Consider the following 202227-nt stretch of genomic DNA (forward strand, 5'->3'; position numbering starts at 1 on the left):
GGGTAAAATACTCGAGGTGACAGTAGCAGTCTGTGCTGCTGTAGGATGAGGACACATTTTCTGGGCTACTTTCTTGGTGCCACTGGTGTGGGCTGAAATTTCACCCTCCGTGTGCCCAGGTGGCGGCGGTGGTGGTGCGTTTGCATGCGGTGGGCTGGAGCTGCGCCCGTGTGTTCTTCTGTGTGTTTGGGAGGCTGAGTTCTCGTGGTCTGAGCCGTCTCAATTGAGTACTAGGTCCTGTGTCACCTGGGCTGTGTATCTGTGGTCTGTGTCTCGTGGTAAACACTGTTTAAAATGAGTTCCGGGGTCTCTGCCTCCAAGGGAGTGCGGGACGCTGGCGTGGGCTGAGCTGCCGGGGTAAAGACGCCACTGCAGCACCTGTGGCTTCGGTGCCTCGGTGGGGTGGGGCCGATGGCCTGCAGGTGAGCAGTGTTAAAGGAAACATGGTTCAATGATGCTTGTTAAAACATGGCAGACTTCATTCGGGGCCACTGGGTCCCTGGGTGTGAGACAGCCTGGGCTGGTACCATAGGGGAGCTGGTCTCCAGGTCCCTGTTGGGGGGGTCTGGTCTCTGGGTCCCTGTGGGGGGTTCTGGTCTCTGGGTCCCTGTAGGGGCGGTTGGTGTCTGGGTCCCTGTGGGGGGTTGTAGTCTCTGGGTCCCTGTGGGCGGGTCTGGTCTCTGGGTCCCTGTGGGGGGGTCTGGTCTCTGGGTCCCTGTGGGAGTTCTGGTCTCTGGGTCCCTGGGGGGGGTCTGGTCTCTGGGTCCCTGTGGGGGGGTCTGGTCTCTGGGTCCCTGTAGGGGCGGCTGGTCTCTGGGTCCCTGTGGGGACGGCTGGTCTCTGGGTCCCTGTGGGGGGCTCTGGTCTCTGGGTCCCTGTGGGGGTTCTGGTCTCTGGGTCCCTGTGGGCAGGTCTGGTCTCTGGGTCCCTGTGGGGGGGTTCTGGTCTCTGGGTCCCTGTGGGGGCAACTGGTCTCTGGGTCCCTGTGGGGGCGGCTGGTCTCTGGGTCCCTGTAGGGGTTCTGGTCTCTGGATCTCTGTGGTGGGGGGGGGTCTCTGGGTCCCTGTAGGGGTTCTGGTCTCTGGATCTCTGTGGTGGGGGGGGGTCTCTGGGTCCCTGTAGGCGGGTCTGGTCTCTGGGTCCCTGTGGGGGCAACTGGTCTCTGGGTCCCTGTGGGGGGTTCTGATCTCTGGGTCCCTGTGGGGGCGGCTGGTCTCTGGGTCCCTGTGGGGGGTTCTGGTCTCTGGGTCCCTGTGGGGGCGGCTGGTCTCTGGGTCCCTGTAGGGGTTCTGGTCTCTGGGTCCCTGTGGGGGGTTCTAGTCTCTGGGTCCCTGTAGGGGGGTCTGGTCTCTGGGTCCCTGTTGGGGGGTCTGGTCTCTGGGTCCCTGTGGGGGGTTCTAGTCTCTGGGTCCCTGTAGGGGGTCTGGTCTCTGGGTCCCTGTTGGGGGGTCTGGTCTCTGGGTCCCTGTGGGGGTTCTGGTCTCTGGGTCCCTGTAGGCAGGTCTGGTCTCTGGGTCCCTGTGGGGGCAACTGGTCTCTGGGTCCCTGTGGGGGGTTCTGATCTCTGGGTCCCTGTGGGGGCGGCTGGTCTCTGGGTCCCTGTGGGGGCGGCTGGTCTCTGGGTCCCTGTAGGGGTTCTGGTCTCTGGGTCCCTGTGGGGGGTTCTAGTCTCTGGGTCCCTGTAGGGGGGTCTGGTCTCTGGGTCCCTGTTGGGGGGTCTGGTCTCTGGGTCCCTGTGGGGGTTCTGGTCTCTGGGTCCCTGTGGGCGGGTCTGGTCTCTGGGTCCCTGTGGGGGTTCTGGTCTCTGGGTCCCTGTGGGCGGGTCTGGTCTCTGGGTCCCTGTGGGGGTTCTGGTCTCTGGGTCCCTGTGGTGGGGGGAGTCTCTGGGTCCCTGTTGGGGGGTCTGGTCTCTGGGTCCCTGTGGGCGGGTCTGGTCTCTGGGTCCCTGTGGGGGCGGCTTGTCTCTGGGTCCCTGTGGGGGGGTCTGGTCTCTGGGTCCCTGTGGTGGGGGGGGTCTCTGGGTCCCTGTTGGGGGGTCTGGTCTCTGGGTCCCTGTAGGGGTTCTGGTCTCTGGGTCCCTGTGGGCAGGTCTGGTCTCTGGGTCCCTGTGGGGGCGGCTGGTCTCTGGGTCCCTGTGGGGGGTTCTGGTCTCTGGGTCCCTGTGGGGGCGGCTGATCTCTGGGTCCCTGTGGGGGCGGCTGGTCTCTGGGTCCCTGTGGGGGGGTCTGGTCTCTGGGTCCCTGTTGGGGGGTCTGGTCTCTGGGTCCCTGTGGGGGTTCTGGTCTCTGGGTCCCTGTAGGCAGGTCTGGTCTCTGGGTCCCTGTGGGGGCAACTGGTCTCTGGGTCCCTGTGGGGGGTTCTGATCTCTGGGTCCCTGTGGGGGCGGCTGGTCTCTGGGTCCCTGTGGGGGCGGCTGGTCTCTGGGTCCCTGTAGGGGTTCTGGTCTCTGGGTCCCTGTGGGGGGTTCTAGTCTCTGGGTCCCTGTAGGGGGGTCTGGTCTCTGGGTCCCTGTTGGGGGGTCTGGTCTCTGGGTCCCTGTGGGGGTTCTGGTCTCTGGGTCCCTGTGGGCGGGTCTGGTCTCTGGGTCCCTGTGGGGGTTCTGGTCTCTGGGTCCCTGTGGGCGGGTCTGGTCTCTGGGTCCCTGTGGGGGTTCTGGTCTCTGGGTCCCTGTGGTGGGGGGAGTCTCTGGGTCCCTGTAGGGGGGTCTGGTCTCTGGGTCCCTGTGGGCGGGTCTGGTCTCTGGGTCCCTGTGGGGGCGGCTTGTCTCTGGGTCCCTGTGGGGGGGTCTGGTCTCTGGGTCCCTGTGGTGGGGGGGGTCTCTGGGTCCCTGTTGGGGGGTCTGGTCTCTGGGTCCCTGTAGGGGTTCTGGTCTCTGGGTCCCTGTGGGCAGGTCTGGTCTCTGGGTCCCTGTGGGGGCGGCTGGTCTCTGGGTCCCTGTGGGGGGTTCTGGTCTCTGGGTCCCTGTGGGGGCGGCTGATCTCTGGGTCCCTGTGGGGGCGGCTGGTCTCTGGGTCCCTGTGGGGGGGTCTGGTCTCTGGGTCCCAGTGGGGGGCGGCTGGTCTCTGGGTCCCTGTAGGGGTTCTGGTCTCTGGGTCCCTGTGGGCAGGTCTGGTCTCTGGGTCCCTGTTGGGGGGTCTTGTCTCTGGGTCCCTGTAGGGGTTCTGGTCTCTGGGTCCCTGTGGGCGGGTCTGGCCTCTGGGTCCCTGTGGGGGGGCCTGGTCTCTGGGTGCCTGTGGGGGGGCCTGGTCTCTGGGTGCCTGTGGGGGCAGCTGGTCTCTGGGTCCCTGTGGGCGGGTCTGGTCTCTGGGTCCCTGTAGGGTGGTCTGGTCTCTGGGTCCCTGTGGGGGCAGCTGGTCTCTGGGTCCCTGTGGGGGCGGCTGGTCTCTGGGTCCCTGTGGGCAGGTCTGGTCTCTGGGTCCCTGTGGGGGGGTCTGGTCTCTGGGTCCCTGTGGGGGGGTCTGGTCTCTGGGTCCCTGTGTGCGGGTGGCTGGTCTCTGGGTCCCTGTGGGGGCGGCTGGTCTCTGGGTCCCTGTGGGCGGGTCTGGCCTCTGGGTGCCTGTGGGGGGGCCTGGTCTCTGGGTGCCTGTGGGGGCAGCTGGTCTCTGGGTCCCTGTGGGCGGGTCTGGTCTCTGGGTCCCTGTAGGGTGGTCTGGTCTCTGGGTCCCTGTGGGGGCAGCTGGTCTCTGGGTCCCTGTGGGCGGGTCTGGTCTCTGGGTCCCTGTGGGCGGGTCTGGTCTCTGGGTCCCTGTGGGGGGTCTGGTCTCTGGGTCCCTGTGTGGGGGTCTGGTCTCTGGGTCCCTGTGGGGGCGGCTGGTCTCTGGGTCCCTGTGGGCGGGTCTGGTCTCTGGGTCCCTGTGGGCGGGTCTGGTCTCTGGGTCCCTGTAGGGGGGTCTGGTCTCTGGGTCCCTGTGGGCGGGTCTGGTCTCTGGGTCCCTGTGGGGGTGGGTGGTCTCTGGGTCCCTGTGGGGGGGTCTGGTCTCTGGGTCCCTGTGTGGGGGTCTGGCCTCTGGGTCCCTGTGGGGGCGGCTGGTCTCCAGGGCTCTGTGGGGGCAGCAGGATAGTCAGTCAGGGGTGGGATTCTCACCCTGACTGTGGGGGCGGCAGGACAGTCACTCGGGGGGGGCATTCTCACCCTGACTGTGGGGGCAGCAGGACAGTCAGTCAGGGGTGGGATTCTCACCCTGACTGTGGGGGGTGGCAGGACAGTCACTCGGGGGGGGATTCTCACCCTGACTGTGGGGACGGCAGGACAGTCACTCGGGGGGGGAGGATTCTCACCCTGACTGTGGGGACAGCAGGACAGTCACGGGGGGGATCCTCACCCTGCCTGGGGGGGCGGCAGGACAGTCACTCGGGGGTGGGGATTCTCACCCTGACTGTGGGGACGGCAGGACAGTCACTCGGGGGAGGATTCTCACCCTGACTGTGGGGGCGGCAGGACAGTCACTCCGGGGTGGGGATTCTCACCATGACTGTGGGGACGGCAGGACAGTCACTCGGGGGTGGGGATTCTCACCGTGACTGTGGGGACGGCAGGACAGTCACTCGGGGGAGGATTCTCACCCTGACTGTGGGGGCGGCAGGACAGTCACTCCGGGGTGGGGATTCTCACCATGACTGTGGGGACGGCAGGACAGTCACTCGGGGGTGGGGATTCTCACCGTGACTGTGGGGGCGGCAGGACAGTCACTCGGGGGGGGATTCTCACCCTGACTGTGGGGACGGCAGGACAGTCACTCGGGGGGGGGGATTCTCACCCTGACTGTGGGGACGGCAGGACAGTCACTCGGGGGAGGATTCTCACCCTGACTGTGGGGGCGGCAGGACAGTCACTCCGGGGTGGGGATTCTCACCATGACTGTGGGGACGGCAGGACAGTCACTCGGGGGTGGGGATTCTCACCGTGACTGTGGGGGCGGCAGGACAGTCACTCGGGGGGGGATTCTCACCCTGACTGTGGGGACGGCAGGTCACTCGGGGGGGGGGGATTCTCACCCTGACTGTGGGGGCGGCAGGACAGTCACTCGGGGGGGGATTCTCACCCTGACTGTGGGGGGCGGCAGGACAGTCACTCGGGGGGGGGATTCTCACCCTGACTGTGGGGACGGTAGGACAGTCACTGGGGGTGTGATTCTCACCCTGACTGTGGGGGCGGCAGGACAGTCACTCGGGGGGGGATTCTCACCCTGACTGTGGGGGCAGCAGGACAGTCACAGGGGGGGATCCTCACCCTGACTGTGGGGGGTGGCAGGAGAGTCACTCGGGGGGGGATTCTCACCCTGACTGTGGGGGCAGCAGGACAGTCACGGGGGGGGATCCTCACCCTGACTGTGGGGACGGCAGGACAGTCACTCGGTGGGGGATTCTCACCCTGACTGTGGGGGGCGGCAGGACAGTCACTCGGGGGGGGAGTCTCACCCTGACTGTGGGGACGGCAGGACAGTCACTCGGGGGTGGGGGGATTCTCACCCTGACTGTGGGGTCGGCAGGACAGTCACGGGGGGGGATCCTCACCCTGACTGTGGGGGCGGCAGGACAGTCACTCCGGGGTGGGGATTCTCACCGTGACTGTGGGGGCGGCAGGACAGTCACTCCGGGGTGGGGATTCTCACCATGACTGTGGGGACGGCAGGACAGTCACTCGGGGGTGGGGATTCTCACCGTGACTGTGGGGGCGGCAGGACAGTCACTCGGGGGGGGATTCTCACCCTGACTGTGGGGACGGCAGGTCACTCGGGGGGGGGGGATTCTCACCCTGACTGTGGGGGCGGCAGGACAGTCACTCGGGGGGGGATTCTCACCCTGACTGTGGGGGGCGGCAGGACAGTCACTCGGGGGGGGGATTCTCACCCTGACTGTGGGGACGGTAGGACAGTCACTCGGGGTGTGATTCTCACCCTGACTGTGGGGGCGGCAGGACAGTCACTCGGGGGGGGATTCTCACCCTGACTGTGGGGGCAGCAGGACAGTCACAGGGGGGGATCCTCACCCTGACTGTGGGGGGTGGCAGGAGAGTCACTCGGGGGGGGATTCTCACCCTGACTGTGGGGGCAGCAGGACAGTCACGGGGGGGGATCCTCACCCTGACTGTGGGGACGGCAGGACAGTCACTCGGTGGGGGATTCTCACCCTGACTGTGGGGGGCGGCAGGACAGTCACTCGGGGGGGGACTCTCACCCTGACTGTGGGGACGGCAGGACAGTCACTCGGGGGTGGGGGGATTCTCACCCTGACTGTGGGGTCGGCAGGACAGTCACGGGGGGGGATCCTCACCCTGACTGTGGGGGCGGCAGGACAGTCACTCGGGGTGTGATTCTCACCCTGACTGTGGGGGCGGCAGGACAGTCACTCGGGGGGGGATTCTCACCCTGACTGTGGGGGGCGGCAGGACAGTCACTCGGGGGGGGACTCTCACCCTGACTGTGGGGACGGCAGGACAGTCACTCGGGGGGGGGGGATTCTCACCCTGACTGTGGGGTCGGCAGGACAGTCACGGGGGGGGATCCTCACCCTGACTGTGGGGGCGGCAGGACAGTCACTCAGGGGTGGGATTCTCACCGTGACTGTGGGGGCGGCAGGACAGTCACTCAGGGGTGGGAATCTCACCGTGACTGTGGGGGCGGCAGGACAGTCACTCAGGGGTGGGATTCTCACCGTGACTGTGGGGGCGGCAGGACACTCAGGGGGGGGATTCTCACCCTGACTGTGGGGGGCGGCAGGACAGTCACTCGGGGGGGGATTCTCACCCTGACTGTGAGGGGCGGCAGGACAGTCACTGGGGGGGGGGATTCTCACCCTGACTGTGGGGGCGGCAGGACAGTCACTCGGTGGGGGGATTCTCACCGTGACTTGCTCTTTGGACCAAGGTGGGCTCATTGGTCAACTGGGGAGGAAGGAAGAGGCGGCAGCAAACCTCAGCAGGCAGCTGGGAAGCCACAGCGGGGCCTCAGCTCCAGGCGGTGCCTTCCGAGGATGCGAGGAAGCGCCGCCCAGGTTGGGACACAGCCCCACGGGCAGCTGCCGCTGCATCTCGAGCTGCTCTGGGCCTTCTGCGGGGCCCACCTGCCTCCTTCTCAAGCTGCCTCAGCTCCGCAGTCCTCCCCCCAGGGCACTCTGGGGAGTCAGGGCCACAGGGAATTTCTCCTCCTTCTTCAAGGGTGACCCCGGGGGCAGGTCCCGGGGCCTGGGAAGGGAACTTGCACAGCTAAATTCCCGCTGGACCCTGAGGCTGGACTCGCAGTCAGGACACCGACCTCCGGCCCCGAGTGGGTCGTCCCTGCCCTGCCCCTTCACTGCCCCTGCCCTGCCCCTGCCCTGCCCCTGCCCTGCCCCTGCCCTGCCCCTGCGCTGCCCCTGCCCTGCCCTGCCCTGCCCCTGCGCTGCCCCTGCGCTGCCCCTGCCTTGCCCCTGCCCTGCCCCTGCGCTGCCCCTGTGCTGTCCCTGTGCTGCCGCTGCCCTGCCCCTTCACTGCCCCGCCCCTGCCCTGCCCCTGCCCCGCCACCCTGGCCTACACCCACTTCTCCATCCGGCCTGGTCTCCAGAGTGAGATGCGGCTCCAGCACGTCCCTGACGCCTCTGACCCTCCAGGGCTGTGAGCCCGTGCCCCCTCACACTCCTTCACAGGATCCCCGGCCCACAGGCAAACCGGGGGAGAGAGGGCCAAGCTGGCGGCAGGGGCACGGCAGACAGGTGGACATGGCACTGCATGACGCTAGTGATGGCCTCTCGGTGTAGCCGCGGGCCCCAGCCTGTGGGGCTGCACATTAACCACTCTAGCTCACTGTGCGTCACTTACACCTCCTGAAGGCTTAAAATCGATTTCACACACACCCAGCAAGAAGCAGGCTGATGCTGGGGAGGGGCCAGGTGCCTGGGCCTGGCTGAGTAGCATCAGCCTTCAGAGCAGAGGGCAGGGCTGGCGGAGAGGGCCCAGCTGCATCGTGTCAGCCTCCTGGATGTACTGGGAGCAGCCTCAGGCTCGGCTGGATTTCACGGGCAGGACGGTCATCCACGGGAAGCAGAAATAAGAACCTTGTGACTCTCTTGTGTGTCCGGGGCCTCAGGCCTCCTCTGGAGGTGCTGACCCAGGGGCCTTGGGAACCACGGTGGGCTCCACGCCACTCACACGCAGGGTCTCTAAGCCACCGTCCCTCTCCTTCCACATGCCTCCCGCCTTAGCGCCGTGCAGGGGCAGTGACCCTCCCCTGCAAGGCTGGGGCCTCCCCAGGTCACAGGGGAGAAGGGCAGGCAGGCCCCACACAGAAACTTCTGGGGCCAGATCCGTGACGCTGCCCTCTGACATCAGCGGCATTTGTGCCTCCCCCAGGGGCCTCTGGGAGCCAGCGGAGGCCAGGCCACAGCTTGGAACGCCTCAAGGGAAACCGCGTGTCTCGGCCTCAGCCTGCGGCCCTCCTGGAAGGAGAGGTGAAATATCACAGTGTCCACAGCTGGAGCTCCTGGAGAGCACCAGGGACCCCAGCCTCCTGCCCCGTCAGGCCACAGCATCAGGGAAGGACGGCAGCCCCTGTGGGAGGTGTGGCAGGGGCGAGGCAAGCAGCCTCCACTGTGAGTACGAAAGCAAGGCTGCCAGGGAAGGGCCCGTGGCCAAGAGCACCCAGTGAGGCCCAGGACCCAGGGGGAATTAGGTCGGGAGATGGCACCTGTGGTCGGCGGGTAACAAGGACACGCACAGTCCTGTACCGTCCCCTTCCCAGGCCCAGGAGCCACCTGCAGGGGCTGAGCCCTGGGAGCATCCCAGCCGGGCTCTAAGGGAATGTACAGGGGGCCCGGTGCCCCAGGCTGGGTCTGGGCTGGGGCCTCCCGGGTTCTCTCACGTGTGTTTCGGCCCCCTCTGCCGTGTTCAGATGAGGACGGGGCTCAAATCCCCACACTGGGTAGGGGTGGAGCTGGGACCTGTGAGCATCGGGCCCCATGAAGGGTCCCCTCCAGTTCTCATAAGCACGTCAGGGCATCAGGGGGCTCCGGGACCCTGACCCTGCTCTGCAGATGGCATCTGGGCATCAGCCAGGAGGAGGCCTCCTGCTCTGAGCTGGTTTTTGGAGAAGCCATTGAGGCACAGAGGAAATGTGGGACTGGAGGACATCCTAGAGGCTGGGACACCCTCACCGGTGCTGGGATCCGGGGGCCCGACATCCCCCAGGCCTCAGCCTCACTGAGCGGCCACCATCGCCCCAAGGGCCCACGGCACTACGCAGCATCCCGGAGCCCCGTGGCCCTGTTCTGCCCTGGACCGCGCACCCTGCTCCCGGAAAGTCCTGCCTCCACAGACACCCCGTGCAGGCCGGGACCTGCACCCGAGGAGGCACGCACCGAGCAGCCCCTGGTTTCTGCTGCTGCCCTGGGGGCGGGGCCAGAGTGTCCGGGTGCTGAGCACGGCCCCTTCCCTGTGATCGGCGCGCCAGCCAACAGACAGAAGGGAAAACGTGAGTGCATTAAGTACGTACCTGCTTCTCAGGCCTTTTCATCTTTTTCTGAGAAACATATCCTATTTAATTGAATGAAAAGGAGCGTTCCGTTATTTTCCAGGAAATGACCATTCATCCAGGAAAGGTGATGGGCTTTTTGAATTTTATTTACAGAAAACTACAGTATAAGATCAGTTTTGCTGTTTACGCGTTTGCAAACAGCATGGCCGATGACCTAGACGCATCTCATTCGGATTCAGTTTGAGTTTATTCTGGAATTTTGTTTTAAAGATAAACAGTTGTTTATAATGGCTTAGTCTAAGGGCCAGGAAGGTCTCGCCTGGCCCTGCCCTTCAGACACGCCCCCACCTTCACGTCACCCTTCGCCTCACAGCCTGACGGCCACCTCCCCCACCACCTGGTAAGGCCCTTTATGGAATCTTCTTCCATGAATAGAGCAAGAGGGACAACAAGCCGTTTTCTTCTCTGCACTCACTCGACACAGAACACTTCTGTGGCCGGACGTGTGTGTCTCCAGGGACACCAGCTGGGTGTCCTATAATTCCGTTCAGCCTCTACACCATCTACCCGGCGATGGTGTCCGGCCCCACAAGGGGAAGCTATCCCACAAGCCACCCGTACCCCCGGTCCCGATCACAGGTCTGGCCCACCCGGATGCTCCTTTCTGACTGGCTGCAAAGTGGGGTTCCCATGATCCCCTCCTTGGGTTCGATTAATTTGCCAGGACGGCTCGCAGAACTCAGGGAAGTGCTTATGTACATTTACCCGTTTATTCTAAAGGATATTATAAAAGATACAGATGAGAAAGCAGCTTTTATCTGAGGAATGTGGGTCCCTTTCAGTTATCAGCCCAGAGAGGCCCTGGAGTAAGAGCTGCCGCCCTCCCTGCCTTAGAGACCGACCGATACCAAGTAGCAATGAATGAGCCTGACATGCCCCACGCCAGGCCGTCACTCAGACCCCAGAGTTCAACAGCCGTTGACTGGTGAGTCAACGGCGGCCCTGTAGACAGAGGAGACTCCTGACAAACAGCTGAGCTAATCACCAGTCAACGGCCGCCCTGTAGACAGAGGGGACTCCTGACAAACAGCTGAGCTAATCACCAACCAGTCAACGGCCGCCCTGTAGACAGTGGGGACTCCTGACAAACAGCTGGTGTGGGTCACACCTCGTCTTTTTTTTTTTTTTTTCTGTCTGTAGGTTTATTGTCTTGATCTGAAAAATCCTCATAGGTAATTGTTCGGTTGAGCTCTCAGCAGCTCCTGAGCTCCGAGGAAGCTTGCCTTCTTTGAGCTACCCAAACTTTCTTCTGAGCAAAGGCCATTTTGGGACGGTTCTGCCTCTTCTTTCGAACTTCTTTCTTGGGCTTCTTCTCATAGCCTGGATTCTCTTGTTGAGCAGCATGAGCTTTCTTATCTCTCTCCCCCACTGTGGGCGGCAAGCCAGCCAGGTGCCGAGGCAAGAGATGGAGGGCACGAGCTGATCCAGTGTAACAAAATATATAAAACAACAAGAGTTATGCTAGATCTAGATCACAGATATGATTATATATGAATATCATTCATCATCAGTTTGTAGCAATTACTCTTTATTCCAATATTATAATAATCCTCGCTCAACAATCATAACGTAGGAAAAACCAGGCCATACAGAGATAGGAGCTGAGGGGACATAGTGAGAAGTGACCACGAGGCAAGAGTGTGAGCCTTCTGTCATGCCCGGACAGGGCCACCAGAGGGCTCCGTGGTCTAGCGGTAACGCCAGCGTCTGGGAAGACGCCCGTCGCCGAGCAGACTGGTTTAGCGGTAGCGTCAGTGCAGCGGTCACGCTCCTGGTCTGCTCTCATGTTCCATCCTGTACACCTGGCTCCGCCCTCTAGATAGCAGTAGCAAAATTAGTGAAAGTATTAAAGTCTTTGATCTTTCTGAAAAGAACATAGAAGAAATAATGACATAAGCTGTCCTCTCTCTCTCCGCCTCGGCTACCTAACAGGGAAGGGCCCCATGTCTGGTGGACACGTGACTCACGTGACCTTATCAATCACTGGAGATGACTCACACTCTTTACCCTGCCCCTTTTGCTTTGTATCCGATAAATAACAGCGCAGCCAGGCATTTGGGGCCACTACCGGTCTCTGCGTCTTGGTGGTAGTGGTCCCCCGGGCCCGCTGTCTTTTCTTTTATCTCTTTGTCTCGTGTCTTTATTTCTACAATCTCTCGTCTCTGCACACGGGGAGAAAAACCCACTGACCCTGTGGGGCTGGTCCCTACACCCCACCATGTCTGGAGTTACGCTGTTCTTTATGTATTGAGAGAACTGTTTCTTGTAAGCATCTTCATCTTCTTGCATTAAGTAGCACATGTAATCTGCAACATTCTGGCCCATGATGCCCTTCCATGTACTTCTGCATTAAATTCCTTGTTTTCAGAATCATAACCAGGAAATTGTTTGGTACTGTGAGGGATAGACCAGCCTCCATCCACAGCTCCATTCAGGGCGCCAAAAGCTTCATTGCCAGTGGTAGTTCTGGCAAGGCCTGCATCCATATAGCAGGTGAAGGCACCTGGCCGACCAGCAATGCTTTCCACATTCTATTCATCACCAGTCACCTCCACTTCGCCTTCTTAGATCTTGTCCAGGCCAGACCTATTGAGAAGCCTGCGGGCCAGCAGCAGCCAGGACAATACGCTGCGGCATAATTTATCAGGCCGACCTTCACACTGTATTTTGGCAGGTCATGTGCATACGCTGTGCAGACTATCATACCCCCTCTATCCGGGCATAAGCGATCTGACAAATGATATCTCTGTTTGTTACACCAACTATCATCCTGTATTTGGGTGTGTTGTATTTATTTTTATCCTGAATCGCCAAGCGTTTCCGAGCATAGTAATCAGTTTTACCCTCTCATCACCTTCTAAATTTCACTTGGTATCTCTTAAAGTCGGCCTTATTCTGCACAACTTTAACAAACCCCATCCTGCGGAACAGAGACCTGCGTCTGCGGCTCAACAGAGACCGGCCCCTTGTCCCCTTTTTTGCTTTTAAAAATCTGCTTGTAAGAACCAATGCAAGAAGTCCAGTAACTCAACTGGCCAGAGTGCTGTGTGTCCTCCAAACAGCCACACCAGCTCTCCAAGAAGAGTTCTTTACCAGGCTGATGAACTGCCTGGAGTGACAGAAATGGAATTCAGAATACAGCTAGGAGCAAAGGTCGTTGAGATTCAGAAGCACGGCAAAACCCAACTCAAGGAAAATAAGAATCACAATAAAGTGATACAGGAGCTGAAGGACGAAATAGCTGGCATGAAAAACAACCTCATGGATCTGACAGAGCTGAGTAAACACAATACAAGAATTTCAGGCCAGGCGCGGTGGCTCACTCCTGTAATCCCAGCAGAGACGAGTCACCACAATACAAGAATTTCAGGCCAGGCGCGGTGGCTCACTCCTGTAATCCCAGCAGAGACGAGTCACCACAATACAAGAATTTCAGGCCAGGCACGGTGGCTCACGCCTGTAATCCCAGCAGAGACGAGTCACCACAATACAAGAATTTCAGGCCAGGCACGGTGGCTCACACCTGGAATCCCAGCAGAGCCAAGTCACACAATACAAGAATTTCAGGCCATGCACGGTGGCTCACGCCTGTAATCCCAGCAGAGACGAGTCACCACAATACAAGAATTTCAGGCCAGGCGCGGTGGCTCACTCCTGTAATCCCAGCAGAGACGAGTCACCACAATACAAGAATTTCAGGCCAGGCGCGGTGGCTCACTCCTGTAATCCCAGCAGAGACGAGTCACACAATACAAGAATTTCAGGTCAGGTGCGGTGGCTCACGCCTGTAATCCCAGCATAGCTGAGTAAATACAATACAAGAATTTCAGGCCGTGCACGGTGGCTCACGCCTGTAATCCCAGCAGAGACGAGTCACACAATACAAGAATTTCAGGCCGTGCGCGGTGGCTCACTCCTGTAATCCCAGCAGAGACGAGTCACACAATACAAGAATTTCAGGCCGTGCGCGGTGGCTCACTCCTGTAATCCCAGCAGAGACGAGTCACACAATACAAGAATTTCAGGCCGTGCGCGGTGGCTCACTCCTGTAATCCCAGCAGAGACGAGTCACCACAATACAAGAATTTCAGGCCAGGCGCGGTGGCTCACTCCTGTAATCCCAGCAGAGACGAGTCACCACAATACAAGAATTTCAGGCCAGGCACGGTGGCTCACACCTGTAATCCCAGCAGAGACGAGTCACACAATACAAGAATTTCAGGCCGTGCGCGGTGGCTCACTCCTGTAATCCCAGCAGAGACGAGTCACACAATACAAGAATTTCAGGCCGTGCGCGGTGGCTCACTCCTGTAATCCCAGCAGAGACGAGTCACCACAATACAAGAATTTCAGGCCAGGCGCGGTGGCTCACTCCTGTAATCCCAGCAGAGACGAGTCACCACAATACAAGAATTTCAGGCCAGGAGCGGTGGCTCACGCCTGTAATCCCAGCAGAGACGAGTCACCACAATACAAGAATTTCAGGCCAGGAGCGGTGGCTCACGCCTGTAATCCCAGCAGAGACGAGTCACCACAATACAAGAATTTCAGGCCAGGCGCGGTGGCTCACTCCTGTAATCCCAGCAGAGACGAGTCACCACAATACAAGAATATCAGGCCAGGCGCGGTGGCTCACTCCTGTAATCCCAGCAGAGACGAGTCACCACAATACAAGAATTTCAGGCCAGGCGCGGTGGCTCACTCCTGTAATCCCAGCAGAGCCAAGTCACACAATACAAGAATTTCAGGCCAGGCGCGGTGGCTCACTCCTGTAATCCCAGCAGAGACGAGTCACCACAATACAAGAATTTCAGGCCAGGCACGGTGGCTCACACCTGGAATCCCAGCAGAGCCAAGTCACACAATACAAGAATTTCAGGTCAGGTGCGGTGGCTCACGCCTGTAATCCCAGCATAGCTGAGTAAATACAATACAAGAATTTCAGGCCGTGCACGGTGGCTCACGCCTGTAATCCCAGCAGAGACGAGTCACCACAATACAAGAATTTCAGGCCAGGCGCGGTGGCTCACTCCTGTAATCCCAGCAGAGACGAGTCACCACAATACAAGAATTTCAGGCCAGGCGCGGTGGCTCACTCCTGTAATCCCAGCAGAGACGAGTCACCACAATACAAGAATTTCAGGCCAGGCGCGGTGGCTCACACCTGGAATCCCAGCATAGCTGAGTAAACACAATACAAGAATTTCAGGCCGTGCACGGTGGCTCATGCCTGTAATCCCAGCACTTTGGGAGGCCGAGACGGGTGGATCACCTGAGGTCAGGAGTTCGAGACCAGCCTGGCCAACATGGTGAAACTGCGTATCTACTAAAAATACAAAACTTAGCCGGGCATGGTGGCAAGTAACTGTAATCCCAGCTACTCTGGAGGCTGAGGCAGCAGAATTGCTTGAACCCAGGAGGTTGAGGTTGCAGTGAGCTGAGATCATGACACTGCACTCCAGCCTGGGTGACAGAGTGAGAATCCTTCTCAAAAAAAATTCTTAAAAAAAGAATTCCACAATGCAATCACAAGTATTAACTGCAGAATCAACCAAACTGAGGTAAGAATCTCGGAACTTGAAGACTGGTTCTCTGAAATCAGACAAAAATAAAGAAAAAAGAATGAAAAAACCTCCAAGAAGTATGGAATTATGTAAAGAGGCCAAACCTATGAGTCACTGGCATCCTGAAAGGGAAGGGAGAAAGCAAAGAACTTGGAAAACATATTTCAGGGTCTCGTTCATGAAAACTTCCCCCACCTTGATAGAGAGGCCAACAGTCAAATTCAGGAACTACGGAGAACCCCTGCAAGATTCTACACAAAAAGAACATCCCCAAAATGTCTGACATAATCGTCAGATTTTCCAATGTCAGTATGAAAGAAATAATGTTAAAGGCAACTAGAGAGAAAGGGCAGGCCACCTACAAAGGGAACCCCATCAGCCTAACAGCAGACCTCTCAGCTGAAACCCTACAAGCAAGAAGAGACGGGGGACCTATATTCAACATTCCTAAAGAAAAAATCTTCAACCAAGAATTCGATATTCAGTCAAACTAAGCTTCCTAAGTGAAGGAGAAATAAGATCCTTTTCAGACAAGGAAATGTTGAGGGAATTCATCACCACGAGGCCTGCCTAAAAGAGATCTTGAAAGGAGCACTAAATACAGAAACGAAAGACCAGCTAATACAAAAATGCACTTAAATACACAGACTAGTGACACTATGAAGCAACCACACAAACACGCCAGCATAATAAGCAGCTAACAGCACAGGGACAGGATCAAGTCCACACAGATCAACACTGACCTTGAATATAAATGGGCTAAGTGCCCCACTTAAAAGGCACAGAGTGGCAAGCTGGATACAAAAGCAAGACCCAGTAGTACTATGCTGTCTTCAAGAGACCCATCTCACACATAATGATACTCATTAGGCTCAAAATAAAGGGACGGAGGAAAATCTACCAAGCAAATGGAAAGCAAAAAAGCAGGGGTAGGAATCCTGACTTCAGACAAAACATTTCAAACCAACAAAGATCAAAAAAGACAAGAAAAGGCATTATTGGTAGAAAGTTCAATTTAACAAGAAGACCTAACTCCTAAATATATATGCACCCAACACAGGGGCTCCCAGATTTATAAAACAAGTCCTTTGAGACCTACGAGGAGACATAGGCTCCCACACGATACTAGTGGGAGCCTTCAACACTCCACTGGCTGTATTAGACAGGTCATCGAGGCAGAAAATTAACAAGGATATTCAGGACCTAAACTCAAGATTGGACTAAATGGATCTAATAGACCTATTTATAGAACTCTCCACCCAAAACAACAGCATATACATTCCTCTCATTGCCACATGGCACATGCTCTAAAATCACATAATTGGACGTAAACCAATTCTCAATAAACATAAAAGAACCAAAATCATACCAAACATACTCTCAGACCACAGCACAATAAAAATAAAAGTCAAGACTATGAAAATCACTCAAAACCATGCAATTACACGGAAATTAAACAACATGCCCCTGAATGATTTTTGGGTAAAATTAAGGCAGAAATCAAGAAGTTATTTGAAAATAAGGAGAACAAGGATACAACACACCAGAATCTCTGGGACACAGCTAAGGCAGTGTTAAGAGGGAAATTCATAGCACTAAATGCCCATATTAAAAAGTCAGAAAGATCTCCAATTAACAACCTAAATTCACAACTGAAAGAATTAGAGAAGCAAGAACAAATCAACCCCAAAGCTAGATGAGAAACAACACAAATCGAGCTGAACTGAAGGAAATTGAGACACATAAAACCATTCAAAGGATCAATAAATCCAGGAGTTTTTTTTTTTAATAATAATAATATAGGCCACTAGCTAGACTAATAAAGACGAAAAGAGAGAAGATCCAAATAAAGCTAATTACAGATGATAAAGGGAACATTAGCACTGACCCATAGAAATCAAAGCAGCCATCAGAAACTACTATGAACACCTCTACACACACAAACTAGAAAAGCTAGAAGAGATGAATAAATTCCTGCACCCATACACCCTCCCAGGACTGAACCAAGAAGAAATTGATTCCCTGAACAGACAAATAATGAGCTCTAAAATCGAATCAGTAATAAATGGCCTACCAACCAAAAAAACTTCAGGACCCGATGGATTCACAGCTGAATTCTACCAGATGTGCAAAGAAGAGCTGGTACAATTCCTACAGAAACTATTCCAAACAATTGAGGAGGAGGAATTCCTCCCCAGCTCATTCTATGAGGCCAGCATCATCTCAACACCAAAACCTGGCAGAGACACAACAAAAAAAGAAAACTTCATCCCTGGGATGCAAGGTTGGTTCAACATACACAAATCAATAAGTGTGATTTGTCACATAAACAGGACGAAAGACAAAAGCCACATGATTTTCTCACTAGATGCAGAAAAGGGTTTCCATAAAATCCAATACCTCTAAGAGCCGTCCTATGACAAACCCACTGCCAACATCATGCTGAATGGGCAAAAGCTGGAAGCATTCCCCTTGAAAACCGGCACAAGATAAGGATGCCCTCTCTCACCACTTCTATTCAACATGGTATTGGAAGTCCTAGCCAAAGCAATCAGGCAAGAGAAAGAAATACAGGGTACCCAAATAGGAAAAGAAGAAGTCAAACTATCTCCATTTGCAGACAATATGATTCTATATCTAGAAAACCTCATAGCTGGCCCCAAAGCTCCTCCAGCTGATAAACAACTTCAGCAAAGTTGCAGTATACAAAATAAATGTACAAAAATCACTAGCATTTCTATACATCAACAACAGCCAAATCAAGAGCCAAATCAGAAAGGCAATCCCATTCACAATTGCCACAAAAAGAATAAAACATCTAGGAGTAGAGCTAACCAGGGAGGGGAAAGAGCTCTACGATGAGAATTATAAAACACTGCTCAAAGAAATCAGAGAAGATACAAACAAATGGAAAAACATCCCATGCTCATGGCTAGGAAGAATCAATATTGTCAAAACGTCCATACTGCCCAGAGCCACTTACAGATTCAATGCTATTCGTATCAAACTACCAATGACATTCTTCACAGAACTAGAAAAAAAACTATTTGAAAATTCATATGGAACCAAAAAAGAGCCCAAATAGGCAAGGCAATCATAAGCAAAAAAAAAAACAAAGCTGGAAGCATCACATTGTCCAACTTCAAATGATACTGCAGATCTACAGTAACCAAAACAGCGTGGTACTGGCACAAAAACAGGCACATAGACCAACGGAACAGAATAGAGATCTCAGAAAAGAGACCACACACCTACAACCATCTGATCTTCAACAAAGCTGACAAAAACAAACAACGGAAAAAAGACTCCACATCCGTAAATGGTGCTGGGACAGCCCGCTAGCCATTTGCAGACCGAACCTGGAGCCCTTTCTTATACCATACACAAACATTCAACTCAAGATGGATTAAAGACCTAAATGTAAAACCCAAAACCATAAAAACCCTGGAAGACAACCTAGGTAATACCATCCCGGACATAGGAACGGGCAAAGATTTCATGACAAAGACACCAAAAGTAATCGCAACAAAAGCAAAACTTGACAGGTGGGACCTAATTAAACTGAAGAGCTTCTGCACAGCAAAAGAGACTATCAACAGAGTGAGCAGGCAACCTACAGAATGGGAGACAATATTTGCAAACTATGCATCTGACAAAGGTCTAATGTCCAGCATCTGCAAGGAACTTAAACAAATTTATGAGAGAAAAACAATCAACCCTATTACAAAGTAGACAAAGGACATGAACAGAAACTTCTCAAAAGAAGACATACATGCAGCCAACAAGTGTATGAAAAAAAGCCCAATACCACTGACCATTAGAGAAACACAAGTAAAAACCACGGTGAGATACCATCTCACACTAGTCAGAATGGCTGTGATTAAAACGTCAGAAAATAACAGATGCTGGTGAAGTTGGGGAGAAAAGGAAATGCTTATACACTGTTGGTGGGAGTGTAAATTAGTTCAACCATTACAGAAAGCAGGACGGAGATTCCTCAAAGAGCTAAAAGCAGAACTATCATCTGACCCAGCCATCCCATTACTGGGTATATATCCAGAGGAATAGAAATCATTCCACCATGAAGACACAAGCACGTGAATGTTCATCGCTGCACTGTTCACAATAGCAAAGACATGGAATCAACCTAAATGACCATCAATGGCAGAGTGGATAAAGAAAATGTGGTACATATGTACCATGGAATACTATGCAGCCATGAAAAAGGAGATCGTGTCTTTTGTGGGAAAATGGATGGAGCTGGAGGCTATTATTCTTAGCAAACTAACACAGGAACAAAACACCAAATACCGCATGTTCTTACTTACAAGTGGGAGCGAAATGATGAGAACTTACGAACACAAAGAAGGGAACCACTGACACTGGGGTCTCCCTGAGTGGGGAGGGTGGGAGGAGGGAGAGGAGCAGAAAAGGTAACCGTTGGGGCTCCGTACCTGGGTGATGAAATAATCTGTACCACCAACCCCCATGACATGTGTCTACCTGTGTAATAAACCTTCACATGTTACCCCAAACCTAACACCTCCCACATTCAATGCAGCCCAGTGAAGGGTGGCGGCCGAGACGCCCTCAGGGTCCAGAGTCTCCTCTCCGGCCGTGCCTCCCTCCTGGAAGCTCCCAGCCTCAAACCCCGAAGCTCATCGGATCTTGTTGCTTGGGGTTTTCTGGAGTGTGGTCTCCAGATCCCTCTCCCGGAGGGCAGTGGGTGAAGCAGAAAGTTCCCACCTGGATCCTATCATTGCTGGTCTCTCTGAGGACCGCCATCCTGCGGCCTCCCCAGGGGCCCCACTTGTCTACCTCATTGCCATAACCCTGGAGTTATCACAGGGCTCCTCATGAATAACAAAAGACACTCCTGTCACTCAGAATCTTCCTGGGGTCATGGATCACCATCCCACACACCCCAATAAAACCAAGTGTATTTCATAAAATACCACAAATAAAAGAGGGGCAAATTCCTGGGGGCAAGGGGCATTAGCTGGGTGTGGTGGCGCACACCTGTAATCCCAGCTACCCGGGAGGCTGAAGCAGGAGAATCACTTGAACCTGGGAGGCAGAGGTTGCAATGAGCTGAGATTGCACCACTGCACTCCAGCCTGGGCAACAGAGCAAGACTCCATCTAAAAAAAAAAAATAGTGCCAAAGGAGCAAACTAAAACTCTCTCTGGGGGAAGATAAAGTAACCCTAGGCCTCAAGTAGTTTCCAAGAATACTTTTGCAAACACAGTAGCCAGCACACAATTTAAAATAATCAGGCACTCAAAGAGAAAAGATCACACCCATAAAAGCCAGCAAGAAACAGGAGAGACGCGTGGGGCCGCGGCTCATGGAGTTCTCAGACAGGCTTGTGAAGGTGACCTGTGCTTGCCCACCATGCTCAATAACACACAGAAATCAGTCACTCAAAACCAAAGTCCCTGGAACTTCGCACGATTTTGAGCCTTAAGGAATCAACGACGGGACCTGACTCAGAGGACAGGCAGCTGCAACCTTTGTTCCCTGAATGCAGATCAGCCTTTCCTTGACCGACATTGTTTTGTAAAATGTAGAGAAGTTAAGGCGTCAGGAAGACCCTCCCTCTTCCCTGCTGATCTTCATTAGAGATTAACTCCCCTTTCTTCCCTGACTGACACAAGACCTCATGACTACCACACAGTGTAAGGCTGAATGCTAAATATGCTCTTTTAAATGGAAAACAGAAAACAAACGGAGTATAACGATTCAAATTGCTATCACTCACAAGCCAGCCTTGTATGAAAAATGCTGTAACCCTTTTAAATTTCTCTGTTTTCTGCACATATAACAGAGACCTTAACTTTTCAGTTTCAGAGCACTGACCCCATTTCTTTGGAGTCTGTGTTATCCGGATGGCTATTTTCAGCTTCGTGCTTGAATACACTCTTTTAAACTGGATTCTGATCCTTTTGATGTTTGAGAGTTGACAGACATAGAAACTAAGGTTGAGAATTTTGGCAGAGAATCAGAAACCATCAAAATTTTAAAATAAATAAAAGGCCTGAAAAAGAAATAATGGAAAGAATCCAATGAATGGGTTTAATGGTAGATTAGACATAAAGAGAGTTTGTGAACTGGAAGATGGACCATCTGAAAACATCGAGCATAAAGCTAAAAGATAAACTACAGAATAGAGGGCAAAAGACACACCGTGTAGCATGCGCAGATCCATCACATGTGTGTGTCTGGAGTCCATGAATGCCGGGACGAGCCAGGGTCCGAGAGAGAGAGAACAGGAGGGAACACTGCAACAGCATCTAATGACAGAATGGTGAAAACTTTCCCAAACTGATTAAAAACACAAGCCATGGATTCCAGCAGGTCTACAAACTTCCAACTAATATAGAATAGAAATGAAACAATACATTAATAACCAATACAAAATAAGTCAGAAAGAAAAGGGAGCAGAGAACAAGGGGAAAACAGAAAACACTTAACAAATGGTAGATTTAGGCCAGGCGCGGTGGCTCACGCCTGTCATCTCAGCACTTTGGGAGGCTGAGGCAGGCGAATCACCTGAGGCCAGGAGTTCAAGACCAGCCTGGGCAATATGGCGAAACCTGGTTTCTACTAAAAATACAAAAATTAGCCAGGCATGGTGGCACATGCCTGTAACCCTAGCTACTCGAGAGGCTGAGGTGGAAGGATCACTTGAACTCAGGAGGCAGAGGCTGCAGTGAGCCAAGATACGCCACTGCACTCCAGCCTAAGTGACACAGTGAGTGAGTCTCTGTCTTAAAAAAAAAAGGAAAGAAAAGATAAGAAAAGGGTGAAAATCAGTGAGTTATACAATCATCTCAAGAATTTAGAAAAATAATAACAAAGTAACCAAAACTAGAGGAATGAAATCATAAAGATAAGAACAGTGGCCAGGCGCGGTGGCTCACATCTATAATCCTAGCACTTTGGGAGGCCGAGGCAGGCAGATAGCCTGAGCTCAGGAGTTCAAAACCAGCCTGGGCAACACAGTAAAACCCTGTCTCTACTAAAAATACAAAAAAATTAACCGGGTGTGGTGGCGTGCACCTGTAGTCCCAGCTACTCGGGAGGCTGAGGCAGGAGAATCACTTGAACCTGGGAGACAGAGGTTGCAGTGAGCCGAGATCGCGCCACTGCACTCCAGCCTGGGCGACAGAGCGAGACTCAGTCTGCAAAAAAAAAAGAAGAAAGAAAAAATAAGAACAGAAATTAACAAAATAAAAAATATATATCCTTTAAAAGGGTTCATAAAATCAATATAGTCCTGGCAAATCCAATCCAGAAAAAAGAAAGAAGGCACAAGTAACAAATGTCAGGAGTTGGGGGGCTATTCCTTCAGACCCTACAGACATTAAAAGGTAAAGAGCAGATAGATAATACACGCAAGTTGATGCCAATAACTTGGAAAAGACAGAAATTCCTAGGAAATGTGAAAGCTTTATTTTTAGAGATGGGGTCTCCCTATGTTGGCCAAGCTGGTCTTGAACCCCTAGTCTCAAATGATCCTCCTGCCTCAGCCTCCCAAAATGCTGAGATTATAGGTGTGAGCCACTGTGCCTGGCCTGAAAGCATCTTAATAGTTGTATAAGTATTAAATAATTGAATTCATAATTTGAAACCTTCGTATTTAAAAACAAATGCCTTTAGATCCAGTGATGGCCTCACCAGAGAATTCCACCAGACATTTAAGGAAAAAAATAACAGTCGTTTTACTAGAACTCGAACTCTTTCAGAGAATAGAAAAAGAAGAACACATCCCAATTATTTCAGGAAGAAGCATAACCTTGATACTTACAGCTAACAGGGACATTGTAAGAAAGACACATCACTGGCCGATGAAAATAAATGCAAAAGTTCTTACACAAAATATTAGTCCACCAAATCCAGCATACTGAGTAAAGATCCTATATCACAACCAGATGGAAGGAGTGCAAAATTAGTTCAACATCAACCATTTATCCGTGTAATCTAACACATCCTCAGAATATGAGAGAAAGTCACATAATCATCTTAGTGGATGCAGAAAACACACTTGATAAAATTCAGCGCCTATTTGTGATTTAATAGAACACTTGGCAAATTAGCAAAAGAAGGAGACTTAATTAGTCTGCTAAAGGGAGTTACAAAAACCTGACGCAAAATTACACTTAATGGTGAAATGGAAAGCTGGCCTTCTCTCCCACTGGGAACTCAGCAGAGTGGACGATCGCCACACCTGCTATTCCCTGTTGTTCAGGAGGCCCTGGCAGGGACAGTGAGGAGGGGGAAGAAAGAAACATGAGAAGGATTAGTAATGAGGAAGTCAGCCTGACATTATTCTCAGATGATACGGTTGCTTACACAGAAAATCCAAAGCAACGCGAAGATCAGAATTAATAAGCAGGTTTAGCCAAGTTGCCAGATACAAGGTCATTATACAAAAACCAACTTTATAGGGCAGCACTAAACAGAAAATAAGTGCTTTGCAAAGGTAGAATCTACAGTAGCACCACAAAATATCAGATATTCATGCTAAACATAATAAAAGATGCATAAGGCCTTTTCACAGAAAACCACAAAATATCACTGGGAGAACAGGACGGTAATCGGAACATGTGGAAGGAGATGCATGTTCACGGGTGAGGAAGCTGTGCAGGGTGAGCGCAACCCCAGCCATACTGCGGGGCACATGACACGCTGCTTCCAGGTGGGTCTGAAAATGCAGAGGACAGCGGGCAGCCAGGACTTTCTTGAAGAAGAAGGAGGTGGGGGAAGAGGCAAGGGTGGGCTCTGTGTGGAGACTTCTGTGGCTGTTGCAGAACTGACAGACCGATGGGAAAGGATAGAGTCTAGAAACAGACTCACACCCGGGCACACTCAACCCAGCAGAAGCCAGGCTGGCAAAACGGAGGGTGAAGGGCACCTTCCCAACACTCGCCCCCGTGCCCGGCCATCGCCAGTGCGGGGAAAACAGGAACTTCATACTTGCATAACCTAAGACCCGGCAACTCCACTCTAAAGATAGGCCCAACAGAAACACAGGCACCTGAAGAAAAGATGCCCCCGTAGCTTTGTTCCTAAGGCTGCAAATGTAGAAGCCACCTGAGTGCCCACCAGCGCAGAAAGAGAACCTCAACTGTGGAGCATTGACGTCGTCGGAAAGAGAACCTCCACTGTGGGGTACTGACGTCGTCGGAAGGAGAACCTCCACTGTGGGGTACTGACGTCGTCGGAAGGAGAACCTCCACTGTGGGGTACTGACGTCGTCGGAAGGAGAACCTCCACTGTGGGGTACTGACGTCGTCGGAAGGAGAACCTCCACTGTGGGGTACTGACGTCGTCGGAAGGAGAACCTCCACTGTGGGGTACTGACGTCGTCGGAAGGAGAACCTCCACTGTGGGGTACTGACGTCGTCGGAAGGAGAACCTCCACTGTGGGGTACTGACGTCGTCGGAAGGAGAACCTCCACTGTGGGGTATTGACGTCGTCGGAGGGAGAACCTCCACTGTGGGGTATTGACGTCGTCGGAGGGAGAACCTCCACTGTGGGGTACTGACGTCGTCGGAGGGAGAACCTCCACTGTGGGGTACTGACGTCGTCGGAGGGAGAACCTCCACTGTGGGGTATTGACGTCGTCGGAAGGAGAACCTCCACTGTGGGGTACTGACGTCGTCGGAAAGAGAACCTCCACTGTGGGGTACTGACGTCGTCGGAAGGAGAACCTCCACTGTGGGGTACTGACGTCGTCGGAAAGAGAACCTCCACTGTGGGGTATTGACGTCGTCGGAAGGAGAACCTCCACTGTGGGGTACTGACGTCGTCGGAAAGAGAACCTCCACTGTGGGGTACTGACGTCGTCGGAAGGAGAACCTCCACTGTGGGGTACTGACGTCGTCGGAAGGAGAACCTCCACTGTGGGGTATTGACGTCGTCGGAAGGAGAACCTCCACTGTGGGGTATTGACGTCGTCGGAAAGAGAACCTCCACTGTGGGGTATTGACGTCGTCGGAGGGAGAACCTCCACTGTGGGGTACTGACGTCGTCGGAGGGAGAACCTCCACTGTGGGGTACTGACGTCGTCGGAGGGAGAACCTCCACTGTGGGGTACTGACGTCGTCGGAAGGAGAACCTCAACTGTGGGGTACTGACGTCGTCGGAAGGAGAACCTCCACTGTGGGGTACTGACGTCGTCGGAAGGAGAACCTCCACTGTGGGGTATTGACGTCGTCGGAAGGAGAACCTCCACTGTGGGGTACTGACGTCGTCGGAAGGAGAACCTCCACTGTGGGGTACTGACGTCGTCGGAAGGAGAACCTCCACTGTGGGGTACTGACGTCGTCGGAAGGAGAACCTCCACTGTGGGGTATTGACGTCGTCGGAAGGAGAACCTCAACTGTGGGGTATTGACGTCGTCGGAAGGAGAACCTCCACTGTGGGGTACTGACGTCGTCGGAAGGAGAACCTCCACTGTGGGGTACTGACGTCGTCGGAAAGAGAAACTCCACTGTGGGGTATTGACGTCGTCGGAAGGAGAACCTCCACTGTGGGGTATTGACGTCATTGGAAAGAGAACCTCAACTGTGGGGTATTGACGTCGTCGGAAGGAGAACCTCCACTGTGGGGTACTGACGTCGTCGGAGGGAGAAACTCCACTGTGGGGTATTGACGTCATTGGAAAGAGAACCTCAACTGTGGGGTATTGACGGCGTCGGAAGGAGAACCTCCACTGTGGGGTACTGACGTCGTCGGAGGGAGAAACTCCACTGTGGGGTATTGACGTCGTCGGAAAGAGAACCTCCACTGTGGGGTACTGACGTCATTGGAAAGAGAACCTCCACTGTGGGGTATTGACGTCATTGGAAAGAGAACCTCAACTGTGGGGTACTGACGTCGTCGGAAGGAGAACCTCCACTGTGGGGTACTGACGTCGTCGGAAAGAGAACCTCCACTGTGGGGTACTGACGTCGTCGGAAGGAGAACCTCCACTGTGGGGTACTGACGTCGTCGGAAGGAGAAACTCCACTGTGGGGCACTGACGTCGTCGGAAAGAGAACCTCCACTGTGGGGTACTGACGTCGTCGGAAGGAGAACCTCCACTGTGGGGTATTGACGTCGTCGGAAGGAGAACCTCCACTGTGGGGTATTGACGTCGTCGGAAGGAGAACCTCAACTGTGGGGTATTGACGTCGTCGGAAGGAGAACCTCCACTGTGGGGTACTGACGTCGTCGGAGGGAGAACCTCCACTGTGGGGTATTGACGTCGTCGGAAAGAGAACCTCCACTGTGGGGTACTGACGTCATTGGAAAGAGAACCTCCACTGTGGGGTATTGACGTCATTGGAAAGAGAACCTCAACTGTGGGGTACTGACGTCGTCGGAAGGAGAACCTCCACTGTGGGGTACTGACGTCGTCGGAAAGAGAACCTCCACTGTGGGGTACTGACGTCGTCGGAGGGAGAAACTCCACTGTGGGGTATTGACGTCGTCGGAAAGAGAACCTCCACTGTGGGGTACTGACGTCATTGGAAAGAGAACCTCCACTGTGGGGTATTGACGTCATTGGAAAGAGAACCTCAACTGTGGGGTACTGACGTCGTCGGAAGGAGAACCTCCACTGTGGGGTACTGACGTCGTCGGAAAGAGAACCTCCACTGTGGGGTACTGACGTCGTCGGAAGGAGAACCTCCACTGTGGGGTACTGACGTCGTCGGAAGGAGAAACTCCACTGTGGGGCACTGACGTCGTCGGAAAGAGAACCTCCACTGTGGGGTACTGACGTCGTCGGAAGGAGAACCTCCACTGTGGGGTATTGACGTCGTCGGAAGGAGAACCTCCACTGTGGGGTATTGACGTCGTCGGAAGGAGAACCTCAACTGTGGGGTATTGACGTCGTCGGAAGGAGAACCTCCACTGTGGGGTACTGACGTCGTCGGAAGGAGAACCTCCACTGTGGGGTATTGACGTCGTCGGAAGGAGAACCTCCACTGTGGGGTATTGACGTCGTCGGAAGGAGAACCTCCACTGTGGGGTACTGACGTCGTCGGAAAGAGAAACTCCACTGTGGGGTACTGACGTCGTCGGAAGGAGAACCTCCACTGTGGGGCACTGACGTCGTCGGAAGGAGAAACTCCACTGTGGGGCACTGACGTCGTCGGAAAGAGAAACTCCACTATGGGGTATTGATGTAATTTAATACAATTCAGTAACAATAATCAATAAATTACTACTACCCATAACAACATGGTTGAATCTCAGAGACACTGAGGAAAAATGCATGCACACACACACAAATACACACACACACGTACACACACAAATACACACACATACAGAAATACACACACAGACACAAATACACACACACGAATACACACACAAATACACACACATACACAAATACACACAAATACACACACATACACAAATACACAAATATACATACACATACACACACAAATACACACATACACACAAATACACATACACATACACACATAGACACAGAAATACACACATACACAAATACACATACACACATACACACAAATACACATACACATACACGCAGACACACAAATACACATGCACATACACAGATAGACACATAAATACACACACATACACACACAAATACAAAGACACAAAAACATACACACAAATACACAGACACACAGACACATAAATACACACAGACAAGTACACATACACACACAAATACACATACACAGACACACAAATACACACACACACAAATACACACACATCCACACAAATACACATACACATACAGACACAGAAATACCCACACATATGCACACATATACACACAAATACACACACGCACAGAGGGACAGGGGTTCCGTCTGCTCCCAGCCGCATTGGTTTCCCCGTGGGGTGAGCCTGGCAGGACAGGGCCAGCCCAGCGCCCAGAGACAAAGTGAGGAGACCGTGTTTCCGCCAGAGCCACAGGGCAGCTCCCCGCGGAAGCCAGTCGTGGTCCACGGTTCCCGCGTGCCGGCTCCCAATCTCTAACACGAGCACCGCCATTTACTTCCACATTTCCTTTTTTTCTTTACTAAATATCTGATTTATTAAAATTTACATGTGTATTTGTTGCAAAGTGTGATGAGGAGCCAACAGAAACTCGGGCATAAAAATAATTCATCGTCAGGTACAATCTGGGCAAAAACCAGATGGCCATGATGCGTCTGAGGAAAAATGTCAGCACGAAGATCTCGGACTGTCAGAGAAGAATGTGTTTGCGAATTCTTTAAACGACTGACAGTAGGTATCAAAACCATTTTGGCATTTAGCTTCCTAGATACATTTACAGGAGGGACTAACAATTTTACTTCAAAATGTGAGTATTTACATCACACCAGAAATGACATTATTTGCCATCATTTACATGTCTGGATTTTTTAAGAAACCTAGATGTTGACGTCAACATGTGTGAGTGATTTGGCAGCTTTTCAAAATTGTTTTAGGGAAAACGAGAGCCAAGGCCCTGAAGACCCCTGCTCCACCCGCCTCAGCACGCAGCCCAGTCCAGCTGAGCGCCGACTGCGGGAGACCGAGTGAGAAGGACAAGGCCGATCCTGACAGCGTCCGGGTGTGACAAGTGCCCGGTAACCCCCTCGGAGCAAGGTCTCAGGAGAAGCATCTGGGAGTCCTACCCTGGGCCCCTCATGGAGGAGGGAGGGTGGGCAGGGCCTGGGCAGGGAGGGAGGAACCAGGTTCCTCGCTCCAGCCAGGAGCCACAGTTCAGGCTGTTGCCTCCAGCAGAGGGGAACGTCTGGTGGGAAAGGGCAGTGGGGTGGGGCAGAGGATGGGTAGAGGCCATGGAAGAGTTGGAAGAGGACGAAAGTGCCACCAAGTCATGGCCCTGGACCACAGACCTGATCGTGCAGCCGGGAAGCCCCTCAGAATTCCGACACCACCACAAGCATCCTCGGGAGGAAGCTGTGCCAGCACATGCTGGGCACACAGGGCTGGCACCGAGAGGCAGGAGGGCTTGATGAGGAGGCCGTTCCTTGTGGCTCACGGAGGGCTCTTGGCCGTTTCCGCGTGGCACCCAGAAGCTGCTCACCAGCTCTAGAAGACGTGGGGCGATGAATCCAGACCCTGGAGGAACTGCGCCCTCATCCAGCATAACTGAGGTGCCAGGACACAGGACCGACATTGCACCCTCCACTTGGGTCAAAGCTTTATCACTGCAGGCGAGTGTGCGGGCGCCCGGGACAACTCGCAGAACGTCTGGAAGTTCCCACCACTCCCCAGAACAACAGAGACCAAAGCCCACAAATCTTTAAAGGAAAGCAGCAGGTGCGTAAAAGAAAGTGCCTGCGGCCCCTGCCCGAGGCCCCTCCCCACGCGCCCACGTGCCCACGTGCCCAGCCCTGAGCAGCAGCAGCGCTGAGTGACCCAGCTGTGGGAAATGCCTGCTGAGAGGTTTTAGGCCGTAACAGCCGAAGCTGACACGGCCAACTCCAGGAGCCTGTGAGTTCTGCATTTTACCAATCGCATGCACGTCTTTCCAGGAGTGCTTGCCCTATGGCTGCCCCCCAAATTATGGGGTTACCTTTGCCCCCTATTCAGTGTCTATATCCTCACCCCAAGCCCATGAAGTGACCTGGGCACTCGGTGACAAAGTCCTGTGCTTGTGGGGTCCCTGGTGCCTTCCCTTTGGGGTCACGTCAGCCCGGCGTTCCCCTGGAGGCACAAGTCTGGGTGGCAGCTGAGAGGCGTCAGGGGCACATCCAGACCTGACAAAGGAGGCGGCCCCAGCCCTGCAGCAGAGGGCCCAGGAGCCCAGGGGCTCAGCTCCAATGTCCAGGTCTGAGCACCAGGGTGCAGCGGGATCAGGCTCCTGGAGCAGAGTCTGCCTGCCACTTCCGCCTCCTTCCAAGACAGGGACTGGGGCGCTGCAGGCCCTGTGGGGCCCACAGAGAGAGAGCTCAGGGACAGCTGGCTGAGGCCACACTCTGTGAGACTCCTCCTCTCCAGCTCCAGCCCACTCCACCTTGGCTTGCTGCCCAAGCTTCCAAACACCCAAGAATGGGGGAGGCTGCACCTGACTGCTGACTCGGTGGACCAGGGTGGGCCCCAGGGTGGGCATTTTCAATAAGGTGGGGCTGCCTGGCTGGACGCAGGGAGTCTGCCCAGCACCTGCCCCACTCCCAGCCTCGGGCTTCAGTGCCCACCTGGCTCCCGGGGAGCTGAGCCCCTGAACTCCCTGCCAGGCCAGAGTGACAGCCCGGGTGACCGACCAGGGGACAGAGTGCTGGGAATTCACCTCCCTGAGCACACTGCACCCGCCCACTCTGCGGTCAAAAGCCCTGCTGCTCCTTCAAGCCAGGAGCATGGATTAAGTACCTACTGTGTGCCTGGCCAGCCACACGGAGGGGGAGCTGACAGCCTGGCCCTGAAGCCACCCCTCTCCTGTGGGAGTTCTGGGGGCGGCCGGGGAAGGTGAGATTCTCCTCCACCCTCCCTGCCTCTTGGCCGAGCTTGGGGCTATCCTGGCTCTTCTGACCGCGGCACTACCGTGGGCCGGGGTCACCCTGGCGCTGAGGAAAGCCCCGGGGGGCCTTTGGGGCAGGAAGAGGTCAAGAGCCCCAGGACCCCCCAGGGTCCCCCAGGACCGGGGAGGGTCGGGTGCCCAGTGGGTCTCTCCGACGCCTCCAGGTGGGGATGAGGCTGCGTTATTGCCCCACCCCCAACATCCCCGGGCCTCCGAAAGACCCTCGCTCAGGAGAGCCCCCGGCCCAGCGACCGCCCCGCCCCCCACCCCGGGCCCCGCCCCCCACCCGGGCCCCGCCCCCCACCCGGGCCCCGCCCCCACCGCGGGCCCCGCCCGGCCCTGCCCAACGCCGCTGCGGAGGCCACCCCGGGACTGCGGCAGCCCCGCCCGGCAGCAGCGGGGGTGGGACGGGGGCGGCGGGAGCCGGCGAGGGGGTCGGCCCGTCCGAGCTTTCCTGGGCGCCGGCTCCGCCCCTCGACCCTTGGGGCCCAGGTGGGGCGCAGACCCCGTGGCTCCCCGCGGAGGCCACACGCCTGGCTCCGCCCCCGGTGCCTCCCCCAGGAAGGAGCGACGTCCCCAGGCGCCGGGTTCGGACAGCGCCGCGCAGCCCCCGCGCACCCCGCGCCCCCCGGGCCCGCCCCGTATCCCTGACCGCGTCCCCTGGAGACACTGCGGCAGCGGCGGGCGGGCGGGGGCGGGCGAGGGCCGGGCGCGTCTCCATGGAGCCAGGGCGCGCGTAGCCGAGCCCAGCCCAGCCCAGCCGGAGGCCCCGGGGGCGGTGCGCGGCGCGGCCGCAGGATGCAGGCCATGGACCCGGCCGCGGCGGATCTCTACGAGGAGGACGGCAAAGACCTGGACTTCTACGACTTCGAGCCGCTGCCCACCCTCCCCGAGGACGAGGTGAGCCCCCGGCCCCACTGGGGGGCCCCTTCCGCCGCCGAGGGGTCCGCGGAGAGCGCCCGGGGGGAGGACCCGGGAGGGGCTGTGAGCTCCCGCCTCCCCAGGTGCCCTCCTTGGCCGAGGGGTTCCCACCGCCGTTCTCAGCCCCCGCGTTAGGATTTTCACCCGGAGGGGACAGCACCCCCGAATGCGCACGGGACGGCGGCGGGTGGGCAGCCCCTGCAGAAGTTGGTGCGCGGTGGCTCCTGGTGGAAACCCTGGCGGGACAGTGTGGGGGCAGCAAGGAGGACGGAGGGGGGTCTGCTTACTCCCTGCCGGGCCCCAGGCGGCCAGCGGGGCGCAGAGCAGCAGAGTCCAATCAGGCGCCGCTCAGGAGCTGGGGGATGAGGTCCCCGGAGCTGAGGTTCAGGAGCAGGGGGTTGGGGGAGCGCTGGATGACTGTCCCCCGAGACTGAGAGCTGCTTCCTGCTCTCTGGTTCTCCGGGCCTTCACCCAAGACCCCCCCTACCCCGCAAGGTGCAGAGGGGCTCTGCCTGCCATCTGCATACCCTGGCGCTTCTGCTCATGGACCGCCCACCCTACAGCACCGGCTGCCCAGACCCCACCTTGGCTGGGTCTGACCCTGTAGCTCAGCTCTGGCTTGGCTGGGATGGAGTGGACAAGCCAGGCCCGGAAGCATGAGAGGTGGCCCCCAGGGGATACAGCAGCTCCCAAAGAGACCCTCATCCTCCAGGGATCCGAGATCTGCCAAACCTCCAACAGGCAAGAGCCCAGACGCTGGGCGCCTGTGTCTCCGGGTGACAGCGTCGTCACCTGCAGCCATTAGTGGGATGTTGTGGCGCCCTGTCTTTAAAGCCGGCCAAGCAAGCCTGGAGCAGGGAATCCCGGCTGCAGCAGCCGCGGGCCTGACCCCCTCGCAGTCCCCACCTGCTGCCCCAGGGGAGTGGGCTCTGAAGGGACCGGGAGTTTCTGCTGTGGAAGCACCGTCCTTCTGGGAAGGTTCAGCCCCAGGAGGCCCTCGGCCCAGCCACCTAGAAACGGCTGAGGCTGTGCGGGGGTTGGCGCTACCCCCGCCCCCACCATGGCCTGGATTCGGTGCAGTTGAAGGCTGCAGAGAGGAGCAGCCAGGGGAGTCAATAAAGCTTCCAAGATCACCGCGGCTCTGACCGAGAGGGAGGGGCAGCCCGCAGCCTTCAGAAACGCCCCAGGACACATCCCAGGGTATCTGTTAGGAGGCCACCTCCTCATCACTCTGGGAGGCCGCCCTGAGGACGCAGCTCTTCCCACAGCTCCTTGGTGCATCAGAGGCCTGAGCCTTGAGGGCCTCCCCGCGCCGCCGCACACGGAGGCAGCAGCCGGTGCCACGCACACAACACGCCGCGCCAGGCGCCAGCCCACTTGGAGCCACAGGCTGTCTTTCTGCACACTCCCCACCCCCCCTCCCCACCCCCACGCACACACCAGTGTCCTCCGGCCGGCCGGACAGCTCCCGGCCGGCACAGTGCTGGGGTGGGGGGCTCCATCCTGTGACGGCCACCAAGGCCTCCAGGTGAACTGTCATCCCACCGAGTTTGCAGCGTGCAGTGGGAACGTTCAGGTGGGCCCTTCGCAGACACTCCTGGAAAGCATCGGGTGGTCCCTGGCCCAACCCTGTGCCCAGTACTGAGCCCAACACACCCCATGTCTCAGAATTCCCCTGGCGTTCAGACTCTGCTTCCCGCACGTGTTTGGCTTGGAAGGTTCTGAAATCTCCATCGGGGCAAGTGGCTGCACCTGACTTGCATTGGAAAACCGTCCTGGGTGAGGTGAGGGCACGGTGAGGCTGCATCATCATCCCAGAATGCCGGAAGGCCAAGGGTGCAGGGCAGCTGCCGGGAAAGCACGGTGGCGCCAGGCCCAGGACATATGCAGGCTTCGTAAGATGTAGGAACTCACTCGTTCTACAGCTAATTATAATGGCTGGCTCCATGATGGGGTCAAGAAATAGACCCCTATGGACACCCACCGGAGCCCCTGGAATGTCCCTCCCTTGACATGGTCCCAAAGAAAATCCAAATGGCTGCTGAACATGTGAAAAGATGTTTGCTCATTGCAATCAGGAAAATGCAAAATACACCCCCACGAATGCCTTCCCAAGACCGCCAGGCTGGCAAGAACTGAAGAGCGGACAGCGGCGTGTGCTGGCAAGGACGGCGCAGCAGCTCTCCCTCGCGCCAGTGGGAGGACAAATGGAGCAGCCTCTTTGGAAAACAGCCCAGCATTCGCTGGTGAAGTAGAAGGCACCAGTGCCCTGTGTCCCAGCAACTTCACTATGGTGTGGGCCCCAGAGACACGTGGCCGTGCGTGTGTGAGAACACTATCAGCTGGGACCTACCAGAGCATCAGCAAGTGGGCCAGCAGGTCCTGGAGGAAGTGACCAGGTTGGATCCCAGTACAGGCAAAGAACCACCAGTACACGATAGACAGGGAGATGTTCTGTGGGGGTGAGGCAAGGAGGGCTTCCCGGAGGAGGTGTCCTGCCCAGGATTCCCATGAGATTTCAGGCACTGTGGATGGGGGTATGGGATCTGAGGCAGAACAGTGCAATCCAGGCAGAACAGCGGCTGCAGAAGAGGCACACAGGCCAGGCGGCCGGAGTCGATGGATGGGCAATGCTGGCTGCCCCATGGGAATTCAGATGAGATGAAGAGGGTGCACCGGTTTGGGTGCCAGAGCAGGACGTGTCCTGGGTCCCTGAGAGGCAGGCAGCACTATCATCCCTCCCAGAGTTCAGCAAGTGCCTCCCAGAACCTCCTGTGTGCCGGTGTCAGGCTGGGCTCAGAATCTGAGGCTGGACAGGATGCAGTTGCTCCCTGGAGGGGCACACAGCTGGGGGCTCCCAGTAAAGAAGAGGATGTCCCTGCTGCAGGGTCCATATGACATCTGTGCCAGGATGAGCTCAGAGCAGAAGGCACTTCGGGAGCAGAGGTGGTTTTGTGGTGGGGGCCTGGCAGTGTGGAGAGAGCTGTCAGGAGGCCTGGGGATTGGCAGCCAGTGCTCCCAGCAGTGATTGGAGTTTTGTATTAGTCCTGTTAGAATCCCACGGCTGAAAAAAATCAGTTGGTCATAAGACAGCGTATTTCAAATGCGCCACACGATCTAGGCGTCCCTGTGTAACCCTGGCTCGAAGTCTGCCTGGCAGTGTGGCGGGGGGTATGGGAGCTTTCTGAATGCACAGGGCCCCTAATGGGGACCTGCCATGAGATAAGGGTCCTCGGTGGGAAGCGTGCCCTGCCCTCTGAGACCCAGGGACTGGCTGATGTGCTGCTGCCCTGGAGAGCAGCCCAGTCCCGGGGGTTCATGGCCACCTGCCTTCCCGAATCCCTTCTCCCACCTGGGATGGGGGTGGAGTTTGTGGCCACACAATTGCAAAGTGGGGACCAGTCTTTCCTGTCCTGCAAGGAACAGGTCTTAGGTGGTCCCCGCTCTCAGACCTACCCCATGGCTCACCCAGGCACGCCCTGCTACGGATGGTAAGGGGCAGGGTGGGTGGTCGGTGGGCTGGACTAGGTCATGAAGAACCCTCTGGGCCTGCCCGAGAGGCTGGGTCTGTGCCGGCAGACGGAGTCACTGAAAGCTGGCCAGCCACAACAAGGTCAGACTGTATTGGCAGGGGCAGGAGAGGCTGAAGTGTGGAAAGTCACGAGGTCCTAACCTGCCGTGGGGCCCTCGTGGGTGCTGGGCAGACAGGTGCGCAGGAGGCGGTGCTGGGCAGACAGATAGGCATCGGCCAGCTGAGGCCGGCGTTGCTATTCACAGCACGTCACCTCCTTCCCAAGTGTCTGCCACAGCCCATTAAACTCCTGTCGAGGCCACCTCGGCAGCCCCGCAGCCCGGCTGGGCGTGTTTTACTTGAGCACGAAGCTTCCTGGCCCAGCTGTGGACTTGAACCTACCTGGTAGCAAGGCTGAGAGCCCCGGGGTCTCCAAGGGCCCCTTCTGGAGGTGACTACAGGACGCCCACAGCTCAGGACTACAGGACGCCCAGATAGCTCCCGACCTTGAGGGTGGTCGTGGGGGTGTCTGCTGGGATGCGGCGGGGGGAGCCCAAGGATGTGGGATCCCCAGGCTGCTGAGTGCTGCCTGTGTCTCTCCCAGTTGTCTCGTCCTGTCCTGGCCTCTTAGGCCTGTCTGACCCCCCCTTGCTCACCCAGCCAGTGTGGATTCGGGCAAGGGGGGCTAATTCCTCTCACCTGTGCCAGAGCAGGGTGGAGGCTGCAGGTCCCAGAGGGCAGGTGACCCGGGGCCCAGAGTTCAGGCCTGGGAGCCCTCAGCACATGACAAGACCCCCTGGGTGGCCAGGCTCAGGACCCTGTGTGAGCGAAAGCCCACCCTCTGGAAAGCCCCAGAGAGGCTGAGACCATCCTGTCCCTGAGGGGAGGCTTCAGCCACAGACCCCATGGAATTCACCGCTAAAGTCATCCAGAGAATCTCCGACGGAATTCAGACACGCCCACCTCTCATGGGTGCTGGGGCTCCAGGTGTCCGGCTTCCCTGAGGGGAGGAGGGGGCTGCCCATCACCAGGCGTCTCCCCTCCGGGTCTGAGCAGGAGGGCGTGCTGTGTGCGAGTGGTGGCCCTGCTGGCACGGCTGACCTGGGCTCCCTTCCCAGGTCCACGTGTCTCGATACCATTGTGTGAGCTGGCGGCAGGCGCCTGACCTGTGAGTGACAGCCAGAGGCACCCCAGGGCCCCGCAGGGGAACGGGGACCGGCTCAGACGCGCCTCATGCTGACTCCCTTCCTCCTAAGCAGCACAACCTACGGGGTCCTCAGACTTACTTACCGCTTAGTGCACGTCTGTGCCCGTGTTTGCAGGCACGTGTGCGTGGGCATGTTGTGCTGTGTGCATGCGTGTGCCAGTGCACAGGAGTGTGTACATATGTGTGCGCCTGTGTGTGCAGGTGCATGGGTGTGTGCATGTGTTTGTGTGTACGCAGTGCCCAGGTACCTCTTTAACCAGCCTTGCAGGCGTCACTGGGAGCTTCGGGCTCTCTGGAGTCCTGAGGAGTCCTGGGCGGTGCTAAGAGGGCGGCAGGCTTGAGCCCAAATCAAACACCTTCGATCGATCACGGGCTACAGGAATGGGGCAGGGAGATTCCCGCCATAGAAAGAGCTGGAAGGGCCTGGGAAATGATGTCATCAAGCCCCTCCCTGGACCGCAAGAAGGAGATGGACGGGATGTGCCAGGACCCCAGGAACAGCCGCAGACCCAGCCCCACGGCCAGGCCCCACCGGGCGCCCATGCCCTGATCCTGTCGTTTGTTGGCCTCCTGCTTTGGTTTGAGCCCTTCATCCCTTTCCTGTGCCTGGGGGGCCTCTTGCAGTGCCAGCCACTGGGGCAGGGTAGGGGGACCGGAGGCAGGAGGTGCCTCTCAGGACATCAGCCCAGTGGCTCCAGTACAGCCAGAGCCGCCCTGTGCACTGGGGGAGGGGGGCCAGCGATGGGGGAGAAGGGGCCTCTGCCTCCTCCTCACCTGCCCCACCCACAGTGTCCAGGCTGCAGCCCCCGGCCACCCCCTCCTACCTGTACATGGGGTGCCCCGGCCGGGGAGCAGCACACCCAAGAGGGCCTTCAGCTCCATACTCGGGTGCGTGCGAGTGTGGATTGTGCAGCCTTGTGTGTTCCTGTGAGGGTGTGTGCACCAAGCGTGGGAATGGGTGTGTGCGGGTGTGCGTGTCTGTGCGTGCATATGGTCAGTGTTAGGCATGTGTGCGGTGGCATGTAGTATGTGTGTGAGTGTGAGGTGTGTGTGTGTATGAGGATGTCTGTTCTCATTGCATGAATGTGTGTGTGTGAAGCGGATGGAACTGTGAATGTGCACACGCCTTGCACCAGCGTCTGAGTGTTACTCTGTAAGCGTGCCCTGTGTTGGCGTGTGTCCGAGTGTTACTCTGTAAGCGTGCCGTGTTGGCGTGTGTCCATGTGGGATGCATGTATGGGGATGCGTGTGTCTGTGTGAGGGTGAGCACGTGTGCTAGGTGGGTATGTTTGTGCATGTGCATGGGGGGGTGTGGGTGTTGGTGGCAACCATCGTGATCACAGCTGAGCCCTCGCGGAGTCCAGGAGCCCACTCGGATTTGGAGGTGAGCCCACATGGGGGCGGCTGAGCCACGTGGAGGGAACCGCCGTGACTGTGTCCTCCGTGTGAATTGCCTGGAACAAATGTTGGCAGCGCGTGTGGTTGTAAGTCGTGTGAGTGTCAGGATCACGCCCCGTTAGCTCTGCAGGAGTCCACAGTTGGGGATGTCCACTCCGTCGCCTCGCTCATCTGTTGGCAGCCTCCACAGGCCAGTCCAGCCGTGAGCCTGCGGGGTCAGGGGTGCCCCACGGAGCAGGTGACCCAGCAGCTCTGGCCGAGCCTCCGGGAGGAAGGCCCCGTGCCCAGGCTCCAGGAGCCAACACCTGCTCTGGGCAGCACGCCGACGGTGCCACCAAATGTTCCGTGGCTCTGATGTCCAGGGAACAGCAGGACGACTCTTGAAACAAAATGAGACGTGGTCTAAAGCCCTTTCCCTGACCCACGCGTTGAAACGCTGCCACGAGTCGTCCGTTTCCCTAGGGAATCGTCTCGGTGGGCGTGCCGGGGCCTGGCTGGGGGTCCTGCTAGGCTCACGGCCAGGGCGTGTCTTGGCAGGAGAACGTGTCTCTGGCTGACATCCTCTCCCTGCGGGACCGTGGCCTCAGCGAGCAGGAAGCCTGGGCCGTGTGCCTGGAGTGCAGCCTGTCCATGCGGAGCGTGGCCCACGCCGCCATCTTCCAGAGCCTGTGCATCACGCCCGACACCCTGGCCTTCAACACCAGCGGGAACGTGTGTTTCATGGAGCAGCTCAGCGGTGAGGCGGCGGTGGCGGTGGCGGTGGGCACACGGGGTGGAGGTGCCTTTCAGGGTGGATGTGAGCACTGGCTTTGCCGGAGCGGATGCTGGGAGCATGCCCGTACCCGGGTTTCCTGTGGAGACCTTCTCTTCCTTGGGAGGGACTCAGGCTGGAGAGTGGCCGAGGGTCCGTGGGGATGCCTGCTGTGCCAGGGCAGTCACGCCTACTCTCAGACACCAGAGGGACACTCGGCCCACCCTGAGCCCCCTCCACTCAGGACTTCCCCTAAGGGCAGGCTGTGCGCCTCTTCTGTCTCCCCTGAGCCAGTCCCGCCTGCCCTGCTGTGAGTGGACGCAGACCCAGGAGGGTGGGACGCCCCTGCCTCAGTGGGTCAGCTGCTCCCACTGCGTGGCCCCTGCCCAGGAGCTGATTTTCCCTGGTGAATGTCTTCAGCTTCCTTCTTGGGAAAGCGGTAGAACCCTTCCCTCTTCCACTTTGGAACCCATTTCCCATCATAACCGTTAAGGAGCTGATTTCCCTTTTTCATGGCCTAAAATGGTCCGGGGACACCAGGTCTGCGGGGAGGGAACCTGGGGCCGCTCCCTCTCCAGGCCCTTCCCGGCTGGCGGGTTCAGGTTTGCAGGTGTGACCAGAAGCCTTCTCTCCTTCTCTCTCTCCTCCCCAAGACGACCCTGAGGGTGCCTTCGTTCCCCCCGAGTTCGACGTGACCGGGAATACCTTTGAGGTAAGTGCAGGTGGGGGTAACGCGCCACACCCCCCGTTTTACCTCTACGGTGGCCTCTGCCATTAACTCAGAAATGCACCTGCCTTGGGGCGACCTCTGCAAGTGGCCTCTGGCCGGGAGCGGAGCCGCTGCTGCCCGGTTCACTGGGCCATAGGGACGGCCTCGGGCACACCCGGCTTCGTCCCCTGCAGCGTTCTCTGTGGGCAGCTCGGACTGTGGGTTCTGTGGGCAGCTCAGACTGTGGGTTCTCTGTGGGCAGCTCGGACTGTGGGCAGAGGCTTTGGCTACGTTTGTCATCATTACCATTTTATAGCAGGTTTTCTGGAATGCGAATTTACTACACTTAACATGTTAAAAGTGACCAAAATGACCAGTGATGATCGGCAGGGAATCACAGCTCCTCTGAGGGAGTTAGCAGCCGGGCCACTCACAGCCTCTCCAGACACAAGGCCTCCAGGCACAGCTCCTGGGTATGGGTGTGGGCATGGGCCACCCTGGGGGCCTCACCGGCAGAGTCATAGAGGCTGCTGCTCCCAGAGCAGACTCCAGTGCAGCCCCTTGGGGACCCTTTGCGTGGGAGGAGTCGGGCAACGGCAGCCCAGCGCCTCGAGGTCAGCACCTGTGTGGCCGGCTGGAGAGAGGCAGAGTCACCCCGGGGCCTTCAGGCTCGATCAGTCCATCAGGCTGGGCTCTGTCCCCGGGCAGGGAGTGGCCCATTGGTGGTTCCTACTGTCACGAAGCCCATGGGCAGAGAAAGTAAAGCAATCCTTAACAAATGAACAAGTAACTAGGAACTCAAAGATCTTCCCAATAAAAGCCCATCAGCTGTGTCATGACCTTAAAATTTGACCTTGAAAGAAGAGTTTGGGGGCTGGGAATGGTGGCTCACTCCTGTGATCCCAGCGCTCTGGGAGGCCAAGGCGGGCAGATCGCTTGAGCCCAGGAGTTCGAGACCAGCCTGGCCAACATGGCGAACCCCGTCTCTACTAAAAATACAAAAATTAGCCGGATGCAGTGGTGCACGCCTGTGGTCCCAGCTACTCGGGAGTCTGAGGCAGGAGGATCTCTTGAACCCAAGAGGTCGAGGCTGCAGTGAGCGGAGATGGCACCACTGCGCTCCAGCCTGGCTGACAGAGCAAGACCTTGCCTCAAAAACAAGGAAAGAAGAGTTTTGGGATGGCTCCCCGCGCCCTGCTTACTTTCACTCTGAAACAAGTGAGGCTGGAGCCCTTCACCCTGGGAGGTGGGCAGGGTGCCCCAGGAGGCCTCTGCTGCGAGGGTCCTACATTTTAGTGCACCCCAGCGTCCAGAAACCAACTCCCTGCAGCAGTGGCCTGGTGGCCGTGACGCGGCGCGTGGCCTGGTGGCCGGGACGTGGCTGTGGCCTGGTGGCTGTGGCCTGTGGCTGTGAACGCAGCGCATGGCCTGGTGGCTGTGACGTGGCACGTGGCCTGGTGGCTGTGATCCCTGGTGCACATGAGGGAGTTTTAGTTTTGTGCTTGCGTTCCTAGTCACGTCATAATCCAGCTCAGACCTGGACATGACCTCAGCCCAGCCCGTGCCCGGCCCCCCTACTCCGTGGTTCCCCCGTGGGACTCGCATTCCTTCATTTTTATCCCGCGTTGCACGTTCCTCCAAGTCCTATTGTTTCCTCGGCGCCATTTTTAACTTTCTGAAAAGACTTGAGGCCATCTGTGATCTTCCAGGACTTCCTTTTATGTATTTCTTGTTAAACTTCATCTGCAGAGCACTGTGTGGCCATAATGTGGCACCTGCTGTGTGTTATCCCGTCGGGTGAAACGCTACATTTAAATCCCCGCTTGTCGGGGGACTGAGGGGTGCGCAGGTGTTTCCTGGTGTGTACACCAAGAACCGACCTTGGCGAGGTTTCTCTAGGGTGCATGCCCAGGAGGAAGTGTGGCTCGTGGGGCAGGTGGACGTACGTCTGTTCCTGGAACTCCCCAAGTGCAGGCCCGAGAACACGGTGTGAGGATCGCTGGCTCCTGCAGGACGTGGACGTGGCAGGGGCCTGGGATCTGGGGTCTGGCCTGGGGTCTGGGGTCTGGCCTGGGGTTTGGCTCCTGCAGGACACAGGCGTGGCAGGGGCCTGGGGTCTCACACACAGGACAGCACCGCGCTGCATCTCCTTCCTGCGTCATAGGGGATGTGGGTGAGGAGTGCATCTCCAGTGAAGGTTTATAACCCTAAAAAGTATTGTCTGCCCCTAAGAGCGTTTGCTTACGTGCGTTCTGTCTCTTCATGTTTATGATGATATAAATTAAAACCAAGACATTTTAAGTTATCTATTAATTCATTTAAAAATCACAATACCCATTGCATGTTAACATACATAACATTTTTATGAAGAATATTTTTCTTTCCAAAATTAGTGAGAAGAGTGGCATTGGGTTGCATATTTGTAAATCTTTCACGTCTGGGTTGTGGAAAACGCCTGGATTTTCATGGCAGCTTCTGCATTCAGTCGGCTGTGATATCACATCACGTGGCCCCAGCCCCAACCCCAAGCCCAACCCCAGCCCTAACCCTAACTCCACTGTACGCTCATGAGGGAATGAGATGACCAAGGCAAATGCCGTCTCAGCATCATTACAGGAAGAGTTTAACCTCTTGAGCCACACTCAGAGAAAAGCTGGCTGACAGTGTCCTCTGCTGAAAAGTAGTTGCTCGATTTTAATATAATCAAATGTTTTAATGCTTCTTCTACTGTTAGGGTCTAACCTTCACAAGAAACCTTTCCCGTTTCAAGGTTGAGCCGATAGTCACTGATATTTTCTACGAAGAGTTTTAAGTTTTGTTTCACATTTGATCCACCTGAAGTTACTTTAACGTTGTAAAGTTTTGCTGTAGGTGTCAGATATAGTTTATTAGATTTTCCTCAGGAATGTGATGTTTTTTGATTCTATTCTAAAATTCATTGTCCTCTTTTTGTTTTGTTTTGGTTTTGAGGCAGGGTCTCACTCTGTCACCCAGGCTAGAGTAAATTGGAGCAATCACGGCTCACTGCAGCCTCCACCTCCTGGGCTCAAGTGATCCTCCCACCTCAGCCTCCCAAGTAGGTGGGGCTGCAAGTGTGCACCACCATGTCCAGCTAATTTTTTAAAATTTTTATAGAGATGGGGTCTCACTCTGTTGCCCAGGCTGGTCTTGAACTCCTGCCTTCAAGTGATCCTCTCTCCTTGGCCTCCCAAAGTGCTGGGGATAAAGGCATGAGCCACTGGCCCCGGCCAATTGTATTGTCCTCTTTTTAATTACATTTTTCTGTTTGTTTGTTGCTAGTCTACAGAAATGCAATGCACTTTTTTTTCTTTCGAGACAGGGTGCAGCACAGTGGCATAGCTCACTGCAGCCCCAAATTTCTGAGTTCAAGCAATCCTCCCACGTCAGCTTCCTAAGTAGCTGAGACTGTAGGCACACGCCACCACACCCAGCTAATGTTTTTATTTTTATTTTTGTAGAGGCAGGGTCTTGTTAGGTTGCCCAGGCTGGTCTTGAACTCCTGGGCTCAAGTGATTTTCTTACCTTGGCCTCCCAAAGTGCTGGGATTACAGGCATGAGCCACTGTGTCTGGCCACAATTCACTTTAGTATCTTTATTTTATATCCAGCCATCTTGCTAAAGTTTTTTTAATATTTCTAATAACTTACAGATTCTTTTAGTTTTCCTATTTAACTGATCAATCACTGACAAAGAAACAAGTGTTGGTTCCTCCCATCCGATGGTCCTGCTACAGGTTTTCCTTCCTTCTCTTACTCGATGCAGCAAGGGACAGCAATGAGTCTTGGAACAGAAGCAGTGTGAGGCTGGGCACTGTCCCATCTCAGGGAGAAACTGACCACTCCCCACATCCCCCATTCTAAAAAGAGCGCTTTTCACCTTCCTCATCCAGAATGGCGCCCGCCTCCACCGCGAGTCCCCCTTGATGCAGAGTTTGATCGTGAATGTGTGTGTCAATTTTACAAGATGTTTCTTCTGCATCCTTTGACGTGATCCTTTAATTTTTTCTTAAGATTTTCATATTCACATCTTTATTTTCTTATATTAAATCATCCTTTCTTACATAGAAAAACCTAAATTGGGCAAGTGTCTTGCCTTTTGTATACACTGTTTAATTGGATTTACTAATGCTTGTTTCAGATTGTTGCGCATATTGGAGTGGACTGGCGATTTCCCATTTTGTTGATGTTTTCACCGGCCTCAGGATTGTTCTAATCCTGTATAAGCAGCACCCCCTCCTTTCTTTGTCCTGTTTATCTAAGAATGGGATGATCTGTTCCTTGAAAGTCTGGTAAAACTCACTTACAGGGCCACCTGTTTTCTTTAGGAAAGATTTTTAACTACTGCTCAGTTTTTAATAGCTACAGGACTGGCTGGGCACAGTGGCTCACCCCTATAATCCCAGCACAGGGAGATTTGGGGAGGCCGAGTCAGGAGGATCATTTGAAGACCAGAGTTAGAGACCAGCCTAGGCAACAAAGTGAGACCCTGTCTCTACACAACATTTTAAAAATTAGCCGGGCATGGTGGCATGTACCTGTAGCCCCAGCCACTCAGGAGGCTGAGGCGGGAGGACTGCGTGAGCCCAGGAGTTCCAGGCTGCAGTGAGCCATGATTACACCACTGCACTCCAGCCTGAGCAGCAGAGTGAGACCCCACTTCTTAAAAAAATAGTTATAGGACTGATCTCTGGTGTTTCTTACTGAGTCAGCTGTGGGTCTGCTTTTTATGTTTGTGAAATCTCTGGCCTTCAGCTGCAGGTGCTCTCCTCTTCAGCCGCTGCATTAGCTGCAGGTCACCCCGATTCTCTGATTGGCCAGTTAATTTGTGCTTTCTCTTCTCAGTCTCGCTAGGGGTTTAGTTCATTCATTTTTCCGAAGAGCCTCCTCTGTGTCCCGTCTGCTCTCCTGGCCTGTCTGTGTTTTCTTTTCCATTGATTCTTGTTTCTCATTCTCTCTTTTCCTCCTTGTTCTGAGTTTAGGATCCATCCCTTTTCTGACTTGAGCTGGACACTTAGGTCATTGGCTTTCAGCTTTTCTTCCTTTCCAATATCAGTAAGAGTACTTAAGGCTATGAATGTTCCTCAGCATGTAGGTTTTGTTGCATCCTATGAGTTTGCTGCATAATGTTTGCATGATCATTTCCTTCTAATTTTTTTTATTTCCACTGGGATTTCTTCTTTAGCCCCTGAGTTATTTTAACAATGTGAACAGATTGGTTTTTTCTTACTTTTTATTGAGATATACATGCAGAAAAATGCATATATCACAAACATACAACTTGAAGGATTTTCACACCGAACATCTGTGTAAGCAGCACCCAGATGGATGGCAGCAGCTCCTGCCTGTTCCCCGGGTCACTGTCTGGACAGCGCAGAGCAGAGGTTGTGGTTTTCCTGTTTTTGTGCCTCCTGTGGGCGGGCTAGTCCTCCACCCAGCGTCACGGGTGTGAGATTTATTCCATGTGGCCATGGAAAGCATTTATTCCCAACAGTCATCTCTAAACTTCCAAACACACTAGGGCTTTTATGTGTCATTTTCATTCTCTTCTTAACTTCTCCAGCCTCCACCCCATGAGGCTTCCCTCTCCACCCCGCTGCCCTGAGCACCCATGGGCTCCAGTGGCCTGGCCTGGAAGACTCCGACCCCTCCCCCATCACTGGTCTGTTTGCTTGGCGTTTGCTTGGCATTCATCCACGACATGCAGGCTTAGCAAGTGTCTGGGCTCACAGACAGCAGGGTGAGTGGGGTCCTGCCTCTTGCTGGTTCTGGTCTACACAAGTGACAGACTTGATGTGAGACCCACAGGCTGGGGATCCAATAATGCTGGGACATGAGAATGGAGCCCCAAGGCTCTTGTTTGCATCAGAGGCCTCCAGAGGCCACTGTGAGAAGGTGGAGTTTAAACTGGGACCTGAGGTTGAGTAGGGTTCACTGAATGAAGATGGGGAACTCGCAACACGGAAGGAAGGGCGGTGAAGATGGGGAACTCGCAACACGGAAGGAAGGGCGGTGAAGATGGGGAACTCGCAACACGGAAGGAAGGGCGGTGAAGATGGGGAACTCGCAACACGGAAGGAAGGGCGGTGAAGATGGGGAACTTGCAACACGGAAGGAAGGGCAGTGAGTGGGAAGGTTGCTGATACCACCGGGTGTGTAGCAGGCAGTGTCAACCAATAACTAACCAGAAGGTTATTTGCTGAGTTATTTTCTAAATAAATGGATTGATGGTTGGAGCATAGATGATTGATGATGGATGAATGGAGGGATGGATGAGTGGATGGCCAGGTGGATGGATAGGTGGATAGGTGGGTGGATGGGCAGGTGGATGGGTGAATGGACAGGTGATGGTGGATATGTGGATGGATGGGTGGATGGATGATGGGTGGATGAACAAGTAGATGGTGGGTATGTGGATGGATGAATGGGTGGATGGTGGGTATGTGGATGGATGAATGGGTGGATGGGTGGATGGTGGATATGTGGATGGATGGGTGTATGAACAGATGGATGGTTAGGTGGATGCATGGGTGGATGGATAGATGGATGGTTAATATGTGAATGGATAGGTGGATGTGTGGATGGGTGGGTGGATGGGATTATGAACAGGTAGGTGGTGGATATGTGGATGGATGAGTGGGTGGATGGGTGGATGGTGGATATGTGAATGGATGGGTGGGTGGAAAGATGGGTGGAAAGGTAGATATGTGGATGGATGGGTAAATGGATGGGTGGGTGGATGGGTGGATGGATGGATGGTGGATATGTGGATGGATGGGTAGGTGGATAGGTGGATGGACGGATGGTTAACATGTGGATGGATGGTGGGTGTATGGGTGGATGAAAAGGTAGATGATGGATATGTGGATGGATGAGTGGGTGGATGGGTGGTTGGTGGATACGTGGATGGATGGGTGGATGAACAAATGGATGGATGGGTGGGTGGATAGATGGGTGGACAGGTGGATGGTGGATATGTGGATGGATGGGTGGATGAACAGATGGATGGTTAGGTGGATGCATGGGTGGATGGATAGATGGATGGTTAGGTGGATGCATGGGTGGATGGATAGATGGATGGATAATATGTGAATGGATAGGTGGATGGGTGGGTGGGTGGGATTATGAACAGGTAGGTGGTGGATATGTGGATGGATGGGTGGCTGGATGGGTGGATGGTGGATATGTGAATGGATGGGTGGGTGGAAAGATGGGTGGAAAGGTAGATATGTGGATGGATGGGTAAATGGATGGGTGGGTGGATGGATAGATGGATGGTGGATATGTGGATGGATGGGTCGGTGGACAGGTGGATGGACAGATGGAGGGTTAATATGTGGATGGATAGGTGGATGGGTGGATGGATGGTGGGTGTATGGGTGGATGAAAAGGTAGATGGTGGATATGTGGATGGATGAGTGGGTGGATGGGTGGATGGTGGATACATGGATGGATGGGTGGATGAACAAATGGATGGATGGGTGGGTGGATAGATGGGTGGACAGGTGGATGGTGGATATGTGGATGGATGGGTGGGTGGGTGAACAGGTAGATGGACATGTGGTTGGATAGATAAGTGGATGGATGGGTGGGTGGGTGGTTGTATGTGTGGAGGATGGATGGGTGGATGAATGGGTGAGTGGGTGGATGGGTAGATGAATGGATGAGTGGATGGATGGGTGGGTGGATGGTAGATGAACAGGTGGATGGGTGGATAAGTAGATAGATGGGTAGATGAACAGGCACATGGATGGGTGGGTGGATGGTTGGGTGGAGGATAGATGAGTAGATGCATGGGTGATTAAATGGATGGGTAGATGGATGGATGGATGGATGGGTGGATGAACAGGCAGATGGATTGATGAGTGTATGAATTGATGATGGGTGGAGGATGGGTAGGTGGGTGGATGGGTGGATGAACAGTCGGATAGGGATGGATGTGTGGATGGATGGGTGAATGGACGGATGAGTGTATGGATTAGTAGAGGATGGACGGGTGGAGGATGGGTTGATGGATGGGTAGGTAGATGGGTGAATATGTAGATGGATGGCTGGGTGGATGGGTGAGTGGACGTGTGGATGGGCAGTTAAGTGGATGGATGGATGGGTGGGTGGATGGATGGGTGGGTGAGTGGATGGGTGGATGGGTGAGTGGATGGGTGGGTGGATGGATGGATGGGTGGGTGAATGCATGGATGGATGGGTGGGTGAATGGATGGGTGAGTGGATGGATGGATGGGTGGGTGAATGCATGGATGGATGGGTGGGTGAGTGGATGGGTGGATGGATGGATGGATGGGTGGGTGAGTGGATGGGTGGGTGAGTGGATGGGTGGATGGATGGATGGGTGGGTGAGTGGATGGATGGATGGATGGATAGATAGATGGGTGGGTGAGTGGATGGGTGGATGGATGGGTGGGTGAATGGATGGGTGGGTGGATGGATGGATGGGTGGGTGAATGCATGGATGGATGGGTGGGTGAATGGATGGGTGGATGGATGGATGGATGAACGGATAGATAGATGGGTGGGTGAGTGGATGGGTGGATGGATGGATGGGTGGATGGGTAGATACATGGATTGATAGGTGTATGAACAGGCAGATGTATGGGTGGATTTGTGGATGGATCATGGGTGGGTGGATGTGTGGAGGATGGGTTGATAGATGGGTGGATATGTAGTTAGATGGGTGGATGGATAGGCGGATGGATGGATGGTGGATGGGGGATGGGCAGACGGATGGATAAGTGGATGGATGGGTGGACGGATGGGTTCCAGGTGCCTGGATGGAAACAAAGGGGAATGGAGGGAAGGAATGAATACCCTGGCTTTCCATGTGGTATGGAGATAAGTTCTATTCTCAAGGCTGTGGGAATCACTGTTGAGAGCATGATCCCAGGGGGGTTGTTGCTGGTCTCCTGCCCTCTGTGTGTGCAGTGCCTGGTAGGCATATATGCAGTGGGCCCTGGCCATCTGGATGCTCGGCCGGGTTTTCAAACCTCTGGTCCATAGTTTTGCCTCCACATCTTTGCCCAGGTTGCTCCTTTGACCTGGAGTGTCCTCTCTTGTCTTCTCACAGCTTCACTCACATCTCCATGGAATCCTCCCTGACCCATAGCCCACAGAGGCTGGCCCCACTCCAGTTCCTTGAAACTTGCTGTAGTTTTGCTAATGTGCTCTGGGTCCTCAGGTATTAGATCCCCTGGAGACCGGGGCTGTGCTTGGTGCTGCTCAGCACCCCTGCGTCTAGGCTGAGGGAGGTGCCGTCTGGGGTTATTCTGCTCAAGCCATTGGCCACAGCCGAGAATGCTGCTGCCCACTCTGCAGGAACACTGTCCACGGTCAAGCTGAGCACAGCTCGGAAATGTGCAGACGTGCCCGAGCTGGCCTGGTCAGGCCATGGCAGGGCCAGAATTCAGATGCAGCCTCTGCCATCTGAGTCTACGTTCCCTGCTGCCCTGCATGGCAGCTGACCCAGCCCACAGCAGATCACCCAACTGTGCACCAACCTCTGCTCACCCTCTTCTGCTGGGGACCCATGCAGCTGCTGCCTGGCAGAGAATGTATCCATGTCCATGTCCAATTGTGTGTCTGTGTCTCTGTGCACATGTATACAGTATAGTGTGTCAGGTGCTCATGTATGTAGTATAGTGTGTGTGTGCATGGTGTGTGCATATGCATGCAATATGATATAGTGTGTTTTGTGTGCACATGTATGTGGTATGGCATATGTCTGTGTGCATCTCTGTAGTGTGTGCATGTATGTAGTGTGGTGTGTCATGCCCGTGTGTACATGCATCATGCTATGTCTGTGGGTTGTGCACACATGTATGCAGTATGGTGTGTGGTGTGTTTCAAGCACACGTGTGTATGATGGTGTGCATGTATGTAATGTGGTATGCATCTTGTATGCCATGTGTGCACACATGTAGTATGGTGTGTCATGGTCACATGTGTGTAATGTGTGTGCATGCACATAGTGTGTGTCATGAGCACGTGTGTTGCATGTGTACATGCATGTGGTGTGTGTATCGGGCACATGTGCATGTGTGTGCATGCACGTAGTGTGTCGTGAGCATGTGTGTTGCATGATGTGTACATGCATGTGGTGTGTATATCATGGGCACATGTGTGTAATATGGTGTGTGTCCATGCATGTGGTATGGTGTGTTGTGGCCACATGAGTGTTGCATGGTGTGCATACATGTGTGTGGTATGGTGTGTGTAGCATGCCTGTGTATGAACTATGGTGTGTGCATGTTTGTGGTGTAATGTGTGCGTGCATGCATGTAGTGTGTTATGTGTCATGGGCACGTGTGTAGCATGTGTGTGTAGTGTGCATGTATGTGCAGTGGAGTGTGTGTGCATGTGTGTGCAGTGTGGTGTGTGTGCAAGCATGTAGTGTGTTATGTGTCATGGGCACATGTGTAGCATGCTGTATGTGTGTAGCGTGCATTTGTGTGCAGTGTGGTGTGCATGTATGTGGTGTGTGCATGCATGTCGTATGTGTCATGGGCACACGTGTGTAGCATGGTGTGTGTAGCGTGTATGTGTGCAGTGTGGTGTGCATATGTGCAGTGTGTAGTGTTCATGTGTGTGGTGTGTGTGCATGCATGTAGTCTGTGTCACGGGCACACGAGTGTATCCTGTGTGTAGCATGCATGTGTGTGCAGTGTGGTGTGTGCATGTATGTGGTGTGTGTGTGCATGCATGTAGTGTGTTGCATGTCACAGGCACACGTGTGTAGCATGGTGCGTGTCTGCAGCACTGGATTGATCCTCAGTCTTTGGGTGAGGACAAGGCTTTCAGTGGATAGTGCTTTTTATTTTTTAATGTTCACGACAAAACATTTTAAACATACAGAAAAGAGAGTAAGAACAGCATATGCGAAGCTACATTAGCGAAACTACAGCAAGTTTCAAGGAATAGACTTTCCACCCAGCCTCGGATTTACCCGAAAAGATCAGGCCCCTCTTAACAAGTAACCACAGAGCCTCGGCCACGCTCGGAAACGTTCAAGCCACTCCCAGCCTGGGTGGGTATGGACTGAGGGTTCCGGTCCCCCCTCTGCTGCCCGAATCTTGCTCTTCCAGCCATTTCCCCATGGGATCTGAGTGAGATCCGCACACCTGGCTGCCTCTGTGCCTCCTGAGTCTCTCATGACCCCACACCCCCGACTCTCTTTCTTCCTTGTGGTTTTTGTTGAAAACCTGGTGGTTTGTCCCTAACGCCAGGTCCAGGACAGTCAGGGGTGCCGTAGGACTCAGGTTCCTACCAGGGCCCGCCGGGGACCTGTGGTGTCTGCTCCCTGACAGCCGTCAGCAGCCACCATGAATCCTGGGAGCCGCCACAGTAGTCCTCACCTTGGTTCGTGAGCAGGGCTCCCGCTGTCAGGAGAGCCGCCCTCATCGACGCTGGGCAGCCGCAGCAGACAGTCCCTGTGGACAGAGAGGTGGGAGGCTCGACTCCTTCTCTTCATCCACCTGTTTTCAAAGCAGTGAGTGCATCCTGCGTCCTCCAACGCGGACCAGTGAGCTTGGTTTTATGATCTTATGAATTTAAGATTTGCACGTCTTTGATAGGATTTGGTCCGTTCTGCTGATTCCACCTGAAGCTCAGAAGGCACCCCGGTCCTTGGGACGCAGCTCTGCTGGGCTCTGACCCACTTCCTGGTGTGGCAGGACGCTCCAGCCCCTTCTGTGGGGTTCCTGCCCCAAATCTGATCAGCCATTTGTCTGCAGAGCCCTGGCCAGTGAGGCCCTGTCTGGGCCCAGGCGGCCCTGGGAGCCCCCAGGTGCATGTTCACAGTGTCCTCCTGAGGCCCGGGCTGTGGTGGACCCACCACGCTGAGTGCTGCAGCCGCAATTCTTCTTTGAACCAGTCACCTCAAGTCCACTGGAATTGCTTCCCAGGGCCACGAAGAGCCTCCCAGGGCTGACCTGGACCCTGATCCAAGAATGTCCAGCAGAGCAGAGGAGGGGCTTCCTGAAGCGAGACTCGGGAGAGTGTAACCCGCTTCCTACCCCCTAGAGAGGTGGCCTTTTCAGTTTGGAGAAAAACTTTAACCAGTGTTGAACTGAAACCCATTTGGCTTGACCGCGTTTGCTCAGGAATCGCATCTCGTGGGGAAGTTTTCACGTCCACTTCACGTGGGTGGCCAGGCCCTGTCCCCACTCGAGGCGAGAGCCACTGGGATGCCCATCGCAAGCGCAGGTGCCGTGGGAGCTGCAGGCTTTGGACCACAGAGAGGCCCGGAGCAGGAAGCTGCAACATCCACCTCCTCGACCCGGCTCCCCGTCGCCCTGTGGCCTAAGGTGTGATCATTTCATGCCTGATCGGCCTCCCTCCAGCCTGTTCCCTCCGCTGACGGCCAAGCCCAGCCAGGCAGGGCCACTCGGTGCTCCCAGGACAGCGTCCCAGGTTTTCTGGCCCACAGGCCTGGAGAGTGGGCCCCACCCTCCCTTCCTCTGCCGGACGCCTGCCCGTGGTCCAGCCTCGTCCTGCTGCCCTGGGGCCTCCGAGGTCCTTGTTTCCTGAGAGGAGCCTTCCCTGGCAACATGACCCCCAGGGAACTCACTCAAACGGCTGCTCTTAGCCGGTGGCTCAAATACTGCAGCTTCTGATTCCAGCACAGTTTCTCACAGAAATCTGTTTCTCCATGTATCGCTGTCTCCTGACCCCCGCGGGCAGCACACAGTTGTGTTTCCCTCCTTCAGGGCGCACCATCCTTCAGGTCAGAAGCTTCCAGAAGGCAGAAATGCTGAGCTCCCTGCATCCGTGCAAGGCAGACCCCGTATGGCTCTGCACCTCGAGGGCCGACTGCGTCCTCTGGGCTCCAAGGGGCCCCTCGCCGGCGGTCATGCAGAGACCTGGAGATGTGAGGCTCCGCGGCTGCAAGGATAGCGTCTCAGGGGCAGGAGGAGCCCTTCCTTACGGTGCCAGCCGGAGGGTGCCCTCCAAGTTCACACCCCAGAGAGTGAGGCTTCAAACAGATTAGGTCTGGATATTTTAAAATTATAAAAATATTAGCAGAAACAAAGGAAAGCTGCTGTCGCCTCGGGGTGAAGAACATCCCCCTGCAAAGCTGCTGAAGATAAACAGGTCAGATTCCACACATGGGCGCTCAGAGCTCTTGGATGTGAGAAGACACACGCACAACGTTAGAAGCTGGCAACACACACAGCAAGCGTGTGTGCGGCGCCCAGGCTGAGGCCAGCCCTGATGCGCAGGGGCGCTCGGCAGTCCTACCTCAGCGGAGAAAGCATAGTCCTTGCATGGAGACTTAGAGGAAAAAATTAAAACTGCGAGTAGATACGAACAGATGCTTGGTCTCATTCATAATTACAAAAATGCAAATTAACTCGACGAGTGAGTTTACTCTAACAGATTGGCAAAGCCGCGGAGACTGGCTGCGGCTGGTGAGTAAACCGGACGGTCATTTATCAGGAGGGTTTGTCGCAGCTGTCAAAATTGTAAGTGGAGGTGACCTGGGACCCAGCATCCCCCTTCTTGGAATTGAGGCTTTGCACACCTGACATGGCTGCACAGATGCCACATGGGGCACCCACAGACGCCACACGGGGCACCCACAGATGCCACACGGGGCACCCAGGGAAGTGTCGGTCATGACAGCAGAACATGGGAAGCACCCACAGCAGCATCAGAGCGGAGGGGACAGACCCTGTGTGCCCAAACATGCATGTCACAGGTACCCCAGGGAGGCGGACCCTGGCCCAGGCACGAGAGGCTGGCAGGTCCCCCCTGGATGGCACAGGAGACCCGAGGAGTTGGCAGCAGAGCAGCTATTGGGGCTCCTGGCCCAAGGTGCAAAGTCAGAGACAGTGGCTGGGGCCGGTGCCAGGCGAGCCGTGAGGGGACAGGGAGGTGCCAGGTCCCCTACCAGAGGTGCGTGCACAGCAGGGAGTCTGTGGGGATGGCCAGCGGCCAGGGGCCTGGCTGGTGTGCCAGGTGGGCTGCCCCAGGGCACCAGGCAGGGTGCAGGAGGGAGAGAGTAGAGGAGAAGCAGAAACCAGCCTGTGAGGGAGGCAGGGCCAGGCATGGGACAGAGAAGGTCAGCTGGGGTTCCTGACCAGGAAGGAGATTCACGCCATGAAAAAGCCAGGATGCAGGCAGAGTGCAGCTGGGGAGAGAGAAGAGATGCGTGTCCAGCTGTCTGTGCTGGGAGTGCACGTATGTGTCTGCATGTGTGCCCGTGTCCAGACCAGGAAGCCCCAGGACCATCCACACACACACACACACACACACACACACACACACACACCAGACTGTGGAAGTGGAGCCACCTGCCAGGCACAGTTTATGCCCCAGAGAAGAAAGTGTGGGGTGCTGGGTGCGCCTGGTTTCTTCTCTGTGACACTTTCTGTCTTGTTCAAATAAGACATCTCAGGAGAAAAAGGAGTTTGAGGCAGAATTGGATGAGCTTGGTGATAGTGGTTGGAGCCGGGCTCAGGTGGAGTCAGGGGCCCTGGGATCTGGCTGGGTCCCTGCAGCCTGACCCTGAGACAGACCCTGACAGAGAGGGGGAGTCGGCCAGGATGACCAGCTAGCCTGGGGCCGCGGGATGCAGGGCTTTCTGTGAAGACTGGATGCTCCGCTGGTCACCCTGGACCTCACGACGGACTGGGGAGTTGGGTCTCAGGGTTCTGTGACGATATCTTGAGACCACCCAGGGAGAGGCCTGGAGCCAGGGCAGCCCAGGACACGGGTGTGCGTCCACTCAGCCAGCCCAGGATGCAGGTGCGTGTCCACTCAGCCAGCCTGGACTAGAGTGGACACTTGGGAGCACAGGTGCGGGGACAGAGCAGGCCCTGGGTCAGGTCCTGGCTCCACACGTGAGCTGTGTGACCTGCGACGTGGCCCCAGGCAGGTTCCTGAGCCGCTCTGCGTTCTGCTTCCTCTTGTGGGAAAGGTGAAGCCCCACAGGCAGCCGTCCTGGGAAGAAGTGTCCAGGCCTGCAGTGCGGCCGTGTCCAGGGTGGACCTCGTGCAGAGCCCACCTTCTCAGGCAAGGGAGGAAAACCCAGACTTTCAAACAAAAAGAAAAACCCATCTTTCCTTCTACTGAAATCCAGTTTTTGAAGTTTTGAAGTTTTCGACCTAAACACTGAAAGGCCAGAGGAGTCTGTGCCCCTCCAGAAAGCGCAGAGGGGCAGGGCCGTGGCCGTGGCCAGCACAGATCTAGGCCCAACTGCGCGGGCGGCGAGGGTGCAGGCAGTGTGGGCGCAGGCGGTGTGGGCGTGGGCGGCATGGGCATAGGCGGCAAGGGCATGGGTGGCATGGGTGCGAGCAGTGTGGGCACAGGCGGCGTGGGCACAGGCGGTGGGCACAGATGGTGTGGGCACAGGCAGCGAGGGCATGGGTGGCATGGGTGCGAGCGGCATGGGCGGCGTGGGTACAAGTGATGAGGGCGTGGGCGGCGTGGGCACGGGCAGCGTGGACGTGGGTGGCGGCAGGGGCGGCAAGAGTGTGGGCGGTATGGGTGTGAGCAGCGTGGGCGCGGGCGGCGAGGGTGGCGGCGAGGGTGCGAGCAGCGTGGGCGCGGGCGGCAAGGGTGTGGGCGGTGTGGGCACGGGTGCTGCTTCCCCTCAGGGGAATCTCACGATCCCTGAAACTCGAGCTCCTGGCCCGGAGAAGTGCTGGCCGCGGTCGGGGTGGCGCACACGCACAGACTCTGGACCTGACGGCCTGTCGTGCCCACAGGCGCACATCTACTCTCTGGGGGCCACGCTGAAGGCCGCCCTCGAGTACGTGGCAGAGCCCACACTGGAACCCAGGCTGAGCCAAGACCTCGAGGCGCTGCTGAGCCGGATGCAGGCGGAGGACCCCGGGGACCGGCCGGACCTCGAGGTAAGCGAGGCTACCCTGGGCCACCCCAGGCTGTGACCCTGACCCCAGAGGCCTGGACACCGTGTGCTCACCACACCCACGCCCAGCAGCCTCACCTGGGTTCCGCGACCAGTCTCATGGCACGGCATTTTGCTTAAAGGAGGACTTGGTTTTTTATTGTCCATTTTTGTTATGAAAAGGTTTTGCTTGTGACAAGCCTCCTGATTCTCTGCAACCCAGACGTGCTGCCTTTTCATACTAGAAAATGGGCAAGGCAGGCGCAGGCAGGCTCTGGGGACTGTCCCCAGGTCACCTTCAAAGGATCCGGCCGTGTCGGGTGGGCAGCTGCGGGAGATGTCCCCTCCTCCGAGCCTTCCTGTCTGAGGTGTTCACGTCCCCAGAGCATCATCGCGCTGTGTGAAGAGAAGCTGCAGCTCACATCCTCCTGTCGCATGTGCCGGAGCCTCTCTGCTGTGGGGAGGAGGGTTCTCTCCATCGAGTCCTTCGGAGCGCTGCAGGGTGAGTTCTTGAACCCACACGCGTGCATCCTCCTGCATGCACATATACCTGTGTGCCATGTATGCACACGTGCACATGCTAACACACCCATGCGCACACACTGCACACACACCCATACTGCACACACACCCATGCACACACATGCCACACACACCCATGCACACACACTGCACACACACCTATGCACATGCACACCCATGCTGCACACACCCATGCACACACACCCATGCACACACACTGCACACACACCCATGCACACACACCCATACTGCACATACACCCATGCACACATGCCACACACCCATGCACACACTGCACACACACCTATGCACACGCACACCCATGCTGCACACACCCATGCACACACACCCATGCACACACACTGCACACACCCATGCACACACCCATACTGCACACACACCCATGCACACACGCCACACACACCCATGCACACACACTGCACACACCTATGCACATGCACACCCATGCTGCACACACCCATGCACACACACTGCACACACACCCATACTGCACACACACACCCATGCACACACACCCATGCACACACACTGCACACACACCCATGCACACACACCCATACTGCACACACACCCATGCACACACACCACACACACCCATGCACACACTGCACACACCTATGCACACGCACACACATGCTGCACACACACCCATGCACACACTGCACACATGCTACACACACCCATGCACACACGCTGCACACACACCCATGCTGCACACCCATGCACGCTGCAACACACCCATGCACACACGCACACACCCACACATTCACAGAGATCACTCACGTATTCACACACTGACAGTCACACACGAGTGTTCAAATAGATCACATGTGCTTCGTACACACATATTCACTCTTGCTCACAGTCACACACATGCAAATTCAGGCATGCCTGTTCACATTGCACATGCCCACACCAGAATGCACACATTACACGCCCGTGCTCATGCCTACCACGTCCACTGCCTCACACGTGGTCAGACACGCAAACATGCTGGTCCTATGCACACACCCATTTCCACACTCTCATGCGCATCATGTTGCCTGTGCCAGCCTTGCAGGCACCCACGCAGGCAGAGGTGACTCAGGCTCAGCTTCAGAAGTCCGTGGCATTGGTGCTGGTGTGGCATTGGTGCCGGTGTGGCATTGGTGCCGGTGTGGCATTGGTGCTGGGCATCTGGGTGTTAGTCTCATGGGCATTTCAATAAACGGATGGGTTGTTTCACAACTGAATTTCACCTGCCCCCACCAGGGGTGCCAGGTGGGTGCGTTACAGAGCTGCAGCTGCAGCATCTGGGGCGTTCGTGGCTCACGCATATTCTGGTCTCTCTCAGGCCGCCTTTGAACAGAGGCCGTGTCTGCATTGGCATCGCTGCCTGCAGCACGGAGCCCTGTGGGGCCTCAGGATGGTAGCCGGGGCACAGCCACGAGGAGCCTCACGGTGGCCGGCAGGGCCCTCCCTGCTGAGTGAGCACGTTTGCAGCACAGGGTTTGTGCTGCTGCGGGAGGGGTGCAGTGTGGAGTAGGCAGTGTGTGCAGTGTGGAGTAGGCAGTGTGGAATAGGCAGTCTGTGCAGTGTGGAATAGGCAGTGTGTGCAGTGTGGAGTAGGCAGTGTGGAATAGGCAGTCTGTGCAGTGTGGAATAGGCAGTCTGTGCAGTGTGGAGTAGGCAGTGTGTGCAGCGTGGAGTAGGCAGTGTGTGCAGTGTGGAGTTCGCAGTGTGTGCAGTGTGAAGTAGGCAGTGTGTGCAGTGTGGAGTAGGCAGTGTGTGCAGTGTGGAATAGGCAGTGTGTGCAGTGTGGAGTAGGCAGTGTGGAATAGGCAGTGTGCGCAGTGTGGAATAGGCAGTGTGTGCAGTGTGGAGTAGGCAGTGTGGAATAGGCAGTGTGGAGTAGGCAGTGTGGAATAGGCAGTCTGTGCAGTGTGGAATAGGCAGTATGTGCAGTGTGGAGTAGGCAGTGTGGAATAGGCAGCGTGTGCAGTGTGGAGTAGGCAGTGTGTGCAGTGTGAAGTAGGCAGAACAGAGCCACACACAGCAGAGAGAGATCAACGCCATGTGTGGGAGGCGGCCGCTGACGGCCGTAGCCACATCATCCAGGTTCTTCCTGTGGGGACTCACGTGTGTAATCCTCGAGGAAAACGACGTGCCTTTGGATGACATAATTAGGTCCAGGCTCCCATAGGAAGCCCCAGTGGGAAGCCCCGCCTGGCCTGGGGGAGAGGCAGCCCCAGCCTCTAATTAGCCAGGATGACCTGATGAGTGGGGCAGGCGAGGAAGGCGGGAGCCCCCCCTGTGAGAGCCTGGGTTGGGGTCTGTGATCGCGGGAGGGGAGGGGAGGGGAGAGGTGGGAGGGGAGGGGCGGGAGCAGAGGGGAGGGGAGGGGTGGGAGGAGAGGGGTGGGAGGAGAGGGGAGGGGTGGGAGGAGAGGGGAGGGGTGGGAGGAGAGGGGAGGGGCGGGAGGGGCACCCAGCCGTGACCACATTTTGCTTGTGCCCAGATGTCAGCGAGAGCAGCTGGCGGGAGAGACCTGCCCCAGGAAACGCTGGGCCCAGGAGGCCGCCCGGGGACCCCAGCACTGACCCAGAGGTTCTGCCAACCCCCGAAGGCCCAGAGTCTGAGACCAGCCGGGGCCCCAGAGCCTCCCCAACAAAGGCTCTGCTGTCCACCCCGGTGAGAAATGGCGAGAGCCACAGCCGGGAGGGGCTGGCCGGCCTCGTCCTGGATGCCGAGCGCACCCTCGGGGAGCTGGACAGAGACGCCCTCAGGAGAAGCCGCCTGCGGAAGGTGCAGACGTTCCCTAGGCTGCTGTCCGACAGCCCCGAGGCCACCCTCTGCCTGCCGCTGACCCGCGGGAAAAGCCAGCTGCCCATGTCAGAATTATTCTCTCCAGACCCCAGGAAGGCTTTTCTGGACAGGAAAAATGGCCTTTCTAGCTTCCAGGCTCAGCCCAAATGCAGGCTGTGGCCGGAGCAGGAGCCGGAACACCAGCTGGGACGGGTTCCCTGTGCAGGCCGCAGCGCGGACAGGGGCCCTGGGGTGCCCGGCAGTCCAGGACAGCCCGAGACTTCACACCCCAGCCAGGGGCCAGCAGAGGCCAGACCCCCACCCTGCCCTGCAGACCCTCGAGATGCTAGCGGCGAAGCCCAGACTCCCAGGGACGATGAGAGAATTCCAGAAGGAGCCAGGCAGCTGGAAAGTGCAGCCGCGGAGCAGGTGGGTGCCCGGGTCTTGTGTGTGGGTGGAGGGGTCGGCGGTCAGTGAGTCCGGGGCCGGGCCTCTCCACAGATGCAAACGCTTCGTTTAATTCAGAGAATTAACCTTCACCCTCGCTCCATAATTAAAGACATTTTCATTGAGCTGCCCCGTTTCTGAAGGAAGCTGTGGCTGCGGCTGGGGATGCTGTCACCCAGGCATGGCCTCTCAGGTAGACGTTTGCCTCTGGATGACCCAGAAAGCAGCCGCCTCCTCAGCCCTGCCCGGCTCCTCGCACAGCCCCGCACGGCCGTCCGGAGGGGTTAATTTTCTTCCGGGAAGCAAGGCCAGCAGCCCCGGCTCCGTGATGTCATTTCAGGGGCTCCGTCTCCCCAGTCCTGATGCTCACAGCCCTCCTCATCTTCCTATTCTGACGGTTTAAAAGTTAGAAACCAAAGCTGTGGGTTGAGCTTGCTCATCTGTGGGGCTTGGTGGTGTCAGTGCTGGGCCACCTCCGCTGCCTCCGCAGGGACGCTGGGATCTGGTGCGGCTGCCCGGACGTGGCCTCCACACAGGATGGGGCCTCCCCAGCCCAGTGCTGCCCCTGGTCAGCTGCTCCTCACGAGGGATGGAGGATGCTGTTGGAGCCAGTGTTCTGGGGGGCCTGGCCCGTCGGCCCCTCTGTCCAGCCGAAGACGCTTGGGCCAAGGCCTGGCCAAGTGCATTTTGCCCTCCTTGGCTCCTCAGTGAGCCACCCCCAGCTGTGTCCCTGTGAGCTCCTCAGGGCAAGGACACCTGAAGTCAGTGGCCTGCACGCAAGTCCATCTGCAAGGCAGCGCCTGGCCCGGGGACAGGGGTGCCCTCAAGCCACCAGGCCTCGTTGATCTGAAGGACAAGGGCGCAGTGCCCCATCGCCCTCCACCACTCTCCCACTGCTCTCCCTGGTGGCACGCCTTCCCACGCACAACAGCCTACCTTCCCGAAGGGCACACGGAGGCACAGGGTGGCCGAGCCACCTGTTGGAGGGTGGACTTTGGTCCCAGCTGCCCGTGAGGCCTTGGAGTGGAGAGCGGCCTCCCAGGCTGAATGCACGCCTGGTGTCACGGTGTGTGTGTATGTGAGAAAATGCACCCAACAAAAGCCACCACTTCAACCCTCTGCAAGAGCACAGCTCAGCGGCATTGGGTGTGTTCACGCTGTTGTGCAGCTGTCCTCATCAGCCCACACGAAACCCCAACCCCCGAGCCCGCCCCCTGCACCCCGTCCCACCCTTCCCCTCCATGAGCCCGGCCCCCTGCACCCCGTCCTGCCCTCCACCTCCATGAGCTCCGTCCAGGGGCCTCGTGGGAGTGGGATGGACAGAGCTGTGTGTCTGGTCTCTTCACTGAGCCCACGGTCCTCACGGTTCCTCCCCAGGGAGCCTGCGTGAGAACCCCCCATCCCTGTCCCGAGGCCAAGCGCCATCCACACTGCCCCTGCGTCCGTCCGTGGATGCCTGGGTGCTCCCCGCGTTGGCTATTTCGAGCCGTGCTGCTGGGAACATGGGTGTGCACGTATGCGTGAGCCCTGCCCTCGGTTCCTCGGGGAATGTGGCCGCGTGGAACTGCTGTCACCTGGGAGGTGTATGTTGAGCTTTTCAAGGAACGGCAGCACTGTCGTCTGCAGTGGCTGCACCGTGGGACGTTCCCACCCACAGGGCCAAGGGTCCCAGTCTCCCCACGGCCCCCACACGCTGGAGTTGACTTAGGGACCTCCCTAGCCCTTCTGTCAGGTGTGGGGGGCGCCTACTCAGGGGCTGAGTGGGCCTCGCCCTGGCCTGTCCCCCGGACATGCCTCTCCAGGCGGCGGGCCCTGGCAAGGGGTGTCCACACTGACCTCGCCGCTCTCCTGCCCACAGTGGGTGTCCCTGCAGGAACTCCTGTCCCAGCTGGGCCGGCCCTTCCGGGAGTACGAGCTGTGGGCCCTGTGCCTGGCCTGCCTCCGCGCACTGCAGACACGCCCTGAGCACCCAGGTGACGCACCCACCATCCCATCCCCCCCGCCGTCCCCACCCCCCACTGCTGTTCCACCCCCCACCGCCGTCCCACACCCCCGCCATCCCCACCCCATCCGCCGTCCCACCCCCCCGCCGTCCCACCCCCCCGCCGTCCCACACCCCCCGCCGTCCCACACCCCCCGCTGTCCCACCCCCCACACCGTCCCACGCCCCCCACTGTCCCATCACGCCTGCCGTCCCATGCGTAACTGGCCCCCACCTGAACCAAGGGACCCAGGGGCAGCCAGAACAGTGTCTCCGGTGAACGGAACGGGCGGCTCCCGTCTGGAGCACCTTGTGGTGCCTGCTGGGTTGCAGCACCGAGGGAGGTGTGGGGACAGATGCCTGCAAGGTGGGCCTTGAAACCGGTGACTGTGCCGTAAAGAGGAATGGGGACTTTGCCATGGCCCTCGCCCACACATTCTCAACACAGTGACATTGTCCCCAGGGAGGCAGCAATTGGTTTTGGAGTGGGGAGGGAATCTTCAGCATTGCACGGGTCTGCCCCATCAAAACCCAGCCCTGCCAGACATCAGGGCAGACGGACGGTGCATCTGAGATGTAAAAACGTCCTGGGGGTGATGAGGGCAGCATCGGAAAGGGCTGGGGGAGAGGCCATCGGAGACACACCCGGCTCCAGTGTCCGTCCACCGTGAGCCCATGGCTGCCCCGTGGGCCCTGACTGGGGACGGGGCCTGTGACACGGGGGCTTCAAGTTACTGTGTTCTCCGGGCCGCTCGGCTCCCTTTCAGCCACAGATATGCCGCTGCAGCCACTGTGTCGGCTGGGGCAGCGCTACCCTCGGGGAGGGCTGGGAGGAGGCACCTCCGAGGACCCTGGGGGCTGGGGTCAGGCCGTGTGCGTGCACTGGCAGGTGCGTGCCCGTGCAATGGGGAGGCTGGGGGGCTGCCCGGCCTGACCGAGGCTCCGCAGCTCCTTCCCCCCAGCCAGCCCCAAGTGCGGGGCAGCATGCATACCCGCCCTGACCCAAGCTCTGCCACAGCCTACCTGTGTCTGGACTCCGTGCTGGTTGCTGAGGATGGGGCTGTGCTCTTCCAGCCACCCCCTGCCAACGGTGAGTGTGTGGGTTCCCCCTCAGGCCAAGTCCAGCACCGGCTCGCCAGGGGTGAGGAAAGCTCAGTCGGGTTTCTCTCTTAGGTTCCTATGACTCGTTCTTTCTGGCTCCTGAGCTGGCAGAGGAGAGGCTGGTAACTGAAAAGGTACCTGGGCCCTCCCCACCCTGCCCTGGCCCTGCCCCCAGCCCTCGGGGATGCCATGTCCCCCATCTGTCCAGCAGCCCCCCATCAGGACTCGAGGGAGTCAGGGCAGCCCTTCCTGGCCAGGCGGCCACAGGCGGTATCTGCCAGCAGGGCTGTGGCTCTGGCCGGGGCACCAAGACAGGGCTTGGTGTGGACGGCACTGGCCATGTGCACTAGAGCTGCACCTCCTGGCTCACGAGAACTAAGGGCTAAACATCCAGGGATGTGTATAAGGCACCTGTGAAACATGAGCATTCTTAAAATTTAAATTATACAAATTTAAATACAATTCAATAAATTACATTCAAAATCAAGGTAAAACTTCCACTCAGGAATGATAGAAATGTGCACTTCCCGCTCCTCCTGCCGAGGAAGAGCACTAAGTACCCTGCACTAAGCACCCTGCACTAAACAAACACCCTGCAATAAGCACCCTGCACTAACCACCCTGCATTAAACACCCTGCAGTAAGCACCCTGCACTAAACACCCTGCGCTAAGCACCCTGCACTAAACAAACACCCTGCACTAAACACCCTGCAGTAAGCACCCTGCACTAAGCACCCTGCAGTAAGCACCCTGCACACTGTGCAAAAAACAAGCACCAGGCCACCTGCAGGGGGAGGAGATGGCAGCCGGCGAGGGGCCTCTGGACCAAGGAACAAGGCAGCTGTCAGTGCCCTGGGTTTTCCTTCTGCCTCACATATTGAGACTTGGAGGTAAAGAAGCCGGTGACTGGGAAAAAGCAATGGGCGCACATTAAAAGCCTCGCTTTTTCATCTTCTGGGGATGTTGTCTAGAGAAACTCGGAATGGTCCACCATTTGCCAAACCATCGAAGGCTTTCCTGCAGTCTAGCCTGTAACGAAAAGAGGCTGTCCCGAACCCCAGCAATAGATCGTTCACCTTTACACCAAGAAGGCTGGGAAAGCACCGTCATCTGCAGGTGGCCCAGGCCGACCTCAGAGGGTTGGTGCTGTGAGACCTGAAGCTCTTACGAGATTGTCTCAAACAAAAACCGCGTCCGTGAGGCTGCAGTGGCTCTGTGTGCACTGTGTGTGTTCCTGTAGGATCCCTTCAGGGTTAGTGCTTTCCACTTCAAGGAACGAAAATCGCTGGGAAAGTGTTGAGGCACAAGCACAGAGTCAGAAAACTAAGAAAAAATGAAGCTTTTTGGAGTAATAAAAAAGAATTTAAGCCCCAACTGGCCGGGCATGGTGACTCACGCCTGTAATTCCAGCAATTTGGGAGGCCGAGGCGGGCAGATCACTTGAGTCCAGGAGTTCGAGACCAGCCTGGGCAACATGGTGAAACCCCATCTCTACTAAAAATACAAAAATTAGCCAGGTGTGGTGGCACATGCCTGTAATCCCAGCCAGGTGTGGTGGCACATGCCTGTAATCCCAGCCAGGTGTGGTGGCACATGCCTGTAATCCCAGCCAGGTGTGGTGGCACATGTCTGTAATCCCAGCTACTCGGGAGGCTGAGGTGGGAGGATTGTTTGAACCCAGGAGGTTGCAGTGAGCCAAGATCATGCTACTACACTCCAGCCTGGATGACAGAGCGAGACCCTGTCTCAAAAAAAAAAAATAAATACCCCAACAGGGCCGGGTGTGGTGGCTCACACCTGTAATCCCAGCACTTTGGGAGGCCAAGGCAGGCGGATCACCTGACGTTAGGAGTTCGAGACCACCCTCGCCAACATGGTGAAACCTCATCTCTACTAAAAATACAAAAATTAGCCAGGGGTGGTGGTGTGCACCTATAATCCCAGCTACTTGGGAGGCTGAAGCAGGAAAATCGCTTGAACCCAGGAGGCAGAGGTTGCAGTGAGCAAAGATGGTACCACTGCACTCCAGCCTGGTTGACAGAGTGAGACTCAGTCTCAAAAAAAGTAAATAAAACAAATGCCCCAACAAAAGCCTGGGTCTGTAATCAGAGGACCAGGGAGGACCAGGATGCGTTTACACCCCCTGCTCTGCACCAACCAAACCCCACAGGAGCACTGCGGCCCCGCCCAGCAAGGGCCGAGCCTGGAGCCTGGACTCATCTTTGTGAGACTGCAGAGAAGTGTCCAGTGCCTGCCCTGGCCCCAGGTGGCCTCAGAGAAAGTGAGCAGGAGCCAGGACCTTCCTTCCCTGCAGCATGTCCTGCAAGGACAACTGGAAATCACGGCTGAAAGGAATTGGAGACCACACCAGCAAGTGGAAACGCATCCAATGCTCACAGATGGGCAGGATCAGTGTTGGTAAAACAGCTACACTGCCCAAAGCAATCCGCAGAGTCAATGCTATTGCTATCAAACTACCAATGTCATTTTTCACAGAATTAGAGGAAACTATTCTAAAATTCATATGGAACCAAAAAAGAGCTGAAATAGCCAAAGCAATTTTAAGTGAAAAGAACAAAGCCAGAGGCATCACGTTACCCAACTTCAAACTATACTACAAGGCCACAGTAACCCAAACAGCATGGCACTGGTACAAAAACACATAGACCAATGGAAGAGAATAGAGAGCCCAGAAATAAGGCTGCACGCCTACAATCATCTGATCTTTGACAGAGCTGACAAAATCAAGCAATGGGGAAGGACTCATGATACCAAGAATCAGGAAGATGTCAAACTGAATGAAAAAAGGCAACCAATGATACCAACCTGGAGATGACAGAAATGTTAAAAGTGACTTTAAAATTTTTTAAGCAACCATCATAAAAATGCTTCACTGGGCAATTGCAAACGCACTTGAAACAAATGAAAACGTTTCAGCAAATAAATACAAAGTTTCAACCAAGAAATAGAAAAGAAAAAGAAAAAGCTAATGGAAATTTTAGAGCTGATTTTTTTTAAAAACTCAATGAATGGGCTTAATAGCAGAATAGAGAGGGCAGAGGAAAGAATTGGTGAAATGGAGACAATAGAAATTACACAGTTTGGACAACAAAGAGAAAATAGACCAAAAGAACTGAACAGAGCCTGAGAAGCTTGTGGGACTATAATAAAAGATCTAATATCCATGTCATCAAAATCCTGGAAAGAGAAGAGAAGGAGGGTGGTGCATAAAAAGTACTCAAAGAAATAATGGCTGAAAACTTCCAAATTTTGGCAAGACACATAAGCCTACAGATTTAAGAAGGTGAGAAAACCCCAAACATGATCAATGCAAAGAAATCCACACCAGGACACGTCATAGTCAAACCTCTGAATACTAACCCTCCCCTCTCCGAAAAAATAAAAATAAAAATAAAAAACAAAAAGAAGAGAGAGAAACAGCAGCTTACATATATACACATATGGGGGGGAAAACAGTTCAAATGATCAGATTTCTCATCAGTAACTGTAGAGGAAGTGCATAGCATTTTTTTAAGTGCTGAAAGAACTTTCAACCCAGAAACCTATTTCCAGCAAAAATATCCTTCAGAAATTAAGGAAACAGGCTGGGTGCGGTGGCTCAGGCCTGTAATCCCAACACTTTGGGAGGCTGAGGCAGGTGGATCACCTGAGGTCAGGAGTTTGAGACCAGCCTGGCCAAGATGGCGAAACCCTGTCTCTACTAAAAATACAAAAATTTGCCAGGCGTGGTGGTGGGTGCCTGTACTCCCAGCTACTTGGGAGGCTGAGGCAGGAGAATCACTGGAATCTGGGAGGTGGAGGCTGCAGTGAGCCCAGATACAGCCATTGCACTCCAGCCAGGGCGACAAGAGCGAGACCCTGTCTCTTAAAGAAATAAAGGAGGAAGAAGGAAGAAAGAAGGAAGGAAGAAGAACAAGAAGAAGGAAAAGGGAGAGGGAAGGAGGAAGAGAAGAAGAAAGGAAGAAGATTGACAGAGTGATGTTTAGAAACATGACCTAACCATGTACTGTCTACCAGAAACTCACTCCAAATAAAACAATATAAGTAGGTTGAAAGTTAAAAGAGTTGAAAAAGATACATTATGAAAATGATAAAAAGAAAGCAGAAGTGACTGCATTAATATCAGGTTAAGTGTACTTCAGAGCAAAGAAAATTACCAGAGATAAAGAGGGACATTCTATAACAATAAAGGGTCAGTTCACCCAGAAGACATAGCAATCCTAAACGTATATGCACCAAATAACAGAGCTGCAGAATATGTGAAGCAAAACTGATAGAATTAATAGAGACACAGATGAATCCACAATTATAGTTGGAGATGCCAGTTTCCCCTCTCTGAACACTTGATAGAACAATCAGACTGTAAACCAGTAAAAATATGAAGGAACTCAACAACACTGTCAATCAACACGGCTGGATCAACATTTAAAGGACACTCCACCCAACAACAGCAGAATCCACATTCTTCTCAGTTGCCCCACTGACTATACACCAAGCTAGACCAAATCCTGAGCCATAACGCAAACCTCAACAAATTTAAAAGAATTTAAGTCATACAAATGTGTTCTCTGACCACAGTAACAAAAATAAAAGGGAAATTTTCCAAACACTTGGAAACGAAACAACACATTCTAAATACTCTGTGTCAAAGAGAAAATTTCAAGGAAATTTTAAAAACATATAGAACTGAGTGAAAATGAAAATGCAACATATGGCGAACCAGGACTTTTGTGCCAATGGCGATGTGCTGGCTGAGATACTGGACTATAGTTTTGCAAGCTGCTACTGTTGTGGAAACTGGGTACAAAGTACATGAGCTCTATTATTTATTAAAACTATGTCAATCTACAATTATCACAAAATAAAAGGTTAATTTTTTAAAAGTGTAACAAGTGCTCAAAATGGGTAATTTCCTACTTATCTGACTCTAGTTGGCTGTTCTATGCTTGTGGGGCTGTCTGCGTCTGCTGTGCCTGGATGGGGGAGACTCTGTAAAGGGGAGCTACCTCTTCCCAGCTCCACACTCAAGGGCACTGCATTGGTAGCTGGAAGTCAGCCACGTGGGAGTACTTACACCAGGGAAAGCAGCAAACACTACAAATGTCTTGTTCTGTTGACTCTCTGGACTTACTGAAGTGATGGAGAACACGTGGATGATGTGATTAAACTTAAAAGTGTGTCATGTCTGTGGCCGCTCCCTTGAGAATAGCCCAAAAGGTGGAGTACATGGTCTTACGATATCAACCACGACCATCTGATTCAGCAAAGACGTCGCTCAGAGGGGTGCCCCGAATTCCAGCATGGGTCTGTCCGGCTTCACTTCCATCTCATTTACTGAAATGAATGAAAACATCAACCAACACTCACGTCAGCAGCACTCGTGTATTGCGGTGGACTGTGGATGAACGTGGGTAAAAATCAATGAAAGCCTTCAGTGAGAATTGACTGGCTCTGTGGAACTTACAAAACGTGCATCAAATGGTGCGCTGTGCATCCCTTACATCAGCAACGTGCCGGATGAACTCAGTTTGCACACAGGCGGTGCGTTCGCTCGGAGAGCCAGTTGTTAGCCATGTAGCAGCACGGCACCAGTCGGGGGGCTCCCGGGAGCGGGCACCAGTCGGGGGGCTCCCGGGTCCGTGAGGTGGGGGCTATGCTGGCCAGTTCTCCTCAAACCCTCGAGCTGCTGCCTTCGTGAGGAGAGTGGAAGGTGGGAAAGTCCAGTTGAGGCTTCCAACCCTCTGGTGTTTAAAACGCGGACAGAACCATGGGGGAGAGTTTGACCTGCAGGTTCCTGGACCACGACCTGGAGGTGGATGTGGGGGTCCAGGGTGGGGCCTGATAGATGCTGAGGAGGGTTCCTGAGGAGAGCCCCTCTGTGGGGGCAGTGCCTGGGTGCCCCTCAGGGTGCCTGAGGTGGGCAGGTCTGCTGGGCACAGCAGCCCACAGCCCTGTGGTAGACACTATTCTCTCCCCACCCGCCCAGGCCTCTGTGTACTGTGTGGCCGCCGTTCTGTGGACCGCAGCCAAGTTCAGCGTCCCCCGCAACCACAAGCTGGCCCTGCCACGCAGGCTCAAGACCCTCCTCCTGGACATGGCCAGGCGCAGTGCCCCGGAGCGGCCGTCCGCGGCTGAGGCCATCAAGGTAACCACACCGCAGTCATGGCCCCAGCCCAGGGTCCAAGGACTGTGGGCAGTGGCCGCCCTCGCTGAGCTGGGGGTGGAGGAGCACGGGGCTGCCAGTGTCCAGGTGATAAGGCCACCAGGTCTGTTTCTAGGTCCCTGTTTCTAGACGTCGGCCTGGCCGTCGCATGGGGAAGGGGGTGGGTTTCGCGTCATGGCCACGTCCATGTGGGTGGACAGCACGGGGGTCTCTGCTGCTCCCCACCATGGCCGTTCCTCCTGCAGAGCCTGCTCTCTCCAGCTTGTCCAAGAGGCCAGGGCGGGGGCAAGGGGTGTCCTGTGGCCACGTGCAGACCCCTGCTCTTAGGCCCTGCTGGAGGGGAGCAGAGAGAGGCCTCCACACCCCACCCCCCACCCCCACCTCCTCTGAGGATCCCACCAGCCCCGCCCCTCCCTGCCTGGTCTCCCTGCTGGACTCAAGCTTTGTGGCTGGGTTCTAACGTACTCCTGCTGGGACCTGCACCCGCACCCGGCATGGGGACCAGCGGGTGGACCAGCAGGTGGGGCAGGAGCCAAACTCTCATGTGTCAGTGATCAGGAGGACCTCCTGGGGAGGAGCCGTGTCTGGGGGAGCGGAGACGGCCATGGGGTTGGGGACCTGGGTCCAGCCGTCTCTGCCTCGACTGCTCTGTGGTCTTGGGCGGGTTGCTCAGACCCTGTGGGCCTCTCAGGCCTCCTCTGCCGTGGGAGGATGAGATCTAGACATGGCTGGGCGTCTGCCAAGCAGTGAAAGCAGATTTTATTCAGTAACTACTGAGAGCTGGGGAAGCTGAGCTCAGTTCCCACGTGCACAAGGCCTGGGCTTATAAAGGGAGGACAGGAGTGGCCAGGGGCCGGGAGCGCGGGGCTCAGGCGAACGTGACCAAGGGCTGCCAGTGTCCAGGCGACGAGGCCACCAGGTCTGTGGCCAACACTGGGTTTGGGATTCTGCCCTCCCAGGGAGCCTGGGGGACAGTGGCCGACTGTGAGCCCTTTTCAGGAAATGCTCTAAGAAAGGCTTGTCCGGGGCCTGTAGTTGGGTGTCGGTGAGAACAAACAGGAAACCCTCCTGGCAGCCCTGAGCTTTTTCAGATGGGGACCCAGTGACATGGGGACGGTGCAGCCGTGGCTGAGTCCTGTCGGGACGTGTGAACTGTCTCCTCCCTCCAGGTGTGCGGCAGCTACCTCCTCCAGCGAGGCATGGACAGCCGGAAAATCCTTGCCCACCTCAGAGCTTCCATCTGCCAGGTGGGCTAGAACAGCCAGGCCGCCACCTCCCCCGCCGCTCTTAGCTCCCTCCCACCTGGATGCACTTGCCCTTGCCTGGCCGCTCCCGGCAGCCCCACACCCCGGTCTCTGTTGACCACCGAGCTGTGGGTGGGTGCATCTGGGGGTGCAGGGGGACACTCGAGTCCCATCTCCTAAAGGCCCCGCAGTGGCCCCCAGGGACCCAGATCAGGATCAGGGCAGGGTCCCAAGGATGGCAGCCCAGCACCCACCCCGGGCGCAGAGAGCTTTGGGAGTGTGGGCCCTGAGTCTCGGGTGGTGCTGGCGTCTCCCACTCCCTGGAACCCACGGAAACCTGGTTGGCTTGGGAGGCAAAGGAGCCCCAACGGCTCCCTCTCCAGGCAGAGCCGCTGCAGAGCTTGGGCCGTGCGGCCGCCATGCCCAGCTCCTCCCCAGCAGGAAGCTCCACGGCACCGGCGGGTGGTGGGGGACGCCCTGTGGGTGTTGCCGGCGCTGGCGGAGCTCCGTGGTCACCTGGCCCAGGGCTGTCACCTCCTCCCCAGGTGTACCAGGAGGAAGAGACCATCAGCCTCCAAAACGCCTTCTCAGTGGTTGAACTGAAGCCCAGTGTGGCACCAGCCCCAGAGCCCAGCCCAGGTGGGGCCCTGACCAGCCCCTGCTGCCCCACCAGCTCCTGCACCTGACACCACAGCTGCCCCCACCTCTGCGTGGACAGACACAGCCGGGCACCTCCCGGAAACCCGGGCAGCAAGTCCAGAGCTCGGCCAACGTGGCCCACGCAGCCCAGCCTGCCTGCCCCTGCCAGCCCCCATCTCCCAAAACTCCCAGTCGCTCAGGCCCCAGCTCCAGGTTCTCACTCCCATCTCCCAGCAGCTGGCCCTCCCAAGCCCACATCTGGAGACCCCCCAGAGTCCACACAGGGCCCACCCCACCCCCGTACTGAGCCCTCCTCAGCAGGCCCCTCCAAGGCTTCTGGTGGGGCCTGGTCTTGCTGGCCCGTCCCCGCCTGCTGGCCCTCCCCCAAGCACCAGTCTCACCCACCCTCCCATTCCAGGGCCCAGCACAGAGGAAGCCCCCAGGGCCATGCGGGAGGGGACTCGGCACCACACACTGGGTGGGATGAGCACTGGGTGGGATGAGCCGGTGGTGCGGCACGTGCTGGGGCCACTCCGCCCGCCCGCACCCTCAGCCCCCTGGCTCCCCAGGCTTCCTGCCGGTGAACAGCGACACCGGGCTTGTGGCTGTGCCAGGGCCCGTGCCCAGCCAGCACCCCTGCGGTGAAGAAGCCACCCAGCTGCCTGCGGCGTTCACCTCCGAGGCCACGCACTTCAAGCCCATTGTCCTCGCACAGGACGCAAGTGTGGCCAGGTGAGCATCGTCCCCACACCCTGGAGCTGCTGGGTCCCGGGCGCAGGCAGCCCCTCCTGAGCTCTGCTCCTCCCGTAGGGACCAGCCTGCCTTGGCCCAGGAGGAGTCCGAGGAGAGGGGCGGCCAGAGGGAGGGAGAAGGTGAGGAGAAGCTCTCCCCGGAGGCCCACGCTGGGTCCCCCAGCCTGAAGACACCTGATGGGCCGGTGCCTGGCCCGGGGCCACAGGGAGCAGCCCCAGAGCCTCTTGGGGCGTCAGTGCAGCGTGACTCAGCCCAGGGCCGCCCCTGCCCTCCACCCCAGGCCCCAGCAAACCAGCCAGAGGGGGCCTCATCGGCAGCTCCCGGCTCTCCAGTCCCCGCCCCGCCCACGAAGGCATCTGCGCTGCCCGTAGAGCAAGGGCCGGCTGAGCCGATCCCACCTGGAGTTGCTTCCGGGGGCCTCAGGCCCGACGCCCTGGGGCCCACCACGGCCCACCACGGCCCACGCCACCCGCCCAAGCCCCCACGAAGCAAGGCCACCGAGCGCCCGGGCCGGGAGCCAGAGGGCCCCGGGGCCACCCCTGCCGGGGAACGTGATGACCAGAGCCCAGACAGTGTCCCAGAGAGGCCACGGCCCGCAGACCGGAGGCTCTGTCTGCCCTGCGTGGACGCCTCGCCACTCCCAGGGAGGACGGCCTGCCCGTCGCTGCAGGAGGCCACGCGCCTCATCCGGGAGGAATTTGCCTTCGATGGCTACCTGGACAATGGGCTGGAGGCTCTGATCATGGGTACGTGGGGGCCGCAGACGCCCCAGAGGAGGCCCGGGCCAGGGAGAGCCCCACAGGGGACTCGGGGCCGCCCCACGCCCTTCCCCCAGCCCCCCAGCCGAGATCAGCCTTGTCCATTTCATCAGCCACAAGGGAACCAGATGCGCAGCCCTGCCACCGTCTCACTTGTCTCCATCGTTTTGCAAAACCAGGGGAGTACATCTTCGCCTTGAAAGATCTCACCTTTGCCACTTTCTGTGGCGCCATTTCCGAGAAGTTCTGTGACCTGTACTGGGATGAGAAGTTGCTGCAGAACCTCTTTAAGGTGGTCAACGGGCAGGCGTCACCCTCCCCAAGGTGGGTGCCCAGTTCGGCCCTGCATCCCCGCCCCTCCCTGATGCCCACTGTGCCCGGGCTCTGCTGCCCTGACCCGGGCCCAGCCTTCCCCTCCCAACCCTCGGCTTCCATCTTGCTGCCATCTCCAGAGGAGCCACCCTTGGTGGAGATGGGTGGGGGTCCCAGCAGCCCCTCCTTGGGTCTGACGCCTACTCACAGCTTTCCCATCGGACCTGGGTTTCTTCTGGAGGACAAAAGGGCTTTCAGGGAATATGAGGCAGGGGCTCTCCGGGAGGCTGCAGGGGGCCTGGGCAGTGATGGCCACAGGGCTCCCTGCTCAGAGGGACCAGTGTGAGGGCCCCAAGGAGGAGAAGAGACTCCCAAACAGGCGGCCCCAGACCCCGCAGGGCCCAGCACTGAGCTGTGTTGGGTGGGGCGGCGGCCACCCCACATTGCCTTGCTCACAGCTCCACGCGGTGCCAGCAGCCCGGGCAGCTCCTCCGCGTGCGTGTGGAGTAAACACAGCTGTGAGCAAGGGCACCCACCCCAGCCCCGGCCTCCTCGGCCCCGCAGCACTGAGAGGCTGCTCCCGAGTCCCCCCAGGGACCCCAAGCAGTGAATGACCCAGGAATCCCGTCGGCTGCTGTGCCCCTTAGTGACCGAGAGGGGTGAGCTCCTGCCGCCTCCAGCGAGAGCTCCGCATAGACGTGTGGGCCTGTGGGCCCCGCCCTGTGGAGACTGCGGCCTCCTCCCAGTGGGCGGAGGTGGGGACTGACCTGCATTCTCGTCGTCAGCACGGAGGAGGAGGCTGGGTCACAGCTCGAGGGCAGCCAAAGCCCCCGCTCCCCGTCCAGCAAGAGGCCGTCGCTGCACCGCCTGGGTAAGTGCTGGGCGGGCCCCGCGGCAGGAGCTCTGCTGGGCGGCTCCTCTGTGCTCTCTGCAATGCGGGGGGCGCCCCAGGGTCCCGGCAGCCTCAGACTGCACTGCTCCAGCAGGGCTGCCTTTGCCCCGGGGGTGCCCAGCCAAAGGCCGTCCTCTCCTGGGGGTGCCCAGCCAAAGGCCGCCCTCTCCTGGGGGTGCCCAGCCAAAGGCCGCCCTCTCCTGGGGGTGCCCAGCCAAAGGCCGCCCTCTCCTGGGGGTGCCCAGCCAAAGGCCGTCCTCTCCTGGGGGTGCCCAGCCAAAGGCCGTCCTCTCCTGGGGGTGCCCAGCCAAAGGCCGTCCTCTCCTGGGGGTGCCCAGCCAAAGGCCGTCCTCTCCTGGGGGCGAGCAGGAGCCCAGGACCTTGGAGGTGGGGGGTCCTCTGTCACTGGCCACTGGGACAGTGGGAGCTGCCGGGAGCCAGGTGGGATCCGCTCTCCAAGCAGAGGGGGGCCTGTGAGCCAGGGCTTTGGTGACAAGGCAGAAGTGGGCTTGCTGCCAAAAGACCCTGGGGCTGGGCTCCTGGCTTGTTAGCCGCAGGATCCCAGGGCACATGAGTGCCAGGCTGGGGACGTCCCAGCGTCCGGCCAGCAGGCTTGGTGTTAGGGACAAGGTGGGGGCGGTGGTCACCCTCAGGCTGTCCGTGGTCGTGGCCAGGCTTGGTGACGGCCCCAGTTCCTATCAAGTCGGAGACCAGGCAGGCAGGCTGGGGCATGAGGCCCGTGCACTCCTGGATGGCAGGAAAGCCCTGCACAGGGGAAGCTTCCGCAGGGACAGAGCTGGGGACCACTTTTTAAATTCCAGAAGAAAAGAGGAGAGCGTGAGGGGGCAGAGGGACACAGTCCTGATAGCCGAGCCAGCGAGGACAGGGCCCGGCCCCACCCCAGGGCGAGTACGAGTTTGGAAGCAGTGAGAGTGGGGCTCCATCTGGGGAGAGGCCTCTCTCTGTCACCCGGCCCCGTGCGGCAGTTCAGGGTCCCAGCATCTCCCCTGCACTGGGAGGCGGCAGCCGTGCCCGGGGGGCGCCCGTGGTGGGCGGGTGCAAGAGAGAAGGGCGTCGGGCGTGCAAGCACCACCGGCCTCCCATTAACAGCCTGCCCGGGCTCCGCCCACAGGAGCCACTGTCCACGTAACCTGCGTCTCTTTCTTTCAAGGAAAAGAGAAGCCAGCCATGGCCAGGACCAGCAGCAGGGTCCCCTGCTCACCCACCTCGGTGTCGGATGTGGACTCGGACGCACTGTCACGGGGAAACTTCGAGGTGGGGTTTCGGCCTCAGAGGTCCGTAAAAGCCGAGAGAGCGCAGCAGCCTGAGGCTGGCGAGGACAGACGGCCAGCTGGCGGGGCCTCAGACGTGGAGGCAGTGACCCGACTGGCCAGGTCCAAGGGGGTCGGCCCAGCCTTGTCCCCCGGCCCAGCCGGATTCCAGAGCTGCAGCCCCGGCTGGTGCAGCGCCTTCTACGAGGCCGACTGCTTTGGGGCCGACGTCCACAACTACGTGAAGGACCTGGGGCGGCAGCAGGTGGACGGGGCCCTGCCCGACGCCCAGAGCCCGGTGAGTCCCAGGCCTTGGCACTGCAGGGTGGGGCAGGGCGTCTCCTTCCAGCAGAGCTTCCTGGTCACTGCAGGTGACAGATGGCACCGTGTGCTCAGAGCCCCCAACAGGGTGACACTGGTCCTGGTGCCCCCACCCCGTGGCTGTCGAGATGGTCAGGGCCCCCTCCCTGGGCTGAGCTCCACGTCTGGGGACAGGGAAGGGCTTTTCTCTCATGGTCGCCCGGGCGATGGGTTCACAGGAGGCCCCTCCATGCTCGTGACCAGGTTGCGTTGGGTCGTGTTTTCCGTGGGGCAGGCACAGCCTCCGGGCCCGTGGGCAGCCTCGCTGTGGTGAAAGAAAACACCAAAAACGCCTGCCCAGCAAGTCCAGACTAGGCCTGGTCGCTGCAGCCTGGTCCGAGCTTTCTGGCCAGCGGTGCCATCCTGGGTCAGGAGCAGCTGCAACTCCTCCCTGGCCAGCAGGGAGAGGAGGTCTTAGACCGGGGAGTCCTGGGTGCAGGAGAGGCCTGCAGAGCTCTGGACGCAAGGTGGGACCGGTGACCCACAGCCCCGACCTGGGCTGTATTCTCGAGAGCCCCGGGACTCCAGGGTGGATGACAGGAGGGGCCCAGTGGCCATCAGCTCCGGGAACCTCTCCCACCACCGTCTGCCTCAAGCCGAGCCGCCGTGGGAAGCCTCCCCCAGCCTCCGGGCATCGGAGCCCTTCCTGGGGCTCCTCCTTGCTCCTCTCCTGCCGCATCCTGGCCTGCACTTTATGACTCAGTCCAGAACATGACCCGGTGTCCCTTCAGGGCAGGTGAGGGGACAGGGGTTAAGCTCTGTGAAGCCTTCACTTCATTTCAGCTTCTGGGCCACGTGAAAGACCCGCACGGTGCTACAGCCTCTGCACCTGCATCCCGGACACCCCACACGGGGCCTGAGGGGGCTTCGAGGACGCAAAGGCCGCCCCCGGGGCTGGGGAGAGAAAAGGGCGGCCGGCACAGCAGACACCAAACGACCCGGCCCCCAAACGCAGGGAGTCCAGCAGGGAGCACTCGGCCCCCAAACTCACGGCGTCCAGCGGGGAGCACTCTGCCCCCAAACGCACGGCGTCCAGCGGGGAGCACTCGGCCCCCAAACTCGCAGAGTCCAGTGGGGAGCACTCCACCCCCAAACTCACGGCGTCCAGCGGGGAGCACTCGGCCCCCAAACGCACAGAGTCCAGCAGGGAGCACTCGGCCCCCAAACTCATGGCGTCCAGCGGGGAGCACTCGGCCCCCAAACTCATGGTGTCCAGCAGGGAGCACTCAGCCCCCAAACTCATAGAGTCCAGCGGGGAGCACTCGGCCCCCAAACGCACAGAGTCCAGCAGGGAGCACTCGGACCCCAAACTCAACGGAGTCCAGCGGGGAGCACTCGGCCCCCAAACTCATGGTGTCCAGTGGGGAGCACTCGGCCCCCAAATGCACAGCGTCCGGCCCATGGCCACAGCCTCATGTTTCTCTTGGAGGAGCTACTGTGTCTGTTTCAAAACAGGAGGCTCAGAATCACAGCAAGGGCAAAAACCACCTGGAGACAGATTTTCACATCTGCAGCCCAAAACGCACACAGTGCAGCGAGGGCCGTTCTCTGGGGCGGTTGGAGCAGCCGGTGGGCATTTCCTCCCTTCAGTGCTGACCCCCACCTACCGGTGCCGGCCGTGTGTGCTGGGCTCAGCACTGTGGGTGCCCTGGGGCTGTGGAGCTGGCATCCGCGTCTCCTGCTGTTAAAACAAGCGTGGCTCCCAGAGTTAGCGTGGACAGCACTGGTGTGGGTTCCTCCCCCATCTGTCTGCACCGGTGAAGCCTGGCCTCGTGTTTCCCTCCTCACTGCCCCACATGTGGTGTGGATTTTAGTTCCCGTGGATTTATTAAAATCAGTCAAGACCGTCCTCCTCATGGAGTCCGCCTGTGGTTCCCGCGTGAGGAGCGCCCCCGACGGACATCGAGTCTGACTGTGAACGGAGGCCGTGGAGGTGCCGGCCGGAGACGAGTCTGCGTGAGCTGCACTCCAGCCAGGCGGGCATCGGACTCGCAGGCACCCGCCTCCAGGTTCCCGGATGCGTCAGGGTACACAGACCTTTCCCAGGAGATTTTCTCGACATCAGCACCTCTGCAAATGGATGGGGGTGAGAGGGCTGGATGGAGCCTGGTGCCGGTTACCTCCGGGGGCCGGACGAGGGCCCCATGGTGCAGGCCATGGGGGAACGTGGCCACCACCATCCTCAGAAGCCAGGACCAGGTGCCCCGGCAGCAGAACACAGCTCCATGGGGACACCTGCGTTTACCAACCTCAACCTGCCCAGCCCGGTAGGTCCTTCCTTGATGATGGAATGTTCTAGACGCTGTCCACGGGGTAGCCAACAGCCACGTGTGGCTACTGAGCTCTGGAAACATGGCCCACGTGACTGAGGACCTGATGTTTTAATTTCACTGCACTTTAGGCAGCCACAGCAGCCTGCAGCTCAGTGTGGGAGGCAGGGTCGCACTTGGCTGCGTGGCAGCGGGATCGAGAGGGCTTGGGGAACCTGGCTTAGTGGCCGAGGTTCTGCAGAGGCCTGGTCTTTACGCAGCTGGGACACTGCCCACACTGCCGTAGCTGGGAGCCTGGCCCTCCGTGGCACTGCCACGGCCGCTGCTGAACCCGTGCGTGGGAGAAGACAGCACAGGGACCCCGTCTCCATGGAACCACCAGATAGAGCAGATTCAAGTAGTTAAATAGAAATGTTGCCTGCATTTTTTTATTTTGCAAAAAACATTCAAAAATAAACCCTGTCAATAGCAGAGTCACTGGCGGCTGACAAGGCGAGGGGGTGGCTGTGTGGATCTGAGCCAACCGCACTTCACAAAAGGAAGCCTGGTGGACCGGCTCGCAGATGAGCCCCTCGGGGCAGTCGCTTCGGGCCCTGGGCACGTGAACCCTCACAGGAGGCTGCGGGCCGAGGGCTGCCGCGCCTCTCACCTCTGCCCCCAGCCAGGTGCCCCTGCCCCGTGGCACCTCACAGTCCCCCTGAAGACCTGCTGCTCAAGGCCCAGCTCCCATGGACCCCCAAGACTTCCCAGACCCCTCACCCCAGAATCACCACCCTCCTCACCCCCAGAATCACCACCCTCCTCAGTACTGGGCCAAGCCCCACGGGTGCAGGAGGAGGCTGTATCTGCCCCTGTACCCCTGGAGGGAAGGGCCGTCTCTGGGGTCACTGCCCTGGCAGCCCATCCTTAGGGCACCCCTCCTCCAGCCTCTACACCCGTGTGCCTGTCCCGTAGGACAGAAGGAGTGCTCAGACGAGGGCTGCCCGGCCAGGCGTGGGAGGCATCCTGGGACAACGCGGCGCCCTCTCCCTGAATGTAGAGTCCCGTCCAGGGAGGCGCTCAGCCCCAGCTGCTGTCTGTGCATGAAGCAGCGCCCGGCGGCCCTCGCCCCCAGCTCCTGCGGTCAGGACCTGCCCGTCTGGCCTCAGTACTGCTTCCCTCATGGCGACAGCCCTGGGGATGAGGTCCCCGGCTCCATCTCGCAGGCAGGAACTCAGACTCTGGGCAGGTTCCGGAGAATCACACCCGGGCGTGCACTCACATTTACACTCAACGCTCATGCTCTACGGAGCACCCAAGGGCTGGGGCAAATGCTGCGGCCGCCGCCCAGCAAACCGCGATGGTCCAGCCAGTGGGTTCCCGGGAGGAGGGTTTTTGGGGGGCTCGTCTGCACAGGCCAGCTGGAATCCGCATCATTGGGCTTCTTTAAGTTTAAAAGAAAGGCAAGGCTGGTGCAGTGGCTCACGCCTGTAATCCCAGCACTTTGGGAGGCTGAGATGGGAGAACTGCTTGAACCCAGGGAGTTGGAGGTTGCAGTGAGTTGTGATCGCGCCACCGCACTCCCACCTGGGCAGCAGAGCGAATCGGGCCACCGCACTCCAGCCCGAGTGACAGAGCAAGACCTCATCTCAAAAAATAAAAAATAAAATTAAATTAAAAAGTCAATAAAAATAAAAAACGGCCAGGCGTGGTGGCTCACACCTGTAATCCCGGCACTCTGGGAGGCCGAGGCAGGCAGATCACCTGAGGTCGGGAGTTCAAGACCAGCCTGACCGACATGGAGAAACCCCATCTCTACCAAAAATACAAAATTAGCCGGACATGGTGGTGCATGCCTGTAATCCCAGCTACTCGGGAGGCTGAGGCAGGAGAATCACTTGAACCTGGGAGGCAGAGGTTGTGGTGAGCTGAGATGGTGCCATTGCACTCCAGCCTGGGCAACAAGAGAAAAACCCCGTCTCAAAAATAATAACTAAATTAAAAAATAAAAAATAAAAAGGCAGACACCTGAAGACACACGGGATGCACGTTGGGGAGGTCCCGCTGCCACCCCCTGCCCCCAGCCCCGCCCACAATGTGCACTTGGGGGCCCAGAGGTGGCACAGCCCTGCCTACTTGGGCAGGAGGGCCTGGTGCTGACTTGGTGGGGCCTGGTTCCCCTGAGCATCCCCCACAAGGGCCTGACTGTGGGTGAGGGGCGCAGGGAGCAGTCAGCCCCAAGCTGGGCACTGCCCTGTGAGCCTGGGGGCAGCCCAGGGCCCCCCAGACCACACTGCCCAGGCCAGGGCTGGCCTCGCTGGCTGAGTGGGCCTCTGTCTCCATGGGACCCTGCCCTGCAGCTGATCTCCAAGGCCAGGGAGGCCCCAGTGGGGTGGGGCCTGGCCCTGGATGTGGCTGACGTGTGTTGGGGCTGCCTGGGGCTTAGGCGCTGTGTTTCGTCCCCAGGAGCTGGAACAGCAGCTCATGATGGAGAAAAGAAACTACCGCAAGACCCTGAAATTCTACCAGAAACTCTTACAGAAGGAAAAGAGGAACAAAGGTAAGGCCCCTGTGGGCACAGGTCCGAGACCCCGGCTGCAGGCAGCCCGGCCCCCACCCACTCTGCTCCACCCACAGGTTCCGACGTCAAGACCATGCTGTCCAAGCTGAAAGGGCAGCTGGAAGAAATGAAATCCAGGGTGCAATTCCTCAGCTTGGTCAAGAAGTATCTGCAGGCAAGTGGGCTCCGGGCCCCGCTCTGCCCCGTGAGGCAGTAGCTTCAGACGGGCCTCCCACTGTTGGATGCTGTAAATCTGTCCGTGTGAAGTCATAAAAGGGGCCCCGATTTGAGGGTCCAATGCCAGGAAGCCCTGGGGCGAGGGGCAGAGCGACCAAGCGCCCGTGTCCCGCTCCTGCAGGTCATGTACGCAGAACGCTGGGGCCTGGAGCCCTGCGCCCTCCCGGTGATCGTGAACATCGCGGCCGCCCCCTGCGACACGCTGGACTTCAGCCCCCTGGACGAGTCCTCCTCGCTCATCTTCTACAACGTCAACAAGCACCCGGGCGGCCGGCAGAAGGCCCGCATCCTGCAGGCCGGCACGCCGCTGGGGCTCATGGCCTACCTGTACTCCAGGTGCGTTGGGAGAAAAGCTCACCCGGAAAAGGAGACGTAGCCCGGGGTGCTGAGAAGAGGTGGGGAACGTGCCCTCGCCGCTCAGCTAGGTGGGGTTTGCACTTTTTAGTTTAGAGAAATGTTTAATCGGGGTTTAGGCCAACGTGCACTAGGTGCCACCGGCAGCTTTGCAGAGCCCTGGCCAGAGTGGCCTCCGCCGCCTGTGGGCCTGGGCACCAGGTCTCAGGGTGCGCCTGGTGGTGCCCGGAGGTGCTGCGGAACCCGCCCTGCATAATTAACACACGCAATGGCTTCCAAAAATAACAGGCACAGGCAGCTCAGCGATGTGGCCTGGACTCCACCCAACTCACCGAGTCAGAACACCCGGGGTAATTAGCTCCAGGGACGGGTGAGGCTGGGGTGTTTCTTTCTGCAGCCCCCTCCACTCGGTGTGCACACTGGCTCAGGAGACCCCTGATCCGTAAACGCTGGTGTGCGTACGTACGCCTGCAGCAGGGAGGAGCTGCCGGGCCCACTCACCTCCACCAGGGCCACAGGGCCAGACCCCCGGCCGCCCCACCAGCCCCCTTGGCCTTTCACCCACTCTGGCCTGCATGGGCCCCTGGGCTGCACCCTGTTCTCAGGCACTGGGAGCTGCAGCAGGCTCTGGACCCACTGGTCTGACCAGCTCCCAGAGAGGCCACCCTGCCAGTGACTGGGGCCAACCCCATGTTGGCTTATGGGACCCTTATGACACCACCTTGGAGCCCCAAGGGTCCTCTCTGAGCAGAGGCCATGGGGCCCAGCAAAGGACGCCAAGGAGGACAGCAGGGAGCCAGGGCTCTCAGCAGCCAGTGGCGACAGGCAGGCCCCCAGAGAGGGATGGTGGCCACCCCCAACCCCGTTACCCCAAGGACCCTCTAGAGAGGGACGTGGCCCCCCGACCCCGTTACCCCAAGGACCCTCTAGAGAGGGACGTGGCCCCCCCAACCCCGTTACCCCAAGGACCCTCTAGAGAGGGACGTGGCCCCCCGACCCCGTTACCCCAAGGACCCTCTAGAGAGGGACGTGGCCCCCCGACCCCGTTACCCCAAGGACCCTCTAGAGAGGGACGTGGCCCCCCGACCCCGTTACCCCAAGGACCCTCTAGAGAGGGACGTGGCCCCCCGACCCCGTTACCCCAAGGACCCTCTAGAGAGGGACGTGGCCCCTTCCCCCGACCCCGTTACCCCAACGACCCTCTAGAGAGGGACGGTGGCCCCACCTCCGACCCCGTTCTCCCAAGGTGAGCTGCCCCTGGTCACATGGGGCCACCTACTAGCCAGGGGTCCAGGCTGACCCTTGGACCTAGTTCTCAGCCTCGTCATCTGCAAGACAGACACAGCCCACGCCCACCGCAGGGTCTCCGTGCTGTTGCGGGAGACATCCGTGTGCGTGACTGGGCACGTGTGCAGTGTGGTGCGTTCTTGGTGTGTGTGCATGTGTGGTGTGTCCGGGTAATGTGTGATGTGCTTTGTTGTGCATGTGTAGTACACAAATGTGATGTGTATTTAGGCTTGTATGGAGTGTGTGATGTGTGTGGTGTGTGTATGTGCTGATGGGATACTGTCTGGCATGTGAGCACACGTGTGTGGGGCTTGGGGTATAATGTGACGTGTGTGCACGTGTGTGGTGTGTGGTTGTGGGATATCGTGTGGTGTAGTAGGTACGTGTGCGGTTGTGAGGTATAGTGTGATGTGTGTGCATGTGTGGGGTGGTGTGTGGCTTCCGTGCCCATGTATGGTGTGTGATGTGGAGTATTGTGTGGTGTGTGTGGTGTGTGGTTGGGTATTGCGTGGCAGGTGTGCATGTGTGTATGGCATGGGGTGTAGTGTGGCGTGTACACGTGTGTGGTTGGGTTTTGTGTGGTGCGTATGCACGTGTGTGGTGTGTGGTATGGGGTAGTGTGTGTGTGGTGTGGTGTGGGGTACAGTGTGTGTGTGCACGTGTGTGCTGTGCGGTGTGGGGTACAGTGTGTGCACATGTGGCGTGAGGTATAGTGTGGCATGTGTGCACATGTGTGATCTGTGGTGTGTGGCGGGTATAGTGTGTGTGTGCACGTATGTGTGGTGTGGGGTATAGTGTGGCTTGTGTGCACGTGTGTGGTGTGTGGTTGTGGGATATCGTGTGGTGTAGTAGGTACGTGTGCGGTTGTGAGGCATAGTGTGATGTGTGTGCATGTGTGGGGTGGTGTGTGGCTTGCGTGCCCATGTATGGTGTGTGATGTGGAGTATTGTGTGGTGTGTGTGGTGTGTGGTTGGGTATTGCGTGGCAGGTGTGCATGTGTGTATGGCATGGGGTGTAGTGTGGCATGTACACGTGTGGTTGGGTTTTGTGTGGTGTGTATGCACATGTGTGTGGTATGGGGTAGTATGTGTGTGGTGTGGGGTGTGGAGTATAGTGTGTATGTGGTGTGTGGCGTGGGGTATAGTGCGGTGTGTGTGAACGTGTGTGCTGTGCGGTGTAGGGTATAGTGTGTGCACATGTGGCGTGAGGTATAGTGTGGCATGTGTGCACGTGTGATCTGTGGTGTGTGGCGGGTATAGTGTGTGTGTGCACGTATGTGTGGTATGGGGTATAGTGTGGCTTGTGTGCGCGTGTGTGGTGTGCGCGTCTGGTTGTGGAGTTCTGTGTGGCTTTGTCCCCGTGTGTGGCGTGCGTGTCTGTGGTTGTAGAGTTTGCGGCTTGCATGGCGTGAGTGTGCGCGCTGTGCTTCCATGGAAGGAGCGTCTCCTGGCCGTGATGTGGTCATGAGGGGCTTCCCCGCTCTGTGGACCTGGTGGGCGTCACCTTTGCAGGGCAGCCTGGGGCTGGGGCTGTGACCACCTGTGTCCTCGGACCCCAGGTGAGCGGGTGACCAGGCCCCTTGTTCCAGGGCCACGCCATCTCCTGCCTGAGACTCCTCCAGGGTGGGAGGAGGCCTTGCCAGGCCTCCGCTTCCTGACCGTGGCCGTCGGGCTCCCAGGACAGTCCCAGACCTGCAGGCGGGGCCCTGGTCAGTGTCTCCTGAGGGTGGCCCGGTTTCACCCAGTGAAGACTCAGAACCTTTGAGCGTGCAGCATTGCGCCCGGTCCCGAGGCACCAGCTCCCTCAGCTTCCCGAGCTAACGGGTCCTGCGAGTGGAGACGCCACAAAGCCCTGCAGAGGGCTGCGTTCAGAAAGGCCCTGGTGTTCAGCACGGTGGCTCACGCCTGTCATCCCAGCACTTTGGGTGGCCGAGGCAGGCAGATCACCTGAGGTCAGGAGTTCGAGACCAGCCTGGGAAACATGGTGAAACCCCGTCTCTACTAAAACACAAAAATTAGCCGGGCATGGTGGGCGCCTGTAGTCCCAGCTATTCGGGAGGCTGAGGCAGGAAAATTGCTTGAACCTGGGAGGCGGAGATCACACCATTGCACTCCAGCCTGGGCGACAAGAGCGAAACTCTGCCAAAAAAAAAAAAAAAAGGCCCTGGTGCTGGAAGGCTGGAAGTAGTTGGGAATTTCAAATGAAATTTGAAATTTGAGGGTTATGCATGTCCCCCCTTTTAATTTCTCCGGGGATTCTCCTGACAGTGATACACAAAGAAAACGCACACACACATACAGTCACACCCCCCCCACCGAACACTAGCTGAGCCCTGGGGTGAGGCCACCCCGCCACCTCACCGCCGCCCGCCCCGCCCCACAGCGACGCCTTCCTGGAGGGCTACGTGCAGCAATTCCTCTACACCTTCCGCTACTTCTGCACACCCCACGACTTCCTGCACTTCCTCCTCGACCGCATCAACAGCACGCTGACCAGGTACCAAGCTCCACAGCTCCACGCCCGCCAGAGCTTCCCCCTGGGGCAGGGTGGGCGCCCATGGGCCTGGTTTAGCCACCATGAAGAACGAGGTGGTCCCTGGCGACCCAAGGGGGTGAGGGGCCAGGGAAGCCTGGCTGGAGGTCTGGCTGCAGGTGGGGGACACACAGGGATGCGGAGAAAGCAGCTGGGGCAGGAGGGCGGTGGCCTGGGCACCTGGGAGCTCTGGGAGGGGACCTGGGGGAGTTGGGGTCTCTTCCTGCTGACCCAGGAGGAAAGCAGAGGGCAGGTGGGCAGGCAGTGAGAGCCAGAAGGTCAGCTGGGGGAAGGGGGAGCACTAAGCAGAGGGTCCTGCCGGCCGCCAGCCTCCCTTGGTACCCATGGCCAGCACCTGGTGTCAGGAGAGGGGTGGTGGGCTGAGGGGGGAGGGGCTCTGCCTCTCTCTGGGCTGACCTGCTGCCCCCCCAGGACACTCCATGCACCCCCTTGCCCCCACACGCCCAGGCTGGGCACCTCCCTGGCACCTCAGCTCCTGCCTCAGGGGAGGGACCCACGGAAGACCCCCAGCCCCCTAAGTCCCCTGCACACATGGAGCCTGGTCCCACCCTGCCTCTCTGGGAGAGCAGCACGCATCCCCTGGGGCTCTGCCCCCGACTCCCACATCCTGGCAGCTCAGCAGCTCCCCTGCGTCTCCAGGGCCCACCAGGACCCCACCTCGACCTTCACCAAGATCTACAGGCGGAGCCTCTGCGTCCTGCAGGCCTGGGTGGAGGACTGCTACGCCGTGGACTTCTCTCGGAACAGCGGGCTGCTGGGGAAGCTAGAGGACTTCATCTCCTCCAAGGTGACAGTGGTGCCGAGCTGGGCGGCCGCACCCGGGGCTCCCACAGCGGGAGGTGCCGCCCTCCTCCAGAAGGTGGCAGTGACCCCCCACCACCGTGCTTCTGCCTAGATCCTACCCCTGGACGGCTCTGCCAAGCACCTGCTGGGCCTCCTGGAGGTGGGCATGGACCGGCGGGCCGAGGGCAGCCCTCGCGGCACAGACCTGGAGAACCCCAGGGAGGCCGAGGAGGATGCCAGACCCTTCAACGCCCTCTGTAAGAGGCTCTCAGAGGACGGCATCTCCAGGAAGGTGGGGTCCTTTCTCAGGGGAGGTCCTCCCTGGACAGGCGGATGTGGGTCCCTGAGCCCAGCCTCAAAGACACAACTGGTGCATGCACACACATACACACAAGTGCAAATGGGCACAGCCGTATACATGCATACACATAGACGTGTGCACATACACTTGTGTGCACAAACATACCTGTTGTGCACATCACACACATCCACACGTGCACATGCGTGCACACTCAATCCACACGTGCACACGCACGTGCACCTTCACACAGCCATACATGCATACACAGATGTGTGCACATACACTTGTGTGCACATACATACCTGTGCACATCACACATCCACACGTGCACACGTGCACTCAATCCACACGTGCACACTCAATCCACACGTGCACACACACGTGCATCTTCACACAGCCATACATGCACTCATGTGCACCCTCACACATATCCACACCTACACGTGTGCACCTCACGCAATCCACACATGCACACACGTGCACCCGCACACACATCCACACACACACGCATGCACCCTCACATCCACACGTGCACACTCACATACCCCCTCCATGTTCCCGGTCCCAGGCAGCCCTGCTGGGCTGGCACCTCCTGCACCATCCCGGGTGCTCAGGGGAGGAGGGTCCTGCTGTAACTCATTGACCCATGGGCCAGAGACTAAGGCAGAAGAAGCCAGTGTGGGGAGAGAAATGCCCTTTCCATTAAACCTCAGCGTCCTGCCCATGGGGGACCTGCTGAAACGACCAGGACAGGCATCCTTGTGCCAGCACAGCTGCGGGTGGGCAGGCTGCTCTCTGGCTCTGGCTGGGCCAGTCTGAGGAGTACTGGGCTTGCACCTGGCCTGGTCCTCACCCCCCCACCCTGCCTCCCTGGACCCCTGACCCGGAGGGGACATGGAGCTTGGGCCCCTCAGTGCCCGGCCTGCCCTGCAGAGCTTCCCCTGGAGGCTGCCCCGAGGCAACGGGCTGGTGCTGCCACCACACAAGGAGCGCCCGTACACCATTGCCGCGGCCCTGCCCAAGCCCTGCTTCCTCGAGGACTTCTACGGCCCCTGCGCCAAGACCAGTGAGAAGGGGCCCTACTTCTTGACGGAGTACAGCACTCACCAGCTCTTCAGCCAGCTCACGCTGCTACAGCAGGTGAGGAGGGCGAGGATCTGCACCCAGGTCACCTGCGAGTCGGGGCCCCAGAAACACTCCGCGCCCATAGGGCCCTCAGCGGCTGCTTCCAGAGGAACAGATGGGCAGAGAAGGGGCCAGCTGCCAGGTGCACAGGTTGGGGGTGGCTGCCAGGTGCACAGGTCCAGGCGGCTGCTGCCTCAATGGGAGGCCCCAGCAAAGCTGAGTCCTCCTCTCCAGACCACCGCCCGCTGGGCCTGGCCCTGCCTCTGCCCAGCACTCTGGCCTCACAGGCACTAGAGGACGCCCTGAGGGCCGCATGGGGCTCTGAGTCTCTCCCCCCAGCCCCTCCACCGGAGCTGGGCCAACCCAGCTCCTTGTGCCCCCACCCAGCTGCCAGGGCCCTGCCCAACTTCCTCTGCCGCCACCACAGCCGGCCCTCAGGTGGCCTCTTCCCAGGTCCCTGCCATCCCAGGAGCCCACATCACGTAGCAGGTGACAGCAGTGATGCCAATCTAGTGATCCACCTGCTGTCATGAGGGCTGCCCCAGACGCCATGAGCCCCTGGGGGCCAAGCACATGGGGAGCCCTGCAGCCGATCCCTGTAGACTGTTGGGTGGGTATTGAACCTGGGATTGCAGAGCTGGCCCCCCAGAAAACACCCACCCTCCCTGGGACCCTGCCTTGGACACAAGGCCCTAAGGGATGGAAGCCTGAACCTCTTGTTTCCATGTTCTGGGCAGGAGTTGTTTCAAAAGTGCCACCCGGTCCACTTCCTGAACTCACGGGCTCTGGGCGTCATGGACAAGAGCACTGCCATCCCCAAGTGAGTGTCCGGGACCCTCAGCTGGGAGCGGTGGTAGAGGGTCTCGGGGGCTTCCCGTAAGAGTCTTGTGGACGCTCCTGACCAGCGGGAGATGCCTGTGTCTCCAGAGACACGAGAGAGTGGTGTTTGCCAGTCGGAGCGGCCTCGTGGCCTGACCCCAGCCCACCCTGCACCAGCAGCCCCGGGGCCGGGCGGGGCCACCTGCACAAGTCCTGGGGGTGACGGGGACCGTATTTCTCTTCCAGAGCCAGCTCTTCTGAGTCTCTTTCGGCCAAAACCTGCAGCTTATTTCTGCCCAATTACGTTCAGGACAAGTATCTGTTACAGCTTCTAAGAAACGCAGATGACGTCAGCACCTGGGTGGCTGCAGAGATTGTGACCAGCCACACCTCCAAGGTGGGCACCCTACAGTTCCGAGGCCAACACGGGGCGTGGGGCCCACCTACCCAGGAGTGGCAGCGCCTCCTGTAAGGCCGTGGCCTGAACCCTCTCCCAATGCAGTGAACCCAACTCTGTGTCCCTTGGAGCCACACCCGACCCAAGGCTGAGGGGAGCAGAGCACAGGCTTCACTACATCAGGAGGAGGGGGGTCAGCCGCCCTCCCAGCTCTCCCCCAGCACTGCCTGCCACATCCACGGCCACATCCACATCCACGGCCACTTCCACAGCCGCGTCCACATCTGCAGCCAGAGATGGCTCCCCTCAGTGGTGGGTGATCCTTGGCTGTGGGCCGCCTGGAGACCCGGGACAAGCTGCACCCACCACTGCTACCACCCCCACCTGTGCTCACCACACACAGAGTCCCTCACTCACCACCCCCAGCACTGGGCTCCACCACACACCCCACTCCACCCCAGGCCCCATACCCTCTGTGCCTGAGCCTGGCCCCTGGGCTGGGGCTTGTGATGCCCAACGTCCCACCCTGGGCTCCTCCTGGCCAAATGCTCATTGTGGGTTCTTAGTCTGTGGAATGAATCGGCTCCATGGTCTGACCAAGGTCAAGGTCAAGCTCCAGCGCCGGGGCCCAGTCTCAGCCTCTTCTAGGTCCTGTGGGGCTTGGGCTGGACTGGGGGCTCCTCCCCTGACCTGCCCCACCTGCTGTCAGGCAGGGCACTGTGCGGCCCCTAGAGAGTCACCTGCCTCGACCAGCTCATCCTTCCGGGGCCTACCTGCCCAGGAGGCATCAGGGTCCACAGCTTCTCAGGAAGCCAGAGTCCCCCAGCCCCAGGGGTCTGCACCTTCACCCAGTGGATGCCTTCACCCAGCAGACGGACAGCCTATTACAGAAGCCTGTGATCTCCTCACCCCTGAGCTCAGCTGGGGCTTGGCTGTCGTGGGCCGGGGTCACCAGGTCCCGCTCCAAGTAAGACTCAGGATTACAGGGCCCCTTCCCCCACAGCAGGCAGGTGGACGCCCACCCCCTCCTGGGCCGGAGCTCTCTGAAAGCAAACTTGAGCCCAAGGAACAGGACTCCCAGCCACGAACCCCATCACTGCCGTCCCTGCTGCTGTCCCAGAGTGGGCTGAAGGCTCTGGGGGAACCAGGAGCTGCTCGCAGTCCACCAAGGTGCAGTACCTCCCTGCCAGGCGGCAAAGCCACCTCCACGGTGGACAGAGCTTCCCTTCCTATTATTCCTTCACGCCCCTCCAAGCCCACAGGCAACCCCGGGCCGTAAACGAAGGCATAGGCGCCGCGTTCTCTCCTCCCTTGGGGAGAACTTTCCAACTTTGGGGATTTGTCGCCAGGGCATGCCAGCACGGGGCGTGGGAACAGGGAGCCTGGTTGCCTCTTTCCTCGGATCCATGGTTTTCACCATATCGTGAGGGACATGAAAATGCAATTTCCCTAAACCAGAGACTTCACGCACGGCCCGTGTGGCCAGGCTTCATGAGGATGAGCACGAGGACAGGTGGCTGTCACCTGGCCAACCCGCATCGTCCCGGGCGCACCCTCACCCCGAGCTGCCCCAGCGGGTGGAGGACTGCCCCTCCCAGCCTGAGACCCACCTCGAGCCTGCGGCGGCCCTGCCTGAGGGTCTCTGGGATGGCCGCTCGTCCTGGTCACGCGCCCGTGTACAGGTCTGCAGGGTGGGCAAGAGTCGTGCAGGCTCACACCCAGGGCTGCTGGCACCCAGCGTGGCCGGGACAGAGCTCGGCACTGCTGCCACATCCCCGTTAGCAAAAGGGAGCTGCGGATCGCTCAGAACAGGCCCCTCATCCCCTCACGGGAGCGGACGGACCTCGCCGGAGACCACAGGCCCCTCACCCCCTCACGGCAGCGGACGGACCTCGCCGGAGACCACAGGCCCCTCACTTCCTCACGGGAGCGGACGGACCTCGCCGGAGACCCACTTCTAAAAGCACCACGCTCGTCCATCCAACAAGTGTTAGATCCATGATGTCCTGACGTATTGTGTCTCAATGGCTGTGAGGTCGGAACAATCCAGGATACTGAGTTTCACATTTGTAAATTCAGGACCCCAGAAAATCGTTAAAATACAAAATTCGAGCACAGAGGGCAGCAGTGATCAATAAAAATGCTCGGGGGTCAGTGGCTCCGTTCCGACGATGCCTGGAGTGAGGCGAGGTGGAGACACAAGGGCAGGAAGAAACGGCATAAAATTTCTCACCTTAAGAAAATGGGGGATCGGTGCTTCTGTTCAGACAATGTCTCGGTGGCACCGTTTAGACGACGTCTGGAGGGAGACAAGGTGGAAACAGAAGCAGGAAGAAACAGCTTAAAATTTCTCACCTTAAGAAAACGCAGGCCGGTCGCAGTGGCTGATGCCTGTAACCCCAGCCCTTTGGGAGGCCGAGGAGGGCAGATCACTTGAGACCAGGAGTTGGGATCAGCCTGGACAACATATCGAAACTCTGTCTCTACTGAAAATATAAAAAATTGTCCAGGCTGGTGGCGCACACCTGGAGTCCCAGCTCCTCAGGAGGCTGAGGCGAGAGGATCACTGGAGCCCAGGAGGTGGCGGTTGCAGTGAGCTGAGGTTGCACCATGGCAGCCTAGACGATGGTGCGAGACCCTATGTCAAAAAAAATAAAAAATAAAAATGGGGAGTTTGAAAGCAGAATAGGGCTTTGGTTTCTTTAGATTTGTTTAAAAATATGGAACACCATAGCCAAGAGGTGGAGGCACCTAAATGTCCACGGAGAGAAGAACAGATAAAGAAAATGCAGCCTCTTTGTACCTTGAGAAGTTATTCAGCCTTAACAGGAGGGAAATTCTGACGCCTGCAGCAGCACGATGAACCTCGAGGGACTCAGGCTCAGGGAAACGAGCCAGTCGCGAAGCACGGACACTGCATGGCTCCACGTACACGATGAACTTCGAGGGACTCAGGCTCAGGGAAACGAGCCAGTCGCGAAGCACAGACACTGCATGGCTCCACGTACACGATGAACTTCGAGGGACTCAGGCTCAGGGAAACGAGCCAGTCGCGAAGCAGGGACACTGGACGGCTCCACGTACACGATGAACCTCGAGGGACTCAGGCTCAGGGAAACGAGCCAGTCACGAAGCACGGACAATGGATGGCTCCACGTACACGATGAACCTCGAGGGACTCAGGCTCAGGGAAACGAGCCAGTCACAAAGCACGGACACTGGACACAGCTCCACGTACACGATGCCTCGAGGGACTCAGGCTCAGGGAAACGAGCCAGTCGCGAAGCACGGACACTGGACACAGCTCCACGTACACGATGAACCTCGAGGGACTCAGGCTCAGGGAAACGAGCCAGTCGCGACGCACGGACACTGGACGGCTCCACGTACACGAGGCGCCTGGAGGCACCAGATTCACAGAGACAAAGTAGCAGGGTGGGCGCCGGGGGCTGGGAGTGGGGCACGGGGAGCTCGTGTTGAACGGGGACCGAGTTTCCGTTTGGGAAGATGGAGAGTCGCAGACATGCTGCACAATGTGGATGTAGTTAACACGGCTGAACCGTGCACTCAGAAAAGGCTACAAAGGTAAATCCTCTATTACATACTTTTTACAATTAAAAATCAAAAGGTTAAAACAACAGTGAAAATGTGTGGCAAAATAGTTTTATCTCAAAATTACATACTTTGCATCTACTTAAACCGATGAAGAAACAGAGGCTGAGGCAGGAGCATCACTTGAACCCGGGAGGTGGAGGCTGCACTGAGCCGAGATCGCGCCACTGCACTCCAGCCTGGGCCACAGAGCAAGACTCCATCCCAAAAAAAAAAAAAGAGTCGATCTGGGGGACGGCGTCCAGCTGGACTCTGCAGCCTTGGTTTCCACCAAAGGATGGCCTAGGCCAAGGTGATTCCTCAGGGACAGGCAGCTACAACAGGAGGGGTCAGCTGAGTTCTCCAGAATCTTCCTGAAGCCCTGGAAGTGGATCCAGGAACGCAGCCCTTCGGGACAGCTCAGAATACGAATCCTGCTGGGTGAGGCATTCACCACCCATGGGGTGTTCCAACCAAGGCCAGCAAGGTCGTCACCACCAGCCACAGAGCCCCGGAGGAGGGGGCGGCACTCAGGCACCCACCCCGGACTGCACCCAAACACTCCTGCCACGGGCTCGGCGCAGCAGGTTGGGGGGTGGGCAAGGAGCTGCCTGTGGCTCCCCATCTGCCTGTGGACACGACAGCGGCCTCTCCCTGGGTGGGGACGCCTTTCCCAGTCCTGAAGCTTCCTGGGGAGGTGCATCCAGGCACAATCTCGCTTTTGAGAAGTGAGGGCGGACTTCTTTTCAAGTCTTTCCATATATCAGGCTTTGCTTTTGTTTTATTTCAAGTCATGCCCACCCCGTCCCGCCAGCCCAGCCCCTCCACGGCCACCGCTCACCTGCGTCCACACAGCCACTTCCTTTCCACACACGTGATGCAGCACACGCTCTTGTGTCTTGGAGCTGGGTGATTTTAACAGGTTCTCAAATATTCCCTTTGTTCATCTTAAACCAGAAGACGCTGAATGTGTCATTTTCTTATTGCAGCTGCAGGTGAACTTGCTGTCCAAATTCTTGCTGATTGCAAAATCTTGCTATGAGCAGAGAAACTTCGCAACAGCCATGCAGATCCTGAGCGGGCTGGAGCACCTGGCCGTGAGGCAGTCCCCTGTGCGTCCCCCTCGGGCCCCGAGGCGGGGGTGGGTACCCGCACGGCCGCAGGAGGCTTACCTGTGCTTTCATTTCAGGCCTGGAGAATTCTGCCTGCAAAGATAGCAGAGGTCATGGAGGAGCTGAAAGCCGTGGAGGTACCAGCACTTTACTGGCCAGGCGGCTTTGGTCCCCCGAGGCCCTCTCCTAAACGAACTGCTGTGCAGAGCCTGCCGCACCCAGACGCAGGCACCACAGAGTGTGTGCAGGTGGCCCAGCCAGGGTGGCCTCACCGAGGCCCTGGAGTCATCTCCCGGCAGGGCCTCTGCTGCCACCTGGGCAGAGGTGTCCCACCTGCTCGGTCCCGGGGCCTTGCTGGTCTGAGTTCCTCACACAGAGCACAGGTGCCCAGAGGACAGCACTGAGGTCTGTGGCCGGGGCCTGAGCTTGACCGACCTGGACCTCCTCCAGGACGGCAGGGGTGGCCTCATGAGATGATGAACAAGGAACTGCTGCTGGAAGTGACCGGCCATCCCCAAACATGACTCAGACGAGTCCCAGAGCAGCCACAGCCTGTCCCCGTCTTGGGTCTCAGAGCTCGGCCTCAAGCCCCAGCCACAGCTGTCCACGGGTGGGACAGCTCCTGCATGTCTTTGCTGGACACGCAGACACGGGGCCCTGCACTGGTCAGCCAGGGTCTCATTTAGGGAAGCTGGGTTACCTGGCACTTCCTGGAGTCCAGCAGAGAGCAAGGAAAGGGACTCACCATTTCAGTAGCAGGAGGCACAAAACCTCCCAGCGGCTGTCAGGGCCGTGAAAGTTTAAGACCCCGCAGGTGTGAGCCAAGTCCAACCATCCAGGCACAGTCGGGACTGGAAGCTAATTCAGAGAGCCGGGTAGACCCCGTGCGTGGAGAACGCAGGACCCACTGGGACTGGTTGGGCTGCGCTGGCCCCGGCTGAGGCTCCTGCACTGACCACGCCCTGTCTCTCCCCGGCCCACGCCCCGGCTGGACCACCAGGTCTTCCTGAAGAGCGACAGCCTGTGTCTGATGGAAGGTCGGCGCTTCCGGGCGCAGCCCACCCTGCCCTCGGCCCACCTCCTGGCCATGCACATCCAGCAGCTGGAGACAGGCGGCTTCACCATGACCAACGGGGCCCACAGGTGGAGCAAGCTCAGGTGAGGAGGGGCTCAGGCGGCCGCGCGCCCAAGTGAGGAGGGACTCAGGCGGGCGCGCGCCCAGGAGAGGAGGGGCTCAGGCGGCCGCGCGCCCAGGAGAGGAGGGGCTCAGGCGGCCGCGCGCCCAGGTGAGGAGGGGCTCAGGCGGCCGCGCGCCCAGGTGAGGAGGGGCTCAGGCGGCCGCGCGCCCAGGAGAGAAGGGGCTCAGGCGGGCGCGCGCCCAGGTCAGGTGGGGCTCAGGTGGCCACGCGCCCAGGTGAGGAGTGGCTCAGGTGGCCGCGCGCCCAGGTCAGGAGGGGCTCAGGTGGCCGCGCATCCAGCAGAGGAGAGGCTCAGATGGGCGCATGCCCAGGTGGGGCACGCTCAGGTGGCACCTCTCCTCCTGTCCTTGCTTTTCAGAGGCCTGGGTACCTTGCCCCTCACTTGGCACTCACAGCCTCAGACCTCCCTCTACCCAGGATAACCTCCAGCCACCTCCTTCTCTGCAAATCTGGAGCATTTCCTGCACTCCTGCTGTCCATGGTCCCAAAACACTCCCCGTGGTCTCTAGGGACCCCTGTGTTGGGACCCAGGCACACTTTCCACCCCACCCTGAGGGTCTCTGCAGCACAGAGGCTGCCCGGCAGCAACCTGTCCTGACCGCTGGGTGCCACAGTGTCCCTGCTCCCCTTGAAACCCCTCTCCCTAGAGACATCCAGGTGGGACCCAGGATCAGTCCTCAGCCTGTTCCTGTGGTCCTGCTGTCCACCTGCCCAGCACCTGGGACCAACTACCTTGCACACCACCTGGGAGGTGCAGACTGGGGCTGGCTGTAAAACCTACCACCACGACCCACAGGGCTCACACCCCAGGCCACACAGGCTCTTCCACCTGGTAAGGCACAGGGGCCAGCCTCTCCTCGGAGCCCCAGGCCTGTGTCCGATGACCCTCAGGTGCCCACAGCCCCAAGCTCGGCCTCACTCTCTCCCTCAAGACACAATCTCCCACCCTCCCGTCTCATCTCATCGCCTGCCGTTGTCCACACATGGTCAGGTGGAGGCTGCCCAGGCCACGGCGGCTCCACCCTCCCCCACGGTAGATGGCCTCACTTGGGGAGCAATGCTCAGTGGACCAGGTGCCCATGGATCCTCAGCCTGATAGGTGAAGGTCCCCTTCTTAGGTAGGCACCAATTTAAAAACAATAATTATAATATGCCATAAATGTATGCTTATCGTAAGAGATCAGAAAACCCATGTCAGCAAAAGAGAAGTTAAAAACTTAAGATAGGCCAGACGCGGCGGCTCACGCCTGTCACCCTAGGTAGGCCGGGCCGGGTGCAGCCACTCACGCCTGTAACCCTAGGTAGGCTGGACACGGCAGCTGACGCCTGTACTGAGGCGCGGTGGCTCACGCCTGTAACCCTAGGTAGGCTGGGCACGGCGGCTCACGCCAGTAACTCTAACACTTCAGGAGGCCGAGGCGGACAGATCATTGAGGTCAGGAGTTCAAGACCAGCCTGGCCAACATGGTGAAACCCCATCTCTACTAAAAATACAAAAAATTAGCCAGGTGTGGTAGCTGCTGCCTGTAATCCCAGCTACTCAAGAGGCTGAGGCAGGAGAATTGCTTGAACCCAGGAGGCGGAGGCTACAGTGAGTTGAGATCATGCCACTGCACTCCAGCCTGGGTGAAGAGAGTAAAACAGCGTCTTAAAAAAATAAAGGCCGGGTGTGGTGGCTCATGCCTGTAATCCCAGAACTTTGAGAGGCCTAGGCAGGCGGATCACAAGGTCAGGAGATTGAGACCATCCTGGCTAACACGGTGAAACCCCGTCTCTACTAAAAATACAAAAAATTAGCCGGGCACGGTGGTGGGTGCCTGTAGTCCCAGCTACTTGGGAGGCTGAGGCAGGAGAATGGCGTGAACCCAAGAGGCAGAGCTTGCAGTGAGCCGAGATCGCGCCACTGCGCTCCAGCCTGGGTGACAGAGAGAGACTCCGTCTCAAAAAAAAAAAAAAAAACTTAAGGTGATGCTCAATCAGGAAGGAAAACAAGCCAAGAGTGGCGCTTGCTCTCCACAGCGTCCACGTGCGTATGTGAGCGCCTCCAGATCTGCCCTTCCCAGCATCCCCATGTGTGTGAGAGCCCATCCAGGCATGCTCTTCCCGGCGTGTGTGTGTGTGTGTGTGTGTGAGCCCCCATCCAGGCATGCTCTTCCCGGCGTGTGTGTGTGTGTGTGTGAGAGCCCATCCAGGCATGCTCTTCCCGGCGTGTGTGTGTGTGTGAGAGCCCATCCAGGCTTGGCCTCTCTTTGCCGTAATGGACGCCCCTTTCTTTGTCCCTCACACTGGGCATGTGGTGTTTCCATCCAAAATCAGGACAGGGCGTCTGTCTGTGGCATCAGTGTCCCCAGGTCTGGCTAAGGGCTCCTGCTCCTGACTGGCCAGCTTTCTCCGTTATATTCTATGGTGTGCTGGTCACTGTCAACAACCAGCTGTCCCAGGCATCCGGCCCTGGGCCCCGGCCGTGGCGATTCCCAGGTGTGAATGTGAACGCTCTGCACGGCAGCAGAGAGTCCCTTGCCTGCCTCGTCCTCTCAGCTGCAGCCCCTGCAGCAGACTGGGCTTGACTCTTCTTGGGACGCTCAGCAGGGACGAGCCTGAGCCTGCAGGGTTTCCATAAGCGTGTGTGGACTGAAATGTGGATGGATGGACAGTCAGACAGACAGAAAGGTCTGAGTAGTGACCTTTCCACCTCGCCAATAAATACAGACAACCCACCCTTCAGAATTTACACGGTGAAAAGATTTAGTCCAAATGATTCCTAAGAATGCGGGGGGACTCCCTCCCCACGGAAGCCGCACCCCTGCCCTGTGCAAACTAACGTCTCTTCTTTCCTCAACGGAAGGAACATCGCGAAGGTGGTGAGCCAGGTGCACGCGTTCCAGGAGAACCCTTACACCTTCAGCCCCGACCCCAAGCTCCAGTCGTACCTCAAGCAGAGGATTGCCCGCTTCAGCGGTGCCGACATTTCCACACTCGCCGCAGATAGCAGGGCCAACTTCCACCAGGTCTCCAGCGAGAAGCACTCACGGAAGATTCAGGACAAGCTACGGAGGATGAAGGCTACATTCCAGTAGCCGAGCTCGGGCCTGGTGTGGAATTCCAGATCCGAATCCAACTGTGGGGGGCGGGCCGGGAGGTAGGAGCCGCGTCTCAGGCCCGGCCGTTATCGAGGCCCCTCCGCCCCCGAACCCTGGGGAGCTGGACCAGGAGGTGGAGGCTCAGGGGACCCCATGGGGACAGGCAGAGCTGGTCTCCTCCCAGCAGACGGAGCCAGGACGGGCACAAGAGTCTTGGAGGTTTGCGTGTTTCTGCTAGAATTAAAAAGTTAAATTTAAAAATGAAAATGAAAGACAGCTTCCCAGGAGTTTTGTGCCTGTCTGCGCCTCTCACGCACAGATAAGTGGCTCTTACCCAGCTCTCAGCGACTCCCCCACAAAACAGCAACAGCCTCCACCGCCGACTCAACAAACTTCAAAGTAGCTCCTCCCTGAGCAGCTTTCTGAGCCAGCCTCGGTTGGCTGAGCAACGAAGGGCCAAAGCTGACCTCTGAGTGGCCAACTGCAGCTCCCAGGGACTCCGAGACCTCCCGTCCGAGACCCTGCCTGGGTTCACCCCCGACAACCCAGACCCAGAACCCCTCTCCCCTTCCCTGCCCAGTGCTCCTCCTCCCCAGCCCAGACCCCCAGGTGCCCAAGGCCTGCTGCTGGAGCAGGCACCTTGGGCTGGGCCTGCTCCCCCAGGGCCCAGGGCCCCCCAGCTTAGAACAGCCCTTGGTGAGGTGGTCGTGCCCGGGCAAAGGCCCTGCTTCCTGGAAAGGACACTCAGAGCAGCTCCAAGACAGAGGCTCTGTGGCGGGGGTCCCTGAGAGTGTCCCCCCCATCTCATGCCCCGGGGGCCGCGGCTACCCACCGCCTCCAGCAGCCATGCATGTGCGCCCGCAGCCCTGCCTCCACAGCTCGCCACTCACTCACGCTTCGCCAGAGACAGGAAGTGCGCTGCCTCCACAGCCCCTTGCCCTTGCTCAGGTTCTTGGACCCCAGGCAGCTGGTGTGGAGCCCCTTGGCCAGGGCCATGGGAGACCCGCGCAGTCAGCTCCACACTGGCCTCTGCAGCTGGGTGACCAGAGCCCCGGGCACGGCCCCAGCTCCGTGGGGCTCTCACGGTGCCAATCACAAGACCCAGGGTTGTGCTTTTGAGTTTTAGAATTAGTCATTCTTTAGAGCAGCCAGCTAGTGGCATTTCTAGGAAAACTGTGACCTGTGACAAATCGCTGCATTTTTAATGTCAAGATGTGTTTTCCCACATAAATTGACCGGAGACATCCGGGCCCTGCTTCAATGTAACATGAGAGGAAGTCGGCGTCCTGGCCACGAAATGCAGTTCACTTTTTTTTAGGCTTTTATATGGATTATGTTCTGCTGACCCATGCCCGCATTTTCAGATTTTGTATTTAACAGACAGTGCCCAGTGCAAATCAACATTCCAGCGGTCAGGACTGACCCCGGGGGAGCACTGGGCTCAGGCTTCAGCGCGACTGTCCGCATGGCTCCCTCCCGTCCTGGCACCCATTTCTGAATAAAGTCCTTTCTACCAGCCGCTGCTGTGTGGTCACTCTGCGGGTCCCACGGTGACCTCTGCAGGTCGACATGTTTTCCTTCATGGCCGCACGAAGGCCCCTTACAGGTGCTCACAAGGACTCCAGGTGCGAGATGTGCTCAACCCAGGACTGAAAACCAATCTGCCGGTCCACAGCGACGCCCTCTGATGCCGCAGAGAAAGGCCCGGGTCTGTCAGACGTGTGTCACAACTCAGGCCCCGCCAGGAGAAAAGCTGCCGCCAGAACTCCCAGGCCGTGGGAACAAGCAAACGTACCGGCTGGGGCAGGAAACACTTGCTTCTGGTTGTGACTGCAAACAGCCTAAAAGAACGGACTCCCGTAACCACGCTCCTGTGTGTGCACGTCCAGGCTCGCCCCTCCATTGACAAAAAGGACGTCCCTCATGCTGGACGTGCAGTGTCTTCATCCAAGATCAGGACGGGCGTCTGTCCATCCGTTCTTACAGGCTATTTGCACTGACCCGTGGCTGTTCTTGGGTCAATCTGCACTAAACTCTGCCCAACCCAGCCAGTTCCCACCTGGCAGCCCTGTGGGCAAGACAGAGCTGGGTCCCCCGTCATCACGGTGCAAGCTCGCCGTAACTCTGACCACAGTGGAGCAGGAGGCCAGGAGGGGGAGCTCCTGCAGGTGGGGCTTGTGGCCCGGGAAAGGACGCTCTCACGGTTGTCACAGGGTAAGACTGGTGGACACCACTCAGGGAGGGGCTCACGGCCAGGGCTTCCGATGGTTTTGGGGTTGTAAACTGTGGATGCTTTTGGGAAAAGAGCTGATGGGTCTTTCGGGAAGTTCCCGTGATGAACGGTGCGGTTATCCGCCTGGAGGGAGGCCCAGGGGAAGCCGAGAAGACAAGATGGTGGAGTCCAATTGTGCTGGACAGGAGCTGCCCGAGACAGGGGGCCCTGGTCCTGGTCATGGGTGCGTCCTCGCCCCCACGCCACGCAGGCCGGACCCCTCACTGCAGTGGCTCCAATAAATTCAGCTCCGCTGAGCACAGGACTTTTCTCTTGGAGAGCTGACAGCCAGCAACCTCATGAGCCTCACTTCTCGCCGCCATCCACTCCCCGGCTCTGTCCCCCACACTGCCATCCACTCCCCGGCTCTGTCCCCCACGCCGCCATCCACTCCCCGGCTCTGTCCCCCACGCCGCCATCCACTCCCCGGCTCTGTCCCCCACGCCGCCATCCACTCCCCGGCTCTGTCCCAGACGGGTTCAAGGCGGGCTGTGCTGTGCACTGCAGTGCCACTGTGGGCTAGACAGTCTGCACTGGCGTCCTGTGCACCATCATCTCTGATCTCCACCCATCAGATGCCCCCAGCACCCCCAACCCTCAATTATTAAAAATCTTTTTTTTTTTTTTTTTTGAGACAGAGTCTCACTCCGTCACCTAGGCTGGAATGCAGTGGTGCGATCTTGGCTCACTGCAACCTCCACCTCCTGGGTTCAAGCGATTCTCCTGCCTCAGCCTCCTGAGTAGCTGGGACTACAGACACATGCCACGACACCCAGCTAATTTTTTGTATTTTTAGTAGAGACGGGTTTCACTGTGTTAGCCAGGATGGTCTCAATCTCCTGACCTCGTGATCCGCCCGCCTCAGCCCCCCAAAGTGCTGGGTGTCAACAGGCTTGAGCCACCGCACCCAGCCTTTTTTTTTTTTTTTAGATCCACCTCCCAGGTTCAAGCAATTCTCCTGCCTCAGCCTCCCTAGAAGCTGGGATTACAGGTGCACACCCAACGCCTCGCTAATTTTTGTATTTTTAGTAGAGATGGGGTTTCACCATGTTGGCCAGGCTGGTCTCAGACTCCTGACCTCAGGTGATCTGCCTGCCTCAGCCTCCCAAAGTGCTGGGATTACAGCCACCACGCCTGCACGCCCCCCCTTTTCTTTTTAAGACAGAGTCTTGCCCTGTCACCCAGGCAGGAGTGCAGTCAGGTGATCACGGTACACTGCAGGCTTAACCTCCTGAGCAAAAGGAAATCCTCCCGCCTCAGCCTCCCAAGTAGCTGGAACTACAGGCACCTGCTACTACACTCGGCTATTTTTTATTTTTTGGCAGAGATGGGGGTCTCACTATATTGCCCAGGTCAGTCTCAAACTCCTGGCCTCAGGAGATCTGCCCACCTCAGCCTCCCAAAGTGCTAGGAATACAGGTGTGAGCCCCGTGTATGAGTGCCTGGCCAGGAACCACAGATTTCTTGAGAAGTGTCTGAAAAGCTGATTCTAGGACCAGGGTCGGCAAAGGACCAGATGAGGCAGGAGCATCCTGTATTGCCAGGGAGCTGGGAGGGGGTTTCAAAAGGACAAGGAAGAGAGGAGGAGGTGAGAAGACTTTCAATGGCCAAAGCAGGAACGATATGCGCAAAAATACAAATAAAAGCCCGGCACAGGGGCTCACTCCTGTAATCTCAGCACATTGGGAGGCCCAGGCAGGAGGATCACTTGAGCCCAGGAGTTCAAGACGAGCCTAGGCAACATAGCAAGACCCTGTCCCTACAAAAAGTAAAAAAAAAAAAAAAAAAACTAGGTGCGTGTGGTGGTGCACACATGTAGTCCCAGCTACCAAGGAAGCTGAGGCTGGAGGATCACTTGGGCCCAAGAGTTCAAGGCTACAGTGAGCTGTGATCAGGCCACTGCACTCCAGCCTGAGTGACAGAAAGAGACCCCATTTGTAAAAAATAATAAAAACAAACAGAACTTTTAAAACAAATAAATAATAACAGCATCGGGTTATGACCTAAAGGATAAAATAAATATACACGAGCCCACACTGTAGAAATAAATGACTGAGTAGATAAATCAACAGGCAGAGAAACAAACCTTACAGAAGAATCCCAGAAAATACAGACACCCCTCCAGGAGGTGGGGCCTAATTACTCTCCCCATGAGTTGGGGATGGGCTGAGGGGCCGGATTCCAGTCACCAGAGCAGGGATGGAAAGGCGATACCTGAAGACTGCAAGAGTGGCAGACAGTCCGCACCCCAGCACGGAGCAGACCTCACCGGTGCTGAGCCACAAGACAGGAGGGGCGAGACTCCACCCCTGCGCCTTCCTTCCTAAAACCCACCACCCCAGTCGGATCACAGGAAGACACCAGGCAAACCCAAGTCGAGGAACATTCGACAAAACACCTGGCCCGTCCTCAACCGTGTCGAGGACGCGAGAAGCTGCCACGGCCCAGAGGAGACCCAGGAGACAGAAGGACTCGGCGCCGTGCGGCAAGGAGGAAGAGCATTTAATAGGAAGAGAATTTCCTCCTCCCAGGGATGCTGGCTGCAGACGCGCTGCAGATGGAAGAAGTCCAGATTTTAAAAGTTACTTCTGCGAGCGCGTGAATTCCGACACCCATTCCCGCGGCTGGCGTGGCTTCTCCTCGGACCCATCCCCTGGCCTGGCGACTCCCCCTGGGACCCGGGTCGGTCCTCGGGACCCCTCGCGTGCAGGTGCTGAGCCCGGGCGGGGGCGGCGGGGGCGGGGGCAGCACTGGGGGCCGGACAAGGGGGCGCCAGCGCCTTCCGGAGCGGAAGGGGCTCCGCACACACCTCGACGGGGGCGGGGGTAGGCTCGGCACAGGCTAAAAACGAACGGAGCCGCCGGGGCTTAGGCATCGCGGCACCTCCGTTGAACGGGTCTAAGAACAGAACCCCTGAGGACCCTCCGTTTCCAACCGAAGCCAGCCTTTGCTCTGCGTCTTCCCGACCGCAGCGCCAGGACGGACCCCTTAGGACCCGGCGGGCGGGCGGGGCGGGGCGCGCGGGGCGGGGCGGGGATGGTGGGAGGGTCGCGTAGACCCGGCTGGGACGGAGGGACGGCGGCGCGGGATGCTCAGAACGCGTGTGGGCGGCCCGGGCGGCGCCTGGCCCTCTCCCCGTCCTCGCGCGCCGCGCTCCAGCCCCGGGATGCTGCTCCGGCCCCGCAGGCCGCCCCCGCTCGCGCCCCCCGCGCCGCCCTCGCCCGCCAGCCCCGACCCCGAGCCGCGGACACCCGGAGACGCCCCGGGGACCCCGCCCCGGAGGCCCGCCTCGCCCAGCGCGCTGGGGGAACTCGGGTTGCCGGTGTCCCCGGGCTCGGCGCAGCGCACGCCCTGGAGCGCCCGGGAGACGGAGCTGCTGCTGGGGACGCTGCTGCAACCGGCCGTGTGGCGCGCGCTGCTCCTGGACCGCCGCCAGGCCCTGCCCACCTACCGCCGCGTGTCGGCCGCGCTGGCCCAGCAGCAGGTGCGCCGCACCCCCGCGCAGTGCCGCCGCCGCTACAAGTTCCTTAAAGACAAGTTTCGCGAGGCGCACGGCCAGCCGCCCGGGCCCTTCGACGAGCAGATCCGGAAGCTCATGGGGCTGCTGGGCGACAACGGGCGCAAACGGCCTCGCCGCCGCTCCCCGGGATCCGGGCGCCCCCAGCGCGTCCGCCGCCCGGTCCCCAACGCGCACGCGCCGGCTCCCAGCGAACCAGGTAGGCGGGGAACTGGGGGGCCAGGTGGGGCCGAGGACTGCGGAGGAACCGGGGGCTGCCGAGGGCTGCGGGGGAGGGGCGGGCGCGCCCCGCGAAAATCCGCCCGACGGCCTGCTCCGCGTTCCCAGACGCCACCCCGCTGCCCACCGCCCGCGACCGCGACGCGGACCCCACCTGGACGCTCCGCTTCAGCCCGTCCCCACCGAAGTCTGCGGACGCCTCCCGCGCCCCCAGCTCCCCGCCAGCTCCCGCCCCGACCGCCGTCGCCACCTGCATCCCCGAGGACCGCGCGCCCGTCCGCGGCCCCGGGTCCCCGCCGCCACCCCCGGCCCGCGAAGACCCCGACTCGCCGCCCGGCCGCCCCGAGGACTGCGCGCCCCCTCCGGCCGCGCCCCCGTCGCTGAACACCGCCCTGCTGCAGACCCTGGGGCACTTGGGCGACATCGCGAACATCCTGGGCCCTCTGCGCGACCAGCTGCTGACCTTGAACCAGCACGTGGAGCAGCTGCGCGGCGCCTTCGACCAGACAGTGTCCTTGGCCGTGGGCTTCATTCTGGGCAGCGCGGCCGCCGAGCGAGGGGTCCTCAGGGACCCGTGCCAGTGAGTCCCGGCTGCGGCCAGTCTCCCCTCTCCAGGCCGAGGCCCCTCCGCCCTGACCTCTCCTGCTGCCTTCCCACCCCCGTTCTTGGGTACGTTCAATAAAGGATTGTTTTCCTGGAGTCCGGGCTGTGTAGGAGTGCGGGTCTGGAGAGGGGGAGGGAGTGGCGCTCTGCAGTGCTGGGGCTGCAAAGGTCAGGGCAGGGTTGCAACGCTCTCATCACAGAGAGGGGCTCCCACTCGCTCCTAAGGTGTAGACAGAGCTCCGTGGGGCGCACCCAAATGTAGGCCGAGGAGGCTAGGCTCGAGGGTGGTGGGCGTGGTGCCTGCTGCCGGCTCCTGGTCACACACTCGGTTCTCAAGGCCACACCAGACTCTCCCTGCCCCTCCCGGGGAGCCCCACTGAGTAAAACGAAGGGGACGGGTGGGCTCCGCTGGGGGTCCGGAGAGAAACTGAGGCTGACCCCACCTCTTCACTCAATGCAGGGGTAGGGGTTAGAGTGGTCGCCTCCACACTGCCCAGCAGAGAACCCCCTTTGACCCAGGAGTAGCATGGGGGGTTCCGAAGGTCCTCCCATGGCCTCGGGCAGCCTTGGACCACCCGGCTGAACTCTCCCAGGTCCTGGGAAACAAAAGGGGAAGAGAAGCCACAGAGCTCCAGGGAGGACGCTGGTTTTGTCTCCAGGGAGGTGGCTCTGGTCTGGGTGGGCCTAGGGAGGCGCTGAGCGTCTGGGGTGTGATCCTTGGGCAGAGGCTGAGGGCAGGGTCCTTGCAATTTCGAGAAAACCGAAGCAAACCTGCCCAGGAAGCATTTTCCAAGAAGCAATAGAGGGCCCCACCCTGGACCCCTGAGTCAGAAGGGGGATTGGCTGGAGCCGGAGATACAAATGTAGCCTGGAGGAGTTCCGCTAGCATAACAATGCCTGCAAATTAGTGGGCCCATCCAGAAAGACAAGTGGTTTGCCCAGGGCCATGCAGCTAAATGGGGCTGGGGGGGTCCCCGCTGGCCCAGCACCCAGCAGTCCTGAGGGGTTCCCTGTGGGTGGTACGGTTGCAGCCCCTCCTGCACATGCTTTTCTGGGGATCCGGAAGAATAGTTCCCGCTAGTGCTAAAGGCTGCTCCTGGGGAAATGAACGGCTTGCCCAGGTCTGAGGGGGAGGCCTGTGAGACCACGCCTGCAAGAACTGACTCCAAGCCTCACCTCATTTAAGAAACTCTGAGGCGCAGGACGCTGTGGCTCACGCCTGTAATCCTAACACTTTGGGAGGCTGAGGTGGGTGGATTGCCTGAGCTCAGGAGTTCGAGACCAGCCTGGGCAACATGGTGAAACCCCATCTCTACTAAAAATACAAAAATTAGCCGGGTGTGGTGGCAGGTGCCTGTAGTCCCAGTTACTCGGGAGGCTGAGGCAGGAGAAGTGCTGAACCCAGGAGGCGGAGGTTGCAGTGAGCCAAGATTGCGCCACTGCACACCAGCCTGGGCAACAGAGACTCTGTCTCAAAAAACAAAAAAACACTCTGAGGGCAGACACGGTGGCTCACGCCTGTAATCCCAGGTCTTTGGGAGGCCAGAGGCGGGCAGATCACAAACGAGGTCAGGAGTTTGAGACCAGCCTAACCAACATGGTAAAACCCCATCTCTACTAAAAATGCAAAAATTAGGCATGGTGGCATGAGCCTGTAATCCCAGCTACTCGGGAGGCTGAGGCAGGAGGAGGCAGGAGAATCGATTGAACCTGGGAAGTGGAGGTTGTGCACTGCACTCCAGTCTGGGTGACAGAGCGAGACCCCATCTCACATCAGCTCCACCCTGCCGTGTTTCCTGAGAATCTTCAAGCTGCTAAAAGCCTGTTGGATGAGCCAAGCTTGCAAACATTCCCCCTCACATACACAGCCCCCAAAGGTCAGAGTCACAGGCTGAGGCCACAGTGGGGTCTGAAACAGAGCTTAGGTGCACCCTACATGACCCTGTCGCTCCAGAAGGTTATGCCTGACAGCAAGCCCAGGTCCAGACAGCCACATCCCAGCAAACACACCAACACCCTAAGGGTGGGGGCTGTGCCGCTCTATCACTCGGGTTACTGGACACTCGGCCCTGGAGGAAGGACCCATCTCTGGGCTGGAGCAATTTAGGGGCACCAAGCAGAATTAATCTGCCTTCCTACTCAGGTAGTGGGGCAGGGGCCACGTGCTATGATCCTCCTGAGCCCGGTATCAGAATAATGAATCTGAATACATGGGCCCTGGACCTCTAATGCTTTCTAATCTGGTGCAGAGAGTGTATTTTGGCTGTTTAAATCAATCTAGGGACCAGATGCGGTGGCTCATGCCTGTAATACCAGCACTTTGGGAGGCTGAGGCAGGAGAATTACTTGAGCTCAGGAGTTTGAGACCAGCCTGGGCAACATGATAAAATCCCATCTCTACAAAATACACAAAAATTAACTGGACATGGTGGCACGCACCTGCAGTCCCAGCTTCACTGGAGGCTCAGGCAGGAGGATCACTTGGGCCCCGGAGATCGAGGCTGCAGTGAGCTGTGATCACATGAGGCGCTCCGGCCTGGGCAACAGTGAAAGCCTGTCTCCAAAATAAGTAAGGCGCTCTGTAGGCATGGCAGGATTAGCCTCCTGTGTGCTGTTTAATGGAGCCAGTGTCTGAGCACAGTTGGTTTAGCGTTACCTTTTTTTTTTTTAGATGGAGTCTGGCTCTTGTTGCCCAGGCTGGAGTGCAATGGTGCGATCTTGGCTCACCACAACCTCCTCCGCCTCCTGGGTTCAAGCGATTCTCCTGTCTCAGCCTCCCGAGTAGCTGGGATTACAGGCATGTATCACCACACCTGGCTAATTTTGTATTTTAGTAGAGACAGGGTTTCACCATGCTGGTCAGGCTGGTCTCGAACTTCCAATCTCAGGTGACCCGACCACCTTGGCCTCCCGAAGTGCTGGGATTACAGGCGAGAGCTACCGCACCTGGCCGGCTTAGCGTTTCTTTATCGGCCATGCACCAGACCAGCCCCACTTCCTAGTGGATGTGTCTGGGAGCGGGGAGCATGGCGGAGTCGGAGAGGGGGGAGTGGGGGTGTCGGGGAGGGGGCTCATGGATGTGTAGGGGAGGGGGCGTGGGGGTGTAGGGGAGGGGGCGTGGGTGTATCGGGGAGGGGGCGTGGGGGTGTCGGGGAGGGGGCGTGGGGGTGTCGGGGAGGGGGCGTGGGGGTGTCGGGGAGGGGGCGTGGGGGTGTCGGGGAGGGGGCGTGGGGGTGTTGAGGAGGGGGGCGTGGGGGTGTTGGGGAGTGTGGCGCAAGGATGTGTAGTGGAGGGGGGGTGTCAGGGAAGGGGGCATGGGGGTGTCGCGGAAGGGGGCGTGGGGGTGCCGGGGAGGGGGCGTGGGGGTGCCGGGGAGGGGGTGTGGGGGTGTTGGGGAGTGTGGCGCGTGGATGTGTAGTGGAGGGGGGATGGGGGTGTCTGGGAGGGGGGCGTGGGGGTGTCGGGGAAGGGGGCGTGGGGGTGTCGGGGAGGGGGGCGTGGGGGTGTCAGGGAGGGGTCACGTGGAGGAGTCAGGGAGGAAGGAGTGTGGGGGTGTCGGGGAGGGTCGCGTGGGGGAGTCCGGGAGGGTCGCGTGGGGATGTCAGGGAAAGGGGGCGTGGGGGTGTCGGTGAGGGGGGCATGGAGGTGTCGGGGAGGGGGGCGTGGAGGTGTTGGGGAGCGGGGATCGTGGGGCGTCGGGGAAGGGGGCACGTGGGGTGTCAGGGAGGCCGAGGCCGCAGGGGTGGGTGTTGGGGAGGGGTTGGGGCCTCCCCCTCAGGTGGTCCCACCCAGAGTGCTCGGAGGAGGCTCGGGCGAGTCGCGACGGGGCCGGCAGCACGCGCTGGGCCCAGTGCCTGTCCTCAGGCCCTGGACTCGGGGGAAGCGCGTTTCGGGGACTAGTTGGACTCCGGGCTGTGCGTGGGGGCGGTGCTGTCGGCCTGGGAGTGACGCGGGACTTCCTGCCCAGCGCAACCCGGCCTGGCCCCCGAGGGTGGGGGACAGGGCGACGTCCGCGGGGACCACGCTCTGGGGCGTGCGGGGCGCAATTCACGGGGCTGGGCTGCCCTAGGGGCTGGGAGGAAGGAGGCGGGGGGGCGCCCAAGTCTCCTACCCATGGCAGCGCATCAGGGCGCGTCCCAGAGCCGGGGGTGGACGGAGGCTTGGAGGCGGAGGCTTTGGGGACCCCCAGGCCTGGGCTAGAGCAGCCTCGGCGGGCTCTAGAGGGAGGGTGGAGGGAGGGGCCCGGGCTGCAGGAGGCGGGGAGGCCTGAGCCACGGTAGTGGGGCCGCTGGGCAGGAGAGAGGGGCTGCCTGACCCTGCCGTGTGAAGGTGAGGTTGTCTTCGGACTTGGGGGGATCGGAGGGGGCGGTTCAGGTGGAGGTGGTGGGGGGGGCTGGGAAACTGGCAGGAGGGGCTCTATGTAGAGCTGGGGGTGGGGGTGCTGAACCACGTGCAGAAGGGGGCTGAGACACCGGGGCCCGGGGCCCCGGAAATTAGAAATGGAGAAATGGAAGGCTGGGTGCTGGCGTTTCGGAAATCCATGCTCGTGGCGTTCCTCTTTATGTAAGGGAAGCTTCTGGGCCTCTTCCCTGCCTGTCGAACGTTCTGTATGTTTTTGCGGGATGTGTGAGGGTGTGCTGTCTTGCTCCACTTTGAGGCACCGCCCCCACTGCGGGAGTGCTGGGGACCTGCCCCATGGGGCATCCTCGGGGCCAGCCCTGTGGCCACAGGCATCTGGGCCCTCGCTGCCCCTGGCCGGGACACACTGCCGGTCCTGTGCAGTGGCTCAAAGCCCCTCTACCGGGGGTGACCCGGTCTCTCCGGAGATGAAGTGCGGAGGGGGTCTAGGCCGGCTTCCTGGCCCCCCACCCCTCCTGGCTTTACCCCCGAGGCCACGTCCAAAGCCCCCAGCGCCCCACCCCCGCCAGCCTCCCCCTTGAGGGCCCAGTGACCTAACTGGGCCGGCAGGGTCCGAGGAAGACCAGGGTCAGCGGCGGCACGGTCCGTTCCGCGACCCCTCTCCTGTGACCCCAGGTCGGCCGCCGATCGGTTCCCGGCTGAGGTCCCGTCCCAGCGCCCGCCTCCCGGGCTCCTCCCTCTTTGCTCAGCCCGGGAGGCTCGGCTGGCTGGGGTGGGCGTAACCGTGGGGCGAGGCCCGCCGGTCTTTCTGATTTCCGCGGGCGGGGTGGGCGCTGAGGCAGCCGCGGTCAGGACCTGGCCGGGAGTCGGGGCTGCTCCGTGGACCCCGCGTCTGCGCCGAAACCCCGCATGGCTTCGGGGGCCGGACCTGCGCCTCCGCCTAACTCCGGCCGCCGGAGACGCCGTGCGGACCCCAAGCCAGGGCGCGGAAGGCACCGTCCTACCCTCGGCGTGGGCGCAGCGCGAGTCCGTGTGTCCCGGCGCGCGGGGAGCTGGTCCGAAGCCGGAGCGAACGCTCTCGGCGTGGCTGCCTCCCACCCGGTCACGTCGGTCCCCGCGCCCCACGCTGACGCGCAGGCGACCCGGGGACGCCCAGGACGCGGAGACGCAGACAGCTCGGGAATCAGGTTCGTGGGAGCAGCGGCCGCGCGTGGCTATGACCGTCCCGGGGGCCCGTGCTCAGGGCGTCCCCGTGAGGTTTGGGCGCCACAGTCACCGGCGGCTCTGCCCCCGCCCTGGCCACAGTGGGGACAGCCTGGCTTGGCGGGGACGCACCAGTCCCGCCGCCGACGCGGAGTTCCCACCCCGCCGTGCGAGGCAGTGGCTCCGGCCCTTCCAGCTCGGGATGGAGTCAGGGAGCCGCCCGCGCCCGAATGCAGAGGCTCCTGCGATGGCCCCGGAGTGAGTCCCCCAGAGGAGCCGGATTAGGGCTGGAGGCGGCCGAGTCCCCCGAGAGGCCCCTCCCGACATTCCCGCCCCCGCGCGCCGCTCCCCGTGTCCTCCGCGTCTCTTTCCCGGGAAAGCCTCCCTCGGTTCCTGCGCGGCCGCACAGCCTGGACGCAGCGCACGCGGGCACCGGCCTGACTCTCCCAGCCTGAAGCCTGCTCGCCCTCGGGTGTCCGGGCTGGGCACAGGCGCCAGCGTCCCCCTGGAGAGGAGAGGTCGCCCGGCACCTCCCAGGACAGGCCCAAGTGGGAGTGGGACCCTCCTACCTTCCTGCAGCCTCGGCCCGCGGGGTGGGGGGTTGGGAGAGATGAAAGGAGGTGACCTATCCCGAACCATCACCTCTCCATTAACCAGGGCCCGCAGCCCCGCCCCTCCCCCAGACATCGAGGAGCCGGGGAGGTGTGAACGGCCTCCTTTGTGCCTCTGAATCGAAGGCAATTAGGCGCTGCTTATCTGGGCATTAGCCGTGTATGCAAACCGGGCTCCCGCCCCCTCCTCCTGGGCTTATAAACGCCGCCGCCTGGCGAGGCCCGAGGTGGATCCTGCGCCTGGCCAGCCCCGCCTGGCCTTCCCTCCGGCCCACCTGGCCGCCATGCGCCTCTCCTCCTCCCCACCTCGTGGCCGGCAGCAGCTCTCCAGCTTTGGCTCCGTGGACTGGCTCTCCCAGAGCAGCTGCTCAGGGCCAACCCACACCCCCAGGCCTGCCGACTTCTCCCTGGGGAGCCTCCCTGGCCCGGGCCAGACATCCGGCGCCCGGGAGCCCCCTCAGGCCGTCAGCATCAAGGAGGCCGCCAGGTCCTCAAATCTGCCTGCGCCGGAGAGGACCGTGGCCGGTAGGTCCGGGTGGGGGTGTCCCTTCCTTCCCAGGTGGAGATGGGAGTGGGGGAGAGGCCAGGAGCCCGGCGGCTGCACTCCCCGCGGTGCCCTGCCGACTAGGTCAGGGCCGGGGGCGTCTCCATGAGGGCCGGCGGAGGCCTTGCCGGCGCCCTCACTGGAGCGCAGCTTCCCTCGGAATCAAAGCCTTGACGGGGATTTCCTCTCCTTGAGCCCCCGGTGGGCTCCTCTGCCTCCTTTTGTCACCCCGTTCCTCAGCTGTGTCTTCGTCCCCCACCCCGGCCTGGTGCCGAGGGACCGTCCAAGGGGTCCCCGTCCGCACCTCCCGGCCCTGATTCCGGGCGCTCACTGAAAGTCTCGATGATTTGCCAAGCCCCTCCGCCCCCGCCCCCCAGCAAAGCCGGTGCCTGCTCAGCGTCTAGGCTCAAGCCCATTCCAGGTCACCTGGAGCACAGCTGTCTTTAAAGAGCCTGCAGGTTCGCTGCAGGGGTGGCGGTGACCCCGATGCCTGCAGAAACTCTGAAGTTCCCTCTGTGGCCGCCCAGATGCTCTGTTGTCTGCTGAGAACAAAGGTTCTCTGCGTTTGTGTTTTAGTCTTTGTGACATCATCACCACTTTTAGGTTTAAGGTAGTACTTGGTCAAAAGTGGGGTTGACATCATCTACAAGTTTTCATTTTTAAAAATTTGACTGATCCTTATGGAGTGACTTTGTACTTATGGGAAATGAAAATTTAAATGTATTCTCCCCAGCTAGCTATCCTGCCCCACCCCAAAAAAGCCAGCCATCCCTGTCCCGCAACCCCCTTTCTGATGCCAGTCCTACAGCCCTCCCTGCCAGAAGGCATCTGCTTTTTGGGTCTACCATGTGCTTTCAGGCTAACATTAAGACAGATTTTGTAAAATACGCTGCCTTCCGCAGAAACTCCAGCGAGCATTTTGGTCAGACTTGCATTTAATGTCGAGCTTGATTGGCCACGTTGCCTCTTTCCTGGGACCCAGACCCAGCTCCACAGACCACCTTGTGGGGCTGTTTAGTGCCAGCCCCCATTCCTTAACTTAGAAATTGGGAAACAGACTTGACCACAGTGGGCCTGGGGATTAACTGAGCTGGTCTCCGCTGGCTGAGGAGACGGAGCCCGGGACAGGGATGGGTGCCCCTGGGTGGGTCGCCAGGCCTTTGCATATAATGGATTCTTACCTACCTGGAAGGCTGCAGGAAGGGCATCCTGGGAACCGGCTTCTGGAAGGGAAGTGTGGGATGGGGCGGAACTGAGTGGACTGAGCAGAGGGCGGGCCCAAGCTGCTGTTAACATTCCCTCCCCTCTTGAGCCCCCTCTCTGAGCCCCCTTTCCGCACGTGACCTGGGAGGCGGAGGGGGTGCTGCTGGTCACTGTCAGGTGAGAAGATCTGCCCTGCCCAGCCCCCAGCATGGCTGTCTTCACCTGTTACCCGTGGGCGCGAGCTTGCCCCATGGGGTGGCGTGTTGAGCCAAATGCCCTTACCCTCTATGTCAGGGTTGAGTAAGGAGCCAAATACCTTGCGGGTCCCCCGTGTCCGCACAGCCTTCACCATGGAGCAGGTCCGCACCTTGGAGGGCGTCTTCCAGCACCACCAGTACCTGAGCCCTCTGGAGCGGAAGAGGCTGGCCAGGGAGATGCAGCTCTCAGAGGTCCAGGTGACGTGGGCCGGGCAGGCTGGGGTGGGCAGGGGTGGGCAAGGGTGGGCTGGTGGCCTAGTCTCACCCCTGCTCTGATCTTGCTTTTCCTACAGATAAAAACCTGGTTTCAGAATCGCCGGATGAAACACAAACGGCAAATGCAGGACCCCCAGCTGCACAGCCCCTTCTCGGGGTCTCTCCCCGCGCCCCCAGCTTTCTACTCACCGTCTTCTGGCCTTGCCAATGGCCTGCAGCTGCTGTGCCCTTGGGCACCCCTGTCCGGGCCTCAGGCTCTGATGCTGCCGCCTGGCTCCTTCTGGGGTCTCTGCCAAGTGGCACAAGAGGCCCTGGCATCTGTGGGAGCTTCCTGCTGCGGGCAGCCTCTGGCGTCCCACCCCCCTACCCCAGGCCGGCCTACGCTGGGACCAGCCCTGTCCACGGGGCCCCGGGGCCTGTGTGCTATGCCACAGACAGGGGATGCATTTTGAGGAGGCACCTCTGACTCCCACACTCGCGGTCTTGCTGATCGCACCTGCCTCCTACCTGGAGGACTCAGTTGTTCTGTTTACAACAGGGTGAGAGGTGGCACCTCTCACCCTGACCCACACAAAGGTTCTGGAGATTTCTGGAGAATATATAAGAATATATATATACGTGTGTGTATATATATATATAAGAATATATATATACGTGTGTGTATATATATAAGAATATATATACGTGTGTGTATATATATAAGAATATATATATACGTGTGTGTATATATATATATATATTTTTTTTTTTTTTTTGAGACGGAGTCTCACTCTGTCACCCAGGCTGGAGTGCAGTGGCGCAATCTCGGCTCGCTGCAACCTCCGCCTCCTGGGTTCAAGCGATTCCCCAGCCTCAGCCTCCCGAGTAGCTGGGATTACAGACACCTGCCACCACGCCCGGCTAATTTTTTCTATTTTTAGTAGAAATGGGGTTTCACCATGTTAGCCAGGCTGGTCCCAAACTCCTGACCTTGTGATCCGCCTGCCTCGGCCTCCCAAAGTGCTGGGATTACAGGCGTGAGCCACTGCACCCGGCCCTGAGAATATATTTATTAAAGCCACCTCTTCACTGAAAGTTACCGAAAGAGTCGGTTTAGGAAGGAAACGAAGGGTCAGTGAACAGAGTCAAATGCAGAAGTGGGCTTGTCATGGGTAGGGCTTTCGGCGTACGATAAAAGGATCATTTGTTTTTTAAAAGGGGTTGGAAAAACTGGTTTTCCAGTTGGAAACAGTAAAGGTTGTAAGCTTTGTGTGTACAAAAGAAAACAGGGAATGCAGGTGTGTTTAGGTGTGTTTATAGCGTTGTGGTTCAAGTCCCTCTTAACAAGAACTCCAAAGCTGGAAAGCAGGAGGGAACAAAGGTGAACATGAAGGCGAGGATGCTGGGGCCCTGCAGTGCGCTCTAGGCCGTGCGTGAGCCAGGACTGTACCCACAGCTTGCTGAGGGCTGCTCTTCTTGGGCCAGGGAAAGCAGGGCAGCCGGGACCTGCGGCCGTGCCTGGACTGAAGCTGTCCCGCAGGTCCCCACCCTCCAACACGTGCTCACCTGTCGCCCTCCTCGCAGCAGCCTCGGGACAAAACAATGACTCAAGGACAGCACTTCTCGCAGAAGGTCTGGAAGCGCCCAGAATGGGAGGCACGGAAGCCCCTCCCGGGGAGGACTCCCGTGTTGATGGACCGTTCTTGGTGCAGACTCCTGACTGCGTGCATGAAACCTGAGACAAGTGCAATTTCTTCCATGTCGCCCCAGAGTGCCCAGGAGGCAGGCAGCGCGGGGTGCCCAGGCAGACGGGTTCAGCCTGCAGAACTGGAGGCGACCTGTGAAACCCACCCGGGCACCCCAACAGGAACAGAAGCGTGGTCCTGCGGCTGCGTCCCCAGCGAGTTTCACTTTCCCCTTGCGCGTTTCTCCCTTGTTGGAAGTGTTTACAACTGGCATGTGCTTTTAAACGTCAGGTAAGAGGGGAACAGCTGCTGTACATCATCCTGGCGAGTGACAATGTGACGGAAGCCTGGGCGAGGCCCTCGGAGGGCAGCAGCTGGACAGGGGCTACTGGGTTTGGCCTGGACAGCACTGATTTGTGGATGTGGATGGGGGCACGTTGTCCGTGATAAAAGTACAAGTGCCCCTCACCGCCCTTGGAGATTGCTTTCTGGTCCCCTGTGTGGCCCCAGGCCACAAACCACACCGTCTTGGTCCTGAACTCTCCCGGTGACTAAGGGCCCTGGCCTGGTGGTGTCTCGAGGTCCTGCCAGCACACTGGGCCCTACAAGGTGGGCAGCCCCTTGGGGTGAGCTGGGCCTGTTCGGAGGCACACTGGGGCCTTAGGGCCCTGGCTCCATCCCGCAGATGAGGAGCTCTGGAAAAGGGCAAAGTCCCGGAGGCTGAGGAGTGGCGCGGGCTCTAAGTGTCCAGCAGGGACCTAGACCCTGAGTTCCGGGGGATCCACAAGGCCCTCAGGCCCAGGGAAGGCTCTGCCACCCGTGACTTCCAAACTTCTCTCCCTGTCCCCCATCCGGGGCTGCAGAGTGAGTTGGCCCAGGCCCCATGGGCTGCTGGTATCTGGGTGGACCTTGAAGACCAAGATGCCCCCCAAGCCCTACTCCACCCACCTGCTGTGTCACAGCTGGCCGGGATGCAGTGACCACTCCGCTGGCCTCAGCCCGTTTCCGCTCTGCCCTGGGACCTTCCTCACATCCCCGCAGCCCGTTTCCCGCTCTCCCCTGGGGACCTTCCTCACATCCCCGCAGCCCGTTTCCCGCTCTCCCCTGGGGACCTTCCTCACATCCCCACAGCCCGTTTCCACTCTCCCCTGGGACCTTCCTCACATCCCCACAGCCCGTTTCCACTCTCCCCTGGGGCCTTCCTCACATCCCCACAGCCCGTTTCCACTCTCCCCTGGGACCTTCCTCACATCCCCACAGCCCGTTTCCACTCTCCCCTGGGGACCTTCCTCACATCCCCACAGCCTGTTTCCACTCTCCCCTGGGGACCTTCCTCACATCCCCGCAGCCTGTTTCCACTCTCCCCTGGGGACCTTCCTCACATCCCCGCAGCCCGTTTCCCGCTCTCCCCTGGGGACCTTCCTCACATCCCCGCAGCCCGTTTCCACTCTCCCCTGGGACCTTCCTCACATCCCCACAGCCCGTTTCCACTCTCCCCTGGGGACCTTCCTCACATCCCCACAGCCTGTTTCCACTCTCCCCTGGGGACCTTCCTCACATCCCCGCAGCCTGTTTCCACTCTCCCCTGGGGACCTTCCTCACATCCCCGCAGCCCGTTTCCCGCTCTCCCCTGGGGACCTTCCTCACATCCCCGCAGCCCGTTTCCCGCTCTCCCCTGGGGCCTTCCTCACATCCCCGCAGCCCGTTTCCCGCTCTCCCCTGGGGCCTTCCTCACATCCCCGCAGCCCGTTTCCACTCTCCCCTGGGGACCTTCCTCACATCCCCGCAGCCCGTTTCCACTCTCCCCTGGGGACCTTCCTCACATCCCCACAGCCCGTTTCCACTCTGCCCTGGGGCCTTCCTCACATCCCCGCAGCCTGTTTCCCGCTCTCCTCTGGGGTCCTCTGGCTGACCGCTGGACGTCAGTCCCAGAGTTTGGCAAGTCCTCTGCACCTGGATGCCCCCAGCTGCCCCCACAAGCACTGTGCCCCAGGTGCTCTTGGCCCCACCCCACTCAACATCCCCATGTGGACATCTTACAAGCACTGGGGGTCCTGACCTGACTGGGGGCGCAGGGCGGCAGGGCAGAGACACCCACACATCCCGGGCAGAGGAAGGCGGTCAGAAGCTGCATCTGTGTGAGGTCTCAGCACAGCTGGGCACAAGGGGTGCAGCCTGGATGTGCCGGAGGGCAGGGGTCAGGGCATAGGACAGGGCCCCTCAGGGTCCAGTTCTCTGTGAGACAGAAAGTCTTGGAGTCCGGCCAAGATGTATCCGGAAACAACTGTCTTTAGATGCCAGAACTCCTGAGCTCCACAATGATTCCTGCCGAAGCTGAGTCACGTGTGGGTGTGTCACCCGTGCTGCACGTGGCGTGTGAGTGGGTGTGTCACGTGTGGTGTGAGTGCGTACATGTCATGGATGTGAGAATTCCGTGTTGTGCTCTGGATGTGGGGTGTATATGTGTTTGTGCATGTGTAGTGTATGCACGCGTGGTGTTACTGTATCTTGTATGCTGTGCATGTGTAATGTGTGCTGTGTCGTGTGTAGTGAACGTGTGTGCTGTGTGTGGGTGTGTAGTGAGCGTGTGTGCTGTGCGTGTGTCGTGTGTAGTGAACGTGTGTACTGTGCGTATGTTGTGTGTCTCTCCCAAGCCCCGGACACACTTTGTCAACTCTGCCTTGTCCTCTCTGTAACCCGAGTGGCTGTCAGGACAGGGAGGCTGTGGGGCCGGGTGTGGACACCGGGGACTCAGGCTGCCGATGGGCCCGGGGCCTGCGATGCCGCCAGGTTTCCTGCTCACCCTCCTTTCCCTCTGAGCTGCCCAGCTGCATGGGGCCGAGGGCTATGCCGGCTCCTTCCCCACGGGATCAGGTGGGAGGTGCAGTCGCTATGAAATAGTCCTGCCAAGAATCTCTGGGAACCTGCACATCTAACTTCCAGTGGACAGGAACCCTCGGGGGCTCCCAGGGCGCCCAGCTGGGCTCCTGCAGAAGCCTCTGAGAGAGGGTGGGGTGCCCTCGGGGGTTCCCAGGGCCCTCAGCTGGGCTCCTGCAGAAGCCTCTGTGAGAGAGGGCGGGGTGCCCTTGATGCAGAGTCTGGGGAGACATGAGCCCTGACAAAGAAGTGTGGGGAAGCACAGCCCTGCACAGCTGGTGGGGATGATTCCGAGGGGCTCGGGACGGTGCTGGGGAGTGGTCCGTGTCCTCAGGTGTGGAGAACACCCTGTCTCCAGAGGCAGCGCTCAGGGCCTCAGATCTGAAACTGACATTCAAAGGGTTCAAGACATAGCATGACATAAATATGGCAGAATATCCACTCCCCTCTCCGTGGGGAGTCCACGGGGCTCGTGCACTTCTCTTTTCAATTCTGCACCTGAGACTATCCAGGAAACTGCAGGGAAGAGGCTGCTTGGACCCGGCCCCTCGCTGGCCCCAGCGTCTCTTCCGAGGCCCAGCACTCACTCCCATTCTGAGCCCAGACTTGTCGGCTTCCAGGCCGTGAGGAAGTGGCAGAGTGCTCAGGGCCTCCTAGGCCACGCCAGGACCTCTGGAGCAACGTGGGCTCACTGAACAAAAGCAGGCCTTGGCCTCCTTTAGGGGTGTTTGGTGGGGCCCTGCACAGCCCCCAGTCAAAGAAAAATCACCTGGGCTGGGCGCGGTGGCTCACACCTTTAATCCCAGCACTTTGGGAGGCCGAGTCAGGTAGATCACGAGGTCAGGAGTTCGAGACCAGCCTGGCCAAGATGGTGAAAACCGTCTCTACTAAAAATACAAAAATTAGCCGGGCACGGTGGCGGGCACCTGTAGTCCCAGCTACTCTGGAGGCTGAAGCAGGAGAATGACGTGAACCTGGGAGGCGGAGGGTGCAGTGGGCCAAGATTGTGCCAGTGCATTCCAGCCTGTGCAACAGAGCAAGACACCAACTCAAAAAAAAAAAAAAAAAAAGGTAAGTACCAGAAACGCTGGCCCTCCTCCCATTGCCTCTGCAGCCTGGCTGGGAGGCTCTGCCACCCCCACCTCAGGTTCCGTTCATGCCCCGGAGTGGCAGTCAGCTTCTCAGGGGACTCCTGGGGCTCCTGAGTACTCCCCAAGGCAGGGTCTCAGAGGGCTTCCTCTTGTTCCCAGGCCAGGAGGACCCTCATTCCCAGCCTGGCTGTCCACAGAAGCCACAGTGAGCCACTCCCCCATGGTGCCCCTCAGCCCCCACCTACCATTCACAGGACAACGGCCTCAGGACTGGGGGGCTGTGGCCAGGAGGCCTCCGTTTCTGGGACGCCTTCCAGCCCCGTCCTGGCCCCTGTGCTCCTGCCAATGCCCTCAGCAGGGTCTCAGTGGCTGGACCTGATACGTGGGCATGTCTTGGCAAGCCTGGACAGCCACCTTGGTGGGGTCTTGGCAGGAGCCCTGCCCATCTTCCTGGGGGAATTCACCCCTCTCCCTGCCCAGCAAGCCGCCCACCCTGCAGTACAGGTGAGGGCACACGGCCCAGCTCACCCAGCCCAGATCCCAGGGAGGGCATGGCCCTCAGAACCACAGCTCTTCTGGGGAAATGGGCACCATACTGGAGAGTGGGGCCTCTCCTTTCACAGCACAGCAGGTGCTGTTAATTACACCGCAGCCCTGCAGGGACAGAGCTGGGCAGGGTATGAGCGCAGAGCGAGGCGGAGGGACGGAGCCAGGCAGGGTACGAGCGCAGAGCGAGGTGGAGGGACGGAGCCAGGCGGGGTACGAGCGCAGAGTGAGGCAGAGCCTTTGGCTCCCTGGATCTAGCCGTGCCTGCATCCCCATTCTGCCGACACTGTCTGGAGTAACAGCTGCTGCTGCATGTCCGCACAGCACAGCGAGGTAATACCTGCTTTATCTGTGCAGCTTTAATGCCCTATGTTCAGGTGTCCTGTGGAGAGTGACTCGAAGGCCTGCAAGAGACTCCCCAGCAGGGCCGACCTCCACCGTTCCCTAGGGGGCAGGGGGAGCAGCCGAGCTCGTTGGGGTGGGGGGCGTGGCTGCCCTTCCACATGTGGCCTGCGGCCCCCCTGGCCGGAAGCACCCCACCCCTCTGCCTGCTGCCTGATCTTTCCCCTCGGACACCCCGGCTGCGGGCTGTGAGGGAGGTGGGAGGTGACTATCAGATGAGATTAGTGCTAGGCTTGGAGAGGAGGCGCAGCCTGGGGAGGCAGCCCCTGATAACCGGCCTGGGGGCCTCTCAGCCAGCTCATTGCTCCATTTGCTGGGCTCATTGGTGATAAAGACTGCGGCCTTCAAAGACCTGGGCGTGGCCCTGCCGGCTGACGAGGACTCTGGCTGAAGGGTGGGGCCTCCCCACTCCCGTTCAGGCCTCCTTTTAAAACAGCAGCCGACTGTCATCTTTAAACTGGGCTGATGAGGGACCCCCTGTCCATTTTTCTTCAGTGGGAAGTCAAGACCGCAGTCCCACCCTGGCCATTGTGGAGGCCTGGAAGCCGCGGGGCCCCCGCCCAGGACAGACCAGTGCCCCCCACCCTCACAAGCCGTCCCTCTGGGCTCTCCCAACACTGCCGGCCGGTCCCAGGCTCTGGTCATCAGAAGGGTGTGGCCCCAGACCGGGGCCCCCAACCAAGGCCCCAGGAGCCGTTTCATCCCCCTTTGTTTATGCATTTTTAACTAAGTTCCCCAAGTCCACACGTGACTAATGTGACGTCCAACCACCGTGAACGAGAGGAGACCAGCACGACAGAGCTGCTTTGTCAGAATTTGTATTTATTGTCAAAACTTTACCACATCTCACACATTTAAATGAAATTAGCTCTACTGAAATTTCTGACCAGAAAATCAACTCATACCCATGATTACAAAAGTAATAAAGGTGTTAAGAAGCAACAGCCAGCCGGGCACTGTGGCTCACACCTGTAATCCCAGCACTTTGGGAGGCCGAGTGAGGTGGATCATGAGGTCAGGAGTTCAAGACCAGCCTGACTAACAAGGTGAAACCCTATCTCTACTAAAAATACAAAAATTAGCCGGGTGTGGTGGCAGGCGCCTGTCGTCTCAGCTACTTGGGAGGCTGAGACAGGAGAATCACTTGAATCCGGGAGACGGAGGTTGTAGTGAGCCGAGATCGCGCCACTGCACTCCAGCCTGGGTGACAGAACGAGACTCCATCTCAAAAAAAAAAAAAAAGCAGCAGCAAAAGCGCACAGACCCGGCGTGCACGCGTCTCCGCCACGCCTCACTCCCGTCTGTGTGCCTGGATCCACCGCCACCTGCTTGTATAAAAAGTGGGCCCCACACGGTGCAGCTTCGTAGTCTGCAAAGAAAATGTCCAAAGAATGAGTTGTGGATCCTCCCAGCCAGAGCCCAGATCCCAGGCACCCCGCCCCACTTCCCCCGACCACCAGGCGGCCCCAGAGCCCAGGCTGTCCCTCCCGCCACCTCCTGTAATGCGTCCACCCCCAACTCCAGTCAGACTGGTCACAGAGCACCGCCCAGCTCCAGCCCTCCTCTCTGCATCCTGGGTCCCAGCTCGGGGGCTGCAGAGATCAACCCAGGGCAGAGGCCTGGACCACGTCCTCCCCAGACACTTCCAGAACCCACACAAAAGCACACATCCATGTTTTCCTTGTTCTAGAATATTTGGCCCCTTTCTGCCCCAAGGATGCGGGGGTCAAAGCCCCAGGGCTCCCAGCCGAGGAGAAAGGAAGCAGGTGGAGTCCCAAGTCAGGAGGCAGGTGCTGCTGGAGCAGGTGCAGGTGCACTGGTGCAGGTGCCGCTGGGGAGGACCCGACCGCCCCGTTTTCCCATGCCCTATACCTCTTTAGGCCAGATCCTCAAAGAAGTATATGCATAGGAAAAAGGAACGGCGGGCGGCTCTGAGGAGGGCCGGCTCTTCAGCACCGGGAGGTGGCTGTCCTGGGGGAGGGTCCCGTGCCGGGCAGCAGGGAGAAGTCGGGACTGAGGCCTGGTGGGCGCGGAGATCCTGTGGGAGTGAGGAGGGCAGAGCCAAGCCAGGGCCGAGTTCCCAGAGGCAGGCCTTGGGCCTCGTCTTACCTGTGGTCCAGCCTCCTGGGCCGCTGGCGCTGGGTAGCCTGTGAGCCTCGTGAGCCTGGGAGGAGCGGTGGAGAGAACTCTCTGAGCTGGGAGTTGTGCTGCCGCCGAGCGAGCTCCACATTTATGCGCAGGGGAGACCTTGGCTGCCGCTGTCACATGCAACCAGAGGGCCGCTCTGTGCCAAGGACCCCGTCGCACCCCCGCACCTGCCAGATTGGGGCACAAAGACCTGCTGTGAGAAGAGTGCTGAGCCAGGGCCCGGCGGGTGGGCGGGCGGCGAGGGCTGTGGGCCGGGGGCTGCTGGCCCGGGAGCTGGGACGGGGCCAGCCTGTCCCCCCGCCTCCTCCAACCCTTATCTCCCCACGCGCTTCTGCTTGCGTCAGGGGCCCGGAAAGCACACGTGAGCAAGAATCGCTTGTCCAGGGAAGGGGCCGACTCTCCTTCCTGGGCCTGCCCAGCTCAGCAATAAGCAGCACCTTGGGCTGCACCCGCAGCCTCCTGGCTCACAGGGGCTCTCAACCCCCAGCCAGCGTGTCCAACACTGTCCTGGCCACTGGGAACCAGACCCCACCCCCAGGGTAGGTGGCCCTGCTTGGCCTGGGGTGGCCTCCTCAGCTGGGGCTCCCTGAGGATTCACGGCATTAGGCGGACACTGGTCCAGTGAGGCCCAGAGCCTTCCCCTGGCCACAGAGCCCGCGAGCACGTGGAGAGGGGCCACGCTCTGCAGCCTTGGGGGCAAGAGTGCAGGGTCGGAGGGAGAGGGCCCCTCAGGGACAGCTGGCCAGACCCACAGCTGCCCACACACAGCGAGACCACACAGGCAGGCAGACACCCTCTCCTAGGGCCAGGGAGCCCCCAGCCGAAGGGCCCAGGCAGGCAGCAGAACTCCTGCAGGTCTGGGGCTGTCCCTGTGTCCCAGGCTCAGGACACAAGGAAGAGGCCCAGAGGAGGCCAGGGCACGGGGCTTCCACAGGTGGCCAGGGACAGGGCTTCTGAACCCCAGCCAGTGGCCTCTCCCCAGGACGTAGGCAAGTGGAGGCTGGCGAAGGAACAAGGCTGAGGCCTCAGAGGCCTCTGCAGTGACCATGTCCTCGGGGAGACTCAACGTCGCTAGGTAGGCCCGTGCGGGCGCCTGGCTCCAGCAGCTGTGATCTGTAGGGCCAGAGTCTCAGGACTGACCCGACGCAGCACCCACATGCGGCAGGGACACACAGAGACCCCCACAGACACACGTAGACACATACAGACTCACACAGACACACACAGACGCAGAGACACACAGACACACATATACACACACAGAGACACAGACATGTAGACAGAGACACACTCAGACATGTAGACACACGGAGACACAGATGTACACAGAGGCACACACAGAGACACACACAGACACGCACACAATGGACCCACACACCCCCCAGGTGCGGCGGGCCTTGGCTGTTGTACGCGAGAGTCTCCTGTCCCCTGAGTGGGGAGGGGCACGGGGGGCATGAGGGGCCAGGTGGGGCTGCAAGACCGTCCAGCGCCCTCCTGATGGCCCCCGAGGCGGCCAGGAGCCCCGTCTGGGGAAGGACGAGTGGGCCCTGCTGGGCAGGAGTAGCCATAGGGACCATGGGGATGATGGATGATGGATGATGACCCAGCCACCTGCCAGGCCGCTCTGCAGACCCCCCACGGGAGCAGCCTCTGCCCCCACCTTGTGCAAACCGTTGATCTGCACACCAGGCCAAGCAGGTGATTGTCACGACCAGCGATGGCCACAGAGGGGTGGGGGTGAGCACATCAGTCGGTCACAAGCCCTCCTGGTGGGGACATGGGGCTGGGGACAGGCCCTGCTCAGGGCTGGGCCCCCACAACAAGGCCCAGAGTGGGCACAGGGGGCTGCTGGGCTCCGTCCACCTGCTGGCAGGCTGAGGGTTGCCTTCTGGGGGAGGAGGGAACGTGGAGCTCAGACACACGCATGCTCACACTCAGGCTCACCCACACTCCTGCAGGCACGCTCACATCCACACACACGTGCATGCACAATTCACACAGACTCACCCACACTCACTCCTGCAGGCACGCTCACATCCGCACACACACGCATGCACAATTCACACAGGCTCACCCACACTCACTCCTGCAGGCACGCTCACATCCGCACACGCATGCACAATTCACACAGGCTCACCCACACTCACTCCTGCAGGCACGCTCACATCCGCACACACACGCATGCACAATTCACACAGGCTCACCCACACTCACTCCTGCAGGCACGCTCACATCCGCACACACACGCATGCACAATTCACACACTTACGCTTACCCACACTCACTCCTGCAGGCACGCTCACATCCGCACACACACGCATGCACAATTCACACAGGCTCACCCACACTCACTCCTGCAGGCACGCTCACATCCGCACACACACGCATGCACAATTCACACACTTACGCTTACCCACACTCACTCCTGCAGGCACGCTCACATCCGCACACACACGCATGCACAATTCACACACTTACGCTTACCCACACTCACTCCTGCAGGCACGCTCACATCCGCACACACACGCATGCACAATTCACACACTTACGCTTACCCACACTCACTCCTGCAGGCACGCTCACATCCGCACACACACGCATGCACAATTCACACAGGCTCACCCACACTCACTCCTGCAGGCACGCTCACATCCGCACACACACGCATGCACAATTCACACAGGCTCACCCACACTCACTCCTGCAGGCACGCTCACATCCGCACACACACGCATGCACAATTCACACAGGCTCACCCACACTCACTCCTGCAGGCACGCTCACATCCGCACACACACGCATGCACAATTCACACACTTACGCTTACCCACACTCACTCCTGCAGGCACGCTCACATCCGCACACACACGCATGCACAATTCACACACTTACGCTTACCCACACTCACTCCTGCAGGCACGCTCACATCCGCACACACACGCATGCACAATTCACACAGGCTCACCCACACTCCTGCAGGCACGCTCACATCCGCACACACACGCATGCACAATTCACACAGGCTCACCCACACTCACTCCTGCAGGCACACTCACATCCGCACACACACGCATGCACAATTCACACAGGCTCACCCACACTCACTCCTGCAGGCACGCTCACATCCGCACACACACGCATGCACAATTCACACAGGCTCACCCACACTCACTCCTGCAGGCACGCTCACATCCGCACACACACGCATGCACAATTCACACAGGCTCACCCACACTCACTCCTGCAGGCACGCTCACATCCGCGCACACACGCATGCACAATTCACACACTTACGCTTACCCTCACTCACTCCTGCAGGCACGCTCACATCCGCACACACACGCATGCACAATTCACACACTTACGCTTACCCACACTCACTCCTGCAGGCACGCTCACATCCGCACACACACGCATGCACAATTCACACACTTACGCTTACCCACACTCACTCCTGCAGGCACGCTCACATCCGCACACACACGCATGCACAATTCACACAGGCTCACCCACACTCCTGCAGGCACGCTCACATCCGCACACACACGCATGCACAATTCACACAGGCTCACCCACACTCACTCCTGCAGGCACGCTCACATCCGCACACACACGCATGCACAATTCACACAGGCTCACCCACACTCACTCCTGCAGGCACGCTCACATCCGCACACACACGCATGCACAATTCACACAGGCTCACCCACACTCACTCCTGCAGGCACGCTCACATCCGCACACACACGCATGCACAATTCACACAGGCTCACCCACACTCACTCCTGCAGGCACGCTCACATCCGCACACACACTCATGCACAATTCACACACTTACCCACACTCACTCCTGCAGGCACGCTCACATCCGCACACACACGCATGCACAATTCACACAGGCTCACCCACACTCACTCCTGCAGGCACGCTCACATCCGCACACACACGCATGCACAATTCACACACTTACGCTCACCCACACTCACTCCTGCAGGCACGCTCACATCCGCACACACACGCATGCACAATTCACACACTTACCCACACTCACTCCTGCAGGCACGCTCACATCCGCACACACACGCATGCACAATTCACACACTTACCCACACTCACACACGCCCATGGTCCCCCACCTCCATGAGGTCCGCGGATCCGAGGAAGGGTCCTTGGGGGGCTAGCAGGGGAGGGGCCCCACTCCTCCAGACACCTAGAACCTACACAGAGAGCCCCAGCATCACACTTCGGGGGCCTGGGCTCAAAAGGCCCCTGCAGAGTCCCCCATCCTGAGCCTCCGCCCAGCATCAGCCCTCCCTGTTTCTCCCCGTTTCTCCCCGTTTACAGCTGCCCGGCGAGGCTTCTGGGAAACACATAATGCAAACCCTGACCTTGGGCTCCTGACCTCGGTTCTGCAAGAGGGAAGGAGGAGAGAGGCAGAGGGCCAGAGAGACAGAGACAGAGAGACCAACAGACACAGAGAGAGACACAGACAGAGTCAGAGAGAGAGAGAGGCAGACACAGAGAGACACAGAGAGAGAGAGATCAGCAGACACAGAGAGAGACACAGACATAGAGGGACAGAGACAGAGACAGTGGGGAAACAGAGACCAAGAGACAGAGACAGTGGGGAGACAGAGAGAGAGAGAGACAGACACAGAGAGACAAAGAGAGAGAGACACGGACAGAGATAGAGAGACACAGTGGGGAGACAGAGACCGAGAGACAAAGACACAGAGACAAAGAGACAAACAAAGAGACAGAGACAGTGGGGAGACAGAGACAGTAGGGAGATAGAGACAGAGACACAGAGACAGTGGGGAGACAGAGAGGCAGAGATAGAGAGACACATACAGAGAGAAAGAGCAGGGAGACAAAGAGACACACACAGAGAGACACATACAGAGAGACAGAGACAGCAGGGAGACAGAGAGACACATACAGAGAGACAGAGACAGCGGGGAAGCAGGGAGACAGAGACAGAGAGACACACACAGAGAGACAGAGACAGCAGGGAGGCTCTGGGCTATTCTAGGGCATCACCCAGTCCCTCACTTTGTTTCCTTAACTTTTTTCTGGATTATAAACCCACACCTGCTGATCAGGAAGACTTTCATCATCCACACGGGTTTGAAGGGGCATCCAGGGACCGGAGGGTCAGGCTGCGCACAGGTGTGAGGACGGCCACCCTCTGCTGCCTCTGCAGGTGGAGGAGCCCAGGGCCCGTCTTCCTGCTGGCCCCATCGGCTGGAGCCTGGGAGCTGGGGTGACAACTGGGTGGGGGACCAGACCCCCCTGTTTCCCCCTAGGCTGCAAGGAGCCACAGAAGGCTGTGGGCCAGGCAGTGGGCAGAGGGTGGCCGTCCTCACACCTGTGCGCAGCCCGACCCTCCGGTCCCTGGATGCCCCTTTAAACCCGTGTGGATGATGAAAGTCTTCCTGATCAGCAGGTGTGGGTTTATAATCCAGAAAAAAGTTAGGGAAACAAAGTGAGGGACTGGGCGATGCCCTAGAATAGCCCAGAGCCTCCCTGCTGTCTCTGTCTCTCTGTGTGTGTCTCTCTGTCTCCCTGCTTCCCCGCTGTCTTTGTCTCTCTGTCTTGTGCTGTCTTGGGCTCGGGCTGCCGGGTGGAACTGGTCAGAGGGGCAGGCAGCCGAGGGACCAGGTGTCAGTGTCGCCTGGCCATCCTGGCTATGAGCCCTGGAGGTCCTGAGACCCCTCAGGGGATTCTGTGAGGTGAAGGGAGAGACTCAGAGCAAACCCCAGCCCCTGAGGGCCGAGGGACCACCCGCAGGCGGACCCCGGGCTTCCCGACAGGCACACCCCACACACCTGCCCCCGTCCCGAGCTCCCTGTGGCTCCCCAGTGCTTTGAATGAAACCCAGCCTGTGAGCAGGAGGACAGGGCCCCACCTCACCCACGGGAGGCCGCACAGCCTGGCTCCCACCCATCCTGGGGACCTCCTGCCGGAGATTTGCCGAGTAGGGATGGAAGGGCCTGAAAGCAGAGGACCCCCACCCTGGGCATCCTTCCCACCATCCCGGGGCCTCCTGCTGCACCGCCCACCCCAAGAAGGCCTCAGCAGTCCAGCCAGCACCAGCCGGGGACTGTGTCCTGGTCCTTCCCCCATCAGCAGGGGTCAGGATGACCACCTGGGCAGGGGCCCTGCTGTGGATCCAGACACTCCCTGGGTGCCTCAGACCCCAATAGCAGCCCCTCCACACCAAACACACCGGCCACCCTCCCTCCCTCCCTCCACCAGAAACAGAAAGGATCTCTGTGGGTCTGGCAGACGTGCTTGGCACGGAGCTGGCGGTGATAACGGGTGGCCTTCAGGCGGCTCCACTCCCTCCATTCCATTCCTTGTGGGGCCTGGTGGAGGCGGGTGGCGGGGGTGTCCCTGCAGCTGTCTCTGGCCAAAGGCAGCCCACTGTTAACCCTTGGTGGACTCTCCCTGCTGAAGTTCCCAAAGAGGGTGGCCTGCTCCTCCTGCATCACACGTGGAGACCTCAGTCTACACTGGCCACACCCTGAGGCTGGGCCCAACCCTGCCCAGTAGCCCGTCCTGCCCCGCACCTCATCTTGCCCTATCCCACCCTGCACCCCAGCCCGCCCTGCACCCCGCCCCACCCTGCACCCCATCCCTCCCTGCACCCCAGCTCTCCCTGCACCGCAGCACTCCTGGCACCCCGCCCCACCCTGCACCCCAGCTCTCCCTGCACCCCAGCTCTCCCTGCACTCTGCCCCACCCTGCACCCCAGCTCTCCCTGCACCCCGTCCTGCCCTGCACCCCATCCCTCTCTGCACCCCATCCTGCCCTGCACCCCATCCCTCTCTGCACCCCATCCTGCCCTGCACCCCATCCCTCTCTGCACCCCGTCCTGCCCTGCACCCCATCCCTCTCTGCACCCTGTCCTGCCCTGCACCCCATCCCTCTCTGCACCCTGTCCTGCCATGCACCCCGTCCCTCTCTGCACCCTGTCCTGCCCTGCACCCCGTCCCTCTCTGCACCCTGTCCTGCCCTGCACCCCAGCTCTCCCTGCACCCTGTCCTGCCCTGCACCCCATCCCTCTCTGCACCCCGTCCTGCCCTGCACCCCATCCCTCTCTGCACCCTGTCCTGCCCTGCACCCCATCCCTCTCTGCACCCTGTCCTGCCCTGCACCCTGTCCTGCCCTGCACCCCATCCCTGTCTACACCCTGTCCTGCCCTGCACCCCATCCCTCTCTGCACCCCGTCCTGCCCTGCACCCTGTCCCTCTCTGCACCCTGTCCTGCCCTGCACCCTGTCCCTCTCTGCACCCTGTCCTGCCCTGCACCCTGTCCTACCCTGCACCCTGTCCCTCTCTGCACCCCATCCCTCTCTGCACCCTGTCCCTCTCTGCACCCCGTCCTGCCCTGCACCCCATCCCTCTCTGCACCCTGTCCCTCTCTGCACCCCGTTCTGCCCTGCACCCTGTCCTGCCCTGCACCCCATCCCTCTCTGCACCCTGTCCTGCCCTGCACCCCATCCCTCTCTGCACCCCGTCCTGCCCTGCACCCCGTCCGTCTCTGCTCCTGACCCTGCCCTGCAGCCCCATCCCTCTCTGCACCCCGTCCTGCCCTGCACCCTGTCCCTCTCTGCACCCCGTCCTGCCCTGCACCCCATCCCTCTCTGCACCCCGTCCTGCCCTGCACCCCGTCCCTCTCTGCACCCCGTCCCTCTCTGCACCCCGTCCCTCTCTGCACCCTGTCCTGCCCTGCACCTCATCCCTCTCTGCACCCCATCCCTCCCTGCACCCTGTCCGTCTCTGCTCCTGACCCTGCCCTGCACCCCCCACCCCATAGGTCCAGTGTCCCGGGAGTCAGCACTTCCCTCAGGTTATGTGCTGGCCCCACCGACCCCTGAGTTGCAGGCCGGGCAATGTCAATGGCTACCCCAGAGAAGCAGCCGAGGCCTAGAGCAAAGCTGACCGCTCCTGGACTCAGTTTCCCCACCTGTCAAAGGAGGTGCTGGAAATAGAGTTCCCTCGGAGATGGACAGAGTCTTACAAATGAAACCTGTGTCCACCGTGTGACCTGGCAATTCCACTCCTAAGCATTTGCAAAGAGGAATGAAATCATCCGTCCCCAGAAAGACTTCAATAAGAATGTTCTGGGACGAGTGCGGTGGGTGGCTCACGCCTGTAATCCCAGCACTTTGGGAGTCTGAGGCGGGCAGATCACCTGAGGTCGGGAGTTCGAGACCAGCCTGACAGCCTGACCAACATGGAGAAACCCCGTCTCTACTAAAAATACAAAATTAGCCAGGCGTGGTAGTGGGCACCTGTAATCCCAGCTACTCGGGAGGCTGGGGCAGGAGAATCGCTTGAAACCGGGAGACAGAGGTTGCGGTGAGCCGGGATTGCGCCATTGCACTCCAGTCTGGGCAACAAGAGTGAAACTCCGTATAAAAAAAAAAGAAGAAGAAGAGAAGGAGAAGGAGAAGGAGAAGGAGAAGGGGAAGGAGAAGGGGAAGGAGAAGGGGAAGGTCTTCAAACAGGAACCACTCCAAGTCCCCAAGTCTCCTTCATCCACACAGAAATGGATAAAAAATCATGATGACTGTACAAGAAAGAAGCAGACACACAGGGTCTCGGGCCTCCCCAGAGCAGGCCAAACCACATGGGGTGACAGGGCCCCCCGGTAGAATGTTCCGTGGCCTGAGGAGGAGGTAGTTACGCACTGGACGCATTTGCCAGAGCCCTGGGCTTGTGCACTTGAGACTGTTTATTCCGCAAAAAATAAATAAAATAGAAATAAAACTTGGGGCTGTGTGGCGGAGCCGTGGGGGTGCCCGCTCTGCGGTGGTCGGCTGACCCCGGGATGCCCTGGTCAGAATAACACGGGGCCCAGGGTCAGATGTGCGTCTTGGAAGAACACGGACCATTTCTTAGGATAAATATGTCCCATGAAATATGTAGGATGCATTCACACTGTAAGTTTTCATTGTTTCACTGAAATTTGAATTAATTGTGTGTCCTGAATTTTTACTTGCTACGTCTGGTGGCCCCACGCCGCGTTTATGGAGAGGGCATGAGCTGGGAGCAGTGACCAGCACCCAGGTCGGTTCGTCTGTCTTCAGGGGGCTCCCGGGATCCAGGTCAGACTGAGGACCCGAGGCGTGCTGGGGCTGCCCCAGATCATGTGTGGAGGGCAGTGCAGCTGAGTGACCGGGCCCTGAGGCTTCTGAGGCCCTGGGACCCCATGGGATGTCCCCTTGGGAGCCAGGCCCTGGAATCTGTGCCCCAGGCCGGCTGTAGGGGGGATGGAGGGCTGGGCCTGTGCCCAGAGGCTGATCACCGCCTGGCCCCTGGCAGGGTCTGGGATGGTCTCAAGGGGCTGATGGGCCAGGGGCTCAGCTGAGCCACCATAAGCAGCCCCCAGCCCCGGAGGGAGAGGGAAGCAAAGAGTTAATCCCCGGCCCTGGGAGAGCCCTGCCCTAAGCTCAGGGCCGGCGTTTCAAGGCTGCGTGTCTGTGACTCCCTCAGAGGAGATAATCACGGCTTCTTGATATTTTCTTTCTCTTCTCCTGTGCACACCCACATATCAGGAGCACTCGCTGGGCCATGAGAACTTTCCTCTGCCCTCCAAGGCCACGGCGGGCGGAAGGGGCCAAAGCCACTTTGTCAAGGAGCCTTTGTCCCCTGGGAGCGCCTGGCCAGGAGCTGGGGCCACCAGGTTGGACCCCCTGTGTCTCATGTGCACACGTGCCACCCAACACACACACCACACATGTACACACTACACATATATATACACACCCCACACCGGTACACACCACATATATATATATACCCCATACACCACACACACACCCCCCACACACCACACGTGCACACCACAAATATATACACACCCCACACACCACACACCTACACACCACATATATATACATACCCTATACACCACACACATACACACCACATATAATACACACCCCACACACCACACACGTACACACCACATATATATACACACCCTGCACACCACACACCTACACACCACACACATACACACCACATATAACACACACCACACGTGCACACATATATATACATACCCCACACACCACACACATACACACCACATATAATACACACCCCACACACCACACACGTACACACCACATATATATACACACCCCGCACACCACACACCTACACACCACACACATACCACATATAACACACACACCACACATGTGCACACATATATACATACCCCACACACCACACACATACACACCACATATAATACACACCCCACACACCACACATGTACACACTACATATATACATACCCCACACACACCACATGTAGACACACACCACACACATATACCCATCACATGATGTGTTTAGTACTACACACACACACCCCACACACAAAGCACACTACATGCACACACACTTGCAGAGCCTACCCCTTTCTCTACCACCTGGGTCTGGACCCCACACTCGGCCCAGGTCCCAGTCCCAGGTCTCAGGCCCTTGTGTGGTCACTGCTGTCCACTGCCGGGGGCTGGGGGTCTTTCTCATTGAGGACAGGGCTGAGCTCCCCCAGGCTGAGGAGGGCTCTGCCACCTCCAACCCCCGCTTAGCGGCTGCAGCCCCTGCTCAGTCTCCTTGGGTCCTTGGTGCCCTGAGCGAATGCCGGGGCTGACCCTCAGCAGCCCCAGTTAGGCTGGCCTCAGTTGGGTCTCTGCGTGTTCCTCTGGGAGCCACAAAAAGGCAGGTGAACTCGGCTCCACACTCCGCACCCAGGTCCAGCTGCTGGCACCGCTTGGTGGCCACCCAGGGCGAGGGTGGGATTACCCAGGATGCACAGCCCCTCTGCCCCGTGGTCCCGCCGCCCACCCTCCTTGACACCCCGCCACCCCTGCTTGGGCAGCCACGGGGAGCTGTTGGAGGGTGGAGTTCAGCACAGAAGGAGACAAAGACCTCCAGGGACAGATGGGGTGGTGGCCACCCTGCCAGGGCACTCTGGCCTCTGGACACCATCATCAACCCTCCCCGGTCACATGGCTCTGTTTTTCCTGGCGAGGGCGTCGCGTGGATGGTGGGTGAGGCCCGCGTGCTGGGGGTCAGCGGTGCACACGATTCAGCCACGTCCACAGCTTTTATTTCAGGGTCTCACTCCGTGGCCCAGGCTGGAGTACAGGGGTGCAATCTCAACTCACTGCAGCCTCCACCTCCCAGGCTCAAGCGATCCTCCCACCTCAGCCTCCCAAGTAGAGGGGACTACGGGCTCCACGCCGGGCCAAGTTTTGTATTTTTTGTAGAGACGGGATTTTGCTGTGTTGCCCAGGCTGGTCGTGAACTCCTGAGCTCAGGTGATCCGCCCACCTCGGCCTCTCAAAGTGCTGGGTTTACAGGCGTGAGCCACCGCGCCTGGCCTTCAGTGGTTCTCTGAGGAAGTTATGTGTATTTGTTCAACATATGTGTCCTTCTCAGAATCTGTGAGAAGCGCAGATACAACTGTCAACAGATTCCAGAAACACGGGGAGCAGCAGAGCTTTGCCGCCGCCTCTCACCAGCAAGCTTTGAACAGCCATCGTTTTCATTTATTCCTGCTTGTAAAACGACACATTGTTATGATGGAGAATTGTGAGTACTGCAGAAAAGAAATAAGTTTTGCCACCAAAGGCAATCACTGTGGATCACGCCGGTTCCTGCACACCTGTGGGGTGCCTGAGCGTGGGCTCCCCACGCGAGCTCCTCGTCCAGACATGCTCAGGGTGGCCTCTCCCCTGCTTACTCCTTTGTGCTTTCATTGCTAATAATTTCAGTCAGTCGTGTCTGCTCTGCTAATTTACTATTTGAAGTTATTTACAGCTTGATCTAAAGAAGCTGGCCAGGCGCAGTGGCTCACACCTGTAATCCCAGCACTGTGGGAAGCAGAGGCAGGAGGATCGCTTGAGCCCAGGAGTTCAAGACCAGCCTGGGCAACACAGTGAGACCCCCATTGCTACAAAAAATGAAAAGAATTACGCAAGGCGCAGTGGCTGACGCCTGTAATCCCAACAGTTTGGGAGGTAGAGGCGGGCGGATCACCTGAGGTCAGGAGTTTGAGAGCAGCCTGGCCAATATGGTGAAACCCCGTCTCTACTAAAATACAAAAATTAGCCGGGCGTGGTGGCGGGCGCCTGTAATCTCAGCTACTTGGGAGGCTGAGGCAGGAGAATCGTTTCAACCCAGGAGGTGGAGGTTGCAGTGAGCTGAGATTGTGCCACTACACTCTAGTCTGGGCAACAGAGTGAGACCCTGTCTCAAAAAAAAAAAAAAAGAAAAGAATTAGCTGGGCGTGGTGGCACATGCCGGAGGCTGAGGTGGGAGAACGGCTCCAGCTGCAGTGAGCTGTTCTCCGGCCTGGGCAACAGAGCCAGATCTGTCTCAAAAATAAAAAACAAAAAACAGAAGCTTTAAGAGATTTTTAAATTCATTTTTACTTTTTTTCTCTTTCGTCTACCCAAGATTGTACTCCGTGAGGGGTTTTTGAAGTAAATTTCATGACAGCACATTATTCAGCAGTGAGTTTCGGACCATATGTTCCCATTTTTACAACTTTTGTGCACCCTAGGGCGTTTTCCCCTAGGAAATTGTTGTTATATTTCACACATGCAAAAATAAACGCCAGGTGATGTGAGGGGCACCCACACCCACCTTCCCACTGAGAAATGCGGGCCGCCCCCAAGGGGAGCCCTCATCCTGCAGGTTTCCTCCCGAGTCCTGGAATTCTAAAATGCGCTCCTTGTGCCTGGGACTCTTCCTGCCAGCTCCACCGGGGAAAGCTCCCCTCCACCTTCCCTGCTCCCTCCGGGCCTCTCACGGCTCCCCCCGCCCCTCCTCTGCCCTAGGGCCTGTGCTCCTACATCCCGGCCAGCCGCAGCCCCGACACTTCCTCCTAATTTCCTGACACTCCCCACTCCCTGGCGGGACGTTTTACTCCTTGCTCTCCTTCCCACTGGAGGGCGCGCGCTTTCTAGCTGGCCGCGTGGGCAGGCAGAGGACCAGGTGCAGGCGGGCGCCGGAGGACAGGAGGTGGAAGTCAAGCGGCGTCTTGGCCGTCCAAGGTCCCAGCACAGGCACTCAGAACCCCTGAGCCCAGGGAGCTCCCAAGGGTCTCACTCTCCTCTGGGGTCTTTGCTGGCCGAGGGCAAGGCCGGGTGAGGACGGAGAGAAGCAGCTCCTCCCCACCACACACCCAGAGCTGGGAGGGGCCAGGATTCAGCACCGTCTAGGGGTGGGCACGGCAGACGCGGCGGGGACCCGGCACTGAGGTCCTGGCTCCCACTCCAGCGTGGCCTGGTGGCTTCTCCCCAGTTGGGGTACCCTGCACAGGGGTTGTGGCGCCTCCCAAGGGCCAGCCCCGCCCTGACAACCTCTCCTCCAGCCAGGATGGGGTCCATACTCCATCGAGAGGGTTCCTGGCTTCAACACCCTCCACCAGCCTTATGCCACCAGGGCCCTGGTCATCCTGGGGACCCTGCAGAGGGTCTCCTGGGCCTGTCTTCCGGCAGGTAAGCCGGCCCTGCCTGTGGGTGTCTGGGGTGTGGCCTCCAGGCACCAAGCACCCGCTGGCTCCTGATACCTGCCTTTCTGGCTGTGGTGTGTCTCTGGCCTGGCACCTGCTTCTGAGTCCCTGGAGAGAGCAGGTTCCTCGCAGGTGGCAGGCAGCCCTGTTTGTGTGTGCATGAGCGTGTGGGGGCACCTGGAGCTGAGCGGTGGCCTGTGCTGTCACCACCCAGGGTGGCAGGGCAGGGTCTGGCACTGCCACAGCTCCTGACGGAAGCTGCCTAGGCCTGGGTTGGCTCGGGCTTCTCGGCCAGGCCCTTCCCCAGCACTTCCTGCCCAGCCCCAGCTGCAGGACCTGCTGAAATCTGTGCTGTGGGAGCCCTGTCTCTGAGGGGTCACTGCAGTGACTCCGGAAAACCTGAGTCTCCTGATTCCAGGAGCACCGCTTGCAGCCTGCCACGTGCATGACCCAGCATGACCTGGACTCCTGAGCCAGGACCGAGTCCCCCTGACAGCGGGGAAGCGGCGGACCCTGGGGGCTGGCACCCGCCGTGGCCCTCCCCAGCCCACTGTGGCACTGAGGGGCTGCTCCCCTGGGAATGGCCCCTTCCTAGAGGCAGCCCTGGCCTGGCTTCGAGAGGGGCTCTGGGAACAGGCGGCCCCGGGTAGCTGACCACACCTGACCAGGCCAGTCTTTGGGAAGCCGCCCTCTCAGCCTATGCACTGCAGGGACACTGGGTGGAGAGGGCTGTGCCTCAGTCCCCCTGCAGGGCGGTGCAGCAGCTGGCCGTGCAGGGGGAGGGGGCCTTGCCTTCTGGCTCAGGGAGGAAGCGGCTGCTTTCAGCTGCCTTCGCCTCGCCTCCTGAGGCGGCTTTGGAACCCTCCTGAGGTTTGTGGCCCTGAAGTTCCTTCCTGAGAACCCGCAGGGGACTAAGCCCTTGGCCCAGGGGCACCGGGGAGGGCAGAACCTCAAGACAGGGGCCCGGGACACAGGACAGAGTGTGTGGGGCAGGTGTGCAGGCTGTGCCCAAGGGGCCTCGGGCTCAAAGGGGCTCTCGGAAACGATGTCGACATCACGGTTCCTGAGCGGGTGCCCAGATCTGGATGAGCTGTTTTCTGGAGAAAGCAGGAAAGTGACGTCATTTTGTGGCTTCAGATTGACCGCAGCCCGGCAGAGAGGGAGTGGTGGCAGGAAGTGAAGCTGCTGGCTTCCCAGTCACGGCCTCCATGGTCCACGTGTGGCAGCATGAATCACAGCTGCATTATGACACCCAGAGGGAAAGCAGCTCAAGCTGCAGTTTAAGGCGACTCCACGGAGTGCCCTGGCTTAGTTGTTGCACAGCCTGGGGTCAGATGGACGCCCTGGAGGAGTCAGCAGAGACCCCCTGGCCTTTGGAGTTTGTCTCTGAGCGAGAGACACTGTTGGGATGACCAGCGAGTGGCGTTGGGTCCACATGGGGGCCCTGGTCCGGCTGAGTCTACTGAGCGCAGGCCTGCCCCTTGCCACCCAGCTCTGCCCATATGTGGCCGTCATTCCTGGGCTTCACCTGGGAAACGTCCTTTGAGGCAGCTCAGCTTTTCCACAGTGGGTCACGTTGTTTGCTGCTGGAGACTGGCTGGGTCTGTGCTTCCAGTATAGGAAGGTTTAGGAGGCAGTCAGCAGGCCTCTCCTATGGCCACTGTGCCCGAGGCAGGTGCCCGGAGTGAGAGGGATTCTTCCGGATGTGGCCGTGCACTGCCCAGCAGGCCTGGAGTGAACGTCTGTATGGAACCCGGGCTCCCGTCCAGCATCCCTTAAGGGTCCTGATGGCTGGAGCTGGGGGAGGCAGGTATGGCAAGGGGCTTCCTGCACGCAGGAAAACTGGAGACCCCTGGTGAAAGAGCCAGGTGTGCACCTGCAGAGCCAGGCATGGGTCCACAGAGCCTGTCAAGCCTGGTTTACACCACAGAGCCGGGTATGCGCTGAGAACCAGGTGTGCACGGAGAGCCAGGTGTACACTGCAGAGCCGCGTGTGCACTGAGAGCAGGTGTGCGCTGAGAACCAGGTGTGCAGAGAGAGCCAGGTGTGCACGGAGAATCAGGTCTGCAGAGAGAGCCAGGTGTGCACTGAGAACCAGGTGTGCACGGAGAATCAGGTCTGCAGAGAGAGCCAGGTGTGCACTGAGAACCAGGTGTGCAGAGTCAGGTGTGCGCTGCAGAGCCGGGTGTGCACTGAGTCAGGTGTGCAGAGAGTCAGGTGTACACTGCAGAGCCGCGTGTGCACTGAGAGCAGGTGTGCATGGAGAGCCAGGTGTCTGTTGAGAACCAGGTGTGTGCAGAGAGCCAGGTGTGCACTGCATATCTAAGTGCTCATGTGGAGTCTTGGGCTGGGCAGGTGCTGCCCAGGACCCTGGCTCTCTGGCTGTCTTCTGTGCATTTGGGGATGGGAGAAGGGGCTCGGCTCTGGCTGGAGGGCAGCCAGGCAGACTTGCCAGCCAGCACCGCCAGGTGATAAGAGCTGGTGCCCACAGGTACTCAGCAAATGTCTGCATTTTGGGGAGGGCTGGAGAAAATGAAGGCCATGCCCTCTCTGCAAGGCTCCGCACAGGCCCTGTTTCCCAGTCCTTCAGCCACAGGGTGTCCCGGCAACAAGGGTGCCAGGTCGCCTGCACCCTGTCTCCTGCGGAAAGGACAGCGCCTGCTCCTTGTCCTCCAGTAGCTGCTGGACTCCGGGGTCTGGGTGCTCTGGCGCCTGGCGGCTGGGTCCCCACTACAAGGCAGACACCAGCCTTGAATCCAACTGTCGAGGAAATGGGGTGGGCGGCGGAGGCTGGGGAGATCGGGAGGAAGGGAGGTATGGGCGGTTGGAGGGCTTGAGAGACAGGAACCCACCCTCTGCAAGTGCAGTGGCCTGTCCCCTCCAGAACGCTCTCATTCTTCGTGCTGAAGGGAGCTGGGGGCGTGGCAGGCCTGCGAGACGAGTGGGCGCTATCAGCTCAGGGCTCTGCCTCGGAGGAGCCACCCGGAGGCAGCACCCATGGGTGTGAGGGCTTGGCCACAGGGGACGTCAGGCCTCCTCGGTGCAGCACCAGATGCGTCTAACAGCCTCCGCCCCGTGGGCGCCCACTCAGACTTGCTGCTCAGGTGCCTAGAGCAGAAGCCACCTCCTCAGAGGCCAGCGCGCCAGCCTGGCACCACGGGGACGCTCCCAGGGGGTGCCCACAGGGAACGTGCGCATCGGGCTGGGTACTGCGGCGCGTGTGGGCCGTGAGCCCCGCCCTGCAGTCGGACACTGGAGTCCCGGATCCTACAGATCTGAAAGGCTGAGTCGGATGCAGCAAAGGCGAAGCGGGGTTCGCAGCCCGAGACTCTGGGAGGGGGGGGGTCAGCGAGCAACCGGGAGGGGCGCCGCGGGCCATTCGCCGCTTCTCCTGGGCCGAGGGCGCAGGCCCCTGCCGCGGGGGCCCCTCGGACTCCACGACTTCGCGGACGCGCGCCCACCGCCATAGCTGAGGTCCCGGGCCAGGCGGCGCGTGGGTGGCTGAGCGGGAGCGCGTCCAGCCAGGCGTGAAGGCCGCGCGGGGCCGGGGTCGAGCCCAGCATGGCGGGGGGCGTGCGGGGCAGTGGCCCGGACAAGGGCATGGGGCCGGAAGAGGCGGGGCCGTTGCCGGGAGACGAGACGGAATGGGCGGGGCGCGGTCGGGGCGAGGCCGTTGCCGGGAGACGAGACGGAATGGGCGGGGCGCGGGCGGGGCCGTTGCCGGGAGACGGGGCGGGGGCGGGGGCGGGGCCGGGCCATTGCCCAGAGACGGGGCGGGGCGGGGGTAGCGCGGGCTCCTCCGTGCATCGCGGCGAAGTCTTCTTGGGCGTGGGTTCCTGGATCGGATCGTCTGCCCGCGGGAGGGGCGGGACTGCTTAGTTACGCTGGGGAGGGCCTGAGAAATCCAGGGAGAAAGGAAGGTGGCTTGACCTCATCTATTCGCAGTCTGCATTTTACCAAGCGCCGACCCTTGTATCTCGTGAACTGAAGCCCGCCATCCTTCCCCGCTGATCTAACAAGAATCTACAGAACTCGGTCAATAATTTATTAGTAAAATATACATTTCTCATTATTAAAGAATAAAAGCTTTCAGACCTGCTGAACACACATCTGAGGTCTCAAGAAAACCAGACAAGATAGCTGACTCTCCCACATAGCCCTTTCCATAAAGGCGATTCCTAAGCTTAAACACACACAAAGCTGGGGCTGTCCCTCTTGAATCCCATGGGAAACAGGCCCCAAGATCAGGGGACCTGGAGTCGGGAGCTTGGGGTGCAGTCTGCTCACTGACACCCTCTCGAAGAGCACGCAGGGGAACCTGGTCCTGGGATGGAGTCTTTCTGGGGATGCCCCACGTCTGTGCTGCCTGGAACCGGGTGCCCAGGGCAGCCGGCTCAGCAGGCCCCAGAGCAGGGGCAGGTGTGGCTGGGAGGGGCTGTATATGTGGCCTCCTGAACACAGGGGGAGACCAGCGGCCACCTGGAGACACGTACACACACACGCACCCACAGGCACACAGCTCATCCCAGCCTGGTGCCTGCAGACAGCTGGGGCTACATGTGGCCAAGGCGGGGAGAAGGAATTGGCTGAGGGCATGGACAGCAGGAGCCTCTCAGGTAGATGCATTCCTGAGGTTAGAACAGCAGCTGAGCCTGCAAAGGCAGGGTCTAGGGCTGAGCGGCGCTAGCTGGACCGTGGAATGCTGGAACGCATGGCTTCTCTGCCGCAACTTCTCCAAATTTCCACACAGGCGCAGGTGCCCCCCTAGGGTGCTGTGGGAGCTCCGGCTCCTTGCTTCCTCTGGATGGGGGGCTTCAGGGCAACCTTTGGGCCAACAGCACCCTGGGAGGAGGAAAAGATAACTGATGTTGAAAAACTACCTGCTATAAAAGGTATATAAAGGGTACAACGAAATTTTACGTCCTTTAACATCTCTTAAAATGTGGATTCTTGGTTCATCCACCAACAACATGGCCCATGCACACAATGGCAGGTGTGGCAGTCACAGTATATACAGCTCACAGAGGACAGACTTTCTTCCCTGCAGTTGCTGGGGGAAGGTCAGGCACCACTGACAGCCGGGGTCAGCATCTGCTGAGAAGTCCCCTGATCACAGCACAGATATCACAGTATAGCCACTGCCAATGCCTTTCCCTTTTCTTTCAGTCACCCAAGTTTATCCACAGATAATCAGAAAAAAGCCCCACCCTCCAGGGCAGTGCCACCGTCAGCCCCGTGGGGAGGCCGTGCCGTCCATTGCACAGTGGACTCTGCCTGGTGTGTGCTGGGGCCTCACCTCAGCTGGACCAGGGTTGGCCGCACCAGCCCCGGGTTTGACTGGGGGCACTGGGGGCGCGAACGTCGGCTTGATGACCTGGGAGGAAACAGACACAGCTGACATGGGTCCCCCAGGCAGTCCCGGCTCTAGCCTGGACATCACCTTATCTGGACCTGGAACGAAGCTCCCCACAGACCTCGCTCTGCCCCCCAGGGAGCCTGCAGGCTCCGCCCCCACTGAGCTCGCTACAGAAAAGCCCTCCTGGCTGCCACTGCCCAGGAATAAAGCCCATCAGTGGCAGAACGCCATCCTGGGCCCACCTGCCCAGTACACCATCCACATCCCCTAACCAACCCCCGTATTACCCTCCAAGAGCTTTTTTCCTTTCCTTTTTTTTTTTTTTTTTTGAGTCAGGGTCTCCCTCTGTCACCCAGACTGGAGTGCAGTGGCATGATGTTGGCTCACTGCAGCTTCCTCTTCCTGGGTTCAAGTGATCCTCCCGCCTCAGCCTCCTGAGTAGCTGGGACGACAGGTACAAGCCACCACACCCAGCTAATTTTTTATTTTTTGTAGAGACGGGGTCTCCCTATGTTGCCCAGGCTGGTCTTGAACTCCTGGGCTCAAGTGATCCTCCCGCCCCAGCCTCCCAAAGTGCTGGGATTACAGGCATGAGCCAATGCGCCTGGCCTGAAGAGCTCTACAGATTGCCGGAATGTGGGGTTTTGGAAGCTCAAAGGCCAATAATTAGCTACTAAAACACGTGTTTCTTTGCATTTCAGCTTTCCCACGGTAGGGAGGCTGGATGTCCACCATACAGAGCTGTGGAGCTCACTCCTGGCTGTGTCACACGGAGCCTGGGTGGGCTAAGCATTTGCAGTTTTCAGCAGCTTCCAAAGGACCCTACTGAGCAGCCAGGGGAAGCCCGTGAGAGTGAAGAGTGAGTGACTTCCCTCCTGCACAGTTCTGCTGCAGCCTCCGCCCCATCTACTGCCACGCCTGTTCCTGCTGCAGCCTCAGCCCCATCTACTGCCACGCCTGTTCCTGCTGCAGCCTCTGCCCCATCTACCTCCACGCCCGGCTCTTGCTGCAGCCTCTGCCGCATCTACCTCCACGCCCAGTTCCTGCTGCAGCCTCTGCCCCATCTACCTCCACACCCAGCTCCTGCTGCAGCCTCTGCCCCATCTACCTCCACGCCTGTTCCTGCTGCAGCCTCTGCCCCATCTACCTCCACGCCCAGCTCCTGCTGCAGCCTCTGCCCCATCTACCTCCACGCGCAGCTCCTGCTGCAGCCTCTGCCCCATCTACCTCCACGCCCAGCTCCTGCTGCAGCCTCTGCCCCATCTACCTCCACGCCCAGCTCCTGCTGCAGCCTCTGCCCCATCTACCTCCATGCCCAGTTCCTGCTGCAGCCTCTGCCCCATCTACCTCCATGCCCAGCTCCTGCTGCAGTCTCTGCCCCATCTACCTCCATGCCCAGCTCCTGCTGCAGCCTCTGCCCCATCTACCGCCACGCCTGTTCCTGCTGCAGCCTCTGCCCCATCTACCTCCACGCCCGGCTCCTGCTGCAGCCTCTGCCCCATCTACCTCCACGCCTGTTCCTGCTGCAGTCTCTGCCCCATCTACTGCCACACCCAGCTCCTGCTGCAGCCTCTGCCCCATCTACCGCCACGCCCGGCTCCTGCTGCAGCCTCTGCCCCATCTACTGCTATGCCTGGTAACCATAACTTCCTTGGCCAGAAATCTCTCTGCCCCCTTCAGACCCCTGTTTTGCCTGTCCAGACCCCTTCTAGGACTATTTCTGCAACTCACTTACAAGTCTGAAGTTAGTTCAAATAAAAAGTTAAAAAGGAAAGAGAGAAATAGAAAATCACTATTAGGGCCGGGCATGGTGGCTCACGTCTGTAATCCCAGCACTTTGGGAGGCCAAGGCAGGCAGATTACGAGGTCAAGAGATCAAGACCATCTTGGCTAACACAGTGAAACCCCATCTCTACTGAAAAAAAAAATACAAAAATTTAGCCAGGCATGGTGGCGGGCACCTGTAGTCTCAGCTACATTGGGAGGCTGAGGCAGGAGAATGGCGTGAACCTGAGAGGCGGAGATTGCAGTGAGCTGAGATCGCGCCACTGCACTCCAGCCTGGGCGACAGAACGAGACTCCATCTCAAAAAAAAAAAAAAAGAGAGAAAATCACTATTAGGCAAACAGCACAGAACAACTATTGCAGCCAATATTCACCAATGGATGCCAAAACTAGTGGGTCCAAGCTTAAGGTTCAAAGAGTCTCAAGGTATCTCCCTGAGGCATCTGCTCACTATAAAAAGAAGACAGGAGCTTTCTAAGGAAAAATCTGTGGACGCTGCTCCAACTAGGCGCTGTGTCAACATCACCCGTGACCGAAGCTGCATGTGGGCCAGGCCTGGGCTGTGCCTGGGGAAGGGTCTGTCCAGTGCTGCCCCCGCCAACAGTGCACGGCCCTCATCCACACAAGGAAAGACGGGACAAACCCAGGCTGAGGGACTCTGAAAACACTGCTGGCCACATTTCCAAAGTGCAAGCTGAGGAAAGGCAGAGGGGCCGGGGGCTGAGTGCCTGGGGGGACCATGGCTGGAGAAGGGCGTCCAGAGGGAGCAGGCGGTACTGACTGGGTCGCATCGGTGACGTGACGCCTCGGCTGTGCACCCACACCGTGGCCATACGGGAGCTGACCCGGGATGTGGCGCCTCGGCTGCGCGCCCACACTGTGGCCATACGTGACGCCTCGGCTGTGCGCCCACACTGTGGCCATTCGGGAGCAGGCCAGGCGAAGGGCATGCAGGATTCTCTAGGCTATTTTTGCAACTTTTCTGTAAGTCTAAAATTTGTTCAAAATTAAATGTTAACAAAAAAAAAGCCTCAACCCAGAGGGCAGGGGCTCTCCTGCCCCAGGTCTTCCATGCACAGCCCAGTCCTAGGGCTGACCATGAACCTCTGTGGAGGGGGTCCCCGGAGATGCACCGTGGCTAGGGCTGACCATGAACCCCTGTGGAGGGGGTCCCCGGAGATGCACCGTGGCTAGGGCTGACCATGAACCCCTGTGGAGGGGGTCCCCGGAGATGCACCGTGGCTAGGGCTGACCATGAACCCCTGTGGAGGGGGTCCCCGGAGATGCACCGTGGCTAGGGCTGACCATGAACCCCTGTGGAGGGGGTCCCCGGAGATGGACCGTGGCTAGGGCTGACCATGAACCTCTGTGGAGGGGGTCCCCGGAGATGCACCGTGGCTAGGGCTGACCATGAACCTCTGTGGAGGGGGTCCCCGGAGATGCACCGTGGCTAGGGCTGACCATGAACCTCTGTGGAGGGGGTCCCCGGAGATGCACCGTGGCTAGGGCTGACCACGAACCTCTGTGGAGGGGGTCCCCGGAGATGCACCGTGGGACCTCTTCACACAGGCACCTCCCCAGCCCCGGCCTGCCCGCCACCGTCCTGCCCTCTCTGAGGACAGAGGCTGCTCACAATGTCCCGCAATGCCAACTGGACCTCGATGGTACCACTGGGGCCCCGTGCCAGGCCCCAGGGAGAAAGCCTGGCCCTTTCTGCTGCCCTAGCTGAGTCAGTGGCCCCAGGAAGGGAGCTCAAGGGTCCTTCTCCACCCACTGCCAGAGCGGTTTCCCAGGGCTGAGGCCAATGAGCTGCCCCCACGGGGTCCAAAAAGGGCTCCAAGGTTAGCCCAGAGGTGGGAGCCAGGGCGCAGGGACAGGACCCCAACCCTGGGGGGACACGGAGGCCTGGGAGTTAACCCTCAGCATGCCACGGCTCCAGTGATTCGGGTTTTGAGAGATCTTTCCAAAATCCCCAAAGCCCCCAAACCCAAGGGAAGCGCGGAACGTGTCCCTGCCCTGAGCCCACCCACCCATCTGTCCTGCAGGGCCCCAGGGAGTCCTCTTCTCTGCCAGAGCTTCAGCTCTGGGAGGGGCTTGGTGGGCGGAGCAGGTCTGAGTGGAAGGAGAAGGAGCCAGGACCCCCAAACCAGCTCCAACGCAGGGCAGGACTGAGCTCCTGCCTTCCCGTGGCCTCGCTGACCTGCCTTTCTGTCTGATGTCCTCACGAGGTCGGGCTAACCAGCCTTCTGTGTACAGCGGGGGCCACCTGGGGATCCCTGGCCCCCGGTGCAGTGCACAGACCCCAATCCCATCAGGAAGGCCTGGACACCCTCAGACGGCTTGGCCGCCCAATCACCACTGCTCACCTGCTTTGGTGCCTGCCGGGTGTAGACAGGAACTGGGAAGGGTGGGCTGGACACAGTGACCGGAGGCTGGAGGAGACAGGGCCGAGAGCCTGGGTCAGAGCTGGGACCCCCGTGCCCCTCCAGCACCCCCAGCTCCAGGATCCGAGGTTCCTGCCTCTTGTGTGTGCTGGAGGCATCTGCGCGGCCCACAGGGCCCCACCCCAGATGAGAGGCCCCGCCCCATTCCTCCCCTCAGCTGTGTGATCCCGAGCTGGGGGCCGGAGAGCATTTGTGTCTCGACACTGTCCTCAGATGGACTCTGTGGAGGCCAGGAAGCTTCCCTGGGCTCGGAGCCCCCAAGTTTAAGTTCAAGCTCAGATTCTGTCATGGCTCAAAGGGGTCTGGGAAGTGCCCACTACCAAAGCCTCAGTGTTCCCAGCAGGGCGACCACAGCAGCTGCTCTGGGCCTCGGGGCCACCGCTGGCCTGTGCGTGAATTTAATGAAAGGGCTCTGCTGGCCTCGGGCTGCACTTGGGGTCGCAGGATGGGGCCTGGGCACTGCTTTCAGCCTCATGAACCCGCCGGGGGTGGTGCTTACAGCAGGGGGCGGCCTCTTCAGAGCCACCGAGGAGGCCGGGTGTCCGGCGGGCTGGCCCGGGTGGGTGGTGGGGACCAGCTCTTGGGGGCCCCTGGATGGGGCTGGAGCCCCGCCCTTGGCCGGCATGCGGCTGGCAGCCTGGTGGAACAGGGGGTTGGAGCGCCCCATTGTGGTCTTGGGAGCCACGTTCCTGGGGAGGAAGCACAGGGCGCGTGGTCAGTGTCCGGCCATGGGGCCCCAGCACCACACCCCGAGTCTCTCCCTCCCAGCTCCAGCCGACCCGAGAGGCTTCAGGGCGAGAGGTCGTGGCCATGAGAGACAGACAGGCCCAGGAGGCGGGGCGGACCCTGAAGAGGCAGGGACACCCCCTCCATGTCCTGGGGGCCCCAGTCAGGTGGGCGGGAGATGCTTGGAGGCTGTGGGGCCAGTGTGTCCTGCTGCGTGGGGGTCTCCTGCTGTGTGGGGGTCCAGGTCCCTAGAGCAGGGCTCAGCAGGAAACTGGCAGGGTGCTCACGGGGCTGGGTCAGGGTATGGGGGACCCCACCGGGCCTCTCTGGATTTGCCCCAAGCCCAACCGGCCACCAAAACCATGCCCCGCCCCAGCCTCAGGGGAAGGTGGAGTCCAGAGTGGCACTGGCCGAGTGGAGCCAGGAAGGCCCTTCAAACTCAGCCCAAGCCGGGGGGCGTCACGACGTCGGGGCACAGAGGAGCCTGGGTGTCCATGCCGTCCACCATGGGCCCGTGCTGGGCACTCCTTCCTCTGGCAGCTGAGCACGGGAAGCACTCGCCATCCTCCATCATAGCCCCCGCCACCCTCCGTCACAGCCCCCACCACCCTCACCTGCTCAGGATGCGGCTCCGAGCTTTGCGATAGATGATGATGCCTGCCAGGGTGACCAGCACAACTGCCAGGAGCACCAGAACCACCACCACGAAGACGGGGAGGCTCCCGGACGCTGTGGGACACACGGCCCCACATCAGGCAGGCAGGCGGTGACCTCAGGCAGGAGCCAGGGAGGTTCCCAGAGACACGGTCTTTCTCAGCACCCCCAGGCCGTGCCCTGTGGACCCCTCAGGGAGGACCTGGTACCTTACACTGGCACTCCCAGCTCGCCAGTGACAGGTTGGAGAGCTTGGCAGGGTGGCCCTGGGCCACAGTGCTGTGGGCATGGCTGTGCCTTTGAGGCCTGATGCTCTGGACGACCACATGCTCAGTGGCCGCTGGGGAGGAAATACTGGGTGGCCTCAGGGCCCCAGGCCGAGGAGGGGCTGGAAGACACAGGCTGAGGACACTGGAGTCTCAGCTCACCGCCGTGCCCTGCCCTCGGCCACTGCCTCCCTCTGGGACAGGGCTCTCCCCTCCTCACATCAGCCTCTGCCTATACCTGTGTGTCGGGGACAGACAGGCTCTGCCTATACCTGTGTGTCGATGCCTGTGGCAGCAAACTGGCACCGCGAACACCACCAGCTTCCTGGGCCCGCGGCTTCTGCCTGGGCTCTGTTCGGGCCCTCTGAGCTTGGACCCCAGCCCCACCTGCGCTGGCCAGGGAGGCCTACCTGCGTGCACCTCAGTCAGCAGCTTCGCGCAGTGGGGCGGGGCCCAGCCCGCGTGGCAGTGGCACTCCTGCTTGTGGTTGCACACCTGCGGGGACGGCTGGGCTCAGGGCCAACCCTGTTGTGGATCCCAAGGGGCCGTGGGGGCCGTGCCTCCAGCATGAGGGCCCCGGGCCAGCCCCACCCCCGAGGGCCCCTCGGTCCCTGCCCGCACGCGCCGACGGCGAGGCCTCTCCATGTAGCCCCTGCCCGCTGCCCAGTGACCATGCAGGTTCCATCCACGGAGGCCACCCAGGCCGGGCCTCAGCCGACAGGGGCTCCACAGAGACCCCCATGGACAGGACACGCCAGGCCCCCCCAGCCTCAGGCTCCCGTGTCCAGAGCTGTCCCCAGCACCGGCTCCCTCAGAGCGGCAGCCTCTGTGCAGGGGCCCTGTCCCGAGAGGCCACACATACCCCGTGGTTGTGGCACTGGGCAGAGCAGTTGCTGGATCTGTAAACGTGTAAGTCCTGGCAACGTCCTTTCCAGCAAACCTGGGGGTAGGAGGCATCTCTCAGGCAGCCGCTCTGGACCTCTGCCCTGCCAGCGTCCCTTGAAACTGCGGGGTAAGCTGGGGGTGGGCTGTGGTCACCACGTCCAAGGTGGCTGTGCTTCAGCCCATCTGCCGGCTGCCTACCCCCAAAGCCCCTGGGAAGTGGCCCTCCTGGGGCACGTGGCCGCCGGCGACGGCCATCAGATGAACTGAGAACCATGTCTCTCCCCACCCCCGGAAACCTTTCAGTCTCTACTAGAAGCGCGGAGAGAACTCTGTTCCCACAGCCTCGAGCAGCTGCCAAGCTCAGAAACGCATCTGCACCCACGTGGGGCACATGCCCGGGATGCCTGGGGGGTGGCGCGCCCTCTGAGCCAGGGGCTCACCTTCTCTGGTCCACACCGGGTGCCCTCGGGCACTGGTTCATACGCAGTGCCATCCTCTGTGGTGAGCGCGTGGCACACATCCACGATGCAGATGGCACGCCCCAGGGGCTGCTGCCCACCCTTGCACTGCAGAGTGCCACACATGTCAGCCCTGTGGATGGAGGGCAGGTCGTGGGCCAGCTTGCCCGGGAGCATGCTGGGGGGCCCAGGAGCCACAGCAGGCTGGGGCCAGTGACCCACCTCCCTCCCACAACACGGTGCGCTTGAGCCTGGGGTCCATGGGTCCAGAGCAGACCCTCATGGGAGCAGGACCCTTTGCGGAGGCCCTTCTGGGGCTGACCCCGCTGTGGGAACAGCACATGTCCTGGGCCCAGGGCGGTCTCAGAAGCTCACCTGTACCGGCTGGCCTTGCAGCCTGGTAGGATGTCGTAGGAGAAGCAGGACTCCTCGGCAGCCTGCCCACCTGTGGGACCAGGAGCGGGTTAGCCCTGGCAAGGCCTGCAGCCACCCTGCCAGGCCAGCTCTGTGCCCACTTCACCTGGCCCCCAGAAGGCCTGGCACTGCTGGGCCAGTGTGGGACAGGCCCCGTTGTAGCAGTAGCCCCCGGAGCAGGGCGTGCCGTTCTCCTGGAAGGCGTCTTCCGGGCACTCAGGGTGCCGGCCGTCACAGAACTCCTCGAGGTCACACATGTCCTTCTTGGGACGGCACAGCTCACCAGCCGGCTTCACCTGGCCCAGCAGAGAACAGCTCACCATGGGGACAGGTCCACGCAAGCTGCCTGGTCCCTGGCGCCCCAGGGTCCCTTCCCACCTGCCAGCCATGGGCTCTGGGGGTCACCGGTGGGAGGCTGCACTCACCTTGCACTCCTGGCAGCAGGTACCGTGCGCACACTGGGCCCCCTCAGCCAGCTGGCAGGTGGTAGAGTTGCAGCAGCGGTTCCGGCAGTCCTGGGGCGACGGCAAAGGCCTTGGCAGGCTGCACTGGGGCCGGGCTGGGCTCCAGGGCGGACCTGGCCGCCTCCCCTGACCACTGGGGTGCCCTGCAGCCACTCCCTCCCTGTGACCGCTCTGGACACCCACGGAGCCCCAAGTTCCACGTGTGGATGTGCAGTGGTCACCCTGGCCTGAAGGGACAGAGGTTGTGGCACCCAGTGCTGACGGAAGCAGGTATGGGGCATGGACGCACCTCGGGGGGGCCGCAGTCGCACTGCTCCCCACGCTCCACAAACAGGTTCCCACACACGGGGCCGCCCACCAGGTGGCTGAGGTCAGGGGCGTTGGCGAGGCAGGCCGACTGCGGCTGCTCCAAAAAGCTCTCCAGGTAGGCCTGGCTGCAGTCACTGAACATCCTGGGGAAACTGGAGCTGGGGAGGCGGGGCAGCATTGGGGGAGGCGGCCTGGCCCCTTCCCCACCCACCTCGTACCTCCAGCATACCCTGGCTCTGCAGGGCCCGGCCGCCTCACCCAATGCTGCCCGCCATGATGCAGCGGCCGGCCTCGAAGCGTTCCCGGCAGCGGCAGCCCTGGACGTTCTCATCATGGTCCATGCCCAGGTTGTGGCCCATCTCATGGGCCATGGTGCAGGCCACGCCCACGGGGTTCTTGCTGTGGTCCTGCAGGAGGGTCTGTGCTCTCAGGAGCCATGGGGCCAACTCCCCACGCCTGCCACCCTCACCCTACCAGGGCCCAGGACTTGGCACAGCTTCCCGCCAACACCACCTTAAAACATAAAATCAGGCATTAAACCTGGCCTGAGGGGAGGTGGCCTGCTCCAGAGACCTGGCCCGAGGCGTCCCCTCCCCTATCCAGCTCTGGCCTCGGCCTGGCAAACCCGGGCAGGAGCCCCCTCACCTGATTCACAGCCCCTGAGCTGCGGGAGCACATGGCAGACACCCTGGCAAACCCCACGGTGGTCCCGGTGAAGTCGACACCCCTGGAAGTGGGAGTGACACAGATGCCCTGGACACGGCTCCCTCCCCACTTCCCTCCCACCCCAGCCCTGCTCTCCCTCCCACCCCAGTCCTGCCCGTCCTCCCTCCCCAGCCCTCCCCACCCTGCCCGCTCCGCCAGCTCACGTGATGAGCTGTATGTTGTCATGCAGGTGCCGCCGTGTCCGTTGCCGTGCCTGCCAGGTCAGGAGGTTCTCCAGTGTGACACTGGGGTCGGGGCTGACGTGGAACCTGTCCTGACTATTCCAAATCTCCAGGCCCACCAGGACCACACGGAAGTTGAGTTTCTGATATAGCTGGAGAGGTGGTGGAGTCCTGGGGGTCAGGCAGGGTGGCGGAAGGTACAGCAGGGAGGGTGGGTGGCGGAGGATGCAGCTGTCCCACGGCGAGGTGGGGCCAGGCACAGGTGCCGGGCAGAGCTGGAGCAGGTGGAATGAACCCCGTGGCAACACCCCCCCCACCTCCCGCCAGGGGCTCCGGCACCTCTGCAGCCAGGACTGCTGCCCACCTTGTCCACGTGATTCACCACCTCCAGCACCCGATGACGCACGGCTGCTTCGCTCCCCAGCATCTGGAACTGGGGACACGAGACCCTCAGGCTGGAGCCCACACAGCCCCCATGCCCCCGCCGCCGGCTGCTCTCCCACCTTCCCTGCCCCCAACACACCTCTGCATTGTCCACGACCACATACAGCTCCACGTAGCGGGTCTCTCGGGATGGCAGAGAGTCCTGGGGAACAGCCACAAGAAGCCAGTCAGCCTTCCCAGCGCCGGGGCCTGGACCCTCCCTCAGGGACCCGGGGCCACTGTCCAGCCCCTGTCCAGTGCTGGGGGAGCGTGGCCAGGCCTGCTCCAGGCTGCAGACAATGGGCAGCACCCAGCGCATGGGGAGCCAGGAGGACTCACAGGCCAGGCAAGTGGACACCGGCAGGGCCAGCCAAACACGGGAGACAAGGGTGCTCACCCCGGGCCAAGGCCTGAAGACGGCTGCCGTCCGGGGTCCCAGGAGGCTGCCCAGGCTGTCGTCGCTGACCCCGCATGTCCCGGCCGTCTGCAGCAGGTGCTCAGCCTGGTACACGGCGTGCCGTCCGCCCTCGCCACCTTCATCCAGGGGCTCGATCAGGTGTAGGTCTGACCCCACCTGGAAGAAACCCCTGAGGGGAGTGGGAGCCGGGTGTGCTGTGGGCTTCAGAGTGGCCTGGTCCTGCCCCGAAGGACCAGAGGCTCCAGTTTGTTGCCTACAGCTCCCCCTACCCTGCCACCAGCAGCCCCCCGCAGGTGACTTCAGGCTCCAGGGTACAGGAGGGTGAGCCTCTTGGGCTTGGCGTCCCCTGAGCAGACCCCCATGCAAGACAGCAAAGGCCTGAGTGGGAGGAGGAGGCACCCTCCCTGCCTCCCTTCCCCACCCCCACCACAGGCTTAGGCCTTCCTCTCCACCTGCGGGAGCCCTCGCGTTCGTCTGCCACACCCACCTGAGGCCGGCACAGGTGCTGAGGCTGGCGGCTGAGTCCGGGTATCCCTCTACGTGGCCCTGGTAGAAGCAGTGGTCCTGCGGGAGAAGCAGGAGAGGGGTCCACAGGCTGTGCCCCCATGGCCCCACAGGCTCGGGGAGGGCCGCCCAGCCCCTACCTGCCCGCCCAGCTGCTCCGCCCGACCCATACCTGCCCACGAGGCTGCTCCGTCACCTCGGAGCCATTGGCAGCCGTATAGGTCTCCGTGTAGCCGGAGCCCAGCAGGTCCCTGGAAAAGAAGTGCTGTGGCTGCCTCGGCCCTCTCGGTGCAGAGAGGCTGGCCCAGAGGCTGGACGCCGGGGACACCAGTGTGCTGGAGCCAGGCCCGGGCAGGGGGGCCGACCCGAGACCCACTCACCTGTTCTTCCGCAGGTGGAGGGTGAAGTTGTGCCCTGTGGCCCCAAGGACGTAGCTCACCCTCTCTGGGTGCAGGCCCTGAGCGAGGAGGGAAGGGTCCCAGGTGAGCAGCCTGCCCGGGCTGTGCCCACCTCAATCCTGGGGGCCAGAGAAGCTCAGCTGCGGGGGAAGGGGTGCCGGCCTCCAGCCCCAGGTCAAGGCTCCATCCTGGAGGGTCCACAGCCTCAGGCAGGGTAGAGGGTGGAGGGTGGAGGGTAGGGGGCAGGGGGTGGGGGGTGGAAGGTGGAGGGTGGAGAGTGGAGGGTGGAGGGTGGAGGTGGGGGGCGGAGGGCAGAGGGTGGGGGGCGGGGGGTGGAGGGTGGAGGGTGGCAGGTGGGGTTGGAGGGTGGCGGTTGGATGGTGGGGGGCAGGGGTTGGAGGGTGGAGGGTAGGGGCGGGGCTGTGCTGAAGGCGACCGGCGGAGCCCAGCACTTGGGTAGACAGGAAGGACACGGTGCTCCTCGGTCCTCCCAGACCTCAGTTTCCCCATCTGACCACGCATGGGTAACGACAATGCCCCTTCCCCGAGAAAGCATAGGGTGGGGGAGGCATAGCCTCAGCCAGGCAGCAAAGGAGGTGGGTGGCGGGGATAGCACGCACAGGCCCCTCCAGCGACAGCTGCCTGCCTCCAGGACCCATCCCTTCCAGCAGCTGCCGGACCTGGTGGTGCCTGCAGAGCCTCCTGCTCGACCACTGCCAGCCCCCATGTGCAGGCTGGGGCTCGGCCTGCAGAGCTCTGAGACAGCCTTAGCTGTGCCACCGGCTGGATGAGCCCAGGGCAGCGGGCAGGTCGGTAGTAGGTTCCCCGGATGCTGAGGTAAGGACAGGGCTGGGGCCGGAACTGCCCTCCCTGGAAACAGGTGCACACATGCATATGCCGTGCACATGTGTGCACACCCACCCACTCAGGCTTCAGGAATCACTCTCGGGCAGCCCCAGTCGGGGAGGGGAGCCATTCTCAGTTTCTAGCCCTGGGAAACCCCCGCCAGGCCCCCCCCCCCAACACAGGAAGGTGTGTCAACTCTGCGGTGAGCCAGCGTCACTTCTCAAAGAGGAATTTGGCTTATCAGCCTCGCCAAGTGAAACTGGGGAGGGGCCCGGGGCCAGCACAACCTGCCCCTGCTCCCTTCCAGGGGTCCATAGAGCTCCTGAAGGAACGAGGAGGCTGGGAGCCCTCAGGCAGTGCTGGAGGGAGGAACGGAGATGGGCCCCAGGGGGCTAGAGCTGTACAGGGCAGCCCCAGACACCCACTGGCCTCTCACCACTTTCTGTAAGCTAAAGCTCCTTTCACAAAAATAGGCTCAGGGGCCAGCCAGGGACCCTCCCCAGGCCAGCTTAGACTCACCAAGTGGGAGGGCAGAGCTCGGCGGACTCGGGGGCCTGGCAGACGCCGCGGCAGCACGACCTCATACTGCTCCACGAGGGCCCAGGGCCGGCTGGGGGCAATCGCTGCAGGAGGGAGGGTCAGCAGGCATGAGGGGCCGGGGGGCAGGTTTCCTTCCCAGAGGCCTCCTGGGCCCTCAGATTCTGTCTCTTGCTGGGCTTGACCCTCCCCTGGGGAACTCACCAGATAGCTCGGGGACAAAGACTCAAGTGAGGGTTCTGTGCCTAAAAGACCCCAGGAGCGCCCCCAGGCATGGCCGGTGGGCCTGTGTCCTGCAGCACCCACACACAGTGCTCAGAGACGCTGTGGGTGCCAGCGGGTGCCAGTGACTCCACAGGTCTCCAGGCTGTCTCAGATCTCTGGAGGGGCCCGAGGGCAAGGATGAACCTTCCCCCCAGGGAGGAGGACTCGGGCCGCTGACCTGCCCATTTCCATCTCCTCCTCCATTCTTCTGATCATCTGATCGCATCTAACTGGGGAGCAGGAAGCGCCTCCCGGAGGCTGTTCACCTCCCAAGAACTGGAAACTCCCTGGTATCCGAGAGCAGAGGGCAGGGACCCAGCATGCAATGGGCAGGGTTTCGGAGACCACCAACCCCAGGACCCTTTGCTCCCGTCAAAACACAATAGTGGACGTGTCTCCATGACCACATCTCCAACCTGGAGAGGCAGCAGGGGAGCAGCCAGCCCCTATCTGCCCAGGAAACTGGCGGGAAGCAACCCGGCCTCCAGCCTGAAGCTCCTCAGCACACCCCAGCCCGAGTCACTCCAGGAGCAGGGGTGGGATCCAGGGTCAGCAGCCCCATGTCCTCCCCCAGGCAGGAGACGGGTCCCCTCAGCCCACACCCCTGCACTCCAGGCCTCGGCTTGTCTGCCCTCCCTTCCCTCCCCGGCTAAATAGTGGGGGTGGGTAGCCCCACAGGTGAATCCCAGGAACCCAGGGCGCCTCGCGCAGCAGGTGAAGCGTCCTGCTTGGCCCGGCCCCGACCCCACTAACAAGCTCAGAGGCGGGACTTCCCTCTCACAGTTCACCTTTGAAGGCTCCCTCCGACCTCCCCGGCCTCCCCGGCCCGGGGCTCTCCACCCAGAGACCACTGTGCACCTGATGGCCCGCTCCCAGGGACCAGCCCGAAGCCGGGCCAGGGTGCGGGGTGCGGGCAGGCCAGGGGCTCGGGGTCAGCGTCGCGTCCTGCGGGGAGAGCCACCCTGCCCCGCGCTGCGCCCGGGACGGTTCCCTGGAACCACTCACCAGGCAGCATCATCGCGCCCAGCAGCCAGAGCCCGAGGCCGCGCATGGCCGGGTCGGGGCGCAGAGGCGGAGGTGACAGCCCCGCGGGACACGGTCTGGTTCCTGCGCTCCTGGCCCGAGGCTCTTTTCCGCGCGCCCCGCCCCGGCGCCCCGCAGCCAATGGGCCCCTCGGCCGGTGGGAGGGGCGGGGCGCGCGGCACCTGGGGGCGGGGTCCGTTTCCCCTCCCCCGACAATCCAGCATCCTCCCTTGCACAGGTGAGGAAACTCAGGCACAGCCTGTCCCAAGTCCGGCCAGAGCCCCGAGAGGGGGCCTCTCGGCGGACCCGGCGGCTGGAAGGAGGTGGCGCCAGGCAGGTCCTGGAGGGGAAGGGACTTGTGAGGGCCGCCTGGCGGTTTCAGGAGAGGGGGTCTCTGATTTCCTGGGGAACAGAAAGCCTCAGGCAGGGGCAAGTCATGGCTTTGTGGGCATAGGTTCAGCCCTGTGGGAAGCTCTGCCACCCTCCCCCCCCAAGCCTGCGCCCCCTCCACCAGGCTGAGGCCTCACTGGAGTGGGATAGGCATGGGCCCGCAGGCGTCCAAGTGGGGAGGGGGAGCCCTAGGTGGGGGTCCCAGCCCAGGTGATGGCAGGTGCAGGGGCCGTCCCTAGCCTAAGATCCCCAGACAGCAGCTGACGCTGGCCGACGTGGACCAAAGCCTGCAGCAGCCCACCATGGCCTGGCTCTGGCGTCTCCAGGCCTGCGGCCAAGCGTGCTTGCCCTTGGTGGCCACATTCCCCGTGGTGGGCTCAGCCTTGAGGGTGCAGGTTTGGGCTGACACCACAGCTCCCCAGACGGTCCACCCAGGACCCCTCCCTGGGGCTTTCACAGCCAGGCCGCCCTCCTGGGGTGGGAACAGTGGTGGTGGCAGGAAAGGCAGCTCAGATGACCACACAGGGCGCTGCTTGACAGATCACATGGTGGGGGCGGGGCTCAGGGCCTCCCTGGGGAGAGGCAGGGCAGGGCCAGCAAGGGGCTGGAGGGAGTCCTGCCTGGAGAGAGGGCACCAGGGCAGGGCGAGTCAGGGAACTGCACGGGCCTAGGGGCAGAGGACAGAGGTCAAGGGGCAGTGGCAAGAAGAGGCCAGGGCCTCGGACATTATCCTGGGAGGACAGGGAACCCTGAGGATCTAAGCTGGCGTGAGTGATGCTGTCACATTTTGTCTCAAAGCCATTCTTACCCTAATGTGAATGGCATGAAAAGCAAGAAAGCAAGGGCTGGCACTGGGCCGCAGGTGACTTCTGCTGCCTGGGGGTGTGTCCGCTTGCCTGTGTGGCACAGGACGAGGTCCCCCAGGCTGCCGAGAGGCTCCCAGGTAGGGCTGGGGATACTGGCCTGTGCCTGAGCTCATGCAGGTGACCCTGTTATTATAGAACAATGGCCCGCTGGCAATCACACTTCCCTTCCTTGACCTCATGGTGCAAGTTACTCAACAGCAAAGTGCAAAGGCAGCACGCTGGCCACATCAGAGGCACAGCAAGGCCCCTGCCGACGCTGAGCTACCAGGGATTTATTCCTAAAAAGACAGGACCAGCTTGGGCCAGAACAGGCTCCTCCCGCACTGAGGAAGTTCCACCCAATCCCACAGAACACAGCTCTCCTCTCCAGCAGGTGCCGGGGGGTCTGGGAGCCTGAACCCCACAGCCCTGGAGGCTTCCCTCCCCTCCTCCTGTCACCACCTGCAAACCCCACTTCTCAAGGCCCAGGGCTTCCCAGACCCCAGGACACAAGATCAGGGGTTTCTGGGCCTCGGGGCCAGGCAGGAAAGCTAGCAGGCTCCTCTGCTCACCGGTCCGGCATTTGCACAACACTGAGACTGTGACAGCTTGGGTTGCTGATAAATGTGTTTACTCACAGGCCAGACCCGCACAGCCTGCAGACAAGGAGGAAGCGGTTTGTGGCTGGAGAGTTGGACACCCCCACCCCCACTCGGCGGTGCTCTCAGTGAGGCAGCCCCGGGTGAGAGCCGCCCACACCCTTGTTCCCCGCAGGATCCTGTTCTAGCTATCCTTTCTCCCAACCTCGCCTCCAGGGCCCTTCCCCACTGCCCAAGGGGGCCGAGGTGCTGAGAGCTGAAGGTGACAACAATACACATGCAGGTCAGCAGGAAGGGGCAGCTTGGCCAGAATGTAACCAGAGCAGACCAACCTGGCCGGGCAGCCCTGAGGCTCCCAGGGCCCTGTCACACTGGGGATGGCGGTGCTGCTCACTGTAGCCCTGGAGGTGGGAAGACAGGGCAGATGATCGCCCGAGGGGGACTGGGTGTCAGTCTGCTGAGTAACTTCTACGTAACAAGGCGGTACCGGATAGGGCGGGGTGGGGTTTCCAGCCAGCAGCAGAGCCTGCCCCTTGACCCACTCCCACGGAGGGGGAGGTGTGGGCTCCCAGGGTGCCTGAGGGCCCTGTCTGTGGCCTCCTGCCCCGGACCAGTTGGAGCAGCAGCAGGAGGAGGGTCGTGGAGGCGGGTGAGTCCTCAGGAGAAGGAACGGGGCTGCCTCTGGGGCCAAAGCAAACCCGACACCCGATGCCCGGTGGGTTTCCGCAACTCCCTGACCGTTTCCAGAGGCTTGTCCCGGTTCCGACAGACCTCAGGAAGCCCGGCCCCAGCTCACCCGGAAAGATGTGGACACCAGGCCTGGATCTTACCCCACATGCATCTTTGCTTGCTCCTGGCTTAAACACCATGTATTTCCACTTTGAGGCCAAAAACACCCAAAAAGGTGATAGTGTAATTTCAAAAAGCAAACAGGTTAGCAAATCCAGGGAGACATCCACCCTGCCTGGGCAGCTTCTATGAAACGAAACCCAGCGCCTTGAGAAACAAAACGAGCGGAGTCAATCATTCCTGCTTTATATTTAAACTGCAAAGACAGAACACAGAGCATTCGATTTGAAAATTCCGGACGCATTTGCAGCAGTCCCTGCTGACCCCACACCCTTCCTTCCTGTCGCAGCCAGGGCTCACTGTGCGGTGACTGCCACCCTGGGTGCAGGAGCCGGGGGCCCCCGCAGGACAGGCACTTGGGGGGCGGCCTTCTGGCTCCTCTCTGCAGACAGGCGCTCCAGGCGCTCCGTGTAGAAACCATTGAAGTCAAGCCTGTGAGGAAGGACAGTGGAGCTGGGGCGCACATCCCTTCTGCGGGTGCATGCTGGGCAGCAGGGGTGAGGAAGGACAGTGGAGCTGGGGCGCACACCCCTTCTGCGGGTGCGTGCTGGGCAGCAGGGGTGAGGAAGGACGGTGGAGCTGGGGCGCACACCCCTTCTGCGGGTGCGTGCTGGGCAGCAGGGGTGAGGAAGGACGGTGGAGCTGGGGCGCACACCCCTTCTGCGGGTGCGTGCTGGGCAGCAGGGGTGAGGAAGGACGGTGGAGCTGGGGCGCACACCCCTTCTGCGGGTGCGTGCTGGGCAGCAGGGGTGAGGAAGGACGGTGGAGCTGGGGCGCACACCCCTTCTGCGGGTGCGTGCTGGGCAGCAGGGGTGAGGAAGGACGGTGGAGCTGGGGCGCACACCCCTTCTGCGGGTGCGTGCTGGGCAGCAGGGGTGAGGAAGGACGGTGGAGCTGGGGCGCACACCCCTTCTGCGGGTGCGTGCTGGGCAGCAGGGGTGAGGAAGGACGGTGGAGCTGGGGCGCACACCCCTTCTGCGGGTGCGTGCTGGGCAGCAGGGGTGAGGAAGGACGGTGGAGCTGGGGCGCACACCCCTTCTGCGGGTGCGTGCTGGGCAGCAGGGGTGAGGAAGGACGGTGGAGCTGGGGCGCACACCCCTTCTGCGGGTGCGTGCTGGGCAGCAGGGGTGAGGAAGGACGGTGGAGCTGGGGCGCACACCCCTTCTGCGGGTGCGTGCTGGGCAGCAGGGGTGAGGAAGGACGGTGGAGCTGGGGCGCACACCCCTTCTGCGGGTGCGTGCTGGGCAGCAGGGGTGAGGAAGGACGGTGGAGCTGGGGCGCACACCCCTTCTGCGGGTGCGTGCTGGGCAGCAGGGGTGAGGAAGGACGGTGGAGCTGGGGCGCACACCCCTTCTGCGGGTGCGTGCTGGGCAGCAGGGGTGAGGAAGGACGGTGGAGCTGGGGCGCACACCCCTTCTGCGGGTGCGTGCTGGGCAGCAGGGGTGAGGAAGGACGGTGGAGCTGGGGCGCACACCCCTTCTGCGGGTGCGTGCTGGGCAGCAGGGGTGAGGAAGGACGGTGGAGCTGGGGCGCACACCCCTTCTGCGGGTGCGTGCTGGGCAGCAGGGGTGAGGAAGGACGGTGGAGCTGGGGCGCACACCCCTTCTGCGGGTGCGTGCTGGGCAGCAGGGGTGAGGAAGGACGGTGCAGCTGGGGCGCACACCCCTTCTGCGGGTGCGTGCTGGGCAGCAGGGGTGAGGAAGGACAGTGGAGCTGGGGCACACACCCCTTCTGCGGGTGCGTGCTGGGCAGCAGGGGTGAGGAAGGACGGTGCAGCTAGGGTGCACACCCCTTCTGCGGGTGCGTGCTGGGCAGCAGGGCTGTGGAAGCACAGTGGAGCTAGGGTGCACACCCCTTCCGCGGGTGCGTGCTGGGCAGCAGGGGTGAGGAAGGACAGTGGAGCTGGGGCACACACTCCTTCTGCGGGTCCGTCCTGAGCAGCCCTGCTCCTACCATGGGGAAGTGTTCAGCTACAGAGACCATAAGAGGCCCTGCAGGGGTAAGGGTGAGGCACGCTCCTAACTAATGTTTCCACAGGAAGGTTTTCAGTCCTGTTCAGTCCTGCTCAAAGGCACAAACACAGGTTTCTTCTCTCCTGGCCCCAGAAAGTTGGGGCTCCCATCACCCCAAAAGGGCATAGCAATGGGGCCTGAGGTGTCAGGGGCTTGGAGAACCAAGCAGTGGTTCTCAATGCAGGGTGGCCTCAGAAACCCCTGCTCAGAAAATCAGAACATTTGTGGGGGGCACAGGGCACAGGGTGGTCCAAAAGCACAAACAGGCACCTTCCCAAGGACAGCACCCCCAAGGGCACCACCCCTTCCAGGCTGGCAGCTTGGCCACCTGGCCCTTTCCCCCAGGCTAGGTGTTAGTGCAGCATGAGGGAAGCTGACCCAGGCCTGATCAGCCCCACAGGACACACACAGCCGCAGGGTGCCAATGGGGCAGCCCAGTTGCACAGAATGTCACACCCCAGGGAGAGCCAGGCTAGCCTGACTTCAGGGAGTGGCATATGACCAGCACTAGCACCAGGACACAGACCTGCCCCACCTTCTGAAGGAGGCTACACCAGGTGGACCAGGGGAGGGTGCAGGGGAGATGGGGCCTGGATGCAGGGACAGGTGCTGAGCTGGGGTGGCGCTGGGCTGGGGCAGATGCTGGGCTGAGCTGAGGAAGGGCTGAGCCGGGGGAAGGCTGAGCCGGGGCAGCACTGGGCCAGGGCGGTGCTGGGCAGGGGCAGGCGCTGGACTGAGCTGAGGAAGGGCTGAGCTGGGGCAGGCGCTGGGCCGGGGCAGGCGCTGGGCTGAGCTGGGGGAAGGCTGAGCCGGGGCAGCACTGGGCCAGGGCGGTGCTGGGCAGGGGCAGGCGCTGGGCTGAGCTGGGGGAAGGCTGAGCCGGGACAGCACTGGGCCAGGGCGGTGTTGGGCAGGGGCAGGCGCTGGACTGAGCTGAGGAAGGGCTGAGCCAGGGCGGTGCTGGGCAGGGGCAGGCGCTGGACGGAGCTGAGGAAGGGCTGAGCCAGGGTGGCGCCCACCCACCTGGAGATGACGCTGGCCATGCCGTGCTCGCAGTCACTGGTGCTATAGATGCTCAGCCGGGCCAGGAGGTCCAGCAGGTGGGCTGAGAAGTTCTTGTCAAACTTGTTGATGGTGGCCTCGAAGCCGGACACCAGCTGCACAGTGTCCGCGTGCTCAGCCAGGTGCTGGAAAGAAAGCCGGGGCGCGTGAGCCATGCCCACCCCCACCGTGGGCCTTCTTGGCTCCACACTGTTCCCAGCGGGCCGGTGTCCTTTCCCTTCCCCTTTTCTTAAATAGAAAACATGGGTTCCATGATGTTTTCAGGAGATTCAAGGTAAAAAAGACATCAAAAAACATTCCTGAGAACCCAGCACTCAGAGAAACACTCCAGGCCTCGTGGGATGAGGTGGTCACTCTCCTTTGGGGTGAGATCCACAAGCAAAGCACGAGCTTTCCCAGCAGCTTCTCAGCGAGGTCGGGGCGCCTCTCAGTGTCCCTCACCTCCGGCCCCCACATGCTTCCAAACCCAACTCCTCTCTGCCAGCTCCAGCTCCAGCGTGTGAACACGGGACTGCCCACCCCACCACGCCACCCCGGAGCCGGTGCCGCAGGGCCAGGCCTCCGAGGACATGCGGCCTGTCCGTGCCTGCTGAGAGCCTGACGGTTCTAACTCAGGACCGCGCTCAGCAGGGACAGCGGGTGTGGCCCCTGCCCTCACCCGGGCGCCCTGCACAGCACTCGCTCTGAAGATCTGTGGGGGTTCCCTCAAGCCCGACTGGCTGAAGTGGGGACCAGAGAGCTGAGAAGATTGTGAGAGGCTCTTGTGCTTGTGCTTGGAAGCTAATTTTAAGTCTTTTCTTCAATCTAAGGGGAGATGGAAGTAAAAGGGGGGAGGTTTGTTCTCCCTGCGTCAGGATGCCCAGGCTGCCGCTCAGCCGGGAGGAAGCGTCTCTCTCTGGCCAACCCTGGAGGCCACGCACCTTCCTGGCGAGCTCCTTCCGGGCCCGCTCCTCGGCCCCTGCGGGCAGCCCCGGGACGGTGCTGTGCTCCAGCGTCTGCCCGCCCAGCTCGCCATCTAATTTCATGCTCTGTGTAAATTTCTAGCGGGGGGAGAGTCGCAAGGAAATGCTTCTGTTAGTTACAACCACAATGCTTTGCAGAAAAAACAAGTCCTGCAGGCACGTCACCCTCCGCACCTCTGTTGTAGCCTGCGGCTGGAGGAACACAAGCATCTCTGAGGCTGCAGGGGAAATGACTTATCTGTGCCGACAGAATTCCCGGGTCTACCTTCCACGGTGACCAGCTGATTTTCCTGAGAACAGTTATTTTGGTGTTTCCCTATTTGGGACCCTGAAGTGGCCATGCCCTCCTCCACCTCCCCACTCGCCCTCCTCTGGACCCTCCCCATGGCACGCCTGGAGAGCCTCATTCTCAGACCCCTACTTCTGCCACTAGACACGCAGGTTCTGCACCATCGCCAGTCGGCAGCTGCTTGTGACTAGTGCCTGCAGGTCCTTAACGGAATCAAATAGCTCAAGTGCTGAGGAAAAGAGCATGCAAGGGCCACAAGCAAAGGCCCCGGACAGAGACCAGCACCACAGAGGCTGAGGGATGGTTCGGGAGGAACACAGCCCTGCCCACGCTGCCAGGGCAGGGGCTCCAGGAGGGAATCACCCAGCCAGGAAGACCAGGAGTTCTGGAAACACTCAGATCCCAGCGGCTCCTCCACGAACACAAGGGCAGGAAAATGTGAGCAGGCTGCGTGCGGCCACGGTCGGGACATGGTCTGCCCACCCGCGCCTGCCCACCCGATGGTGCTACCCACACCCACGCACCTGCATGCAGTTGGTGAACATGACGCACACAGACATGAGCTTGGAGAAGACCTTCAGCAGCTCGGGGTTGGTGAGCATGCAGTCCTTCAGGCAGGTGTCCAGGAAGCCTGTGTGGTGGCCAAGGACGTCGTCAATGTTGGAGGCCTGCGGGGAACAGGCCAAGCCCCTTCTCAGAAAGACGTGGCTGACAGACGGGCCCTGCGGGCGCACGTGCTCAGTTCTGGCTTTGCGCATTCCTGTTTACGCACTTCTACCTCTTAAATGGGCCTTGGGCTTTTAGGGGAAAACTTCCAAACACCACTAAAAAAATGATGGGCACACCCCGAAGGGGTTTCATTTCTTAAGGCAGAAGACAGGAAGGGAGGCTGCGGCAGCTTCTGGAATTTGGTACTAACAGATTCTGCCTTCAGGCCCCTCAGCCTCAGATGCGCAATGTGGGAGGGACAACCTGGGGGCAAAGACGGCTCAGAGTCCCCCGAGGACGGCAGGCAGCAAGGGGTCCCGTGTGTGGCCAGCAATGTGGGTGCAGCCCCGCCCTGGGGGATCCCTTCCTCTCCCCTTGCCCTGCCTCTCCTGCTCTCCGTGTCTCCCTGCACTCCCTGCCTCTCCCGCATTCCCTGCCTCTCCCGCACTCCCTGCCTCTCCTGCACTCCCTGCCTCTCCTGCACTCCCTGCCTCTCCCTGCATTCCCTGCCTCTCCTGCACTCCCTGCCTCTCCCCTCGCCCTGCCTCTCCTGCACTTCCTGTCTCCCTGTGAAAGGAAAGTGGCTTTCAAACGTTATTATCTGTGGAGCTAAAACTCACGGATTTCAGGTTTTTCTCCAGGATGTGCCAGGTCGGTTCCATCACTTCGAACATCATGTAGTATTGAATATTCTGGACGAAGTTGAGCATTCGCTGCCGCAGAGTGAAAGCCCCAGCAAACCTGAGTGACACGGAGGACGGAGGACAGCCATGGAGGACGTGGCCCCGACAGCGCCCACCGAGTGACACGGAGGACAGAGGACAGCCATGGAGGACGCGGCCCCGACAGCGCCCACCGAGTGACACGGAGGACGGAGGACAGCCATGGAGGACGCGGCCCCGACAGCGCCCACCGAGTGACACGGAGGACGGAGGACAGCCATGGAGGACGCGGCCCCGACAGCGCCCACCGAGTGACACGGAGGACAGAGGACAGCCATGGAGGGCGTTCTCTGGATGTGGCTATTTCCTCTGCAGAGCAGGCGCCCCTCCCAGCACACCAGACACTCACGGCCGCTGCTCCTGCGTCTGCCCAGCAGAAGCTGTCACCGTCTACCAATCTGTGCCCTGCAGGGACACCCCCAGCCAGCTGGACGGTGGAGACTGGGACGCGGGCTCCTTGGTGGACGGACCCCTCGGAGCCCACGCCAGGAAAGTGCCACACAACAGATGCATATTTGTGCTTCATCATCGAGATGAGTTCTTTTTCTTCTAATTTCTTTTTTTTTTCGAGAGACAGGGTCTTGCTGTCGCTCAGACTGCAGTGCAGTGACACGATCTTGGCTCACTGCAGCCTTGACCTCCTGGACTCAAGCAACCCTCCCACCTCAGCCTCCTGAGTTGTTGGAACTACAGGCATTCCCGGCTAATTAAAATAATTTTCTTTTTTTTTTAAGAGATGAGCTCTTGTTACATTGTCCAGGTGGGTCTCGAACTTGTGGGCTCAAACAATCCTCCCACCTCAGCTTCCCAAAGTGCTGAGATTACAGGCATGAGCCACTGCACCCGACTGGACAAATTCTTAAGAAGCTCTGCCATCGACCCCTTTTTTCAACACCCTAGAGGCACAGACCGGCTGCAAAGCACCTCTGGTCCCAGCAAGATGTGGCTGTCCGCTCTCGGGAGGAGCTAGTGTCCTGCACACCGACCTGGGCAGTCTCCATGCCCGTGCAGTCACCACAAGGCTCCAGAGAGGGCTGAGGGACAGAGCCAGCATCCCCTGTGGGGTGGACGGCAGCGCCATGCAGCCCCAGGACAGGAAAATGAAGCAATGAAGCATTATGGATCTAAAGCCACCAACATGCGCTTCCAGATGACACTTCCAGAAGCCTAGAAAGCTGTCTACCAGGAGGGCACAAGGGGGGCGCTGCACCACTGGGCAGAGCGCAGCGAGTGCTGCTTCAGGAGGGCATGCAGGGGCAGAGGAAGAACGCACCACTGGGCGGAGTGCAGCGAGTGCTGCTTGGCGGTTTTGTTGCTGATCCAGACGCTGCAGAGCTGCCGCTCCACGTGCTTGCAGTAGAACATGTGCCTGAAGAGCATCTGGTAGCGAGTGAGGGCTTTCCTGCAAGAGACGTGGCGGCACCTCAGGTGGGCCTCCGTGACCGGCAGCATCGTGGACACGGCGTCTGTACTCCACAGTCTGCACCGTGGCCCCCGGACAGCCCGTGAATCTCCCGGACACTGAAGGCCGGGGAGAGCCGCCTTGGGTCCTCTGTGGGACGAGGTGGCCACTGCGTGGCACAGTTCTCGCTTCTGCCAAACCTGAGTGAAGATCTAGCAAGTGCCCGAGCAGCCGACCCGCACCTGTTGATGATGAGCGAAAGGGGCCACTTGACAATGTAGTCGAAAGAGAAGGCCTCCAGGCCGCTCAGCGTCAGCTCCGTGGGGTCGGCGTGGGCCATCGCCTTCTCCTGCTTGGTCTCGATGGCCAGAACGCGCAAGAGCTGAGTGATGAGGTCATGGGGCATCAGGTCGATCTTGGAGGGAAGGAAATGAAACAAAGCATCCAGTTTTAAGGAAAAGACCCGAAGTCACATCCCGATCACCGTCCTCACTCACAGACCCAGCGCTCACGTAAGGTTCCCTACATTCCGATTCTAAATATCAGAGACTTTTCAAAAACCCAAACATCTACTGATAAATCAAATTCAAAACTGAACCACTTCCCATCAGAACAAAACAACAAAAATTCAGATGAATTACTTTGTAAATACCCACTGCTGCTGTGGGTGGTATAAGGGAAAAACCGCTAAGGACGGTGAAAGAAACGTGATTCCTTAGGACGAAAACCTTTGTACCATGATAAGCACCAGGCCCAGGTTGAAAAATGAAGCGTATTTGATGAGGGACATAATAGTTATTATAAGCAAGTAATACTGTCCTCACGTTAATCATTCAAGTATTTACTGAGTTCCAACCACCCGCAACAGAGTTCCTACAAAACCATCGCACAACGACAGGACAGGAAATGAAGGGCAGGGGATAAAGCAAGAAGAAACAAGCAGCGGACAGACGAAATCGTGACCGTCACGAACGCAGAAATGAGCCCCTGACATCACTTCTCCATCGAGTAGCCAAGGTGGGAGCTTTCGCAGGTGTGCAGACAGCAGCGTCCTGAGACTGGACTCCATCAACTCCAGCAAGGTCAGCCTAGTCATACAAGGGCCATGTATTGTGACCCAACAATTTCACTACCAGGAATTTTTCCTACGAAAATATTCCTGCTCCTAACAAGAGACCCCAAAATATCTGAATCAAGAATAGACAGAATGACAAGGAGAAAAGCAGTTCTTCAGTGACAGGGAGACTCGGTGCCCTACTTCTAACCACGGAGAGAACCGCCGGACAGACGATCAGTGAGGAAAGACCACGGAGAGAACCGCCGGACAGACGATCAGTGAGGAAAGACACGGCCTCAACCCACCTGCAGAACACCACCCCAACAGCACCGAGGGCGCGTCCTCCTCCCGCGCGCACGGAACCGAGGGCGCGTCCTCCTCCCGCGCGCACGGAACACTCTCCAGGATGGATGTGGGGCCGCTACACAAATCAATACATTTCACAAAACTGAAATCACAAAAGTCTGTTCTCTAACAAGGAGATAAAGTTAGAAACAAGCAACAGAAGGAAAACCAGAAACTTCACAAACATGTGGAAGTTAAACATAAACCACCCACGGCTCCAACAAGAAATCAGAGGGAATCAGAAACACCTCTAGACAAACAGAAATGACGACGCTAGGGGATCAGCGAAGGCTGCACTCGGAGGGATGTTTACAGCTGTAAACTAATTTTGCAAATTAAGAAACTAGAAAAAAGAAGACCACACTGAACCCCTAAGCAGCAGACAGGAGTAACAAAGATGACAGAAGAGAGAAAACAGAAAAATACAGTCAACAAACCCAACAGTTGGTTCTTTGAAAAGATCAATGAAATCGACAAATTTCTAGCTACATCAGCTAAGACGAAAGAAGATTCAAATTACTAAAATCAGAAAAAGAAGGGATATAACTACTAATCTTACAGAAATAAAAAGCAGATACTAGAAACCCATGAACTGTGCACCAGACAAGATGCGAGACAGACGGCCGACCAAGAGGAAAGGGACTGAGCAGACCTGTGGCCAGCAAGGGGCCAAGTCCCCCTCAAAAGTCTCCAACAAAGACAAGTCCAGGGCCCAAGAGCTCCCAGGCAAACCCTGCCAAACAGCCAAAGAATCAACACCCTCCTGGGGAGGCGCAGGTGAAGGATCGCTTGAGCCCAGGTGTTCAACCAGCCTGGGCAACATAGACCCCCGTCTCTATTAAAAATAGTAAAAAACAGATAAAATATATATAAATTTTAAAAAACGGCTGGGCACGGTGGCTCATGCCTGTAATCCCAGCACTTTGGGAGGCCAAGGTGGGTGGATCACCTGAGGTCAAGAGTTCAAGACCAGCCTGGTAAACATGGTGAAACCCCATCTCTACTAAAAATACAAAAATTAGCCGGGCGTGGTGGCGCGCACCTGTAATCCCAGCTACTCGGGAGGCTGAGGTAGGAGCATCACTTGAACCCAGGAGGTGGAGGCCGCAGTGAGCCGAGATCATGCCACTGCACTCCAGCCTGGGTGACAAGAGCAAAACTCCGTCTCAAAAAAAAAAACAAAAAACAACAACAAAAAGGCAAAAACAAAAAGAATTAACACCACTCGACCTGAAACCCTTTCAAAAGACAGGTGGAGGGACACGTGAAAACAATTCCACGAGGCCAGCATGACCTGAAAGCCAGGCCCGGACGAGGGCACTGCAGGAAAACCCGAGACCCGCGCCCCTCCAGAGCACAGGCACAAAGACCCCCGATCCCGGCAAGCCGGCCCCGGTAGCCAAGTGAAGGAAACAGACCCTGCGGTCGCCTCACCGGGACGGGGAGTGGGGGACAGGGCTGGCCTCTGCTGTGCTCTCCTCCCAGCCCCTCCGAGGCCTCTGCCACAGGGGACAGCCCCCGGCACCCCCACCCACCTTGAGGTCGTCCTTGAAGGGGTCAGTGTTGGCCGTGCTCATGCGCAGCGCCAGCTCCAGGAGCGCCTCCAGGCGGGGGGGCGTGATGTCCTCCACCGGCTTCCGGAGCTCCTCCTCCGTGAGGTCCATGAAGTGCACGAAGAAGTCGCCCTGGTCCATGAGGAAGTAGCGCTTGATGGACCTGCGCCAGGGAGCAGGCGTGAGCAGGTGCCCACCCGCAGGTGCCCGCCACAGCCAGGGAGAAGGCGTGAGCAGGTGCCCACCCGCAGGTGCCCGCCACAGCAGGCGTGAGCAGGTGCCCACCCGCAGGTGCCCGCCACAGCCAGGGAGCAGGCGTGAGCAGGTGCCCACCCGCAGGTGCCCGCCACAGCCAGGGAGCAGGCGTGAGCACGTGCCCACCCGCAGGTGCCCGCCACAGCCAGGGAGCAGGCGTGAGCACGTGCCCACCCGCAGGTGCCCACCACAGCAGGCGTGAGCACGTGCCCACCCGCAGGTGCCCGCCACAGCCAGGGAGCAGGCGTGAGCAGGTGCCCACCCGCAGGTGCCCGCCACAGCCAGGGAGCAGGCGTGAGCACGTGCCCACCCGCAGGTGCCCGCCACAGCCAGGGAGCAGGCGTGAGCACGTGCCCACCCGCAGGTGCCCGCCACAGCCAGGGAGCAGGAGTGAGCAGGTGCCCACCCGCAGGTGCCCGCCACAGCCAGGGAGCAGGCGTGAGCAGGTGCTCACCCGCAGGTGCCCGCCACAGCCAGGGAGCAGGCGTGAGCACGTGCCCACCCGCAGGTGCCCGCCACAGCCAGGGAGCAGGCGTGAGCAGGTGCCCACCCGCAGGTGCCCGCCACAGCCAGGGAGCAGGCGTGAGCAGGTGCCCACCCGCAGGTGCCCGCCACAGCAGGCGTGAGCAGGTGCCCACCCGCAGGTGCCCGCCACAGCCAGGGAGCAGGCGTGAGCACGTGCCCACCCGCAGGTGCCCGCCATAGCCAGGGAGCAGGCGTGAGCACGTGCCCACCCACAGATGCTCGCCATAGCCATCACCCTAAAACACACTACAACAGGCTAAGCGCTTGGCTCTCAGGCGGGGGCTGCGCAACCACCACGCAAGCTGTGGCAGGAGGAGCTGAGAAGGGGCTGGTGGGCCCTGGGCAAGGAGGGGAGCTGGGGCCCCTGGACAAGGTGATCGGGGGCCTACACCACCCACTGTGAGTGCCAGGTCCTTGAGCTAGAGACCATCCGGCAGTGCCCACTTTCAAAAAGACAAGGCGAAGCTGCCAGAAGAAACCCAGCGATCTCAGCCCCACGTCCTACAGGTTCCGGTTTCAGAGGGAGGCGAGCGCCCGCACAGGGACAGGGCACGGAATCACCTGCTGCGGTTTCAGAGGGAGGCGAGCGCCCGCACAGGGACAGGGCACGGAATCACCTGCTGCGGTTTCAGAGGGAGGCGAGCGCCCGCACAGGGACAGGGCACGGAATCACCTGCTGCGGTTTCAGAGGGAGGCGAGCGCCCGCACAGGGACAGGGCATGGAATCACCTGCTGCGGTTTCAGAGGGAGGCGAGCGCCCGCACAGGGACAGGGCACGGAATCACCTGCTGCGGTTTCAGAGGGAGGTGAGTGCCCGCACAGGGACAGGGCACGGAATCACCTGAGGTGAGCCACCAGCTCCTTCTCCTCCATCAGGAAGTCCAGCAGCACCTTGCTGGCGTAGTTAAACGCCTTCTCGATCTGCTCCACATACGCCCGCTCTTTTAATGTGTAGATGATCTCTTTAGCCACCGGGCAGGTGACGTCATGGCCACACTCTCTGACCACATTTAGATATTTTCCTGAAAACACAGAAATTCAGAATTTTATTCTCCACATGGTCGATCTCAGGCCCCAGCTGTCTTTGTCTACACAGGAGGCAGTGGAATGGACATTGAATGGGCTCTCCACACGGTCAGTCTGAGGCCCCAGCTGTCTTTGTCTACACAGGAGGCAGTGGAATGGAAACTGGGCTGCATGAGGCGGCTCCACACCCTTGCTCCTTCCCGGTAAATCACTGTCAGCGGCTACAGACTGAGCTGGTGGTGGCAGGGCTTTGCCGTGGCTCTGCACATCTGGAATTTTCTAACCAAGGGCACAGAAATAATTTCGAACAGGCATTATGAGAACCGGATGGCTAATCGCTTCCCAACCCTTTCGTGACGGCCCCGTGTGCCGAGTCCAAGTCCCCGCGCCACTGCCCCGGGTCCAGGTCAGGCCCTAACCTGTGTGGTCAGAGATTGGAAACACTGCCGGCCGCCAGGCGTGTGTCTTTGCTGGTTTTTCCTGACATGCTAGCGGAGTTTTAGAAATCAGAAACAGAAATAGAGAAGGCACCTGTGAGAGAGCCTCGCAGGGTCAGGGACAGAGTGAGTCCTGGAGATGGAAACCTGAGGGAACCTGGCAACAGAGACCATCTCAAGGCCTAACTCAGCGCCGCAGCCCAGCCCACGGGCCAGTCCTGACGTCAGCCCCGCATTCACGGACACCAGGGCTCAGGGCGACCACAGGGTGAGGCGCAGGCTCCCGGTGGGAGGGCCTGGGCTGCAGGAGACTCTCCGGGCAGAGCTGTGCTGCGCACCCCAAGTCCCCGCCCGCTGCTCCGAGGACCCCAGGTCCCCGCCCGCTGCGCCGCACCTGTGCTGAGGATCTTGTCCGCCATTTTCTGCAGGAAGGACGGGATCTGCTGCTGGACGATGGTGTACCGCTGGTCCCAGTACTTGTCGTTGTAATCCTCCTGGATCCTCTCCTTCCGCAGCTCGTGCTCCTCGACCATAAACTCACTAAAACCACGGGGAGCGCTTCGGTCACAGGCAAAGCAAGGGCGCCGGAGGCAGGCGACACTTCTCCAGGCCGGCAGCGCGCAGGGACATGAACAGAGGCCAGCACACTTCCAAGTAACGTTCCCCAAGGGCCGAGCCTAATCTACCAGTTACTTCTCAACTGTGGGCTAAAACGAACCTAGGGGCCGGGCGCGGTGGCTCACGCCTGTAACCCCAGCACTTTGGGAGGCCGAGGTGGGCAGATCACAAAGTCAAGAGATCAAGACCATCCTGGCCAACACAGTGAAACCCCGTCTCTACTAAAATACAAAAAATCAGCTGGGCGTGGTGGTGTGCACCTGTAGTCCCAGCTACTTGGGAGGTTGAGGCAGGGGAATCGCTTGAACCTGGGAGGTGGCGGTTGCAGCGAGCCGAGATCATGCCACTGCACTCCAGCCTGGCAATGGAGCGAGACTCTGTCTCAAAAAAAAAAAAGAAAAAAAAAAAAAAAGAAAACCAACAAACCTACAAACCTCGCTCTGGAGCGGAGTATTTAACCTGGGCTCAGGGAGAATGTACGGTCCGCAGAGATAGGTGGGAAACTGATTTGTCTTTATCTGCACCCACCTCTTTTTGGAATTTAGCATTTCCTTCCATGATGAGCCCAGGCAACAAAATGATGCTCGTGTAGGGTGCGTGGGGCCCTGACACCCAAAATGATGCTCGTGTGGGGTAGGCGGGGCCAACATTGACAGAAACCAGACATCTCCACGTCGTCATCTGAACAACTTCAAACATCATTTATGCACTTCAAGTGTGAAGGTGCTTTCTTTAAAGGTGCCCATTATACCAGATTTTATTTGGTCCATTAGTAAAGAAATAACATTTCCACATCACTAATGTATCTTTTGAAAATATTTCAACAACGGTATCTTGACATAATAGACATAATACAATTCTTTGGGAACTAACATAATTTTATCCATTTAAATGTATCTCACTGAAGAGAAGCCGACAGACCCCACCAGATCAGGAAATCCAAGCACCAAAGAGGTTGAAGGACCTAATTGGAGGCAATTTAATGTCCTGCACACAAAAGAATAAGGCCATAAGCAGCTGGGCCATTCCTGCCCTGGGCCCCATGGGCAGCAGGCGGACATCTGCCCCGGGGTGTGCTTTCCTGAGACCACAAGCAAAGGAAGGCCAGAGCCCCCAGAGAGTGCAGCACGCGCCCTCTGTGTCCCTCTGTGTCCCCGTGTCCCGGGGAGCCCTACCTGTACGGGAGAGGTCAGAACGCACCCTCCGTGTCCCCCATGTCCCTCCGTGTCCCCATGTCCCAGGGAGCCCTACCTGTACAGGAGAGGGCAGCATGCGCCCTCCGTGTCCCCCATGTCCCTCCGTGTCCCCCGTGTCCCGGGGAGCCCTACCTGTATGGGAGAGGGCAGCATGCGCCCTCCGTGTCCCCGTGTCCCTCCGTGTCCCCCGTGTCCCTGTGTCCCAGGGAGCCCTACCTGTACGGGAGAGGGCAGCATGCGCCCTCCGTGTCCCCGTGTCCCTCCGTGTCCCCCGTGTCCCTGTGTCCCAGGGAGCCCTACCTGTACGGGAGAGGGCAGCATGCGCCCTCCGTGTCCCCCATGTCCCTCCGTGTCCCCCGTGTCCCTGTGTCCCAGGGAGCCCTACCTGTACGGGAGAGGGCAGCATGCGCCCTCCGTGTCCCCCATGTCTCTCCGTGTCCCCCGTGTCCCTGTGTCCCAGGGAGCCCTACCTGTACAGGAGAGGGCAGCATGCACCCTCTGTGTCTCCCATGTCCCTCCGTGTCCCTCTGTGTCCCCGTGTCCCAGGGAGCCCTACCTGTACGGGAGAGGGCAGCACACGCCCTCCGTGTCCCTCCGTGTCCCCCGTGTCCCGGGGAGCCCTACCTGTATGGGAGAGGGCAGCATGCGCCCTCCGTGTCCCCGTGTCCCTCCGTGTCCCTGTGTCCCAGGGAGCCCTACCTGTACGGGAGAGGGCAGCATGCGCCCTCCGTGTCCCCCATGTCCCTCCGTGTCCCCCGTGTCCCAGGGAGCCCTACCTGTACGGGAGAGGGCAGCACCCGCCCTCCGTGTCCCCGTGTCCCTCCGTGTCCCCCGTGTCCCTGTGTCCCAGGGAGCCCTACCTGTACGGGAGAAGGCAGCACGCACCCTCCGTGTCCCCGTATCCCCCATGTCCCTCCGTGTCCCTGTGTCCCAGGGAGCCCTACCTGTACAGGAGAAGGCAGCATGCGCCCTCCGTGTCCCCGTGTCCCTCCGTGTCCCCCGTGTCCCTGTGTCCCAGGGAGCCCTACCTGTACGGGAGAGGGCAGCACGCGCCCTCCGTGTCCCCCATGTCCCTCCGTGTCCCCCATGTCCCTGTGTCCCAGGGAGCCCTACCTGTACGGGAGAGGGCAGCACTAATCCGTGTCCCTCTGTGTCCCCATGTCCTGGGGAGCCCTACTTGTACGGGAGAGGGCAGCATGCACCCTCCGTGTCCCCCATGTCCCTCCATGTCCCCCATGTCCCTGTGTCCCAGGGAGCCCTACCTGTACGGGAGAGGGCAGCACACGCCCTCCATGTCCCCCATGTCCCTCCGTGTCCCCCGTGTCCTGGGGAGCCCTACCTGTATGGGAGAGGGCAGCATGCGCCCTCCGTGTCCCCCGTGTCCCTGTGTCCCAGGGAGCCCTACCTGTACGGGAGAGGGCAGCACGCACCCTCCGTGTCTCCCATGTCCCTCCGTGTCCCTGTGTCCCAGGGAGCCCTACCTGTACAGGAGAGGGCAGCACGCACCCTCCGTGTCTCCCATGTCCCTCCGTGTCCCTGTGTCCCAGGGAGCCCTACCTGTACGGGAGAGGGCAGCATGCGCCCTCCGTGTCCCCGTGTCCCTGTGTCCCAGGGAGCCCTATCTATATGGGAGAGGGCAGCACGCACCATCCGTGTCCCCCATGTCCCTCCATGTCCCCCATGTCCCTGTGTCCCAGGGAGCCCTACCTGTACGGGAGAGGGCAGCACACGCCCTCCATGTCCCTCCGTGTCCCCCGTGTCCCGGGGAGCCCTACCTGTATGGGAGAGGGCAGCATGCACCCTCCGTGTCCCCCATGTCCCTCCGTGTCCCCCATGTCCCTCCGTGTCCCCCGTGTCCCTGTGTCCCAGGGAGCCCTACCTGTACGGGAGAGGGCAGCATGCACCCTCCGTGTCCCCCATGTCCCTCCGTGTCCCTCTGTGTCCCCGTGTCCCAGGGAGCCCTACCTGTACGGGAGAGAGCAGCATGTGCCCTCCGTGTCCCCCATGTCCCTCCGTGTCCCCCGTGTCCCTGTGTCCCAGGGAGCCCTACCTATACGGGAGAGGGCAGCACACACCGTCCGTGTCCCCCATGTCCCTCCGTGTCCCCCATGTCCCTGTGTCCCAGGGAGCCCTACCTGTACGGGAGAGGGCAGCACGCGCCCTCTGTGTCCCCCATGTCCCTCCGTGTCCTGGGGAGCCCTACCTGTATGGGAGAGGGCAGCATGCGCCCTCCGTGTCCCCGTGTCCCTCCGTGTCCCCGTGTCCCTCTGTGTCCCCCCGTGTCCCTGTGTCCCAGGGAGCCCTACCTGTATGGGAGAGGGCAGCATGCGCCCTCCGTGTCCCTCCGTGTCCCCCGTGTCCCTCCGTCCCTGTGTCCCAGGGAGCCCTACCTGTATGGGAGAGGGCAGCATGCGCCCTCCGTGTCCCCGTGTCCCTCCCTGTCCCCCGTGTCCCTCCGTGTCCCCCGTGTCCCTGTGTCCCAGGGAGCCCTACCTGTATGGGAGAGGGCAGCATGTGCCCTCCGTGTCCCCCGTGTCCCGGGGAGCCCTACCTGTATGGGTCGTGGATGATGCCCCTGTAGATCCACTTCTCCAGAACCTCGAAGTAGGGAGCACTGGCCGCCTTGGTTAGGTACAGGCATAGCTCCTGCGGCTGGCTGTCCCCTGTGTAGCTGAAGCTCCTGTCGTGGAGCAGGCTCAGCGTCGACCCCCCAAGACATTCGCCTTTGTCCACCGAGGTGGCTGTGGGGAGAAAGGAGGGCTCACTGCTGAGAAGGAAGCGCACACCCAGCCTCTGCCAACAACACTGCTGGGGCCCCTCATGCTTCTCCAACCTTCTTCCTGGGACGGTGCTGCTTCTTTGGGATACGTATGAACTGTAAGGTTGTAGTTGCTGATTTCAGCTGACCAGTAAGAGCTTCCAGGGCTTTCCTCTTGCAAGTTAATAGCACATGGAGCAACATGAGCTTTGGCCACACGCCCCTGCCCTGGGCAGCTGCTCCACGGCCCCTGCAGAGTCTCTCCTCACACTGGGTGCCATGTTCAACACCTGCCACCCACCACTGCCCCATGCCCCCCGGGCAGGCACGCACCGAGGGAGGCCAGGATGTCCATGGTGCGCATGGCTGGCTGGATGTAGAACCAGAGCTTCTGCAGCGAAAGGAGGCCCTGCCTGTGCAGCTGCTCCAGCTGTGACACCAGAATCAGGTGCTCCTTCACCAGGGTGCGCATGGCGGCCGCCAGGGCGTGGTTCACCTGCCCGTACTCGAAGGAAGACTTCTCTTCAATGAACCTGGAAGAAAAGCTGTCAGACTTCCTCAAAAAGGCAAGCTGCAGGCACATACAATGTCCGATATTCTGAGTCTCATCCCAAACAGGAAGCAAATGACTCACTTGAACCCCACATCCCAGAGGGGAACTTTTGCCCCAGGAGGAGATGAGTCAGGACCCTGGATGGTGACTCACAGACCCTCCAAAACTGAGTTGGGCACGGAGTTGTCACCAAGGCGGGCGCTCTCTTTAGAAGCGATGCAGACGTCCCCATGGTCATCAGGATGGGACCTAACCCCTCCCCCACAACAGCACAGGCTCCCAGGGACCGCGCCCGGTGCCCACCTGGTCACGGCAGAGTAGCTGGCGGCCACTGGGAGGATCCTGTGCACCAGCTCCCTGATGGACAGGTCCAGGTTGGGGTCCACGAGGAAGGTCCGGCTCTGCCTGCCAGCCAGGGGCTGAGCACTGACGTACCTCCCGTCCACGCCCACCAGCACGTACAGCAGGTCCTCCACCACGGCCGACTCCTGCGAGGCCAGGGGCAACGTGCCTGCGGGCACAGACAGCGCTGTGGCTCCGCAGCCCCCACTCCCACGCCCCCACAGCCACGTGCCCTCATCTGCGGGTCAGTCTCACTCTTGCTCATTTTTGTTTATGGGTATAAAAGGTCAGCCACTGCACTTGGCTTTGACTGACCCCACTGGGGAGCCACAGGCTGAGTTCCAACCGCCGCAGGACGGGGCCGGCCTGGGAGGCGCGGTGGCTGGTGTCAAGATCTCACCACACTGGGCTCCGCAATGCTCAGATACATGGCTGACATCTGAAAAGGTGAAGTTAGGAGTTGAAAAGGCGACTCCAGCAGAAGCTGCACTTTCAACATTGGTAAGTACAACTTGGTAAGTCTGAGTTACTCTGGGACAAAAAACCTTGTCTTTAAAAAGCTATCACTTAAACGTTAAGAAACTCTTGATAATTTCTATCCAGAGAGGATGAGACGGCTGCAGGACACACAGCTAAGCTTCCTCACGAGGACGGCCACGGGCCGCCACCCACCAAACCCCTCAGGTCCCAGGACCAAGTTCTCAGTCCACAGCCTCAGGCGGGCCATGCCTGGGGGGCCGGGAGGAGCACCAGAGGAAAGCAGGATGTTGAAACTGTCCCCAGGAGGGCCTGACAGGGCCCCGTGCCAGCCAGACTATACCCAAACCAGGCCCTGGCAGCTCAGGAAGGCTCCGTACAACAGGCTTTCGGTTTACAAAATCACTCTGTCAGCCTCACACATCTGCTGGGAAGTGTCCTGTGACTGCAGGCCTCAAGACTCTGAGCGCAGCTGCAGTCCGTCACCAACGCAAGCCCTTCAGTGAAAGCCTCAATCCTGATGCAGATCCACACTGTCCTTGTTTTTTTTTTCCTTTTTTTATTTTTGAGACAAATCTCACTCTGTCACCCAGGCTGGAGGGCAGTGGTGCGATCTCAGCTCACTGCAGCCTTGAGCACCCAGGCTCAAGCGATCCTGTATCCTTAGTCTCCCTCGGAGCTGGGACCACTGGCACGTGCCACCATTCCTGGCTAATTTTTAAATTTTTTGTAAAGGTGGGGTCTTGCCGTGTTGCCCAGGCTGGCAGATCTACACTTTTCAACTTCAAATTCCATTTCTTTCTATTACTCCAGTGGCCTTCTCAGGATGACCAATAAAACCGAGACCCCAATGTCTACCATCCCTAAAGGAGAGGGTGTGGCTTGGCGTTTTGGGAACAGCGAGTGCATCTTCCAGGAACTGCCTCTGACTCTGCATCACTTACTTTCCACCATGTTGGCCTCATTCATCCACAGCCACGAAGCCTCGGCCAATGCCCTTGTGGGGAGAAGCCTCACGGTGGGGTGGGGGTGCCGTGGGGTGGGGGTTAGTGTGGATCCAGCCGCGTGGCTGTGGAGGGACCTCAAGGGTTGCTTTAGGCCGGGCATGGTGGCTCACACCTGTAATCCCATCACTTTAGGAGGCCAAGGTGGACAGATCGCTTGACTCCAGGAGTTCAAGACCAGCCTAGGCAACACGGCGAATCCCCGTCTCTACTGAAAATACAGAAATTAGCTGCGTGTGATGGTGCGCACCTGCAGTCCCAGCTACTCGGGAGGCTGAGGTGGGAGAATCACCTGAGCTTGGGAGGTCGAGGCTGCAGTGAGCTGAGATTGTGCCACTGCACTCCAGCCTAGGCAACGAAGTGAGACCCTGTCTCAAGAAAAAAAAGAGTCAGTGGCTTCATCTCCCCAATATTCAACATCCTCAGTGTCATCTCAACACCTGCGATGTCACCTGCAAATCACCATGTCCGAACAACCACCGAACACGTGGCTCCTCCGTGCCGGTGTGGGGAAAAGGCAGGACGCGGGCAGATAAACACCTTCGCATGCTGCGCAGGAGCGACCAGAGGGAGGGGCACCATGGAGGCGGCGCTGGCCAGCTGGATGCCCACACGGTGAGGAGAGCATGGCGGGAATGTGGAGTGCTGGCAGCTGCCTCGTGCTCACAAGGTCCTGATGCTTTCCAAGGCACCTGTCCTCATCACACCACTCCACGGCTGTTTTCCAGAGGACGCAGGCCCGAGGTCACACGAGGTCCCGTGGTGTGGCACTGGTCAAATCGTGGGGTGAGGAGCTAGACAGGCCCTGGCATGAACACCACAGTGAGCTCCATTCTCAAGTCTGCACAGGTGGCACAAGGGGACAGGGACAGTTCGGACAAATGGAGGCAAGGCAGCCTCAATGCCGGAGGCACCCCTGGGACCTGTGGCATGTGGCCGTGGGAGGGAGGTGGGGCGAGGCCGCCCCTTTCCTGGGATGCTGAGTGTGCTGAGGGCACCTGCACCCTGACCTGAGAGCTGGCTGCAGGGTTCACAGCCGAGTCTCACACACTTGCTACCAATCACCGCCACGCTCAGAGCTGCCCACGGTGCCGCAGCGTTACTGGACAGTGCGTTCCTCTTTTGTACAACCCCTTCCCCGAATGGGAAAACATGGGGGGAAAGCCTGAACACCCCCTCAGTGCCTCCTGCTCCAAAAAGCCGGCTCCACTGCTGGGATCCCAGGCAGCAGGGCCCCGCACTTCCTTCTCTGAAGTCTGCCTGGGCACCATCAGTAGCTCTCAGGTGCCCACGACTCCCTGGCCGCCTGCTGAGTACCCGCTAAGGGAGCAGCTCTCTCTCCCTAAGTCTTCACAGTTGGGTTTTCACAGTTGGATTATTACTGAAAACACTGCACAAAGCAGACTGCTTTGTTTTTTTTTTTTTTTGAAACAGGGTCTCGCTCTGTTGCCCAGGCTGGAGTGCAGTGGCACGATCACAGCTCACTGCAGCCTCGACCTCTCAGGCTCAAGTGATCCTCCCACCTCAGCCTCCTGAGTAGCTGGGACTACAGGTGCACGCTACTACACTCGGCTAATTTTCACATTTTTTGTAAAGACTAGTCTCGTCCTGTCGCCCAGGCTGGTCTCGAATTCCTGGGCTCAAGGAATCCACGCACCTCACCCTCCCTAAGTGCTGGGATTACAGGTGTGAGCCACCATGCCTGGCCGAAGTAGACTGTTTTCCATACTTTTCATTAACTTACAGCATGGTTTTCTATACTTCTCATAACTTACAGCAGGGTTTTTCTATACTTTTCATTAACTTACAGCAGGGTTCTGTTTGCTTGGGGATGAGGAAAACAGGTGGATTTCACGTCACCGTTCTCCAGGGTTTCCGGCAAAGGCAAGGGTTGGCCTCTTGGTGCCCACATCGCAGAGCCGTGAGTAGTGGGGAAGCAGACCGCGCTCCATGCTGCCTCTTGAGTTTGGACTAACGGGGATGGGGCAAGATAAGCAGGTATGCTCTGTCCTTAGTTTGTGAAATCTCATTTTTCAATCTAAAAATGTACTTGACTAGGTGTGGCGGCTCATGCCTGTAATCCCAGCACTTTGGGAGGCCAAGATGGGCAGATCACCAGAGGTCAGGAGTTCGAGACCAGTCTGGCCAACACGGCAAAACCCCGTCTCTACTAAAAATATAAAAATTAGCCGGGCGTGGTGGCGCCTGCAGTCCCAGCTACTTGGGAGGCTGAGGCAGGAGAATTGCTTCAACCTGGGAGGTGGAGGTTGCAGTGTGCCGAGATCACGCCACTGCACTTCAGTCTGGGTGACAGAGCGAGATTCCATCTCAAAAGAACTAAAAATAAATAAAAATAAAAATGTACCCATGAATTGTGACAGATGAACACATCCCAGGTCCCCAATAACAACATCTTGAAATGACTGTGTGGTCTCACCCGCATCTTGTTTACATGAACACTACTTAAGAGGCCTCTGAGAATATTGCTGTAACAGAATCTATGGGAGTCATGAATCGCTGTTCAGAAATAAGTGCTGCACACAATTCTGATGCCTGCAGGTCTGCACCAGGGCACCAGGATGCCGGCTGGGGAGGGGCCTGCTGCAGGCTGCCCCACAGCTCTGGCAGAAGGGACAGGAGAAGAACCCTCAAGGACCTGGGTGAGCCGTTCTCTGCTGCCATCCTGGGATGGGAATATGGAGGCGGCAGCCAGTCAGCATTGAGCCTCACAACCTGAGGAAAGGCAGGCCCAGGGGAGGGCTGGGCCTGCAAAGTGTCCTGCCCAGAGGCCAGAAATAAACACATGACATACCTATCGGCAGAGCCCGGAAATCAACGCATCACCTACCTATCGGCAGAGCCTGGAAATCAACGCATCACGTACCTATCGGCAAAGCGGTGTCTGTGCTGATGCCAGCACCAATCAGGAAATCCCCGATCAGGGCAGGTCTCTCATACACCCATGCTGGGAAGATGGGGAGGTGCTGGCCTGAATTTTTTTTGTTCTGCTTGTCTCGAAGCATCTTTCTTTTAAGTTCCAGAGACTAGCAAGGACATTTTAAAAAACAAAACCAGAAAGATACACTTTAGCGCAAACACTCAACTAAAGACACGCATAGAAGCTAGCATCTACGGCAAAGATGATTACTCAATTCAACACCCACAAAGGGTCAACCACATAGAAATGAAATGCGCCTCGACATCCCTGCCTGCCACAACGTGAGGGGCTGGGGACAACAGGGCAGACGGGGAGCCCTAGCCCCTCTTCTCAGGAGTGCAGGTCCTGCAAGGGCCCCCCCGGGAAAACATGAGCACCAGCAGTGGGAACCACAGGAGAGGGTGCACCTAGGCACAGAGCCGCTGTTTCAAAGGAGGGCACCCTGTGAACAAGCTGAATTGCTTCTTTCTGGCAGTGACTAGGTCTGAACACCACTTGCTGGGTGAAGACAGGCTTCAGCAACAGACATGCATCCTCACCCTGCCGGAGAAGGGCCCCAGCGTGACAGGATGGCTCCTGACATGTGGTCAGAGAGCCTGCCCTCCTGCGCCAGTGGCCGCCAGAGGCTGATGGGGTCGGCCTGGGCTGGCCCAGCTTTCGGAAGCACTGACTCCCACTCAGGGCTGGTCAGGGACAGGGGCAGATGCAAACTGTCTCTGCACGTGGCAGTAAGACCCAGTCTTCTGCCAGGGCTGAGGGAGACGTGGACAGAGGCCTAGTACCATGTCCAGCACAGAACGTGCCCAGCAAGAATCGGCTGGGTCCTTGGGAGCCGCTGCACTCAACACGCACCCACGAGGCTAGGACGCCTCAGGGACACAGCTCCAAAGGGAGTTTAAAGGTCACAAAGGCAGGAACGTGGCAGCTCTAATGAGAGAGACTGGGAGATGACTTACATCAAAAGACCAGGGTAGGGCATAAAATCAAAACCAAGAGCAAGTAGCAAATACAGAAGGAATAATAAAAATTACTGTATTTTCGAGAATCTTGAAAATACAATGATCTGAAAGCATTCCCTCAAAATTGTCAAAAATTGGAGGAGGGAAATGGGGAGTCAGGATTGGGTAGGCTCAGAGTCACGTGGCCACCTGGCAGCACAACTCCCACGTGGGTCAGAACCTTGCTGCTATTGATTCTTGTGGTCCAGAATTCTTGGTTAAAAAAAAAACTAAACATATAGAGCTAGGTCATGATCAAGCATTAAGCCTTGGCCTCTCTAAGGGATTCATTTTCAATAAATGACAGAGAGACATGTCCTTCCAGCAGGGGCCCGGCACAGCACTGAGTGTGGGTGCCTGTGGACGCCACGGACACAGGACCTGCTGCAGCATGGAGCCTGTGGACAGCCACGGACGCAGTACCTGCTGCAGCGTGGAGCCTGTGGCCACGCTGCCAAGCTGCTTCCTCAGTTCCTCAAGCTCCTGCATGGAGATCTTGGAGGCCGCGGCAGGGACGTTGATGCTGGTGGTACTGCTGCCCACAGCAGCGGCTGCAAGCTCAGCTCTTTCTTTTGCATTCTGTTGTAAGTACTGCAGAGTCTGAAAACATGTAAAACTGTGTGTTCACACTGGGCCAGCACCTCTTTGGCCATAGGGGGAGAGTAGGGACGACACCACCAGGACGGCTCCCCAACCCTGACAGGCACCCGTTAATAGCAAAGCGACGCGTGCGACAGGCAGGAACTGAGCGTGACACATGCGGGAAGCTCAAAGTGCCCCAGAGGCTGCTTCTCATGTTTACACCCAACATGGGTTATCTATCTTTCATTCTGATTCACCAAAAATTTCCTACATGGCCTAGAAGCGTTAGTGGTGTGAGCGAGGAAGAGCTGACAGGAAGATGGTGCGGAGTGAGCAGGAGACGCGACCCCACTCCCAACATGGGCCGTACAAGCGCAGTGTGGCACGTGGCATGGGCACCTACCTCTTTGTCTTCCGTGAGCTTTGACAACAGGTACACCAGTGGGTCAAGGTTCCTTGTATTTTTAGATTTCAGTTCATCATATTTCTTTAGAAAGTCTTCCGGAGTACGAGAAAACTCTGCAATTTTAACCTCAAAAGCACAAACATGAGTGATTTAATGACGGTAATTAATAAAGCACTGTAAAAAAAACCTTTAAGAAAATTGAACACAATAAGCCAATGGAATTAAATTGGGTAGGTTAAATAATTATCCCTCTGAAATAAACTAACAAAACTCATCTCCATATTGTGTTAAACTTATCCATGTTTTGAGCTAGGCAGTGGCTCATGCCTGTAATCCCAGCACTTTGGGAGGCCGAGGCTGGTAGACTGCTTGAGTCCAGGAGTTCAAGACCAGCCTGGCCAAAATAACAAAACCCCATTTCTACAAAAAGATTCAAAAATTAGCGAGGCGTGGTGGCACTTGCCTGTGGTCACTACTTGGGAAGCTGAGATGGGAGGATCACATCAGCCTGGGAGGTTGAGACTGCAGTAAGACAAGATCGTGCCACATGCATTCCAGGCTGGGTGACAGAGTAAGACTCTGTCTCAAAACAAAACAAAACAAACCTTATCCGTATTTCCCATTATGGTTCCTTTCCTTTTGTGCTTCTTCGTATTATTTTAATTTTTTGTAGAGACAGGATTTCACCACGTTGCCCAGACTGCTCTCAAACTCCTAGGCTCAAGCCATCCACCTGCCTCGGCCTCCCAAAGTGCTGGCGTTACAGGTGTGAGCCCCTGCGCCCGCCCTTTTATGCTTCTTCAGGTTTGTACTGGAGAGTAGCGACTTACACTTCCCCCCAGTAGTTTATGCGTTCATTGTATACATTTCACTGTATTCCCTTTTATGCTCCTTCAGGTTTGTACTGGAGAGTAGCAACTTGCATTTCCCCCCAGTAGTTTATGCGTTCATTGTATGCATCTCACTGTGTTCCCTTTTATGCTTCTTCAGGTTTGTACTGGAGAGTAGCGACTTACGTTTTCCCCCCAGTAGTTTATGCGTTCATTGTCTGCATCTCACTGTATTCCCCCCAGTAGTTTATGCATTCATTGTATACACCTCACTGTGTTCCCTCTGGAATTTATTATTATGTGCAACCCTAGGGGTTATGCTTTTTCTTTTGGACGGAGTTTCGCTCTTGTTGCCCAGGCTGGAGTGCAATGGCGTGATCTAGGCTCACCGCAACCTCCACCTCCCTGGTTCAAGTAATTCTCCTGCCTCAGCCTCCCGAGTAGCTGCATTACTGGCACGCACCACCACACCCTAATTTTTGTATTTTTAGTAGCGATGGGGTTTCTCCATGTTGGCCAGGCTGGTCTCGAACTCCCAACCTTAGATGATCCACCCGCCTCGGCCTCCCAAAGGGCTGGGATTACAGCTGTGAGCGGCCGTGCCCAGCAGGGGTTATGTTTTACTCAGTGATTTACAATGCTTCCTTCAGAATGAACTAAACATGGGTGTCCCCAAGTCTCTATTCCACTCGGCTAATTTGCCTAATTATCCTTGTGCCATTGTTAACCTGTTTAAATAACTGAAGCTTCATAATGTATTTTTAAAAATAGACTTCAAATTCAAAATCATTTTTTTACTGAAAATCTATACTTCTGAATTACACATTATCTGAATAAAGAAATAATACCTTAAAGGCATTTCAAAGTGGTTAATACCAGTCCCTCCCTTTTTTTTTTTTTTTTTTTTTTTTTGAGACAGAGTCTCACTCTGCCGCCCAGGCTGGAATGCAGTGGCACGATATCTCGGCTCACTGCAAGCTCCACCTCCCGGGTTCACGCCACTCTCCTGCCTCAGCCTCCCGAGTAGCTGGGATTACAGGTGCCTGCCACCATACCCAGCTAATTTTTTGTATTTTTAGTAGAGACGGGGTTTCACCGTGTTAGCCAGGGTGGTCTTGATCTCCTGACCTTGTGATCCACCTGCCTCAGCCTCCCAAAGTGCTGGGATTATAGGCGTGAGCCACCGCGCCTGGCCCAGTCCCTCCCTTTTTATCCACAGGAATGCACGTGTCAGGACTCTCCCGCCTCATGGCTGCAGGGGACAAATGGGGAAGAGGGAGGGTTCTAGGCCCAGCTTTCTCCATAGGCCTCCATTTACTCATCTGCATAGTGGGGTGAATCACAGGAGCTGCTGCGGGGAGTCAGGAGAATCAGAGCTGAACACACACACAGACTAAGTGCTGTCTGCCATCGTTGCCGGTACCATTGAGGCCACCCAGGAACGGGCACTCACCCTGCATCTTGCACGGCACACAGCCCTGCACCAGGGGCAGCGCTCACCCTGCACCATCCTGACCCCGGGGTGGCGCTCACCCTGCACCCTGCACCAGACGTGGCGCTCACCCTGCACCCTGCACCAGAGGTGGCGCTCACCCTGCTCCCTGCACCAGAGGTGGCGCTCACCCTGCTCCCTGCACCAGAGGTGGCGCTCACCCTGCTCCCTGCACCAGAGGTGGCGCTCACCCTGCTCCCTGCACCAGAGGTGGCGCTCACCCTGCTCCCTGCACCAGAGGTGGCGCTCACCCTGCACCCTGACCCAGGGGCGATGCTCATCATGCATCCTGACCCAGGGACGACGCTCATCCTGCACATGGACCGAGGGGTGGGTTCACCCTGCACCATCCTGATCCAGGAACAGTGTTCATCCTGCACCCTGACCCAGGGGTGGGCTCACCCTGCACCCTCACCCAGGAATGGTGCTCACCCTGTACCACCCTGACCCAGGAACGGCGCTCACCCTGCACCCTGACCCAGGGGTGGGCTCACCCTGCACCACCCTGACCCAGGAACAGTGCTCACCCTGCACAGCGCTACACCAAGGGCAGTGCTCACCTTGGCACTGTGAGCAGAGACAGTGGTAGTGACGTACGGGGTCCTGTTCTTTTGAAGCAGGTCAATGTAGACCTCAGCCCCATCTCCTCCGTGGACACGCAGCAGGCTAAGCAGTTCATTGACATCATGGTGAATCCGAAATTCACTCATAGTTTTAGCTCTGAGGCACCAACATCACAATATGTTCTCCTATAGGTAAGAGGACAGCTATTCATAAAATTCAAACTGCAGAAATAAAAAACATTTTTTTAAACACTCAAGACTGGCCAATGTCAGGCTTTGACAAACCAAGTTATCACCCGGCCTGCCTGGCCTAGGGCCCCTGCCCAACACCCCAGCAGCCTCTCAGAGGGTCCTCTGGACGGGACTGGGATTAGGGCCCCTCCCCGACACCCCAGCAGCCTCTCAGAGGGTCCTCTGCATGGGCCTGGGATTAGGGCCCCTCCCTGACACCCCAGCAGCCTCTCAGAGGGTCCTCTGCGTGGGCCTGGGATTCACCTGCCTCCAGCTTCCAGGTGGCCTCCGCAGCTCCGGGAGCCAGCCCCGTGGGCAGCATGAATGGGGCCTGAGACCCGGGTTCCCTTTCCCCTGCACCTCCCTCCACACATGGGTCTGGGCCAGCAGGGCATGCTCTGCTGCTCGCCTCGGCTTGGGGACAGAGCTTTCTGGTCCCGGACGTGAGGCCTGTGGGGTCTACACAGGGAGCTCTGTGCAGGCCCAAGCCATTGACACTGTGCCAGCTACCGGCACACACAGTAACATCCCAGCTTCCACCGGAGAGGCCCACACTGGTTCTCAGAGCCCGCGGTGCTCAGCCGCAGCTCCATTCACTTGGCCGGCTCTGCGTTACTTTTTCACTCTGGTACCCGTGACATCTCCTTTTCTTGCCCAAGCGTGGCTACCGACAGAGACGCTTCTGGTAGGATTTCTACACGTTCCCTACGCGTTTGAGCTAGGTGAAGTTCCACTGCAGCTCCAGCTGCCCCAGGGGCTCACCAGGAGACACATAACACATATGAGATCGAAGGCATCACAGACACCCAAGTGGGCAGCAGAACACTGCGTGGGGTCAGGGTGCAGGGTGAGCCCACCCCTGGGTCAGGGTGCAGGGTGAGCGCCGCCCCTACTCTCCCACCAGTGGCTGCTCATTAGCCTCTGTCACTGAGAGTTCCGATACAAGGCCATTAAGACAAACACATGGCTGTGTGCAGTGGCTCTCGCCTGGAATCCCAGCATTTTGGGAGGCTGAGTCAGGTGAGTCACTCGAGGCCAGGAGTCAAGACAGCCTGGGCAACGTAGTGAGACTCTGTCTCTACAAAAAATACAAAAATTAACTGGGCATGGTAGCATATGCCTGTAGTCTTAGCTACTCGGGAGGCTGAGGTGGGAGGATCACTTGAGCCACTCCAGCCTGGGCGACAGAGGGAGACCCTGTCTCAACAAAAAACAAAACAAAACAAAAAACACACACAGGCAAGGCAACTGGCTATAGATTACAAAACAAATATAAGCAAACTTTACATGCTTCACAAACATTTCATCTACACAAGGGTTCTTAAGCCGGTATCCATGAGTAATCAGTAACAGATGAGCCCTTGAAAGTTATGGGCAAAATAACTTTTTATGTTCTGAGGAGATGACCCTTCAACAAATTCTCAAAGGCTCTATGACCCAAAAAAGGTAAACAACCACTCTGCTGACAGCTTCAGGGAGACAAGGATGAGCTCAACAAAACATCGAGTGTGGGCGGCAAGCCACCCAGGTGCCGAGGCAAGAGACCGAGGGCACGAGCTGTTCCAGTGTAACAAAATATATAAAACAACAAGAGTTATGCTAGATCTAGATCATAGATATGATTATATATGAATATCATTAATCATCAGTTTGTAGCAATTACTCTTTATTCCAATATTACAATAATCCTTGCTCTACAATCATAACCTAGGAAAAACCAAGCCATACAGAGATAGGAGCTGAGGGGACATAGTGAGAAGTGACCGGAAGACAAGAGTGCGAGCCTTCTGTCATGCCCGGACAGGGCCACCAGAGGGTTCCGTGGTCTAGCGGTGACGCCAGCGTCTGGGAAGATGCCCCTTGCCAAGCGGACCTTGGTCTAGCAGTAGTGTCAGTGTCAAGGAAAAACACCCGCTACTTAGCAGACCGGGAGAGGGAGTCTCCCTTTCCCCGGAGAGTTTAGAGAAGACTCTACGCCTCCAACTCTTGTGGAGGGCCTGACATCAGTCAGGCCCGCCCGCAGTTATCCGGAGGCCTGACTGTCTCCCTGTGATGCTGTGCTTCAGCGGTCACGCTCCTGGTCCGCTCTCATGTTCCACTCTGTACACCTGGCTCTGCCCTCTAGATAGCAGTAGCAAAATTAGTGAAAGTATTAAAGTCTTTGATCTTTCTGAAAAGAACACAGAAGAAATAATGACATAAGCTGTCCTCTCTCTCTCCGCCTCGGCTACCTAACAGGGAAGGGCCCCATGTCTGGTGGACACATGACTCACATGACCTTATCAATCACTGGAGATGACTCACACTCTTTACCCTGCCCCTTTTGCTTTGTATCCAATAAATAACAGCGCACCCAGGCATTTGGGGCCACTACCGGTCTCTGCGTCTTGGTGGTAGTGGTCCCCCAGGCCCGCTGTCTTTTCTTTTATCTCTTTGTCTTGCGTCTTTATTTTTACAATCTCTCATCTCCGCACACGAGGAGAAAAACCCACCAACCCTGTGGGGCTAGTCCCTACAATAGAGTACAGAAGACTCAGCACATACTCCCACAATATGCTAATTCACTAACGATTATTAGCACGGGACTCGACACCGAGATTCTAATCCTGTGTGATGGAAGACAGTTTATCTGTAGATGAACATCAAATACTGGTCACAGGCAGGGTATCTCCGAAAATGGAAGGAGAGCGATAAGAAGGCATGGTGCTGAGTTGCTCACACACATGCTTTTGACCCAGGAGGTGCTCACGGTAACTACAGTTCAAGCACAAGGCCAGCAGGGCACACGCCATGGAGCCCCATGCAGTCTGGACACTGACGTGGCTACTTCTAGGCTGTGGGACCCTGAACAAGGACACGTCCTCTGCAAGCTTCTTCTGAAAAGGGGAAGCCCTAGGTCCTGCGTAGAGCTGTGGTAGAGAGAAGTGAAATCACCCTGAGAAAGCACAGAAGGGCCCATACGTGGTAAGTTCTTACACTGTTGTTACCAGGAAAGCAGAAACAAACATGCGGCACCATTGCTCCCTGGAGGTGTTAACTCTGTTATCTGGGAAATGGTTAGGTTTACAAAAGGAAAATTGGGTCCCAATCACTGACGACATCTTAAACTACCAGATGCTTTTTTAACAGTCATGGGAGCCCTGGACGAGGCCCTGCAAACTACTTGTGAAGCAGAAAAGACAGCCCAAACGTTCCGGCCAGCGGCCCCTTCAAATCCAAGGGTGGCCTGTTCCACCCACATTCTACTCGGCTCCCCGAGGACTGCAGGTTGTCCTATAACTGCTGGTCTGAGAAACACTTTGGTCATGCTAGGTGGCAAGAAAACCATTTGCCACCAAAACAAAGCACTCCCCCACCAGACACAAGTCAGGAGAGAAAGCTACCTATGAAGAAAAATCATCTGAGTATTTATTTAAAAACTACATGCTGGGCACGGTGGCTCACGCCTGTAATCTCAGCACTTTGGGAAGCCAAGGTGGGCGGGTCACGAGGTCAGGAGATCGAGACCATCCTGGCTAACATGGTGAAACCCCATCTCTACTAAAAATACAAAAAAATTAGCCGGGCGTGGTGGCGGGCGCTTGTAGTCGCAGATACTCCAGAGGCTGGGGCAGGAGAATGGCGTGAACCCGAGAGGTGGAGCTTGCAGTGAGCCAAGATCACACCACTGCATTCCAGCCTGGGCAACAGAGCGAGACTCTGTCTCAAAAAATAATAATAAAAAAAATAAAAACTACCTTCAGGAAACTTCATATCTCTTCTAGAAATAGAAGCACAGATGCCCGCACGTCATGAGTGTTCATCCCGTGAGGAGCCTGCTGCTCTCCCTGAATGTGGGGACCGGGCCTCCAAGTGGGCAGCCCGTACTCGCACAGAGTCCCTCCCCCCAGAAGACCTTTGGAAAAGTCCTAGGGCAACTCTGGGGTGTCACGGTCATGGAAGGGTGCTCTCGCTATTTAGAGGGCAAGGGCCGGGGACGCTAATCATCAACAGAGCTGTCCCGCCAGAAATGCACAGTGTCCCACTGAAAACACAGCTCTGAGGAACATCTAGCCGTGGCCGCTTCTCGGAGGAACATCTAGCCGTGGCCGCTGACTTGGTCTTCTTGATGCTCCTGAATTCTTACTATTAATCACACAAACTGACAGGCCCACCAACTGTGACTGGGAGGGACTGACGTCCTCCTCACAGAGGCTGTGAGCTACCGCAGGGACGCGTGCTGAGGAAGCAACGCACGCATGTCACACTCCACCACGGACAAGCGGGGCACACACTCCTAGTGAGCACACACTCCAAGTGATTAAAACACAGAGGGACGTGAAAAAGAGTCTCTGTTGAGAGCTCAAAGCTAACTGTACAAATTGGTTTGAAAAATGTTATTTTACAACTTGTGGAAAATGTCAAGAGCCCAAAGGCTTTTACAGAGACAGAAAGTACAGTCATGCATCACTCAACATTCTGAGAAATGCCTGGCCAACATGGTGAAAACCAGTCTCTACCAAAAATACAAAAATTGGCCAAGCCTGGTGGCGCACACTTGTAATCCCAGCTACTTGGGAAGCTGAGGCACGAGAATCGCTTGAACCCAGGAGGCAGAAGTTGCAGTGAGCCCAGATCGCGCCACTGCACTCCAGCCTGAGCGACAGAGAGAGACACTATCTCCAAAAGAAAAAAAGAGAAACGTATGGTTACATGATTTCCTTCTGTGCGATCATCACAGTCACTCGCAGACCTGGATGGTGTACGGCCTACGATGCACCTAAACCACCTAGTGGAGCCTCTTGCTCGTGGGCTACAAACCTGCCCAGCAGGTGGCGGTGCTGAACACTAGACAACTGTAACACAGAGGTATTTGTGTATCTAAACATGGAAAAAGTATAGGGGCAGGCATGGTGGCTCACGCCTGCAGTTCCAGCTCTTTGGAACGCTGAGGCAGCAGGACCACTTGAGCCCAAGAATTTGAGGCCGCAGCGATCTATCAGCTATGATCGCACCATTACACTCCAGCCTGGGTGACAGACGAGAAAGCTAAAGCCTCTATCCGCCACCGGGCCCATTCTCTGCAGTAGATCTGAAGCGTCCACTGCTTCCCGCGTGTGTTGTCATTCACCATTTTAATTAGGTGACTCTTTACTCTGACGTTTGTCTCTCCTACAAGGCTGCCGCGCCCTCCTGTGATGCCTTCCCCCACACGCCCTGAGCACCTAGCACAGGTCCTGTGTTTCACGGGAGCTGCGGGGACTGGAGAGGTCGACAGGACCCCGACAAACCAGGAAAGGGCCTTTGAACTAAAGTAACGGGAAGTCACCCAAGGGCTTTAAATTAAAAACGGTTACAATAAAACTGGAGTCACTTTGGCTCCAGTTCGCGACTGGTTTAGAGGGAACAAGATCCAGGGACTGCAGCGGGAGACGACAGGCGGGGCAAGGCGGACGGGAGAGGGCGTGCGAGAGGGGGACCTGCGACCCGGCTTCCCAGGGCTGGGAGGGGACACCCGGGACGACCCGGAGGCCCGCTCCGCCCCGCCCCGGCTGAGTGTCGGGCCGCGGGGCAAGACGCTGGCCTGGCCGGTGCAGGCCCGAAGGGCTTCGGCCCCAGAGTTCGGGGACCGCTGCACAGCCAGAGGGAGCGCGCGGGAAGAGCCGCGTCCCGCCAGCCCCGTCGCCTCGTGGGCCCCCGGGCCTGGCAGTCCCCCAAACCCCTCATCACACCCGCGCCCGCGTTCGGCCAGGACTCACCGCAGTCCCGGAGCCACAGCCCCCGCGCAGCCCCCGACGGCGGCGGAAGTGAGCGTGACGTCACGTCCGGCTCGGCTCGCGGACGGTGGCCGACAAGCTGCGCCCGCCCGCGCCCGGGGTGATGCAGTTGCCCCCCGCGCTGTGCGCCCGCCTCGCTGCGGGGCCCGGGGCGGCGGAGCCACTGCCTGTAGAGCGGGATCCCGCGGCTGGGGCCGCGCCCTTTCACTTCGTTGCGCGCCCCGTGCGCTTCCCGCGGGAGCACCAGTTCTTCGAGGTGCGTGAGCAAAAGAGGGAAAAAGTAGTTGTAGGATCCAGCGGGGCCTACGGCTGCGAGGCGGGGCCGGAGCCTGGAGTGGGAGGGACCTACGACTGCGGGGCGGGGCCGGAGCCTGGGACAGGCGGGACCTGAGGTGGTGGGGCGGGGCCGGAACGTGGAGTGGGCGGGGCCTGGGGCTGTGGGGCGGGACCGGAGCGCGGGATGACTGGGGTCACGGATGTGGGCGAGGCCTGACGCGGTGGTCGTGCCGCGAGTCACCTGGCCCCGCCCACGGCGCACTTTCCCTGCAGGATGGGGACGTGCAGCGCCACCTCTACCTCCAGGACGTGATCATGCAGGTGGCCGACGTGCCTGAGAAGCCCAGGTAAGCGAATGGGCAGTGCCTAGCCAGTGCTACTCCTGCGCCGCCTCCCTGACCGGTGCCTGGTCCCTGGGGCTGTGCTGCCGCTCTTCCATGTGCGGCCGCCCCACCAAGGCGCTGTGCCTGTCCAGCTTTGGCGTGGCCGACTCTTCCACCACCTAGCCTGTTTGTGAAACTTAATTCATAAAAAGAGGGTTTGGGATTGCAAAAGATGCATAGGGGCTTTATTGGAGGTCTCAAAGGGAAACTGCAGAAAGTCCAGCTTGGTTCCTCGCACTGGAGGAAGGGCCCCTGAAGCAGGTCTCCTTGGCAGGGTGCCCGCGTTTGCCTGCCAGGTGGCCGGCTGCTGCCAGGTGTTCGATGCCCTGGACGACTACGAGCACCACTACCACACGCTGCACGGAAATGTTTGCTCCTTTTGCAAGCGGGCCTTCCCTTCCGGACACCTGCTGGACGCCCACATCCTGGAGTGGCACGATTCGCTCTTCCAGATCCTGTCTGAGAGGCAGGACATGGTGGGTGACAACTGCACAGCCGCCGAGGCCACCCCCCATTGGTGATGGGCTCAGAGTGCTGCCCCCAGCTCTCGGGTGGTCGGGCAAGGCCGGGGACACCTTTCCGCCCTTGGCAGCCCTGCTACGGGGGCATGGCGGTGGGGGAGAGCCAGGGGTCAGAGGGAGGTGATGCGGTTTCCATTTCAGTATCAGTGCTTGGTAGAAGGCTGCACAGAGAAGTTCAAGACCAGCAGAGACCGGAAGGATCACATGGTGAGGATGCACCTGTACCCCGCGGACTTCCGGTTTGATAAGCCAAAGAAAAGCAGAAGGTAGGGAGCCGCCAGGCTCAGCACGTGTCTGCTTTTGATTTTAGGAAAAGGTTTCCAACTAGCCGGAATGCATGGACGGTCAGACTTATTAAGCACTTGTGTGTCACCTAATGGGGTGTTCACCTGCAGGTACCTGAAGCCCTGGCAACACAGCTACAGGTGGTTGTGCCAGCGGCCACCCTGCCGAAGGGAGGCTGGAGGGGAGCCCCTGGCTGCCCAGCTCTGTGCCGGTGGAGGCAGCAGAGGGGGTGTGGGAATGAGCGGGCGCAGCGCCTCCGCACTCACACCCCTCTGGGCCATGCCTGTACCTCCTGCAGCAGTCGGCCCTGGTCATCTGCACTCACACCCCTTGGGGCCGTGCCTGTACCTCCTGCAGCCGTCGGCCGTGCTCACACATCATGCAGCCCTGGCTTTCCGTTTGTCCTGGTTGGTTGTGCGCATATGAACTTGATGACAAAGCTGTTGATTAACATGTTCCTGCCTAGAGTGCACTCTGGGAAATACTTCCAGGAACAATCTTTTTTTTTTTTTGAGACAGGGTCTTGCTCTGACACCCAGGCTGGAGTGTAGTGGTGTGATCTAGGTTCACTGCAACCTCCACTTCTCAGGCTCAAGCGATTCTCCCACTTCAGCCTCCTAAAGTGCTAGGACTACCAACACGCATCGCCACACTTGGCAAAATTTTCTATTTTTTGTAGAGACAGGGTCTTGCTATGTTGCCCAGTCTGGTCGTGAACTCCTGGGCTCAAGCCGTCCACCTGCCTCAGCCTCCCAAAGTGCTGAGATTGCAGGTATGAGCTACCATGTCCAGCCGGAACAATTTTTAAATTGTGTTATATTTCTTCTTTTTTTAACTGATGAGGTGAACTTTCATAATCATCTACAATTTTATTGATCAGAGTTTTCCAGACTCTACGTTTTCTCAAGTAGTAATTTGCTCTTTAAAATAAAAGAACTGGGAGAACCCACTGCAATATGGGAGGCTTTACAAAGACTTACGTGTAAAGTAATTGTCTCCTTTCCGAGGGATCATTTTAAGGAGAAAAACCGTGCAATGCTGGATTAAGACATTCGTATTATGGAAGAGACTAGTTTATAGTCTCTGGTTAACTTTAGCAAATTTCTCACACTCATAAAAAGACCCGTGGCACCGTTGGCACCATAAAAATACTATTTTCAAAAAAAAGTATGATTGTTACAGTTAAGTTTATAAGATGCAGACTCTATTATATAAACAATGGCCTTGCTGTAGTCATTCTCCTTTTCCCAGTATCCTGAAAACCACACTATAAAATCAGACTATGCCAAAATAGTAAGAAAATATGCTACTTACAAGGAAATCCAGTTTCTTTCTTGCATGTTCATTTCTGGGGAACACGGAGGCTGTAGGAGCCGTGCAGGGCAGTTACTCACTGCTCTATCCCCGCAGCCCAGCCTCAGCAGAAGCCCCAGGGGACAGTGGAGAGCGGTCAGAAGGGGAGGCCATGGAAATCTGCTCTGAGCCTGTGGCGGCCTCCCCTGCACCGGCAGGTGAGAGGCGGATCTGCAGACATAGGTCAGTGTCTGAGCTCTTTCTGAAACCCGTTCTCAACATGTGTTCGGTGCTGAGGATTCTGGGCTGCACCTGGGCCGCAGCTCTTCTCATACTGAATTCAGAAAGGTAACGCTGGGTAAGAAAATCGGCTTCCGCCAGAGAAGAAAGTCCAGATATCTCAGGTCCTGTGAATAACTTAGTTTCTCTCACATACTCTGTTTTTGAGCCGCTGAAGCGCAGGAATGCCAAGCACCACTCACTTTTCCTCATTGTCTGAGTGGGATGGAAGGAGTCTCACTTGCAGTTGCTTCAGTCACAACCCAGGCGTCTGCCTTAATAGCATCACCTGTGCCGTCTGCCTTCCTAGCATGACCTGTGCCGTCTGCCTTTCTAGCGTCACCTGTGCCGTCTGCCTTTCTAGCGTCACCTGTGCCGTCTGCGTTTCTAGCGTCACCTGTGCCGTCTGCCTTTCTAGCGTCACCTGTGCCGTCTGCGTTTCTAGTGTCACCTGTGCCGTCTGCCTTTCTAGCGTCACCTGTGCCGTCTGCCTTTCTAGAGCATGACCCGTACTGTCTGCCTTTCTAGCGTCACCTGTGCCGTCTGCCTTTCTAGTTAAAGTTGATTTTAAATTAATTTGGGAAAAACGGTGAACAAGTGGGGAAAAACATCACCAAAGACTCCAAACAGGTGGAACGATGAACTTAATGTTCCCTGCACCCTCCTTACAGATGTCTGGACTTTGGCCTGTGAATGAGCCCCGGGGGGCTGGGACAGTAGGGGTTTTCATGGAACGGACATGGGGTAGCAGGAAGTCTCAGCCCCAGAGGGCTTGGCAGGAGCCGCCCTCTCTGCAGAGTTCTTCCCAGCGGGTGTGCGTTGGTGGCTGGCGGGGACCCCCCACAGGAACTAGGTCTCAGGCTGTGGAAAGGGAGCTGCCCCAGGGCCCAGGAGGGCCGGCTCTGCATTCCGCATGTTCCCAGAGTGAAAGAGAATGAGGAGACACACAAGTGCTATTATGACCTGGGTTGTTGGTTGGCAAATACAGCATCTAATAGAAACTTTCTTCCATCCCAGAATACCCTCTACCATCTGCTTTGGTCAGGGTGCCGCTCGAGGATTTAAAAGCAACAAGAAGAAAACCAAACAATGCTGATAGACTCAGAAAAGGAGTGGGGGGCAGTCACCACTGCTGGGCGTGGCATCCGCCTTGGGCCTTTCTCCGACCTTCTGGTGTGGCCGCCCTGGGGGCCAGGCCCTCGCCATCCTCCCCGTCCTTGTCCCTCAGCAAATGGCATCAGCAGCTGTCATCAGAAGCTGTGAGGGACCCACAGATTTTGGAAACGACCTGGACACACTATTGGGAAGGAGATGTGGACGGCCTGTCTCCTCCTGCAGGGCCCACCCTAAGAATGTATTTTTAAACACACGAAATAAGTATTTTTCACTGATGGTCTTGAGTCTTCATTTCTGTGTTGAGTCAGGTGCGGAGTGGTTGTTGTTACCCATGGTTATTCTGTTTTCCACTCTCAGTTTTCAGGAAGATTTATAAAGTCCTGGCACCCCTCAGAGGTGGGTGATGGGGTAGGATACAGCACTCCACCTCGTCCCGGACCTCCTGGCTTTGGGAGCCACACCCAGTTGTCCTTGCCACACCACTTAGGGAGTAGACCTGGTGGGGGTAGGATCTGATGCCCACAGGGAGGGGCACTGGCTCTGGGGGCATGGGGTGCTTGGGGGTGTGTGGGGTGCTGGGGGAGTGGGGGGTGCTGCCCCAGAGGGTGCAGGATCCATCACTAGTGCCAGCGGGGACCAGAGAGCCTGCATCAGGAAATGCAGGCCAGGAGATTGGGGCTGGCATTGGATTGCAGAGATACACTGGGGGCAGTGTGTCCTGGAGAAATCACTCTGTTTTGATAAAATTAGGGCTCTCGGACTCCCGACCACGTCTTCCTCCAGCGGCCCTGTTCCCACAGCATGTGATATGGGCGGCAAGCCACCCAGGTGCCAAGGCAAGAGAACGAGGGCACGAGCTGTTCCAGTATAACAAAATATATAAAATAACAGGAGTTATACTAGATACATGTCATAGATATAATTATATATGTATCACTAATCATTAGTTTGTAGTAATTATTCTTTATTCCAATATTATAATAATCCTCACTCTACAATCATAACCTAGGAAAAACCAGGCCATACAGAGATAGGAGCTGAGGAGACATAGTGAGAAGTGACCAGAAGACAAGAGTGTGAGCCTTCTGTCATGCCCGGACAGGGCCACCAGAGGGCTCCTTGGTCTAGCGGTAACGCCAGCGTCTGGGAAGATGCCTGTCGCCAAGCGGACCGTAGTCTAGTGGTAACGTCAGTGCAAAGGAAAAGCACCTGCTACTTAGCAGACTGGGAGAGGGAGTCTCCCTTTCCCTGGGGGAGTTTAGAGAAGACTCTACTCCTCCACCTCTTGTGGAAGGCCTGATATCAGTCAGGCCCGCCCGCAGCCATCTGGAGGCCTAACCATCTCCCTCTGATGCTGTGCTTCAGTGGTCACACTCCTAGTCCGCTTTCATGTTCCATTCTGTACACCTGGCTCTGCACTTTAGATAGCAGTAGCAAAATTAGTGAAAGTACTAAAAGTCTCTGATATGCAGAAGTAATGGCATAAGCTGCCTCTCTCTCTCTGCCTCTCTGCCTTGGCTGCCAAATGACGAAGGGCCCCCTGTCCAGTGGACACGTGACACACGTGACCTTACCTATCATTGGAGATGGCTCACACTCTTTACCCTGCCCCCTTGTCTTCTATCCAATAAAAGTGCAGCCTGGCATTCTGGGCCGCTACTGGTCTCCGCGTCTTGGTGGTAGTGGTCCCCCGGGCCCAGCTGTCTTTTATCTCTTTGTCTTGTGTCTTTATTTCTACGATCTCTTGTCTCTGCACACGGGGAGAAAAACCCACAGACCCTGTGGGGCTGGTCCCTTCATGTGACTGGTGTGCTCCTGGTCCCCTGCCCCTGGCATTGCCTCACAGCCCACTCCTTTTGGGGCTCTGGGTCTGGCTGGAGGCAGTGGGTGGTCATCTGCAGCTGCTGCCCGGCTCCACAGGATGATGCTGAGAGCTCTCCAGCAACCTGGAGTCAAGGAATCTCAAGGGCCTCAGGTTCAGAGCTGACATCGCACAGTGCTTCGTGCTCTGAAAACTGAAGGCAGGTTCCCAAGCACTCAAGGGAAGACACTAAAGCCTGAAGCCCAGGCCTGGGTGCATCAGTGAAGAGAGGTTTAACACGCACATGTGTGGGGTGGGAGATGAGCACTGGCCGAGGGTGGCTGTGGTGGGGCCGCCCGGGGCCTGTCGGCTGCTTGAGAAAGCACAACACAAGAAAAATGCAAACACGCAGATTTACTGCTGGTTCTCCATCTCCCTGAGAAGATCCTGCCCCAGCCCGTTGAGTCCTCTGGCCCTTGCGTGAGCTCCCTGCACAAGGCCGGCAGCACAGCCCTGGCGGCAGCACTCCACGAGGATGTATTAGCCCTTTCCACAACAGCAGATTCTGCTAAAACTCTTTTGTTCACAGCAGGACTGTTCTATACTCTTCGGGGACTGTTGGTCCTGGCTTCCAATCCTAGCTTCATCTCTGCCTGGAAGCTATTCGTTTATTCTGTGTCAGTTTTTCTTCTGACAAGTGGGGAGTGTAAAACTTCGGTATGAAGAATGTTACTGATTTTTTTTCAAAGCCAGCATCATAACTGTACGTGGGCTGCATCCATTTCTAAGAAGATACTCATGTTTCTTTTCTTTCTTTCTTTCTTTTTTGAGGCAGGCTCGCTCTTCTTGCCCAGGTTGGAGTGCAGTGGCATCATCCTGGCTCACTGCAACCTCTGCCCCCTGAGTTCAAGCGATTCTCCTGCCTCAGCCTCCTGAGTAGCTGGAATTACAGACACACACCATCGTACCCGGCTACTTTTTGTATTTTTAGTAGATACAGGGTTTCACTATGTTGGCCAGGCTGGTCTCGAACTCCTGACCTCAGGTGATCTGCCTGCCTCAGCCTCCCAAAGTGCTGGGATTACAGTCATGAGCCACCACGCCCAGCAGAGATGCTCGTGTTTCAGCTGTAAGACCTGTGAGAGCTGAAGCCAGCTGGACTTCCTGGGTCGAGTGGGGACTTGGAGAACTTTTGTGTAGCTAGCTAGAGGTTTGTAAAATGCACCAATCAGGGCTCTGTAAAAATGCACCAATCAATGCTCTGTAGCTAGCTAGAAGTGTTTAAAATGGGCCAATCAGCACCCTGTAAAATGGACCAATCAACACCCTGTAAAATGGACCAATCAGCGGGACATGGGCAGGGACAAATAAGGGAATAAAAGCTGCCCCTCCCAACACACACACACAACCCCCTCCGCCACCCAGCCAGCAGTGGTGACCCTCTGCTGTTCACAATAACTCTTGCTGCTGCTCACTCTTTGGGTCCATGCCATCTTTAAGAGCTGTAACACTCACCACGAAGATCCGCAGCCCCATTCTTGAAGTCAGCGAGACCACGAACCCACTGGAAGGAACCAACTCCCGACACACCTGGAAGTGGCTTCCAGGTTGCAGCTGTCAAGAGAAGACTCAGAAAAGGCACAGGATGGAACAACTGTACTCCCCGGACACAGAGACGGAAAGGCCGCACACCCCCGAGACATAGAGATGGAAAGGCCACACCCCCCTCCCTGGACACAGAGATGGAAAGGTTGCACCCCCTTACCAAACACAGAATGGAACGGCCACACCCCCGCTTAGGACACAGAGATACGAAGGCCGCAACCCCCCTAACACAGAGATGGAAAGACCGCACCACCCCTCCCCCCCACCCGGACACAGAAATGGAAAGACCACACCCCCCCAGGACACAGCGATGGAAAGACCGCGCACCACACACACACACACACACACACACACACACACACACACACAGATGGAAAGACTGCACCCCGCCACAGGACACAGAGATGGAAAGACCACACCCACCCCCAGACACAGAGATGGAAAAACCACCCCCCCAGACAGAGATGGAAAGACCACACCCCCCTCCGCCAGGACACAGAGATGGAAAGACCACCACCCCCCACACACACACACAGATGGAAAGACCGCACCCCCACACAGGACACAGAGATGGGAAGACCACACCCGCCCCCAGACACAGAGATGGAAAGACCGTACCCCCCACCAGACACACACACAGAGATGGAAAGACCGCACCCCCACTCCTCCAGGACACAGAGACGGAAAGACCACACCCCCCCAGGACACAGAGATGGAAAGACCCCCCCCCCCACAGAGAGACGGAAAGACCACACCCCCCCCCCACACAGAGATGGAAAGACCACACCCCACCCCCCCCAGACACAGAGATGGAAAGACCACACCCCCCCAGGACACAGAGACGGAAAGACCACACACCCCCCCCCCCACCCAGACACAGAGATGGAAAGACCACACCCCCCGCCCCAGACGAGATGGAAAGACCATACCCCACCCCCCGCCCAGACAGAGATGGAAAGATGGCCGCACCCCCCGGGAACACGCACAGGTGGAAAGGCCGCACCCCCCCCCGCCCCGCCCTCCGCGAACACGCACAGGTGGAGAGGCCAGGGCCCAGCTGTGCATGGACGACTCCGGGCTGAACTGCAGCTGTGGGTGCCAGTGCCGGTCTCCGTCCTCCTTCACAGGAAACAGGGAGGCCGGGGCCGCCAACCCCGGTCCCTTCATCCTCTGGCCCCTTCGCCCGCTCCTCACACGGACGGGCTGTGCCTGTGTCTGCTCCACTGGCAGCCGGTCGATACCCCCGGGCGCGCGGAGATGAAGACCTCGGGCGACCGACCGCCGTCCTCCCCTTTCCCCGCGGCCCAGGTCGGCGTGTCTGGCTGCAGCGCCACCTCCTGGAGGCGTCAGCACCCTTCTCCGCTGGGTGTCGGTTCGGACACGGTGGAGGGACGCGCTTGGAGGATGTGGGCGGCCCCGCGCGGAGCGGCGCAGAGTCGGCGGTTGTGGTGGTCCTGGCCCAGCATCCAGGCGTCCCATTGCCAGGGGCAGGCGGCTGGGAGCCTGTGGGAGGAGGTGTGGGAGCAGGGCAGGGCTCCCCAGAGATCCTCCCGGTTCCAGCCACCCTGCGCGAAGGTAAGGCCTCTGCCGCGGGCCTCAGTTTACCCATCTGTAGATGAGCAGGTGACGGGTGAGCTCCAAGAATTAGCCAGATTTGAAGCCCAGTGCTGGGAACACGGTGGACACGTTCCTTGACTCCTACTGTCCCCCTTGCCCCTCTCTGCCTCTCATGCTCATACACGTGCACACTCAGATCATCCACTCCCCCTCCTCTCTGTATGTGCGTCCCTGCTCACACACACACTCTCACACTCATACATACAATCCACACCCCTCCTCTCTGTATGTGCGTCCCTGCTCTCACACACACGCTCACACTTACACAATCCACGCCCCTCCTCTCTGTGCATCTGTGCTCACACTCATACGCTCAAACACACACAATGCATGCACCTCCTCTATGTGCGTCCATACTCACGCTCACACTAACACACACACAATCCACACCCCCTCCTCTCTGTGCGTCCGTGCTCACACACTCACATGCTCACACTAACACATGCCAACACAATGCACACCCCCTCCTGTGTGTCCGTGTTCACACGCTCACACACATCATCCACACTCCCTCCTCAGTACGTCTGTGCTCATACCCTCACACACACTAACACACGCACTCTCACACACACAATCCATGCCCCCTCCTCTCTGTACGTGCGTCCATGCTCGCACACAGGGAAGCCAGAGGCCCCTCCACCCCCATCCTGTTGGCTCTCATGTGGGCTGTGTGGATCTGGAAACCTAAATTCCTGATTTTGATCATTGCGTGAAGGTTGCGTAAGAAGACGCCCTTGTTTGCGGGGAATCCACACTCAAGTATATACGGATAAAGAGGTCACTTCCTCTGAATGCAAGGAGTTGCCAGGCCGGGTGGGGAGGGTGGGACTTACGGCAGCTCCAGGAGCCCCTGGGCCCTTCTCATCTCCCATCTGGCTCCAGGGGAATGGGAGATGCCCGTCCCCGGGGCAGAGCTCACCCCTCCTCAGGCCCCACCTCCCACTCCCCACTCAGATGCCCCATTCACTCATTGGCTCAGAAAAAAAGGTAGGTAGGTAGCAGCTAAAGAGATGACAGATTATTGACAGATGATAGATAATAGACGGTAGGTGATAGATGATAGATAATAGATAATAGACAATAGATAGTAGGTGATAGTGGACGATAGGTGATAGATGATAGATAACAGATAATAGACAATAGATAGTAGGTGATAGTAGATGATAGGTGATAGATGATAGATAATAGATAACAGATAGTAGGTGATAGATAATAGACGATAGGTGATAGAGGATAATAGGTGATAGATAATAGGCGATAGACAATAGATGATAGATTATAGACAATAGGTGATCGATGATAGTAGGCCATAGACAATAGGTGACATGATTGATAGGCTGGTAGGTAGATAGACGAGGTGGTGGAATGTGATAGAGCAGATGGGATGGAATGCCAACTGCTAGAGTTTGGATGTTAACATTTGATCCCCAGTGTTCGAGGTGGGGCCTGATGGGAGGTGTTTGGGTCATGGGGCAGATCATGAATGGCTTGGTGCCACCCTCAAGGTAATGAGTGAGTTCTTGCTTGATTACTTCCTGTGAGGAATTTTTTTTTTTTTTTTTTTGAGTCTCACTCTGTCGCCCAGGCTGGAGTGCAGTGGCACAATCTTGGCTCACTGCAAGCTTCGCCTCCCGGGTTCACACTATTCTCCTGCCTCAGCCTCCTGAGTAGCTGGGACTACAGGCACCCACCACCACACCCGGCTAATTTTTTGTGTTTTTAGTAGAGACGGTGTGTAGTGTGTCTGGAGTTGGTTCCTTCTGGTGGGTTCATGGTCTCACTGACTTCAAGAATGAAGCTGCGGACCTTTGTGGTGAGTGTCACAGCTCTTAAATGTGGCATGGGCCCAAAGTGTGTGCAGCTGCAAGATTTATTGTGAAGTGTGAAAGAACAAAGCTTCCACACTGTGGAAGGGGACCCAAGCGGGTTGCCGCTGCTGGCTGGGGGTAGGGGGGCAGTGGTGGCCAGCTTTTATTCCCTTGTTTGTCCCTGCCCATGTGCTGCTGATTGGTCCATTTTACAGAGTGCTGATTGGTCCATTTTACAGAGCACTGATTGGTGCATTTTACAAACCTCTGGCTAGTGACAGAGTGCTGATTGGTGCATTTTTACAGAGCACTGATTGGTGCATTTTACAAACCTCTAGCTGGCTACAGAGCGCTGATTGGTGCATTTTTACAGAGCACTGATTGGTGCATTTTACAAACCTCTAGCTAGCTACAGAGTGCTGATTGGTGCATTTTACAATCCTCTTGTAAGACAGAAAAGTTCTCCAAGTTCCCACTCAACCCAGGAATTCCAGCTGGCTTCATCTCTCAACAGGGTTTCACCGTATTAGCCAGGATGATCTTGGTCGCCTGACCTCGTGATCCACCTATCTTGGCCTCCCAAAGTGCTGGGATTACAGGCATGAGCCACTGCACCTGGCCGGAGAATGGATTTTTTTTTTTTTTTGACGGAGTCTTGCTCTGTCGCCCAGGCTGGAGTACAGCCACGCGATCTCAGCTCACTGCAAGCTCTGCCTCCCAGGTTCATGCCATTCTCCTGCCTCAGCCTCCTGAGTAGCTGGGACTATAGGCGCCCGCCACCACGCCCAGCTAATTTTTTGTATTTTTTTTTTTTTGTGGTAGAGACGGGGTTTCACTGTGTTAGCCAGGATGGTCTCGATCTCCTGATCTGTGGGTGAAGGATTACCCAGGTGCTGAGGCAAGAGACTGAAGGCACAAACTGTAGCAGTATAATAAAGAAAATAGTTAGAATAAAGAATAATTATAATACAAATTAGATATAGAGATGATCATGGACATTATCAATCATTAGTTTTAAACATTATTAATCATTAGCTTTTGATATTACTCTGTTGTATTACTAATATAACCAAGAAATAACTGGCGGGTATAGGGTCAGGTGCTGAAGGGACATTGTGAAAAGAGACCTAGAAGGCAAGAGGTGAGCCTTCTGTCACACCTGCATAAGGGCCGCTTGAGGGCTCCTTGGTCAAGCGGTAACGCCAGTGTCTGGGAAGGCAACCATTACTTAGCAGACCATGAAAGGGAATCTCCTTTCCTTGGAGGAGTCAGGGAACACTGCTCCACCAGCTTCTTGTGAGAGGCTGGATATTCTCCAGGCCTGCCCGCAGTCATCCGGAGGCCTAACCCCCTCCCTGTGGTGCTTCAACGATCACACTCCTTGTCCACTTTCATGCTCCTCCCGCACTCCTGGTTCCTCTTTGAAGTTCGTAGCAGATAGCGGAAGAAGAAATAGTGAAAGTCTTAAAGTCTTTGATCTTTCTTGTAAGTGCATAGAAGAAAATGCTGACATATGCTGCCTTCCCTCTCTGCTTCGGCTACCTAAGAGGGAAGAGCCCCCTGTCCCATGATCACGTGACTTGCTTCACCTTGTCAATCACTTAGAGGATTCACCCTCCTTACCCTGCCCCCTTATCCTGTATGCAATAAATATCAGTGCGCCCAGCCATTCGGGGCCACTACCGGTCTCCGCCTCTTGATGGTATTGGTCCCCCGGGCCCAGCTGCTTTTTCTTTATCTCTTTGTCTTGTGTCTTTATTTCTTGCAATCTCTCGTCTCCGCACATGGGGAGAACACCTGCTAAGCCCCTTTGGACTGGACCCTACAGTGATCTGCCCACCTTGGCCTCCCAAAGTGCTGGGATGACAGGCGTGAGCCATCGCGCCCAGCCGAGAATTGATTGTTAAAGAGTCTGGTATGGCCAGGTGCAATGGCTCACACCTGTCATCCCAGCACTTTGGGAGGCCAAGGCAGGTGGATCACTTGAGTTCAAGACCAGCCTGGGCAACATTTCAAAACCCTGTCTCTACAAAAGAGATGATATGGTCAATGTCTGTAACCCCAGCTACTCAGGAGGCTGAGATGGGAGGATCACTTGAGCCCAAGAGGTGGAGGCTGCAGCAAGCTGTGATTGTGCCACTGCACTCCAGCCTGGGCAACAGAGCATACCCTGTCTCAAAAAAAGAAAAAGAACCTAGCACCTCCCTCCATCCTTCTCCTGCTTCCTCTCTGGCCCTGTGGTCTCTGCACACCAGGCCCGCTTCCCCATCCAGCATACGTGGACACAGCCTGAGGCCCCACCAAAAGCAGATGCTGATGCCCTGCTTCTTGTACAGCCTCCAGAACTGTGAGCCAAATAAACTTCCTTTTTTTTTTTACAGCAACACTAAAGGGATTAGGGCATCAGCCACTGGGGAATCTCAGTAAAGGGGGCATGGGAGTTCTTTACATGATCACAGTTGTTCTCCAAATTTGAAATTATCTCAAAATGAAATGTTAAAAAATAAAATACAGACCGGGCACGGTGGCTCACGCCTGTAATCCCAGTACTTTGGGAGGCCGACGTGGACGGATCATGAAGTCAGGAGATTGAGACCATCCTGGCTATCATGGTGAAACCCCATCTCTACTAAAAATAACAAAAAATTAGCTGGGCGCGATGGCGGGCACCTGTAGTCCCAGCTACTCAGGAGGCTGAGGCAGGAGAATGGTGTGAACTCGGGAGGCGGAGCTTTCAGTGAGCCGAGACCGTGCCACTGCTCTCCAGCCTGGGTGACAGAGTGAGACTCCGTCTCAAAAAAAAAAAATAATAAGGCCGGGCGCGGTGGCTCACATCTGTAATCCCAGCACTTTGGGAGGCCGACGCGGGTGGATCACGAGGTCAGGAGATTGAGATCATCCTTGCTAACACAGTCAAACCCCGTCTCTACTAAAAATACAAAAAATTAGCTGGGCATAGTGGTGGGCGCCTGTAGTCCCAGATACTCAGGAAGCTGAGGCAGGAGAATGGTGGGAACCCGGGAGGCGGAGCTTGCAGTGAGCCGAGACCGCGCAACTGCGCTGCAGCCTGGGCGACAGAGCTAGACTCCCTCTCAAAATAATAATAATAATAATAATAATAATAATAATAAAATACAGGGGAAAGCTGTATTTTAATTCAAACATCGGCCATGCAGAGACTCCCTGCCCCCATATATCCCAGCTGACGCCCCAGGCCCCGGGCCCCCCTCCCTTGCAGG

At 58.6% G+C, this 202227-nt stretch overlaps 6 protein-coding genes, 1 long non-coding RNA gene, 1 other non-coding gene and 1 pseudogene across 21 annotated transcripts; 4 read left to right on the forward strand and 5 right to left on the reverse strand.

The window, feature by feature from the left end:
• Positions 1-10622: 10622 nt before the first annotated feature.
• Positions 10623-13232, reverse strand: LOC100610913 (large ribosomal subunit protein uL18-like; annotated as a pseudogene).
• A 17721-nt stretch (positions 13233-30953) lies between these two features.
• Positions 30954-97400, forward strand: KNDC1 (kinase non-catalytic C-lobe domain containing 1). 3 transcript variants are annotated; one of them, XM_024346705.3, is made up of 30 exons: positions 30978-31488; positions 38163-38361; positions 39030-39088; positions 54822-54968; positions 55349-55466; positions 58005-58720; positions 60597-60711; positions 61738-61809; positions 61893-61954; positions 67829-67987; positions 69175-69252; positions 69795-69888; positions 70458-70620; positions 70699-71387; positions 71579-71723; positions 72497-72582; positions 73775-74172; positions 78950-79043; positions 79121-79218; positions 79402-79616; positions 83304-83417; positions 84114-84261; positions 84370-84549; positions 85492-85698; positions 86421-86503; positions 86749-86899; positions 91480-91602; positions 91680-91739; positions 92603-92760; positions 95647-97400. In XM_024346705.3, exons 1-30 carry the CDS (start codon positions 31387-31389, stop codon positions 95876-95878), a joined length of 5265 nt encoding a protein of 1754 aa, XP_024202473.2. In that variant the 5' UTR covers positions 30978-31386; the 3' UTR covers positions 95879-97400. The 3 variants fall into 3 exon arrangements, with proteins under 3 accessions (XP_024202475.1, XP_024202474.1, XP_024202473.2); XM_024346707.3 differs by lacking the exons at positions 54822-54968; positions 55349-55466; positions 58005-58720; ... (22 more) ...; positions 92603-92760; positions 95647-97400 and adding an exon at positions 50418-50593 and having other exon boundaries at positions 30954-31488; XM_024346706.3 differs by lacking the exons at positions 54822-54968; positions 55349-55466; positions 58005-58720; ... (22 more) ...; positions 92603-92760; positions 95647-97400 and adding an exon at positions 50685-54508 and having other exon boundaries at positions 30957-31488.
• Positions 97401-99394: 1994 nt separating this feature from the next.
• Positions 99395-102588, forward strand: UTF1 (undifferentiated embryonic cell transcription factor 1). The gene is made up of 2 exons (XM_016919666.3): positions 99395-101869; positions 101998-102588. The coding sequence occupies exons 1-2, from the start codon at positions 101242-101244 to the stop codon at positions 102471-102473; spliced, it is 1104 nt and encodes a 367-aa protein (XP_016775155.1). The 5' UTR covers positions 99395-101241; the 3' UTR covers positions 102474-102588.
• Positions 102589-108648: 6060 nt separating this feature from the next.
• On the forward strand, positions 108649-113017 carry VENTX (VENT homeobox). Of its 2 annotated transcripts, none has more exons than XM_009459564.5 (3): positions 108649-109190; positions 110755-110867; positions 110963-113017. In XM_009459564.5, exons 1-3 carry the CDS (start codon positions 108950-108952, stop codon positions 111335-111337), a joined length of 729 nt encoding a protein of 242 aa, XP_009457839.1. In that variant the 5' UTR covers positions 108649-108949; the 3' UTR covers positions 111338-113017. The 2 variants fall into 2 exon arrangements, with proteins under 2 accessions (XP_009457839.1, XP_521666.1); XM_521666.9 differs by having other exon boundaries at positions 108651-109190; positions 110707-110867.
• A 5250-nt stretch (positions 113018-118267) lies between these two features.
• LOC101056779 (uncharacterized) lies at positions 118268-119669 on the reverse strand. Its single transcript, XR_682908.4, has 2 exons — positions 119575-119669; positions 118268-118834 (listed from the first exon to the last, which is right to left on the reverse strand). It is a non-coding gene; the product is annotated as an uncharacterized LOC101056779 (long non-coding RNA).
• MIR202 (microRNA mir-202) lies at positions 119296-119404 on the reverse strand. The gene has a single exon (NR_035707.1). It is a non-coding gene; the product is annotated as a microRNA mir-202 (primary transcript).
• A 17523-nt stretch (positions 119670-137192) lies between the features above and the next one.
• Positions 137193-152360, reverse strand: ADAM8 (ADAM metallopeptidase domain 8). 2 transcript variants are annotated; one of them, XM_016919667.3, is made up of 23 exons: positions 152205-152360; positions 150918-151021; positions 149535-149611; positions 149327-149405; positions 149138-149214; positions 148630-148819; positions 148333-148395; positions 148174-148242; positions 147792-147961; positions 147568-147649; positions 147181-147329; positions 146903-147080; positions 146575-146664; positions 146256-146445; positions 146111-146180; positions 145718-145868; positions 145255-145332; positions 144665-144887; positions 144087-144201; positions 143246-143435; positions 142669-142734; positions 138458-138535; positions 137193-138003 (listed from the first exon to the last, which is right to left on the reverse strand). In XM_016919667.3, exons 1-23 carry the CDS (start codon positions 152248-152250, stop codon positions 137926-137928), a joined length of 2613 nt encoding a protein of 870 aa, XP_016775156.2. In that variant the 5' UTR covers positions 152251-152360; the 3' UTR covers positions 137193-137925. The 2 variants fall into 2 exon arrangements, with proteins under 2 accessions (XP_016775156.2, XP_016775158.2); XM_016919669.3 differs by having other exon boundaries at positions 144803-144887; positions 152205-152359.
• A 2714-nt stretch (positions 152361-155074) lies between these two features.
• TUBGCP2 (tubulin gamma complex component 2) lies at positions 155075-188096 on the reverse strand. Of its 7 annotated transcripts, none has more exons than XM_063782371.1 (18): positions 187987-188096; positions 182015-182203; positions 179130-179258; positions 178568-178744; positions 177093-177252; positions 172689-172896; positions 172166-172365; positions 171626-171815; positions 167655-167800; positions 166639-166819; positions 165000-165180; positions 162305-162477; positions 161934-162062; positions 160559-160679; positions 159755-159898; positions 158900-159019; positions 157941-158104; positions 155075-155337 (listed from the first exon to the last, which is right to left on the reverse strand). In XM_063782371.1, exons 2-18 carry the CDS (start codon positions 182162-182164, stop codon positions 155202-155204), a joined length of 2709 nt encoding a protein of 902 aa, XP_063638441.1. In that variant the 5' UTR covers positions 182165-182203; positions 187987-188096; the 3' UTR covers positions 155075-155201. The 7 variants fall into 7 exon arrangements, with proteins under 7 accessions (XP_063638441.1, XP_063638442.1, XP_063638443.1 ...); XM_063782372.1 differs by having other exon boundaries at positions 182015-182239; positions 187987-188064; XM_063782373.1 differs by lacking the exon at positions 158900-159019.
• Positions 188049-192433, forward strand: ZNF511 (zinc finger protein 511). Of its 4 annotated transcripts, none has more exons than XM_001145604.8 (6): positions 188049-188260; positions 188554-188627; positions 188938-189139; positions 189326-189450; positions 190880-191005; positions 192059-192433. In XM_001145604.8, exons 1-6 carry the CDS (start codon positions 188108-188110, stop codon positions 192135-192137), a joined length of 759 nt encoding a protein of 252 aa, XP_001145604.1. In that variant the 5' UTR covers positions 188049-188107; the 3' UTR covers positions 192138-192433. The 4 variants fall into 4 exon arrangements, with proteins under 4 accessions (XP_001145604.1, XP_009457852.1, XP_009457855.1 ...); XM_009459577.4 differs by having other exon boundaries at positions 188108-188260; positions 190880-190980; XM_009459580.4 differs by lacking the exon at positions 190880-191005 and having other exon boundaries at positions 188108-188260.
• The last annotated feature ends 9794 nt before the right edge of the window (positions 192434-202227 follow it).

Source organism: Pan troglodytes, chromosome 8, assembly GCF_028858775.2.
Source record: "Pan troglodytes isolate AG18354 chromosome 8, NHGRI_mPanTro3-v2.0_pri, whole genome shotgun sequence".
NCBI lineage: Eukaryota > Metazoa > Chordata > Mammalia > Primates > Hominidae > Pan > Pan troglodytes.

What these genes read in the sequence shown, in the direction of transcription:
- ADAM8 (XM_016919667.3), bottom strand. Translation starts at nt 152,250, where the DNA reads ATGCGCGGCCTCGGGCTCTGGCTGCTGGGCGCGATGATGCTGCCTG. An exon ending in GAGCTCTGCCCTCCCACTTG is followed by an intron (nt 149,612 to 150,917) that starts GTGAGTCTAAGC and finishes CTCCTCGCTCAG; the next exon opens with GGCCTGCACCCAGAGAGGGT. An exon ending in TGAAGAGGCCGCCCCCTGCT is followed by an intron (nt 142,735 to 143,245) that starts GTAAGCACCACC and finishes TGTCTCCTCCAG; the next exon opens with CCTCCGGTCACTGTGTCCAG.
- KNDC1 (XM_024346705.3), top strand. Translation starts at nt 31,387, where the DNA reads ATGCAGGCCATGGACCCGGCCGCGGCGGATCTCTACGAGGAGGACGGC. An exon ending in AAAGTGCAGCCGCGGAGCAG is followed by an intron (nt 58,721 to 60,596) that starts GTGGGTGCCCGG and finishes TCCTGCCCACAG; the next exon opens with TGGGTGTCCCTGCAGGAACT. An exon ending in TGACCAGCCACACCTCCAAG is followed by an intron (nt 86,900 to 91,479) that starts GTGGGCACCCTA and finishes TTCTTATTGCAG; the next exon opens with CTGCAGGTGAACTTGCTGTC.
- VENTX (XM_521666.9), top strand. Translation starts at nt 108,950, where the DNA reads ATGCGCCTCTCCTCCTCCCCACCTCGTGGCCGGCAGCAGCTCTCCAGC. An exon ending in GCCGGAGAGGACCGTGGCCG is followed by an intron (nt 109,191 to 110,706) that starts GTAGGTCCGGGT and finishes CCTCTATGTCAG; the next exon opens with GGTTGAGTAAGGAGCCAAAT. An exon ending in TGCAGCTCTCAGAGGTCCAG is followed by an intron (nt 110,868 to 110,962) that starts GTGACGTGGGCC and finishes CTTTTCCTACAG; the next exon opens with ATAAAAACCTGGTTTCAGAA.
- ZNF511 (XM_009459577.4), top strand. Translation starts at nt 188,108, where the DNA reads ATGCAGTTGCCCCCCGCGCTGTGCGCCCGCCTCGCTGCGGGGCCCGGG. An exon ending in GGGAGCACCAGTTCTTCGAG is followed by an intron (nt 188,261 to 188,553) that starts GTGCGTGAGCAA and finishes CTTTCCCTGCAG; the next exon opens with GATGGGGACGTGCAGCGCCA. An exon ending in AAGCCAAAGAAAAGCAGAAG is followed by an intron (nt 189,451 to 190,879) that starts GTAGGGAGCCGC and finishes CTATCCCCGCAG; the next exon opens with CCCAGCCTCAGCAGAAGCCC.
- TUBGCP2 (XM_063782371.1), bottom strand. Translation starts at nt 182,164, where the DNA reads ATGAGTGAATTTCGGATTCACCATGATGTCAATGAACTGCTTAGCCTG. An exon ending in AGCTACTCTGCCGTGACCAG is followed by an intron (nt 172,366 to 172,688) that starts GTGGGCACCGGG and finishes CTTTTCTTCCAG; the next exon opens with GTTCATTGAAGAGAAGTCTT. An exon ending in TGTTCACCAACTGCATGCAG is followed by an intron (nt 159,020 to 159,754) that starts GTGCGTGGGTGT and finishes TCCCCCCGCTAG; the next exon opens with AAATTTACACAGAGCATGAA.
- UTF1 (XM_016919666.3), top strand. Translation starts at nt 101,242, where the DNA reads ATGCTCAGAACGCGTGTGGGCGGCCCGGGCGGCGCCTGGCCCTCTCCC. An exon ending in GCCGGCTCCCAGCGAACCAG is followed by an intron (nt 101,870 to 101,997) that starts GTAGGCGGGGAA and finishes CCGCGTTCCCAG; the next exon opens with ACGCCACCCCGCTGCCCACC.